Consider the following 275,954-nt stretch of genomic DNA (forward strand, 5'->3'; position numbering starts at 1 on the left):
GGCCCCGAAAACCAAGCACCGCCTTCAGGATTTCTAAGGGTGTAAATTTTTGATTTCACTCTTCACTGCCTATCACAGTTTCGGAGGCCATGGAATGCCCAGGTGGCACAAAACCCCCCCAAATGACCCCATTTTGGAAAGTAGACACCCCAAGCTATTTGCTGAGAGGCATGGTGAGTATTTTGCAGCTCTCATTTGTTTTTGAAAATGAAGAAAGTCAAGAAAAAACTTTTTTTTTTCTTTTTTCAATTTTCAAAACTTTGTGACAAAAAGTGAGGTCTGCAAAATACTCACTATACCTCTCAGCAAATAGCTTTGGGTGTCTACTTTCCAAAATGGGGTCATTTGGGGGGGTTTTGTGCCACCTGGGCTTTCCATGGCCTCCGAAACTGTGATAGGCAGTGAAGAGTGAAATCAAAAATTCACGCCCTTAGAAAGCCTGAAGGCGGTGCTTGGTTTTCGGGGTCCCGTACGCGGCTAGGCTCCCAAAAAGTCTCACACATGTGGTATCCCCGTACTCAGGAGAAGCAGCAGAATGTATTTTGGGGTGTAATTTCACATATTCCCATGGCATGTTTGAGCAATATATCATTTAGTGATAACTTTGTGCAAAAAAAAAAAAAATTTGTCTCTTTCCCGCAACTTGTGTCACAATATAAAATATTCCATGGACTCGACATGCCTCTCAGCAAATAGCTTGGGGTGTCTACTTTCCAAAATGGGGTCATTTGGGGGGGTTTTGAACTGTCCTGGCATTTTATGCACAACATTTAGAAGCTTATGTCACACATCACCAACTCTTCTAACCACTTGAAGACAAAGCCCTTTCTGACACTCATTGTTTACATGAAAAAGTTATTTTTTTTTTTGCAAAAAAATTACTTTGAACCCCCAAACATTATATATTTTTTTAAAGCAAATGCCCTACAGATTAAAATGGTGGGTGTTTCATTTTTTTTTTTCACACAGTATTTGCGCAGCGATTTTTCAAACGCATTTTTTGGGGAAAAAACACACTTTTTTAAATGTTAATGCACTAAAACACACTATATTGCCCAAATGTTTGATGAAATAAAAAAGATGATCTTAGGCCGAGTACATGGATACCAAACATGACATGCTTTAAAATTGCGCACAAACGTGCAGTGGCAACAAAATAAATACATTTTAAAAAGCCTTTAAAAGCCTTTACAGGTTACCACTTTAGATTTACAGAGGAGGTCTACTGCAAAAATTACTGCCCTCGATCTGACCTTCGCGGCGATACCTCACATGCATGGTGCAATTGCTGTTTACGTTTGACGACAGACCGCCGCTTGCGTTCGCCTTAGCGCAAGAGCAGGGGGCGACAGGGGTGCTTTTTTTTTTTTTTTTTTTTTTTTTTCTTTATTATTTTTTTGCTTTTTTATCTTATTTTTAAACTGTTCCTTTCATTTTTTTTTTTTTTTAATCATTTTTTATTGTTATCTCGGGGAATGTAAATATCCCCTATGATAGCAATAGGTAGTGACAGGTACTCTTTTTTGAAAAAATTGGGGTCTATTAGACCCTAGATCTCTCCTCTGCCCTCAAAGCATCTCATGACACCAAGATCGGTGTGATAAAATGCTTCCCCAATTTCCCAATGGCGCTATTTACATCCGGCGAAATCTAAGTCATAAAATGCTCGTAGCTTCCGGTTTCTTAGGCCATAGAGATTTTTGGAGCCACTCTGGTCTCTGATCAGCTCTATGGTCAGCTGGCTGAATCACCGGCTGCATTCTCAGGTTCCCTGTTGAGACAGGAGAGCCAGAGAAAAACACGGAAGACGGTGGGGGGCATTCCCTCCCACGGCTTGTAAAAGCAGTCTAGAGGCTAATTAGCCACTAGGATTGCTTTTACATGAAAGCCGACCTGCTGGCTGAAAAGAATGATACCAAGATGATACCTAAACCTGCAGGCATCATTCTGGTATAACCATTCAAAGTCGTGAATGGTGTACCTGAAGACAAAAAAATGGTTAACAATAAAGCACAGTAAACGGTAAAGTATAAAAAATTGCATACCTGAAAAGCAAACATGATAAAACATAATAACAATAAAACATTGCAGAATAGAATACAGTAAAAAAGAGCAGAACAAGTGAGAGAGAATAGAGAGAAAGAGAGAGAGAACAATAAAACGAGGTGTTTTGTGTGCCTGGCATGTTCTACTGTGTGTGTAGTGTTGGTGCACTCACATACCTGTCTTCTCTCCTCGGGCCGGAACGGAAATTACCGAGCCGAAGAGAGATGACATCATTTCCTTTGCTGCTGTTTAGCATACAGCAGCAAAGGAATGATGTGATTGGCTGGCGGCGATCGCGAGGGGGGGGCCACGAACGGATGGCCTCCCCCTCATCTCCGATCGCCGTGGGACAGAAGACGACCGCCTCGGGCACCGGTGGGGGGTCCGATCGGACCCCCCACCCGCGGAAGGCAAATCACGTATATGTACGTGATTTTGCCTGTCCGTGCCACCTTGCCGACGTAAATCGTCGTGAGGCGGTCGTCAAGTGGTTAATATCCATACCAGACCTGAAGGGCCTGGTATGGAATTTAGGGGGACCCCCATGTCATTTTTTTTTTATTTTGGTTCGGGATTCCCCTATTTTTATCAATGAACTTCTATGTGTATTGTCGGACCGGCAATGCAATAGCCGCGAATAGTTTTAAATGGCTTTTTTCCTTTGAAATGTCATTTTGCTGTCAGACTGTTCTAAACACGGGAAACATGCGCTCCTTTACAGGCATACTATAGACACCCCCCAGCTATGAAATTTAAAGGGATATTACACTTTTATTGTTTGACTTTAAGCATTATTAAAATCACTGCTCCTGAAAAAACGGCCGTTTTTAAAAGATTTTTTTGCATTGATCCATGTCCCCTGGGGCAGGACCCAGGTCCCCAAATGCTTTTTATGACAATAACTTGCATATAAGCCTTTAAAATTAGCACTTTTGATTATTCATGTTCGTGTCCCATAGACTTTAACGGTGTTCGCGTGTTCGAACGAACTTTTTTCCTGTTCGCATGTTCTAGTGCGAACCGAACAGGGGGGTGTTCATCCCTATTCAGATGCATCTCCTTACAGTCTGCTGTTCCAGTGCTCCAGCTGAATTACAGAACACCTCCCTGCTGCCTACTGTTCATGAGTTCCTACCAGCTACAGTGCTTCTCCTCACAGTCAGCTGTTCCAGTGTTCCTGCCAAAGTTCCGGTGCATCTCCTTACAGTCTGCTGTTCCAGTGCTCCAGTTGAACTACAGAACACCTCCCTGCTGCCTGCTGTTCCTGAGCTCCTGCCACATCAGAGGCCCGGATCCGCCCTTACATCTGCCACCTGCCATGCACTTGTGGCCCCCTGTGCTCTTGAGTCCCTGTTTTCTCTATCAGGGGTTCTTGAGCCAGAGGCACACGAGAGGCCACTCCCTGCACTCTGGGCTCCGCCATCAGGTACGTGACAGTGGTCTTCTTTAGTAAACTCTCAATTCACCGACATCCCGACTTGCAAACCAGGAATACCACTAGCAACTTATGAATATCTAATCCCCAACTTCTCAGCTCATACATTGAAAAAACAGGGTGTACACTTCTTAGCCGCTGAGCTGGATAAGCTGAGCAAACTTGACAGATATAGGTTGTTCCAAGTAAACCACTACTCAAGCTCCAACCCGACCCGACCAATAGTAATTCCACAGATTTTATGGGATTTCCTGATCAATAAACCACTGATAAACCACAAAGGTATATCCCTGTTTTACACATTCGCTACCCCTACTTATTTACAATCTAAGCTACCCAATATGACAAGGTGGGAACGGGACTTACAAAGAGAATACCCCTTGCACCAATGGCACGTAGCTATAAAATACAATAGTAAATCCCCATCTTGCATAGACCATTGGGATAATGCACAAAAGCTTTTACATAGATGGTATCTTACACCCTCTCGCCTGAATAATGCTTGTCCTGTAATGTACATTGTCAAAACCAATAAAAATCTATTGTTTAAAAAAAATTAAACCAATAAAAACAAGTTGCATCATTATTTAATTTATATTACAATACATAACATAAGATTTGAATACAAGTTACATTTTGATTAAGATTTAAAAAAAAATATATATATTATTTTTACTTTGAAAAATAATCAATTTCTATTCTGTATGTAAATTTATCACCAGCTCTATTTCCCCTTCTGCAGCAGTCACCTATAATAAAAAAATTGACATTAATCAATATACCAATATAACAATGAGTATATATGAAAAATATATAATACATTTAGAAGAAAATTTGTTGTTGTTTAAAATTAAATTTTATTTTTAAAAAGTACTATTATTAATGATAGTTGATTAATATCTCTCTCCCTCCATCACAGTTGGTCTCATTCTCTATGTAAATATATATATATATATATCTATATAGATATATATATTGAGAGAGAGAGAGAGAGAGAGAGAGAGAGAGAGAGAGAGAGAGAGAGAGAGAGAGAGAGAGAGAGAGAGAGAGAGAGAGAGACTATATATACATTTTATATATACCATATAGATAGATAGATAGATAGATAGATAGATAGATAGATAGATAGATAGATAGATAGATAGATAGATAGATAGATAGATAGATAGATATTTTTTTTTTTACTCAGTGAAAGAGAAGTTTGTGTGTGTACATTAATTAAATACATTTATATATATATATATATATATATATATACACATCAATCATTATGTACATATATATTTATTAGTAGTAACAGAGTGAGAGAGGGGTATGTGTGTGTTCATTAATATTTATGGATTAGTATTTTTTTTTTTATTGAAATTATTTATTTGTTAATGATGAATATAAGAAAAATGTGAAAAAGGAGAGATTTATTAAAAAAAAAAAAAAAAAAATGTCTCCCCTGTGTCTCCTCAACCCTGTGACGTAGCGAGTGGGATGCATTGTGGGATGTCAGGGCTGACGTCGACAACAGGAAATTATGCAGCACAGACAGTGCATTTTTCTGGCAGGGTCTCTGCTTGTCAGAAAGTTAGATGATACGGCGCATGCGCGGGTGACGTCATCAGAAACAAATATACAGATAACATGCAAATCATGCAGGTAAGGAGAAAATCATCAAGCGCATCTAATTGAAGAACCTCCAATTGAACATGTAATGAAAAGTCATCTGAATGGGTATACAACCGCTTTTTTTTAAACTTTAATTTTTTATTAGCTTTATATATATACAACCACTTTAAGCTCTCACTCATCCTAAGTCGCGGTACCTCTGCTCTTTATGCTGGTCACCTAGACCATAGGCTCTTCAGTGCAGACAGCTTCACTGTAGCTTCAACAGCTCCATTCTGGCCTTAGTCCTCAGGCCCTTATATGTCTCTTGCAGACATATATTTTCTGGCTGCCCCATGCAGCCTCTGACTCCTGGAGACCTTCTGTCACTCTTGGGTGGAGCCCTGAAATATTCCTAAACCTCCATTATAAGGGCTGTGTGCACCTAGGCACACACCCTGTTGGTCCTCCACAAAACACGGACATTGGGTTGAAGATTTCATCCTGCCCAAAACACAATGGAATCTCCAAACTACGGAGCCCCATCTAGGAATACCAAAACCTGGAGAAAGCTGCAAAAGCAGTTTTCTTCACTCAAAACAAATTCTCACTATGGATAATGCACGAATAAAGCACAGATGGGCATGTATGAGGCACGGATGGGCATGGATGGGCATGGATAGGCAGGGATGAGGCATGGATTTGCATGGATGAGGCACGGATGGGCAGGGATGAGGCACGGACGGGCATGTATGAGGCATGGATGGGCATGTATGAGGCACAGATTGGCACATATGAGGCACAGATGGGCACTTAGGAGGCACAGATGGGCATGTATGAGGCACGGAATGGCATGGATGGGCATGTATGAGGCACAGATGGGTATGTATGCGTCAAAGATGGGCATGTATGAGCATGGATGGGCATGTATGAAGCACAGATGGGCATTATGAGGCACTGATGGGCATGTATGAGGCACAGATGGGCATGGATGGGCATGTGTGAGCATTGATGGGCATATATGAGGCACGGATGAGGCATGAATGGGCACAGATCAGCGTTGTGGGCACTTCAGATCCAGCCCACAGGTGCTGCTGCACCAGCTCCCTCCTCTCCTCACACCCTGTACAGATCAGTGGGAGGAGAAGAGAGAGGGCTTAACCGGACATGGTTTGTTGACAAATGATCGCTCCGTTATTGGATGGAGGGATCACGTGGTAAAGGGCTGCTGTCAGTGGCCCTTTGCTCCGAAACGTGAGATCCCCCCCAACCACAGATGCTTCCAGGTACGCGCTCTGGGGGCGTGTGGAAAGCGCAAGTGAGGGAGGACGTCCCTGGGAGCCCTCCCGGAACTAGCTTACCACGCTGTAGCCGTCATTTGGCTATGGCGCGGTCGGCTAGTGGATAAATAAACTCTGCCTGACCCAAGATGGCCTCCAGAGTCACATGGGGTGGCAGCATCCACTTGAATTGCTTCCCCAGTGACCTAGGAAACCATAAAGAAACCATGTTCCTCTTGGCTTCACCTCCAACTGCAGTGTCGCTGCAGAAGAGCACCACCCGCAGTGGAGAAAGTAGATGCTGTTCTCAGCATCACAACAACATGGAAACAACAATAACACTGGTGACAAAGAAAGTGCAACAGAAGCAGAACAATAAACAAAACAACAATAAACATCATAGTCAGAAAATCTTGCAGGAAGCTGCCTGTCGTTATACCTCAAAAGGTGTCGGCTCTCTTGATTCTCTGTAGAGTCACTTGATGAAGGTTCAACTGCAGACAGTGACTCTAGGCCATCAGGTGACAGGGGATCAGGCAGGTTTTCTGTCCCATTATTGGGTCCTCAGATGAACCAGTACTGTCTGTGAACTGGATGGACGTATGGGCCTTTTGTGTTTCTGTCTTCCATTACGTCAGGCTCAAGACAGGGATAGGCCAGAGACTCCAGAAGCAGGGGCGGCAGGAACCATTCAGATGAAGCTTCATGCACCAGAAAGCAATCTTTGGCATTAATTGCCTCCTGGTCTTCGGCAGACTTTTTGGAGCAGTCTCTACCCAGCACACAAGATCTATGCATATTTTGATGTAGTCGCTGGATCACTGGGTCAGGCTCCAGCTTGCTTGCTCAGGGTTCAACTATAACAGTGGCTCTGTGTATTTTTTGGTGGGCCCCCAGGGAGTAACTATACCACTGCTTGTAAGGGTGCCAAGAGTAACTTCTGCTTGGGTGGGTGTACAGACCACTCCTACTTGCTCTTGTTTCTCCTTGGTTGCTCTGTTTTGAGTTTCATAGACCCGTAGTACTCTGATCCACACCGCTCACAGGCCATGCACCCACCAGCCATGCGCCTGCCTGCCACATGCCTGCCAGCCCTGAATGTTCATATTTTACCAAAAGGCAAGGTAATTTTAGGTCTTTCAAGACATTTATGCCCATCATGACAGGCACTGCTGGGTTAACTGGGCCATGGGTCACCACTACCCCTACCTGCTCCACCACCTGGTCTTCAATTTGGATCCTCACCCAGGTGATGCCCTCGATCAGGATGGGTAGGTTATTGGCTGTTCTGAGGGATAGCCAGCAGGGGTCTAACTGTTATCATGCTCCAAATCTTTGCAAATAGAAATCATACTCCATGACCATGACCTCAGACCCGGTGTCAATCAGATATGGGACTTTTTGTCTGTTAACTAAGGCAGCTACTATTGGGCTCGGTGTTACCGTGTCCTCTGGCCTGCTAGGACTTTGGGTTGTTGGTCTTGGGTGTCATCCCTCTGCCACAGGAGTCAGTAGTTTAAAGACGGCCTGGAGGGGTTTCTGAGCCTGGACCCACAATTCTTGGATATATGTCCGTAGAGGCCGCACCAATGGCAGGGTCCCTGTGCAGTGGGTTCTTGCCCCTATAGGGTTGTGGTGAGTCTTTCTTAAAGGAGGCTACCTCTAGTTTCAAAGCAGCCACATCCTGAGTAGGGATGAGCCGAACACCCCCCCGGTTCGGTTCGCACCAGAACCTGCGAACGGACCGAAAGTTCGCACGAACGTTAGAACCCCATTGACGTCTATGGGACTCGAACGTTCGAAATCAAAAGTGCTCATTTTAAAGGCTAATTTGCATGGTATTGTCCTAAAAAGGGTTTGGGGACCCGGGTCCTACCCCAGGGGACATGTATCAATGCAAAAAAAACTTTTAAAAACGGCCGTTTTTTCGGGAGCAGTGATTTTAATGATGCTTAAAGTAAAAAAAAAAAAAGTGAAATATTCCTTTAAATATCGTACCTGAGGGGTGTCTATAGTATGCCTGTAAAGTGACGCGTGTTTCCCGTGTTTAGAACAGTCCCTGCACCAAATGTCATTTTTAAAGGAAAAAATCTCATTTAAAACTGCTTGCGGGTTTAATGTAATGTCGGGTCCTGGCAATATGGATGAAAATCAGTGAGACAAACGGCATGGGTACCCCCCAGTCCATTACCAGGCCCTTTGGGTCTTGTATGGATATTAAGGGGAACCCCGCACCCAAATTAAAATAAGGAAAGGTGTGGGGCCACCAGGCCCTATATACTCTGAACAGCAGTATACAGGCTGTAGGTTTGTTGTGAAGTAGAATCTCTTTGTAATTTTGAACGGGTACATTTTTAACGTGTTTAGCTCCAGCCAAAAAATCTTTTTTAAGCTTTTTGGAAAACATAGGGAAGGGTTATCACCCCTGTGACATTTGTTTTGCTGTCTTTCCTCCTCTTCAGAAGATTTCACCTCACTTTTTGTCCCAATGGATTGGAAAGCATCAGTGGAAAGGAGAAATGTTTTTCCCATATTAACTCATACAGGAGAGAATTTCCCTTCCTAGGGGTAGATTTATTCTCACTTCCTGTTGTCTCCTTCCGTTTGCAAGTAGGAGTCGTTTGTAAGTTAGTTGTTTGAAAGTAGGGTCCTGCCCTATATACTCAGCAGAAATTTGGGCCTTAGGTGTTGCTGTGGCCACAACACTGTAAGCCCTCACAGGGCTCTGCTGTGAAATATTAGATCAAGAATTGTAATTACATGCCCCTGTTGAACAGGAGCTGAAAAATTAGGCCTTAGGCACTGGTGCTGGTGCCACAACACTGCAACCCCTCACAGACACTCTAGTTGGAATGCAGGAACGAGCCCTGCTGCAAAGTATTGCATCAAAAATTGTAATTACACGCCCCTGTTAAACAAGGGCTGAAAAATTGGGCCTTAGGCACTGGTGCTGGTGCCACAACACTGCAACCCCTCACAGACACTCTAGTTGGAATTCAGGAACGAGCCCTGCTGCAAAGTATTACATCAAAAATCGTAATTACACGCCCCTGTTAAAAAGGGGCTGAAAAATTGTGCCTTAGGCACTGGTGGTGGCACCCAGAACCAAAAATGTTCTTACAAGCTATCAGCGTGATGATTGAGGAGGAAGAGGATAATTACTCAGGGATAGTCACTCAGCATCAGCATAGGCAGTCTTTGAAGGGATCTGAGATTTCAAAAAAAATTATTCGGTTACATCAGCATCAGGTGCTTGGTAGCTGGTGGTGATCCAAGACTCATTCATTTTTATGAAGGTCAGTCGATCGACCGAGTCAGTGGACAGACGCACCCTGTGATCGGTTACCACGCCTCCAGCAGCACTGAATGTGCGTTCCGAAAGAACACTGGATGCAGGACAGGCCAGTAGCTCAATTGCATACTGTGCAAGCTCTGGCCAGTGATCCATCCTCAAGACCCAGTAACCCAGAGGATTTTCGGTGGGAAAGGTGTCCAAGTCTGATCTTGCCCCTAGGTATTCCTGCACCATGTAAAACAGACGCTGGCGATGGTTGCTGGAACCGATCATACCTTGGGGCTGCGGACCAAAAAATTGTCTGAACGCATCGGTCAGACGGCCACCTTCTCCACCGCTCCTTCTTTGACTGACCGAAGCCTCAGCAACACGTTGTCCAGAAACAGGAGTTTGTAACCTCCCAGTCTCTGGGAACGCGTTGCACAGACCTTTCTGCAAGGCCTCCCGAAGATGTTTCATCCTCTGCTCCCTCTGCGATGGCAAGATAAGGTCCGCAACCTTACCCTTGTAACGTGGATCAAGGAGGGTTGCCAGCCAGTATTGGTCCTTCTCCTTGATACCACGAATATGAGGATCCTTACGCAGGCTTTGCAGGATCAGGGAGGCCATGCAGCGTAGGTTTGCTGAGGCATTCGGTCCGGAGTCCTCTGGGTCACTAAGGACGACATGGTCCGCAGCCACCTCCTCCCAGCCACGTACAAGTCCATGTGTTTCTTGGGACTGATCCCTTAAAGACTGCTGCTGATGCTGAGTGCCAGGCTCCACCTCCATACTGACACAATCTTCCTCCTCCTCCTCCTCCTCCTCTTCCTCCTCGTCCTCTTCCTGTGTGATCGTCGGGCACGCAGGAACACTGTCTGGATAAAGGGGGCCTTGAGAGCTAAGGAAGTCCTCCTCTTCCTGCCTCTGTTCTGCCTCAAGTGCCCTGTCCATTATTCCACGCAGCGTGTGCTCCAACAGGTGGACAAGGGGGACAGTGTCACTGATGCATGCACTGTCACTGCTCACCATCCTCGTGGCCTCCTCAAACGGTGACAGGACAGTGCATGCATCCCTGATCATGGCCCACTGGCGTGGGGAAAAAAAAACAAGCTCCCCTGACCCTGTCCTGGTGCCATAGTCACACAGGTACTCATTGATGGCCCTCTGCTGTGTGTGCAGCCGCTGCAGCATGGCCAACGTTGAGTTCCACCTGGTGGGCATGTCACAGATTAGGCGGTTCTTGGGCAGGTTAAACTCCTTTTGGAGGTCCGTCAGCCGAGCACTGGCATTATATGACCGGCGGAAATGCACACAGACTTTCCTGGCCTGCCTCAGGACATCCTGTAAGCCCAGGTACCTGCCCAAGAACCGCTGCACCACCAAGTTAAGGACGTGAGCCAAACAGGGCACATGGGTCATTTGTCCCTGTCGGAGGGCAGAGAGGAGGTTGGTGCCATTGTCGCAAACCACCATTCCTGCCTTAAGTTGGCGTGGCGTCAACCACCTCTGAACCTGCCCCTGCAGAGCTGACAGAACCTCTGCCCCAGTGTGGCTCCTGTCCCCCAAGCACACCAGCTCAAGCACCGCATGGCATCTTTTGGCCTGCGTACTTGCGTAGCCCCTTGAACGACTACGGAGCACCGCTGGTTCCGAGGAAGAGGCCATGGAGGAAGAAGAAGAGGAGGGGGTGGAGGAGAGAGGTGTGTCACAATCATTAGCATTTTGGAGGCGTGGTGGCAGGACAACCTCCAACACTACTGCACCTTGTCCTGCATCCTTCCCAGCTGCCAGCAGAGTCACCCAATGCGCCGTGAAACTTAGGTAACGTCCCTGTCCATGCCTGCTGGACCATGAGTCAGCGGTAATATGCACCTTACCGCTGACCGCCCTGTCCAGCGAGGCATGGACATTGCCTTCCACATGCTGGTAGAGAGCCGGAATCGCCTTCCGTGAGAAAAAGTGGCGTTTGGGTACCTGCCACTGAGGAACCGCACATTTCACAAACTCACGGAAGGGGGCAGAGTCTACCAACTGAAAAGGCAGCAGTTGAAGTGCTAGCAATTTTGCCAAGCTAGCATTCAACCATTGGGCATGTGGATGGCTGGGAGCAAACTTCTTTCTGCGGTGCAGCAGCTGGGGCAGGGAAATTTGCCTGGTACAATCTGACGTCGGTGTACCAAAATCAGATTGCCCACAAGTACGTGGCTGTGACACACCTAATTCTACACCTTCATTCCTCTCAGTGCAGGTCTCAGAGAGGACTGAAGGTCTAGTGGGGTTGGAAATCTCAGCTGATGAGGAGCAAGCAGAGGTCCTCTTTGTTCTTTGGTGTGGGTCTTTTAGATACGCTTGCCAACGAACTGCATGGCAGGTCAACATATGTCTGGTCAAGCATGTGGTACCCAAGCGGGAGATGTTTTGGCCACGCGAGATGCGCTTGAGACATATGTTGCAAATAGCAGCGGTGCGATCTGATGCACTCGTCTCAAAAAAGGCCCACACCAAAGAACTTTTTGAATAACGCGCAGAGACTGCAGCGCCCTGCACATGTGGAGCTTTGGGGTGTGATGCAGTCAATGTGCTGCCCTTAGGCTGGCCCCTGGAGGGCATCCTGCCTCGTTGGTGATGTGCCGCCTCCTCCTCCTCCTCCTCTCTCCTATCAGGCACCCACGTTGAGTCAGTGACCTCATCATCCCCTCCCTCCTCATCACTGGAGCAAACCTGGCAGTATGCTGCAGCAGGGGGAGCATGACTGCCAGATTGCTGTCCTTCTTGGGCACCCCCTCTGTCCGTGCTCGTGTTACTGCCTTCATCGAGCTCAGTATCATCATCAGAGCCTTCCAAACGCTGGGCATCCTCCTGGAGCATGTACCCAACACTGTGGTCAAACAGTTCGAGGGACTCCTCAGGAGGACATGGTGGGGCTAGGGAAGGAGTCACTGATGACATTGAGCCGAGGGAAGAGGCCGCTGCTTTGCCAGACAAAGTACCCTGGGCATGGGTGAGAGAGGATGAGGAGGATGAGGACGGCTTGGTCATCCACTCGACCAAGTCTTCCGCATGTTGCGGCTCAACATGGCCAGCTGCCGAAAAAAAGGCCAAGCATGTCCCATGGCCACGTGCTGATGAGGATGCACCGTCTCCACGACCAGCACTAGACACAGAGCCTGCTTGCCCTCTCTTATTGGCTTGTGACTGTCTGCCTCTCCTTCTTGGCCTTCCAGACATACTAATGGCCTGTAGCTGCACTAAGCTGGGATATATATATATATATATATATATATATATATATATGTACTGATACTGCAGCTAGCAAAATCAACTGCCTGCCTGTAGTATGAGAACACCACCAACCTTCTACAGGTAGCTTAAGCTGAACACTGTGAGGTGGACGCACCCCACTAACTTGTAGGTTTAGCAGAACACTGTGAGCAGGACGCACTGCACTAACTGTAAATAGTCTAGCTGCCTGACTGTGGTACTAATAGGATCAAAAGAACACCAGCAATTTTCTTCAGGTAGCTGTATTTACTGTAACAAGACAAGCCTGCCTGTCAGTAAGAAGATAACAGAAAGGGATCTAGCTGAACACTGTGAGCAGGACGCACCCCACTAGCTTGTAGGTTTAGCTGAACACTGTGAGGTGGACGCACCCCACTAACTTGTAGGTTTAGCTGAACACTGTGAGCAGGACGCACCCCACTAACTTGTAGGTTTAGCAGAACACTGTGAGCAGGACGCACTGCACTAACTGTAAATAGTCTAGCTGTCTGACTGTGGTACTAATAGGATCAAAAGAACATCAGTAATTTTCTTTAAAATACTGTAACAAGACAAGCCTGCCTGTCAGTAAGAAGATAACAGGAACGGATCTAGCTGAACACTGTGAGCAGGACGCACCCCACTAGCTTGTAGGTTTAGCTGAACACTGTGAGGTGGACGCACCCCACTAACTTGTAGGTTTAGCTGAACACTGTGAGCAGGACACACCCCACTAACTTGTAGGTTTAGCAGAACACTGTGAGTAGGACGCACTGCACTAACTGTAAATAGTCTAGCTGCCTGACTGTGGTACTAATAGGATCAAAAGAACACCAGCAATTTTCTTTAAAATACTGTAACAAGACAAGCCTGCCTGTCAGTAAGAAGATAACAGGAACGGATCTAGCTGAACACTGTGAGCAGGACGCACCCCACTAGCTTGTAGGTTTAGCTGAACACTGTAAGGTGGACGCACCCCACTAACTTGTAGGTTTAGCTGAACACTGTGAGCAGGACGCACCCCACTAACTTGTAGGTTTAGCAGAACACTGTGAGCAGGACGCACTGCACTAACTGTAAATAGTCTAGCTGCCTGACTGTGGTACTAATAGGATCAAAAGAACACCAGCAATTTTCTTCAGGTAGCTGTATTTACTGTAACAAGACAAGCCTGCCTGTCAGTAAGAAGATAACAGGAACGGATCTAGCTGAACACTGTGAGCAGGACGCACCCCACTAGCTTGTAGGTTTAGCTGAACACTGTGAGGTGGACGCACCCCACTAACTTGTAGGTTTAGCTGAACACTGTGAGCAGGACGCACCCCACTAACTTGTAGGTTTAGCAGAACACTGTGAGCAGGATGCACTGCACTAACTGTAAATAGTCTAGCTGCCTGACTGTGGTACTAATAGGATCAAAAGAACACCAGCAATTTTCTTCAGGTAGCTGTATTTACTGTAACAAGACAAGCCTGCCTGTCAGTAAGAAGATAACAGAAACGGATCTAGCTGAACACTGTGAGCAGGACGCACCCCACTAGCTTGTAGGTTTAGCTGAACACTGTGAGGTGGACGCACCCCACTAACTTGTAGGTTTAGCTGAACACTGTGAGCAGGACGCACCCCACTAACTTGTAGGTTTAGCAGAACACTGTGAGCAGGACGCACTGCACTAACTGTAAATAGTCTAGCTGCCTGACTGTGGTACTAATAGGATCAAAAGAACACCAGCAATTTTCTTCAGGTAGCTGTATTTACTGTAACAAGACAAGCCTGTCAGTAAGAAGATAACAGAAACGGATCTAGCTGAACACTGTGAGCAGGACGCACCCCACTAGCTTGTAGGTTTAGCTGAACACTGTGAGGTGGACGCACCCCACTAACTTGTAGGTTTAGCTGAACACTGTGCGCAGGACGCACCCCACTTACTTGTAGGTTTAGCAGAACACTGTGGGCAGGACGCACTGCACTAACTGTAAATAGTCTAGCTGCCTGACTGTGGTACTAATAGGATCAAAAGAACACCAGTAATTTTCTTTAAAATACTGTAACAAGACAAGCCTGCCTGTCAGTAAGAAGATAACAGGAACGGATCTAGCTGAACACTGTGAGCAGGACGCACTGCACTAAATGTAAATAGTCTAGCTGCCTGACTGTGGTACTAATAGGATCAAAAGAACACCAGTAATTTTCTTCAAAATACTGTAACAAGACAAGCCTGCCTGTCAGTAGGAATATAACAGGAACGGATCTAGCTGAACACTGTGAGCAGGACGCACTGCACTAAATGTAAATAGTCTAGAAGATAACAGGAACGGATCTAGCTAAACTGAATACAGTGTATATATATATATATATATATATATATATATATATATATATATATATATGCAACACCTGGGATGCATATATATACACAATACACTTTAAGTGCAGCTAACTGACTGACTGTCCTGCCTAATCTAGCTAACTCAAATGAAATGACACTGTCTCTCTCTCTCTAAGCACACCGGAACACACTGCACAGGGCCGCCGTGCAGGCGGCCTTATATAGTGTGGGGCGTGTACTAAATCCCCTGAGCCATAATTGGCCAAAGCCTCCTTGGCTTTGGCCAATTATGGCTCTCTGTTAAGGCGGCGCTGTGATTGGCCAAGCATGCGGGTCATAGTGCATGCTTGGCCAATCATCAGCAAGCAATGCACTGCGATGCCGCAGTGAATTATGGGCCGTGACGCGCCACACGAATTTGGCGCGAACGGCCCATATCGTTCGCAATTCGGCGAACGATCGAACAGCCGATGTTCGAGTCGAACATGGGTTCGACTCGAACACGAAGCTCATCCCTAATCCTGAGCTATATTCATTAGTGCAGTTTGCATGGCTGACAAGAATGAAGGAGCCAGGGCTTCCTCTTTAAAGTATGCAGGTACAAATTTCTTGGTCACTATTGCATCCGTTCCTTCCTGGTCCCATGCAACTACATGCACCATTGCATTGTGGAAGGAGGTGGATAGTTGCACATTAAATTTCTTATACAAGGCCCTCCAGACTGGTCCAGCCTTCAGGCCTGCTATGAACAGATCCCTCAGTATGTGGTCTGAGTCAGTGATACATAAGCAGGAAGGTGTCTGCTGCCTCCTTCCTTTGCTATCTGCATGAGTCACTTCTGGCAAGTTTTCCTGACACCAAGAGAAAAAAAGGGGACGGGGCAGGAGCTCCACCACCTGGAGCCTCAGCTCTGTTCCTGTGTGCTCTGTAAAGAGGGGTGTGTCCCTTCCCTCCAATCAGCTCCATACTGAGCTCTGCAGAGCGTAATTTCAGCTCTCTGACCCCTTTTTTTCTGACAGCTTTATAAATTATGCACTTTAAGCGGATGTAGAGAAGAGAAGACAGCGGATAAACAGGTATTTCATCTCTGTGTATCACCTGAGGCCAGTCACTTCACTAGGTGTAACTAATGCCACGTACACGTTTGGAAATTCCGCCAGCAAAAGTACGATGTAAGCTTTTGGTGGGAAATTGCGATTGTGTGTATGCTCCATTGGACTTTTACTGACGGCATTTCCGCCAGCAAAAGATTGAGAACAGGTTCTCTATTTTTCCGACGTAAAAAGTTTCTATCGGAAATGCCCTTCGTTTATATGCAATTCCGACACGCAAAAAAACACGCATGCTCAGAATCAAGTACTAGACGGAAGCGCTCGGACTGGTAAAACTAGCGTTCGTAATGGAGATAGCACATTCGTCACGCTGCAAATTATTGGATCTTTTAATGCGGTGCATTCTTTTGTTCATTATAATGCTAGAATAATGAATTTGTTTTGCTGCTGATATTCACATAGACATATATTCACAAACAAACAGATTTCTATATTATTTCTCGTGATCTCCTGAATAATCTTTTTTGTTTTTAAAGCCAGATCTCCATAATAATGTTTAGAATTATTTTTTATAGTCATTTTTTTTTGTAAATCAAGATCTCCTGTTTTTTTGATTATTTTTAAATTATTTTCTAGTGATCTCCATATTTTTTTTTTTTTATTTGTGTGTCAATTTTCCACAACATCTTGTATTTTTGAAGCTCAAGGAGGTTGGTTGGTGTCCCTTGTTAATTTGACATTGTATTTTTGAAATGTACCTGCCTACTCACAAACAAACTGTCCTATTTAAAGAAAAACACAGTATTTTAATATAAAAAAAATCTCCATTTATTCAGGCTCATAACAAAATAAAGAGGAAGGCAACGCTGGAGAAACTACTTGAATTTGCAAAGCCTTTGTACCCCAGGGCACACATCAACTCTTATTAAATAAGTCCAGGGAGGACTCCACTGCCGCCTTCATTTTACATACAAGCGCTTTTTTATCTTCTTAAATGTAAGTGTATTCTCTTTTATTAAATTTACTGTGTTTACGGAATTACACTATGTGGCCCCTTTTTTATCCCTTATGGGCCATATGCTGGGATGCCTAACGATCTATGTGGAGAAGATACTTCTATGAAGTCTTCTGGGATCGCTTTACCTTCAAGTGGCCAAGGTCTTCCCCCCATTGCCGGTGGGCAATACAAGCCGGTTTGCTGATTTGGGTTTGCTGATTTGGGTAAGCCTGCATCTGTATTGGCTGTGGGAATTGCACAAGTTTTCTTTAAGACACTGTGGTGAAGTCTATTGAATTTGTTTCCTACTTATCATCTATCAAGATTCAGTGTTTATGATTGATGGACTGAATAGGAATCAGCTGCGTATTGTTTAATTTTCGGTCAAGAATAGCCTAACAGATTTTTATGTTGGTGTTGGTAGTTTGCACTTTCCTTCACAGTTGGTGACCACGAGGATCCCTATTACATATGGACTTTAATCACTAGTCTGTTGATGGACACTCAATTCTAAATTTGAGATAACTGAAACTATTTTATGGTTCATTTTCACTTTAGCGCTACACTTTGTTTTACCAAATGTAAGAAAGGCCAAGATCATGTCTAAAGTAGTGAGAAGTCTGCACAGGAATTTTGGGGTATGGCAATCCAAGGAGCAATTGAGGAAATGCTGGTCAGACCTGAAATTGAGGGAGCACAATCAGTACAGAAGGATCAAGAAACTGCTTCTAAAAAGTATTTGTCGTGTGTCCCTATTATTATTATTACTTGTATGCTGCTCCATGTGCTTTTCTTTACTGTTGTACGGGCTACTTTCATGTTCGTGGGAACAGTAATCAGTCGTAGTAAACATTGTTCGTTTGCCAACTAAATACAATGTTTTTGGCAGATACAGGGTTAACTACATTTGGTCATGCTAATTTGTATTAAAAGAAGTTTAGGACATTGTTGTCTAGATGTGTTTGAAACTAGAATAAATTGCAAACTTGTTTCAGTGGAATGTAAGGAGAGGACACTCAGCAGCTGTTTACACATTTGGACACAGGAGCACTAGTGTGGGATACCAGAACAAACTTTTTAGGGTGTCCCACACAGGTACTCCAGTGAATACTTGGGGTGTCTCCATGTGTGAAACTCATCCAAAAAAGGTAAGTATTCCAGCTTTGGTAAGGGAAAAAAATCATGTCTTCAGCTTGGAACTCTGCCAAAGCAGACAATTGTACCCCACTTCCAAGCAATGTTTCATATTCCTATTTCTGGCCTCAAATATCTGTGTGCCAAGTATACCTTTTGTTTCATTCTCATAGGGGAGAAAAGACTCAGGACATCTGAGGACACCAGGAACCCCCCCACCTCCTGAAGAAGGGGAACAGAGGACACCACAACCTCAGGATGTGGAAGAAGGAGAGGTGGAAGAAGTGGTTGAAATTGTCACCACAACAGGTCAGTGTCTGACCCCACAGATTCGGGTAATATAGGTATGCCTGCATATTTATAATACATGGTGTGTATTTTTTCTTTTAGGTGATGTGCATGTTGTGGAAGAACAAGCTCTTCATTTCACCAGTGCAAGTGCACAAATACTAATCCAGGAGATAATGGTGTGTAGTCAGGATTTAGACATCATAAAGCAAAAAAACAATGAGGTTGAACAAAAACTGAAGAACATGATTGATGTATTAGAGAGAATCTAAATAACAACAAAATGCCACCATTTTTTTTTTTTTTTTACAAATAACGTGATGTTTTTATTTGATAAAAAGGAGAACAGTTTACATATGATGTACACATTACAACATTGCATTTATAGGGTACACATTACAACATTGCATTTATAGAGTATGTGCAGACAACAAAAAGGTATGATCCAATTACAGCGTGTATACCAGTCATGTATATTACATCTTGCCATCTTGGAACATAAAGCAACTATGGATATGCGCTTAACTTACATACAAGGCTCATAGAGATCTCTACACAGGAATTAGCTTATAGTGGGTCTCTAGGTATTTCCGTGCATGTATCTGCATTCTCCAGCCATGTGTCCCAAATCTTGCCATATTTAGCAGGGCATTTTCTATGCACGTATATCTCTTTTTTATATGGCAGCACCTGGTTAACCGATGAGATCCATTCCTGGATTGTTGGCGGTGTGGCTTGCAGCCACTTTCTTGCTATAAGTAGCCGAGCCGTGAACAATACCTCCTGTAAGAATATTTTATGAAATTTATCTGAGTCAGGGAATATTCCCAATAGGCATTGCTTCGGGCAAAGCGTCAGGGGTGATCCCATCTTGTCGTGTATAAATTTGACTATTTGGGACCAATAGTCCTGTATCACCGGGCACGTCCATATAAGATGAAAAAAGCTGCTCAAGGGGCTATCGCATCTAGGGCATAGTGGATTTTGGTTGGGTTTAAATTTAGCCAATCTGTGGGGGGTTAAATATGACCTATGCATAATGTACAATTGCGTGACTCGGTCAGATAGCCTAGTGGATACTTTTTTATTAGTGCTCAATGCATCCTCCCATTCATCATCCTCCAACTCCCCCACATCCCGGGCCCAACGTTCTTTTAAATTATATGCTAGAATGACTGCGGGGGGGCGGAGTAAAGAGTTGTAGAACAATGATATAAGCTTACGGGAATCCTGGTCAGTTATAATGCTTAAAACATCAAGACACTCCACATTAGGGGATTCAGCATTAAACTGTGTTTGGAGGGCGTGGTGGAGCTGGAGGTACCTGAAGTGCATCGAGTTGGGGAGGTGGAATTCCTCTTTGAGTTGTTGGAATGACTTAAATACATTATTATAGTACACATCAGACAGATACCTTACTCCCTGGTTTAACCATAACCGAACATCAGGAATAGTTAATAATTCTTGTAGACCAGGATTATCCCATAGTGGTGTATGGTAATGTGTAGGTGGTATTTTCAGTCTGCGGCCTATGACCTCCCATATCTTCCAATGATGATATATTAGACTTTTACATCCACCCAGATTCCCAGTACTCTTATGGTCTCTGAGCAGAATTTGAAAGGGGTGAGTTATTCCCTGGGTATAGGAGGAACACATCAGGGATAAATACCGCTCTTTGTCCTGCTTATCTAAATAGAAAAAATGAGACAATTGTGCAGCCAGGTAATACATGTTAAAGTCTGGTAGCGCCACGCCCCCCAACTCAGTTGGGTTTTTGAGTGCTTGCCAGGACAGTTTATGCCGTGCCGATCCCCATACAAATGAGTTAAGGAGGGCTTCTATAGATTTGAAAAGTCTAAGGGGTATATAAGCTGGAGCATGCCAAAGGACGTACAAGAATTTGGGGAGAAGAACCATCTTAATAAGATTGATCCGACCCATAACCCCCAGTGGTAGTTTGGCCCATGTTTGAGTTTTAGCTTTTAATTGTGCTATTAGGGGTTCTATGTTAAGCCTTACATAGTCTTCTGGTGTGTGGGTTATGATGACTCCAAGATATGTCATGGAACTAACTCTAAGAAGGGGAGAAGAGGCCATCGTATCAGTGGGAACACTGACATCGATGGGGAGAATCGGGGATTTATCCCAATTGATCTTGAGGCCAGAGTATTTACCAAAATTTTGAATAAGCTCAAGGGCTATTTTTAGGGATGGGCCGGCGTCTGTCAGATACAACAACATGTCGTCCGCATATAGGCTGATCTTTTCTACTAAATCTCCCCGTCTCAGGCCCTGGATACCTACATGTGCCCTAATGGAGGAGGCAAGAGGCTCCACCGCCAAGGCATATAATAAAGAGGATAGGGGACACCCCTGGCGCGTGCCTCTGGACAGGGGAAAGGAGTCAGATACTTTGCCGTTAACCAAGATCCTGGCACAAGGGTTCTGATATAGGAGTTGAATCCACCTGACGTACCTGGGCCCAAAACCAAAACGACGTAAGCATGACCAAAGATAATCCCACTCGACAGAGTCAAACGCTTTAGCAGCGTCTAGGGACACTACTACTCTGGAGCCTAAGTGGTCATGTTCAGCTTGCATATTCATATGTAGTCTACGAAGGTTAAAGGCCGTGTTTTTAGCTGGCATGAACCCGGTTTGGTCAGGGTGGATTAAAGTCATTATCACTTTGCTCAATCTTAGTGCCAGGACCTTGGCCAATATTTTAATGTCCAGTTGAAGCAGGGAAATCGGACGGTATGATTTGGGGAGGGTCGGATTTTTCCCTGGTTTGGGTATCAGTACAATATAGGCTTCACTCATGGAAGGGGGTAGGACACCAGTTTTAAAGATGTGAGAGAATAATTCATAGAGCCTGGGGACTAGGGTTTCAGCATATGTCGTGTAGAACTCAAGTGGGAGGCCATCAGAGCCTGGTGCTTTAGATGTGTTAAGTGTGGTCATGGCTTCTATTATGTCATCTTTAGATATGGGAGCTTCTAGCTTCTCACATTGTTCACCCGTCAGGGTGGGCATTTCTATATTGGCAAGGATTGTCGCTAATTCTTCCGGGGGATTGGTATTAGTGGAATTGTAAAGCGCAGTGAAGAAAGTGAGAAACTCCCTGGCCACCATATCAGGGTCTGTAATCAGGGTCCCATCCGCAGCCCGAAGGGACATCACCACAGGAGGCCTATGATCCAAGTGGGCTAGGTAGGCCAAAAGACGTCCCGCCCTCTCTCCACTCTCATACACCCTCTGTTTATTGTAAAAGATCTTCCTCTCAGCTTTTTGGAAATGAAGACCATTCACAAGTCTGGTTTGTAGTTTTAATTGATCTGCTGTGGATGGAGACGGATCAGCTATGAATTCTCTTTCCGCCTCTGCAAGGGATTGTTCCGCCTGTTTTATTACCCGCGACGATTTCTGATGGTATCTAGAAATACGCTGCGTTAATATCATCCTAGCGTGTATTTTAAAAGCATCCCAAATCAGCTCTAGTGGCGCAGTATTTCGGTTGGTCTGAAAGAACAGGTCCCATTCGGTCCCAATTTCCTCTAGCCCAGGGATAGCTGTTAGCCAGAAAGGGTTTAATTTCCATGTATATGTCGTGGGGGAGGAGTCTATCTGCAATGAAATCCAATATGGAGCATGATCGGATAGAACCCGTGAGTTGAAACCCACCTCTCCCAAAATGGGGAGGAGGGTGTGGGATAGTAAAATTAAATCTATCCGCGACATTGAATTATACGACGAGGAAAAGCAGGAGTATACCCTACCATTTGGGTGTCGGTGCCGCCAGGTATCCACGAGATTGAGGTCTGAAAGGAGTTTGCTAAATCTAGTGTGAGATTGGTTTTGGTTATTAGAAGGAGTCAGTGTCAGTCTATCCAAGTCCTTATTGATGAAGTTATTAAAATCTCCCAACCAGAGCACAGGGACATTAGGGTAGTGGTATATAAAGGTCAGCCCCTCTGTCAGGATTCCAAGTTGAAACGGGGGAGGTATGTACATGGCCAGAATTAGGAGTTCCAATCCATGCACCTTGGCATGCAAAAACAAAAACCTACCCTGGGGGTCTGATTTGAGCGTCAGGAGTATGAATTGCACTGTTTTAGCCACCAAAATAGCCACGCCCCTAGAGTTTGCAGTATATGGAGCTTGGTATATCCATCCCACCCATGGTTTTTTGAGCGCCAGCATAAGTTGGCCTGTAAGGTGGGTTCCCACCAACACCATGATCCCCGCTTGCTGTTTTTTTAAGTAAGATAGGACTGCATTGCGCTTGGGTTTGGCTCTAAGGCCGCGCACATTCCACGTTAAACACTTCACATCAGGCATATTGACAAGGTACATATATCCGGAGCCCGAGCACCCCGAGCCCGTGCGCCCACCCCACAGGCGCCCCCGCGTACGGGAGGGAATGCGGGGCCGCCCGCCGAGCCCGGGGCCCCCAGACCAGGTCACTGCCGCACACACCACCACATCTGCCGTATATAAACAGTATCTTTTAAGGACCATTTTGTAAAAGTAGCTCTGCTTGCATGTGAGCATACCCAGTGATAATTTCAAGTGCATCATATATGCAATTTGCACTATACCAAAGAACAAACAAAAAACTCCACGTGTTTAAACTTAAAACAACAAAATTTAACACACTGGATTGCCCGGCAAGACAACACATCAGGGATCTATCAGACGTGGTCTTTAAGAGCCGGGCAGGCCAGGGAAACCATACTTGAAACAACCAACATTTGTTGCATTCATTAGTAACGATGGCGGATCCCCTAAGGGTCACCGCACCTAATGGGACGATTAACCGCTGAAAAACGTACAACAGTACAGGGAGTATGACTAGTGGCTTCAGGATGGGTTTGTCTGAGTAATCTGAAGGATATGGAATGTCGAGACCATGTCGCAGATGTCATACCATGAAAATTAGAAAAAAACAGGGCCATACGGATCCAATGCAGTACCGCGGTATTTGTGCGGGGACTTGAGTAACGGATAAACTATGTGATAGTGAAGGTAAAATTTGTACCCAAGTGAGGCAGGTTTGGGAGGGACTTTGCCCCTCCATGGAGGGGAGAGAGAAAAAGACACAAAAAAGGGGGGGGGGGATAGGGCACCAGTCCCGGGGTACAAGTAATAACACAGTACCTGTAGAGTTCCAAATGTTTTCAGCGCGGATAGAGAGGGGTATTCGTCTGTACCGGCTTCTTAGATCAAGGGTTCATCCAGGAAGAACATGAGGAGAGAGCACAGCCGGCTCATCAAGCGGGTTCTCGTGCTGGCGCCGCCGCGTTTTCAAGCCAGGAGAAGACAGCTTCAGGTGTTTAAAAGAAGTGTGCTCGGTCTTCTCCGACTACCCGAAGTCTAGCCGGGAACAGCATCGCGTATGAGTAGTGACGTATCCTCAGCTGCCGCTTTGCTTCGGTGAATTGCGCTCTCTTTTTCTGTATCTCAGCTGAAAAATCTGGAAACACCTTGATCTCGCCGTTCTTAAAAGGGATGTTACCCTTCAATCTGGTAAGGCGGAGAACTGCATCCCGATCCCGGAAATTGAGTAATTTAGCTATAAATGTCCTGGGTGGTGCCCCTTGGGGGGGAGGTTTGGCAGCCAATCTGTGCGCTCTTTCGACCACAAAAGATGTAGAAAATTCAGCCCTTCCAAAGGTATTGATGAGAAGGTTTTCAAGAAATGAAGGAGGGTCTGTACCTTCTGAGCCTTCGGGTAATCCTACAAACCGCAGGTTACACCTTCTGAGGCGGTTCTCCATATCGTCCTGCTTCGCTAGGACCGCATGGAGTTGATGTTGTAATTGCTCTGCAGTCACTTGTAGCGGGTGTATGTTGTCTTCCACATGACTGATGCGGTTTTCCGTCTCGGTAACCCGGTCTCTGAGTTTCTGTAAATCCTGGCGTATAAGTGAGACATCAATTTTCACCTCTTCAATCTTACCCGTCAGGGTGCTTTTGCAATCCGATATTGCCTCTAGTACTCTTGCAGTATCTTCTGCAGAGGAGCTCGTCGCTGCTGGAGATACGGCGCCATTATCCTCCTCGGCCTCCTTCTCTGCATGACGGTATTTAGCCAGTTTAGCAGCTGAGTCCGTCGTTTTTTTTGGCGGTGACATGTTCCTCGGTACCACGGTATGCCTGAAGTTCAGTAATGTGTAGAAATTTAGCAGGCTTAGCCCCAGGATATAAAGATACGGATGTTAGGCAAGTGGAGCTCCCGTTCCACACTCCCTACACCATGCCGGTCCAGGCCACGCCCCCAAAATGCCACCATTTTAGATTTTTTTGGACCTATTTTGAAAAATGTTCTCATTTTAAAAGCCAAATTTTGTAGATGCACACAGTGTGCCAACATGTGCTATCTGCCATCAGGGGATATCAATGTATGCGCTTTGTGGGTGCAACCCCTTCCTCGCAACTCAAGTAGGTGAGAGGAAGAGGCTGCACCCCCAAAACACGTCCATTGATCCCCCATGATGGGAGATAGCACATGTTGACATTAGGCATGGGATCAGGAGGGAAATCCCCAGTTTAACTCCCAATTTGTGTGCATCTTCAAAATTTGGCCTTTACAGGGGTGACATCACCCCATCTGATGAAGGCAAGATCAAAACATTTTTGACAATATAATGTCTGATATTGCATTCAGTTTTTCAATGTTGAACTTTGTAAGTTCCTGAGTTGTGTATGTTATGTTTTGAAACATGCCTGTTTATGTACTAAAAAAAAAATTTCAAGGTAAAACTTTATAAAACCAAGATGATGTTTTTTTACCCAAAAATGTTTTATAATGCACATGTGCATGGAGTAAAAGGTTTTATATTCAACAATGTGTGGCTTCTTCTTTCAATGCTCAATACCAGTTTTTGTATTAAGTTGGTGTTTACAGTGACAATGGGTGTTATTTAATAATGCAAAAAACACTTGGCACTACAAGTGCACTAGGAGAACCTAGGAGATAGCTAAAAGAAACACAAGCAGTAAATCAAAATCAAGATTTTATCAGATAATTTTTTTTTCAAATAGAAAATATTTACAAATTTGCTTGCATAGCAATGGCCCCCCTACCCGTAAAATAATCAACATATTTTTGCCGCACTTCATGGGCGCTTTGGGGGGGCAAGCCAGGACAGCCAGCTTCCAGGGCTGAGGCAACATAATTAGGAGCATTTCTCTTTAAAAAGTTGTGAAGTATGCAGCATGCTAGAACTATGTGGTTCAGTTTGTACTCTGCCATATTAATTGCCGTAAGAAATAGGCGGAACCGACTGGCCATTATCCCAAAGGCATTCTCCATGACTCTTCTGGCTCTGGCCAGCCAGTAATTAAAAACCCTCTTCTCTGGGTTGAGGGTCCTCTGGGGGAATGGCCTCATCAGGTGATCACCCAGACCAAATGCTTCATCAGCGATAAAAACAAATGGGAGTCCTTCAACGTTCTCTTCCAAAGCCACCACTCTGGAGACGTCGGTAGAACTCGGTCTGGGCAAAGACTCCACCATCTGACATCCGGCCATTCTTCCCCATGTCCACATATAAAAATTCATATGTCGCCGACACCACCGCCATCAACACAATACTATTGAAACCCTTATATTTAAAATAGTATGACCCTGAGTGGGGTGGTGGTACGATGTGGATATGTTTCCCATCGAATGCCCCTCCGCAGCTAGGAAAGTCCCACTGCTGGGCAAACTGGGAGGCCACAGTCTGCCATTCCTGTGGCGTTGAAGGAAACTGTGGAGTCAAAAAAGAAAAAAATATTAGTACTTTTGCACATAGCATTGCAAGCAGATTAGACACAAACTGTCAGGAAAGGTTCCCTTCGCTGGTAATATCTATCATTTGGCATGCAGTACTGAGGACCACCAGCAGGTGTCTCCTGGCTGTTTGGAACTGTTAGAGCTTTTTTCCTGCTGGTATAATGTCATCTTTGGGCCGCAGTACTGGCGTCCACCAGCGGATGTGTCCTAGCAGTGTGGAGCAGGCATTACCTTCTGCAATTAGGCATCACCTGACTTTGATAGCAGCTTTAGTATAAATACCCGGCAAGTGCACACACACCTTGCCCTGGTATTGTCCTTGTGCCCTGACCTGCAGCCTGTTTATCTGTGATCCTGATCCTGGACCTGAACCCTGATTCCTGTATCCTGTATCCTGAACCCTGAACCTGTTTGTTCCTGTTCCTGTATCCCTGGATCCTTGCCCTGCAGCCTGATTCCTTCCATCTTGTTCCCTGTCTGTTTACTCCTGGCCCCCCCATCTGCTGATCTCCTGTTTATGACCCTGGCCTGGCTTGACTTTGATTCTGGTACTCCCTTTTTGCTATATATATATATACTGGTTGGTTTATTATCACTGTTTGGTTGTTCAGTTTGTTCACTCTGTTTGTATTGGTGGTGTGTTCACATTTATATGCATTTACTTTAATAAACTTATTTACTTTCACCTGTTTATGTCTGGTTCACTCTGTTGCAGTCACACAGTTCTGGTCACATCTGGTTTATGACAGAATACCAGGGCCATCCCTGACCAGAAGTGGCTGCACAGGGGAGCCATTTTTGATTCAGCTTGGTTGCAAACATGAATGCCAATGAAGTTATTTATTTTTCTCTGCTGGCATCTGAAAGTAGTGATTATTGCCGCCAGGCTTTGAAAGGATGGTCTAGTGACCAGTTGTTTGCAGCTATCCGTTTGGCTCACTCCCTGGTCGATCAAGGTTATATTTTGTTTGGGGAGGTGCAGCCTTTGATCAAGATCTGTACTGAGCTGGCCCTGCCCTGTATTCCAAAAGGCCATGATGATTTCACTCCTCCTTTTAATGCGAATCAGGTTGTATCCCTAGTGTGGCTTTTTGAGGATGATCCCGCCGATTTTTGAGAGCACTACTCAGCCTGTTCCCCACAGGTTATTGCTGAGTGCATTGTGTCTTCTCAGTCTTTTGTTAGACAGGGAGATTTAAAACTACAGTTTGTACAACCTATAATTTTGGCATGGTCTGACATGGTGCAATCAGCCCCAGCCAAACAAAACACCTCTGCCATCAGACACCAGCCTATCCAAATGTATGTTTCCCCATCAGCCATGTCAACCTCATTTCCAGCCCAGTATACGCTGCTACCAACCAAATACTCATATCCGGTCCCTGCTCCCTGTATCTATCCTGCATTCAACCCACCTGCCTCTTCTCCGCTGCCTACAAACCCACAAGATCTTCCCCCAGCTACTGTTACCTCTTCTCTGCCATATCCCAATCCTCCTTTCCAGTCTGCTGCACACGTTACCTACAGTCCTGCAGTCACCTACAGAGCTTCAGTGGCTAAGCCAAAGAAAAAACAAAAGTTTTTCCCAACCAAAACGATCCTGCCATTAACTCATGGAATTTCCCCACAAAATGTTTTAAAAATGCCTAGGGGTCCCCCTAAATTCCATTCCAGGCCCTTCAGATCTGGTATGGTTATTAAGGGGAACCCCGCACCAAAATTTAAAAAAAATGGCGTGGGGTTCCCTCTAAAAATCCAGACCAGACCCTTCAGGTCTGGTCTGGAATTTAATGGGAGCCCCACGCCCAAATTTTTTTTTTTAAATGGCGTGGGGTCCCCCCAAAAATCCATTCCAGACCCTTATCCGAGCATGCAACCTGGCAGGCTGCAAGAAAAGAGGGGGGGACAAGAGAGCGCCCCCCCTCCTGAACCATACCAGGCCCCATGCCCTCAACATTGGGAGGGTGCTTTGGGGTAGACATGTTGATGGGGAGAAGGGCTTCATCCCCACAACCCTTGGCCGGTGGTTGTGGGGTCTGCGGGTGGGGAGCTTATCGGAATCTGGAAGCCCCCTTTAACAAGGAGACCCCCAAATCCCGGCCCCCCGTGTGAATTGGTAATGGGGTACAAATGCACCCCTACCATTTCACAAAAAAGTGTCAAAAAGGTTAAAAAACACAAGAAACATTTTTTGACAAGTCCTTTATTAATTTCTTCTTTCCACTTCTTCTTCCATCTTCTTTCTTCTGGTCTTCCTTCTGTGGTCTTCTTCTTCCTCCATCTTCTTCTTCTCCATCTTCTTCTTCCTCTGCTCTTCTCGTCCCGCATCTTCCTCCGGCTTCTTCTCCGCTCCATCCACATGATCCGCCTCAGTGGGAGTCTTCCACCGTGTGACACTTCGGTTCTTCTGACACTTCTTATATAATGGAGGGCGGGGCCACCCGGTGACCCCACCCTCCTCTGACGCACGGGGACTTCACGGGAACTTCCCTATGGCTTTCTCAGTGTTGTCAGAGGGGGGCGGGGTCAACGGGTGACCCGACCCATGAAGCCAGCGTTATTTGTGTTTTTGTAAACATTTGTTATATAATTATGTATAATCTATTTTAGATATTTTATACGGTTTGGACAATATTATCCTTTTCTTGTGTAATAGCATATAACTGGGACAAGTATCAGAATAATGCCGCGTACACACGAGCGGACTTTTTGACGGACTAGATCCGACAGTCTTTCTGACGGACTTTGTAGCGTAGGTGCGCCGGACTTACAAACAGACAGACTTGCACACACACGATCACTCCAAAAGTCCGATGGTTTTGAACGTGGTGGCATACAGCGCGTACAACGGAACTAGAAAAAGGAAGTTCAAGCCCCATTACGCCACCCTTTGGGCTCCTGTTTACCGCGTGTTAGTAGAAGTTTGGTTAGAGACGTTTCGCGCTTTTCAGACTTCAGCTCATTTCGATCGTTTTCTGCAGTTCAGTTTGTGCTTGTGAGGTTTGTATCTGGTTTTCAGTGCATGTTGGTCAGTTTGTTACCTGTATAGCAGGCCGTTCTGGTCCGCTCGTTCCTGATCTTCAGGTCGCTCTTCATAGACCTTGCTGTTCTTCAGTGCGTTTGTTTAAGTTTGTTTGACCAGCCGAGCGTTTTGAAGCCATGGTGCTTAGAGCGCCGTGCTGACCTGCGTCTTCACTTCCGGGAGTGGGGTGAGGCGGGCGGTGCTTCGCGTTCGGAGCATGCGTGCTCCTTCATCAGGCATGCTCCGAACGCGAAGCACCGCCCGCCTCACCCTGCTCCCAGAAGTGAAGACGCAGGTCAGCACGGCGCTCCACTAGGGATCCATGACCGACATCCTGGCCGCCCGGAAGCTCTGAGGACCCTTGGCACCACCGGAACAGCTACCAGGACCCAGGTCACAGGATTCACATCCCAGGAACCCCCCCACTGGCCCATGACACCCACATCCCCCGAGAGCATGCGGATGAAACTACTTTACATGCTGGTTTTTAGCAACTCAAATGTGAGTGTTTTTATCTATTGTAATAAATATTTTTAACATACATGCTGCACTTAGAGGGTGCCTTCCTTCTTTCTTTTTTATCCTCTGACTGTTCTCTGAGTCTTTTCTCCCCTATGAGAATGAAACAAAAGGTGTACTTAATACAGTAATATTTCAGGCCAGAAATAGGAATATGAAACCTTGCTTTGAAGTGGTGGACAATGGTCTGTTTGTAAAAAAAAACTATTTTAAGACAGGATTCAAATTCCCTTTTAACAAAACAGTACTTAACATTTTTGTCCAAGTTTCACAGATGGAGACACCTCAAGTGTCTCCTGGAGCCCCTGTGTGGATTACCCTCAAAAATGTTCTCTGGTGTCACATAGGAGCACTAGTGCTCCTGAGTCCAGATGTGGAAACAGCTGCTGTGTCCTGTCCTTACATTACACTGAATCATTTTTTATTAAGCATTCTAGTTTCAAACACATCTACACAACATCCAAAACTTCTTTTAATACGACAAATTATCAAGACCTAAATGTATGTAGAACCCTGTAGCATCTTATTTCTTGCCAAACGAACGACATTTTATTATAATCATATGTAGTTTCAAAAGAAGGATCTTTACGAACGATGCTGTATAAACGAAAAGCATATGGATCAGCATGCAAGTTAAGTACCTCAATAGGAACACACAACAAGTACTTACTTTTTTAAGCACCTTCTTGATTCGGCAATGTTGTTCTGGCTCCCTAGTTTTTAGGTCAGACCAGCTCTTCCTCAATTGTTCTTTAGCCCGTTTAATTCCAAATTTTTACTCAATAGTGGTGACAACTGAGGACATTATTTTGTCCTTCAGCATATTGGGTCTGGTGTATGGTCCTTTTTTGCCATAATAGTCCTCCCTCCTCAATATGGCCACCATCTCCACCATCTCTTCAAAGGCCATGTTGGTGGCCTTATATCTCCTCCTGGATCCGGATGTTTGTGGCTCCAGGCTTTCCTCCGCTCTCCACTATAGATAGATAGATAGATAGATAGATAGATAGATAGATAGATAGATAGATAGATAGATAGATAGATCCATATAATCTCTCCGCCATCTTTCTCTATATACTCCCACTGCGCAACAAAGAGTGAAGGGGCGGGGAAAAATCGTCCTAAAGAACGTCAGGGGCGGGCGACGCAGGCGGAGCATGACACATGCGCAGTGTATATAAAGCTAGTACGCTGGCCTACATATGTCCGAACGGAAGTAGCGAGCATCATAAACGAAGGTAAAGATTTAAACGTGGGTGTGTGTGTGTATGTGTGTGTGTGTTTGTGCACCCTATATTCTGTTAAAAATAATACTGGGAGTTTGGACTGACATTACAGTTTTTATCTTGTGTCTTGTCTTTCAGATAAAATGGATCCTTTTAAGGAGGAGGAATTTTTGAATCATATTATTGACCTCTATCAAGAGAACCGAAACCTGTGGGAGGTCAAGCACCCCTTGTATTTCAATAAGCAAGCAAGGCAGGCAACACTAGGGAGACTTCTGGAGTTTGTAAAGACTCGAGTCCCCCAGGCAGACATTAAGTTAGTGGAAAATAAAATTGGGATCTTGCGGAATATGTACAGGCGGGAACACAAGAAGATACAGGATTCCCTCAAATCAGGAGCAGCAGCAGATAAGGTTTATGTCCCCAAGCTGTGGTACTACCCCAAACTGAGATTTCTGGATGACCAGACAGAAGCAAGGCAATCGCTTTCGACCCTTCCCTCCACCCTTCTCTCCACCCCAGCTGAGGCGTCCCAGGAAGAACCGGGCCCTTTCATCCTTGATGAAGTGGATGCGCCCAGCTGCAGCCAGGTATACTTTTTTTGGTAATTTTGGATTGTGTAAATATTAATGATGTAAACTAAAATGTTTGAATTGCTTACAAATCAATGATTTAATCACAATTATTATTATGTATACATATCACTAGACAGTAGTGGCCAAAAATGTACTTTAAAGATTGGTGAACAGCTAGAATAATGGTGGGGTCAAAATGATAGCCTTTTCTATTTGTTTACAATTATATTTGCAAGTCATGAGCTGAAAATTGTGTGTGATTGAGGAAGCAAAAATTACAACTATGTTCCTTTTTTTATGAATACAATGCCTGACACAGCAGAAGGAATTGCAGGAATTGGGATTAAACAGGATTCCACTTTAAATTAAGTTTAAAAAACATATTTAAATGTATTTCTCAGCATATCATTTTAAATTTAAGCTTGCTTTATTTCTAGTAACTCACAACATGAAAACACACTGCATAAGGAAACAAAATGCTAAAACGTAGTCATAATTGGATTTTCAAATGTAAATTATATACTGCTATACACTGTTATCTTTCTCCGTCATATATTTTTGTTCCAGCTATGCTAGACTTTAATTATCTGCTTTTGTCTGCACACAAGCTTTCACCTTAAAATGCAAGTCAATTTTAATTTAGTTCAGTCTGCTTTAATTACACATAATTGATTGCTGTTTAATAATATTCTACCTCAAAGTCTTTTCATCTGTTTCTTTAGTTGGGTTTTATTGCCCTTATCCCATATACCCCACTTTATTTTAGCTACAGAAAGCATGCGAAAAATTTAAAATCCAGCATTAACCCACAACAAAGCAATTGCTTGAGAAACAACTTTCTTTAAAATTAGATTTGATTGCATGACAGTTGGGTACAGTTGGGAACACTTGTTCTGCTATTGGTTCTCTTGTTGTACTCCTGTCTTCCAATATGCTTTCTTTTAATATGCAGATGCACAGATATTTAATCGCACTGGCTTAAGGAAGGGGTTGCTTTATTAAACATTACAAAACAGTGGACAAGAATTCAAGTGTTTCACCTTAAAACAATGAGTACTGTCCGTGATACTTTTTTTATTTGCACTAACATACAATTTTTCAGGACAAGCTTTCGGGGTATGTCCCCTTCTTCAAGGTCCAAGCAGTACTGATTCACAAATTTTTAAGCAGAATGTTAAAGAAGAAGAAAAAAAAGAAGAAAAAAAAAAAAGAGAAAACCAAACACATACAAATCAATGGTAATAAAGATAGCAGCAGAGTTAGTGAGATAAGACAGAGGGAGAGCTAGGGGGGAATGCGGGGGGGGGGGGATACTAGTCACAGAGCGGTCGTAAAACTTTAGCATAATGTGTAAGGAAACCAATATCTAAATTCAGGCCATTATTTTTCGTGTCAAAAAGAAGTATCATTCTTAGTTCAAACGTTTTCCTTTCCTGGATAGTTCTGAAATTCCCTTTAAGAACTAAGACATTGAGGTCTTCTATAGTGTGGTCCGATTGTGAGAAATGATGTCCCACAGGTGTGCATAAACTGTCTTCTTTATGTTCTTTGATGGTATGTCTGTGCAAATTCATCCTCACTTGCAACTTCTGTCCTGTTTCACCAACATAAGATCCTTTGCTGCACCTTTTGCATTGGATGAGGTACACAACATTACTTGAGGTACAGCTGTAAGATCCCATGATATTGAAGGTCCCATTTGTGTGTGTAACACTTTTGAATAGATTTATCTGGTTGCATAGTTTGCAGCGTTTTTTATTGCAGGGTTTGCTACCATTATTTGTGACTTCATAATCAGAGTGAAGTTTCCTGCTGATTAGTTTGTGTCTGAGGTTGGGTGGTTGTCTGAAAGCCAATAATGGGGGTTGTTGGAATATTTCTTTCAGAGTTTCATCCTCTGTTATAATGGGTTGTAAATCTTTGATTATCTTTTTGATCCCTTCAGGTGCTGGGTTGTATGTGGTGACTAGAGGTACTCGGTTATTTGTTTTTTTCTCTGTGTATTGGAGGAGATTTTCTCTTCGGCCAGAGGCAGCTGGCAAATACTACTTACTACAAAAAACTGGATAATAATCTGACCCAGGATTTTACTCAGCAATTAAAAGGTCTCATTGCGGCAATACCAAGCCACCTACATTCAGAACTCATCAATGCGATTCCAGATAATCCAGAAATTGGAGACTTCTACATGCTGCTCAAGATCCACAAGCCAGGAAATCCAGGCAGACCCATTATAACAGGTATGAATACACTTACCGAACATATCTCAGGCCTTGTAGAAAACATGTTAAAACCTTTAGTCATGAACACTGCAAGTTTCCTGCAAGACACCACTGATTTTCTGAACAAGCTTAACAATATACAACAATTACCACTTAATACACTTCTAGTCACTATGGATGTAGAATCTCTGTACAGTAACATCCCTCACAAGGATGGGTTGGCGGCATGTCACAGATTCTTATCATCCTCACCATACCTCATCCAATGCAAAAGGTGCAGCAAAGGATCTTATGTTGGTGAAACAGGACAGAAGTTGCAAGCGAGGATGAATTTGCACAGATATACCATCAAAGAACATAAAGAAGACAGTTTATGCACACCTGTGGGACATCATTTCTCACAATCGGACCACACTATAGAAGACCTCAATGTCTTAGTTCTTATGTTGGTGAAACAGGACAGAAGTTGCAAGCGAGGATGAATTTGCACAGACATACCATCAAAGAACATAAAGAAGACAGTTTATGCACACCTGTGGGACATCATTTCTCACAATCGGACCACACTATAGAAGACCTCAATGTCTTAGTTCTTAAAGGGAATTCCAGAACTATCCAGGAAAGGAAAACGTTTGAACTAAGAATGATACTTCTTTTTGACACGAAGAATAATGGCCTGAATTTAGATATTGGTTTCCTTACACATTATGCTAAAGTTTTACGACCGCTCTGTGACTAGTATCCCCCCCCCCCTCATTCCCCCCTAGCTCTCCCTCTGTCTTATCTCACTAACTCTGCTGCTATCTTTATTACCATTGATTTGTATGTGTTTGGTTTTCTCTTTTTTTTTTTTTTTTTTTGTTTTTTTTTTTTTTTTCTTCTTCTTTAACATTCTGCTTAAAAATTTGTGAATCAGTACTGCTTGGACCTTGAAGAAGGGGACATACCCCGAAAGCTTGTCCTGAAAAATTGTATGTTAGTGCAAATAAAAAAAGTATCACGGACAGTACTCAATTTTCTCTGTCACAATTGCACTAATACGGCTACAATCAAATCAACCTTAAAACAATAATAGCTCAGCACATTTGCTGGCATTCCAATGACTGGAGGGCCGCAAATATGCAGGATACCCTCCATACTGACACATTTCCTTTTTTAGGCCCACGATGACTGTCATGTACCTTGTTATAGAGCCTGACGTGAAGAGGAAGGCCTCTCTTACAGCTCCAGGACCACTGGTAGTAAGACAGTAGCTGCAAGAGCGCGGTGATGTTAGGAGTGCCCATGGAATGTCCTGCAGTCTGCACAGGTGAGTTGCTGGTACTTCGCCAAGAATGGATCAGATAGACAGACAGACAGATAGACAGACAGTAGATGGCAGCAGGAGCAGAGGACCCTGAACTTGGCAGATGGCAGGTTGGTAGAAGGCTGTCAGTAGGTATCGAACAGGCTGCCAGGCACTGGCTGGCAGATGACCGGCTGGGAACAGGTAGGCAGCGCGTTGGTCAGGAGATGCTGAGCAGCCAGATAAGACAGGATGCATGGTCAGATGAGCCGAGTCAGTAACAAACAGTCAGATCAGGCATGGACAGCAGGCAAAAGAGTGGTCAAGGTAAAGGCCGAGGTTAGTAACATCAGAGCAGGCCAATTGAGCAAGAGAGCAAGCAGGATCCAGAGACAAACTGAGGTCGGGCAGGAGGCGTTCAACCAAAGTCAAGACAAGCTGAGTCAAACACAGACACAGGATTAGCTCAGACAGGAGGAGGCCGTGCCCAGTGGTAGAGAGGAGGAGGCCTTGCCCAGTGGTAGAGAGGAGGAGGCCACATGGGGGGTCCCCCTAAATTCCATACCAGGCCCTTCAGGTCTGGTATGGATTTTAAGGGGAACCCCACGCCAAAATTAAAAAAAAAAACGGCGTGGGGTCCCCAAACATCCATACCAGACCCTTATCCGAGCACGCAACCTGGCAGGCTGCAGGAAAAGAGGGGGGGACGAGAGTGTGTCCCCCTCCTGAACCGTACCAGGGAAGCGATCCACACTGGACCACCAGATATGCCCCTAGACCACCAGGGAAATGTCACTGTGTGCCCAGGCAGCTGCCAATCTGTGCCCAGGCAGCTGCCAGTTAGTGCCCACTGCAATGCCTACCACTGCCAGTGCCACCAGGGATGCCCATCAGTGCCTCATTTTAGTGCCGCGTATCAGTACCCATCAGTGCCACGTATCAGTGCCCATCAGTGCCCATCAGTGCCGCCTATCAGTGCCCATCAGTGCCCAGCAGTGCCGCCTATCAGTGCCGCCTATCAGTGCCACCCTATCAGTGCCCAGCAGTGCCGCCTTTCATTGCCCATCAGTGCCCATCAGTGCCAACCAGTGCCACCCATCAGTACCCATCAGTGCCGCCTATCAATGCCCATCAATGCTGCATATGAGTGCCACCCATCAGTGCCGCCTACCAGTGCCCATCAGTGCCGTATTTCAGTGCCCATCGTCAGTGCCCGTCAGTGCCCGCTCATTGGTGCCACCTCATCGGTGCCACCGTATCAGTGCCTGTCAGTCAGTGCCGCCTTATCAGTGCCCATCAGTGAAAGAAAAAACTTACTTATTTACAATTTTTTTTAACAGAAACAAAAGCAAAACTTTTATTTTTTTCAAAATGTTCGGTCTTTTTTTATTTGTTTAGCAACAAATAAAAACCGCAGAGGTGATCAAATACCACCAAAAGAAAGCTCTATTTGTGGGAACAAAATGATAAAAATGTAGTTTGGGCACAGTGTAGCATGACCGCGCAATTGTCATTCAAACTGCGACAGCGCTGAAAGCTGAAAATTGGTCTGGGCAGGAGGGTGTCTAAGTGCCCAGTATTGAAGTGGTTAAATTACTTTTTTTCCTTTGAAATGTCATTTTGCTGTCAGACTGTTCTAAACATGGGAAACATGCGCCCCTTTACAGGCATTCTATAGACACCCCCCAGGTACGAAATTTAAAGGGATATTACACTTTTATTGTTTCACTTTAAGCATTATTAAAATCACTGCTCCCGAAAAAACGTCCGTTTTTAAAACTTTTTTGCATTGATCCTTGTCCCCTGGGGCAGGACCCAGGTACCCAAACACTTTTTCTGACAATAACTTGCATATAAGCCTTTAAAATTAGCACTTTTGATTATTCATGTTCGTGTCCCATAGACGTTAACGGTGTTCGCATGTTCAAACGAATTTTTTGCCTGTTCGCAAGTTCTGGTGCGAACCGAACAGGGGGGTGTTCGGCTCATCCCTAATTAACAAGTCCTTTCAGTCTAATATGAATATTAAGTGGAACCCCGCACCAAAAAGTAAAAAAAAAAAAAATGTGCGATTTTCCCCTTAAAATCTATACCATGCCCTTATCCGAGTACGCAAAAAGAGGGGAAATGAGAGAGCGCCCCCCCCTCCTGAACCATACCATGCCACATGCCCTCAACATGGGGAGGGTGTTTTGGGGTCCCACCAGGTTCGATGGGGACAAGGGCCTCTTCCCTACAACCCTTGCCTGGTGGATATGGGGGTCTCGGGGCGGGGGGGCTTATCGGAATCTGGAAGCCCCCTTTAACAAGGGGACCCCCAGATCCCGCCCCCCCATGTGAATGGGTATCGGGTACATTGTACCCCTAGACATTCACCAAAAAAAATGTCAAAATGGTAAAAATGACAGTAGACAGTTTGGGACAAGTCCTTTATTAAAAATTTTTTTAAAAATTAAAAAGTGTCCCGCGATATAACTTCATCTTCGATGACAGCGCCGACAACCCAAGAAAAAAAAAAAACGGAAAAACTCCGCCTCCATGGGAGGCATCCCGCGACTGCAGGCTTTTTGAAATGACAGCTGTTATATAGCTGAGGGCGGGGCCATCTTGTGAATTAAACCAATGACCCCATCCCTTCTGACCTCATGTGACATCACATAACGTCAGAGGGGGTGGGGTTACCTGTTTATGTTCCCAGATGGCCCCGCCCTCAGCTATATAACAGCTGTCATTGCAAAAAGCTTGCAGTCGCGGGACTCCTCCCATCGAGAAGGAGTTTTTCCGTTTCTTTTCTTTTTCTTTTTTTCTCGGCTCATCTGCGCTGTCATTGAAGATGAAGTTACATCGCAGGACACTTTTTTTTTAAATAAAGGACTTGTCCCAAACTGTCTCCTGTCATTTTTACTATTTTGATGATTTTTTGGTGAATGTGTACCCAAGACCCATTCACATGGGGGGGCGGGATCTGGGGGATAAGACCCCCGCCCACAGACCCCTACAAACCCCGGGCGAGGGTTGTGGGGAAGAGGCCCTTGTCCCCTTCAACATGGGGAAAGGTGTTTTGGGGGACCCCAAAACACCCTCCCCATGTTGAGGGCATGTGACCTAGTACAGTTCAGGAGGGGGGGTGCTCACTCATCCCCCCCTTTTTCTGCAGCCTGCCAGGTTGCATGCTCGGATAAGGGTCTGGTATGGATTTTGGGGGGCCTCCATGCCATTTAAAAAAAAAATTTGGTGTGGGTTCCCCTTAAAATCCATACCAGACCTTAAGGGCCTGGTATGGATTTTGGGGGGACCCCCACATCTTTTTTTTATTTTGGTGCAGGATTCCCCTTAAAATCCATACCAGACCTGAAGGGCCTGGTATGGATTTTTGGGGGACCCCCCCAAAGTTTTCTTTTTTAATTGAGGCATGGGGTTCCCCTTAATATTCATACCAGACCCATGGGGCTGGTAATGGACTGGGGGGGAACCATGCCATTTTTTTCAATGATTTTTATGTATATTGCTGGGATATACATTACAGCCGTGAGCAGTTTTAAATGTCATTTTTTCCTTTACAAATGTAATTTTGATGTTCTCATTCATTACACTATGTACGGCTGCCGTGTAAGCAGCCTTACATAGCATGGGGTGTGGACTCAGCCCCTGAGCCATGATTGGCCAAAGGCACCCTGCCTTTGGCCAATCATGGCTCTTACAGCAGAGCACACTGTGATTGGCCAAAGCATGCAGGTCAGGTGCATGCTTTGGCCAATCAGCAGCCATGAATGCACTGCGATCTCACAGTGCATTGACGGTCTCGGCATTCATTATGGGGCATTACGCAGGTGCTCAAATTTCCCGCAAACGCCCTATAATGTTCAGTATTCAGCAAATGGATCGAACACCCGATGTTCGAGTCGAACTTACGTTTGACTCGAACATTGGGCTCATCCCTAGTAATTGGTCCCTGGGAAGTTAAATAACATTGAACAATAATAACAGTTCTTCTTTAATGGACATATTCATAACAAATTAGGTTGACATTTGCCAACGTTAAAGGCATATTAGTCATAATTTACCTTGCAGGTTTCTTGGAAATCCAAGATAACAAAGAACATTGTTTCTGTTGTTGTAGCTTGACTAGTCTTTGCAAACAAAGATAAAATAATGTCTGTGTTTTTAGGGGCTTAATTGATTAGTTGCTTGACACCTCTAGCAGACTGACCTCAAATTAAAACAATATATTTTCTATGGCAGTATAGGCAAGAATCAAGAGGGTGGAATTAATAACACAATAAAAGCAGGAATGAACACGTGTTGGACAGGACTTCATGGTGTACCTCACTAGTTTAATTTCTTTTTGTTAGAAATTCTAATTTGTTGCATTTGCTTAGCCTCATAACACAGTACATTCTGCTCTATTAGAAAAAACACATACTAGTGTTGTCACTGCATAACTAAATACAAAATGAAAGGTACAGGACCAGAAAATATGCATCTAATATGAATGCGCAAACTGTACATTTGTCGTTTACATCTATAGTAACACTTGTCTTCTTACTTCCACTGTAAACTAAACACCTAAACACAGATGTATAAAGACTTATTCTAAAGTTTCCAAGGACATTGGATATAGAAGTGAACCAATCAAAGAATAATTTGAAATGCAAGCATGAGTTCAATCTAGCTCCATTATACTGTCACCTAGCAACTCTGTAATTTAAACAAGATTATTTCAAAGGATACAGGCATATTTCAGGATTGTGTTCTCTTGCATTTTATCATTTATTTTTCTTTTTAATCAGTGAAAGAAGGCTTTTATGGAACAGTTGAATATATTACAGAATTTTGACTATTTCGTTCTTTTTGTATTTAACATTTTCTAGCATGTACAACAATGTCAATTTATGCAGGTTGTTCAGTTCTAAAAGTAACAACAAAACACTAGATCAAGTAGCTAATAATTCTGAATAACCTGCATCTGCCGCTAGTTTTAACCACTTGAGCCCCGGACCATTATGCTGCCTAAGGACCAGAGGTCTTTTTCCAATTTGGCACTGCGTCGCTTTAACTGCTAATTGCGCGGTCATGCAATGCTGTACCCAAACGAAATTTGTGTCCTTTTCTTCCCACAAATAGAGCTTTCTTTTGATGGTATTTGATCACCTCTGCAGTTTTTATTTTTTGCGCTATAAACGGAAAAAGACCGAAAATTTTGAAAAAAAATGATATTTTCTACTTTTTGTTATAAAAAAAATCCAATAAACTAAATTTTAGTCATACATTTAGGCCAAAATGTATTCGGCCACATGTCTTTGGTAAAAAAAATGTCAATAAGCGTATATTTATTGGTTTGCGCAAAAGTTATAGCGTCTACAAACTAGGGTACATTTTCTGTAATTTACACAGCTTTTAGTTTATGACTGCCTATGTCATTTCTTGAGGTGCTAAAATGGCAGGGCAGTACAAAACCCCCCCAAATGACCCCATTTTGGAAAGTAGACACCCCAAGGAAATTGCTGAGAGGCATGTTGAACCCATTGAATATTTATTTTTTTTGTCCCAAGTGATTGAATAATGACAAAAAAAAAAATAAAATAAATATTTACAAAAAGTTGTCACTAAATGATATATTGCTCACACAGGCCATGGGCCTATGTGGAATTGCACCCCAAAATACATTCAGCTGCTTCTCCTGAGTATAGGGATACTACATGTGTGGGACTTTTTGGGAGCTTAGCCGCGTACGGGGCCCCGAAAACCAAGCACCGCCTTCAGGATATCTAAGGGTGTAAATTTTTGATTTCACTCTTCACTGCCTATCACAGTTTCGGAGGTCATGGAATGCCCAGGTGGCACAAAACCCCCCCCCAAATGACCCCATTTTGGAAAGTAGACAGCCCAAGCTATTTGCTGAGAGGCATATTGAGTCCATGGAATATTTTATATTTTGACACAAGTTGCGGGAAAGTGACACTTTTTTTTTTTTTTTTTTTTGCACAAAGTTGTCACTAAATGATATATTGCTCACACAGGCCATGGGCATATGTGGAATTGCACCCCAAAAGACATTTAGCTGCTTCTCCTGAGTATGGGGATACCACATGTGTGGGACTTTTTGGGAGCCTAGCCGCATACGGGGCCCCGAAATCCAATCACCGCCTTCAGGATTTCTAAGGGTGAAAATTTTTGATTTCACTCTTCACTGCCTATCACAGTTTCGGAGGCCATGGAATGCCCAGGTGGCACAAACCCCCCCAAATGACCCCATTTTGGAAAGTAGACACCCCAAGCTATTTGCTGAGAGGCATGGTGAGTATTTTGCAGCTCTCATTTGTTTTTGAAAATGAAGAAAGACAAGAAAAAAAATTTTTTTTTTCTTTTTTCAATTTTCAAAACTTTGTGACAAAAAGTGAGGTCTGCAAAATACTCACTATACCTCTCAGCAAATAGCTTTGGGTGTCTACTTTCCAAAATGGGGTCATTTGGGGGGGGTTTGTGCCACCTGGGCTTTCCATGGCCTCCGAAACTGTGATAGGCAGTGAAGAGTGAAATCAAAAATTCACGCCCTTAGAAAGCCTGAAGGCGGTGCTTGGTTTTCGGGGTCCCGTACGCGGCTAGGCTCCCAAAAAGTCTCACACATGTGGTATCCCCGTACTCAGGAGAAGCAGCAGTATGTATTTTGGGGTGTAATTTCACATATTCCCATGGCATGTTTGAGCAATATATCATTTAGTGACAACTTTGTGCAAAAAAAAAATAAATAAAAAAATAAAAAAATTTGTCTTTCCCGCAACTTGTGTCGCAATATAAAATATTCCATGGACTCGACATGCCTCTCAGCAAATAGCTTGGGGTGTCTACTTTCCAAAATGGGGTCATTTGGGGGGGTTTTGAACTGTCCTGGCATTTTATGCACAACATTTAGAAGCTTATGTCACACATCACTCACTCTTCTAACCACTTGAAGACAAAGCCCTTTCTGACACTCATTGTTTACATGAAAAAGTTATTTTTTTTTTGCAAAAAAATTACTTTGAACCCCCAAACATTATATATTTTTTTAAAGCAAATGCCCTACAGATTAAAATGGTGGGTGTTTCATTTTTTTTTTCACACAGTATTTGCACAGCGATTTTTCAAACGCATTTTTTGGGGAAAAAACACACTTTTTTAAATTTTAATGCACTAAAACACACTTTATTGCCCAAATATTTGATGAAATAAAAAAGATGATCTTAGGCCGAGTACATGGATACCAAACATGACATGCTTTAAAATTGCGCACAAACGTGCAGTGGCAACAAAATAAATAAATTTTTAAAAGCCTTTAAAAGCCTTTACAGGTTACCACTTTAGATTTACAGAGGAGGTCTACTGCAAAAATTACTGCCCTCGATCTGACCTTCGCGGCGATTCCTCACATGCATGGTGCAATTGCTGTTTACGTTTGACGACAGACCGCCGCTTGCGTTCGCCTTAGCGCGAGAGCAGGGGGCGACAGGGGTGCTTTTTTTTTTTTTTTTTTCTTAATTTTTTTTTGCTTTTTTATCTTATTTTTAAACTGTTCCTTTCATTTTTTTTTTTTTTAATCATTTTTATTGTTATCTCGGGGAATGTAAATATCCCCTATGATAGCAATAGGTAGTGACAGGTACTCTTTTTTGAAAAAATTTGGGTCTATTAGACCCTAGATCTCTCCTCTGCCCTCAAAGCATCTGACGACACCAAGATCGGTGTGATAAAATGCTTCCCCAATTTCCCAATGGCGCTATTTACATCCGGCGAAATCTAAGTCATAAAATGCTCGTAGCTTCCGGTTTCTTAGGCCATAGAGATGTTTGGAGCCACTCTGGTCTCTGATCAGCTCTATGGTCAGCTGGCTGAATCACCGGCTGCATTCTCAGGTTCCCTGTTGAGACAGGAGAGCCAGAGAAAAACACGGAAGACGGTGGGGGGGGGCATTCCCTCCCACGGCTTGTAAAAGCAGTCTAGAGGCTAATTAGCCGCTATGATTGCTTTTACATGAAAGCCGACCGCTGGCTGAAAAGAATGATACCAAGATGATACCTAAACCTGCAGGCATCATTCCGGTATAACCATTCAAAGTCGTGAATGGCGTACCTGAAGACAAAAAAATGGTTAACAATAAAGCACAGTAAATGGTAAAGTATAAAAAATTGCATACCTGAAAAGCAAACATGATAAAACATAATAACAATAAAACATTGCAGAATAGAATACAGTAAAAAAGAGCAGAACAATAGAGAGAGAGAATAGAGAGAGAGAGAACAATGAAACGACAACTATTTTTTTTATTTTATATATATATTTTTTTTTTTACACTTTTTTTGTAACTAACTTTTATAACTGTAACCGGTTCCAGGTTCGGGTCTCTCAAAATGCGATGGCATCTTGGGAGACCCTGTGAAAGTGTGCCTAGTCTGTGGAATGCTGTACCCTATGCTAATACTCAACTAGTGAATGGTAGCGTTCAAAACATTCACCAATGCAAAGACCAGGATTGTCAGGACAGGAGGGACAATAATAGCGGGTGTCACGCCTATATCCGCGCTTGCTGCAGACACAACATCTTTTTTGGGGGGGTTCATTGGGTAGGGGTACTCGGGAGGACATAAAGAAAATGCCTCTCATGCAGCCGACTGCATTTGGTTGGGGATGTAAATGGGGGAAGTACGGGCGGTGCAGAAGCGGTGGGTTCCCAATTAGGATTGGCGAATGCAGCAGGAAGGGCATTATGGGCATGACGGGCCTGTGTTTGTCTTCTTGGTGGCAGCGGGACACTACTTGTGCTTGCCACCTCACCAGCTTGAACTGCACTTATGGGACTCGCCACGTCACCAAGTGTTACTGCAGTGCTGGTTTGACTACGACCGGGGTGTACTAGGCCGCTGGCGCTTGCCAGTTCAATAAAAAGCTACAAAAAAAACTGTTAGCGATCACAGGGATCAGGCCTGACTCTGCGAACGCTGCAGTTATGCGTTAAGTGACAGTGATCGATCGATACTGCACTTGGGTGGGCTGGGCAAAATGCAGGTGCTAGCAGGTATCTGGGCTGATCCCGCTAACACTGCGTTTTTGGGAACCCTAAACTGCTGGGGACGCTAGTATAGATCTGATCAGATATTGATCCGTTCAGATACTATACCACTAAGGAAGGCGTATGCTGCGTGCGTGGGTGTTAGCGGTACTGGCGCTAATCTGACGCTGCTTGGGGCTGGTGCTTGCCAGTTCACCAAAATACTACCAAAAAAACTGTTAGCGATCGCAGGGATCAGGCCTGACTCTGCGAACGCTGCAGTTATGCATTTAGTGTTTTGTGTCAGTGATCGATCGATACTGCACTTGGGTGGGCTGGGCCGGGCGGAGGGGCAAAACGCAGGTGCTAGCAGGTATCTGGGCTGATCCCGCTAACACTGCGTTTTTGGGAACCCTAAACTGCTGGGGACGCTAGTATAGATCTGATCGGACCAGATATTGATCCGTTCAGATACTATACCACTAAGGGAGCTGTACGGTGCGTGCGTGGGTGTTAGCGCTACTGGCGCTAACCTGACGCTGCCTGGGGCTGGTGCTTGCCAGTTCACCAAAATGCTACCAAAAAAACTGTTAGCGATCGCAGGGATCAGGCCTGACTCTGCGAACGCTGCAGTTATGTGTTTAATGTTTTGTAAGTGACAGTGATCGATCGATGCTGCACTTGGCTGGGCGGAGGGGCAAAACGCAGGTGCTAGCAGGTATCTGGGCTGATCCCGCTAACACTGCGTTTTTGGGAACCCTAAACTGCTGGGGACGCTAGTATAGATCTGATCGGATCAGATATTGATCCGTTCAGATACTATACCACTAAGGGAGGCGTATGCTGCATAGGTGTGGGTGTTAGCGGTACTGGCGCTAATCTGGCGCTGCCTGGGGCGACGCATATCACCGCCGGGCGATCAGGGGGCTAAACCTTTATTCGGTAATAAACGGCGGGTGCCCTGACACTATAAAAAATAAGCAAACTAACCAGCGTCACCCGTAACAGTTATACGGTGATCAGTGGTGAAAGGGTTAACTAGGGGGCCATCAAGGGGTTAAAACATTTATTCGGTAGTATATGGGGGTCCCTGACGCTATAAAATGCTGACGGCGAACCTAAATATTTAGGTCCCTAACTAGCGTCACCAGCGACACTAATACAGCGATCAGAAAAATGATCGCTTAGCGACACTGGTGACAGGGGGTGATCAAGGGGTTAAAACTTTATTAGGGGGGGTTAGGGGGGTATCCTAGACCTACAGGGGGCTAATACTCACTGTCCCAACACTGTAACTGTCACAAACTGACACCAATGCAGTAATCAGAAAAAAAAAAACTGCTGGTGTCAGTTTGTGACGGGGGGGTGATTGGGGGGGGATCGGGGGGCGATCGGGGGGGGGATCGGGGTGTTTTGTGTGCCTGGCATGTTCTACTGTGTTGTGTAGTGTTGGTGCACTCACATACCTGTCTTCTCTCCTCGGGCCGGAACGGAAATTACCGAGCCGAGGAGAGATGACATCATTTCCTTTGCTGCTGTTTAGCATACAGCAGCAAAGGAATGATTCGATTGGCCGGCGGCGATCGCGAGGGGGGGGCCACGAACGGATGGCCTCCCCCTCACCTCCGATTGCCGTGGGACAAAAGACGACTGCCTCGGGCACCGGGGGGGTCCAATCGGACCCCCCACCCGCGGAAGGCAAATCACGTATATGTACGTGATTTTGCCTGTCCGTGCCACCTTGCCGACGTACATCGGCGGGAGGCGGTCGTCAAGTGGTTAAACATAAGAACAAACGGGGCACTGGATTCAAATTTTCTAAGAGTCACTGAAATCGTCACAGGCACATTGGGGTTGATTTACTAAAACTGGAGGGTGCAAAATCTGGCAGCTGTGCACAGTAGCCAATAAGCTTCTAACTTCAGCTTGTTCAATTAAGCTTTGACATAAAAACATAGAAACTGATTTATATGCAGAGCTATAAAACAGATTTTGTGCTCTCCAGTTTTAGTAAATCAGTCCTATTTACTGCGACTCAGGAACACTCCTCAAAATGGGGACCACCCTCAGGAAAAGGACAAAGAGCTGAGAATGCACACAGATACAATCCAATTAGAAAGCCAAACAAACGTCCAAGAGTCCAAGGTAATTTAATAAAAAAACTATATTCAGAGCCAACATGTTTTAGGGACTAAACACATAGTTACAAAAGACACAAGTCAATCTAGTTCAACCAATAAAAGGAAAAAAAAAAATCATAAAAAAAAAAAAAATAAAAAATCATACAATCCTAAAAAGATCAATCAACGGATCTTTTTAATCAATATCTTCTAACAGGAGAAGTTCCCCTATAACGGACGGGCAGCTAATATTGTACCTATCCACAAGAAGGGCAGTAAGGTAGAAGATGGTAATTACAGGCTAGTGAGTTTACCATCAATTGTAGTCAGGTTAATGGAATCACTCTTGAAAAGAAGGATCATTGATCACTTAAAAATACAGAACTTGCTGGACCCAAAGAAGCATAGCTTTAATGAGGGCAGATTGCATCAGCTAATCTGATTGAATTTTTGACTATATTACCAATGTTTTGGACCAGGGTGGTGCTGTGGACATAGCATATCTTGATTTCAGCAAGGTATTTAAAACAGTTCCACATAATGATCTAATCTAAAAGTTGTACAAGTTAGGACTTAACCCTTGGGTGGTTCCGTGAATATGCAGTTGGCTAAAGGATAGATACAAACAGACAAAAAATAACTCAGCGCTCGTTTGAGGAGAGACCCTGGAGGTGTACACAGATCAAATAAATGTGATTAAAAGAGTCTCTCAATAGGAGGGACAAAGTCCATAACAACAGTCTCTAAGATGAAGAGGGAGAGGAATCCATGTACCAGCACTAAGGGCAGCCAGTGTGAAGAGCTAGAAGCAGTCTCTGCAGTGCAACAAAGGAAAAGAAACACAGTGCCTCTAAAGCAGTATTGGTAAACCATTTAAAGTGGTTGTAAACGCAATAAAATAAAATAAAAACCTGCAAGACAAAGGCATAATGAGCTAGTATGCATAGCATACTAGCTCATTATGTATCACTTACCTTAGATTGAAGCCCAAGCAGCGGTCCTTGTTCACCGCTCCGGCCGGCAACATTTCTCTCCGGAGTTACTTCCGGGTATAGTGGCTCCGGCCAATCACAGTCACGGTAATGGCACAGTCTAACTGAAGCAACGGCACGTACGTGCCGTTGCTTCAGTTTGCTTCAGTGCGCATGTGCCAATGACGTCGGCACATGCAAATACAGGGGATATCTCCTAAACCGTTCAGGTTTAGAAGATATCCAGGGTTGCTACAGGTAAGCCATATTATAAGGCTTACACGTAGCAAAAAGTGTGTTGTAAGGGTTTGCAACCACTTTAATGATAAGTCAACAGTGAAACTACTCACAAAGGGAGCATAAACACAAGCATGATAGTAATCCTGCAGCAAAATCCAGGGGTGGTTTTCTCCTAAACGTCCATGTCTGAAGTGCAGCTGACAGCTCGTGCAGGTGGATTCCAGCATTCACAGCCTATGAGAATAGCAGGGAACACACGAGCGATCGGAGATGATGTCACTTCCGGGTGCAGGGTGAGAGGAGGTGGCTTTGCATTCGGAGCATGCTTGCTCCTTCCTCAGGCCATACAAAACGCCATCTTTATTGTGGTATATGTGTGCTGGGGAGATAAACCCGCCCAGTCACATGATCCACTAAGGTGGCACTCTGACTCTATGAAATACATTCAACGCTTGAATAAAATAGGGATGGGTGGTAAGATGAGTATAAAAACCAATGAATACGAGGGCAGGAGGCGGAGCCTAGCAGAGCAGACATGCATTGTTAGAGCTCCACACCGCTGAGGAGAGAAGAGAAGGACAAAGCGGAACCTGCAGGCTCAAAAGGTATCCATTTGAACCTTTTTGCCCCAGGGAACAAACTGTGAAAGTTTGGGCAGGAAATATGGTACTGGGAGGAAACCGTGGCAGAAATAAAAATCACCTCACAAAGAGCTCACAGGCACTCACTGCAGCTGAAGCAGCTCCAGTCACCTCACAAGATACAGCATCAGGGCGCTCTCACAGACAGAAAATGTCACAGCAAGACTCTCCATTTGAGTCAGATACAGAACAAATCCTCTCACAAACTTCTCCACAAGCCTCCTCAGTATCCCCAGTAATATTATTACAATTTGAAAAGATGCTTCATAAGGCTTTAAAACAAACCTCAGACCAAATAACAAAAAGCCTAACCAAAGAAATAAGAGAGCTGGGAAACCGCACCGCAGCCTTAGAAATAAAAATGGATGAAATTGAAATTACAACCCAAGAAAATATAACAGAATTGGAACAATTAAAAAAAGAGAATTTAATACTTCAAACTAAGCTCGAAGATTACGAAAATAGAGCCAGACGTTCAAACTTGCGCATAAGGGGAATACCTGAAACTGTGACAGACCTGCAATCTACTATTACTGCTCTATTACAAGAACTAAAGCCAGATATCCCTATTGAACGTTTAGAACTGGACAGAGTACACAGAGCCCTCACAGCCAAAAAGAAAGATGGACCCCACGTGATATAATCACAAAATTTCATTATTACAGAACGAAAGAACAAATACTAATTGCTGCAAGAGAAAAAAAGGAACTTAATTTTCAAGGACACAATTATCAAATTTTTGCTGACCTATCCCAACTTACTATTACTAAAAGACGATCCATGAAACCCCAACTAATGGAACTGCAACGCCACAACATTATGTATCAATGGGGCTTCCCCTTTTCAGTCAGATTTAACCACCAAGGTACAATTTACAGAAGCAGATCAGCAGATGAACTACAACAAACCCTTTTAAAATTAAATCTGACAGAACCCACAAGCAGCAACACTCCCACACGCAGAAGAATGGCGTCATCTTCACCTTCAGGCAGCACCCAGAAAATTTCAGAACAAAATGGGAATCATCATTCTCACAAAAGAGGCCGTTATGCCACATCATCCATGGACCAAGAAGATTCAATGGACTGACATCCTAATTCCTAATATCTCTTCATTTATTATACTAAGAGATGGTTCTCTATAAAAAACCTATATTTATAACTGAATGTAACTGCATTCTGATAGTCACACACTGTGTGGGATCATGTTACATTCCAGTTATATTTCTTATTACTTCTGATTCATATAGCCTTAGAATATATAAGTGAAATAAGGAAATTCTTGTTCAGTTATATATTATCAGGTAATAACAATAGATTTATTACTTTTTAGGACAAATATGTTCAATAATCCAGAAGTAATGGAAGCTTTTTCTTTCTTTTCTTAAAACAAATATATTATTACCTAACTAGTTCCTAGAATTATGTTTTTGTTTATTCTAATCTGAAGCAATACAACCTCAATTTTATGAGTTAACATATCTAAACAGTTACATATGAATAAAATATGTAATTGTTTACTCTAAAAGGGTTAAAATCCCAAAATAATTCAAACTATCTTCATCAATACCAAAGTTATTAACAGTACCTTTCTAACTGAATTATTTAGCCTAGGGCAAGACTAACCATATACAACCACCCTGGAATAAATAATTTCAACAAAAACTATATTCTGCACTCCAATTAATGAAACATCATTTTGATGTCTTTTGACATAGCACTTCTCTCCTGTAAGCGGAAGATCCGTGTACCCCCATTAGCCCTCCTCATTCTCCCAACCATATTATGTGGGAGTGTGACGAAGGCACTTATTCCCCTGAGAGAGATATTTATTCTCTTTCACGGGTAAATTGTGATTACTTGCAAAAAATAATTTATACAATGTATCATCTAATCTCATATGTTTTTTGTTTACTCTTTACTCCAGAATTCACTGGTTTCTTTTCTATCTATTCATCTCTTCAGTCCACACAGGTTGATCTGCGCAGTCAGTTCTGCATAACAAAAAGTAAGTCAAAACTATTTGATCTATTGCCATGGCACCACTGAATATACTTTCCCTGAATGTTCAGGGAATAAATGTCCCTCAAAAAAGGACCAAAGCCTTCCGTACTTTCCATAACAAGAAGGCTCACATAGTATGCCTCCAAGAAACACACTTCACCAAAGATTCTACTCCAAAATATATTTCTCCTTTTTATCAACAAATTTACACGGCTTCTGCCTGTACCAAGCAAAGGGGAACTCTAATTGCATTTCACCGATCCACACCATTCACCTTATCATCAGAAATTAAAGACCCAGAAGGTAGATACCTGATACTCATGGGTTATATAATGGATACAGCAATCACGGTGATTTCCTACTACGCTCCTAACAAACAACCTACACCATTCCTCTCACATATATTACAAGTGATTAATACACACAAAATAGGAACAGTGATAATGTGTGGGGATTCGAACCAGGTCCTCCTCCCATTTCTAGATAAATCACCTTTTACACCATCCAAAATAACCTCTAGATTACCTTTTTCTCAACTTCTTTCCAAATACAATCTGGTAGATTCATGGAGAGAAAGTAACCCAATGAAAAAGAAATTCACTTATTTCTCGCACCCTCATCAAACCTTCACCAGAATAGATCATATTTTTCTAACAATAGGAATGATACCAGAAATTATTGCATCAGATATAATTCCGATTCCGTGGTCTGACCATAATGCAGTATACACTACTATAGCCTCAGCCATACCAAAAGCGCATGACCCAACGTGGTACTTACCGGACATAATGCTCAAACACCCACTACATCAGATGGCCATTGAACAAGCTTTAAAGGAATACATATCAATTAATAATACAACAGACATCTCCCCAATAACACTGTGGGAAGCTCATAAGCCTGTCTTGCGTGGTACAATACAAAGACAAATGGCACTATTTAAACGGGAACGCAAAAATCTAGCAAAAAAACTAGAACTCAATTTTAATGCAGCCTACATATCATTTCAAGATAATCCATCTCAGAGTACAAAATCTCATCTGGAAAAATCTAGATTGGAATACGATCTATTTCTCACTGAGTCAGTTGATAAATCCCTTAAACGCTCCAAACACAATTTCTACATGAATACAAACAAACCAGGTACATATTTGGCTCGGGCATTAAATTCAACTAACAAATCTTTCAAACCAATACGTTTGAAATTATCAAAAAATGTTTACACTTGTAATCCAGTTAAAATAGTCCATAAATTTCACTCACATCTCGCAACTTTATACAAGACAAACAATGAATTTAGTCCTACAGAAGCTGAATCCTTCTTCTCAAAAATAACCTTACCTGAGTTATCTCAGAATCAAAAAAGCAGTTTGGATGAGCCTATAACTATAGATGAAGTTGCTAACGTCATAAAAGACCTAAAACTTAACAAAAGACCAGGCCCAGACGGCTACTCGGCTTTATACTATAAAACATTCTCAGAAATACTCTCTCCCATTCTCACTGAAACTTTTAACAAACTTCTAGATGGACATTCTTTTCGGCAAGAAACACTAATGGCAATTGTTTGTATGATCCCAAAACCCCTTTCTGATGATACTTCCTGTGTAAATTATCGGCCTATCTCTCTGTTAAACCTCGATATTAAATTATTAGCAAAAATAATAGCAAAACGCCTCAATAGCATTATAGGAAAATTAATACATAGAGATCAAGTAGGCTTCATGCCAAATAGACAGGCAGGCGATAATATACGCAGGGCAGTGTTATTGGCACATATTGCTAAAAAACGGAAAATCCCTTTATGTTTTCTATCTCTCGATATTAAGAGGGCATTTGACACAGTATCCTGGCAATATATGCAATATTCATTACAAAAATGGGGTTTTGGACCCCACTTTTTAACATGGATCAAAGCATTATATAATAAACCCAAAGCCTATATAAAATATGCTGGATACAAATCTGAAGCCTTTAATATCGAAAGAGGTACCAGACAGGGTTGCCCATTATCTCCCTTATTATTTGCCCTTATACTCGAACCCATGGCCCAATACATCAGAACAAACCAAACTATAACTGGCATTGAAGTAGGAGGTATTACACACAAATTATGTATATTTGCAGACGATATATTACTTTTTCTATCATCACCACAGGTCTCTGGTCCTAACTTAATACCAGCTCTTGATGGATTTGCAGCCCTATCCGGCCTTATGATTAATCCTAAGAAATGCCTAGTGCTTAATATTTCACTCACAAACATGGAATTGATCCCGGCTAGGGCTGCACTCCCATTCACATGGGCAGAAAAATCAATCCCATATCTTGGAATTCATTTAACAGCATCTCATTCTGACTTATTCTCAACCAATTATCCTCCTGTATTAAGACAGATCACAAATCTAATAAAACAATGGTCGCAACTTCCTTTATCCTGGATAGGGAAGATTAATGCAATCAAAATGACTATTCTACCCAAATTGCTTTATCTATTCAGAGTCCTCCCTATTCCAATTCCTTCCTATTTTTTGAGAATAGTACAAAAAAGAGCAACTTCGTTTATATGGGGCTCTTCTAAACCACGTATACCTATACACACACTACATCTTCCCAAAAATAAAGGAGGCCTGGGATACCCTAATTTTACTAACTACTACAGAGCAGCACATTTGGCCAGTCTGTCCAAATACCATGCAAAACAGGAAATCCCATTATGGGTATTTATAGAGGCTTCAGAAAATGACCCTCTATTAATATCAAATTTATTATGGCTTGATCCTAAAGACCGCTTTAAAATTCATAATCCCATAACTAAACACTTCTTATCTCTCTGGGATAAACTAAAAACCAAATATCAGTTACAATCTCCACACAATCCTCTCCTTTCTTTTATCAGAAATCCGGCCTTTTATCCAGCATGGATCTACCCAAATTCTTTTAAAGCTTGGACAACATCAGGCATTCAGACACTAAATGACTTCATAGCATCTAAATCATTCCTTTCATTCCCATCGCTTAGAGAAAAATATGATCTACCAAACTCTGAGATATTTAGATATCTCCAAATCAAAAATTTCTATACACCATTCCTAAAAGGGGATACACCATTATCCCAATTATCCATTTTTGAATCAATCTGTACAAAAGATCCATTTGCTAAAGGTACAATTTCATCACTTTATAATCAATTATATGGAGTAGCAAATCTTAATAGACCCTCTTACGTTCAGAGGTGGGAGGAGGACCTGGGACGAACTTTAGAAGACACGGACTGGTCTAATATATGGCTCACATCTAAGTCATCTTCACCCAACATCTTGGCACTGGAGACAAATTATAAAGTCCTAACTCGCTGGTACCTTGTACCTGCTAGAGTGGCAAAATATTCACCTAATACCTCAACTCTTTGTTTTCGAGGATGCCCAGAAATAGGCACATATTTACACATATGGTGGACGTGCCCAGTAATCCAAACCTTCTGGAAGGAAGTCTTCGTGATTGCATCTAAAATATTTAAAAAAATAATACAACCAGATCCATATTTAACTTTACTTAATCTAAAACCGGAATGGTTAACACTCTCTCAATTCAAACTTATGATCCAACTAATAATGGCTGCAAAACAAACAGTGGCCAAGGCATGGAAATCTCCTACATTGGTACTAGCAGAAACAATTCACAGAATGAATAATACAATGTCCCATGCTAAGATGGTAGCCATCGATCAAAATCAAATTCCAAAATTTGAAAAACTTTGGCATCCTTGGATAAAACAACAGTTCCTGTCAAATTTCAATGACTCTGTCCTGTTGCCATGGTAACAGATTAAATGACTTACAGAGACACCCATGCTAAGGCTTCAAAGAGAACTAAAAAGAATAATAAGCTGACGAACGGGACAACCTTGTGGACCATACCTCTACCTTTCAACCCTTTTTCTTCTTTCTCTTTCCTTTTCTCCACCTTACGATTAAAGCTCATTATCAGAATTTATTTGACCTATATACACTCTACTTGTAAACAATATGTACAGTAGGTATAAATCATTTAAATACCTACAAAAGTAACTAAGGAAATGATATATATCTTTAATTTAGGTTTACGTGAACCCAATGTTTAATATTTGAAATTTCATGATATTTACCTATATAAACCCTACTGTAAAACAATGAGCTTACTTTATAGATCCTTGTAAACTTACTTTATGTATCTTTATGTATCTTTATAACATTGTATACTCAATAAACTTCTTTTGACAAGGAAAAAACCAATGAATACAAATTAATAACTAATAAAAACAGTAAGGTTGATAAGAATTAATGAAATTGATAAGAATAGGTAGCAAATGGTCTAGTAGCAGATTAGACATACATACATACATACATACATACATACATTAAAATAAATATTATGTTATAAAGAAAAAGACAAGAATTAAATAAATAAAATATATACATATACACATACATAAAAAAAGGGGGGATAAAATATTGGAAAGTTCATTAGAAATTATTAAGGGATTATTAAAAAAGTTAATTAAGAAGTAGATTATGACTGTATAGAAATGCGTATAGATCTGTTCACATGCATATACATACATGTATGCATATACACATACACATATACAAGGGGAATAAAAGTATGTGTGTTTGAAAAACATACATACATGAAGAAAATTATTGAATATGGTAATGAAGTATAAACGAGTAATATAGTGACGACCTGAAAACATAAAGGTAAAGTGACCAGTGTACTCATGAAGTAAATGTTATAAGCTCATTATAGCAGTAATGGCAGATTATGGGAGGGTATGAACCTCAGCTGCCTTTTTCATACCCCCTGATGTTAACCACTTACGGACCGCCTGCCGTTGTTATACGGCAGCTGTCTGAACGAGGATATCGTTGTTATGGCAGCAGCTACAGTAGCTGCCATAACCCTGGTATCCTCGTTTTCAGCGGGAGGACCGCTACAAGATAAAAGTGGTCTCTGCGGCGGATTTGGTTAATTAAAGTGGTTAATTAAAGTATCCAGGGAATAAATCCAAAAGTCTCTCTCTCTCACATAAGCGCTTAAAGTATAGTCTATAATATATATATATATATATATATATATATATATATATATATATATATATACTATAGACTATACTTTAAGCGCTTATGTGAGAGAGAGACGTTTGGATTTATTCCCTGGATATATATATATTATATAGTATATAAACGTTCGTGTCTCTGAAGTGCAGCTGACTGCTCGTGCAGGTAGTTTCCAGCATTCGCAGCCTATGAGAAAAGCAGGGAACACAGGGACGATCAGAGATGACGTCACTTCTGGGTGCAAGGTGAGAGGAGGTGGCTTCGCGTTTGGAGCATGCTTGCTCCTTCCTCAGGCCATACAAAACGCCATCTTTGTTGTGGTATATGTGTGCTGGGGTGATAAAACTGCCCAGTCACATGATCCACTAAGGTGGCACTCTGACCTATAATGACCTAATACTGCACTTAGAGGCGCTTTTTTTTTTTTTCCTTTGTGGTTAAAGGATGGATACCAGAGTGTGGTTGTAAACAGGGTTCATTCAGAACGGAGACCAGTGACTAGTAGAGTACCACAAGGCTCTGTACTAGGTCCTGTTCTATTTAATTTATATGTAAGTGATATAGCTAAAGGTTTGTTGGGCAAGGTATGTCTTTTTGCTGATACAAAAGGTGTGTAATAGGGTTGATATCCCTGGAGGTGCCCATAATATGGAACGTGATTTGGTATTGCTGGAAGATTGGTTAAAGCAGTGGAGACTGCAGTTCAATGTTTCTAAATGGAAACAAATGGACCTAGGGAAAAAGAATCCCATGAGAGAGTACAACATTGGGGCTACAGTGTTGGCCAGCACCTACAGAGGAAAACAATTTGGGCGTACTTATTTCAGATGATTGCAAAATGAGCAAACAGTGTGACTAGGCAGTGGGAAAAGCAAATAGAATTATAGGATGCATCACTAGAGGGGTCACCAGCAGGAGGAAGAAGATCCTGATTCCCTTATATAGATCTTTAGTGAGACCTCATTTCAAATACTGTTTCCAGTTCTGGAGACCTCACTTACTCAAAGATATTGATAAAATAGAATGAGTCCAGAGACGGGTAACAAAAATGGTGAAACGTTTGGGGGATAAAACATATCGAGAGCGACTTCAGGAACTTAATATTAACAGTCTGGAGGAAAGAAGGGAAAGGGGAAAACTTTGGATACATCAAGGGGGTGAATAAGGTTCAGGAGGGCAGTGAGACAGTGAACAGTAAATGGCTTCAAACATGCTTGGAACAAACTTAGAGCTATACTCAGACAATAAAGTTAATCACTTATGGACCGAGCCTCTTTCTGAGATTTGTTGTTCACAAGTTAAAAATAGGGGGTTTTTTTTTTTGCTAGAAAATTACTTAGAACCTCCAAGCATTATATATGTTTTTTTTCTAACACTCTAGAAAATAAAATGGCGGCCGTTACAATACTTTCTGTCACACCATATTTGTGCAGCGGTCTTACAAGCGCACTTTTTTTGGAAAAAATAAATTTTTTTGAATTAAAAAATAAGACAACAGTAAAGTTAGCCCAATTTTTTTATATTGTGAAAGATAATGTATGCCGAGTAAATTGATACCAACATGTCACGCTTCAAAATTGTGCCCACTCGTGGGATGACGACAAACTTTTACCTTTAAAATTCTCCATAGGCGAGAATCTACAGGTTGCATGTTTTGAGTTACAGGAGAGGTCTAGGGCTAGAATTATTGCTCTTACTCTACCGATCATGGCGACACCTCACATGTGTGGTTTGAACACTGTTTTCATATGTGGGTGCTACTCACGTATGTGTTTGCTTCTGCACGCGAGCTCGGCGGGACCGGGCGCGTTTACATTTTTTTTTTCTTATTTATTTTACCTTTTATTTCTTTATTTTTACACTGTTCTTTAAAATTAAATAATTGTGTCACTTTTATTCCTATTGCAAGGAATGTAAACATCCCCTGTAATAGAAAAAAAAGCATGACAGGACCTCTTAAATATGAGATCTGGGGTCAAAAAGTGAGAGAGTTCCCCTCACTTGTCTCCATGTCTAGCCAGGAGAAGGACCAGATCGCCCCTGCCCCTTCCGATGGCACCGGTAAGCAGCGGAGGGCACCGGAGCGCGGGGGGCCCTCTCCCACCGGCGATAAAAGTAATTTTGCAGAGAATCCGCTGCAGAGACCACTTTTATCTGAAAGCGGACCGCCCACTGAAGAAGAAGATACCGGGTTTATGGCAGCTAGCTGCTGCCATAATAATGATATTCCTCTTCAAAATACTGACGTAAAACTGCGGCGGGTGGTCCGTAAGTGGTTAATGAAAAAAACCCACAAAAAAACAAACAAAAAAAATACAGAAAACAAACAAAAATGGGCAGGCTCAATGGACTACTACAAAAATGGGCAGGCTCAATGGACTACTCATCTTTTTCTGGTATCACTTTTCTATGTTTCTATATATACGATCCTATACTCACAGTTGATCCAGAGGAAGGCAAAAAAACCCAGCAAGGCATTAAACCAATTTGCTCCAGCAGGGACAAAAATTCCTTTCTGATCCCCTGAGAGGCAATCAGGTATTCCCTGGATCAACTTTATTTATAAATGTTAGTATCCAGTTGGCCAAAACCAGCTTTTGAGGGAATCTATTCTACATTTTCACAGCTCTTAATGTGAAGAAGCCTTTCTATATTTGGAGATTACATCTCTTTTCCTCAAGATGTAAAGAGTGCCCCCTTGTCCTCTGTGATGACCTTAAAGTGAATAACTCAACACCAAGTTCACTATATGGAACACTTATGTATTTATACACTTATGTATTTATGTTGATCATATCCCCCCTTAATCTCCTCTTCTCAAGAGAGAATAAATTCAGTTCCTCTAATCTTTCCTCATAGCTGAGCTCCTCCATGCCTCTTATCAGTTTGGTTGCCCTTCTCTGCAATTTCTCCAGTTCCCCAATATCCTTTTTGTGAACCGGTGCACTTTTTGTGAACTTCTCCTTCATCAGGGGTTAGAAATTCTGACTGTGCTTGGACTCAGGTGAGCAGATATCAAATGAAACTGCAATGTGATGTACTGCTTGAAAAGTTTCATGAGGTCATGTTACACCAGTGTTAGTGAATGCAGCAAAGGACTACAAATTTCAAATGTGCAATGCTCTCTGAAGAACGATCCATGTTCGGATCATTCAACAGGTTGTGAGGAGGCATTGTATCACCTCCTCACCAGCTGCTTTAACCCCTTGTATCCTACACAAGCACCCCCATTCACTCGAATGGGATATGATTGTCTGGACTACAGGGGAAAGAATTCCTGCTACAGCTGCAAAGCAAAGTATTTCAGTTGCAGCATTTGCATAGCAGTTGTGGGTAGCAGTTGAGGGGTGGTAAGACTCGACCAAAAGGTTTTACCCCCCCAACCTTGCGTGTGAATGAGCACTAGAATTGCAGCCAATTACAGTGTATCTGATCACTCACAAATAGGGATGGGCTGAACAACCCCCTGTTCAGTTTGCATCCAGAACATGTGAACAGGCAAAAAATTTGTTCGAACACACAAACACCATTAAAGTCTATGGGACACGAACATGAAAAATCAAAAGTGCTAATTTTAAAGGTTAATATGCATTTATTGTCATAAAAAGTGTTTGGGGACCCAGGTCCTGCCCCACCAGGGGACATCAATGCAAAAAAAAAAAAAAGTTTTAAAAACGTCCGTTTCTTCGGGAGCAGTGATTTTAATAGTGCTTTAAGTGAAACAATAAAAGTTAAATATTCCTTTAAATTTTGTACCTGGGGAGTGTCTATAACAGTGATGGCGAACCTTGGCACCCCAGATGTTTTGGAACTACATTTCCCATGATGCTCAACTACACCGCAGAGTGCATGAGCATCATGGGAAATGTAGTTCCAAAACATCTGGGGTGCCAAGGTTCGCCATCACTGGTCTATAGTATGCCTGTAAAGTAGCGCATGTTTCCCGTGTTTATAACAGTCCAAGAGCAAAATGACATTTCTAAAGGTAAAAAAAGTCATTTAAAAGTGCTAGCGCTAGTGCCGGCTATTAATGAATTGTCAGTCCCAACAATACACATAAAAGTCATTGAAAGTCATTGAAAAATTAAAAAAAAAATGTTTGGGGGCCCCCCAAAATTCCATTACCAGGCCCTTCAGGTCTGGTATGGATATTAAGGGGAACTCCGTGCCAAAATTAAAAAAAAAATGGTGTGGGTCCCCCCAAAAATCCATACCAGACCCTTCAGGTCTGGAATAGATTTTAAGGGGAACTCCGCGCCAAAATTTTAAAAAATGGCATGGGGTTCCCCCAAAAATCCACACCAAACCCTTATCCAAGCACGCAACCTGGCAGGCCGCAGGAAAAGAGGGGGGGACGAGAGAGCGCCCCCCCTCCTGAACCGTACCAGGCCACATGCCCTCAACATGGGGAGGATGTCCCCATGTTGATGGAGAGAAGGGCCTCATCTCCACAACCCTTGCCCGGTGGTTGCGGGGGTCTGCAGGCAGGGGGCTTATCAGAATCTGGAAGCCCCCTTTAACAAAGGGGACACCCAGATCCCGCCCCCCCCTATGTGTATTGGTAAGAGGTACATTGTACCCCTACCATTTCACAAAAAGAAGGTGTCAAAATGTTAAAAAAAACCACAGGAGACAGCTTGGAACAAGTCCTTTATTAAAAATTTAAAAAAAATAAAAAAGAGATTCCAGCGATGTAATCCAATAAATCCATGCTCCTACTCCAGCGATGTAATCCAATTCTTGATCTCCAGCGATGGATGATCTCCAGCGACTCCAGCGAGGAACACGCACAGGATCCTGCCTCCACCGGAGGCACCCAGCCAATGATGCGGCGCTAGCTTGACAGCTCTTATGTAGCTGGGTTTCCCAGTGACGTGTACGGGTGACTCCGCCTCCCTCTGATGCAAAGCAGGATTCCCACGCATTTTTTAAAAATTTTTCAATGACTTTCAATGACTTTCATGTGTATTGTCGGGATCGACAATTCATTAATAGCCGGCACTAGTGCTAGCACTTTTAAATGACTTTCTTTTCCTTTAGAAATGTCATTTTGCTCTCGGACTGTTATAAACATGGGAAACATGCACTACTTTACTACTACTTTACAGGCATACTATAGACACCCCCCAGGTATGAAATTTAAAGGAATATTTCACTTTTATTGTTTCACTTTAAGCATTATTAAAATCACTGCTTTTTTTGCATTGATACATGTCCCCTGGGGCAAGACCCAGGTCCCCAAACACTTTTTATGACAATAACTTGCATATTAACCTTTAAAATTAGCACTTTAGATATCTCCCATAGGATTTTAAAGGGTGTTCCGCGGCTTTTTGAATTTGTCGTAAACACCCCAAATTGTTCGCTGTTTGGCGAACAGGCGAACAGCCAATGTTCGAACCGAACTCATGTTCGACTCGAACAGATAGCCCATCCCTACTCACAAACCAATCACAATGTTGCAAAACCAGTGTAATTACATAGTTAGGTTCAAAAAAGACATAAGTCCATCTAGTTCAGCCATAAAAATAAATAAATAAATAATATAAAAAATATCATACAATCCCATATACACAATCCTTTATACCCGCAGATGATCCAGAGGAAGGTGAAAAAACCCCTAGAAAAGCAGGATCCAATTTTCTACAGCAGGGGAAAAAATTCCTTCCTGTGATCCCAGAGAGACAATTGGATTTTCCCTGGATCAACTTTACCTGTAAATGTTAGTACCCAGCTATATTATGTACATTTAGGAAAGAATCCAGGCCTTTCTTAAAGCAACCTACTGAGCTGGCCAGAACCACCTCTGGAGGGAGTCTATTCCACATTTTCACAGATCTTACTGTAAAGAAACCTTTCCGTATTTGGAGATGAAATATCTTTTCCTCCTAGATGTAAAGAGTGCCCCCTTGTCAGTGTTGATCATAAAGTGAATAACTCAACACCAAGTTCACTATATGGACCCCTTATATATTTATACATGGTGATCATATCCCCCCTTAATCTCCTCTTCTCGAGTGAATACGTTCAGTTCCCCTAATCTTTCCTCACAGCTGAGCTACTCCATGCCTCTTATCAGTTTTTTTGCCCTTCTCTGCACTTTCTCCCGTTCCCCGATATCCTTTTTGAGAACTGGTGCCCAAAACTGAACTGCATATTCCAGATGAGGTCTTACCAATGGTTTGTAGAGGGGCAAAATGATATCTCTCTCTCTGGAGTCCATACCTCTCTTAATACAAGAAAGGACTTTGCTTGCTTTGGAAATCGCAGCTTGGCATTGCATGCTATTATTGAGCTTATGATCTACCAAAACCCCCAGATCCTTCTCCACCATTGACTCCGTCAGTTGTACTCCCCCTAGTATGTATGATGCATGCATATTCTTAGCCACCAAGTGCATAACTTTACATTTATCAACATTAAACCTCATCTGCCACATAGTCGCCCAATTAGAGGTCGGCTTGTAAATTGGAGACATCTTGTAAGGATGTTATTCCACTGTATAGCTTAGTGTCATCTGCAAAAACAGAAATGTTTCTTTTAATCCCAGACTCAATTAGAATCAGGGTTCCTGATTGTCACCACACCAGACCAGTGTACTCCAGCCACAGTGTTCCTGATCACTGCTACACCAGCAGTGTTGCATCTGCCTGCTACTGTACTGACCCTTGGCCTGTAGTCCTGATCCTTTGCCTGTTTGCCAACCATGTCTCCATATGCAACTGAACTGGCCCATCTGCACATCTGACTGATTTAATTCTTGCAAGACACCAGTCCTAGCCATCCCCTGCAGACTCAAAATATCCTCAATAAACTGCACATGTCACTCTCTACCATCCATGGCACATAAATCAACTAAAATGTAAAAATATACAGTCAGGTCCATAAATTTTGGGACATCGACACAATTCTAATCTTTTTGGCTCTATACACCAACACAATGGATTCGAAATTATATAACCAAGATGTGCTTTAACTGCAGACTTTTAGCTTTAATTTGAGGGTATCTACATCCAAATCAGGTGAACGGTGTAGGAATTACAACAGTTTGTATATGTGTCTCCCACTTTTTAAGGGACCAAAAGTAATTGGCTGCTCAGCTGTTCCATGGCCAGGTGTGTGTTATTCCCTCATTATCCCATTTAGGGATGAGCCAAACACCCCCCCGGTTTGGTTTGCATCAGAACATGCGAACAGGCACAAAATTCGAACACGCAAACACCGTTAAAGTCTATGGGACACAAACATGAATAATCAAAAGTGCTCATTTTAAAGGCTTATATGCAAGTTATTGTCATAAAAAGTGTTTGGGGACCTGGGTCCTGCCCCAGGGGACATGTATCAATGCAAAAAGAAGTTTTTTAAAAACGGCTGTTTTTTCGGGAGCAGTGATTTTAATAATGCTTAAAGTGAAACAATAAAAGTGTAATATTACTTTAAATTTCTTACCTGGGGGGTGTCTATAGTATGCCTGTAAAGGGGCGCATGTTTCCCGTGTTTAACAGTCTGACTGCAAAATGACATTTCAAAGGAAAAAAAGTAATTTAAAACAACTCGCGGCTAGGGATGAGCTTGGAGTTCGAGTCGAACTCATGTTCGACTCGAACATGGGCTGTTCGCAAGTTCGCCGAACAGCGAACAATTTGGGATGTTCGCAGCAAATTCGAATGCCGCGGAACACCCTTTAAAAGTCTATGGGAGAAATCAAAAGTGCTAATTTTAAAGGCTTATATGCATGGTATTGTCATAAAAAGTGTTTGGGGACCTGGGTCCTGCCCCAGTGGACATATATCAATGCAAACAAAAAGTTTTAAAAACGGCCGTTTTTTCAGGAGCAGTGATTTTAATAATGCTTAAAGTGAAACAATAAAAGTGTAATATCCCTTTAAATTTCGTACCTGGGGGGTGTCTATAGTATGTCTGTAAAGGGGCACATGTTTCCCATGTTTAGAACAGTCTGACTGCAAAATGACATTTCAAAGGAAAAAAAGTCATTTAAAACTACTCGCGGCTATTAATGTATTGCCAGTCGGACAATACACATAGAAGTTCATTGATAAAAACGGCATGGGAATTCCCCACAGGGGAACCCCAAACCAAATTAAAAAAAAAAATGACGTGGAGGTCCCCCTAAATTCCATACCAGGCCCTTTAGGTCTGGTATGGATATTAAGAGGAACCCCGGACACATTTTTTTTAAAAAATGACGTGGGGGTCCCCCTAAATTCCATACCAGGCCCTTCAGGTCTGGTATGGATATTAAGGGGAACCCTGCGTCAAAATAAAAAACAAAAACGGCGTGGGGTCCCCCCAAAAATCCATACCAGACCCTTATCCGAGCACGCAACCTGGCAGGCCACAGGAAAAGAGGGGGGACGAGAGAGCACCCCCCTCCTGAACCGTACTAGGCCACATGCCCTCAACATTGGGAGGGTGCTTTGGGGTAGCTCCCCAAAACACCTTGTCCCCATGTTGATGAGGACAAGGGCCTCAGCCCCACAACCCTGGCCGGTGGTTGTGGGGGTCTGCAGGCAGGTCCCCTAGATCCCGGCCCTCCCCCCTGTGTGAAATGGTAAGGGGGTACAAAAGTACCCCTACCATTTCACTAAAAAACTGTCAAAAATGTTAAATATGACAAGTGACAGTTTTTGACAATTCCTTTATTTAAATGCTTCTTCTTTCTTCTATCCTCTATCTTCCTTCATCTTCTTCTTCTTCTGGTTCTTCTGGATCTTCTGGTTCTTCCTCCGGTGTTCTCGTCCAGCATCTCCTCCGCGGTGTCTTCTTCCCTACTTCTCCTCGGGCCGCTCCGCATCCATGGCATGGAGGGAGGCTCCCGCTCTTCTCTTCATCTTCTTCTCTTCATTTCCTTCTCTTCATCTTCTTGTCTTCATCTTCTTTTCGGGCCGCTCCGCATCCATGCTGGCATGGAGGGAGGCTCCCCCTGTGTGATGCTTCTCCTCTTCTGACGGTTCTTAAATAACGGGGGCGGGGCCACCCGGTGACCCCGCCCCCTCTGATGCACGGTGACTTGAAGGGACTTCCCTGTGGCATCACGGGGAATGCCACAGGGAAGTCCCATCAAGTCACCGTGCGTCAGAGGGGGGCGGGGTCACCGAGTGCCCCCCCGTTATTTAAGAACCGTCAGAAGAGGAGAAGCGTCACACAGCGGGAGCCTCCCTCCATGCCAGAATGGATGTGGAGCGGCCCGAAAAGAAGACCCAGGCAGGACCCAGGTCCCCAAACACTTTTTATGACAGTAACTTGCATATAAGCCTTTAGCACTTTTGATTATTCATGTTCGTGTCCCACAGACTTTTCATGGTGTTCGTGTGTTTGAACAAATTTTTTGCCTGTTCGCATGTTCTGGTGGGAACCGAACGGGGGGGTGTTCGGCTCATCCCTACTTGCGGCTATAATCATTCCGACAATACACATAAAAGTTCATTGATAAAAACAGCATGGGGATTCCCCACAAGGGAACCCCAAACCAAAATTTAAAAAAAAAGGTGTGGGGGTCCCCCTAAATTCCATACAAGGCCCTTCAGGTCTAGTATGGATATTAAGGGGAACCCCGTGCCAAGATTTTTTAAAAAATGGCGTGGGGGTCCCCCTCAAAGTCCATATCAGACCCTTCAGGTCTGGTATGGATTTTAAGGGGAACCCTGCACCAAAATTTAAAAAAATGGCGTGGGGTCCCCCAAAAATCCATACCAGACCCTTATCCGAGCACGCAACCTGGCAGGCCGCAGGAAAAGAGGGGGGAATGAGAGAGCACCCCCCCGAACCATACCAGGCCACTTCCCCTTAACATTGGGAGGGTGCTTTGAGGTAGCCCCCCAAAGCACTTTGTCCCCATGTTGATGGGGAGAAGGGCCTCATCCCCACAACCCTTGCCCGGTGGTTGTGGGGGTCTGTGGGCAGGGAGCTTATCGGAATCTGGAAGCCCCCTTTAACATGGCAGAGCATCACCAGGGATGAAACCCAGCATCTGGTGATGTCTTTGCGTTCCAGACTTCAGGCTGTAATTGACTGCAAAGGATTTGCAACCAAGTATTAAAAAGTGAAAGTTTGATGGATGATTGTTAAACTGTTCCATTACTTTTGGTCCCTTAAAAAGTGGGAGGCACATATACAAACTGTTGTAATTCCTACACCGTTCACCTGATTTGGATGTAAATACCCTCATATTAAAGCTGAAAGTCTGCAGTTAAAGCATTTGTTTCATTTCAAATCCATTGTGGTGGAGTATAGAGCCAAAAAGATTAGAATTGTGTCGATGTCCCAATATTTATGGACCCGACTGTATATCCTATGCAATTGATGCACTTAACATGGGATACAAAATCAATAATTAATCAATACATTTAAACCTAAGTGCCATATACAAAATACCACATTAATCGTCCCAAGTGATAAAATGCTGGTGCTCTTGAAAATTATAATTTGGTGCTCTATTCCACTGTGCTTGTAGTGCCCCACATGGACTTGAACTCACCAAATAGACATGACCACCTATCGTATATAGCAGGCATCACTACTGTAAATGGCAGACCACGGGCCAGGTCCAGACCGAGCCACTGTCCCATCCGGACACACGGTCGTGTCATTTAGGAGCAGCTTCTCTTCCCCAGCCTAGCCCGGTGTTGTTCTCTGCATGTCGGGAGGCCCCATGGTAATATCCCAGGTAAGCACAGCTCTGCATTGGGGGCGGGTAATCAGTGGAGTGCTGTTATTAAATGGACTTCAGGAGACACGGCTCTGTATTGGATGGGAACGAGAGCTGACGGCTGCTTTTCATATTAACTAGCAAGTAATTGGTGGCTAGGGCCATCCTGCATCCTAGCCACCAATCACTGGCTGGTTAAGATGAAAAGCAGCCAGAAGCTCTCGTTCCCATCCAATGCACAGTGTGTCTCCTGAAGTGCGTCTAATACCAGGCCCCCAATGCAGAGTTGTGCCTCCAGCACCAGGGATATTACCATGGTGTCTCCCAATCTCTGCTCCATCTAAGGTAGTAGAGTGAAGGATGGAGGACACTACATAGTTGCATAGTTAGTCAGGTTGAAAAAAGTCACAAGTCCATCTAGTTTAACCATGAAAATAAATAAATAAAAAATATAATCATAAAATCCTATATACCTAATCCTATACCCACAGTTGATCCAGAGGAAGGCGAAAAACCCCAGCAAAGCATGATCAAATTTGCTATATCAGGGGAAAAAATTCCTTCCTGACCCCCCGAGAGGCAATCAGATTTTCCCTGGATCAACTTTACCTATAAATATCACTACCCAGTTATATTATGTACATTTAGGAAAGAATCCAAGCCTTTTTTAAAGCAATCTACTAAGGTGGCCAGAACTCATGTTCGACTCGAACATCGGCTGTTCGCCAGTTCGCCGAACAGCGAACAATTTGGGGTGTTCGCGGCAAATTCGAAAGCCATGGTACACCCTTTAAAAGTCTATGGGAGAAATCAAAAATGCTAATTTTAAAGGCTTATATGCATGGTATTGTCATAGAAAGTGTTTGGGGACCTGGGTCCTGCCCCAGGGGACATGGATCAATGCAAAAAGAAGTTTTAAAAACGGCCGTTTTTTCGGGAGCAGTGATTTTAATAATGCTTAAAGTGAAACAATAAAAGTGTAATATTCCTTTAAATTTCGTACCTGGGGGGTGTCTATAGTATGCCTGTAAAGGGGCGCATGTTTCCCGTGTTTAGAACAGTCTGACAGCAAAATGACATTTCAAAGGAAAAAAAGTCATTTAAAACTACTCGCGGCTATAATGAATTGTCGGTCCGACAATACACATAAAAGTTCATTGATAAAAACGGCATGGGATTTCCCCATAGGGGAACCCCGAACCAAAATTTTTTTTTTAAATGGCGTGGGGGTCCCCCTAAATTCCATACCAGCCTGTCAGGGAGCTTACCTCGGCAGGCGGAGCGTCCGCGGTGGTGTGCGTCTGGGCGCGTCGGCGCGCGTTGGCGCGCGCGTTCCCGCGGACCTCGCCGTGCGTGTTCCTCGCGGCACCGGCGCGTGTGTTCAGGATCGTTCCGTTGTGCGCGCCGGTGTGCGGGGGCGCGCGCGCGGGCGTTGGCGGGCGCGCGTGCCTGTGTGTGCCGGGGCGCGCGCGTGCACGTCGTTTGGCGCCAAGAGCCCCATTTAAGCCGGTGTGTTCTTGTGTCCAGTGCTGCCTAATCAACAGCTAGTCGTCCTAGAGCCTGATTTGTATCTCTCCTGTTCCTGAAATACCTATTGACCCGGCCTTGTCCCCCGATCTCTCTCTGAACTCTGCCTGCATCGACCCCTGCTTGTTTGACCATCCGATTGCCTGTTCCTTTGTACCTTTGCTGACCGTCTGTTACCAAACCCGGCCTGTCTCCTGACCATCCATCTGCCTGCTCCCTTGGATCCTATCTGCTGGTCTGCTTACTTCCAGCCTGTTGTCCTTGCAAAGCCTGCTCAGCCCTGTGCCTGTGTTCCAGCCTCCTTCAGCCTACTCACCTGTTAACCCTGCACTGTCTGGACTGCTATACCAGGACTACAATACAGGCCTTCATACCACTCCGTACTTTCGTACCCTCTGTTTACTCTACCAGGGGGCCGATAGTCGAAGGGTAAGGGAGCCTCCTCTCTGCCCGACAGGACTCGCCGGTCTGGTAAGTAGGAGCCTGATAGTATTAGGCAGCCATGACCGAGTCCGGGCAGGGGGCTTCCCCCATGGACGAACTTTGCCGACATTTGGCGGGGTTAACCCAGGCAGTGAAGAGCCTACAAGAGGGATACTCCAGCCTGGAAGAACGTGTACAGGCCTTGTCCACACCTACCGGTCCACCAGGGTCCGCAGCAGCCACCTCAGCACCCTCCGTGGTCATGTTACCTCCTGAGCCAAAAGTACCAGTACCTGAAAGATTTCTCGGAGACCGAAGTAGGTATCGTGCCTTCTGGAATGCCTGTAATCTCTACTTCGCCCTACTGCCACGCACGTTCTCCCTTGAAGCCACTAAGGTGGGCTTCGTTATTTCTTTACTTTCTGGTGAACCACAAACATGGGCTCACCGACTTTTGGAGCAAAAGTCAGTCGTCTTGGATAGCCTGGAGGCCTTCTTTGGTGCAATGTCCCAACTATACGAAGACCCTCAGCTTACCGCCACCGCAGAAGCCTCCCTGCAGGCCCTTCGTCAGGGCCGTCGAGCAGCAGAAGACTATGCCGTCGAGTTCAGACGATGGAGTTCTGACACTGCGTGGAATGACGCCGCGTTGCGCCATCAGTTCAGGATGGGGTTATCAGATCCCCTCAAGGATGAATTGGCACGGGTAGGGGTACCACAGACCCTGGAGGAGCTTATCAACCTGTCCATCCAAATAGACCGAAGATTACGAGAGCGACGTGCTGAAAGAACCACCAGTACCTTTCGCCCCACCTGGATGATTCCACAAGTACCCTGTCCTCCCAGCAGATCTCTCGCTCCTCCACCTGCCACAACCAATGAAGCGCCAGAACCTATGCAACTCGGTCTATTCCGCCCTTCTTTAACCCCTGAAGAGAAGACACGCAGACGGGCACACAATCTCTGCCTCTACTGTGGGGAATCCGGGCACTATGCCAACGGCTGCCCCAACAAGACACGTAAGTGTCGCTCTGCTGATCGTATCTGTGCTACTGTTGTACCCACTGTTGGCTCGCATCTAACCATTTCTGTCACTTTACAGCTTCCCGGAGAGGCCATCCAAGTCCCAGCTATCATTGATTCCGGAGCCTGCAGCTGTTTTATCGACCGGACCTTTGCCTCCCAACATGCCATTCCACTCCAACCCAAGACTCAAAGCCTAGCTGTTCATCTTGCAGACGGATCTGCTCTCTGCTCCGGTCCGGTCACTCATGAAACTATCCCTTTAGAAGCCATCATTGGCCAACGTCACCGAGAATATCTTTGTTTGGACGCCATCTCGTCCCCCCTTTTTCCTGTCATTCTCGGAATGCCTTGGCTGCAGGTGCACAACCCTCAAATCAACTGGGCTTCTGGTAATGTCAAGTTCCTCTCTGGATATTGTCTTCAACACTGTTTACAGGGGATTGGCCGTGAGGGTACCCAACTCCTCGGTCTACTTCCGGATGTTGATCTGCTTCAAGCTATCCCTGAGCCTTATCAAGACTTTGCGGACGTGTTTAGTAAGAAGGGGGCAGAAGTACTACCTCCACACAGGCCCTACGACTGCCCAATTGAATTACTTCCAGGTACCGAGGTACCCTTTGGCCGGATCTTCCCCCTGACTGAGCAGGAGCTGGGCACCCTGAAGCAGTATCTAGATGAAAATCTGAAGAAAACGTTTATCCGCCCGTCCACCTCCCCGGCCGGTGCGGGCTTATTCTTCGTGGAAAAGAAAGACCATTCTCTGCGGCCATGCATTGATTACCGTGAATTGAACAAGATAACTATTAAAAATCGTTATCCACTCCCTCTGGTACCTGAACTATTCCAAAGGCTGGGCACTGCCAGAATCTTTACTAAATTAGATCTTCGGGGTGCTTACAATCTAATCCGCATCCAAGAGGGTGATAAGTGGAAGACAGCGTTTCGCACTCGCTTTGGACATTTCGAGTACCAGGTTATGCCCTTCGGTCTCTGTAATGCCCCAGCAACGTTCCAGCACTTTGTAAACGACATCTTTAGAGAAATCTTGGACCTCTACGTCATTGTCTATCTGGACGACATACTCATCTTCTCCTCTTCTTTGATTGATCACCGCAGGCACGTCAGGAATGTTCTTGCCCGGCTCAGGCAGCACGGCCTATACGCTAAACTGGACAAGTGTGAGTTTGAACGTCGGAGTATTCAATTCTTGGGACTCATTATTTCGGTAGATGGAATTAAGATGGATCCACAAAAAGTGTCGGCCATCCTGGACTGGCCTGCTCCTACAGACAAGAAAGGGGTCCAACGCTTCGTAGGATTTTCTAATTTCTACAGGAAGTTTATTAAAGACTTCTCTAAGATCATTTCACCAATTACTGAACTTACTAGACAGGGGGTACGATTCTGCTGGTCGCCCCGGGCACAGGCAGCTTTCGAGAAATTAAAGGGACTGTTTACTTCTGCTTCTATCCTCAAACACCCGGACCCTGCGCTACCGTTTGTGCTGGAAGTGGATGCATCGGAGATCGCAGTAGGGGCGGTACTTTCTCAACGCCAGGGTCCCAAAGCCCTCCTGTTTCCCATAGCATTCTTTTCCCGTAAACTCTCATCGTCTGAGAAGAATTATGACGTGGGAGATCGGGAACTGTTGGCCATCAAGGCGGCTCTGGAGGAATGGCGCTATCTGTTGGAGGGTGCTGTACATCCGGTTCTCATCTTTACCGATCATAAGAACTTGGAATACCTAAGGGCAGCCAAGCGACTTAAACCACGACAGGCTAGATGGGCACTTTTTTTTTCCCGCTTCTCCTTTCATATTACGTACAGACCCGGATCCAAGAATGGAAAACCTGATGCCCTATCACGAATGTTTCACGATTCCAAGGAAATTGCTCCTCCCGATACTATTTTGCCAGCAGGAAACTTCTTACTCCTCCAGGAAGATTTAATTTCCAGGATTAAACAGGCCTCCTCTGAAATTCCCCTACCTACCGGAACCAGTTTAAATGACGGGTTGCTCTGGCATGAAGGCAAGATTTTTGTACCTGAAAAACTTAGAGTGCTGATACTGGAACTATGCCATGACCACAAGCTGGCGGGTCACTTCGGAGCTCGGAAAACCTCGGAATTGGTGTTACGCACCTTTTGGTGGCCTTGTCTCCTGGAGGACTGTAAAAGGTATGTGGGTTCTTGCCACACCTGTGCCCGGAATAAATGCAACCGCTCAAGGGCTTGGGGTTTATTGAGGCCCTTACCGATTCCTGATAGACCTTGGAGAATGTTGTCTATGGACTTCATTGTGGAGTTGCCCCCTTCCGAAGGTTTCTCAACCATCTTTGTGGTAATCGATAGGCTATCCAAGATGGCACACTTCCTCCCTATGAAAGGCACTCCCACAGCCGTAGAAACGGCGAAGATATTCATCAAAGAAATAGTGAGATTACATGGGGTACCTGCGAATATTGTATCCGATCGGGGTGTCCAATTCACCTCCCGGTTCTGGAGAGCACTGTGTGCCGCCCTGGAAATTGAATTAGCGTTTTCCTCGGCCTACCACCCTCAGACGAACGGCCAGACTGAAAGAACTAACCAGACGCTGGAGCAATACCTCCGTTGTTTTTCTGTATTTTCGCAGGACGACTGGGTGTCCTTGTTACCGGTCGCTGAATTCTCATATAATAACTCCCTGCATTCTGCCATTAACCAGACTCCTTTCTTTGCAAACTACGGATTCAATCCTTCTTTCCTTCCCAGTTCTATTCCGGAATATACCCTACCCGCAGTAACGGAAACAATGGAGTTCTTCTCTTCCCGCGGACCTCGCCGTGCGTGTTCCTCGCGGCACCGGCGCGTGTGTTCAGGATCGTTCCGTTGTGCGCGCCGGTGTGCGGGGGCGCGCGCGCTGGCGTTGGCGGGCGCGCGTGCCTGTGTGTGCCGGGGCGCGCGCGTGCACGTCGTTTGGCGCCAAGAGCCCCATTTAAGCCGGTGTGTTCTTGTGTCCAGTGCTGCCTAATCAACAGCTAGTCGTCCTAGAGCCTGATTTGTATCTCTCCTGTTCCTGAAATACCTATTGACCCGGCCTTGTCCCCCGATCTCTCTCTGAACTCTGCCTGCATCGACCCCTGCTTGTTTGACCATCCGATTGCCTGTTCCTTTGTACCTTTGCTGACCGTCTGTTACCAAACCCGGCCTGTCTCCTGACCATCCGTCTGCCTGCTCCCTTGGATCCTATCTGCTGGTCTGCTTACTTCTAGCCTGTTGTCCTTGCAAAGCCTGCTCAGCCCTGTGCCTGTGTTCCAGCCTCCTTCAGCCTACTCACCTGTTAACCCTGCACTGTCTGGACTGCTATACCGGGACTACAATATAGGCCTTCATACCACTCCGTACTTTCGTACCCTCTGTTTACTCTACCAGGGGGCCGATAGTCGGAGGGTAAGGGAGCCTCCTCTCTGCCCGACAGGACTCGCCGGTCTGGTAAGTAGGAGCCTGATACAGCCCCTTCAGGTCTGGTATGGATATTAAGGGGAACCCCGTGGCAAAATGTAAAAAAAAATGGCATGGGGTCCCCCCAAAAATCTATACCAGACCCTTATCCGAGCACGCAACCTGGCAGACCGCAGGAAAAGAGGGGGGATGAGAGAGCGCCCCCCCCTCCTGAACCATACCAGGCCACATGCCCTCAAAGCACTTTGTCCCCAAGGTAATGGGGAGAAGGGCCTCATCCCCACAACCCTTGGTGGGTGGTTGTGGGGGTCTGCGGGCAGCGGGGCTTATCGGAATCTGGAAGTCTCCTTTAATAAGGGGACCCCCAGATCCCGCCACCCCTGTGTGAATTGGTAAGTACCCCTACCATTTCACAAAAAAAGTGTCAAAAAGGTTAAAAAACACAAGAGACAGTTTTTGACAAGTCCTTTATTAATTTCTTCTTCTTTCGGCTTCTTCTTCCATCTTCTTTCTTCTGGTGTTCTTTCGGTGTTCTTCTTCTTCCTCCATCTTCTTCTTCATCTTCTTCTTCTCCATCTTCTTCTTCTTCGTCCGCTCTTCTCGTCCCGCATCTTCCTCCAGGCTTCTTCGCACGATCCGCCTCAATGGGAGTCTTCAGCCGTGTGATGCTTCGCTTCTTCTAAAACTTCTTATATAATGGAGGGCAGGGCCACCCAGTGACCCCGCCCTCCTCTGACACACAGGGAATTCACAGGACTTCCCTGAGGCTTTCCCTGTGTTGTCAGAGGAGGGCGGGGTCACCCGGTTACTGGACCCAGGTCCCCAAACACTTTTTATGACAATAACTTGCATATAAGCCTTTAAAATGAGCACTTTTGATTATTCATGTTCGTGTCCCATAAACTTTAACAGTGTTCATGTGTTAAAACTTTTGCCTGTTTGCAAGTTCTGCTGTGAACCGAACCGGGGGGTGTTCGGCTCATCCCTACTCTCCAACACCCCCTTTCCTCACTCTGATCACAACCTCATTACTTTCACTGTATCCTTGCCTCCAACCACACATCCCTCCAAGCAGCAAACAATTACTTGTAGAAACCTTTGCCACTTTAACCCTTCTCTTCTCTATTCTGCTACTGACCACCCATATGACATAATCTCTACCCTGTCCTGTCCTGACCTGGTCACCTCTGTCTACAACAGTTCACTCTCATCATCACTAGATGCACTTGCTGCTCTAACCACACGCAGAATCAGGCCCCGACCATTACAACCCTGGCAAACTGACAACACTAGAAATCTCAAGAGACATTGCCGTGCTCTTGAACGACTGTGTGTAAAACCAAATGCCTGCAAGACTTCACCCTATATAAATCTGCCCTTCTAAAATACAATTCCTGCCTCCATGCTGCCAAACAAGCCTACTTTGTCTCTCTTATTAATTCCTTGTCATCCAGTCCCTGTCGGCTCTTCTCAACCTTTAACTCTCTGCTTTGTCCCCCACCCCCTCTACCCACTAACTCACTCACTGCCCAAGAGATTGCCAATCACTTCAAAGACAAGATTGATGCAATTCGTGAGGACACCTCCACTGTGCATACGTCTTCCCCACCCAAAATACCTTGCCTAGCAGCACATTCAACTCCTCTTTTGAATTGGCTACTACTGAAGAGGTTACAAAACTTTTCTCAGATGCCCACCTAACCAATTATCCCTTGGATCCTGTTCCCTCACAACTACTACGGTCACCCTCTTCTTCTATCCTATGCTCCCTCACTCACATCTTCAATCTCTCCCTCTCTAGTGGCACCTTCCCCTCCCCTCTAAAACATGCGCAGATCACTCCCATACTTAAAAAGCCCTCACTGGACACTACCAACCTGAACAACTTAAGACCCATCTCATTGCTCCCATTCACCTCTAAACTTCTAGAACACTTAGTCTACAACCGTCTTAGCTCCTATCTCAGTGAAAATAACCTTCTTGACCCCTTACAGTCTGGCTTTCGCTCGCAGCACTCCACGGAAACTGCCTTACTAAAATTCACTAATCATTTACTAACTGCTAAATCCAACAGCCAGTACTCCATACTCCTACTACTTGACCTCTCTGCGGCCTTTGATACTGTTGACCACCCGCTCCTTCTCAATAAGCTACATTCCCTTGGCCTCTGAGATTCTGCTCTATCCTGGTTCTCTGCCTATTTATCACAGCGCTCCTACAGTGTCACCTACAACTCTGTCTGCTCCTCTCCATTGCCCCTTTCTGTGGGGGTCCCCCAAGGCTCTGTTCTTGGACCCCTTCTCTTCTCTATCTACACCTCCTCCCTTGGTCACTTGATAACCACCCATAGCTTCCAATACCATTTATATACTGATGACACCCAACTCTATCTGTCTACTCCTCACCTCACTCCTTCAGTCTCCTCTCGCATTATTAACTTACTAACTGGCATATCAGCATGGATGTCGCACCACTTCCTTAAACGAAATCTTTCTAAAACTGAGCTAATAATATTCCCCTCCCGCCCATGCCCCCCCATGACTTTTCCATCAAAATCAACAATGCAACCATCAGTCCCTCCCCTCACGCCAGTGTACTAATTGTATTCCTAGACTCTGACTTGTCATTTCAGCCTCAAATCCAATCGTTGTCAAAAGTTTGTAGAATTCACCTCCGTAACATCTCTAAAATTTGCCCCTTTTTAACAAATGAAACCACCATGCTCCTCATTCACTCCCTCGTTTACTCTTGCCTTGACTATTGCAACTCCCTTCTCACTGGCCTACCTCTCCATAGGCTATCCACTCTTCAGTCTATCATGAATACTGCTACCAGACTTATACACCTTACCAACCGCTCAGTGTCTGCCAACCCTCTCCTCCAATCCCTATACTGGCTCCCAATCACCCAGCGAATTAAATTCAAAATACTAACCACAACATACAAAGTCATTCACAACTCTGCCCCAAGCTACATCACCAATCTTGTCTCCAAATATCACCCAAATAGTCCTCTCCGCTCTTCTCAAGACCTCCTGCTCTCAAGCTCTCTCATCTTCTCCTCCCATGCTCATCTCCAGGATTTCTCCAGAGCCTCTCCCATCCTCTGGAACTCGCTACCTCAACCTGTCCGGCTATCCCCTACCCTTGCTACCTTCAGGCGATCCCTGAAAAGTCATCTCTTCAGGAAAGCCTATCACATCTCCAACTAATCTCCTACCACTTCCAACAGCTCATTCCCCACAATTACAACCTTTTGTACCACCTGCCCTACCCTATTAGATTGTAAGCTCTTCTGAGCAGGACCCTGTATTTTATTGTATTATAACTGTATTGTCTCCCTTTTATATTGTAAAGCGTTGCGTAAACTGTTGGCGCTATATAAATCCTGTATAATAATAATAAGAGAGAATAAATTCAGTTCCTCTAATCTTTCCTCATAGCTGACTTTCTCCATGCCTCTTATCAGTTTGGTTGCCCTTCTCTGCACTTTCTCCAGTTCCCCGATACCCTTTTTGATAACTGGTGCCCAAAACTGAACTGCATATTCCAAATGAGGTCTTACTAATGATTTGTACAGGGGTAAAATGATATCACTCTCTCTGGAGTCCATACCTCTCTTAATACAAGAAAGGACTTTGCTCGCTTTGGAAAACGCAGGTTGGCATTGCATGTTATTATTGAGCTTATGATCTACCAAAATCCCCCCCCCCAAAAAAAGGTCCTTCTCCACTATGGATCCCTCCAGTTGTACTCCTCCTAGTATGTATGATGTATGCATATTCTTAGCCCCCAAGTGCATAACTTTACATTTATCAACATTAAACCTCATCTGCCACTTAGTCCCCCAATTAGACAGTGCATTGAGGTAGGCTTGTAAATTGTAGACATCCTGTAAGGATGTTATTCCACTGCATAGCTCGGTGTTATCTGCAAAGACTGAAATGGTACTTTTAATCCCAGACCCTATATCATTTATAAAGATATTAAAAAGTAAAGGTCCCAACACTGAACCTCGGGGTACACCACTGATAACCTTAGACCATTCAGAGCAAGAATCATTAACCACTACTCTCTGAATTCGGTCTTCTAGCCAGTTTTGTATCCATTTACAAACTTTTATTTCCAAGCCTGTACCTTACACATTAGTCATGTGTGGGGAACTGTATCAAATGCTTTTGCAAAATCCAAGTATACCATGTCCACAGCCACCCCTTTGTCCAAGGTTTTACTTACCTCTTCATAAAAAGAAATCAGATTTGTTTGACAACTTCTGTCTTTCATGAATCCATGCTGTCTGTTGCTTAAAATATTTTATTCCAGCAAGAACTCATCCATGTTATCTTTTATGAAACTCTCCAGTATCTTACCGACTATAGAAGGTAAACTAACAGGTCTATAGGAACTTAGTAAAGACTTTGTTCCCTTTTTAAATATAGGCACCACATTGGCCCTACGCCAATCCAGTGGTACTATTCCCGCCATTAAAGCAGAGTTCCACCCAAAAGTGGAACTTTCACCCATTGTACTTCTCCTCTCCTCCGGTGACACATTTGGCACCTTTCGGGGGGGAGGGGGGACAGCATACCTGTCTTTCACAAGTATGCTTTCCCCACTTCCAGGAGCCTCAGCCGCGGGTATTGACATCACCGCGGGGCTCCCTCCTCCTTCCCCTGTTGCCAGGCCAGTAGGAAAGAGGAGAGGAGCCTCACGCATGCCCAGTAGGGTTCCCAGGGTGAAGCCAAAAGGCTATACTGCTGGGTTCCCTTACTTGCAATGGAGGCGGCATGCACCCAACAGCTGATGGAAACATCAGCTGCAGTGCCGAGATCACTGGACTCCAGGACAGGTAAGTGTCCGATTATTAAAAGTTAGCAGCTGCAGTAAGTGCAGCTGCTGGCTTTTAATTTTTGCAGTGGTGGGCGGACCTCCGCTTTAACGAGTCCTTAAAAATTAGAAACAATGCCTTTGAAATGACAGAGCTCAATTCCTTTAGGATCTAGGGTCCAGGTGTTTTATTGACCATAATTCTGTCTAAATATTTCTGGGCCATATCACTTTTGAGCCATTGTGGATCATTTGGGGCTGTGTCAATACCATCCCCATTATGGACTTGAGCTCCCCCATGCTCCTTTGTATACACAGAACTGCAGAATGTATTTAATACATTTGCCTTCTCTTTGTCCCTAGTCACCCACTCTAGATTTTTTTGTAAAGGGCCTACAGGAGGAGGAGGGGTGATGTGAGAGGAGGCAGTGCTAGAGGGGAAGGCTGGCTGGATATTCAGAGGGCTAAGTACACTGCTGTGGGGTTTAAAGGGGGAGGGGGGGTTAGTGCTGTGGGGGGCTGAGAAGGTAGGCAGTGCTGTGGGAGGCTGTGACAGTGCTGTGGGGGGCTGTGAAGGTAGGCAGTGCTGTGGGGGGCTGTGACAGTGCTGCGGGAGGCTGTGAAGGTAGGCAGTGCTTTGGGGGGCTGTGACAGTGCTGTAGGGGGGCTGTGAAGAGGCAGGGTTATGATTTGAGAGGGAACACTCTCCACTGTGGGTACACTCATATTTTAGTGTAAGGACCACAGATACCAGGGTGCCGTGACGAGGCTCTGTGGCTTACGCATGCGTTTGTAAATGCGTGTGGACTAAACCCCTGTTTTTAACGCATACTGTTAGACAGGTTAATTCGGTTGTCTGCTAGCTGGTTGAGAAGTAGGCTTGGGTTTTTTTCCTGGGCATGCCCCAGGCTTTGTTGTTACCTGTTTTAGCCTTCCAATGCCGCTTACTGTGATAGCCAGCTATAGACGAGGGCGGTGGCAAGTTTTTTTGTTATCACGTTGGTGTTTGTATTGGTCCAGCAACGCAACAACACCTTTGTCGCCATTGTGCTACTTGCTGGGTGTTTGGTGTGCTCCTGTACCTTTAAGAAGGGATGGGCTCTCCTGCAGTCCACCTGCCTTCATTTATCCATCAGAATGCATGTGCCTCCACTGTGGGGACACTCATATTTTAGTGTTAGGACCACAGATACCAGGGTGCCGTGACGTGGCTCTGTGGCTTATGCATGTGTTTGCAAATGTGTGCGGACTAAACCCCTGTTTTTAATGCATACTGTTAGACAGGTTAATTTGGTTGTCTCGACCTGGTTGGTAAGTAGGCTTGGGGTTTTTTCCTGGGCATTCCCCAGGCTTTGTTGTTACATGATTTGAGAGGGGGCAGTGCTGTAGGGGAGTGAAGAGGGCAGAGCATATTACTGAGGGACTGGGAATTTGTGATGTAAGGGTGATGTATTGAGGGGAAGGTGATGTGAAGGGGATGCAGGTGCTGCAAATAGGGCAGATCGCACTACTGTGGGGGATTTGTGATGTGATGGGGCCATGCTGTGGGGAGGAGTAATGTGAAGGGGGAGCGCTGTGTGTGTATGTGTGAGGGGGGTTGATGTGAAGAGGGGCAGTGCTGTGGTCTCTGCTGGCAGACAATTTGGCTGATCGGACCGCCATAAAATTTAATTCAATACCCCTCGTATATATAATATGGCAATTTCCCCTTTTTGCTCAACTCCTCTTGGATCTGCCCAGCTTTGCTCGATATACTTGGTATTGCCACTCAGGGGGAAGGATCACAGGAAGAGAATCTCATAGTGTAAAACCACTCGGTAAGTTTATTGTAAAAAATACAGAAAAACATTCACTTTTTTATGTGCTGTTTGAACCTGACACCTGGTGTATACATTTGTTTGTGTGTGGGGTACCAGCCTTCATTCGTCCCCCTGCAGGCATCTTCACCCCTGGAACCACAGGAACTCTTTTGTCCTTCCTTTCTTTATCTTCCTATACTTCCTGACCAATGAACATGGCATTCCTGGGGGCAGCCATGCACCAGTAGGCTAGACTTGCTCGGCTTATAGGAATGGGGACTACTATAGGTGACGCTACACTGAACTATATTCTCCAACAACTCATACAGAGGCAACATTACACTATATTGGTTTTGATACAATTGGTTGATTTGTGTGATACACAAGATACAATGTTCGGCACATAATCAGTCCAAATAATGGAAAGGCACACATGTGGTATCCCCATACTCAGTTGGAGCAACAGAATGGGGGATTTACTAAAACTGGAGCACACAGAATCTGATGCAGCTGTGCATAGTATCTAATAGGGATGGGCCCGATGTTCAAGTCGAACGTAAGTTCGACTTGAACATCAAGTGTTTGTTTGTTTATTGAACAAACAAACTAATGGGGTGCTTGCGGGAAGTTTGTCTGCAGGCGAAATCGAAGTGCATTGATGGCTGCTGATTGGCCAAAGCATGCACCTGACCTGCAGCCCTGCACCCTGCGATGCAGGGTGCCTTTGGCCAATCACGGCTCAGGGGCTAAGTCCACGCCCCACGCTATATAAGGCTGCTTACACGGCGGCTGTATATAGTGTATATGAATGGAGATTAGACAGGGTAGTTAGTGTAGTTGTTACGTACCGCGTGGTAGAGTCTGACTTGTAGAAGGAGACCTCTATTACAGCCCTGGCTCAGGAGCCACTGGAGTGGGAACAGTAGACTCCAGAGCGCAGTGAGGTAGGAGTGCCTGTTTATGGTGTAGGCAGGGATGGATGATAAGCCACCAGGCAGTTCTGGTTGCTGATGCCAGAGGTGGCAGGTGCAGGTCAGCGACCTGAAGGCTGGTACAGACTGGAGCAGAGTGAGACAAGCTGGGTCAAACATAGGTAATCAAATAATATGGATCAATAGGCAGGAGCAAGGTGAAACAAGCCGGTTCAAACACAGGTAGTCAGGCAGGAAGGGCTGTAGCTGAAGCGGAGTCAGATGAACAGGCAGAGGTCGGCAACAGGGTGTCAGCAAGGAAGTCCTTATAGCAGAGTCAAGGCAAGCCAAGGTCAGCATTGGAGAGATCGGGTAAGTCAAAGAGTGCCAGGTCAATACAGGTGATCAGAAGGCAGGTACAGGTATACAGGAGTCACTAGCTGCAGATCACTTGTGCAGCTGCTGTCCTTTTAAAGGCCTATTGGCGCCAAACAGCATCTAATTCACGTGCACACGCATCAGGCGCGTGCTCTCATGCACGTGCGCACCCAGGCGTGCCTGGAGCACGCTATCGCACACATGACACTGTCTGACTGTTACCCATGTGCACATGTGCACACGCACCTCCGTCTTGGCACAGCAGATCCCTGACATTGCCCCCTCCCAAGGGCAGCCTCCGGGTGCCTAACTGGTTCTTCTTCTCAGGATGGGCAAGAAAAATGGCACGGATCAATCTCCTTGCATGAACGTTACATTCAGGCTCCCAGGAATTGTCTTCTGGACCATACCCTTTCCATTTAATTAAAAATTGTACCTGGTTTTGCTGTCTCCTACAGTCTAAAATGGCCTCTACCTCGTACTCCTCATTTCCATCAACCAGAACAGGTTCTGGCGGTCTGGATTCTCTGTCAGGAAAGGGGTCAAGTACTTCCTATTTTAACAGGGATACATGAAAGACAGGATGGATTTTTAATGAATCAGGTAAGGATAATTCATACAATACCTCGTTAATCTTCTTTTTCACTGGAAATGGTCCCATGAACTTGGGTGCCAATTTTCTTGAGCCACATGCCAGCCTAAGATTAACCGTGAAGTGCCACACTTTGTCACCCAGCTGTAGGTTTAATTCACCTCTTCTTTTCCTGTCAAAATCCTTCTTGCTGTCCACTTGAGCCTTGGTTACTGCTTCCTGCAACATCCGGTTGTTGCGGCTGAAGAAATTCACCATATCCTGGGCTGCTGGGACTGAAGTTTCTGGCAGAAAATCAGGTAAAAATGCCAACTGAAATCTATAGTTAGAGAAAAAAGGGGACTGCCCCGTAGCAGAGTGGCTGGCGTTGTTGTACGCAAACTCTGCTAGGGGCAGTACAGACACCCAATTATCTTGAATAAAAGTCGTGAAACATCTGATGTATTGTTCAAGGGTCTGATTAGTCCTTTCGGTCTGGCCATTGGTTTGGGGGTGGTAGGCTGGGGATAGAGCCAATTCAATTTCCAGGGTTTCGCACAAGGCCCTCCAGAAGTGTGAGGTGAATTGTACCCTTCTATCTGACACGATATTTGCAGGAACTCCATGTAATCTGACGATCTCCTTGACAAATATTTGGGCAGTCTCTATGGCAGACGGGGTACCCTTTAGTGGCAGAAAGTAGGCCATTTTGGAGAAACAAATCACAACTACAAAAATTGCCGTACAACCTTCAGAGCGTGAAAGTTCTACTATAAAATCCATGGAGAACATCCTCCATGGTCTGTCAGGAACGGGCAACGGTTTTAACAGTCCCCAGGCCCGACTTCTTGCTCTGAATACAGACAGGGCATGCATTTACATATTTTTTTCAAAACTCCTCCAGACCAGTTCATGAGTCTTGTGAACACCAAAGTGACCTGCCAGTGGGTGGTTGTGAAAAAGTCTCAGTACCCCAACTCGTACATCCTCAGGAACGAAGATCTGGCTTCCTTTCCAGAGTAGGCCATCTTTAAATTCAGGGTAACCCCAGAGGGTCTAGAAGTGTTCATGGAGGCTTCTTTGAGTTGGGAGAGCAGATCTGTTTGGAGAAGCAGAAAGTTTCCTGCAGGCAGGATAGTATCTGGAACAGACAGATCCTTGGGGTTATCGTACATCTGAGATAAAGCGTCCGGTTTAACATTCTTTGATCCAGGGTGATAAGTAATATGGAATGAAAAGTGTGAGAAGAACAGGGCCCATCAAGCTTGGTGTGGCTTTAGACATCTGTCAGATCTCAAATATTCAAGATTCTTGTGGTCAGTGTATATTAGTACTGGGTGAGTGTCACCTTCCAACAAGTATCTCCACTCCACTTCTACCTTGATAGCAAGCAATTCCCGGTCTCCAACATCATAATTTCTCTCTGCAGGAGAAAGTTTTCGTGAGAGAAAAAGGCCACAGGGTGCATTAATTCTTTGATGCCTTGCCGTTGGGAAATAACTGCCCCGACTGCTATTTTGGATGCATCTACTTCGAGGATATAGGGCAGAGATGGATCTGGGTGACTGAGAATCGGGGTTGAGGTAAAGAGTTTCTTGAGTGTCTCGAAGGCCTCTTGGGCTTCTGGATTCTAGCAGAATTGCAAGTTTTGCTAGGTCAGTTGAGTGATGGGAGAGATTATAGCAGAGAATCCTTTAATGAACTTTCTGTAGAAATTTGCAAAACCTACAAAACGTTGCACTCCCTTTTTGTCCATGGGTACAGACCAGTCCAATATGGCGGACACCTTGTGGGGGTCCATTTTGATTCCTGTTGTGGAAATTACAAGTCCTAGGAACTGGATGCTTGACTGCTCAAACTCGCACTTCTCTGCCTTTGCATATAGTCCGTGTTGGCTGAGCCAACATAACACCATGCAGACATGCTCCCGATGTTGGTCAAGTGTTCTGGAGAAAATTAACATATCGTCTAAATAAACGATCACAAAAATGTCCAGAAAGTCTTTAAATACATAGTTAATAAAATTCTGGAAATTGGCAGAGGCATTGCAGAGCCCAAATGGCATGACCAAGTATTCATAGTGGCCAAACCGTCCACGGAAGGCTGTCTTCCACACATCTCCAGCTCGGATGCGGACCAGATTGTAAGCTCCCCTCAAATCTAATTTAGTGAAGATGGTGGCAGATCGTAATTTTTAAAACAGCTCAGGCATTAATGGTTAAGGATAGCGATTTTTGACCGTAATCTTATTAGGCTCACAGTAGTTCACACATGGACGCAGGGTTTGGTCCTTCTTTGCTACGAAGAATATTCTGCTGGAGAAGTAGAATGGCGGATGAAGCCCTTCTTTAGATTTTCATCAATGTACTCCTTAAGTGCCTCCTGCTCTCGTTCCGATAGTGAAAAGATGCGCCCGAAGGGAATCTCTGCTCCAGGGAGTAGCTCGATGGGACAATCATAAGGGCAATGAACTGGAAGGGTATCTGCTCCTCGTTTGCTGAAAACATCAGAAAATTTGTGGTAAGGTGTGGGTACTGCCTGGAGAAAGTCCTGATCAGCGTCCATACATAGCAGTGTGGTTGGTGACTCGGGTGACCTGGGAGGTTTTGGTAGAAGTGTTCCTGACAGTAGGAAGATAGGAACTTGATCTCTCCTGATATCCAATTGAATTGAGGGTTATGCGTCTGGAGCCAGGGTAGGCCCAAAATCACAGAAAATAGTGGGGATGAAATGGCATCCAAGGTTAGTAGCTATTTATGTTGGGTGGAAGTAGTGACAGGCAGTGGGAGAGTCTCCTGGGTTACTTGTCTTGACTTGATGCAAGAGCCGCCTGCCAAATAAACCGAAAGTCCGTGTGTTTTTTTGTTGCAGAGGGATTGTTGAATGGCAAAGGTGGTATCAATAAAACAGCTACATGCTCCAGAGTCAATGATGGCGTTGACTGAAATTGGCCTTTCCGGGAGCTGGAAAGAGAGAGAGAGGGCAAGATAAGTTGCATTGGCTGATAAGGTGGATAAGTAGGCAGGTATAGGAGGTAGGTACTTACACTTCTTAGCAGGGCAGCTGTGCACGTAGTGACTGGCTCCATCACAGTAGAGGCAAAGTAGAAGCAAAGGTTATGCTGTCAGCTAGGTGCTCGCTCTTCAGGAGACAAGGCAGGTCGCATTAATCCTAGCTGCATAGGTTCCGAGGTGTCTGGTACTGAGCTGGCAGGATTTGAGTGGGTCGGAGACAAGTAATGGGAGGCAGGGACTGGAGATCTTGGGATCATCCATACTGGCCGGCTCTGCTGAGAAGACTGTTCTGATTGATGCTCACGGAGTCGTTGATCGATCTGGATGGCCAGAGTGATCAGTGCTTCAAGGGTATCGGGTATACCAACTTGGGCAAGCTCATCCTTGAGACTTTCGGAAAGTCCCATGTGGAAGTGGTGTCGCAGAGCTGCATCATTCCATTGGGTGACTGCGCTCCAGAAGTCTGAAGTCTGTAACATAGTCCTCAGCCGCTCGGCGGCCTTGCTGGAGCACAAACAGAGCAGCCTCTGCCGTGGCAGTTCGCTGAGGGTCGTCATAAAGCTGAGCCATGGCATTGAAGAAGGATGATAAAGCATGCGTCTGTACATTATTTTCTTCAAGCTGCCGGTGGGCCCAGGTCTGTGGTTCTCCCTGGAGTAGAGATATTACAAATCCCACCTTGGTATATTCCAATGAAAAAGTCCGGGGTTGCAGAGCAAAATATAGCTGATGTGCATTTTGAAATGCCAGAAACTTGGTTTGGTCCCCTGCAAACCTCTCAGGAATAGGAACTCTGGGCTTGGGGGGAAGCATCATCACCGAGGGAGTAGGAGCAGTCTGTATGGGTGCAGCAGAGGGTGCAGGAACTGAACGACCAGGACCTGATAAGTTCTGAACTTGCTCCTCCAACTTAACATAGCCCTCCTGCAGGGATTTGACGGCTTGTGTGAGAGCTGCGAGATGCTGACAAATCTCCTCTACTGGCGTGGTTCCTCCTGCAGACTCAGTCATGGCTGTTTGATACTGTTACGTACCGTGTGGTAGAGTCTGACTTGTAGAAGGAGACCTCTCTTACAGCCCTGGCTCGAGAGCGCAGTGAGGTAGGAGTGACTGTTTATGGTGTAGGCATGGATGAATGATAAGCCACCAGACAGTTCCGGTTGCTGATGCCAGAGGTGGCAGGTGCAGGTCAGCGACCTGAAGGCTGGCAGGTACAGACTGGAGCAGAGTGAGACAAGCCAGGTCAAACACAGGTAATCAAATAATATGGATCAATAGGCAGGAGCAAGGTGAAACAAGCCGGTTCAAACACAGGTAGTCAGGCAGGAAGGGCTGTAGCTGAAGCGGAGTCAGATGAACAGGCAGAGGTCGGCAACAGGGTGTCAGCAAGGAAGTCCTTATAGCAGAGTCAAGGCAAGCCAAAGTCAGCGTTGGAGAGATCGGGTAAGTCAAAGAGTGCCGGGTCAATACAGGTGATCAGAAGGCAGGTACAGGTATACAGAAGTCACTAGCTGCAGATCACTTGTGCAGCTGCTGTCCTTTTAAAGGCCTATTGGCACCAAACAGCATCTAATTCGCGTGCACACGCATCAGGCGCGTGCTCTCGTGCACGTGCGCACCCAGGCGTGCCCGGAGCACGCTATCGCACACATGACACTATCTGACTGGTACCCGTGTGCGCATGTGCGCACGCACGCACCTTCGTCTTGGCACAGCAGATCCCTGACAGTCGTGTGCGGTCAGTCAGTGTAGAGTATATAATACAGTGTAGTGTAGAATATATAATACAATGTAGTGTACAATATATAATACAGTGTAGTGTACAGTATATATAATACAGTGCAGTGTAGAGAATATATAATACAGTGTAGTGTAGAGAATATAGAATACAGTGTAGTGTAGAGAATATATAACATTCCTCCCAACAGTCCCGGATTCTACGGGACAGCCCCTGATTCTGACTTACGCCTCACAGTCCCGCTCAGCTGAGCAATTTTCTGCATTGCCTCCACTGCTGCTCACTCTTCTCCTGCACAGCACATAGGAGGCAGGGGAAATGACAGCTGGGGCTCCTGATTTAACCCCGCCTCCACCCCGTCTGTCTGCCAGGATCTCACACCCACTGTTATTTCCAATTCTAACCGCCAAAATCCACTGCCTGACATGCGGGTTCTCTGACATCTGAAAGGTGGGTGATCTCTTTGTAGCTACACACTTTCTCCTCTGTGGTCCTACCAGTCTATTCTCATTTGGTCTGCACTTCCTTTCCTCCTTGCCATCCTGGTTCAGCCACATCTGTTCTTTTCTTCTCTGCAACTAACATCTCCAGCTCTGCTATTCTTTCTCTACAATCAGTACCTTTAGTCCCACAGCTCTGTTTTGCAGCTCTCTTCCCCCATTGGCAGCATCTCCAATCCTAATACAGATCTCCCAGTCCTTATCTATTTTATTCACATCCCTGAAACACCCCTCCCAACACTCCCCATTCTTCCTCCCAACTCCCCCTCCCACCCGCCCCCATGTAAAGATGGGATTCCAGTGTGAAAAGAGGACTCCATATGCTAAGCAGGGAGCTCCTGATATAAAGGATAGACTCTTGATGAAATGGGATCTCCAGATATGAAGGGGGACTCTAATGGGAAAGGGGGAATCCTGATGTTAAGTATAAGGGGCTCAAGGGGGCATGGCCGAATGTGAACGAGGCTAGACGTGTTTCTCTGAAGCTCCACATCTATCCTGAAGATCAATCCGTTTTTCGGAGCCTTCTGATTATTTTGTTGGACAGATACACCTGTGGGCTGAGATCGGGAACTCCCGGTCATGAAAAAGACCGGGAGCAAGCAGGATACGACACCCCAGCGCTCCCAGAGGCAGACACGCTCCGCACGAGGCCCGGAACAGGGATCCTCCGCCGCCATCTTACCTCCTCGGCAGTTCACTGAAGGAACCAAGTGCAGACACAGGCAGATGGAGAAAGCAGAGGCTGCTGCAGGTATGGAGAATCCCCAGCCGGCATCCCCAGGTCAGGAGACTGCCTCAGATGCAATCATTAGACCCATCCTTGAGGCCATTGACGCCAGTAAAGCTGCAGTGATGGTAAGGATCGACCATCTTGCTACTGAATGCACACTCATCAGGCATGACCTGGATAAAATTCGGGGTAGACTTACCACAGCAGAGGACAGAATATCTGAAGTAGAGAATATGTCACACTCACAGGGCGCACAGTTGTCTGAGCTGCAACAGATGGTACAGTCACTCCAACATAGAGCTGAGGACGCTGAAGACCAACAAAGACGAAACAATGTCCGCGTAGTCGGGTTACCAGAAGGGGCAGAGGGAGTTAAATCCGCCATGTTTGCTGAGCAATTTTTTAAGCAGATCCTGCAGCTGGGCGACCTTCCCCCTACTTATGTTGTAGAGCGTGCACACAGGGTCCCTACAGGAGTGCGTCCACCTGGAGCATTCCCAAGACCATTCTTGGTAAGATTTCTCAACTACAGGGACCAGGATATGATCCTCACCGAATCCAGGAAGCACCAGGACCTGCGATTTGAGAACACCAAAATAATGCTGTTTCCTGATTTCTCTGCGGAAACTCAACAGAAAAGAAGATCTTTCAATGATGTCTATAAGAGAATGAGGGAAAGGGAGATCCAGTACAGTATGCTGTACCCTAGCAGGTTGCGGGTACAGTATAAAGGAGCAATTCAATTCTTTGACAACCCGTTGGAAGCCAGCGAATGGCTTGACCGAAATGTATAAAGCTGCTGGATGTGATGTTAAATTTGTCTCAATATTACATTCTCAATGATCCCTGATGATTTGCTCACTATGGATGGCTGCACACATTGGGGCTGTCGTGGTGATTTGGATCTTGTTGTGCATTTATTTCACATTTATTAACTTCCGGACCTCTCCTTGATGGCTAGAGTACCTTTTTCCTCTCATATACTACATGGGGGGCAGTGTGTCTCTGGGAGCACTTTGTTTATCCGGTTGCTCAAGACTTTTGCCTTTTTCTTTTAATTTATCCCCATTTTTCTTCAGTTTTTTCTTTATATTGTCATACCTGCAAAAGGCCACTAGAGGGCTCTATGAGACCACCTGATTCCCTAGACATATGACCAGGTGTCTGTTATCTCATGCTCCTTGATCCTTTTTCCATGGGGCTCCATGAAGAGAAGACAAGAAGAGGACACGTGATAAACTTGCCGAACATTTCATCACTAGGTTACTGACTTCCTAGTATATATTTTTTTTGTTCACCCCATTTTTGGGAGTTTTGGGATTAAGCCACATACCAGTGGTTATCTGTTCTAATTGTAGGTTTTTGTTTATGGCTGGTATAATGGCGGGGGGGGGGGGTTTGTTGTAGCTCGGTTCACTACTCACAAGGGGTAAATGTTTTGGGATACTTCTGGCATTGGTCTATTGTTTCATCCAGTACATGTAGACTGTATTGGGTATTGCACCCGGGTTCCAGGAAATCAAAATTTACTGTACAGGTTCATGGCTAATTGTGCTAAAATTGTGTCCTGGAATGTGAGAGGATTGAATAACAAACACAAACGTTTGTCGGTATTTCAATTCCTCAAGCATTACAGGCCCCATATCACCTTCTTGCAGGAGACTCACCTTGATGGTAGCAGGATCCTGGCTTTACGCAGGCCCTGGGTTCAAAAAGCCTTTCATGCTACTTTTTCTACTTTTGCTAGAGGAGTCTCCATCCTCATTAGCAAAGCTTTACCATGTACTATACATCAGGTGTTCTCCGACCAGGAGGGGAGATGTTGCTGTCCTCTTGGACATTTTTCAACATAAGATGATAATAGCAAACGTATATTTACCGCCCCCTATTAATGTGCAAGTGCTATATGACCTGTTTATTAGATTAGCCCCTTTTGCTCACCTCCCTCTGGTATTAATGGGTGATTTTAATGCTATTTTGGATGGTCTGGACTCCTCTAACCCGGGAAGGATGGGGTCGGCAGATATTCTTTCCTGGGCTTCCGTAGCTGGGTTGACTGAGCTGTGGAGAGCCAAAAACCCTCATCGCAAAGCTTACTCTCACGTCTCTGTGACTCACCATTCATCAGCCAGAATTGATCTAGCTTTTGGGAACCAATCGGTGCTTTCATTTGTGAAGGATATTGATTAGCTGGCTTGGGGTATATCTGATCATTGCTCCCTGTCTCTTAATCTTAACTTCTCTGCGGAGAAGTGGACGGGGGGGGGGGGCGGCTCTCTCAGGGGTGGCTACAAAATGAGCAAGTCTCTTCCTGGGTGGGGGAGTCAATTGCCTCTTACTGGTTAAACAATGAGGACTTGGCTGATCCTCCAGTGGTGTGGGATGCTTTTAAAGCAGTGGTGAGGGGGGAATGCATCTCCGCCATAAAGTCTGAGAGAGTGGCCCACAATGCAGAGATACTTAGGATACAGGAACAAGAGGAGGAATGTGTGGAGAGACATGCCAGTGAACCCTCTGACACTACATATTTGTCGTTGATGGAGGCTAGGCGTCTTCTATCCCTGCATTTCTCTGATCTTGCACATACCGAGGCAACACATAGGGCGCATTCCATGTTCTCGGAAGGAGATAAAAACGGGAAACTACTGGCACGATTAGTGGCGGTAGATAATCAACTTGCTAATATCCCGGTAATTAGAGGGAAGAGTGGGGAGCTGGTTACTGATCCTGTGGACATACTGGCGGAATTTCGTGATTTCTTTGAGGGCCTATATGCCCCCATCCAGAAATATGGCCCTGATGCCTTAGATGCCCTTCTGGAGGATCTTACTCTCCCGAGGTTATCTGACGATGAAAGGGTGGTATTAGATGCAGGGATAACAAACAAAGAAATAGTGGCTGCAATTTTTGACTTTCCCCCTAATAAGGCCCCCGGACCGGATAGTATTCCCGCAGACTTTTATAAGCTCTATACTGAGGAATTGGCACCTAGACTGAATACTCTTCTAGCTCAATGTCTAGAACTCAATAAGCTTCCAACGTCCATGTTAGATGCGTACATGGTCCTATTGCCAAAGCCGGGAAAGGACCCATTAGAGTGTGCATCTTATAGACCTATTGCTCTACTAAACATGGACCTGAAGATCTTAACAAAGATCCTGGCAAATAGGTTGGTCGCGGTGATCCCCTCTCTTGTCAATATTGAAAAGTCTACAGATACTAATCTGGGAAGATTATTTATTCATCTTCAGCTTTCCGGGTGTGGGGCGGGCTCCAGAATAATTGTATCGATCGACATAGAAAAAGCGTTCGATTCAATTGATTGGACGTACATGCATAGAGTGCTTGGTAAAATGGGATTTGGCAAGGTGTATCTGCAATGGATTACCTTGTTGTATAGTAATCCCAGAGTGGCAATCAGGATTGGCAAGTCTACATCTCCCTTTTTCTCAGTAGACAGTGGTGTCCTTTGTCCCCATTTATATTTGCACTTATGATGGAACCGTTGGCAGTGGCTCTTAGGTCATCCAGTGAAGTTCAAGCCATAAGAGTTGGTATGATCAAAGAATGTCTAGCACTATACGCCGATGACATGTTACTGTTTCTGGAGGACCCCGGGTCCTCGTTACAGGCAGCATTGAAAATACTAAACAATTTCACCACCTTTTCAGGGTTAAAAGTCAATTGGAGTAAATCCTCAATTTTGTCGTTAGATGAAGGGGCCAAAGAAAAGGCTGATCATAGTCTGCCTCTAAAATGGGTATCTTCCACACATATTTAGGGGTGAAAATTTCAGCTGATAGCTCTGACTACTTGACTCTTAATTTGATGCCACTTTTGAATTTTTTCAAGCAAAAGGTGCAGGCGTGGCAGAGGCTCCCGCTATCGCTCATAGGGAGGATAAATGTATTAAAAATGAAAATTCTTCCAGTCATTTTATATTTCCTTAGACACGCCCTGGTGTGGGTCCCCAAGTCTTTTTTTAAACAACTGGACAGTATCACTAGCTCATTTTTGTGGGCTCCCAAACAACCACGCATAGGACTCAAAGTACTTCAGGAACCCTGGGGGAGTGACAGGTTGGCTCTTCCTGACTGGAGGAAGTATTATTTGGCCGGTCAAATGGTGTTTGCCCATAAATGGCTAATATCTGATGATGGCGATTCTGCAACAGTTGTGGCGGCGGCTCTTTTGGGATCATACGAGACTCTTCGACTGGCTCTATATAGAGGTATTAAATCGGAATTACCAATCACATTAGCTATGAAGGCTACTATTAAGGCTTGGGAGGAGGTAAAACAACTAGCTTGTCCGAGCTACTTGGGCTTCTCCCCACTGACTCCATTGTGGGGGAATCCTAAGTTGACTCATTTCTATACATACTCAGATCACATGGTGTGGGTGGTCAGGGGTATCAAAACCCTTAAAGATATTACAAGGGATGGGAGTCTTATGACTTTTGATCAACTTAAGGCCAGGCATGATCTCCCCAACTCATATTTTTTCAGATTTTTGCAACTTTGTCACACCTTTCAGGCTCAGTTTAGGGATCTAGTGGTGGAATCTCTCCCGTCAGCCATGGAAGATATGCTTATGCAGGAAGAACTTCCTAAAACATTATCAGTTGTTTATAAAGAAATGTTTAAGAAAGGGGCATTGACAAAATGTAGACAACGTTGGGAGGTGGAGGTCCCTGACAAAGATGGGGAGGATTGGGATGATATGTGGAACTGTCCCTTCAAACATTTGGTCTCAGCAAGGGATAAATTAATACAGTTCAAATTCTTACACAGAATTTATTTTACTCCTGCCAGACTAGCTACCATATACCCTGCAATATCCTTGGAGTGCTGGAGATGTGTTTTTTCACCAGCTGGTGCGGAACACATCTTCTGGGAATGCTCTCACATTAAACCCTTTTGGGAGGGGATAGGGATGAGCCGAACACCCCCCTGTTCGGTTCGCACCAGAACATGCGAACAGGAAAAAAGTTCGTTCGAACACGCGAACACCGTTAAAGTCTATGGGACACGAACATGAATAAACAAAAGTGCTAATTTTAAAGGCTAATATGCAAGTTATTGTCATAAAAAGTGTTTGGGGACCTGGGTCCTGCCCCAGGGGACATGGATCAATGCAAAAAAAAGTTTTAAAAACGGCCGTTTTTTCAGGAGCAGTGATTTTAATAATGCTTAAAGTCAAACAATAAAAGTGTAATATCCCTTTAAATTTCGTACCTGGGGGGTGTCTATAGTATGCCTGTAAAGGGGCGCATGTTTCCTGTGTTTAGAACAGTCTGACAGCAAAATGACATTTTGAAGGAAAAAACTCATTTAAAACTACCCGCGGCTATTGCATTGCCGACAATACACATAGAAGTTCATTGATAAAAACGGCATGGGAATTCCCCAAAGGGGAACCCCGAACCAAAATTAAAAAAAAAAATGACGTGGGAGTCCTCCTAAATTCCATACCAGGCCCTTCAGGTCTGGTATGGATATTAAGGGGAACCCCGCCCAAAATTTAAGAAAAAAAATGACGTGGGGTTCCCCCTAAATTCCATACCAGACCCTTCAGGTCTGGTATGGATTTTAAGGGGAACCCCGCGCCAAAAAAAAAAAAAAAAAAACGGCGTGGGGTCCCCCCAAAAATCCATACCAGACCCTTATCCGAGCACGCAACCTGGCAGGCCGCAGGAAAAGAGGGGGGATGAGAGTGCGGCCCCCCCTCCCTCCTGAACCGTACCAGGCCACATGCCCTCAACATTGGGAGGGTGCTTTGGGGTAGCCCCCCAAAACACCTTGTCCCCATGTTGATGAGGACAAGGGCCTCATCCCCACAACCCTGGCCGGTGGTTGTGGGGGTCTGCGGGCGGGGGGCTTATCGGAATCTGGAAGCCCCCTTTAACAAGGTGACCCCCAGATCCCGGCCCCCCCCCTGTGTGAAATGGTAAGGGGGTACATAAGTACCCCTACCATTTCACGAAAAAAGTGTCAAAAATGTTAAAAATGACAAGAGACAGTTTTTGACAATTCCTTTATTTAAATGCTTCTTCTTTCTTCTATCTTCCTTCATCTTCTGGTTCTTCTGGTTCTTCTGGCTCTTCTGGTTCTTCCTCCGGCGTTCTCGTCCAGCATCTCCTCCGCGGCGTCTTCTATCTTCTTCTCCTCGGGCCGCTCCGCACCCATGGCATGGGGGGGAGGCTCCCGCTCTTCTCTTCTTCTTTTCTTCTCTTCTTCTCTTCTTCATTTTCTTCTCCGGGCCGCTCCGCAATCCATGCTGGCATGGAGGGAGGCTCCCGCTGTGTGACGGCGCTCCTCGTCTGACAGTTCTTAAATAACGGGGGGCGGGGCCACCCGGTGACCCCGCCCCACTCTGACGCACGGTGACTTGACGGGACTTCCCTGTGACGTCACGGGGAATGCCACAGGGAAGTCCCGTCATGTCCCGTGCGTCAGAGGGGGGCAGGGTCACCGGGTGGCCCCGCCCCCCGTTATTTAAGAACTGTCAGACGAGGAGCGCCGTCACACAGCGGGAGCCTCCCTCCATGCCAGCATGGATTGCGGAGCGGCCCGGAGAATAAAATGAAGAAGAGAAGAAAAGAAGAAGAGAAGAGCGGGAGCCTCCCCCCCATGCCATGGGTGCGGAGCGGCCCGAGGAGAAGAAGATAGAAGACGCCGCGGAGGAGATGCTGGACGAGAACGCCGGAGGAAGAACCAGAAGAGCCAGAAGAACCAGAAGAACCAGAAGATGAAGGAAGATAGAAGAAAGAAGAAGCATTTAAATAAAGGAATTGTCAAAAACTGTCTCTTGTCATTTTTAACATTTTTGACACTTTTTTCGTGAAATGGTAGGGGTACTTATGTACCCCCTTACCATTTCACACAGGGGGGGGGCCGGGATCTGGGGGTCACCTTGTTAAAGGGGGCTTCCAGATTCCGATAAGCCCCCCGCCCGCAGACCCCCACAACCACCGGCCAGGGTTGTGGGGATGAGGCCCTTGTCCTCATCAACATGGGGACAAGGTGTTTTGGGGGGCTACCCCAAAGCACCCTCCCAATGTTGAGGGCATGTGGCCTGGTACGGTTCAGGAGGGAGGGGGGCCGCACTCTCGTCCCCCCCTCTTTTCCTGCGGCCTGCCAGGTTGCGTGCTCGGATAAGGGTCTGGTATGGATTTTTGGGGGGACCCCACGCCGTTTTTTTTTTTTTTTTTTTGGCGCGGGGTTCCCCTTAAAATCCATACCAGACCTGAAGGGTCTGGTATGGAATTTAGGGGGAACCCCACGTCATTTTTTTTTTAATTTTGGTTGGGGTTCCCCTTAATATCCATATCAGACCTGAAGGGCCTGGTATGGAATTTAGGGGGACTCCCACGTCATTTTTTTTTTTAAATTTTGGTTCGGGGTTCCCCTTTGGGGAATTCCCATGCCGTTTTTATCAATGAACTTCTATGTGTATTGTCGGCAATGCAATAGCCGCGGGTAGTTTTAAATGAGTTTTTTCCTTCAAAATGTCATTTTGCTGTCAGACTGTTCTAAACACAGGAAACATGCGCCCCTTTACAGGCATACTATAGACACCCCCCAGGTACGAAATTTAAAGGGATATTACACTTTTATTGATTGACTTTAAGCATTATTAAAATCACTGCTCCTGAAAAAACGGCCGTTTTTAAAACTTTTTTTTGCATTGATCCATGTCCCCTGGGGCAGGACCCAGGTCCCCAAACACTTTTTATGACAATAACTTGCATATTAGCCTTTAAAATTAGCACTTTTGATTTCTCCCATAGACTTTTAAAGGGTGTTCCGCGGCATTCGAATTTGCCGCGAACACCCCAAATTGTTCGCTGTTCGGCGAACTTGCGAACAGCCAATGTTCGAGTCGAACATGAGTTCGACTCGAACTCGAAGCTCATCCCTAGGAGGGGATAGCCTCGTGTATCTCAGATCTCCTGAAGATTCCTATCCCAAACTCTATTAAAGTTTGTCTATTGGGTCTGGTTGAAGAGGTGGTTCCCTCAATGGCTCTTAGAACGTTATTGAACATACTATTTTTCTAAGGGAGGAAAGCTATTCTATTGAAATAGAGGTCCTCTGCGCCTCCAGGTATATCTTTTTGGAAGGGACTAGTCAATTCCATGTTACCTTATTATAAAGCAACATACCTTTCCAGAGGGTGTGAGAAAAAGTTTAATAAAGTGCGGCAAGCGTGGTTTAATTCAGATACTACTGCTGGATAAATTTGTTCAACGTGTTGTTCCATGTAATCCAACGCTAAAATAATTATTATTGCCTGACAATATATATAACCCTCCATTTCTGTCAAGGGGGTTGACATTGTTTTGGTAAATATGTTCTTTAGGATTATTAATATTTGAGGGTTACATACCTGTGAAATACTTTAAAACAATTGTCTATATTCACTGGGTGTATCATGAGTAGTACCTTTGTGATATAAGGGAAATGTCCTGTCCGAAGGTGGGGGTGAGCCGAGTTACAGGTTGTTGGGGGGAGGGAGTGGGAGGTAAAGGGGAGGGACACACACTTAGTTAGGTGCTTATGTTAGATAGGTTTATAAGTATGACCGGCTGGTCTTTGAGTGACCTGGCAATGTGCTAGGGTCACTCTTTTGTTTACTGTATGTTTGTCTTCTTCTAAAAAGAAAAAATTTCAATAAAAAGAATGTATTAAAAAAAGTATAAGGGGCTCATGATTTAAAGGGCCACTGCTGATGTGAAGGGGGGGCTCCTGCTGTTAAAGTGGACTCTGTTGTGAAAGGGGAACACCTGATTTAAAGGGTGGCTCTTAATGTATGGGGGAACTCTTAATGTAAGAGGTGATTTCTGATGTGAAAGGAGAACTCTGACATTTGGGGGATTCTGTTGTGAAGGAAGCCACTCCTGATGTGAAAAGGGTGACTCCTGATGTGAAAAGGGGGACTCCTCACATGAACAGAGGACTCTTCACGTGAACAGAGGACTCGAATGTGAAGGGAGGAACTCCTGGTGTGAAGGGGGGACTCCTAATTTGAAGAAGGGACTCCTGATGTGAGGGGTCTTCTGATGTAAGGGGGAACTACTCATGTGAAGGAGGGGACTCATGGTGTGAAAGGGGTTTGCTTTAATGTGAAGAGGATACCTGATGTGAAAGGTTGGACTTCTGATGTGAAGGGCAGATTCTGATATAAAGGGTGACTAAATAAATATACATCAGTCCTTGTCTGTATCTGAGTGTATACATGGCAGGTTTATGTCAGTGAGCCTCTCACTCACAGCACTGAAATTAGGGAGTATTTTGTGGGTACAAGGACTGCAGACTGTGTACAGCATATACCATATGTAGATTTAAAGCGGTATTACCCCCCCAAAAAAATGTTGTATATTGCAGGTTACCAATCCTTAGATGTGGCAGCTGCATTCATTTTCTTTTTTTGGCTTTTTTCCCCCTCTGTTTTCACCTGGTGATTTGGCCAGTAACACACCTCCTGTATTAGAGCACTCTGGATGAAGGAGCACAGAGGGCACCTTTTGACAGCAGCATTGTCAGTCTGGGGGGAGGGGAGTGTTAACTGGACTAGCAGATTTAGATATCCAAACACTTGTAGCGAACAGATTAAATAACAGCTGATCACTGTAAGCACCCCTGTCAGTTGTATATAGTTTGTCTCAACACACTAACTACTACATCTGCAGGACAGCTTGTTCTCTTGAATACAACAGATGTACTGGCTGGATCATCAGGTGACAATAGAAGAAATCCTAAAAAAAAAAAAAAAGAAAAAGAAAACAAATGCAGCCATCACATTTATAGGGCGTACACACGGTCGGACTTTGTTCGGACATTCCGACAACAAAATCCATGGATTTTTTCCGACGGATGTTGGCTCAAACTTGTCTTGCATACACACGGTCACACAAAGTTGTCGGAAAATCCGATCGTTCTGAACGCGGTGACGTAAAACACGTACGTCGGGACTATAAACGGGGCAGTGGCCAATAGCTTTCATCTCTTTATTTATTCTGAGCATGCGTGGCACTTTGTCCGTCGGATTTGTGTACACACGATCGGAATTTCCAACAATGGATTTTGTTGTCGGAAAATGTCCGATGGAGTACACACACGGTCGGAATTTCCGACAACACGCCACGATCGGACATTTTCCATCTGAAAATCCGACCGTGTGTACGGGGCATTAGACTCTGTTTAACCATGCTTCTTTAAGCCATACTAATATCAAGCGCATTTTAGCCATGCCCCTTTTTGTTGTGGTGCATGCCGCATGTCTTTTCCATCCCTAGGTGTCCTTCATTCCCAAGTTCCAAAGTTGGGAGGTATGTATATAATATTCTGCAGTGTAGAGTATACAGTATATAATACAGTGTAGTGTAAAGAATATATAATACAGTGTAGTATAGTGAATATATAATACAGTGTAGTGTAGTGTAGTGAATATATAATACAGTGTAGTGTGGAGAATATATAATACAGTGTAGTGTAGAGAATATATAATACAGTGCAGTGTAGAGAATATATAATACGGTGCAGTGAAGAGTATATATATGTAGCACTAACTCTCGGTGGAGCTGCTGGTTTAAAGCAGGCTGTTACCTTCACTCTCGACACCTCTGTTTCACTGGCACCGGGTCTAGGGTTCTGTTGAGTTTACCTCTGGACGATGTAGACACTTAAATAGATTAAATAAACTTAAATAAACTTAAATAAACTTAAATAGATTTTCCAATGCTTTAATGAACAATAAATAATAAAGGAAGTAGCAGGAAAGAGGCAGGAGGAAAGTTGCAGGGAAGCTCAAATACCTTTCCTTAGTATTCTTTAGAACATTCTCTGGAATTGAACACTTGTGGTTGAACGGTTGAATACATTCCCCTTGTGGGACTCAATCTTTGCCCGCCTGGACTCTCTCACTTGCCTAGCAGCCAGTACGCAGCACGAACAAAAGTCTCTGCCACAGACTTGTTTGGAATAAAACCCGTACGATCCTCTGCCACAGGATGTATTGGTTTGCAATGAATGTCAGACACAGTACTTGAACCTTTAAGCCAACCCGGCAGTACTAGGCAGTAAGATTACTTCAGGATACGTCCTCCAACCGAGTTACCAGGCCCCTCTCCAGACCAGCACTCTGCATGATCCTTCCATGACGGGTCCTCCCCTGGGATCTTCTCGGTTGTCCAGCTTCTTCACTCAGGATAGACAGCTCAGGACCATTCCTCTGCTGCTGTGGTTGGCCCCAGACAGGCTTCTGGGCACACCCACACGCCGCAGCAACGTGGGCCTCCGGAACGGAGGACCACGAGGTGGTACTCTTAACGCATACCTGTCGGCCAGGAGGGCCAGCAGGTGGCTGAAAACGAACCCCTAAACATGGCGTCTGTCCCATAAATACCCTCTCCCAGAATGCAACTCGGAGGATCACCTCCACCGAGTTATCTCCGGGACAGAGGAGCACTCATACGCTTCAACACGTTGCTTTTCCAGCACCTGCCCATGGTGACAACGACACCCACCGGCACAGTGTGGAATTACATACAACTCAGCCAAGCTGGAACAGAGGCAAATCTAACTTCCTCTAACAAGTAACCCACAAGATTCACCTATCAGTGGTAGATTAAAAAATCTACCAGCGCTACATATAATACAGTGTAGTGTAAAGAATATACAATACAGTGCAGTGTAGAGTATATATAATACAGTGTAGTGTAAAGAATATATAATACAGTGCAGTGTAGAGTATATATAATACAGTACTAAAAAGATGCTAAACAATGCTGGCCCACCTACAAAAGCACCACCCCCCCGCACCCAGGATGATAACCCTTAGGATTACTATGTAAATATATAAATATCAGTCATTAAAAATACTAAAAGCAGCCACTAAAATATACATATAAAATTGGGAAGACAATACTAAAAAACTCTAATGCCGCGTACACACGACCGGACTTTACGGCATACTTGGTCCAGCGAACCGTTTTTGTGTGTGGGCTCCAGCAGACTTTTTTTCCCCAAAAGTTTGACGGACCTAGAAATGAAACATGTTTCAAATCTTTTTGATGGACTCAAGTCCGGTCGAAAAGTCCGCTCGTCTGTATGCTAGTCCGACGGACAAAAACCGACGCTAGGGCAGCTATTGGCTACTGGCTATGAACTTCCTTGTTTTAGTCCGGTCGTACGTCATCACGTACGAATCCGTCGGACTTTGGTTGATCGTGTGTAGGCAAGTCCATTCATTCGGAAAGTCCGTCGAAAAGTCCGCAGGACAAAGTATGCCGTAAAGTACGGTCGTGTTACATAGTTACATAGTTACATAGTAGGCGAGGTTGAAAAAAGACACAAGTCCATCAAGTCCAACCTATGTGTGTGATTATGTGTCAGTATTACATTGTATATTCCTGTATGTTGCGGTCATTCAGGTGCTTATCTAATAGTTTCTTGAAGCTATCGATGCTCCCCGCTCAGACCACCGCCTGTGGAAAGGAATTCCACATCCTTGCCGCTCTTACAGTAAAGAACCCTCTACGTAGTTTAAGGTTAAACCTCTTTTCTTCTAATTTTAATGAGTGGCCACGAGTCTTGTAAAACTCTCTTCTGCAAAAAAGTTATTTCTATTGTAGGGTCACCAGTACGGTATTTGTATATTGAAATCATATCCCCTCTCAAGCGTCTCTTCTCCAGAGAGAATAAGTTCAGTGCTCGCAACCTTTCCTCATAACTAAGATCCTCCAGACCCTTAATTAGCTTTGTTGCCCTTCTTTGTACTCGCTCCATTTCCAATACATCCTTCCTGAGGACTGGTGCCCAGAACTGGACAGCATACTCTAGGTGCGGCCGGACCAGAGTCTTGTAGAGTGGGAGAATTATCGTTTTATCTCTGGAGTTGATCCCCTTTTTAATGCATGCCAATATTCTGTTTGCTTTGTTAGCAGCAGCTTGGCATTGCATGCCATTGCTGAGCCTATCATCTACTAGGACCCCCAGGTCCTTATCCATCCTAGATTCTCCAAGAGGTCCCCCCCCCAGTGTATAGATTGCATTCATATTTTGCCACTCAAATGCATTATTTTACATTTTTCTACATTGAACCTCATCTGCCATGTAGTTGCCCACCCCATTAATTTGTTCAGATCTTTTTGCAAGGTTTCCACATCCTGCGGAGAAGTTATTGCCCTGCTTAGCTTAGTGTTGTCTGCAAATACAGAGATTGAACTGTTTATCCCATCCTCCAGGTCGTTTATAAACAAATTAAATAGGATTGGTCCCAGCACAGAACCCTGGGGGACCCCACTACCCACCCCTGACCATTCAGAGTACTCCCCATTTATCACCACCCTCTGAACTCGCCCTTGTAGCCAGTTTTCAATCCATGTACTCACCCTATGGTCCATGCCAACGGACCTTATTTTGTACAGTAAACGTCTACACGGAATAAGAGGAAGTCCTTTAAATATTGCAGTAGCGCTTATGTCAAATGAATCAAATGACAAACTCTCACGATAGTTCATATAAGAGTCACTGGAAGGAGATCAGATATAACTTGTGATGTGACTTGCTGAGACCACCATCCACCAGACACTCCCCCACGTGAGATAAATCTCCCCTTTGTGGGTGCACTCACCAGAATCACCGTAATGGTATGCCTTTAACTATAAATGTTTCTCCATCGCTATTAACCAACACTGATCACGCTGATTAGGGCTCCAGAAAAGACCATGTGGAAAGATAATAAAACATCCACATAGCATAATACTGCATAAAGATTTTTAATGTAACCACAAAAAACCCTCCTTATAAATTAAGCGTACATCAATCAAGCATATATGAAGCAATTTTAAAGTGCTGTGTGCTTGTATAGTCACCCGGTTCTCGGCACTCAGAGGAAAACTCACACTGTGTACATCAGCAATCCTACTTCCTGGTTACCAGCCCATGGAACACATGCGCCACTTCCGGCCAATGTCGTAGATCACTTCTCTGACGCATTTCGTCACTTCCTGACTTCATCTGAGGGTGTGATCTACAGACATCCAGGCCGTTTATATGTGGAAATATGAATCTCAGCAGGCAATCGGCCTCTGACCCCTTCGTACGTCTAAACTATAGCCTGTGACATATGTCACAGCCTGACATATGGGACAATGTATATCGGGGGCATCTAGGCCACAAGATTGACATAGTAATGATCATAGTAATAACCACTTTAGAACAATATAATGATAATCATCATTACCAAAAAGAAATAAAATATAAACGGAATACAATGATGATAAGCAACTAATACACCCATTATATTAGAAAACCTATTGGACCCATCGTATTAAAAATGCATACATACACCACAGGATGAGTATAAATTTGAGTACTGTGCGGATAAAGAAAACCTCCAAATGGGAGAATATAAGAGATGAGTCCAAAAATATGACCAACCTCTTATAACCTATTCAAATCCCAAATAAAATGCTTCCATACAAATGAGGCAAACAATCATATTCTGATACATTTATATCCCAAATATCAAGTGGATGCATAATACATATCGTATGTGTATATAGCAGTGCCCTTTGAGACTGCAAGGGGCACTTGGGGGAATGATTATAAAAAGAATTATTATAATGAAAAAAAATATAAAAAAAATCCATATACTTATAAAAAATCATATGGACAAAGTCCCATACTGGACTGTGTGATTAATCAAATTAGGCATTATTTAAAACACTAAAATATTTTAATTTTTTTGAAATAGCTATTACACATTTAAAAAATATATTCAATCACAAATCTAAAAATCACTAAATATATCCCATATAACAGGGCGATCAGTAATAGAAAGGAATAAACCCCAATTGAGGAAATAATCACATGATATTAATATTATATGATGTTAATATTAAAAATATTGAAAAGTAGGATGTAAAACCAAAACTATGTATCGCTAATAAAACAGTTGATGTCGAGTTCTATGTTAAGGCCTTTAGGGGAGAGCACATCAACTAAATAAATCCACTGAGTCTCGCGTTTTGACAACTCACGGACCAGGTTCACACCCCTCCAATATGGTTCCAGGTGTTCAACACCCCAGAACTCTAAACCTGATGGATCTTGGTTATGTTTAAGTTTAAAATGTAAGGACACATTATGGTCCTTGAACCCTATTTTAATGTTGTTGATATGTTCAGCGATTCTTATTCTCAACATCCTCTTAGTGCGGCCTATGTAAATAAGGCCGCATGGACATTTCAAGGCATAGACCGCATAGGAACTGTTGCAGGTGATGAATTGTTTTTTTTCAAAATTTCTATCGTTTACAGGAGATTTGAAATTATCCAGACTCCTTACTGGTCTGGACACCTCCCTACATGGCTTACACCTTCTACAGGCGAAAAAAACATTGCGGTTCCAGAATGACTTAGGACCTTTAGGAGGATCTATAACTTTTTTTACTAATCTATCACCAAAACTGGTGGCTTTTTTGTATATAAACTGTGGTGTTGAGGGTAATGCCGTATTAAGTTTCTTATCCATCAAAAGAATGTGCCAGTGCTGTTTAAAAATATCCTCCACTTCTTTATATTGCACATGAAAGCCAGATATGAAGCCCCATTCTTTATTATTCTTCATGTGGAAACCATTGTATTTGTCTCCTGTAGACATGCCTCTCTGGGGATGGCACCAACCTCTTCAACTATTCTTTCCAGTGTTTTGTGGATTGTAACCTCTGGCTTCGAATCTTTCGGTGAGAATCTTAGATTGTGAAAAATAATTATCAACCTCAGAACAATTTCTCCTCACCCTCGTAATTTGTCCTTTCTGAATATTTTTAAGCCAAAGAGGGTGATGGCCACTGGAGGTCGGTAAATAGCTATTTATATCAGTTTTTTTAAATACACCTTCGTCTCCAGTCTATCATTCCGACTGTATACATTAACATCCAGAAAATGTATTACTTTATTATGCCAAGTAGAGGTCAACTGTATCTTGTTAGTATTATTATTCAATTGTTGTAAAAACAAATTTTGATTCTGGGGGACCGCCCAGATAAAAAAGAGATCATCAATAAAATGTTTGTAAAAAATCAGTTCTGACTGCTTATCTTTAAAAATTACTTTGTCCTCCCATTCAGCCATAAATAAATTTGCAATACTGAGCGTGAATTTCGCACCCATTGCCACCCCTTGTTGTTGCAAATAAAATTTATAGTTGTACCAAAAATAGTTATGGCTTAGACAAAAATCAAGGGTATTTCTAAGGAAATTCTTTTGATTATGGGGGAGGTCATCCCTTTGACTGAGTGCCCAATTCAAAGCGAGCAGGGCATCGTCATGTTGAATTATAGAGTACAAAGATGCTACATCAGCTGTGACCAAAAGAGCTTGCTGTTTGCCTACCAAATCAAAATTTAATAGATGATTCAAGAAGTCCTTTGTGTCTTTCAAGCATTGATCACACTTTTTTGTAAGAATTGGTCTAAATATTGGCCCAGACTCTATACTATTAACAATTGGTCTTGCTGGTGGGTTCGTAGGATCCTTGTGGACCCTAGGTAAGGTATATAGTGTCAGAATCCGACTACTAGAGGGCCAAAAAATATCTCCTTTCTTTTGTAGATAACACTCCAGATCGAGATCCCATATCAACCAATGTGTGTGCAGCCCATGTGAGTGGTTGTGCAGACTCTAATCTCTGGACAAGCTGCTGTTGTGTCCATTCACAGGATTGATCTACCTTGTATACAGCCTGTGAAGAGGAAAAGGCTTTGTCCCCAGGACATTGCAATCTAGTGACACTGGGAAAAGTCAACCTGTATTAACCCTTCTGGAGCTTGAACTGCCATCAGCATCATCACAAGGTATTGGAATTGCCTTTCAAATGTGGCTCTTAGTGAGCGTAATGAATACCAATTTATACAATCTTACAAACTATCTGAAATAACAAGTGCTGCATCTAAACAAATGGAACGGAACAAATTAATCATTTGCACAAGGGACGCATGACGTAGTGCTGTGGACGGGGGAGTAGCCGCTATCTTGTTGGTAGGAAGCGCTGGACGCTTTCCAATTGCCTGTACCTCATTCCATACATGTGAGTTTTATATACTGGTTTATTACAATAAATTAAGCCTTCTGTCGGATGTCTGTGCAATGAGAGTGTTTCTTCCATTTTTTACTTATGTGGCCGCCGGGCTATATCTTTGGGAGCATTCCGCTTAGTCAGGTGTTTACTGGGCTGTTTACACCTGGTCGGTCAGTGTGAAAGGGACCTCTGTAATGCAGTGAATCGTATGAAGCATGGATCTGACCAACTATATATCTCTATACTGTGTATATCCAATGCACTAGCGGTAAGAGTCAGTAATATTGGGTGTTGGTGACGGTTCTTTTCCTTCAGTTCTTGAACATTTCTGATGGATTTCTGAACTTTGTTTTGATGGATCATATAATATATCAACTTATATGTTTCTGATGAACGCATTATTATCACCATTTTTTAGCGCTGCACCTTTTACCCTCCACTATGTATGAATATTGACATTTGAATTGTGTCCTATATCAGACCAACCCTCCTATGTGCACAGTCTGGAATCAAGATGAGTGATTGCATTTATATCAAATGTCACATATAACTAGAAAATTCTCTGGGAGAGGTGCCCCGATATCATATGTGGCACTGTGGCATGGCATCTTCTGCCCTCCCTTAGTTGGCAATTAAATAAACACCAGATAACTCCTCTAACTGTGTGATATATAATTGCCCAGTTGGAGCTATCAGTTTAAATCAAGAGAAAGTGTCCAAGCAATATAACACTCAGAATGCAAAAGGAGTACATTGTGTGATCCTTGGAGGATCCAGGCTGTGCTTGTAACCAGGGGTGATTCAAAAGTACATATCCAGGGAGGTCTTGATCCTTTCAAAGAGTTTACAAAGACCAGGGAGCAGGTTCCCATAAGCTGACAACATGGAACAGAACTGGAAGCCTGACCGGTTTCTCCGGTCATGCCGGCTGCTTCAAAGGCAGTGGTCCCCCATCTATGTGAAAACTGTTTGTAAATACACTTAAAATGGCTGCTATTGGCACCAAAATGGCAAAAAGTGTCATAAGGTGTATATACGTCACGACTAGGGATGAGCTTCGAGTTCGAGTCGAACTCATGTTCGACTCGAACATTGGCTGTTCGCAAGTTCACCGAACAGCGAACAATTTGGGGTGTTCGCGGCAAATTCGAATGCCGCGGAACACCCTTTAAAAGTCTATGGGAGAAATCAAAAGTGCTAATTTTAAAGGCTAATATGCAAGTTATTGTCATAAAAAGTGTTTGGGGACCTGGGTCCTGCCCCAGGGGACATGGATCAATGCAAAAAAAAGTTTTAAAAACGGCCGTTTTTTCAGGAGCAGTGATTTTAATAATACTTAAAGTCAATCAATAAAAGTGTAATATCCCTTTAAATTTCGTACCTGGGGGGTGTCTATAGTGTGCCTGTAAAGGGGCGCATGTTTCCTGTGTTTAGAACAGTCTGACAGCAAAATGACATTTTGAAGGAAAAAACTCATTTAAAACTACCCGCGGCTATTGCATTGTACACATAGAAGTTCATTGATAAAAACGGCATGGGAATTCCCCAAAGGGGAACCCCGAACCAAAATAAAAAAAAAAAAATGACGTGGGGGTCCCCCTAAATTCCATACCAGGCCCTTCAGGTCTGGTATGGATATTAAGGGGAACCCCGGCCAAAATTTTAAAAAAAAAATGACGTGGGGTTCCCCCTAAATTCCATACCAGACCCTTCAGGTCTGGTATGGATTTTAAGGGGAACCCCGCGCCAAAAAAAAAAAAAAAACGGCGTGGGGTCCCCCCAAAAATCCATACCAGACCCTTATCCGAGCACGCAACCTGGCAGGCCGCAGGAAAAGAGGGGGGGACAAGAGTGCGGCCCCCCCTCCCTCCTGAACCGTACCAGGCCACATGCCCTCAACATTGGGAGGGTGCTTTGGGGTAGCCCCCCAAAACACCTTGTCCCCATGTTGATGAGGACAAGGGCCTCATCCCCACAACCCTGGCCGGTGGTTGTGGGGGTCTGCTGGCGGGGGGCTTATCGGAATCTGGAAGCCCCCTTTAACAAGGTGACCCCCAGATCCCGGCCCCCCCCTGTGTGAAATGGTAAGGGGGTACATAAGTACCCCTACCATTTCACGAAAAAAGTGTCAAAAATGTTAAAAATGACAAGAGACAGTTTTTGACAATTCCTTTATTTAAATGCTTCTTCTTTCTTCTATCTTCCTTCATCTTCTGGTTCTTCTGGCTCTTCTGGTTCTTCCTCCGGCGTTCTCATCCAGCATCTCCTCCGCGGCGTCTTCTGTCTTCTTCTCCTCGGGCCGCTCCGCACCCATGGCATGGGGGGGAGGCTCCCGCTCTTCTCTTCTTCTCTTCTTCTTTTCTTCTTTTCTTCTTTTCTTCTTTTCTTCTCTTCTTCTCTTCTTCTTCATTTTCTTCTCCGGGCCGCTCCGCAATCCATGCTGGCATGGAGGGAGGCTCCCGCTGTGTGACGGCGCTCCTCGTCTGACAGTTCTTAAATAACGGGGGGCGGGGCCACCCGGTGACCCCGCCCCCCTCTGACGCACGGTGACTTGACGGGACTTCCCTGTGGCATTCCCCGTGACGTCACAGGGAAGTCCCGTCAAGTCACCGTGCGTCAGAGGGGGGCGGGGTCACCGGGTGGCCCCGCCCCCCCCGTTATTTAAGAACTGTCAGACGAGGAGCGCCGTCACACAGCGGGAGCCTCCCTCCATGCCAGCATGGATTGCGGAGCGGCCCGGAGAAGAAAATGAAGAAGAAGAGAAGAAGAGAAGAAAAGAAGAAAAGAAGAAAAGAAGAAGAGAAGAGCGGGAGCCTCCCCCCCATGCCATGGGTGCGGAGCGGCCCGAGGAGAAGAAGACAGAAGACGCCGCGGAGGAGATGCTGGACGAGAACGCCGGAGGAAGAACCAGAAGAACCAGAAGAGCCAGAAGAACCAGAAGATGAAGGAAGATAGAAGAAAGAAGAAGCATTTAAATAAAGGAATTGTCAAAAACTGTCTCTTGTCATTTTTAACATTTTTGACACTTTTTTCGTGAAATGGTAGGGGTACTTATGTACCCCCTTACCATTTCACACGGGGGGGGGCGGGATCTGGGGGTCACCTTGTTAAAGGGGGCTTCCAGATTCCGATAAGCCCCCCGCCCGCAGACCCCCACAACCACTGGCCAGGGTTGTGGGGATGAGGCCCTTGTCCTCATCAACATGGGGACAAGGTGTTTTGGGGGGCTACCCCAAAGCACCCTCCCAATGTTGAGGGCATGTGGCCTGGTACGGTTCAGGAGGGAGGGGGGGCCGCACTCTCGTCCCCCCCTCTTTTCCTGCGGCCTGCCAGGTTGCGTGCTCGGATAAGGGTCTGGTATGGATTTTTGGGGGGACCCCACGCCGTTTTTTTTTTTTTTTTTGGCGCGGGGTTCCCCTTAAAATCCATACCAGACCTGAAGGGTCTGGTATGGAATTTAGGGGGAACCCCACGTCATTTTTTTTTAAAAATTTTGGCCGGGGTTCCCCTTAATATCCATACCAGACCTGAAGGGCCTGGTATGGAATTTAGGGGGACCCCCACGTCATTTTTTTTTTTTAATTTTGTTTCGGGGTTCCCCTTTGGGGAATTCCCATGCCGTTTTTATCAATGAACTTCTATGTGTATTGTCGGCAATGCAATAGCCGCGGGTAGTTTTAAATGAGTTTTTTCCTTCAAAATGTCATTTTGCTGTCAGACTGTTCTAAACACAGGAAACATGCGCCCCTTTACAGGCACACTATAGACACCCCCCAGGTACGAAATTTAAAGGGATATTACACTTTTATTGTTTGACTTTAAGCATTATTAAAATCACTGCTCCTGAAAAAACGGCTGTTTTTAAAACTTTTTTTTGCATTGATCCATGTCCCCTGGGGCAGACCCAGGTCCCCAAACACTTTTTATGACAATAACTTGCATATAAGCCTTGAAAATTAGCACTTTTGATTATTCATGTTCGTGTCCCATAGACTTTAACGGTGTTCGCATGTTCGAACGAACTTTTTTCCTGTTCGCATGTTCTGGTGCGAACCGAACAGGGGGGTGTTCGGCTCATCCCTAGTCACGACGCACCCGCAATAACATCACTGCACATGCGCCAGTGAGTGTGGCGGCATAAACAATGTCCAGGGAACACCAGAAGACAAGATATCACATAAATGTCTGCTAATTCCAGTACACAATCAATCAAACTAAAACAAATATACATATGTTGGAAAGTAAGATGAATGTAGAGATGTATACAATCAATTTAGAAATTTTAAGTACTTTATCTTTATACAATGTATCAGACCACTCAAAAGGCAACAAAAATTGCATAGTATAAATATACACACAGAAGAGAGATATTGCAAGACCAAGCATGCCAAAAATGATAACCTAGCAAAAATTTACACTAATGCCCTGTACACATGGTCGGACTTTCCGACGGAATATGTGCAATCGGAGCTTGTTGTTGGAAATTCCGACCGTGTGTGGGCTCCATCTGACTTTTTCCATCGGAATTTCCGACACACAAAGTTTGAGAGTAGGCTATAAAATTTTCCAACAACAAAATCCGTTCGCGTAAATTCCGACCGTGTGTGGACAATTCCGACGCACAAAGTGCCACGCATGCTCAGAATAAATTCAGAGAGGAAAGCTATTGGCTACTGCCCCATTTATAGTCCTGACGTACATGTTTTACATCACCGCGTTCAGAACGATCGGATTTTCCGACAACTTTGTACGACCGTGTGTATGCAAGACAAGTTTGAGCCAACATCCGTCTGAAAAAATCCATGGATTTTGTTGTCGGAATGTCCGATCAATGTCCGATCATGTGTACAGGGCATTAGAAGGGCACAAAAGATAAGCAATCATTCAAGCCTGGAGAATTAACCGCTCCCAATTCCTAAATCCATTGGGTTTCTCTCTGTAAAATAACTTGATCAAAATTACCTCCTCTGGGGTTAGGTTTAACCACCTCTAACACCCAGCATTTTATTGCTTCACTATTGTGATTTAAACAGACATGTCTAGCTACAGGTGCTTTTAGAAGATAAGTAGCAATGTCATATATATGATCCTGGAGCCTCCTCCTGACTGTTCTTATTGTCTTTTCGATTTAATATGCCCCATATATACATGTCAAAACATAGATAAAACCTGATGTATTGCAGTCAGCATGTCCCTTGCGTGTTAGAACTTTACTATTTGACAAAGAAAGATAATTACCTTCCACCATATAGTTACAATAGTCATACGTGCCACATCTCCTCATGCCTCTATGGGTGCCACGAGGAGAGGGACACCAAGAAATGTCACTATGAATAAGCGAATGACTCAGCGAATGGGCCTTCTGTAAATGAATTGTGGGCAGTCCAATACCAATTTTCCGACAGCCTCATCATCTGTCAATAGGTGCCAATGTGTGGCACATATATCTCTAACCCTAGACATCAATTCACTGAATTGTAAGCTTATCCTAGTACTGGGTGTTTTTTCTTTATCTATTTTGGTATGTGGAAAAATTAAAGCTTCTCTATCACTTTGCTTGGCTCTCTGATAGGCGTTTGTCAACCACCTTCTCCAATAGCCACGTTGGATGAATCTTTTTCTCAGATTTTTTCGTCTCCATCTCAAAGTCTATAGTTTCTGTACAGTTGCGTCGTGCCCGCAAATATTGGCCCACTGGTATATTGCGGACCAATTAATTGGGGTGAAAGCTATCTGCATATAAAAATTGTTAGTAGCAGTAGGTTTCCTATATAATTTGGTTTTGATGTTACCATCTTCCCCCAGTTCCATGGTCAAATCTAAGAAATCGACCTGTCGTGGATCACATTCACTGGTAAAGGACAAATTATAATTGTTGTTATTTAAGCTATTGGCAAAATTCAAGGCCTCCTGCCTGGTCCTCGTCCACAGGATGAGTACATCGTCGATGTACCTGTACCAGGACAATATCCTGTCCAGGTACACCGATGACCCCCCTCCCCACCAAAAAAACAGGTCTCCCAATCGTCAAGGTAGATGTTAGCATATGCCAGGGCCCATCTATTGCCCATGGCAGTGCCTTGTGCCTGCCAAAAATTCCTCTGATTGAATGTGAACTTGTTGTGTGTCAGTAAATATTCCAGAAGTTCAAACACAAATAAATTGTGTGTACTTTTGTTAACGCTTGCATATTTAATACCTTCTGTATCACTTGCAATCCCCTGTTGTGGGGTATGGAGGAATACAGGGCTTCTATGTCCAAAGTGAATAGTAAAGTCTGCCGTGGAACCACCAGGTTGTGCAATAGTGTAAGTAGCTGTAAAGTATCTCTCACATAAGAAAGATGATTTGTAACAAATGGTTGTAGAATACGGTCAAAGTATTCACTGACACATTCTATAAGGGAACCCTGTTTAGAAATAATAGGACAGCCTGGGGGATCCACGGCAGACTAATGAATCTTAGGTAATGTATAAAAGACTGGTGTCCTTGGAAATTCCACTTTTAAATAGTCCACCGTATTCATGTCAATGGCCCTGTCATGGTATGCCCCATCAATTATGTTGTTTAATACTTTTTTTATCTTGTTCCATATTTAATTGGGAAATGCGAATATACTAATCCTGTTGGATAAAATATGTTTACACATCCTCAAATATTTGTCTCGTTCCATCAGCACAACATTTTCTCCCTTGGCTGATTTAATCACCAGATCAAAGTTATTGTGCAATTCCCATAAAGCCTCACGTTCCTGGGGGCTCAGGTTATCCCATACTGGTGGATGGGAATTCAAAGTTTTAATTTCGCGTACTATTGCTCTAACAAAACATACAATGTCTGGTACTGCCGACAAGAGGCGAGAGACCTAAATCTCCTATACAACTTGATATCCCTGAGTGATGTGGTTTCCACCGGGGGAGCATTCCCCAGTGACTCACCATAGATCTCAAGGGCCAAGTCAAGCATTAGTTTGGTGAACTCATTAGTGGAGGATTCGTCAACATGATCCTCCTCCCATAAATTCTTTATATAATGATTGGAATTCACCTACTGTGAATGCACAGGGCCAGGCAAATATATGTTTGCACTGTTTTTCGTTATCATACAGTTGGTTATATGAAAACTAGCATCAAAGATATAGCTTTTAAAGTGGGAGTTAACTTCCTTGTATGATTTTTACCTATAGATAAGCCTATAATAAGGCTTAAATTAAAATAGTGGATAATACCGCGCTGTCCCAAAAGAAATTATGTGACCCTACAGCAGCAACTTTTCTGTGAGACACGCACAGCACAAATCATATAGTCCAAAATAAATTTGCGCTATATATTGAAAAAAAAAGGCAAAACCAACACACTGCAAAAAAAGAGTCCACAAAGTGATAAAGGAATCCAATATATCCCAAAATGCACTGACAAACACCGGAATGGTGTGTGATCTCCAATAAAAAGCCTCCACATAGAATGGCTGCTTACCAGCTCCTTATGACCTCCTATTACGGAAGGTCTTTCCCACTTGTGGCTACTAAACCCAGCCAAGGCCTTTGTTCATCCAGAGTGATCAAGCTGAAGAGAACCCGCCACTCATGGGAGAACCCGATCACATACAGACCCCAAAAAAGGAAAAGCTTCCATCATATTAAATCCTTAAAGTCTTTAATGGTATATAAAAGATTGCACTTACAAGATGTAGCATAAAAACACGCATGAAATAAGCTGGCTGGCTCGATACAGCAGTAGTCCTTCCAAGACTTGTGCAAATGCGGTTACGTCAGCACGTCGCTCCCCTCTACGCATTTCGTCACAAGATGACATTGTCCAGATAAGTCGATGCATACTAGCACATTATGACTTAAACTGCCTGTTGCCTATTTTTATTTATATTTTATGCTATTTACTATCACTTTAAGAACTCAGCAAGAGTCTGAGAGAGATACAGAAAGAAAGAGATAGAGAGAGAGAAAGACAGGGAGAGAAAAAGAGAGAGAGAGAGAGAAAGAGAGAGTGAGAGAGAGAGAGAGAGAGAGAGAGAGAGACAATTTCACACTCTTTAACCATTGTACCCCTTTTCTTTCTCCTTTTCCACTCTAACACCTCCTTCTGCCTTCCTTCTTTTACTTTACTTTATCTCCTCATATAAAGGGTTCTGACGGTGTCTACACATTTCGGACCAATGACTTTTTATTATTACAAACACAAGACTATGGAGTCAATGAGGTCAATTCACTAAACTTTACCACATGCGATAACGCTGTCACGAGACCTATTTACATAAATTATTGCATGCTGTAAATGAAGTCCAATTCATCAAAAAAAATAAAAAATAAAAATTTGTCTTAAACAACATAGAAAAAAAATTGTTGTTAAACATCGCAAAAAAATGTGCGATAACCTGTCCAATTTACAAAAATGGAACAGGAAGTAAAAAAACTCCAGTATTTAACTCCAGCCTTTTGGTGGCGGTAACCAGTGCGGTATTTCTTGTTATAGAGAGAGAGAGTGTGGTTAGCAGCATTACCAGTGATGGAGTTGTTTGGATCAATTTACTGCAATTCAACCTGCTCCGAAGGCGTGTGAGGAGAAGGATTGTAGCGATGGCCCCACAATATTTTGCAGAGAGGACCCTGCTAGACAACTTCACAGAGCACGAAGCTCTATGGAAGTTCAGGCTGACCAGGGAGCTGATCCTAATGCTCTATGTGAGGCTGCGACTTGTTCTGGAGACCACCACCCAGAGTAGTCATGCTATCCATGGCATAACGAAGTTGCTGGCTGTGCTCCATTTTCTTGGGAAGGCTTTGTTCCAAATGGTGGCTGGGCATGTTTTTGGCATGCCACAGGCGTCCTATTCAGATCAAAGGTGGATTCTACAGCATGGCATCCATCCCCAACGTAATGGGCACTATCGATTGCACGAATGACCCTCTCTTTCCACCCAGCCACAAGGAGCATATCTACAGGAACTGCAAGGGCAACCATTCCATGAACATCCAGGTGGTGTGCGACAGCCAGATGTTAATTTGAGATGTGGTAACCCGGATTCCCTGGGTCAGTCTATGATGCCCATATCCTCTACCAGTCTCAGTTCTTTGAGATTTTGAAAAGGGAACATTTGATCATGGCTGGCTACTCGGTAGGTAGTGTAAAAACGTAATGTATGTTTTCAATGCATGTGTGTTTATTGTTTACCTACCTGTAAGATCATTTCATGTCTCATGGCTGCAACGCTCTTACATGTGAGTCTTCAGTAATGTGCACATCTTTCCAAATCTGCCAAGCTCTCTTTTTTTCCCCTATGCTATATATGTGTTTTGGCAAACGTGTTTTTACAAATGTAATGCAACATCAACCTTTTTGCACAATTAGGTGATTCTGGATACCTGTGTTCGCCCTGGCTGTTTACACCCGTCTCGTATTGCACCTCACCCATCTCATATTGCCCAGTTAACGTACAATGCAGCCCACTCCAGGATTCGGATTGTCGTCGAGTGGACCTTCGATGTGCTGAAGAGTCAGTTCCAGTGAATTTCGCTTTCTGGAGGGTTCCTGATATATGCCCTGGAGAAAGTGGAGGATATGTTCCTGGCCTGCTGCATTCTCCACAACATTGCCCGGCATGCTGGGGCTCCTGGAGGATGAAGAGGACATCTTCATACCTGAAATGTCTCAAAATCTCAGAGGCAATACATATCGGCAGCAGTTGATAGCTTAGTACTTCACCTGGTGAGTTACAAGGACCTTTTCATAGGATGCACATGGGCACATGGTTTAGGTATTGATTTTGGTTTGATGGGGTGTGGTGGAGTGGGGTTTGGTTATGACAATTGTTATTAGCAGCACACTGCCACTACTTTTCTTTCTGATGCCTACAACAATTGTTAAACAGAACACAAATAAAAAAATTGCAAAGTAAACTTGATTAAAAATGAATAGAAGACAAAAAATGGTCAATATATATATATATATATATATATATATATATATATATATATATATATATATATATATATATATATATATATATATATATATTATTAGTTATCAGCCATTTAAACAATTGCAGCAGTATGACATGGTGAAAATATGCAACCAAAGAAAAAATGACAGGGGTCTTTACATAGCAGTTATGTGTATCATCTTTAAAAGGATCTTTTGCAGCAACATTTTACACGCATTTGCAGCAACATTTTACACACAACATGTTCAAAAAGGGGCACACTATTCTGCCCTCAAAAGAGGAAACAATACTACCCACAGAAAGGGGCACTATTCCACCACCAGAAGACCCACAAGAAGGGGCATTATTCCACCACCAGAAGACCCACAGGAAGGGGCACTATTCCACCCACAAAAGACCCACAGAAAGGGGCCTAATTCCACCCACAGGAAGGGGCACTATTCCATCCACAAAAAGGGGCATAATACTACCCACAGAACACCCACAGGAAGGGGTACTATTCCACCCAAAGAAGACCCACAGCAAGGGGCCAAATTCTATCCATGTAAGACCCATAGGAAGAGGCCTAATTCAACCACCAGAAGACCGACAGAAAGGGCCTAAATCAACCCACAGAGGACCAACAGAAAGGGACCTAATTGCACTCACAGAAGATCCTCAGGAAGGGGCATATTCCAACCCAGAGAAGACCACATAAAGGGGTCTAATTCAAACCACAGAAGACCCAAAGGAATGACAGGAATGGGCCCTATTCCATCCACAAAAAAGATACAATACTACCCACAGAAGACCCACAGGAAGGGGGACTATTCCACCCACAAAAAGGGGTACAATACTACCCAGTAAAAGACCTACAGGAAGGGGCACTATTCCACCCAAAGAAGACCCACTGAAAGGGGCACCATTCTAATCTCAGGGGACACACAGAAATGTGGCATTTGACATACCGAGTACACAATTGTTCCTTAAAATAAAACCAAAAGGCATGACATGCAATGCAAATATATTTCAAATATGGGATGAACTTTAAGGGCAACAACTTTTTTATTTAATACATTTTTTTCAAGTAAACATTGTTTACAAAGGTGCAACAATGGAGTATGTCAACTGTGACAGACCTAGCCGGGAGAGAGACTTTTGGAGGGGACTGAATGCTAGCCTCTTGCCGATCAATCATGGGCCCTGGCATTTGGGGGAACAGTGCTCTTTGTGAGCTGTATGCCTGGGGACCCTTGAGGTGGTACTACTGTGGATTCGCGTCCTGGTCCCCCAGGACACACAGACTCTGGGGACACTGGATTTGCCATATTAGAAATAGTGGCTGATTCATAATGCTGGGACAGATACTGTTAGGAGATGCTGAAGTAAATTCCAGCACCTGTCCGTCTGTTGCCTGCTAGAATGTGTATTGTAAATAAGTCTCTAGTATGGGATCTAAGAGTCACTAGATCCCCATTGTTGTTTGTGTTAATTAACTCTGCTATTCTGTGAAGAAGAGTCTATGTTGATTGGGTTGTCTGAGGTACAAGACGGCCAGTCTGGCCTAAAGGTCATGTCTGAGTCATCAAGGCTGTCTAAAGGGATTAGTTAATTAGCCCATGTTAATTAGGTTAATTAGGTTACAGGTGTATTGTTAGAGTTATTTGAGCCGGAGGTGTGCACCTCCACTTTTAGTGTATAAAAGAGCCTGTATTTTCCAATAAGAGAGATTCCTGGTTGAACTCACATACAGCCTGCCTGGTGTTTGTTCTGAGCTACACAACTGGGTTAGAACGGCACATAGCTGTAGTTCTAATCCCGGAGCATTGGATGACCGAACAATCAGATGTTGCGATCTGCAATCTGATTCTATAGCTGCAGAGGAGTGTCTGGAGAGTGGAATAGAGCGAGCAAGGGCTACTCCAACTAGATGTAACATTTTGAAGTGGCCACCGTAATACTTTAGGTTATATACAGTATTTTAACAAGTTACACTTGCCTATAAAATCTAAAGATAAAAAATTGGGTAAAAAAATAGGAAAACAAAAAAAGTTTTTAGGCAGCAGCACTTAATTTGGTCAAAACCAGAGAACAATCCAGGACAGAGCAGCTAAAATTGCTCTAGTAGGCCATACATTTATAAAAAAAAATTTATGAATGTATGGGAGGATAATTTTTGGAAAGGTGCGCACAATAGCTTAACAGCAAGTTTACTCTAAAGCCGTGTACACACGACCGAACTTTTCGACCGACCGTGTGTGGGCTTCATCGGACCTTCAGCGGACTTTTTCTGTCGAAAATCAGACTAACTTTAGATTTGGAACATGTTTCAAATCTTTCCGATGGACTCGAGTCCGGACGAAAAATCCGTTCGTCTGTATGCTAGTCCGATGGACAAAAAAGGACGCAAGGGCAGCTATTGGCTACTGGCTTTGAACTTCCTTATTCTAGTTCCTTCGTACATCATCACGTTCAAACCAACAGACTTTCAAACGGACTTTAGTCCGTTCGCGTGTGGGCAAGTCCAGTCGTCTGAAAGTCCATCGTAACTCCGTCGAAAGTCCGTCGGAAAGACTGTCGGGCCTTTGATGCTGAAAAGTCTGCTCATGTGTACGCGGCATTAGTCAAAAGAGTTCCACATGTGAAATACCAAGCTTGAATTAAGAAAGCAGCATTTTTGGAGACATAAATTTGAAAACGTAGTTCAAATTTCAATGCCTCCCAGCACAGATTATTGTAAAAAAGGTTCAACAAAAATATTTTTGTGACAGCAGAGGAGAAAGCAGTACAGAGCATATCAAAGAGCTCTAGTAGGCCATACGTTCCGAAAAAAAACACATTTTTTTTAATGTATGGGAGGGTGATTTTTGGAAAAAAGGGCACAGCAGCTTAACAGCAAGTTTAAGTCAGAAGAGTTCCAAATGAGCAAGACAGCTTGGATTACCAAGCAGCATTTTCAGGAGACATGAATTTGAAAAGGTAGTTCAAATTTAAATGCCTCCCAGTACCGATTAATGCAAAAAAGGTTCAATAAAAATATTTACAGCAAACAAGAAACAAGAACAAATCACATCAAAGTGCTGTGGTAGGCCATACATTTAGAAAAAGAAAGGAGCGCATAGCAGCTTAACAGCTAATTTCAGGCCAAAAAAGTTCCACATGAGAAAGACCCAGCTTGAATTACCAAGCAGCATTTTAAGGAGACATAAATTTGAAAAGGTAGCTCAAATTTTAGTGCCTCCAAGTACAGATTGCTGTAAAATAGGTTCCAAAAAAATATTGTTTTTGACAATATAATATAAAAAAGAGAAAAATAATCTTTCAAAGATGAAAAAAAATTAACAAAAAATAAATAAATAAAAGGATCTACCGCAAGGTGAGATCAAAACCTGATTCTTATGACTACTGTCAATTAAATAATGCTTTTGACAGTAGGCACAAGCCTTTCTAGACTGTCTTAACAAACCAATTTTTTCCTTACGATACACAGAAGTGGTGTTTTAAAAATTTTTAAGAAAAGCATTTATATCCTTGAGTTGATCTGTTATACAGATCAAATTATTTTCAAGCATTTCCCTATGTTTTCCCTGAGCTTGGTGACAATATTGGCTTTGTTCCTGATCAAATACTAACTGTTCCCTGTCTAGATTTTTAGTTCTGCAGATGGTATGATTTCTCCTCCTTTCTGCTGTAGGCTCCCTTTCTGGTCTTCTTGGTAATGTTGGAACTGTGATGGCTTTGTGTCATCAAAACATGACCTTGCACTGCGTTGTCATCCTTGATCAGTGTTGTAGGAGGACATGTTGCAACTACTTCATTGTCAGACAATTCTTATAAAAAGTCTTCTCTGTCTGAAAAAGCAGCAATGTGTCTGGATAAGCTTTGGAACCTGTAAACAAAAAAGGCATGTTAGACAGTTGATAATGGTAGTCATTTTTGCTCAAGACACTTATAGGATATTTCCACTCCCCCCCTACCCAAAAAAATAAAAAAAATAAAAAATTGGTTATTGTTAGATTTTTGCACCAAAAAACACACAAAAAAAATGTAAAAAAAAAATCTTTTTCAATGTCCCACAAAGCTTTTTCTGGTATGTAGACAAACGTTTGACTTACCTACTCCAGTGTGAAATCCAGTCAGAACCTGCAGCTGTCCCATGTTGTGTACTTACCTAATAATAATTTGTATGCAATTGGTGCAAGTCACAACGATAAGATTAATACAAAAGAAAACAGCATTACTCACCTTTGCTTTGATTTGAGGGATCAAATCCTTTCCTAAGTCGGTGAATTCCACCAATTTTGCTAATCCGGAACCAGTTTTATTTTTGCAAAGAATGTTAAAGGAAGAACTGTCATTAAAATCGCATAAAAAAAAAAAAATCAAGGAAAAAAATGGGAAAGGAGATTTTTCTATTCCTTTTAAGCAAAGGTAAACAACATATATTTACATACCTTTCTTTAGTATTAATGTTGAGTTTCTTCTTTATTGTCCTTTTTATATCTTGATAACATTTTCTAACGTGTTCCTCAGACCCTGGGGCAATTCCAATTGAGTTGACAGTGTTGGTAATCCTTTGCCACTGCTTTCTTTTCCATGTTGACTGTGTATTCTACATTTTGGGACCTATTAATTTGTCAAACACAGGCACAATATGCTCAACAATTGCTAGTGTAGCACGCATGTTGTAATGCAATTTCTCCTTTTGGCCACAAGATGGAGACAGGGAGATGCTGACTTGTCCTCCCAGAAAACTCAGAGACACAGAGCACACTGGGAAAAAGGGGAGTTTCAGGAAGAGCTGAGGAGGCTGATGAGATTTGAGAGGGAGAGAGAGCGAGAGAGAGTCTAGAAGCCCAGGAAAAGAAAAGGCTCTGATGGGAAAGTGAAGAGATGGAGAGGAGAGACTGAGGTGGCTGAGGAGAGACCAAGCCACAAAAGTCCCTGGGTGGTGTGACAGTTTGAACTCCACCTGAGAGAGAGAGAGACCCACGCTGACACGAGGGAGTGCCTGGTGGAACTCCACCTGAGAGAGAGAGAGAGAGAGAGAGAGAGACATGGTTTGCTGAAGACTGCTGCCAAGAGACTGAGGAGAAAGGAGCCAGGAACAGTGACACCCACAAGGTACACCACCGTTCGGCCCAGAGACCTTGCTCAGCAACTTAGCACTGCCTAGCCCAGCGGAGATGACCTACACCACTTCAGGGATCGCAATACCCATCCAAGTGTCCAGTCATCCAGTGTCCAGTCACCTTGCCAGTTTAGCTACCAGCCATCCTGATCGACTGACAGGAGATGATCCGGTGCCTGACAACATTGCCATCAGCCTGAACGAGCATTTGGAATCTCCATTGTGTCACTGCACAGAGAATTGGTGAGTGGGTGAAAACCCAAATATCCTTCTTAACACGATACAGACACTGCATGCAGACACCTATTCCCCTTTCTAGTGTCAGAGAATGCTTGTTTGGAGCTGCCACCTTTAGCCAGTCTGTTCTTACAAACCACTACCTAATGGAATATCCTAGATGAATACTGTCTCGATTTTGCTTGATTGAACCTACTTTCTTTACAAAGGGCCCCAACCTTTGTTAGCAGAAGACACTAGTGCTCTTCAACCCAGGACCTGCAACGCTACAGAACTCGGTTCACTGTACCTGTTTAATCCATTTTTGTTGTTTACATTTCAACAGTGTTCACGGCCCAGAAGGAACTGAAAAGTTGACAAACCTTCTCTCCTCACTCTCAGCACCCATGTTATGGGTATATAAATTACTGTGTTTTTTTATATACTTACAGTTGCTAAATATTGAAGGTTATCACTTCTATTGTATTAATACTCTGTAAAGTTTAACAGTGTTGTAAGTATCCACATATTTTTAACCATGATAATAAATTCAACTTGTTTATCACTACTGGTGTGTCTGTCTGTTTCTGGTAACAATCCAACAATCAACCAGGCTAACAGTATTTTCTACTTTTGTCCTTAAAAAGAGATTTAACTAACCAGGTGTGCCAGAGGGGCTGAGGCCATTCTTGGAGTTGAGGCAGAGATCAGAGAACCCAAAATCACTAAGTGTCACCTTTGGGGGTGGAGCTACAGGTGGGGGCTCGTCCAGGGCCCTATTATACTAACAAACCTCCAAGATAACGCCCCAGAGAGTGTCAATATGGACCAGGTCGCTGCAAACCAGTGGTGTGAGAAGGAGAATGGCCAACGGAGTTAAGGGGTTTTAATCAACATCCCTGGGGTGGCCTGGACCGAGAAAAAGATCAGGCAAGCTGTGAAGACACTAGACCTGGATCAGAAGGTGTGGTTGATAGACGTCAAGTCCAATCAAGAGGACTGCCACACTTATGCTCTAATAGAGTGGAGGAAAGGGATCCCCACTTTTTTCCAAAGGGAGATGTAACGGTTGACCGGCAATGTTGAAGCTCATCTAATCCAGCTAAATGTGCCCAACATGATTCCAGAAAGTTTAAGCTAAGCAGCCCTGGCAGAGGAAGCCACCTTACTGGCACCAGTAGCGATGATTGGACCGGAGTTCATTTCAGCTTCAGGAGATTTTGTGAAAAAATATTAGAAGGACATCCCAACATACATTGGGACCGGATATCGGAATCTGAGAACATTATCGGGTAAACAGCCAGCGCCTGCTGGGGAAGAGGAGTATGAAACCTGAATGGAGTAAGCCATGCAGACCCTGGAAGAATAGGATGTTCCAGAAGCCCAAAAAAAAACAAGGCATCAGTAAGAGCTTGATAGGAGATGCTGCAGAAATCTCAAGATCAGTCAAATGCACTGCACAGCCTATGACTACCTTGCCATGTTGCAGGAGGAGTTCAGACTAACAGAGAAGGCTGCAGACTTGATTTACCAATTTGAGCATGCTCTCCAATGCAAGGTGAGCGCCTGTCCGAGTATATCCGGCGATCAAACAAAATGTTAAACCAAATTGTATTAGAGAAGGGAATGGAACATTCAGCCATAGATCAAGCTAGAATGCAGCAGATCCTGAGAGGTGCTCTATGCTCCGAGTCTGGATCCAGCTAAAGACTTTGTCATGTCATTAAAGTATCATGAACTCATTAGGGTAGTGAGGGAGGAAGAGGCTATGTTTGAGGACAAGAAAACTGCAACCAGGCCAGCATCAGTATCTCTAGCTGATGTTGGGTCAGTGGGGGCAGCAGAGCCCAATTCGGAGATAGCCACTCTGAAATCCCAGATGTCACAGATGATGGAAATGTTGAATCTGTTTGCAGCCAAAATCACCGCATTGTCCAATGAAAGTACTCTGGGGTCCAGCCAATCTCCAACTCCTACCATTGCCTCTACATTGCCATAAAACAGTGAATCAAGGTGTTTGTTTCAACTGCGGAGGAATGGGACATTACCAATGTAATTGTTCAAGTCCACCCAGGTCTGAAAGCCAATGCCAGAAACCAGCAGGAAACTTCAGAGGGCCCCTGTAAAGGAGCCAAGCGGGTGCCCATCCTCAGCAGTTAGCTCCAAAGTGAAGACTAGGGATGAGCTTCGTGTTCGAGTCGAACCCATGTTCGACTCGAACATCGGCTGTTCGATCGTTCGCCGAATTGCGAACGTTATGGGCCGTTCGCGCTAAATTCGTGTGGCGCGTCACGGCCCATAATTCACTGCGGCATCGCAGTGCATTGCTGGCTGATGATTGGCCAAGCATGCACTATGACCCGCATGCTTGGCCAATCACAGCGCCGTCAGTAGAGAGAGCTGTAATTGGCCAAAGCCAGGGTGGCTTTGGCCAATTATGGCTCAGGGGATTTAGTACACACCCCACACTATATAAGGCCGCCTGCACGGCGGCCCTGTGTAGTGTGTGTTCCGGTGTGCTGAGAGATAGAGAGAGAGAGAGAGACAGTGTCATTTGATTTGAGTTAGATAGATTAGGCAGAACAGTCAGTCAGTTAGCTGCACTTACAGTGTATTGTGTATATATATGCATCCCAGGTGTTGCATATATATATATACACTGTATTCAGTTTAGCTAGATCCGTTCCTGTTATCTTCTATCTAGACTATTTACATTTAATGCAGTGCGTCCTGCTCACAGTGTTCAGCTAGATCCGTTCCTGCTATTTACATTTAGTGCAGTGCGTCCTGCTCACAGTGTTCAGCTAGATCCGTTCCTGTTATCTTCTAGACTATTTACATTTAGTGCAGTGCGTCCTGCTCACAGTGTTCAGCTAGATCCGTTCCTGTTATCTTCTAGACTATTTACATTTAGTGCAGTGCGTCCTGCTCACAGTGTTCAGCTAGATCCGTTCCTGCAATTTACATTTAGTGCAGTGCGTCCTGCTCACAGTGTTCAGCTAGATCCGTTCCTGCTATTTACATTTAGTGCAGTGCGTCCTGCTCACAGTGTTCAGCTAGATCCGTTCCTGCTATTTACATTTAGTGCAGTGCGTCCTGCTCACAGTGTTCAGCTAGATCCGTTCCTGCTATTTACATTTAGTGCAGTGCGTCCTGCTCACAGTGTTCAGCTAGATCCGTTCCTGCTATTTACATTTAGTGCAGTGCGTCCTGCTCACAGTGTTCAGCTAGATCCGTTCCTGTTAAATTCCTACTGACCGGCAGGCTTGTCTGGTTACAGTATATAAAGCTACCTGAAGAAAATTACAGGTGTTCTATTTGATCCTATTAGTACCACGGTCAGGCAGCTAGACTATTTACATTTAGTACAGTGCGTCCTGCTCACAGTGTTCAGCTAGATCCGTTCCTGTTATCTTCCTACTGACAGGCAGGCTTGTCTGGTTACAGTATATAAAGCTACCTGAAGAAAATTACAGGTGTTCTATTTGATCCTATTAGTACCACGGTCAGGCAGCTAGACTATTTACATTTAGTACAGTGCGTCCTGCTCACAGTGTACAGCTAGATCCGTTCCTGTTATCTTCCTACTGACAGGCAGGCTTGTCTGGTTACAGTATATAAAGCTACCTGAAGAAAATTACAGGTGTTCTATTTGATCCTATTAGTACCACGGTCAGGCAGCTAGACTATTTACATTTAGTACAGTGCGTCCTGCTCACAGTGTTCAGCTAGATCCGTTCCTGTTATCTTCCTACTGACAGGCAGGCTTGTCTGGTTACAGTATATAAAGCTACTTGAAGAAAATTACAGGTGTTCTATCCCAGCTTAGTGCAGCTACAGGCCATTAGTATGTCTGGAAGGCCAAGAAGGAGAGGCAGACAGTCACAAGCCAATAAGAGAGGGCAAGCAGGCTCTGTGTCTAGTGCTGGTCGTGGAGACGGTGCATCCTCATCAGCACGTGGCCATGGGACACGCTTGGCCTTTTTTTCGGCAGCTGGCCATGTTGAGCCGCAACATGCGGAAGACTTGGTCGAGTGGATGACCAAGCCGTCCTCATCCTCCTCATCCTCTCTCACCCATGCCCAGGGTGCTTTGTCTGGTAAAGCAGCGGCCTCTTCCCTCAGCTCAATGTCATCAGTGACTCCTTCCCTAGCTCCACCATGTCCTCATGAGGATTCCCTCGAACTGTTTGACCACAGTGTTGGGTACATGCTCCAGGAGGATGCCCAGCGTTTGGAAGGCTCTGATGACGATACTGAGCTCGATGAAGGCAGTAACATGAGCGCGGACAGAGGGGGTGCCCAAGAAGGACAGCAATCTGGCAGTCATGCTCCCCCTGCTGCAGCATACTGCCAGGTTTGCTCCAGTGATGAGGAGGGAGGGGATGATGAGGTCACTGACTCAACGTGGGTGCCTGATAGGAGAGAGGAGGAGGAGGAGGAGGAGGAGGAGGAGGAGGAGGCGGCAGCACATCACCAACGAGGCAGGATGCCCTCCAGGGGCCAGCCTAAGGGCAGCACATTGACTGCATCACACCCCAAAGCTCCACATGTGCAGGGCGCTGCAGTCTCTGCGCGTTATTCAAAAAGTTCTTTGGTGTGGGCCTTTTTTGAGACGAGTGCATCAGATCGCACCGCTGCTATTTGCAACATATGTCTCAAGCGTATCTCGCGTGGCCAAAATATCTCCCGCTTGGGTACCACATGCTTGACCAGACATATGTTGACCTGCCATGCAGTTCGTTGGCAAGCGTATCTAAAAGACCCACACCAAAGAACAAAGAGGATCTCTCCTTGCTCCTCATCAGCTGAGATTTCCAACCCCACTAGACCTTCAGTCCTCTCTGAGACCTGCAGTGAGAGGAATGAAGGTGTAGAATTAGGTGTGTCACAGCCAAGTACTTGTGGGCAATCTGCTTTTGGTACACCGACGTCAGATTGTACCAGGCAAATTTCCCTGCCCCAGCTGCTGCACCGCCGAAAGAAGTTTGCTCCCAGCCATCCACATGCCCAGCGGTTGAATGCTAGCTTGGCAAAATTGCTAGCACTTCAACTGCTGCCTTTTCAGTTGGTAGACTCTGCCCCCTTCCGTGAGTTTGTGGAATGTGCGGTTCCTCAGTGGCAGGTACCCAAACGCCACTTTTTCTCACGGAAGGCGATTCCGGCTCTCTACCGGCATGTGGAAGGCAATGTCCATGCCTCGCTGGACAGGGCGGTCAGCGGTAAGGTGCATATTACCGCTGACTCATGGTCCAGCAGGCATGGACAGGGACGTTACCTAAGTTTCACGGCGCATTGGGTGACTCTGCTGGCAGCTGGGAAGGATGCAGGACAAGGTGCAGTAGTGTTGGAGGTTGTTCCGCCACCACGCCTCCAAAATGCTGATTGTGACACACCTCTCTCCTCCACCCCCTCCTCTTCTTCTTCCTCCATGGCCTCTTCCTCGGAACCAGCGGTGCTCCGTAGGCGTTCAAGGGGCTACGCAAGTACGCAGGCCAAAAGATGCCATGCGGTGCTTGAGCTGGTGTGCTTGGGGGACAGGAGCCACACTGGGGCAGAGGTTCTGTCAGCTCTGCAGGGGCAGGTTCAGAGGTGGTTGACGCCACGCCAACTTAAGGCAGGAATGGTGGTTTGCGACAATGGCACCAACCTCCTCTCTGCCCTCCGACAGGGACAAATGACCCATGTGCCCTGTTTGGCTCACGTCCTTAACTTGGTGGTGCAGCGGTTCTTGGGCAGGTACCCGGGCTTACAGGATGTCCTGAGGCAGGCCAGGAAAGTCTGTGTGCATTTCCGCCGGTCATATAATGCCAGTGCTCGGCTGACGGACCTCCAAAAGGAGTTTAACATGCCCAAGAACCGCCTAATCTGTGACATGCCCACCAGGTGGAACTCAACGTTGGCCATGCTGCAGCAGCTGCACACGCAGCAGAGGGCCATCAATGAGTACCTGTGCGACTATGGCACCAGGACAGGGTCAGGGGAGCTTGATTTTTTTTCCCCACGCCAGTGGGCCATGATCAGGGATGCATGCACTGTCCTGTCACCATTCGAGGAGGCCACGAGGATGGTGAGCAGTGACAGTGCATGCATCAGTGACACTGTCCCCCTTGTCCACCTGTTGGAGCACACGCTGCGTGGAATAATGGACAGGGCACTTGAGGCAGAACAGAGGCAGGAAGAGGAGGACTTCCTTAGCTCTCAAGGCCCCCTTTATCCAGACAGTGTTCCTGCGTGCCCGCCGATCACACAGGAAGAGGACGAGGAGGAAGAGGAGGAGGAGGAAGATTGTGTCAGTATGGAGGTGGAGCCTGGCACTCAGCATCAGCAGCAGTCTTTAAGGGATATTTCACTTTTTTTTTTTTACTTTAAGCATCATTAAAATCACTGCTCCCGAAAAAACGGCCGTTTTTAAAAGTTTTTTTTGCATTGATACATGTCCCCTGGGGTAGGACCCAGGTCCCCAAACCCTTTTTAGGACAATACCATGCAAATTAGCCTTTAAAATGAGCACTTTTGATTTCGAACGTTCGAGTCCCATAGACGTCAATGGGGTTCTAACGTTCGTGCGAACTTTCGGTCCGTTCGCGGGTTCTGGTGCGAACCGAACCGGGGGGTGTTCGGCTCATCCCTAGTGAAGACGCAAAGAAACCAAAGTGGAAGCCCAAATCTTTACAGAGGGCCCCCACTGTTGTTTCAACCCCCTTTCCTCAACCTCAGGTGCCCAGTCGCCGAGAGTAGATACACTCCAGCCCTCTGGGGCCCAACAGAGGTGAAAGCAAAACCCGAAGCCCATCAAGAAGGGGGTACGAATACAGACAACAGGACCAATTAACTACACTACTCCCGGTAGATTTACTGAAAACTAGTTGGATTTTCTCCCATCTTGTCAGTCCAAGCAGACGGCATCTATACAAGGGCCCTTCTGGGCACTGGGGCACAAGTTACCCTGCTATATAGGAGACTTTTATGACAGGCACCTCAAACACTTACCCCTGCAGAAATTGGAGGAACTGGAGATATGGGGTATTGGAACCCAAAATTTCCCATATGATGGCTACTTACCGGTCAAGTTGATGTTTGACCCCTCCATGACTGGACAAACAGAAACGTTTCATACCCTAGCCGCTGTATGCCCTTGCCCATCGGGAACCAACAAGAGTTCTCTGATAATAGGAACAAACATTGTCCTTGTCAGAAGGCTGCTCACTCGTCATGTATTGAAGTCTAACACCCCAACCAAAGCCATACTCCCTTTGTTGAGACAAGTATATCAGCACCTAGTTAAAGAACAAAGAGCCCCAGCTGAAGGAGTGGGAAAGATCTGGCAATTAGACAGAAGTGAGAAGATACTACAGCCTGGAGAGGTGGTGTGTTCACAAGCTTCAGTCAAACTCAATTAGAAGCAACCAGGCCGCTTTGTGGTCATAGAAGCAGACTGCCAGGGAAAGGACACTGGAGTGGAGGTAATCCCAGAAGTGATATCAACTAGGGCTCTGCAACAGAGTCGTAGGAAGATCCCTATCAGCGTCCGCAATGTTATGGCCTCGCCATGGAAACTCCGGGCCCAAATGCTGTTAGGACAAATGAATCCAACCACCCCAGTCTCACCATCTGATATGGAGAAGGGAGAGAAGGACAGAATCTCCATAGAATAGTTTTACCCACAAAACACCCCACTATTACCTGAGTGGAAAGAAAAGATCAAAGCCCAGCTCCTGAGATGGCAGGATATGTTTTCAAACCATGAGTTTGATGTGGGGTGTGCGAAAAGTGTCCAGCACTGGATTCGCCGTCAGGAAGACAAGCCATTCAGGGAAAGAGTCAGATGGATCCCACCGGGTGACCTAGAAGATCTCCGTGAACAACTAGCAGAGCTGAAGAGATCAGGCATCATCAGGGAGTCTAAAACCCCTTTTGGCTCCCACATAGTAGTGGTGCGGAAGAAGAATGGGTCCTTAATGCCGGGTACACACGACCGGACTTTATGGCAGACTTTGTCCTGCGGACTTTTTAACTGACTTTACGACAGACTTTCTGCATGAACGGACTTGCCTACACGCGATCAACCAAAGTCCGACGGATTCGTACGTGATGATGTACGACCGGACTAAAACAAGGAAGTTCATAGCCAGTATCCAATAGCTGCCCTAGCGTCGGTTTTTGTCCGTTGGACTAGCATACAGACGAGCTGACTTTTCGACCGGACTCGAGTCTGTCGAAAAGATTTGAAACATGTTTCATTTCTAGTCCATCGAACTTTTGGGGAAAAAAGTCAGCTGGAGCCCACACACGATCGAATTGTCCGACGGACTGCAGTCCGTAGGACCAAGTATGACGTAAAGTCCAATCGTGTGTACGCGGCATAAGGCTGTGTATTGATTATTGGACACTCAACAGGAGGACCATCCCTGATCAGTACAACACTCCAAGGATAGAGAAGATACTAGTACTCTTCAATCCAGGACCTGTAACGCTACAGAACTCGGTTCACCGTACCTGTTTCTTGTCAAAAAATGTTTTATTGGTCACCAAGAAAGACAGAATCACTCGATTGTCAGAGTAAACGACACATTTACATACATTAATTGACGTGAAAAAGCAGTTGTGCAAGTGCATTAAACGTTAAAGACAAATGTTTAAACAGGAGAGCGGTGCTCAAGAATAATTTCAGCTGTTGAAAGCAAATGTCAGCTGGAGGCCAGTCCAGCTATGCAGAGATAGTTCATAACAATAAGTGCCAAAGACAGGCTTAGACATGTAAAAGGACGGTTACCCCGTTTGTGGTTGTAATTAAGAAAATGACTATAAATTTAAGGCGGTCAAGGTATAAGAGGTAAGAGAAGAGAAAGGGGATGGAAAACCAAAGATAGGAGAGGAGAGCAAGCGAGTCCGGTTATGGGGAAGATATACATTCCTCTATAGTGGTTTCCAGTTGACTTACATGAGGGGTGGGCCTTGGGGGGTTGAGAAAGGAGGTGGATAGAAGGTGGGGAGGTTTTCCCGTGGATGGTAGTGCGGTTTAGGTTTGGTAGCTGATGTTGTTGGTCTAAATAAAATAAATAAGAAAAAAACTAATTAAATGGAGAAAGAGAAATACACTTACCAAGGTAATAGGAGGGTATTGTCAAAATCTGAAGTTAAATAATGCTTCACCCACGGTCGCCATACTTTCTCAAATGATGTAACTGTTTAATCCATTTTTGTTGTTTAAAATTCAACAGTGTTCAGGGCCCAGAAGGAGCTGAGAAGTTGACAAACCTTCTCTTCTGCCTCTCAGCACCCATGTTATGGGTATATAGATTACTGTGTTTTTTTATATACTTACAGTTGCTAAATATTGAAGATTATCACTTCTATTGTATTGATACTCTGCAGTAAGGTTTAACAGTGTTGTAAGTATCCACATATTTTTAACCGTAATAATATATTCAACTTGTTTATCACTACTGGTGTGTCTGTCTGTTTCTAATAACAATCCACAACCAAGCTAACAGTATTCTCTACTTGTGTCCTTAAAAAGTGTTTGAAGAGATTTTACCTAACCAGGTGTGCCAGAGGGGCTGAGGCCATTCTTGAAGTTGAGGCAGAGATCAGAGAACCCAAAATCACCAAGCGGGTCCTTTGGGGGTGGCGCTACACTAGGTTTTCTGCATGGGTAAACTTTACATTTCGGACACGTCCCTTCTTTTTCTTCAGTGCCGTTTTCTGCGAACGCAAACTCCTTTCCTTTGTACTGTCTCTGCTGTTACACTCCCGTCTCCTTTTCGTAAATTTCTTCATGTATCTCCCTGCACCCTTATCTTGACTGCTGTCCCTGCACTCTTCCTGCAATGGTTTGTATGTTTTGTCTTAAACATCCTTATCAATTTCTGTGTTGCTGCCTTCACTACTGTTGATAGTTATTCTTCCATAACCCTAAGAAAGAAAAAATGGTTAATGTTTTGCATTACACTACTTTTTATTGTCATGCATACAGTGATGTTGACTTACCAATCTATTCGTTTTTATAGATGATCCTGTTGGGACAGCACTCTCTTTGTCCGTCCTGGAGGATTAAGCTTGACTGACATACGGACACTTCTAAAATAATGAATAATACATTTTAGTAGTCAAAATTTAAAGTTAGGATGACACAATTGTTGGTATACTTACATTTGTGGTTTTAAGTTTAAACAACTGAGCTGGTTTCGCAACACCTGTTTCAGATGCCCTCGGAACCTGTGTTAAAATTTTATTGTTAAGTATACAGTTTACTTTTCATTTACATTAAAATACATTTAAATACCTTTCATGAAGTTTTTTCTGCACTTTCTTTCACTTTTTCCTCAAAAGTCCAGAGGTGGTCTACAAAAGAACATTAGCACATGAGAGAGAGAGAGGGGGGTTGGGAGAGGGAGAGAGAGAAGAGCGAGAGAAAGAGAAAGAGAGAGAGAGCAAGAGTGTGTGAGAGCGAGAAAGAGAAAAAAAACTGAGGGAGAGAGGGAGAGGGGAGAGATGAGGACTGTGCAAAGCTTACCTTCACCATTGGAATCTCCATATCCAAATGTGCAGGCTGCTGCATCTGTAATATATATATAAAAAAAACATACACACATATGGGTTACAGGTATAGAGCATGATTAATAGCAGAGTATACAGTGCATGAAGGGTGCAGCATTGTAGTGCATTGCAGCAGTGCACATTCTAGTGCATGAATATACATTCTCTCACAAAAGTGAGTACACCCCTCACATACTTGTAAATATTTTATTATATCTTTTCATGTGACAACACTGACAAAATTATACTTTGCTACAATGTAAAGTAGTGAGTGTACAGCTTGTATAACACTGTAAATTTGCTGTCCCCTCAAAATAACTCAACACACAGATATTAATGTCTAAACTGCTGGCAACAAAAGTGAGTACACCCCTAAGTGAAAATATCGAAATTGGGCCCAATTAACCATTTTCCCTCCATGGTGTCATGTGACTTGTTAGTGTTACAAGGTCTCAGGTGTGAGTGGGAAGCAGGTGCGTTAAATTTGGAGGTATAGCTCTCAACATGGCACCTCATGGCAAAGAACTCTCTGAGGATCTGAAAAAAAGAATTGTTGCTCTACATAAAGATGGCCTATACTATAAGAAGATTGCCAAGACCCTGAAACTGAGCTGCAGCACGGTTGCCAGGACCATACAGTGGTTTACCAGGACAGGTTCCACTCAGAACAGGCCTCGCCATGGTCGACCAAGGAAGTTGAGTGCACATGCTCAGCGTCATATCCAGAGGTTGTCTTTGGAAAATAGTGCTGCCGGCATTGCTGCATAGGTTGAAGGGGTGGGGGTCAGCCTGTCAGTGCTCAGACCATATGCTGCACACTGCATCAAATTGGTCTGCATGGCTGTCGTCCCAGAAGGAAGCCTCTTCTAAAGATTATGCACATGAAAGCCTGCAAACAGTTTGCTGAAGACAAACAGACTAAGGACATGAATTACCGGAACCATGTCCTGTGGTCTGATGAGACCAAAATAAATTTATTTAGTACAGATGGTCTCAAGCGTGTGTGGTGGCAAGTGAGGAGTACAAAGACAAGTGTGTCTTGCCTACAGTCAAGCATGGTGGTGGGAGTGTCATAGTCACTGGCTGCATGAGTGCTGCCGGCACTGGGGAGCTACAGTTCATTGAGGGAACCATGAATGCCAACATGTACTGTGACATACTGTAGCAGAGCATGATCCCCTCCCTTTGGAGACTGGGCCGCAGGGCAGTAATCCAACATGATAATGACCCCAAACACACCTCCAAGATGACCAATGCCTTGCTAAAAAAGATGAGGGTAAAGGTGATTGCCAAGCATGTCTCCAGACTGTGGGGCATCCTCAAACGCCAAGGGTGCCCTTTATCAACACTCCTTTTTGCTATCACCTTAGAGCCATTTCTTTGTAAGGTCAGGCAAAACCCGGATATTAGGGGGTTAATAACTGGAGATTTACATCATAAAGTATCCGCATATGCAGATGATCTTTTATTCTGCCTTACTAATCCTGTTATATCTATGCCGAACCTACTAAGAGAATTGGACCAATATGGTGCACTGTCCAATTTAAAAATTAATATGTCCAAGTCAGAGGCAATGGGTGTATCTATGACTACGACTCAAATTAACGCTTTAAAAATGAATTTTAAGTTTAAATGGACCTATACGGGCATCAAATACCTGGGGCATCAAATACCTGGGCACGTTGATTCCACCTAAATTGGACCAAACCTTTGAGTTGAATTTCCCACCTCTACTGAGTAGAGTGAAAGTCTTACTCTCTAAATGGCATCAGGGCCTTTTCTCTTGGTTTAGGCAATACTGACATAATAAAAATGTCAGTATTGCCTAAATTTTCCTATCTTTTTCAAACTCTACCCATTCATATACCCCCAGAATTCTTTAAACAAACTAATAAGATGATAACTGAATTCATTTGGGCCCATAAAAGGCCCAGAATTCAACGCCGTTTAATGACAATGCCTAAACAATATGGGGGGGTAGCGGTACCCGATATGCAGAAATATTATCAGGCGGCTCATATGGCGCACCTAGTAGACTGGTGTAGGCATGCAAGCTTTAAAATATGGCCAAAAATCGAGCAATCACAGTGTGAGGTCCCATTGCGTCGTGCGGTTTGGTGTTTTGGAGACCTGAGTTCAGCTCTCAAAAAGCACCCAACCTTGGGCCCTACCCTGCGTATTTGCTCCCGAATATGTTCCACCACTTTACTATCATCTGTCAACTCCCCCCTGTAACCTATTGTAGGGAGCCCTCGTTTCCCTCCTGGGACTACAGGAGGGACCCTTCAGGAAACTTTCAGACTCACAGTGTTTTCAGGCCTCGCATTTTATACAAATAGCGACTGGGACATGGCCCTCATTACCTGAACTAACCTCATCCAACGACCGTTTCTGTCTTGATTTCTGGAGTGCAGCCCAGTTGCGACATTTCCTTAACACTCTCCCACCTGCAGACAGATTTCAGCGAACATTGACACCCTTAGAACAACTATGTGAGGGGACAGGGCCTTGCTCTCATTTAATCTCGCAAATGTATGCATTACTGGTTGCCCCCCAAGAGGATTATGTCCCTCCATATATAAGGAAGTGGGAAATGACATTAGACAGGACGTTCACCTAGGCACAACATAGGCAGATAGTAAATCTTGCGTTGAAATCTTCAATATCCACAAGAATCCAAGAAATTAATTTTAAAATAATGATAAGATGGTACCGTACACCCTCATTACTTAATACATTCTTTCCGGAGGTCCCAGACAAATGCTGGAGGTGTCAGGAGGAAAGAGGGACTTTACTCCACTTCTTTGGTCCTGCCCAAAACTGGAGTACTTCTGGAGGGAGATACGGCGGATAGCACAGAAATTTACTGAGTATAACCTCCCAGAAGATCCAGCCCTATTTTTGTTACATGTCTCAAACATACCGGGGGAAACATATAGTAAATTAATTTTGCGTACGGCAGTGGAGAGATACGTACCCTCCCACAATTCTTACATGGGTCACACGAATTGAAGAGGTTAATAGAATGGAGGATTTGTTATTATCGGCTCAAAATCGAAAGGAGACATATTTAGAAACTTGGGGCCAATGGAATACATTTAAATTCTCGGAGGAAGGGAGTTCCCTCTTTGCTCCTGAGAGTATGTGAAAAAGAGATTGGGGACTTGGGGGTGACCTCACTTCCGTGCATGATGGTATAGTAAAATCACCTTTTCCTCGGTACATCTCCCCTATCAGTGTTTTTTTTTGTTTTTTGGGGTTTTTTTTAGGAAATCTTTCCCTCATGGGGCTTCTTACTTTCTTCTTTTGCCTCTTCAGATATGTAGAGGTTTTTCTTCTTAGTAAAGTATGTTGTCAGGGCATACAAGAGAAGCAGGTCTAACGGAAGAGAGAATGGGGACTATCTCAAATAACTAGTTATTGTTTTTTCTGTAGATATATTTAAGATAGGAGTAATGCTGTTAATTGGATTTTGAATGGATTCGTTGGAACTCATACGATTGATGGATTAATGAAATTGTTTATTTCTCTATATGTATGACAACTAAAATAAAAAAGAATTGAATTCAATCAGGAAGGTGGAGGAGCGCAAGGTCTCTAACATCCACCAGCTCTATGATGTCGAAGAGGACTCCAGTGGCAACCTATTAAGCTCTGGTGAACACCGAAGACAGTGTTGGAAAATAAAGGTGGCCACAACAAATATTGACACTTTGGGCCCAATTTGAACATTTTCACTTAGGGGTGTACTCAATTTTGTTGCCAGCAGTTTAGACATTAATGGCCGTGTGTTGAGTTATTTTGAGGGGACAGCAAATTTACACTGTTATACAAGCTGTACACTCACTACTTTACATTGTAGCAACGTGTCATTTCTTCAGTGTGGTCAAAAGGTTGTGAAAAGATATAATAAAACTTTTACAAAAATGTGAGGGGTGTACTCACTTTTGTGAGATTCTGTATATGCCAAAATTATGGAACTGCATGTTCTAATGGTGACGTGCATGGTGGATGCAGTATTGCTGCAATTGTGCATGCAGAGTTTGCTAGCAGTGACGTGCATGTACAGTAGTAAGTAGTGATGGTGTACATGGTGGATGTTTTCTTTTCAAATAATTTATTGAGAATACAACAATACAGTTTTACAGTACTGGTTTTAAATTTATGTAAGGTTACAAAATATGAGGAAAGGAACTTCTCAATAATAACTTAGAATAATAATACTTAAGTCATCTTGTAGAAATCAGTAAGAAAATCTATTTTCCAGTGTACATATCTGAATTATATGGTTATAACAATTAATAGAGCTTTTGTAATTGGAAAAATAAATAAATAAGTAAGTAGATAAATATATATATATATATATATATATATATATATATATATATGTATATATATATATATATATATAAAAAATACAATATGTCACAATAGTGAGACATAAAATGCAACTAAATTAGATAAATCGGGTATTAATGACATGACCTAGAGAGACAACCAAACAACCAGGGCCAAGGTCCGGCTATTTGGTCCAGCTATTTGGCCCGGCATATCCCGGGTGCATGGGTGCCCCTCCAAAGCATCCCCATCAAAGGTATAGTTAGTTTGCATCCGAAAAAGACATAGTTTGCCTAACCAAATAATAATTTAATAGAAATAGATAATGACATATTTTATTATTATACATCACTAAAAATAAAATTTAATAAGTGGGAATATGTGGTGGGATCTGAAAGGGTTTTGGAGGGAATTTGGGGTCTCCAGAGAGAAGCGAGTGTTAAATATTTATGGGAACATGTAATAATATAGACCGTGAAGGTGGTAGATCTCATTAGGGTAAAAGAAGTGAATAGTTCAAATCCGGTGGTAGTATGTGTGTTATCCATGGAAGCCAAAGAGATTCAAATTTGTCCAGTTTATCAAGTATGATTGCCTCCATTTTAGCATGGATCATAGCTTGAGTTACACGTTGTATTACAGATATGTCACAAAGCTTATTGATTTTCCAGGCTTTTGCTATCGATTGTTTTGCAGCTGTTGTGACATATAGTAAAAGTTTAAATTGACGTTGAGTTATGTTTCGTGGCTTATTATTTAGGAGGGCTACCAATGGATCCAGTTGTAATGTGGTTTCAAACATTGTAGAGAGAATTTGAAATACTTTTGACCAATATGTTTGGACTATTGGACAAGTCCGCCAAATATGCAGATGTGTACCAATGTCGCTGCATCCCCGAAAACAGTGAGGGGGGTATTGGGGTAGGTATTTTGATATACATGCTGGCACTAAATACCACCTGGTAAGAACTTTATAATTTGTTTCTAGGGCAACTAAGTTGGGTGTGGCTGATTTTGTAGATTGCCAGATTTGTGACCAATCCAGTGAGTCTGGAGGAAGGTTTAAATCAGCTTCCCATTTGGTAGTATAAGACGGGGGAGAGGAATTTGTTTGTGAAAGTAGTTGAGCATATATGTCAGAGGTAAGTCCTCATCTGTGTGGATCTGACATACATGATCGTTCAAATGAAGTATATTCTGGAGTTGTCAAGTTTGTGGGGATGTTTTGATAAAAAGTTTTTAATTTGTAAGAATCTAAATGTTTCATTACTGGGTATGTTGTGTGTCTTGCTTATTGTAGGAAATGAAATAAGTTTATCAGAGTCGTAGAAGTGATGAACTCGTGTAAGACCCACATTTATCCAATATGGTGAATGTTTTATGCAGAGCTTGCAAGTGTAGAGCATACTGGAGTAGGTGGATGCTATTTTGCTGCACATGGTGAACATGTACATGGAGCTTAACAGATGTATGTTTTATGCAGGAGAAGGCAGTGATGGTGTACACGGTGGATGTTTTATGCAGAGCTTGCAAGCAGGGGCGTAACTAGAAATCACAGGGCCCCATAGCAAAATGTTGTATGCCCCCCCCCCCTGCAAACAGCCCCCCTACAAAAAATGGTGGGGCTAAATTAAATAGTGGGTGTGGCTTAAAGGGCGTGACTCAAGTCTGAGATGAAGGAAGGAAAGAAAGAAAGAAAGAAAGAAAGAAAGAAAGAAAGAAAGAAAGAAAGAAAGAAAGAAAGAAAGAAAGAAAGAAAGAAAGAAAGAAAGAAAGAAAGAAAGAAAGAAAGAAAGAAAGAAAGAGAAAAGAAAGAAAGGGAGGGACAACAGGCCCAGATCCTACACCACAATAGCAATATATGTATTCCATAAAGTTTAACAATCAACAGATAAAGATACTCCAAACACCTGGTGTTAGCGCTTCAATCATCCTCACCTGTGCCCAATGCAGAGTGACCAGTGCCCAATGTGGCCTACCTGTTCCCAATACAGCGTGGCCTGCCCGTGCCCAATACAGCCTCACCTGTGCCCAATACTGCCTCACCTGTGCCCACCTGTGCCCAATGCAGCGTCGTCCAGTGCCCAATGCAGCCTCACCTGTGCCCAATGCAGTGTGGCCTGCGCCCAATGCAGCGTGGCCTGTGCCCAATGCAGTGTGTCCAGTGCCCAATGCAGCGTGACCTGTGCCCAATGCAGCGTGTCCAGTGCCCAATGCAGTGTGACCTGTGCCCAATGCAGCGTGACCTGCCTGTGCCCAATGCAGCCCAGATCCTACACCACAATAGCAATATATGTATTCCAGAAAGTTTAACAATCAACAGATAAAGATACTCCAAACACCTGGTGTTAGCGCTTCAATCATCCTCACCTGTGCTCAATGCAGAGTGACCAGTGCCCAATGTGGCCTACCTGTTCCCAATGCAGCGTGGCCTGCCCGTGCCCAATACGACCTCACCTGTGCCCAATACTGCCTCACCTGTGCCCACTTGTGCCCAATGCAGCGTTGTCCAGTGCCCAATGCAGCCTCACCTGTGCCCAATGCAGCCTCACCTGTGCCCAATGCAGTGTGGCCTGTGCCCAATACAGCATGGCCTGTGCCCAACGCAGCGTGTCCAGTGCCCAATGCAGCATGACCTGTGCCCAATGCAGCGTGTCCAGTGCCCAATGCAGCGTGACCTGTGCCCAATGCAGCGTGACCTGCCTGTGCCCAATGCAGCCCAGATCCTACACCACAATAGCAATATATGTATTCCAGAAAGTTTAACAATCAACAGATAAAGATACTCCAAACACCTGGTGTTAGCGCTTCAATCATCCTCACCTGTGCCCAATGCAGAGTGACCAGTGCCCAATGTGGCCTACCTGTTCCCAATGCAGCATGGCCTGCCCATGCCCAATACAGCCTCACCTGTGCCCAATACTCTGCCTCACCTGTGCCCACTTGTGCCCAATGCAGCCTTGTCCAGTGCCCAATGCAGCCTCACCTGTGCCCAATGCAGCCTCACCTGCGCCCAATGCAGTGTGGCCTGTGCCCAATACAGCATGGCCTGTGCCCAATGCAGCGTGTCCAGTGCCCAATGCAGCATGACCTGTGCCCAATGCAGTGTGCCCAGTGCCCAATGCAGCGTGACCTGTGCCCAATGCAGCGTGACCTGCCTGTGCCCAATGCAGTGTGACCTGCCAGTGCCTAATGCAGCGTGACCTGCCTGTGCCCAATACAGCCTCACCTGTGCCCAATGCAGCCTCACCTGTGCCCAATACTGCCTCACCTGTGCCCACCTGTGCAAAATGCAGCCTCACCTGTGCCCAATGCAGCATGACCCATGCCCAATACAGCCTCACCTGTGCCCACTGCAGCCTCACCTGTACCCACCTGTGCCCAATGCAGCCTCACCTGTGCCCACCTGTGCCCAATGCAGCATGACCCGAGCACAATGCAGCCTCACCTGTGCAGAGGAAGAGGCGAGCCAGTGCTGGAACTACCGGGGAGGATGAGGAATGCATACTGCAGCCCTCAAATGGCTGTTGGCAAGCGTGGGGCTGCCTCAGAGTGGGGGGGTGAGCACTGCCCGCATGGTCCCCCGGCCAGGGGAAGTAAGGAGAGGAAGAGGCAAGCTGTCCGTACGAGCAGAGAGCTGTAATAGCTTTCTTTTGAATTTCCTGTGTTCCCCAGGCTCACCGTCACATAGCCCCACCTCTTGACCCGGCGCCTTTGATGATGTTACATGTCCCGCATTGGACCGGTGTTCTGTCTGTCAAAGGCGCCAGGCCAAGGGGTGGGGCTATGTGACGGTGATCCCCGGGAACACAGGAAATTCTAATGAAAGCTATTACAGCGGACCATCTCGCTCTCTGCTCGTAGACAGCTTGCCTCTTCCTCTCCTCACTTCCCCTGGCTGGGGGACCGTGCGGGCGGTGCTCGCCCCCCCGCAGTATGCATTGCTCATCCTCCCTACGGGCCCCTCTCAGCTGCGGGCCCCATAGCGCCCGCATGGGTCACTATGGCGGTAGTTCCACCACTGCTTGCAAGTGTAGAGCATGCTGGAGTAGGTGGATGCTATATCGCTGCACAGTGGTGGCCCATCCATAAGTGGTGCTGCCCCCCTAATCCATGTGCCCTGCCCCTAATCTACATGCAGGGCGGCGGACGCATGGAGATCAATAGGGTTTTTTTTTTAAGCACTGAGGCTCTAATTGGCTTCAAAGAAGGGTGGCCTTGGGGTGCAGAGTACTGCACCCGGAGCCCACCCAGTTGTGTGACATTAGCAAACTAATATTCGCTAATGTCTTCCTGTTTCACCTCCCAGCCAATCAGGAAGTGGGTCCTGAGACCCGATTGGCTAGGAGTCCTAAGACCCCATGGGACTGGAGTCTGAAGACCCGATTGGCCCAGGAGGAGAAGCAGCGAATGCTGGTACACGGAAGAGATGGAGGGGGAAAGCCGCAGCTTCTACCAGGATGGGGTAAGTGCCAATCGATCGGGGGGGTTGGTGCGGGGTGGCAGGCTGGAGCGACCAGGAGGGTAGATGTCTCTGGTTTGTTTGCCGCCCCCCCCCGACCGATAGAGCACCAGCTGCCACTGTTGCTGCACATGGTGCACATGGAGTTTAAAAGATGTATGTTTAATTCAGGAGTAGGCAGTGATGGTGTACACCAGGGATATGCAATTAGTGGACCTCCAGCTGTTGCAGAACTAGTCCCATAAGGCATAGCAAGACTCTGACAGCCACAAGCATGACACCCAGAGACAGAGGCATGATGGAATTGTAGTTTTTCAACAGCTGGAGGTCCGCTAATTGCATATCCCTGGTGTAAAAACCAAAAAGTGTAGCGCTAAATGAAAATGAAAATGCACCCTCAATATACAAATTGTGAAATTAAAATGAGTGAATATCCGGTGCTTTAAATAAATAGTAAATGTCCATCAAAAACAAATTAACTGTCCATCAGTGGACTAATAACTAAAGTCCATAGAAAATGAGGACCTTAATGGTCACCACCTATGAAGAGTATGCAAAATACCGTCACCACCGTGTAACTCTTTATAGACTATATAAAAAATAATGCACAGCTGGTTGCTAATTAGTCCACCATATGTATATATTAGATCTTGTTGGTTGGTAAGAAAAAAGGCCAATTCGATACACCACACCACAGTGTCTTCATGAAAACGTGCAATTCCCACAGCCAGTGAAGGTGGAAGCTTACCGGAGGGTTTGAACCCAAAACAGCATATACTGTAAGGGTCAAACCAGCTTGTATTGCACACCGGCAATGGGGGGAAGACCTTGGCAACCGGGAGAAGAAGGGATCCTAGGGGACTTCATGGAAGTGTCTTCTCCAAATATAACGCTAAAAATCCCAGCATATGGCTCATAGGAGATAGAAAAAGGGCCACATAGTGTGATTCCGTAAACAAAGTACTTTTATTATAAAAAGAAATACACTTACATTTAAGAAGATAAAAAAGCGCTTGTATATAAAATGAAGGCGGCAGTGGAGTCCCCCGACGCGTTTCGTCTAACAAGACTTCGTCTAGGGGTATCCATCCACTGCAGCCTGACTCCCTAATATAGGTACTGTAATCCTTATGATGTGACTCCAGTCGGGTTGCCCAAAATGGCGGACCTGCGTGCGTTCCAAGCCTCACTCTCGTGGGTGTACTTTGCGTTCCACCTCACTGTAATATAACCCAATAATCCCAATGTAACATAATCGTACTTAAACCCATATCTGTGTAGCGGAAAGAAGATAGTATTGTGTCCAGTGCCAATGTTGCAATGTAATTAAAATGAGAACTGAATCCTTGTATGTGCGGAGACGATTCCCAGCACATCTCGCGGTATGACGTTGTGACATCATGACGCGGAAACGGAAATGCGCTTAAGCAAGCCTCGTTCTGAAGCGGCTTGCGCTTCAACTATACTTGATTAATAGGAAGCTTGCGTTCCACGTAGGTTGCATCTACGGACCGTACGGCGTAGCAAGCATCAAATATACCAGCTTGATTTCTCATAGGAAAACTTTTATTAATCAATCTTAATAATACAAATACGGATTTGAGCAGTCACGACGTTATACCGCGAGATGTGCTGGGAATCGTCTCCGCACATACAAGGATTCAGTTCTCATTGTTAGACGAAACGCGTCGGGAGGACTCCACTGCCGCCTTCATTTTATATACAAGCGCTTTTTTATCATCTTAAATGTAAGTGTAATTCTTTTTATAATAAAAGTACTTTGTTTACGGAATCACACTATGTGGCCCTTTTTCTATCTCCTATGAGCCATATGCTGGGATTTTTAGCGTTATATTTGGAGAAGACACTTCCATGAAGTCCCCTAGGATCCCTTCTTCTCCCGGTTGCCAAGGTCTTCCCCCCATTGCCAGTGTGCAATACAAGCTGGTTTGACCCTTACAGTATATGCTGTTTTGGGTTCAAACCCTCCGGTAAGCTTCCACCTTCACTGGCTGTCGGAATTGCACGTTTTCATGAAGACACTGTGGTGTGGTGTATCGAATTGGCCTTTTTTCTTACCAACCAACAAGATCTAATATATACATATGGTGGACTAATTAGCAACCAGCTGTGCATTATTTTTTATATAGTCTATATAGAGTTACACGGTGGTGACAGTATTTTGCATACTCTTCATAGGTGGTGACCATTAAGGTCCTCATTTTCTATGGACTTTAGTTATTAGTCCACTGATGGACACTTAATTTGTTTTTGATGGACATTTACTATTTATTTAAAGCACCGGATATTCACTCATTTTAATTTCGCAATTTGTATATTGATGGTGCATTTTCATTTTCATTTAGCGCTGCACTTTTTGGTTTTTATTGGTTTATTTAGCAATTATTCTTTTTGCTGTGTTAGCGGCTCATACTTTAGAGCAAGCGCAATTTTATCACTGGTGTTTTTATATCCCTGGTGTACACTGTGGATGTTTTATGCAGAGCTTGCAAGTGTAGAGCATGCTGGAGTAAGTGGATGCTATATTGCTGCACATGATGCACATGCACATAAAAGGTGGATGTTTTATGTAGGAGTAGGCAGTGATGAAGCATGTTTAATGAAGAGCTTGCAAGCGGAGAGCGTGCTGGAGTAGGCAATGCGCGTTATAGTGGCGGAAGTTATACACAGCCTGGCTCCACCCACAGGAGATGACCTTAAACCATCCTTAACCACCTACACCTGCACAAAATTAACGCATGAAAAAAAGCAGTTATTACCACACAATAGAAAAAACATTAGTTATTTAACGACCAATTCTTAGTGAATTGGACCTTCACATCTGATTTACTGCAAGCATTATTTTACCACATTTTATTTGCTGTTATTTAACTCTTATGCCCTGTACATACGATAGGATTTTCCGATAGAAAATGTGTGATTGGACCTAGTTGTCGGAAATTCCGACCGTGTGTAGGCTCCATCACACATTTTCCATAGAAATTTCCGACACACAAAGTTTGAGAGCTGGCTATAAAATTTTCCGACAACAGAATCCGGAAATTCCGATCGTGTGTACACAATTCGACGCACAAAGTGCCACGCATGCTCGGAATCAAGCAGAAGAGCAGCACTGGCTATTGAATTTCATTTTTCCTGGCTCATCGTACATGTTGTACGTCACCGCGTTCTTGACATTCGGAATTTCTGACCAACTTTGTGTGACCGTGTGTATGCAAGACAAGTTTGAGCCAACATCCGTCGGAAAAAATCCCATGGATTTTGTTGTCGGAAAATCCTATTGTGTGTACAGGGCATTAGTGAATTGACCCCAATGTCAGCTCAACAATAAAACATGATCTACATCTGCAATAGCCTTACATTTGGCCGCATTTGCATCATATTTGATGTCTCGGACCCATACACTGAATGTACTATTTAAAGTAATTTTATTGACTCGCTGCACTTCCGGGACCTGCCTGTCAAGATCCGTTTATCTCTTTATTGCTGTATTTTTCTTCTACTTTAACTTGAAAAGCTTAAATACAAATATATTCTCTAGAAAAATACTCATTGGGCAACTGATGTAGCTTCTGTTATTTATCAAGCTAAATCAAAGAAACAAAACAATATTCTTACACAGTGTGCCACATTTAACCACTTCAAGACTGGGCTGTTTCACCCCTTCCTGCTCAGTCCATTTTTCAGTGCTGTCACACTTTGTGGTATTAGCCTTATAGACAGAGATGGTACTAAATTTGTCTAAAAGGCCACATAGATTTAAGAGGGAAATGTGATATGAGGTTGTATAAAAGTAAGTAGGATATCATCGGCAAAGAGAGATAGTTTGTACTCCTTATGTCTCGCTTTAATTCCATTAATACCCTTGTGAGTATGTATGGCTGCAGCCAAAGAACAAAGAAGGTAACCGCCTCAAATGGGACTTTGACAGACCACCCACTCAATAATGAATAAAATGTAATCTTTTAATGATATAGAATAAAAAACATATAAAATCTACATATGACAAGAATGCACAATGTGTATCACATGGAAAACAAAACAGAAACTGTACACATAAACATCAAACAGTGTAAATGCCCTAATGCCCTATGCGTTTCCGGTATGAAGTGTTCAGATACCTTCCTCGGGGGCTGAGGGTTCGAAAGGTTTTTTTCCATAAATATTGATTCCAGTGTAATGATTCCATGTATAGGCAGGCATTGGCGATAATAAAGTCCGTTCTAGTATTGCATGGCCGTCAGACTGTGAGTATTGGGCAGATTTTTAAGTGCATGGTATCTGTAATATCCTGTAATCTATGCCACTGTAATTCCCATAGAGGTATAGGGGACAACCAGTCCCTGGAGCCTAGAATATCAGCTGAATGACCAATGGATGAATATCCAAATGTCCCTGGAACGCTGCATCTTGCAGATGTCTCAGTCTGGCGTGTGGCGTGCTGTCACTTAATCCGTGCCTGCAGCCAAAGGCTCCAAACATAATATAAATAAAATAGGTGAAAGGGGGCATACCTGTTTAGTTCCATTATACCTAAGAAAATTACTCACATTGTGTGAGGTAGTTTGACCTGGGATGTTGGAGAAAAATATCATTCTTTAACTGCTTCAGCCCCGGAAGATTTTATCCCCTTCCTGACCAGAGCACTTTTTACAATTTGGCATTGCGTCACTTTAACTGACAATTGCACAGTCATGCAATGCTGTCTTTTTTTGCGTCCTTTTTTTCCCATAAATAGAGCTTTCTTTTGGTGGCATTTGATCACCTCCGCGGTTTTTTTTTTTTGCGCTATAAACAAAAAAAGAGCTACAATTTTGAAAAAAAAAAAAAAAAAAAAACAATATTGTTTACTTTTTGCTATAATAAAAATCCCCCAAATTAAAAAAAGTTTAGGCCAATATATATTCTTCTACATATTTTTAGTAAAAAAAAAAAAAAAATCGCAATAAGCATATATTGATTGGTCTGCACAAAAGTTATACTGTCTACAAACTATGGGAAAGTTTTTAGGCATTTTTATTAATATATATATATATATATATATATATATATTTTTTTTTTACTAGTAATGGTGATCTGCGATTTTTAGCGGTACTGTGACATTACGGTGGACAGATCGGACCCCTTTGGGACCATTGACATTTATATAGCGATCAGAGCTATAAAAATGCACTGATTACTGTGTAAATGTCACTGGTATGGAAGGGGTTAACACTAGGGGGCAATTAAGGGGTTAACTGTATTCCCTAGTTAGCGTTTCTAACTGTATGGGGATGTGACTGACTGGGGAAGGAGACATATCACTGCTACTACTTAGTAGGAACAAACAATATGTCTCCTCCCCCCTGCTGGCTCTTGTGCCCACAGTCGCAGGTAATTGGCGGCGATCATGCCCACCGGCCACGCGCATCAGGTCCCCTGCCGTGCAGCAGACGGACATTTGCCCATTGGCAAATTCGCCAATGCTAATAAGCATGCACACACGGGAATGAACGGCTGGGAAGATTTGTGTGCCAGAGCACATGCAATGTGTGACAGATTCTGGTACCCAGTGGCCTATTTAAAGCCAGCAGCATGAGCCACCAGTTGTTGGATGATCTTCAGCTCCCCCCGTGTGTTCCTGTGTTCCTGTTCTTGATACTACTGGACTTCCTGTTACCAACCTGACTTGCCTTTGACCTGTCTTGTCTCCATTCCGAGCTTTGACCCTAGGCCTGTTCCATTGACTCCACTACTGACTGCTGTACCCATGTATGACCTCTGGTTTGCTCTTCTGGACTCCTGTGCTGCTTGATTATCAGTGTATGACCCCGGTTTACTCCTGAACTTGCTTGCTGCCTTACCCCTGGCTGATACTCCATGTATGACTACTGGCCTGGCTCCTGTCCCTGCTCCTGGCTCTCCCTTTGGCCAAGTCTCATCTGGTACATCTGAGGAACCCCTGCCCAGCAGTACATCCTGCTCATCCAGCCGCTATCTAGCAGACATCTTATCACTCAGCCTATCGCAACTGGCAACACCCGTTTCTTTGGGCATAGCACTCCCTGTCACCATCTTCAGGGGTGCCCTGCATTCCGCCGCAAGGGAAGCTCTCTCAGCACCTCATCCTCCAACCAGGTAAATGACAGCATCCTAAGCTATCAAATACTTTTTGAGCATACAAGCTCAACAAAAAGGCAAGGGGATTGGTCTTATTCAACAGATCAACTAGGTTAATTGTGCTCCTTGTGTTATCTCCTGCCTCCCTGTCACGCTTTGAATGACAATTACTCAGTAATGCAACACTGTACCCAAATTATTTTTATATAGTTTTTTGAGACAGATAGAGCTTTCTTTTGGTGGTATTTAATCACTATTGTGCACAGTATTGCAATTAAGTGCTGAAAGCTTCTTGAATACAGCAAATGGCTTAACTTTTATGGAGGATCTTAGATTATGTCTTACAGCATGGAGAAACATGAACAGGGAGCAAGGATATACAAGTACATGCACTGAGATAGACAATACATCCTGTTGTAGCATAGAAAACATGAACTATACACTAAACTACTACAGCGCCACCTGCTGCATAGATAGGTATAATGCATACAGTATTTTTAGTTTATTAACAACTTTATATTACATGCTATTGTTCTTTTCCAATACACCTTCTCAACAGCATGAGCTTTGTCAAATTATATTCAGCTTCTTCTGGAAATAACTATGATGTTCCGTCAATAAAGGCTTGGTTAGTGCATCAGCAGTCATCTCCTCTGAGGGGCAGTATTTAATGTCAATAACACTGTGCACTTGATTGTCCCCCAGTAGGTGTTACTTGACGTTGATCCGTTTGGTCCTAGGATTGACCCTTTCTAAATGTGCAAACTTTATACAACCCTAGTTGTCTTGAAAAATGGGAATTGCTTTTTTGTTTTTTTTAATTATTTATTTTATCAAAATTTATCATACACAAAGAAGTAAGAACATTTTCCCTACTCAATAGGGATATACATTAACAAATTTTATTTCCAAACCCTTATCTACCCTTACCCCCCCCCCCCCTCCACCCCATTCTTAGGCCCTTCTTTCTCCTCTTCTCTAAGTCATCTTAATCTCACTATATTTCTTTGTTAATTTAAACTTTTTCCACTTTTCCCATCTCTTAATGAATCCCTCTCTAGTATCCTCGTGGCTATATATACAGTGGGGACGGAAAGTATTCAGACCCCCTTAAATTTTTCACTCTTTGTTATATTGCAGCCATTTGCTAAAATCATTTAAGGTCATTTTTTTTCCTCATTATTGTACACACAGCACCCCATATTGACAGAAAAACACAGAATTGTTGACATTTTTGCAGATTTATTAAAAGAGAAAAACTGAATATCACATGGTCCTAAATATTCAGACAGCTGTAACACTCATATATTTAACTCAGGTGCTGTCCATTTCTTCTGATCATCCTTGAGATGGTTCTACAACTTCATTTGACTCCAGCTGTGTTTGATTATACTGACTGGACTTGATTAGGAAAGCCACACATCTGTCTATATAAGACCTTACAGCTCACAGTGCATGTCAGAGCAAATGAGAATCATGAGGTCAAAGGAACTGCCTGAAGAGCTCAGAGACAGAATTGTGGCAAGGCACAGATCTGGCAAAGGTTACAAAAAAATTCTGCTGCACTTAAGGTTCCTAAGAGCACAGTGGCCTCCATAATCCTTAAATGGAAGACGTTTGGGACAACCAGAACCCTTCCTAGAGCTGGCCGTCTGGCCAAACTGAGCTATCGGGTGAGAAGAGCTTTGGTGAGAGAGGTAAAGAAGAACCCAAAGATCACTGTGGCTGAGCTCCAGAGATGCAGTCAGGAGATGGGCGAAAGTGGTAGAAAGTCAACCATCACTGCAGCCCTCCACCAGTCGGGGCTTTATGGCAGAGTGGCCCGACGGAAGCCTCTCCTCAGTGCAAGACACATGAAAGCCCACATGGAGTTTGCTAAAAAAAACCTGAAGGACGCCAAGATGGTGAGAAATAAGATTCTCTGGTCTGATGAGACCAAGATAGAACTTTTTGGCCTTAATTCTAAGCGGTATGTGTGGAGAAAACCAGGCACTGCTCATCACCTGTCCAATACAGTCCCAACAGTGAAGCATGGTGGTGGCAGCATCATGCTGTGGGGGTGTTTTTCAGCTGCAGGGACAGAACGACTGGTTGCAATCGAGGGAAAGATGAATGTGGCCAAGTACAGGGATATCCTGGATGAAAACCTTCTCCAGAGTGCTCAGGACCTCAGACTGGACCAAAGGTTTACCTTCCAACAAGACAATGATCCTAAGCACACAGCTAAAATAATGAAGGAGTGGCTTCACAATAACTCAGTAACTGTTCTTGAATAGCCCAGCCAGAGCCCTGACTTAAATCCAATTGAGCATCTCTGGAAAGACCTAAAAATGGCCGTCCACCAACGTTTACAATCCAACCTGACAGAACTGGAGAGGATCTGAAAGGAGGAATGGCAGAGGATCCCCGAATACAGGTGTGAAAAACTTATTGCATCTTTCCCAAAAAGACCCATGGCTGTATTAGATTAAAAGGGTGCATCTACTAAATACTGAGCAAAGGGTCTGAATACTTAGGACCATGTGATATTTCAGTTTTTCTTTTTTAATAAATCTGCAAAAATGTCAACAATTCTGTGTTTTTCTGTCAATATGGGGTGCTGTGTGTACATTAATGAGGACAAAAATGAACTTAAATGATTTTAGCAAATGGCTGCAATATAACAAAGAGTGAAAAATTTAAGGGGGTCTGAATACTTTCTGTCCCCACTGTATATATAATATTCCATATTATATATCTCTTCTATTTTATCAAACCACTCTCTAATTTTTGGGCTCTCTGCTTCCTTCCATTTCCTCGGTATCAAGATTTTTGCAGCGTTCATCATATGTACAATCATGGAGTTTCTATATTCTTTTGTCGGAATATCTACCCCATGAAATAGACATGTCCATGGTTCCTCAGATATATCTATATTAGTAATTTCCTTGATATAACTCAGTATTTCCTTCCAGTACATTCTAATTTTTGGGGCACCCCCACCATATATCCATATATATGGAAAATACCTCCATTCATTGATCTCCAGCACATCTTTTTTTATTTTTAATTCTTGTAAGGTGCAAATTTTCCCCCCTTGTATTATATCACGTAATTGTGCGTTTTCTTTTTTAATCCAATTCCGCCCTATCGAACTTTTCCCTGGTGCAAATAAATTAGTGCCATCAATGGTGAATTATATTTTCATTTATTTTTCTTGTGTAGTGCATCTCAAATTTTCAATACTATCCGTGTCAATGTGTGTGTATTTTCTTCCACTGTCCTATAATGTGGTGGTATCCATATATTCCTTCCTAATTGTGTATTAGCCATTATGTGTTCTATATTAACCCACCTTTTCTCATTATTTAATTTAGCCCATTCCACCACGCGTCTTAACAAAACTGCCTCATAATATTTTTGAAAGTTGGGTACATTTAATCCCCCTTGGCTTTTTACTTTTAGGTTTCTTATTATGACAAGTTAATTTAGTGATTAGAATTCTTAAAGTTCTAAAATATGCTGGGGGTATATATATCGGGAGCATCTGAAACTTGTACATGATCTTCAGAAGTATTATCATCTTTAGGGCGTTAATCCGGCCCATCCATGATAGGGGGTATGCTGCTATTCTTTTTATTACAATTTTTATGTCCTCTAGTAGTGGCATATAGTTTGCTTGATATATTTCCTCTGGCGATGCCGTTAATTTAATCCCAAAATATTTTATTTCCGTCCTCCTCCAAGGGAATGGAAACTCTTGTTGTAGACTCTGTTCCTCTTTCAATTTCATATTTATATTTATTATTTTGGATTTACTCGGGTTGATCTTGAAATTAGATAAATCTCCGTATTCCTTTAGTGCTTTCATAAGATTGGGCATTGTAATTTGGGGGTTTGATATATAGAATAATATATCAGCTGTGAATGCAGTTAATTTATGCTCCTCTTCTCTGACTTTGAAGCCCCCTATATCTGCATTCTCCCACACTGTCGCCAGAAGAGGTTCCAGCGCCAGCACAAACAGGAGCGGAGACATCCCTGTCTCGTCCCGTTATTCATTCTAAAGGGGGGTGACAATGTTTCATTTACTTTCACCATGGCTGTAGGACCTTTATACAATGTTTGTATCCACTGCATCATCCTTGGGCCTATCCCCATGCTCTCTAGAGTGCTCATCATGAATCCCCAGTCTACCCCGTCGAACGCCTTTTCGGCATCTATCGACAGAAGTAGACCGGGGACTCTCCCTTCTTTTATTCTTTGAAGTAACAAAAGTGTCCTTACCCCATTGTCCCTCCCCTCTCTCCTTGGTACAAAACCCACTTGATCAGGATGGTCCAGCGCCGTCATTAAATCTTTCATCCTTGTTGCTAATATTTTCGCGAACAATTTTGTGTCCGCAATTAACAATGATATAGGTCTATAGTTTGAACACTTAGTACTATCTTTGCCTTCTTTTGCTATAATGGTAATTGATGCCAATAAGGCCTCTTTACTCATCTCATACCTCCTTTCCAATCCATTCATATATGTGCACAATTTTGGGGACAGGATTTCTTTAAACCTTTTTAAGTATAACATTCTGTATCCATCTGGCCCTGGACTTTTTCCTGGCGCTGATTCTTTTAATGCCCAGTTGATCTCCTCAACCGTTATTGGTGTTTCTAGGGATATTGCTCTTTCCTCTGTTATCCGGGGGATCCTAGCTTTTTTTTAGATATTCTTTTAATCTTCCTTTTTCCCCTCATCCCATTGTCCTTTCTGATTTACTGAGTATAATTGCTCATAGAAGTCTCGGAAGACCGTCGATATGTCTTTTGTATTATAGATCATTTCCCCTTTTTTATTTTGTATTTTTTCTATGAAGTTCGTTGATTTTTTTTTTTCTTAACATCCTTGCTAGACACTTGCTGTTTTTATTCCCCCATTGATATCTTTCCTTTGAGATTTTATTGAAGGTTTTCCTTATTTCCTGTTCTAATAGTTCTTTTAGTTCATCTCTTTTTATTACTAGTTCTTGTGACAGTTCCTGATCTTACCCTCTCCCTTTTTTGTGTCTTTGCTCTAATAGGTATATTTCTTCTATCAATTTTGCCCTCTTTTTTATTCTTTCCTTCTTTCTCCTAGTTCCCATTGAGATCAGGATTCCCCTTATGTAGGCTTTATGTGCCTCCCACAGGGTATTGTCTGCAATCTCGCTGGTTCCGTTTAGACTAAAATATTGCTCTAGTTCTTTTTTTATTATCTCCTCCTCTTGTTTTTCTAGAAGATCTTCATTTAGCCTCCATGAATACGCTTGTCTCTAAGTTTCTGGTATCTTTATTTTCATGGTCATTGGCGCATGGTCAGATAGTGTAGTTATTTCTATATTGGTGGAGACTACCAAGTCTAGCATTCTATGTTCTATCAGCCAGTAGTTGATCCTAGTATATGTCCCATGTACAGGAGAGTAGATCGTATAATCTTGTATCCTGGGATGTTGTATTCTCCATATATCTACTAACTGGTAGTAGTGTAATTTCTGTTTTATCGCCTTCAATTGGGTGTTCCTCATCCCCTGTACACGGGACGTACTGTCTTGTTTTGGATCCATACAAAAATTCAGGTCCCCCGCCATGAACACTTTCCCCTTTTTAAATTCCGATAATAATATTTACGGTTTCCCCTAAATATACGGTTGGGCCTTTAATAGGACAATAAATATTAGCCAATGTGCATTCCATTCCCAACAGCTTCCCCCTTAAGAAGAGAAATCTTCCCTCCGGGTCAGTTAATCTGTCCTCCAGGGAGAACCAAACTCCCCTACCTATTCCATTTGCGACCCCGTTTGCCTTATTTGTCATTGAGTTGCCAAAGTACCAAGTTGGGAGCTGATGGAAATACAACCTCACATTAGTTTCATGGGACAGGTGTGTCTCCTGTAAGAAGGCCACTCTGGCCTCATGATGCTCGATCTCTTTCAAGATTGTATGCCTTTTTGTTGGTGTGTTCAGCCCTCGAACATTATAGGTCAAAAAATTAACTGTAGTCATGGTATGGTTATTTGCAACCTGTTTTCATAGAGATGGGTTGTTTACATCCTATTTTCATATAGATGTAATCTATTTCTGAGTTTACGATTATTCTTTATGGGGTCTAAGTTTTGCCCCCCCCTCCTAGATACGGAGGTTTCCTAATCCTATTAATCCTATGTACTCAGTCAATTTTAAGTTCTTGCTCTTCTCCTCTGTCCAGTAGAGGGTTAAATATTGCCTTCATCGTTTTTTTCAGCTCTTCACCTCTCTCTTCTGGAAGTGCTCTTATACTTAGATTCTGGCTTCTGCTTTGGTTTTCTTGATTTTTTATTCTGTATAATATTTCCCTCTGACTGGTTTGCAGAGTTTTAACTGTTTTTAGTTCTTGTATTTCTGAGGCTTGCTTTTCGTTCTTGTCCTCCGGTTTTAACAGAGTTTAACTGTTTTTAGTTCTTGTATTTCTGAGGCTTGCTTTTCGTTCTTGTCCTCCGTTTCCTCTACCCTTTTTAGCAGATGTCCCAAGTCAGCTCGCATTGTTGCGATTTCTGTCTTAAAAGAATTTTCTAATCTTTTTTCTAGTTTTTCAAACATCTCTATTATTTCTGATTTGGTTGGCAATTGGGCATAAGTACTTTGCTCTCCTGCACCTGCTTCGTTGTCCATCCTGGCGTCTGCTTTAGTTTTTTCCTGTATTTCTCCTTTCTTTTTCGCAGATTCTTTTTTCTTTTCTTTTGTCGCTTGTTGTTTTTCAGGGACAGGGCTTTTTGTATTTCCCTCTTTTGTTAAATATTTTTGGCTGGTACTAGTGTTCAAGCTTTTCCTTGGGGTTTTAGGCTCAGTTCCTTTTGTAGTTCTGCTTCTCATTCTAGTGTTTATATAGACAAGAAAGAAGACTGATACAAGGTTTTCACAGTCAACAGGGTTTGCCTATGCACTTACAAGGTTTTCCCATTCAACCAGGTTTCACAGTCAATTGGACATGCATCAACAGATTTCTTGTTAAATATATTTATTGAGTTTTCACAGAAGAAGAAATAAAATGATACAATACATGGATACATATCAATCATCAGAAGATCTTTGCAGTATGATAAAAAAGATAAATAAATAAGTTAATAAAATAAAGTAATTTTAGAGATATCTTACAACCATATTTACTATACACTAGTTGGGATTCTAGATGTAAGATTAGAGAAATAAATCAAGTTATTAGACTAAGTATCCATAGGAATATTTTAGGAAATAATAAAAGAAAAGGAGATGGAGGAGAGATAAAGATGGAAAGAAGGAAAGAAGAGAAAAAAAAAAAGAGAGTTTCCCGGGATGATGATCCAGCTCTCATTAGGTATACAAATATAATATATATTTCAGTAATAATATGATATATATCTTAGTGTGGTAACAACAGAGATTGGTCAAAATCTGTAGGGCGGTAGTTTTTAACCCATGGTTGCCAAATTTAGCGAAATTTATTTATTTCATTTTCTTCAATAGCTGTCATCTTGGCGTATAAAAGTGCTCTGTTCATTCTGTGTTTAGCTTCAGCAAGAATTAGATTTTGGGACTTCCACGCCTTGGCAATCGTTTGTTTAGCTGCAGTGCTAAGTTGGATAAACAATTGGAATTGAGTATGGGTGAGTATTGTGGGTTTAAGGTTTAGGAGTGCCGTTGCAGGATCTGGAGGAATCGTGATTTCCAGGGTTTTAGAAGCCATAAGAAATATATTCTTCCAGAATTCTTCAACTACGGGGCATTGCCACCATATGTGAAAATGTGTTCCTGCTGTGTCACATCCTCTAAAGCAATTAGGTGAATATGTGGGGACAAATTTAGCTATTCTAGCTGGTACAAGGTACCAGCGTGCTAGAACCTTGTAATTAGTTTCTACAGCAAAACAATTTGGAGAGGAAGTTTTGGTGGCTGACCATATATTCGACCAATCTTTTTTATTAAACACTCGATTCATATCTTGTGCCCATTTAGTTGTGTATGAGGGTAGAAACTCACTAGATATCATATTAAGCTGGAAATATAATATTGAGATAAGTCCTCTAATGTGTGGATCACTTATACAAATCCGCTCAAATTGAGTCATTTGATTAAGAGTTGAGCCTGTACTAAGAAGTGGTTCATAAAAATTTTTAATTTGTAAATATCAAAATATTTAAGTTTTAGGTAACCCAAAGGTTTCACATAGTACAGGAAATGTATAAATAGCTTTAGTCGAGGAAAGATTGTATAAACGAGTCAGGTTCGTAGAGGTCCATGCAGAGAATTTGGGAATTTCCAGGCAGGATAAAAGGCTGGATTATTAAGAAATGAAAGCAAGGGATTATGTGTTGATTGAAGATTATGTGCAAATTTATATTTATCCCATACTGCTAGGGTCTGTTTCGTGATAGGATTAGAAAGATGTATTCTGGGGCAGGAGGCGGAGCCTAGCAGAGCAGACATGCATTGTTAGAGCTCCACACCGCTGAGGAGAGAAGAGAAGGACAAAGCGGAGCCTGCAGGCTCAAAAGGTATCCATTTGAACCTTTTTGCCCCAGGGAACAAACTGTGAAAGTTTGGGCAGGAAATATGGTACTGGGAGGAAACCGTGGCAGAAATAAAAATCACCTCACAAAGAGCTCACAGGCACTCACTGCAGCTGAAGCAGCTCCAGTCACCTCACAAGATACAGCATCAGGGCGCTCTCACAGACAGAAAATGTCACAGCAAGACTCTCCATTTGAGTCAGATACAGAACAAATCCTCTCACAAACTTCTCCACAAGCCTCCTCAGTATCCCCAGTAATATTATTACAATTTGAAAAGATGCTTCATAAGGCTTTAAAACAAACCTCAGACCAAATAACAAAAAGCCTAACCAAAGAAATAAGAGAGCTGGGAAACCGCACCGCAGCCTTAGAAATAAAAATGGATGAAATTGAAATTACAACCCAAGAAAATATAACAGAATTGGAACAATTAAAAAAAGAGAATTTAATACTTCAAACTAAGCTCGAAAATTACGAAAATAGAGCCAGACGTTCAAACTTGCGCATAAGGGGAATACCTGAAACTGTGACAGACCTGCAATCTACTATTACTGCTCTATTACAAGAACTAAAGCCAGATATCCCTATTGAACGTTTAGAACTGGACAGAGTACACAGAGCCCTCACAGCCAAAAAGAAAGATGGACCCCCACGTGATATAATCACAAAATTTCATTATTACAGAACGAAAGAACAAATACTAATTGCTGCAAGAGAAAAAAAGGAACTTAATTTTCAAGGACACAATTATCAAATTTTTGCTGACCTATCCCAACTTACTATTACTAAAAGACGATCCATGAAACCCCAACTAATGGAACTGCAACGCCACAACATTATGTATCAATGGGGCTTCCCCTTTTCAGTCAGATTTAACTACCAAGGTACAATTTACAGAAGCAGATCAGCAGATGAACTACAACAAACCCTTTTAAAATTAAATCTGACAGAACCCACAAGCAGCAACACTCCCACACGCAGAAGAATGGCGTCATCTTCACCTTCAGGCAGCACCCAGAAAATTTCAGAACAAAATGGGAATCATCATTCTCACAAAAGAGGCTGTTATGCCACATCATCCATGGACCAAGAAGATTCAATGGACTGACATCCTAATTCCTGATATCTCTTCATTTATTATACTAAGAGATGATTCTCTATAAAAAAAAAACTATATTTATAACTGAATGTAACTGCATTCTGATAGTCACACACTGTGTGGGATCATGTTACATTCCAGTTATATTTCTTATTAATTCTGATTCATATAGCCTTAGAATATATAAGTGAAATAAGGAAATTCTTGTTCAGTTATATATTATCAGGTAATAACAATAGATTTATTACTTTTTAGGACAAATATGTTCAATAATCCAGAAGTAATGGAAGCTTTTTCTTTCTTTTCTTAAAACAAATATATTATTACCTAACTAGTCCCTAGAATTATGTTTTTGTTTATTCTAACCTGAAGCAATACAACCTCAATTTTATGAGTTAACATATCTAAACAGTTACATATGAATAAAATATGTAATTGTTTACTCTAAAAGGGTTAAAATCCCAAAATAATTCAAACTATCTTCATCAATACCAAAGTTATTAACAGTACCTTTCTAACTGAATTATTTAGCCTAGGGCAAGACTAACCATATACAACCACCCTGGAATAAATAATTTCAACAAAAACTATATTCTGCACTCCAATTAATGAAACATCATTTTGATGTCTTTTAACATAGCACTTCTCTCCTGTAAGCGGAAGATCCGTGTACCCCCATTAGCCCTCCTCATTCTCCCAACCATATTATGTGGGAGTGTGACGAAGGCACTTATTCCCCTGAGAGAGATATTTATTCTCTTTCATGGGTAAATTGTGATTACTTGCAAAAAATAATTTATACAATGTATCATCTAATCTCATATGTTTTTTGTTTACTCTTTACTCCAGAATTCACTGGTTTCTTTTCTATCTATTCATCTCTTCAGCCCACACAGGTTGATCTGCGCAGTCAGCTCTGCATAACAAAAAGTAAGTCAAAACTATTTGATCTGTTGCCATGGCACCACTGAATATACTTTCCCTGAATGTTCAGGGAATAAATGTCCCTCAAAAAAGGACCAAAGCCTTCCGTACTTTCCATAACAAGAAGGCTCACATAGTATGCCTCCAAGAAACACACTTCACCAAAGATTCTACTCCAAAATATATTTCTCCTTTTTATCAACAAATTTACACGGCTTCTGCCTGTACCAAGCAAAGGGGAACTCTAATTGCATTTCACCGATCCACACCATTCACCTTATCATCAGAAATTAAAGACCCAGAAGGTAGATACCTGATACTCATGGGTTATATAATGGATACAGCAATCACGGTGATTTCCTACTACGCTCCTAACAAACAACCTACACCATTCCTCTCACATATATTACAAGTGATTAATACACACAAAATAGGAACAGTGATAATGTGTGGGGATTCGAACCAGGTCCTCCTCCCATTTCTAGATAAATCACCTTTTACACCATCCAAAATAACCTCTAGATTACCTTTTTCTCAACTTCTTTCCAAATACAATCTGGTAGATTCATGGAGAGAAAGTAACCCAATGAAAAAGAAATTCACTTATTTCTCGCACCCTCATCAAACCTTCACCAGAATAGATCATATTTTTCTAACAATAGGAATGATACCAGAAATTATTGCATCAGATATAATTCCGATTCCGTGGTCTGACCATAATGCAGTATACACTACTATGGCCTCAGCCATACCAAAAGCGCATGACCCAACGTGGTACTTACCGGACATAATGCTCAAACACCCACTACATCAGATGGCCATTGAACAAGCTTTAAAGGAATACATATCAATTAATAATACAACAGACATCTCCCCAATAACACTGTGGGAAGCTCATAAGCCTGTCTTGCGTGGTACAATACAAAGACAAATGGCACTATTTAAACGGGAACGCAAAAATCTAGCAAAAAAACTAGAACTCAATTTTAATGCAGCCTACATATCATTTCAAGATAATCCATCTCAGAGTACAAAATCTCATCTGGAAAAATCTAGATTGGAATACGATCTATTTCTCACTGAGTCAGTTGATAAATCCCTCAAACGCTCCAAACACAATTTCTACATGAATACAAACAAACCAGGTACATATTTGGCTCGGGCATTAAATTCAACTAACAAATCTTTCAAACCAATACATTTGAAATTATCAAAAAATGTTTACACTTGTAATCCAGTTAAAATAGTCCATAAATTTCACTCATATCTCGCAACTTTATACAAGACAAACAATGAATTTAATCCTACAGAGGCTGAATCCTTCTTCTCAAAAATAACCTTACCTGAGTTATCTCAGAATCAAAAAAGCAGTTTGGATGAGCCTATAACTATAGATGAAGTTGCTAACGCCATAAAAGACCTAAAACTTAACAAAAGACCAGGCCCAGACGGCTACTCGGCTTTATACTATAAAACATTCTCAGAAATACTCTCTCCCATTCTCACTGAAACTTTTAACAAACTTCTAGATGGACATTCTTTTCGGCAAGAAACACTAATGGCAATTGTTTGTATGATCCCAAAACCCCTTTCTGATGATACTTCCTGTGTGAATTATCGGCCTATCTCTCTGTTAAACCTCGATATTAAATTATTAGCAAAAATAATAGCAAAACGCCTCAATAGCATTATAGGAAAATTAATACATAGAGATCAAGTAGGCTTCATGCCAAATAGACAGGCAGGCGATAATATACGCAGGGCAGTGTTATTGGCACATATTGCTAAAAAACGGAAAATCCCTTTATGTTTTCTATCTCTCGATATTAAGAGGGCATTTGACACAGTATCCTGGCAATATATGCAATATTCATTACAAAAATGGGGTTTTGGACCCCACTTTTTAACATGGATCAAAGCATTATATAATAAACCCAAAGCCTATATAAAATATGCTGGATACAAATCTGAAGCCTTTAATATCGAAAGAGGTACCCGACAGGGTTGCCCATTATCTTCCTTATTATTTGCCCTTATACTCGAACCCATGGCCCAATACATCAGAACAAACCAAACTATAACTGGCATTGAAGTAGGAGGTATTACACACAAATTATGTATATTTGCAGACAATATATTACTTTTTCTATCATCACCACAGGTCTCTGGTCCTAACTTAATACCAGCTCTTGATGGATTTGCAGCCCTATCCGGCCTTATGATTAATCCTAAGAAATGCCTAGTGCTTAATATTTCACTCACAAACATGGAATTGATCCCGGCTAGGGCAGCACTCCCATTCACATGGGCAGATAAATCAATCCCATATCTTGGAATTCATTTAACAGCATCTCATTCTGACTTATTCTCAACCAATTATCCTCCTGTATTAAGACAGATCACAAATCTAATAAAACAATGGTCGCAACTTCCTTTATCCTGGATAGGGAAGATTAATGCAATCAAAATGACTATTCTACCCAAATTGCTTTATCTATTCAGAGTCCTCCCTATTCCAATTCCTTCCTATTTTTTGAGAATAGTACAAAAAAGAGCAACTTCGTTTATATGGGGCTCTTCTAAACCACGTATACCTATACACACACTACATCTTCCCAAAAATAAAGGAGGCCTGGGATACCCTAATTTTACTAACTACTACAGAGCAGCACATTTGGCCAGTCTGACCAAATACCATGCAAAACAGGAAATCCCATTATGGGTATTTATAGAGGCTTCAGAAAATGACCCTCTATTAATATCAAATTTATTATGGTTTGATCCTAAAGACCGCTTTAAAATTCATAATCCCATAACTAAACACTTCTTATCTCTCTGGGATAAACTAAAAACCAAATATCAGTTACAATCTCCACACAATCCTCTCCTTTCTTTTATCAGAAATCCGGCCTTTTATCCGGCATGGATCTACCCAAATTCTTTTAAAGCTTGGACAACATCAGGCATTCAGACACTAAATGACTTCATAGTATCTAAATCATTCCTTTCATTCCCATCGCTTAGAGAAAAATATGATCTACCAAACTCTGAGATATTTAGATATCTCCAAATCAAAAATTTCTATACACCATTCCTAAAGGGGGATACACCATTATCCCAATTATCCATTTTTGAATCAATCTGTACAAAAGATCCATTTGCTAAAGGTACAATTTCATCACTTTATAATCAATTATATGGAGTAGCAAATCTTAATAGACCCTCTTACGTTCAGAGGTGGGAGGAGGACCTGGGACGAACTTTAGAAGACACGGACTGGTCTAATATATGGCTCACATCTAAGTCATCTTCACCCAACATCTTAGCACTGGAGACAAATTATAAAGTCCTAACTCGCTGGTACCTTGTACCCGCTAGAGTAGCAAAATATTCACCTAATACCTCAACTCTTTGTTTTCGAGGATGCCCAGAAATAGGCACATATTTACACATATGGTGGACGTGCCCAGTAATCCAAACCTTCTGGAAGGAAGTCTTCGTGATTGCATCTAAAATATTTAAAAAAATAATACAACCAGATCCATATTTAACTTTACTTAATCTAAAACCGGAATGGTTAACACTCTCTCAATTCAAACTTATGATCCAACTAATAACGGCTGCAAAACAAACAGTGGCCAAGGCATGGAAATCTCCTACATTGGTACTAGCAGAAACAATTCACAGAATGAATAATACAATGTCCCATGCTAAGATGGTAGCCATCGATCAAAATCAAATTCCAAAATTTGAAAAACTTTGGCATCCTTGGATAAAACAACAGTTCCTGTCAAATTTCAATGACTCTGTCCTGTTGCCATGGTAACAGATTAAATGACTTACAGAGACACCCATTCTAAGGCTGCAAAGAGAACTAAAAAGAATAATAAACTGACGAGCGGGACAACCTTGTGGACCATACCTCTTCCTTTCAACCCTTTTTCTTCTTTCTCTTTCCTTTTCTCCACCTTACGATTAAAGCTCATTATCAGAATTTATTTGACCTATATACACTCTACCTGTAAACAATATGTATAGTAGGTATAAATCATTTAAATACCTACAAAAGTAACTAAGGAAATGATATATATCTTTAATTTAGGTTTACGTGAACCCAATGTTTAATATTTGAAATTTCATGATATTTACCTATATAAACCCTACTGTAAAACAATGAGCTTACTTTATAGATCCTTGTAAACTTACTTTATGTATCTTTATAACATTGTATACTTAATAAACTTCTTTTGACAAGGAAAAAAAAAAAAAAAAAAAAAAAAGAAAGATGTATTCTATCAGCAGGACAGAGCCAAAACATATTTGCCACTGAGATAGGGTCACTTTCCACTGATTCAATAGCTACCCATAGGGGAGCTTCTACAGAAGTATGATACTTGGGTATAAGTGTTAGCTGTGCAGCGTAGAAATAGGAGGAAAAGTTGGGCAATCCCAAACCACCACTCAATTTATTAAGGTAAAGCGTAGATTTAGGTATACGAGGTTTTGTGGTACCCCAAATGAAGGACATGACTCTACGTTGAGTAAGTCTAAGAAAGTAAGATGGTAAAGAAATAGGGAGTACCCTAAATAAATATAAGAATTTCGGCAGGATTGACATCTTTACCGCATTAATCCTTCCCAACCATGACAATGATAGAAGAGCCCATTGTTTCAGGAAGCCGGAAGTTTGTTTAAGGAGGGGTAAGTAATTTGCCGCAAAAAGGTCTTTAAGAGAGATTGTGAGTTTTATTCCTAGGTAAGGAAGCTGCTTTGGAACCCAAGTAAAGGGTAAGGAAGTTTGTGCCTGCTGAAGTTCTAATTGAGATAAGGAAATATTTAATGCATTTGATTTTGTTGGCTTAACATGTAGTCCTGATATTTGGGCAAAATTATCTAGTGTTTTTAGTAGATTAGGGGTGGATATATGGGGATGAGACAAAAATATGAGAATGTCATCCGCAAAGAGACATAGTTTATGGTGATAACCACCTAGTTCAATACCTTTAATGTCAGGATTGGTTCTAATAAGGTGTGCCAGGGGTTCTATTATTAGGGCAAAAAGTAGAGGGGAAAGAGGGCATCCTTGTCTAGTGCCTCTTTTGACTTATAGCCTGCATATTTGATATATGCTCTAGGATTATTGTATAAGGATGAGACCCAAGTTAAAAAATTGTTTCCAAATCCCCATTTACCAAGGACATATTCCATATAAGGCCACGTAACTGAATGGAATGCTTTCCTTATGTCTAAGGATACAAGGCAAGCTGGGATTCGTCTAGTTTTAGCCGCATTAATAAGTAAGAGTGCTCTCCTGATATTATCTCCAGCTTGGCGTTTAGGCATAAAGCCTGTTTGGTCTTTATGGATTAGTAGGCCAATAATATTATTCAGTCTAGTGGCCAAAATTTTAGCAATTAATTTTATATTGAGATTTAGGAGGGATATAGGACGATAATTAGTCCAGGAGGTGGAGTCAGAATGTGGTTTGGGGATCATTGCTATTATAGAGGTGAGAGTCTCTGTTCTAAATGAGTTACCTTTAAGGATCGAATTGAAGGCTTTAGTTAAGACAGGTGTTAAGATTGATGCAAATTGTCTATAATATGTTGCCGAAAATCCATCTGGGCCTGGTCTTTTACGTAATTTTAAAGATTTTATTGCGTTAAGGACTTCAGTATCTGTAATTGGACATTCAAGAAGATCTTTCTGTTGTTGATCAAGGTTAGGAAGCGTGATATTGGAGAACAGTGTGTCTGCTTTAGTTTTATCAAAATTTGAGGCAGAAGAATATAGTTTAGATAACTTAGAGCGAAAAATTTCAAGTATTTTCACTGGGTTACTAGTGTAAGATTCCTGGGATACTTTCAATCTGATAGGCGTATGTATATGTTGTGAATTTTTTAAAATTCTGGCCATAAGTGTATCAGGTTTATTTGCCCTGTGATATTGAACATGCTGGCGTTTACTTATAAGTTTATCTGCGGCATCAGTAAGAAAAAGATTTAGATCCAGGCGGGCTTTTTCTAGTTTGGTACTGTTGGTAGCATTCGGGGAGGTTTGAAAAGTTTGATGACAGTCATTAAAGGTAGATTCAAGTTTTGCAAACAACAGTTTGCGTTCTCTTTTAAGGTTAGTTGCTTGTTGTATCAGTCTACCCCTAATGACTACCTTGTGCGCCTCCCATAATGTAATAGCAGAGACATCGTCTGAATCATTGGATTTTAGGTAATCAGAAAGTGCTTTTTCAATCTCAACACGATGAGAAGGGTGGGTCAGAATTGAATCGTTTATACACCAAGTGGTATCGTGTGATCTAGGAATTGTGGAAGCAATAGTAATGAATACTGTGCAGTGGTCTGTCCATGGAAAAGGAATGATTTTGGATGATATGATTTCTGGTAGCATACTTGACGGGATTAGAATATGATCTATTCGTGAAAAAGAGTTATGCGGATAAGAATAATGAGTGAAGTGCCTACTAATAGGGTTCATCTCTCACCAAGTATCTACCAGGCTATGAGTGGTGAGTAGATGTTGAAAAGTTAGGTTTATTGAGTTTGTGGTAGTTCCAGGGGGAGATTTATCTAAGAACGGGAAAATAGTAGCATTAGAATCCCCACAAATAACAACAGTACCAAACTTATGTACTTCTATAAGTTGAAAAAGGTGGGATAAGAAAGCAGTTGGGCGTTTGTTAGGGGCATAATAAGACACAATAGTAATAGGATTATCAGAAATAAATCCTGTTAGGAGAACATATCGTCCTTCAGGGTCTGTTATTTTGGATACAAGGTTAAACGGAGTGGAACGGTGAAAACCAATGAGAGTTCCGCGCTGTTTAACCGTAGCTGAAGCAGTATAGAATTGTGGATATGATGATGAAAGAAATTTGGGATAAACTTTGTCAGTAAAATGCGTTTCCTGCAAACATATAATATTAGCTTTTTTCATAGCAAAAGAGCGTAAAGCCTTGGTTCGCTTATGTGGAGTATTAAACCCCTGTACATTTAATGACAAGATATTTATAGGAGCCATAAAACAACGAATGCGAATATTATAGCATAACAAGCAGAGTACTCACCTAGAGCCAGGATCACCAACCCGAGAGTCAGGAGGGAATAGCAAAGATTAAAGAAAGAAGCAATAGAATAGAAAAAGAAAAAAGGAGAGGAGAATCGAACAAACCCAATATGAAGACAATTTAGCAGTATATAAAGGCTAAATAATAGGGTGTAGGAGCATCTCAGGAGAGTTTTTAGAACTCTCTGAGAGGGTCCGGGACCACCAATAAAGACCCCCATAACAATGGTAGGAGTCCTTAGGTGGAATAAAGGGCAACAAGAAATTCCTAAGGGATGTATAATATCGGAGGACCACAGGAACTATTCCATTACTATCATGGAAAAATTTTGCTTAAATTGTTACAAAAAAAGAAAAAATAAAGTTCAAAAACTTGAGAGGAAAAAAAAACAGAAAAAAGTTAATATATAAAAAAAAAAAAAAATATTAAAAAAAAATATATATTTTTGTAACATAACAGTAGTATGTAGCCATAACTCATTTTAGTCATGAATATGGCCAGTTAATTAACTCTGTCAGCATACTGTGCTGGAAAAAAGTAGCAAGGACAAATAACTAGTCTGGCTTAGATTGTCAGTCCATTGAATCCTCATTGTTTGGTGGTGAATGTTCATATCGACCTCGCTTGTTAAGATTTTGATGGGAAGATGTGGAATAGCTGGGTTTTGGGTCTTTGTTTTGCTGTGTAGAACGAAAAGCTGAGCGCCTATGAGACTGGTCATTTGGTAAGATTGCTTCGGCTAGGCCCATATCAAATAGGACTGACTTCAAGTCCTCTGAAGAGCGACAAACATATTTTGTTTCCAAATGAGTAAATCTGAGACAAAAAGGAAATCCCCATTGATAGAAAATTTGATTTCTCTGGAGTACCTGGAGTTGAGGTTTAAGTGCACGTCTTTTTGCAACCGTTAGTGGGGACAAATCCGTGAAGAGTTGATAGGTATTGCCCTGGAAGCTAAGAGATTCTTTCCCTCTGGCAGCTGTTAGTATCTGTTCTTTGGTTCTGTAAAAGTGCAATTTAGCTATAATATCCCTCGGGGGACCATTTATTTTGCATGGGGCTAACGCTCTATGCACTCTATCCATTTCGAACCTGTCAATAGGGGTTTCAGGTAATAATTCTTGAAAGAGCGCCGTGATATTAGCCTGCAGGTCTAGAACAGATTCAGGGATTCCCCTGATTCGCAGATTCGATCGACGATCTCTGTTCTCTTGGTCCTCTAAACGATTTTGTAATGTAAGGTTTTCCTCTTTTAGTACCTTCATCTCAGACATGTAGTTCTGTGTAAAATTATCAATTTCATCAACCCTCAGTTCTAAGTCAGCTGTTCTCTGACCTAGTTCTCTAATTTCTTTAGTCAGTTTGTCAGTTATATGATCAGAAGTCTGTTTGAGGGCTTTCTGAAGCATACATTCAAATTTTTTGAAGATGTCAGACTGTGTAGCAGCTTGTAATTCACAGTATTTATATTCAGACTCAGACTCACCGTTAGCAGCCTGTGTCTTCAGACTGTGAGGTAAAGATTTTTCAGTGTATTCACCGCTGTGCTGACTGTGAGGTAAAGATTTTCCAGTGTATTCACCGCTGTGCTGACTGTGAGGTAAAGATTTTTCAGTGTATTCACCGCTGTGCTGACTGTGAGGTAAAGATTTTCCAGTGTATTCACCGCTGTGCTGACTGTGAGGTAAAGATTTTTTAGTGTATTCACCGCTGTGCTGTGGGGGAGAGGATGCCGTCGCCATTCCAGCCGCCAGCCTGTGTGCCGTTTCCTTCGTTTTTCCTGCTTTAATTTTCGTTTTAGGAGCTCTCAAGACCATTGTCAGTGAAGCTGACAGTATTAGGTAGGATTTTCTGCAGTTTTGGGATACTTGCTGGTTCACTGGGACCTGTAGTCCTCCGATGAAAATTCCCGCGGAGCGGAGCTCTAAGGTAACATTACCTTCACCTCAGGCTGCCGCGCATGTGCCCCATCGCATCAACAGATTTCAGGGGGTACACTGGAGCAGATACACAGATGCGCATGTAAAAGTTTTTTACAGTCCATAAAATTTGCGCAGGTAAATGCAAGATTTTTACATTTAACAGGGTTTCACCATCAATTACTGGCCCATAGGCCAGTGCAGGGTTTTCCCATTTAACAAGATTTCACATTCAATAACCCGTGCATAAGCAGATAACGTTCATAAAATGTTTAAGGGTGTTTACTTGCTGCTTAAAGTTCGTTTGCTCACCTCTCCCTTATTGGTATTTCTTATCTGGGGGGAGGGATACATATACCGGATTTTCTCATTTAACCAGGTTTACAAGGTGCAAGTACATAGATTTTCCCTTCAACAGAGTTTCACAGTCTGCTTGCCATGACATAAACAGATTTCTTGACAGGCCCGTGCAAAAATAATACCACCTGCTCTAATGCCCCGTACACACGGTCGGACATTGATCAGACATTCCAACAACAAAATCCTAGGATTTTTTCTGACGGATGTTGGCTCAAACTTGTTTTGCGTACACACGGTCGCACAAAGTTGTCGGAATTTCCGATCGCCAAGAACGCGGTGACGTAAACCACGTACGACGAGACTAGAAAAGGCCAGTGCAGAACTAAGCGCGGCACCCTTTGGGCTCCTTTTGCTAATCTCGTGTTAGTAAAAGTTTGGTGAGAGACGATTCGCGCTTTTTCAGACTCGTGGCTTTCAGATCGTTTTCTGCCATTCAGTTTGTGCTTGTGGGTTTGTATCTGCTCTTCAGTGCATGCAAGCAAGTTCCGCGTGACTTAGTCATTGTCTTCTTGTTTGTTCGTTACTGTTTTTCAGGTCGCTCTTCACAGGCCTTGCTGTTCTTCAGTGCGTTCTGTTACTTCGTTCTGAGCAGACGACCGTTTTCTAGCCATGTTGTGTATGCGTACTCCTCGTAGAGTTCGTGCTGTGCTAGGGCTTGGTGTTGGGGTCCTGACCTTGACACAAGTCCAGTCCATGAACAGGGTGGGGAGGAGTTCATGGACCAAGAATTGGTTGCTTCAGCGTGACCAGTTCTCTCATATGCCTTTGCTCCGTGAGATCCGTGAGAATAATCCTGATGATTTCAGGAACTTTCTCAGGATGACGGACCCTGTGTTTCACCGTTTGTTGGCTTCGCTGACCCCTTATATTAGCAGGCAGGATACCTGCATGAGGCAAGCCATCACTCCGGAGCAGAGGCTCGTCGCTACCCTGCGGTATTTGGCGACAGGGAGAAGTCTTGAAGTTCTCGACAGGCATCTCCCCCCAGGCTCTGGGTATCATCATCCCAGAGACCTGTTCTGCCATCATCCAGGTCCTGCAGAAGGAGTATATGAAGGTAAGATTTTTAGCCTTTAATATCACATTTTATTGTATTTAATGTTTGATAATATCTTGTATTTCTTTCCTCATTCCCTAATTACCATGATTGTAATATGCTGTGAATGTCCCCTTTGTCCTCATGCATGCTGGTTTTTTAGGTAATTAATTTTGTAGGTCCTTCATACAGATTGTCCTTCACTAACCTCCCCAACATGCTCTACGGGCCCTATATTCACCTCATGTAGTCACTTAACAATGTATTTTATCAGCTCCATAGTTGTGCTTTACCCCAAACACCCCCTAAAATGTTTTGAAATGTAATTTGTGCTTTACATTCAGGCAGAGTGCCTGAGGCTTTTTTTTTGTGGTGTCCCCAAATCATTTTTATTAACCCTCCCTCCCCCCAACTGCTAAGTCAGCTGATACCAATGCTCTATCTATCCTCAATCATCTATCTGCTGACTTCGCCAAACCCATACACACTATACCCATCTCTTTTGTGGTGAGATTTATGGATGAATTCCCCAAAGCATGTAGTGCAAGGGCCTGCCTGTATACTTTCCAATGGTAGTGTTTAAACTTTTTAGATCCTATTATTATCTTGATAGGTAATAGCAGAATGTCCAAATGTGCTCAAATGTGTACAGTGTGTATTTATATCTTTGTATTATGACACTTCTTACCTGTCCAGTGGGCTGCCAATAGTGTAACTAAGGAGGGGCTGTTCCAAGTAATACCCTGTATTTAGGCATTAATCTCTCAATGAAGTGAAGAGGGTTACCTGTCCAAGATTTCCCCACCCCCCATAATGTTAGAAATGGCCCATGAGAGGGGGGGGGGAATATGATAGGTGTACCTTATACTTTGGTGTTGTTAAATTCCCCTTAATAAATGCTATCTGGAGGTTGCCCCAGAATGTTTGTGCCTAATCTGCTTGCCATGTTTCTGAGCAAAAATATTAATATTTTTTTTTTTCCTCAACAGTTTCCTTCCACGCCACAGGAATGGCAGACTGCGGCCTCCCACTTTGCCCAGCAGTGGGACTTTCCTAACTGCGGAGGGGCAATTGATAGGAAACACGTCCACATCATCCCACCACCCATCTCAGGGTCGTACTATTTCAACTATAAGGGGTTCAATAGTATTGTGATGTTGGAGGTGGTGTCGGCTAATTACGACTTCTTGTATGAGGACGTGGGGAAGAATGGCCGGATGTCCGATGGTGGAGTCATCGCCCAGACGGAGTTCTACAGGCGTCTCCAGAATGGCAGCTTGGACTTGCCAGCTTCAGAGGACAATGTGGAAGGACTCCCATTCATGTTCGTTGCTGATGAAGCGTTTGCGCTGGGGGACCATCTTATGCGGCCATTCCCGATGAGGACCCTCACCCCGGAACAGAGGGTTTTTAATTACCGGCTGGCCAGAGCCCGAAGAGTGGTGGAGAACACATTTGGAATCCTGGCCAGCCGGTTCCGCCTATTTCTGACACCTATCCATATGGCGGAGTATAAACTTAATCATATAATCATGGCGTACTGTATTCTCCATAACTTTTTACGGAAACATTCGGCCAACTATGCTGGCTCAGTTGGGCCTGAAGCCGGAGTGATCCCTGAAACAACACTGACGGCGCTTGAAAGCGGCCGTCCTGGCTTGCCCTCCCTGAGTGCACGTGAGGTCCGGTTACGATACCTGGAGTTCTTTGCGGGTAGGGGGGCCATCAATATGCCTGCAAATTTGTGAAGCCTTTTTCAAATAAAAAAGCAAAAAAAAGAAATTCTTTGTGGACATTTACTGCTTGTGTTTGTTTTAGCTGAGCCTGACAGCAATGTGGGGAGTCCTTAAAATTGCGTGATTGTGTAACCTTTATACAAAGCACTGTTGGCTGTTATATACTAAAGGCGTATACACTTTTTATACTACAAGTGCTCTTGAAACTGCAATGAAAATGCTCTTGTAGTGCAAAGAGGATTTTCCCTTAGGAAATAACCACCATTTTCTCCGAAAACAGCAATTATATCACCACAAAAGTGTTGTAGCGTTGAGACAATAATCCACACATTCTTGATTGACTCGGTTGAATTGATGATAGGCAACTCCTATCCTCATATTGATTAGTGGTTCCAAATTAATAATAACTACTGCAGTAGGGAACAAACTTTTTAATACCTGCACAATCACATGTGCATTTAGAAACGGTTTTTAAAACAAACCAACATGTTTGTTGTATAACAATTTTTGGGGTGGCATTATCAAAAATAGAAATGTCCATTTACGATAAAACAGGCCTGTGTAAAACCAACAAGAAAGACAAAAAACTTGAACTTACAAAGTTCACATATGGTAAAACCTGAAGGCAATATCAGACATGAGTATTTAGGAACTGTGTTTGATATTGCGTTCAGATGGGGTCAAATCACCCCTTGAAAAGCCAAATTTGGAAGATGCACACCAATTTACGAATGTCAACATGTGCTAGCTGCCATCACGGGGGATCAAGGGACATGTTTTGGGGGAGCAAGCCCTTCCTCACTGCTACTTTATTATTGAGGAAGGGGTTGCACCCCCAAAACACGTCCATTGATCTCCCGTGATGGCATATAGCACATGTTGGCACACTGTGTGCATCCTCCAAATTTGGCTTTTCGAAACATTGCAAAAATATTTTAAACATTGTACCACACAAAAACAAAAGTGATTTTGTGAGGTATTAAATTCGCCCCAAAACATCAATGATGTTATTATTTTTTTGAATCACATCATTGATTTTTGTCTTGATGTTCTCCAATTCTAAATTACACCCCATGATCTCCCCGATCAGGATCTGGGCACTTTCTGATGTGAAAGGATCTCGATCCCTAACAACACGATCACCTAAAAAGAGAGAAACCAAACAAAAACAGGTATCAAAAATCTGCCAGCATCCATCTCTTACCTGAGTCTGTGGTCGCAGACACTCACCTGTTGTGGTGCCAATTTCAACCACATCTTCTTCCTCCTCCTGCTCCACTTGGATTGGGGGTATTTCACCTTCTTCCACAGGTGGGGGGTCTCTGGTCTCCTCGGATGAGGGGTGTCCTCCGAGTCTTTTCTCCCCTATGTAAAACAAAAATGGTATAATTAGCACACAGTGATTTGATGGTAGAACTATAAATAGGAAACATTGCTTGGAAGTGGGGTACAATTGTCAATTTTAGCAGAGTTCCAAGATGTCGCTTTTTTATTGTCCTTTATCAACCTGCAATACTTACCTGTTTAGTACAAGCTTCACAGATGGAGACCCCCTTATAGTATACACTGGAGCACCTGTGTGCCCCCCCTAATAAAAATGGTGTTCTTGTGTCCCACACTAGTGCTCCAGCGTCCAGATGTGAAAACAGCTGCTCAGTGTCCTCTCCTTGCACAGAATCTAATTTGCATTTCATTCTAGTAACAAACCCATCTACACAACCAAATATTTTGCATCCAAGTAGGTCCTAAAAAATGTAGGAAAATGCATATGGCCTAAACAATGGTGTTTTAGATTGCGAAAAAAAAAAATGTTTGATACGAACGAATAATGGGCCCATGAACATTAAAATTGACATTTTAAACTGTACAATTAAGAAAAGCATATGGAGCAGCACGAACACAATAAAGACAAAAAGAATAGGAACACAGCACAACTACTTACTTTTTTGCAGCACTCTCCGGATCTTTCACTACTGCTCGGGCTCTCTTAATTTTAGGTCCGACCACCGCTTCCTGAGCTGATCTTTCGATCATCGTACCCCGAAATTCCTGTGCAGACTTTTGACCACTTTTGCCATGATCTTGGCCTTTCTGATATTGGGGTTGGGGTAAGGCCCATACTTTCCGTCATAGTCAGCCTTCTTCAGGATGTCCACCATCTCCAACATCTCCCCAAAGGAGATATTTGTGGCCTTAAATCGTCTCCTTCTGGATCGGGACGTGTCCGGATCCGGGCTTTCCTCCTCCTCCTCGTTGCTATAATTAGCACGCACCTGCTCTGACTCCGCCATGTGCTCTTCACCCACTGCGCCAAACGAAAAGGGGCGGGGAATAGACTAGAAAGAACGTCAGGGGCGGGCGGAGTTACACGTATGCGCGGTGTGTATAAAGCGTAACACGCGTGCGTAGTACGTACGATCTGTGAGCGGACGAAGGAGCATTGGACGCGCCGATCGTAAGAACGAAGGTAAGAGACAAACTTGTGCCTATACTGCTTCTAGATTGAGGCCTATATTGTAACAAGATTAGGAGAGTTTTGTCTGACATTAGGCTTTGTCTTGTGTTGTGTCTTGCAGTGAACATGGATATCTTATTAAAAGATAATGACTTCATGTCAATATTCATTGATATGTTAAGGGAGTTGCCATGTCTGTGGGAGATCAACCACCCACATTACAGGAACCAAACAAAGAGGAAGGCAGCACTGGATCATTTGTTGGAAATTGTGAAGCAGGTGATCCCCACGGCAGACATCACATATTTGAAGATCCTAATTGGTGGCCTGAGGAGCACATATGTAAGGGAGCGCCAGAAAGTCCGGGATTCGCAGAGATCCGGAGCAGCAGATGACATCTATGTCCCCAGGATGTGGTACTATGACAGGCTGCATTTTCTGGCAGGCCAGACTGAACCCAGGTCATCACTCTCCAGTCTTCCTTCCACGCTTCCTTCCCCCCCAGCTGAGGCTTCTGACGCCCAACCTGGGCCTTCCAGGCAACAACATGTGGAGGAGCCCAGATTGAGCCAGGTATAGCATTCCTCTAAATATTGCTGGTTGTCCAATCAATGATGTTAACTAGATGTTAGTTTGGAGTACTAATTTAGGATTGTGATTGATGATGCAAAAACTAAAACCACGTCCCTTTTTCATACAAAGGGAAGTCTCAGCCAGGAGGTGGCTGGGCCGAGCCGCCTGCCTGATATGCCGGTCCCTCCCCAACACCTGGAAAGAGAAAGTGGCAGGAGGAGGAGTGCCCTAGAGGAGGCTGCCATAGGCCTCTTTTGGAGAGCTACAGAGGCCCTGGGAGTACCACACACCGTGGAGGAGGACATTGCTGCCATCATTTCCTCTAAAATGCAGAGGATGGAGGAGGGACAACAACTCATGTGTGAGTCGCTCATATTGGAGGCTCTTAATAAAGGTATGAGGGGCCAAATTACATCTCAGACACACCTTTGCGAACTCACAGATGGTCCTCCTCCTCCTCCTGCAGGTCCTCCTCCTCCTCCTCCTCCAGGTCCTCCCAGTCCTCCTCCTCCTCCAGATCCTACTCCTCCTCCTGCCACATCTCCAACAGCAGAGCCACAGCCCAGAATGAAGCGTGGAAGGAAGACCAGAAAGTGAGGACCCTGGATCCAGTCTGGTCGGCCAAAAGATGCAGCCTCTTGTGGTATCACAGCCTGGGGACACAGATGTCATCTGCTGCTTTCCGGATCTCTGGGACTGCCCTCCCTTACATATGGACTCCTCAGGCCACCAATTTTGATGTTCAAGAATTGATGTCTGCCCTGGGGGTCCCAGGCTTCGCTAATTTCTCATGTTTATCCAGTGTTGCCTCCCTCTTTGTTTGGTTCTGAGCCCTTAATAAAGGAATTTTGTTTTGAATTATACTTGCCTATGTGTGTTTTACTTCAAAAAGGACAGTTTGTTTGTGAGGATTCAGGTACATTTCAAAAATACAATGTGAAATTAACAAGGGACACCAACAACAAACAATCTCCTTGAGATTAAATAATAAAAGATATCAATGGTGTTGTGGTAACTTGACACACAAAACACACACAAAAATAGTCTGTAGTAAAAATAAAAATAACATTAAACAAAGATCAGCCTTGGAAAAAATACAAACATAAAATCTAAACCAAAAATGGCTTTAAATCACAAAAAAAATAAAAAAATAAAAGAAATTCTGTCAGATGTGACAAATAACAATATATTCCGGGAATCCCAAGAAAAAAACACAAAAATAAGTTTGCGAGAAGTCTGTGTGAATATGAGCAGCAAAACTACTTAATTCTTGTCACTTTATAAAGAAGAAGAGAGTGCGCTGTATTAAACCATTTTTAACATTGCAGCGAGACGAAAGTGCTGTATCCATTGTGAACGCTAAGTTTACCAGACCGAGCTGTTCCATGTCGGAATTTCTTCTGAGCATGCGTGGCACTTTGTGCGTCGGAACAGGCCACACACGGTCGGAATTGACGCGATCGGATTTTTTTGTCTGAAAATTTTATCTCCTGCTCTCAAACTTTGTGTGTCGGAAAATCCGATGGAAAATGTCCGATGGAGCACACACACGGTCGGAATTTCCGACTACACGCTCCGATCGGACATTTTCCATTGGAAAATCCGACCGTGTGTACGGGGCAATAGTCCGTTCATCAGTTTGGTCACCTCTCTTATTTAAGGAGGTCGCACTAGAACGGGTGAGAAAATGCACAAATGAAGTTTTCAAAGTCAGCAGGGTATTGCAGTTGAAGATGCAGATTTTTCACATTTAACAGGATTTCAATAGGGTTTCCTAGTCCATTACCATAGCATGATTGGATTACATATACAGCATATATAAGGGTAATGCTTACTATGCACAGTCCATTAATCTATTTGCGCCCTTATATGTATTCCCTATTAAAGGATCACACAGGTGCAGACAAAAGGATATACATGCCAGGCTTCTCAATCAATTAGGTTTTCACATGCAAATGCAGAATTTCACTCTTTCAGCAAAGTTTTCACATTCAGTTAGCAGTGCATAGGCTGATCACATACAAAGCTCATAACTGTCTACTCACCTCTCCCCCTGCAGGTTCCTTCCAAGTCTGGGGGGGGGTGTAGGAGGGGGTCCTCCAGGTGTGTTGCTCTATGTTCTCTCTTGTGCTCAGGGCTGCTGTCCCTCTTCCTCCTCCAATATCAGGCCGGCTGCCTATTCGAGCACCCGCTGTCCTGGAGATGTTCTGGGGGTGCAGTGGGCTTTCACCTCTGACACATGTCCTGGCCTCTTACGCTGCTGGCTGCAGCTTGTCCACCTGGAGCCTCCCTTGTCCGCTCAGTCTGGCCCCACGATCGTGCTCCTCCCCCACCTCAACAACAACAGCACACACCCATCCTCATCGGGGAATTGCTTTTGACATGTCTATCCCAATGTCCAGAAAAGGTTGACAAATCCATATTGCATCTTGACATGTGTGTGCTGCTGCAATGTACTCTGCTTCAGTTGAAGATAGAGCGACAGTTACTCGCTTTTGACTAGACCAAGTTATAGTTCCTTATCCATACTGCAAGATGAATCCACTTGTGGATTTGTAGTCTGTGCAGTCCCCGGCCCAATCAGCGTCCACGTATCTGACCAGTTTTGGATTTGATGTTGCTGGTAACCACAGCTTCATCTGAATTGTTCCTTTGAGGTACTGCATTACTCTTTTTACTGCGTTTCAGTCATGCTGACAGGGAGCTGAATATAGCGCCACTGTCCATGTTTGTTTTTACATTATTTATACACCGAATTTGTGTGTGTGTGTGTGTACAACTTGTATACAGGTGTCAAATTTACATTGATCTAGCGCCACTGTCCATGTTTGTTTTAACATATTTTATACACAGAATTTGTGTGTGTGTATATATACAATTTGTCTCTAGGTGTCAAATTTACATTGGTCTAGCGCCACTGTCCATGTTGTTTTTACATAATTTATACACCGAATTTGTGTGTGTGTGTGTGTGTATATATATATAAACAACTTGTATCCTAGGGTCAAATTTACATTGGTCTAGCGCCACTCTCCATGTTTGTTTTTACATAATTTATACACCGAATTTGTATGTGTGTGTGTGTATATATATACAACTTGTATCCAGGTGTCAAATTTACATTGGTCTAGCGCCACTGTCCATGTTTGTTTTTATGGATTCCCAGATAGTAACTAATGTTCTCTAATGCTTTGATTTAAAAAATTCCTTTCAGCTTGTGAACTATCTGACTATAATCCCCTTCCTGTTCAAAACAGTTTATGTTATTGATATAGATAAGGATGTATATCCATCTGTCTCCTTGAATCTTGAAGTAGAGACAGGGGTCTGCTTTACTTCCCCTCTCTGGTAAGCACTTCATTCACTTTCTCATTCCACATCCTTGCAGATTGCTTAAGACCATAGATGCTCTTCTGAAGTTTACACACAATGTTGTCTCCTTGCTCAAACCCTGGTGGTTCCTCCATGTAGAGATCTTCCTTAATATCTTCATATAGGAAAGCAGTTTTAACAACTAGGTGTTTGACTTGCATGCCCTTCCTGGCTGCAACGCTAAGAAGTGCTCTGATGGTGGAGTGTTTTACAATGGGAGTGAATGTTTCATCATAATCTTCACCGACCTTCTGGGAGCAATCATTGGCAACTAGTCTGGCTTTATATTTGTGGATATCCCCTTCTGCGTCTGGCTTTACTTTGAAAGTCCACTTACTTCCTATAGTTTTGCGGTTAGGAGGGAGCTCTGTGAGTGTCCAGGTTTTATTTTTCTGAAGTGACTTTAATTTCTCTTCTGCTGCCTCTTTCCATTTATTGGCTTTACGTTTTATCATTTTTTCTATGTCTTCCCAGGATCTAGGTTCAAGTATGCTGTGTGTTTAAACAGTGTATGAAAGCTTGCGAGGTGGTATCCCCTTTGAAGTCCGAGTGGATCTTCTGGCTTCAGGCAGTTCAGCAGGATCTGGTGGGGAACTTTATTAAGGCATTGTGAGTTCCAACTCTTGTTCTGACTCCTATACAGGTCGACCCTTTCTTCTGGTTTGCTTGGCATATTCACTTCACAGCTTTCAGGGATTGGTGTTTCTGATGATGGGCTCTCATCAAAATAAACACTAGGGCTTGTTGTCACTCTGTCAGTCTTTGAATGTAGGATTCTGTATCTCTTATGCTTCATACACACGGTCGGATTGTCCGACAGAAAATGTTCGATGGGAGCATTTTGTCTGAAATTCCGACCATGTGTAGGCTCCATCGGACAGTTTCCTTAGGAATTTCCGTTGCACAAAATTTGAGATCTGGTTCTCAAATTTTCCGACAACAGTATCCTTTCGCGTAAATTCTGATCGTGTGTACACAATTCTGATGCACAAAGTGCCACGCATGCTCAGAATCAAGCAGAAGAGCAGCACTGGCTATTGAACTTCATTTTTCTCGGCTCGTCGTATGTGTTGTACGTCACCGCGTTCTTGACGTTCGGAATTTCCAACCAACTTTGTGTGACCGTGTGTATGCAAGACAAGTTTGAGCCAACATCCGTCGGAAAAAAAACATGGATTTTGTTGTCGGAATGTGCGATCGCGTGTACGAGGCATAAGTTTGCTCACTGTAGCCTGCTAGAATGCTCTCTATGACTCTGTTCTCCAGCTTGGATTGCATTTCACTTGGAATATAGGCATATGCTTTAAATTCAAACACTCTGATGTGCCCTGTGCTAGGCTTTGATGCCACATTTCGATTGGAGTACTTTTAATGACTTTTGAGGGTAGTCTGTTCTGTAGGTAGGTTGCAGTCATGACTGCTTCATCCTGTACTTGTGAGGTAGGTTGGCGTCCGACAACATGCACCTGGCCATTTCTATAAGAGTGTGATTTTTTTTTTCTACTACACCGTTTTGTTTAGGTGTGTGTGGTGTGGTTGTCTGGTGTACTATTCCTTGTCTCTTAAGATATGAGGCCACTTAGTTATTCTCCTCCATTGTCAGTGTGTATTATTCCTGGTTTGCATTGGAATTTGTTGCTAGATATGACAACGAACTCTTGAAGTTTCTCTGATGTTTCATTCTTGTGTTTCATCAGATAAGTAGTTGTGTACCTGGAAAATTCATCAATGAAGGTCAGTAGATATCTGTTCCCACCTGATGTGGGAGTTTTCATTGGACCGCATACGTCACTGTGTATGAGCTGCAGGGGTGGGTGGTTTCTCTTTGAGAAGTCTGTGAAGGGGAGCACGTGTGGCTTTTGCTTCAATGCAGCACTTGCATTTCATGAGCACTTTGCAAGGCGCTATTGTTAAATCTTCTGATAAACCTCTTTTTATAATGTCCTTTATAGCTTCTGGACTTCTGTGTCCCAACCGCCTGTGCCATAAGTGAATATGTTTGCTGTGTGGGTCATTAAAGACTATATTGGCTTGCTGGTCTGTGGTGATGAGCCTGTTGCCAGGTGCCAGCTCTCATCTCTCTCCACAGTTAACCAGCTGTTGTGGATCTGCTTATCAGTCCCGCCTACTTAAAGAGCTCACTTGGTCACATCACAAGAAACCATCTCCTGCGCTCCTGTTTAAATACTGGCTTTGCTGACATCCCTTCTGGCTCCTTATCCTGCTTGCTTTTCCTCTACATGGATCCCTGACTTCTGGCCTGGCTGATTACCCGATCTGGTTACTGAACTCTGGCTTGGCTAATTACCTGATCTGGTTACTGAACTCTGACTTGGCTGATTACCCGATCTGGTTACTAAACTCTGGCTTGGCTGACTACCCGATCCGGTTACTGGACTCTGGCTATGCTTTGACTACGCTTACTCTATTTACCCTTTTATTAATAAACAAGTGTGATTTTACTGTACTTCTGTCTTGGTCTGGTTCATGGTTTCTGACAGTAGGCGAAGGCCATGAATTCAGAAGATACAGTCAATCCACTTGTTGGTAATATTTTTTTCCAGATTGGATGAGCAAGATCACTGCATGGATCAGTTTGCCATGGCGTTACAAATGCTCATGAGTCGCACAGCTCACCTGGAATCCCCTACTGTGACTGCTCCGGTACAACCTGAGTTGCAGAGACTGCAGCAATCTCTGTGCAAGGCGTTTCCCACGGACAGAAGCAAAGTAGGGTTCATGATATCTTTGCTTTCTGAGAGAGCCTCGGCCTGGGCTAACCCTCTATGGGAGACACAAAAGCCTCCTTTAAAAGGGCATTTGATATTCCCGCACACTCTGCTTCTGCTGGCACGTGCCTCATGTCCATCAAACAGAGTACGAGAACTGTTGCCGACTACGCCATTGAGTTCCGTACTCTGGCTGCAGAGGTTGCTTGGAACAATGAAGCCCTCATGGCTGTTTTTTTTCTTGGTCTCTCGGATTCCATCAAGGATGAGATAGCAGCCCGAAATATACCCACTGAGCTGGAGAGCTTGATCTCGTTTGCCATCCTCATTGACTCCAGACTCAGAGAAAGACTTTCTTTTAAGGAGCGCTTGCGGAAGGCTCCTGTACATTTGTCTCCGAGCTTTGCAGTCCCACCCATGCCTCCCTCACCTCCCATGCCTCCTGGTACTGAGTCGGTCAGTGAAGATGAACCCATGCACTTGTGCTTTATGCGTCTCTCTGCGGATGAGAAAGCCTTTAGTAGGAGGGAGAGATTGTGCCTTTATTGTGGCCAGGCAGGTCACTTTTTGAAGTCTTGTCTTACCCGTCCTAGGAACACCCAAACCTTGAGGTCCTGTCATGGACAGACCTTAGGTGGCGTTGTGTCATCCCCAGTTATCCAGAAGAATAAGCCCCTGGTTTCGGTCACCCTTTCTTGGGCTAAGTTGTCTATCGAGATACAGGCTCTAATCAACTCCGGGGCTGCAGGCCTGTTCATTGATGCTGCCTTTGTATCAAAGCACTCGATTCCACTCCAGTTGCGTGACACTCCACTTGCCATTGAGGCTCTTGACGGGAGACCTCTACAGCTTGCCCATGTGACTCATGAGACAGTTCCGTTGTCCATGGCCGTAGGGGCTCTTCACCATGAGATAATCCAATTCCAAGTGATTTCCTCTCCTAAGTTTCCGCTGGTTATTGGTTATCCTTGGTTACAGAGGCACAACCCCTCTTTTGATTGGCTCTGTGCTGAGGTTCTCTCCTAGTCACCACAATTCAGCGAAACATGCTTCCAGAAGGTAGCCAAGGTCCTGTGTACCTCTTCACTCTCTTCCCTGCCAGAGGAGTACCGTGATTTTAGCGATGTCAAGCCGGTAGTTTGCCTCCACGCCGGCCATATGATTGCGCAAATTGACCTTCAACCTGGTGCCACTCCCCCTCGTGGTCGGGTTTACCCTTTGTCAGTCTTGGAGGATAAAGCCATGGAGGAGTATGTTGCAGATGCACTTTCTTGGGGTTTAATCTGCAAATCCTCATCTCCTGCTGGTGCTGATTTCTTTTTTGTGAAGAAGAGGAGCGGTGAACTGAGATCCTGTATTGATTATAGGGGTCTCAATCGTTTCACGATTAAGAATGCCTACCCGATCCCATTGATTACAGAGTTATTTGACCACCTCAAGGGAGCAACGGTTTTCACTAAGCTTGATCTGAGAGGGGCTTACAATCTCATGAGGATTAAGGAGGACGACGAGTGGAAAACTGCATTTAATACCAGAACAGGCCATTATGAGTATCTCGTAATGCTTTTTGGCCTTTGTAACGCCCCGGAAGTTTTCCAGGAATTTATTAATGATGTCCTCCGAGATTTGTTGCAGTTATGTGTGGTGGTTTATCTCAATGATATCCTCATATTTTCCAAGTCCCTGGAGAGCCACCACACAGATGTCTGTTGTTTGCTTCAGAAATTAAGAGAGAACAATCTCCATTGTCAACTGGAGAAGTGAGAGTTCCATCGGGAACAGGTTAAATTCCTGCGCTATGTCATTTCCACTGCTGGTTTTTCGATGGACCCAGAGAAACTTTCGGCAGTTCTACTATGGCCTCGACCTGTAAGGTTACGTCCTCTGCAGCGTTTACTGGGTTTTGCCAACTATTATCGCAAGTTTATTCATAACTTCTCATCGCTGGTCAAGCCCCTGACCGATATGACCAGAAAGAACGGTAACCCACAGAGTTGGTGTCCAGAGTCCATTAAGGTCTTTGAAAGTTTCAAGGCTGCCTTTGTTTCTGCTCCCGTGTTGGCACATCCTGATCCTACGTTACCTTTTATCCTTGAGGTTGATGCTTCTGAGACTGGTGTTGGCGCCCTTCTGTCTCAACGTCCTACCACTGAGAGTGCTATGCATCCTATTGGCTACTTTTCCAAGAAATTGTCACCTGCCGAGTGCAATTATGAGATTGGTGACAGAGAGCTGTTGGCAATCGTTTTAGCCCTGAAAGAATGGCGATATCTTCTTGAAGATACCACTGTGCCGGTTCTCATTCTTATTGACAATAAGAATCTCACATTCTTGTCTGAGGCTAAATGCCTCTCTTCCAGAAGGGCACGATGGGCTCTTTTCTTGTCAAGTTTCAATTACATTGTCTCATTCTTACCCGGTACTAAGAATGTAAGGGCTGATGCCTTGTCATGACAATTTTCCTCCACTTCCAAGTTGGAGTCGGTTCAGGTTCCTATGATTCCTCCTGATTGTATTTTGGCTATGGTTCGCACCAGTCTCACTTCTCCTTTGGGTGACAAAATTCTTGCTGCTCGGGTCGATGCTCCTCCTGAGAAACCTTGTGACCGCTGCTTTGTCCCAGAGTGTCTCCGTACTGCCATGCTCCAGACTTACCATTCTCCCAAGGCAGCTGGCCACCCTGGTAAGAATCAAATCGTTTCGGTCATTTCCCAGCAATTCTGGTGGCCTAGTCTATGTGCTGATGTAACTGCCTTCGTAGCTGCCTGTCCTGTGTGTGCTCAGAGTAAGACTCCACGACACCTTCCAGTGGGCCTCCTACAACCCATACCAACCTGTCTATCCAATGGAGAGAGGGCCTGGACCCACCTGTCTATGGATTTCATTGTGGAGTTGCCCAACTCCCAAGGCAAAACAGATATCCTTATGGTGGTTGACCGATTCTAAAAGATGTGTCATTGTATTCCACTTAAGAAGTTGCCCACTTCTAAGGAACTGGCTTCCATTTTTGCTCGGGAGATTTTTCGCTTACATGGGCTACCCAAGGTTATTGTCTCGGACAGGGCTAGTCAGTTTGTGTCCCGGTTCTTTTGTGCACAGCTGGGAATTCAGCTTGCTTTCTCCTATGCATATCACCCACAGTCTAATGGGGCCACAGAATGAGCCAATCAGTCCTTGGAGTAATTCCTAGGTTGCTATATTTCTAACCATCACAACAACTGGTCAGACCTATTACCATGGGCAGAGTTTGGTCACAACAGTGCCTTGAATTCTGCTTCCCGATTGTCTCCGTTTATGGCGAATTATGGTTTCCAACCTTCCATGTTGCCTGACTTGTTTGTTCCGCAGAGTATTCCTGCGCTAGAGGAGCATCTCCGTGGTCTTCATTCTACTTGGACACAAGTCCAGGAGGCTTTGCGTCATGCTAATGATAGGTACAGACTCCATGCTGACCGCAGACGCCTGCCTGCACCTTCCTACCAGGTTGGGGACAGGGTCTGGCTGTCACCTCTCAACCTCCGACTTTGTGTTTCCTCACTGAAGTTCGCACCTCGGTTTATTGGGCCTTTCCGTATCCTTCGCAGGATTAACCCAGTGGCTTACGCGTTGGACCTTCCTCCTAGTATGTGCATCTCAAATGTGTTTCATGTCTCCTTATTGAAACCGTTGCTCTGCAAACGCTTTACCACCTTGGTGCCACATCCTCACCCTATACAGGTTAAGAAACATGAGGAGTATGAGGTACAATCCATTGTTGACTCCCGTAGGTTCCGTGGGTGCATACAGTACCTGGTGCATTGGAAAGGGTACGGTCCGGAAGAACGCTCCTGGGTCTCATCCTTGGATGTACATGCTCCTGCCCTCCTCCGTGATTTCCATAGACGTTTTCTCCTCAAGCCCGGTGGTCCTCCGAGGGGGAGGGGTCGTTGAGGAGGGGGGTACTGTCAGGGCTGGTTCAGCCCTTCCTTCTCTGAGCTGGCCGCTCAGCTGTCGGCTAATTGCCAGCTCTCATCGCTCTCCACAGTTACCCAGCTGTTGTGGATCTGCTCGTCAGTCCTGCCTACTTAAAGATCTCCAGCTTACTTCATTCCTGCCTTCGCCTTGGTCACATCACAAGAAACCATCTGCTGCATTCCTGTTTAAAGACTGGCTTTGCTGACATCCCTTCTGGCTCCTTATCCTGCTTGCTGTTCCTCTACTTGGATTCCTGACTTCTGGCCTGGCTGATTACCCAATCTGGTTACTGAACTCTGGCTTGGCTGACTACCCGATCCGGTTACTGGACTCTGGCTATGCTTTGACTACGCTTGCTCTATTTACCTTTTTATTTTTATTAATAAACAAGTGTGATTTTACTGTACTTCTGTCTTGGTCTGGTTCATGGTTTCTGACAACGTCACACTTTTCATATATTTATTTGTAAAAAAATTTTGAAAACCATTTATAATTTACCTTTCACTTCACAATTATGTGCCACTTTGTGTTGGTCTATCACATAAAATCCCCATAAAATACATTTACATTTTTCGTTGTAACATGACAAAATGTGGACATTTTCAAGGGGTATGAATACTTTTTCAAGGCACTGTATATATGGGTTGATCTCATGCTATAACCCAAGGGAACTATAATGCTACTGGCCACATGGGGTATATATGGTATTATCCATATATGGTTGGACTTTCACAAACCTGGAGAAGAGTTTGATGTCTTGGAACAATATTCAACTTTAAACCAATCCCGGAGCATATCTTACCAAAGATTCCCTCTTGGAGGAACTTTTATATTTAAGTTTAAAGCTACAGTTTAACACTAAAACAGGGAGGAGACAACTTCACATATTTTGATCTAGTCTACACTGATTGTTCCCCTACTGAGGCTCATATACAGGTGCATATGTGCTAACTTTAAAAAAATATCCCCCCCACACTTTTTCTTTGTGGGAGGAGGGATTTTCATACTACTTTCCCATAGCTGCCATGGCTTGTGCTTTTAATAATTGGCCAATTATGATTTTATTTTTGGTTGGTGCATTTAAAATTGTTTAGATAATTGATGTATAATAAATAAATAAAGTTTTTCTACATTTCTAAATTCAAATGATCATTTATTCCTGTTTTTAATGTTTTAATGTCTCATTTGATCCTCATTTTTTTATATATTTGTAGCACTGACCCCCGAAGGAGCTGCTGATATTTTGATTGGGCCTGTACTCTGCTATTACATGTGCGGTAAAAACTTAAAGACAATCTCACAATATATAATATAATATACCTTCTGTCTTTACCTTCAACCTCCAGCTCCCACCTGGTCAGCAATTCAAAGAAAACAACACTCCACAAGGAATACTTAAACAAGAATAATGTTTTACTATATCTACTTCAAAAATAATGATTACAGCAGTTGCACTGTCAGACCAACGTAGTGTGACAGCCAACAGATTTAATTCACAAAAGTACTACACAAATGGAAATTGTTTAAATTAACCTCTTAGAAATGCGTCTATGAAGTGGGACCAATGGCAGAGTGAACTGACTTCACTATTGGCACTGTTCCATTCTTAGCACACTCTGTTTCTGTAGAAAAGACAAATGCTATTTTAGCAAAGTATAGCACAATCCTTAGGGAGCTCCCACTGCTTTATATTACAATAACTCTGGAGAGCAATAAAATACAAGGCCTTGCGTTTAAAGAGAGAGTCTTCTGCTAGCTATGTGTAGATTAAATTTGTAATCCAGTGGTTAACAACTCCCGGGTCAGAGAAAACTGAATGTTGAACTAGTGTTATGGTGCAGCAGCACTGTAACTGCCTCCGGTGCAAGTGATTTGGTATAACACAGTGTCAAACTGTAGTGAAGTGCAAGCTTGAGGCCTATATTAAACTCAGTCTTTATCCCTTTGAATCTCCTCTGTGGGACTACAGGTCCCAGCAGCACTGTGTTATAAGTGCAAATATGTAAAAGTATGTCAATGAAACTTTGGGCAGCAGCCCTCTCACCCAACCAGGTCCGCAAAGTAGAACAGTTCTGCTCCGGTACAGAGGGTCCTGTTTCCGGGCAGCCGACACTGCTACGCTGCTACGCTCTGCTCAGCGAGATGTTCTGGAACTCTCAGATGGCTCTGACAGGCGTCACTGGATCCTCCTCAGTTCTACCTCGCTGTCAGTCCAGCTCACTGATGTGCTGCAGGGTCTCTGATCGGATTGCTCCGCAATGGGTGTACGCCGCGCTTCGCTGGAGACCTCCACACAGATCCTCACAGGCTGGCCATGTGTTCCCAAGAGACCTAAGATGGCCGCACCGAGTTCTTTTATAACCTTCCCAGAATGCAGTTCGGTCTCTTGAATACTCATGGGAGGTCACTAGGCATTGTGGGTAGGTCAAGTTAATGTGAAATGTAAACAATCAGTCACTTCCTATTATCTTCTCACATTCTTTAGAAAGAAAAATAAAATAAAGTCCATTCACAATTTTAGCCGCTAGATGGCACCAAATACTAGGCTATAACATAACATTAGATTATTGAACAAAAATGTGGCCACTACACACTCTCCCTGCTTGAACTCTTTGGTCCCCAAAGATATGTAAGATCTTGTTTCTATTACACATTTTTGCTTCTATGCGGTTACATAATACCGACAGAGGAGCTTCCCACCAATTCTCACATGATGGGGAGCTGTCCTGTACACTCACAGCCGACACCTTGATGTCTTGTACAGGTGTGTCAATGGGTGAGATGGGGTTTAGTTTTTCTGAGTCAATAATGGGAGTATCAGGCCCTTCGGGATTTTTTCTGGCAACGAATTGAGTCCCTTCAGAGTACTCTCCCAATGTCTCGTAAATTAGTCTCTTTGGGGGACGAATTACTCTTTTGGTCCTCTGTACTTTTGGCATCTTAGGCAGATTGGCATGTTCTTTAATTCCTTCTTTCTCTTGTGATCCAGAATCAGAATCAGCACTGAAATCTCCTAAATCTGTTTCTGGCAGAAAAACTTTAGACTCCTCTAGGTCTTTTCTTGATCTACTTTGGGGTATAAATTCAGGAGCCTCCGGTCTAAGGATTCCATCATTCTCTCCCCCTGCTTGGAATGAAAGGTCCGCTTCAGATTCTGACACTTCAGATGGCCACAGCCAGCTTATCTCCATCTCCTCTGCTTCTTCTTCTCCAGTAGCTAAAAGCCCAGGCTGAAGTTTGGTTACTGGTCTGTGTACAACAGTAGATGTGGATGGTAGCTCCTCTTGTGGGGTAATCCTAACTGCTTCCGTGAGAGGCAGAAGGTGATTACGGTGCCAGGTCTTTAATGGCCCGGTGCTTCCTTCTGGCCGAATTTCATGTACTGGAAGTTCTGGAAGTTTCCTGCATATAATATATGGCTGTGATTTTCAGTGATCGGCCAGTTTCTGCTTGCCTGGGATGCCCAAATTCCTTAGCAGGACTTGGTCACCGGGTTGTAAGTCTTGAACCCGTACCTTGAGATCAAAGTTCTTTTTGTTTCTGTACCCTCTGCGGTCTGATGTGACTTGAGCTTTGTCATAGGTCGTCTTTAAACTCTTCCTCAACCTATCCACATACCCTCGGTGAGAGGTCGCTGAAGTATGATCTAGGCTGGTTCCAAAGGCCAAGTCTACTGGTAGTCAGGCTTCTCTCCCATACATTAATCGGTAGGGGGAGCATCCTGTTGCATCACTCTTTGTACTATTATAGGCATGTACTAATGCAGTGATGTGTCTGCTCCAATGCGGTTTTTGTTCAGAGGTCAGGGTCCCCAACATGTTTAGATGAGTCCGGTTAAACCTCTCCGGCTGAGGGTCTCCCTGTGGATGGTATGGAGTGGTCTTGGATTTCCGGATACCTAGGAGATCCAACAGTCTTTGAATCAGAGTACTCTCGAAGTCCCTCCCCTGATCGGAATGAATCCTTTGTGGTAGACCATAACGGACAAAAAACTTTTCCACCAGAACCTTCGCCACTGTAGATGCCTGTTGGACTTTGGTAGGGAATGCCTGGGCATAACGGGTGAAGTGATCGGTGACTATTAAGATATTCCCTCTTCCACTTAGGTCGGATTCCACACACAGGTAATCTATACAGACTAGCTCCATTGGTCCTTGGCTCTCCAAATGGCCCATTGGGGCAGCTCTCTGAGGCAAGGTCTTCCTCTTTATGCACCGGAGGCATGAGTGACAGTAGCCCTTTACTTCTGTCCTCATGTAGGGCCAGTAGAACCTGTCCCTCACCAGCTGGAAAGTCCTTTCTGCTCCTAAATGGCCATGATGATCATGCAGAGCAATCAGTACCTTCTCTCGGTGTTTCTCTGGTAGAAGCAATTGCCACTTCTCTTCACCGTCTTCAGAGGGGCCCCTTTGGTAGACCACCCCTTGTTTCAGTTCCAACCGCTCCCACTCCTTGTGTTAAAGGCGAGATTCTTTTTTAGTGCTTTCGAGAAGTAGGTGAGAGTGTTTGCTCTCCAAAGCCTTCAGTGCCAGGCTACAAAGTGAATGTGATTGTGTAGAGTAAAGGAATGTGTCTACATCCAAAAATTAAATAAATACATAAACAAATAAATGGATATTGTGCAAAGTGTCAGCGTGAGTAGTGGTGATGATGTCTCTAAGGACTGCAGCAAAATCAAAAGTGTTCACACTACACTCAACAAAGTAGAAACTATAAGAGGACTTCGCGCTTCAAATCTATCACATATAAAAATACTGACATAAATGTGACCTTATACGTGCAGCTATAATGGCTGTATAAAGACGTGAATATAAACTGTAAATATACACAAACAGTTTAAACAAAATAGTCCAAGTGTGCAAGTGAAAAAGTGAGGCTACAAAGTGAGTCTTCCTGTTGGTCTAACCGAAGATCCCTTCTGGACAGCTTTGGTAAACCCTCTTCTGCAATCTGAGTAACATCACAGTAACACTTAGGCACCCCGGCAGCAGAAACTCCAACTTCTTCAGCTCTGGCCCCACCTTTACTTTGCTGTTGTGCTCCATCACAAAGGGCTCTCACTCTCTCTGGGGTGAGCTGGGTCCATTCTTCTGATTGACCCTGAGAGCAGTGAGATCGTCTTGACAATGCATCCGCATTTCTTTTTCCAATTCCTGGTCTGTACTTCAAGCTGAATGTGAAAGCTGAGAGTGCAGCCAACCACCTATGGCTGGTGGCATCCAACTTTGCGGTAGTGAGCAAGTAAGTGAGGGGATTATTGTCCGTCTTGACCACAAACTCTGCACCATACAGGTAATCCTTGAGTTTATCTACCACAGCCCATTTTAAAGCCAGGAATTCCAGTTTGTGAGTGGGATAGTTCCTCTCAGCGGGGAATAGACTTCTGCTCACATAGGCGATGGGCCTCAGCTGTCCGTCATGTTCCTGATAAAGCACTCCACCCAGCCCGTCTCGGCTGGCATCTAAATGCTATTCGTAGGCTTTAGTAGGGTCTGCATAGGCTAGAACCGGAGCAGTGGTTAGGCTCCATTTCAGCTGTCTGAAGGCCTCTTCGCACTGTGGAGGCCATTCTTCTTGGATGGACTCTTTCTTCTTCCTGGGGCCTTCCTTTGGCTTCCCCGAGCCTTCTGAGTCTGATTCAGTTCCTTCTTGATTAGTTAACAGCTCGGTGAGTGGGTGGGCTATCTTAGTAAACCCTTCCACAAACTGTCTGTAATAAGAACAGAACCCCAGAAAGGACCTAAGTTCAGTCACATTAGTCGGCCTAGGCCAAGAGGTGACAGCCTTCAATTTCTGTGGGTCTGTTGCCACCCCTTCAGCGTACACAATGTGGCCCAAGTAGTTCACTGAAGGTTGGTAAAAATGGCACTTTTCCAGAGAGAGCTTCAGGCCTTCATCATGGAGTCTCTTCAGGACTTTCTCCAGGCGCTCTTCGTGCTCCTCCAGTGTTCTGCCAAACACTATGACATCGTCTAAATAGACCAACACTTCGATCAGGTTCATGTCACCCACTGTCTTCTCCATTAAGCGCTGGAAGGTCACTGGGGCCCCAGACAGACCTTGAGGCATTCGATTAAACTCAAAGAATCCTACAGGAGTAATAAAAGCGGTCTTCTCTCTATCTTCAGGGCACATGGGGATCTGATAGTACCCACTTTTAAGATCTAGCACGCTGAACCACTTTGCTCCTGTTAGGCTCTGTAGGGCATCCTCTATCCGAGGTGTGGTGTACTGATCCGGAATGGTCCTCCGATTTAGTGTTCGGTAGTCAATACATAATCGCAAGGAACCATTCTTCTTCCTTACAACCACTATGGGGGAGGCATATGGACTCCGGGACTCTCGGATAATCCCCTTTTTAATTCAGCCAGCTGCTCCCGTAGGTCTTCCAGATCTCCCAATGGAATCCGCCTTACCTTCTCTCGGAAGAGTTTATTTTCTTCCAATTTAATTTTGTGTTCGGCACTCTTTGCAAGCCCCACGTCGAACTCACTTTTTGAGAAGGCAGTCTTCCATCTCAAGAGTTGGTTCTTTGCTCTCTCCATCCAGGCAGGTGAAAGAGGCGTGTTCTTTGGGTAGAACTCTTCCAGGGGAATCTCTCCATCCTTTTCTCCTACAATGCCACACGGTGAGACTGGGGTTGCTTGGCTGACCTGTCCCAGCAGAACTCTGGCAGGCACCTTTACAGGCAAGGCTGTTGTGTTGTGAACACTGACTGAGATACATCCTTTACTTCTCTTCAGTGCCTTGGTTGATAACACTTCAGGGATAACTTCCAAGCCCTTGTCTTCTTTCTGCCTGTCCATCTCAAGGACGATGAAAGGACCGGGCTATCTCCAACTCAGCTTGATAGAGGCCTTTAGGCATGCTACCTCACCCGGTTGCACCAGCTTTTCACTCTTGTCTAGACGCCAAACTTTTCCCACTCCTTCGGGTGGGGCCTTCTGTTCCTGCACAAGATCTTGGTACACCTGTGTTAGCATGGGGTGCACACTCTTGGCTGGAGTGCTCTTCTCCTGCACAAGTGGTGTGAGCAGTCTTCTTACCAGATCAGTGTTGGTCCCAATAATGAGGGAACTTCTACCAGCCCCCGGAGGGCGAGGACACACCACTGCCAAGGTATCAAAAGTTTTGGCTTTTCCAGCCACCCTCGGGTCAAAGGTAAGTTTGATGAGTAGGAACGTAGCCATCGTAAGGAAAGTTCTGTGTGCCTAGACCCCATATCTCCAGCTCTTCCAGCTTCTACAAGGGGAGATGTTTGAGATATTTCTCATAAAAGTCTCTGTATAGCAGAGTCACTTGAGCTCCAGTGTCCAACAGGGCTTTAGTGTATATCCCTTCTATCTGAATCGGGATAATCGGAGAAGGTCCCACTAGCTTGGGAGGAAATCCATTTGCTTTAGCACGTTTTCCCCGTCTGGTGGCTTGTACCTTCATGCTTTGCTTACGTGAAGTTTCTTTTCTCTGTTTCAGCTTAGCTGTGGCCGATTGAGCCTGGTGAGTACAGGTGGGTTTGGAGTTGACTGCTGTGACAGGGCGCCTAGTTGACTCCTTCACTGGGGCCCTCAGAAGTTTTCCGCCGGCTTTTGTGGTTCTGCCTCAGGTTCTGTTGGACTTGGACATACTCGACGATAGTGTCCCACTCCTCCACATTTAAAGCAGATCTTTTTCTTTGCTGGTTTTACGGTCTGATTAGTAGTAGTACTCGTCAGAGTCTTGAGGGTTGGGACTTCTTTCTCACGTGGCATAACCAGTTTAGCAGTCACTAGGGTCATCATTTCTAACATTTCCTTGTGCATCTGGAGCAGTTTCTCCAGACTAGACTCACATGTTATCAAAAAACAAAAGGGGAAAGCTCGCGCTGCTATAATTCTCCTATCTCAGCGCTGTGTAGTAATAGGTATATGTCACAAAACAGAGATTGAAGTCTATTAAATATCAGTTGTCAAAAATTGAGATGTCTCTCAGCAGCCACTTAACATAGATCAAACAAATACAGACAGATGTGTAAATAATAACTCTAAATAGAAGCTGGTAACACATCAAAGTGGCGCTTTCCTCAGTCAAATGCTACGACTGACAAAAATAAAGTGTCTCTGCTGTAAGTGCAAAATGAAGAACTTGAGCAAAGTCAGGTGTGACGGAAATTGCAGGTTGGATGAGTGCACCATTCACCATACGCTATGTCACCTCATGCTGCACACACCCCCACAAGGGGTTCCAACTCACCAGAACCCCGGGGGTTAATAGGCCTTGGACAGCTTCCTCAATCTGGTCGCTCCTGGGATCCTCATAAGTGCTTAATGTGCTTAAAACCACCAGCGGTATCCACATATAGGAAAGAGACTCCACATAGTCCAATATCGTTTTGATAATTTATTTATGAAACAAATAAAATAAAATAAAATAAACAGATCTCTTGGTGCAGTGCCATTCCGATGTTAACTCTGTAGCTCTCAGTCAGTTGGAAATACGAGCTGCCAATTGTAACTATCCCTGAGGCCACTGGAGCGAAGTACGGGCTGAAAAATTAGTTCTTACTGATCACAGCAACAGATACTTCCTCGTTCCGGTTTAGGTGGCTTCGGGCTTGGAGCGTGCAGCGTCATGATGTAATTCCGGTTGCTGTGGGGTCACGCCCTGACTAGTCATCACGACTTTTTCGAAGGGCGTGGTCTCACGGCGCAACATTCAGTATTTATCTCAAGGACAAGAGGTGGGAGTTAACCATTACTCCGCCCATGTCAGTGTTTATTCAAGGTGTATATGTCTGATTGACAGGTACATCCCTATCAATGATGGAATAATGACCATAGTCCAACCAACCTTGAGCTGCAGACAAAACATACATCCACAAATGTCACAAAAATACTTATGGCAACTAACCATAATGTATAGGACTATATCTCTATATCATTTGTGGATGTATGTTTTGTCTGCAGCTCAAAGTTGGTTGGACTACGGTCATTATTCCATCATTGATAGAGATGTACCTGTCAATCAGACTCATACACCTTGAATACACACTGACATGGGCGGAGTAATAGTTAACTCCCAACTCTTGTCCCAGAGATAAATACTGAATGTCGCGCCGTGAGACCACGCCTTTCGAAAAAGTCGTGATGACGAAACTAGTCAGGGTCTGACCCCACGGCAACCGGAATTATGTCACGACGCTGTGCGCTCCAAGCCCAAAGCCACCTAAACCGGAAGGAGGAAGTATCTGTTGCTGTGATCAGTAAGAACTAATTTTCCAGCCTGTACTTCGCTCCCGTGGCCTCAGGGATAATTACAATTGGCAGCTCATATTTCCAACTGACTGAGAGCTACAGAGTTAACATCAGAATTGCACTGCGCCAAGAGATCTGTTTATTCTATTTTATTTTATTTGTTTCATAAATAAATTATCAAAACGATATTGGACTATGTGGAGTCTCTTTCCTATATGTGGATACCGCTGGTGGTTTTAAGCACATACTTATGAGGATCCTAGGAGCGGCCGGATTGAGGAAGCTGTCCAAGGCCTATTAACCCCCAGGTTCTGGTGAGTTGGAACCCCTTGTGGGGTGTGTGCAGCACAAGGTGACATAGCGTATGGTGACTGGTGCACTCATCCAACCTGCTACACACACTCTATCTATCCAGTTGGAGATCCTATGTCAATTTCCATCACACCTGACTTTGCTCAAGTTCTTCATTTTGCACTTACAGCAGAGACACTTTTTTTGTCAGTCGTAGCATTTGACTGAGGAAAGCGCTGCTTTGATGTGTTTCCAGCTTCTATTTAGAGTTATTATTTACACATCTGTCTGTATTTGTTAGACTTACATGTTGACAGATGTGGAGTAGGTGAAGGCCAAGATGTTTGGTCTGTGCTCACCATCAAGACACTGGGTTCTTTAATGCCTTGTAACACATCTAACTGTTGTCCTTTGGTCCTTGTTATGCTGGGGGTTGAGTCTTTCTTTGTTACTTGTCCCTTTCTACCTCCATTTTGGCTGCCTCATTTGTCTCTTCGATGAGTACCTCATCTGGTGTAGATGGATCCTCCAGGTACTGCCTCAACTGAAGCTTGACATAGTCACTCCTCAGTCCTGTAGTCACGGACCTCAGAAACTTATTCTGGATCAGTTCAGCTCCAAAGTGTTCCTCAGAGCCCTCTCCCTTCGAGACAGACAACAGACGGTCCTTCAGTTCAATGGCTCTGAATAAAAAGTTCTAGGGAGTCTCCTGACTACTCTGTGCCATATTTATCAGTTGATGAAACAGTTCAGCAGCATCTTCCTCTTCAGTATTCTCCTGAGTTGTATTAAAGTCAATCCATTTTTCATCTCCAGCATGCTTCTAATACTTAGGCCTTGACTAATGGCATTGATCACAGCCTCTACAATCTCAGACTCCAGGTATCCTCTCTGTAATCCCAGTTCAATTTGATGCAAGAGGTTTGTGTAAGAGAGCTTGTCCTTCTGTCCCCTCTCTCCTATCTGACCATCAATCTTGAAGTATTTCCTAATGGTCACCTCTGACAGGCAGCTATGAGGGCATCTCTTGATTACCGACACGGGTCTGGGTGTCACTTGACTGTCACTCAGGTCTCTGCATGTGACAGTTAGCCCCTTGATGTGTTCTGCAATCATGTTGGAAGTCTCCTGAAACCTCTCCTGTATGTCATTGTATTGCTGTTTCAGATCAGCCAACTGTTGCTCTGACTATGAATTCCTCCCATGAACTCTGACTGTACCAATAACTGCCCTTTTCTTCTTGGGAGGGGACCCTCTGACACTTTCTCTTGGTGTAGACTGCAAACTGAATTCTTGCTGGGTGAGCTCTGTCTGTCTTGAGCTGGGACAAATCCCACCTGACCTGGCAGGATGTGTCAAGCAAAATTCAGTCCTGTCAGACAGTCTCACACTGGTGCCTTGGAAATTATTTGGGACTCCCTTCCTCCATTCTAGTAGGGCATAAGTGTGGAAGGTCCCATAGTCTGGCCTCACAGCTATCACCCAGGCCTTCCTCTCTGGGGATAGTGCCTGCACCACTTCTTTGACCTGTCTTTCTTCCCATTCTTCCCCTGGGAGTTCAAGTGCCACGCTCGCTTCTGAGCATGCGCCTTCCGCTTCGCACCACTGGACCACAGTGATGGGGTCCATACTGGCGTCAAGAGGGTGGGTTTGCTTGCAGAGTAACAGGATCCCGGACGAGCCCCCATGTGTAGCACTGACCCCCGAAGGAGCTGCTGATATTTTGATTGGGCCTGTACTCTGCTATTACACCCCTTAATTTGACTCAGTCCCCTTGACACAGCTGTAGTGTAATGTCAGTGTGTGGTAAAAACTTAAAGACAATCTCACAATATATAATATAATATACCTTCTGTCTTTACCTTCAACCTCCGCTCCCACCTGGTCAACAATTCAAAGAAAACAACACTCCACAAGGAATACTTAAACAAGAATAATGTTTTACTATATCTACTTCAAAAATAATGATTGCAGCAGTTGCACTGTCAGATCAACGTAGTGCGACAGCCAACAGATTTAATTCACAAAAGTATTACACAAATGGAAATTGTTTAAATTAACCTCTTAGAAATGTGTCTATGAAGTGGGACCAATGGCAGAGTGAACTGACTTCACTATTGGCACTGTCCCATTCTTAGCACACTCTGTTTCTGTAGAAAAGACAAATGCTATTTTAGCAAAGTATAGCACAATCCTTAGGGAGCTCCCACTGCTTTATATTACAATAACTCTGAAGAGCAATAAAATACAAGGCCTTACGTTTAAAGAGGCAGTCCTTCTTTTCTTCTGTACTCTGCTAGCTATGTGTAGATTAAATTTGTAATCCAGTGGTTAACAACTCCCGGGTCAGAGCAAACCGAAAGTTGAACTAGTGTTATGGTGCAGCAGCACTGCAACTGCCTCCGGTGCAAGTGATTTGGTATAACACAGTGTCAAACTGTAGTGAAGTGCAGGCTTGAGGCCTATTTAAAACTCAGTCTTTATCCCTTTGAATCTCTTCTGTGGGACTACAGGTCCCAGCAGCACTGTGTTATAAGTGCAAATATGTAAAAGTGCGTCAATGAAACTTTGGGCAGCAGCCCTCTCACCCAACCAGGTCCGCAATGTAGAACAGTTCTGCTCCGGTACACAGGGTCCTGTTTCCGGCCGGCCGACACTGCTCTGCTCAGCGAGATGTTCTGGAACTCTCAGATGGCGCCAACAGGCGTCACTGGATCCTCCACAGTTCTACCTCGCCGTCAGTCCAGCTCACTGATAGGCTGCAGGGTCGTTGATCGGATCGCTACGCAATGGGTGTAGGCCGTACTTCGCTGGAGACCTCCACACAGATCCTCACAGGCTGGCCATGCATTCCCAAGAGACCTAAGATGGTTGCGCTGAGTTCTTTTATAGCCTTCCTAGAATGCAGTTCGGTCTCTTGAATGCTCATGGGAGGTCACTAGGCATTAGTTAATGTGAAATGTAAACAATCATTCACTTCCTATTATCTTCTCACATTCTTCAGAAAGAAAAATAAAATAAAGTCCATTCACAATTTTAGCCGTTAGATGGCACCATATACTAGGCTATAACATAACATTAGATTATTGAACAAAAATATGCCTGTTACATATTTTTACTGCTACACTGTGTTATCTATGCTCTTTAGTTAGCTGATACTTTCTTTATTTTGTTGTTCCTCTCTGCCCAGCTGCTGCATCTGTTGGAGCTTGTAAAGGAAAATGACATTCTCACTGGTTATATTAATAGCTATGTTTAAGTCTTCATTTCCATGGTATACTGATACAACAGATGTCCATTTTGCTCAAACCATGAAACTCATACTTTGAGAGGACACACATCTGACTTATTTGCCAATAATATGACTTGTTGTTAGCAAACTAGAAAGCATTAGATTGTTGAGCCTCCCATTGGAAATATTAGCCTAACCTAGGCACAAACAAAACATCTGTCAAGATTACTTTAACATCAAAACCTGGCAGAAAACTGACACATGAAGGAAACATTTCACACTGGTGAGAATGGCCTCTAGAGACTGAATATTCTTATGAATGACTTGTTAGGATGCATCCATTTGCTGTTAAAAGTGGTCGGGAGCTTTTTCACAGCTGTTGTTAATGAGATATTAATGTAGGTTGCCTAGTACTTAAATATGTAAATAAGGGTTGTAGTCTTTTATATTTGCATTTGAGCATGAATGCTAAAGCAGCAGTAAAGCATAAGCAGTGTTGTAAGTAACTGATGATATATGCTTCTTTAAAGCTTGAAAGCTTGGCTAAAAATAGTTTCTGACTGTGCTGCTCACAAGCATTAAACAATAAAATGTAATTTTTGTAATGTGCTATTGTAGATTCCTATGTGCTCGGCATCTAGAAACAGGGCACAGAAGACATGTACTTTAAGCTCGACAATGACCAATGGACACTTTTTTGGGGATTGGGGTGCAGACTGGAATGTGGTTAGAACTGTTTAGGTTTCCATTGTCTGTGTCTCGTTTCCTACTCTTTAAAAAATGTAAAAAAAAGGTTTTGGATTTAAATATACTTTAACCATTTTAATGCCACTGCCATATATTAAGTATATAAGTTTAATGGAGCACCAGTATTCGGATGTAAACAATACATTGTTTACTCTTTATTCAGCTGGCTTCACACAATCATATAAGTTCCCCAATTACTTCTATATGTTATATATAGTGCTGCCCCCTTCTGACTTTCCCCTTCATGCATGTCTGAAGCTCATCTGTGCCGTCTAGGAACCCAGGGTGTCAATTAGTGTTGTCAGACGGTGGGCACAGTGGATATGGGAAACATCCATTTATTATACTTCCTTATAAGCAATGCACCCAGAAGCATTCATCTCTGAGCTCCTCCAGGTTTAGCTTTCAGATCCTGACCAATATGGCAGAGAAAACAGCTGATAGTGTACAATCTGTACCTAAATTTAACTTGGGGGGATAGAGGGGGGGCATAACGCGTCCAAGAGTCCCCTGATACCTCTGCACTTATATTGTGTGACATAAAAAAATGCAAATACTATGTTTTTATTCTATGGGTCCTCTGCTTTCAGAAAAAAAAAATGTTTGTTGATTTTAAGTGTATTTTCATGTAAAAAAAAAGGTTAATTTTTGCATACTTTGGAAAAAAAATAGCTCCAGCTTTGAAAGGGTTAAATTATCTCTGGGGCCATCAGTAAGGTTAAAGGAGTTGTAAATGCATTCTATGCATTAAAATGAAAAAACTTTTTTGTGTGGCAGCCACCCCACCACCCCCTAATTACTTACCCGAGCCCCATCTCTCTCCAGCAATGTCCACAAATGTCTAAGCCGTACGGGAAACTCCTCCTGATTGGAGTGGACAGCAGTGGCGCCATTGGCTCCCACCACTGTCAATCAAGCTCAGTCAGCCAATCAGGGGAGAGAGGGGGCGGGGCCATGTCAGGGGTCCATGTTTGAATGGACACACAGAGCTGTTACTTGGCTCCAGTGCCCCCATAGGAAGCTGCTGACTGTGGGGGCACTCAATAGGAGGGAGTGGCCAGGAGCAGCAAAGAAGGACCCGAGAAGAGGAGGACCTGGGCTGCTCGGTGCAAAACCAACTGCATTGAGGAGGTAAGTATAACATGTTTGTTTTTTTTTTTTTGTGTTTTTTAAACGAGACTTTAAAATCACTTTGGGTTACCTAGCAAGAGAGCAATGAAAAGCATTTTTTCACCGAAGAAACATAAAGTGATAATCCATAATTATATTTCTAGCTTTCACTAATAGCCTCAGAAAATTGAAAGGTGAAGAAAGATTAATTTCAATAGAAACCTCACAGGGAATTCATAAAAGAAAACACTGGAGGACTAGACTACTAATACATTTTTTTAGTTCTTGTGGTTCACTTATTATATACCAAGAGGGCTGCCCACATGGAATTGTCATAGGAGTGATGACATACAGTGCCTTGAAAAAGTATTCATACCCCTTGACATTTTCCACATTTTGTCATGCTACAACCAAAAATGTAAATTAATTTTATTGGGATTTTATGTGATAGACCAACTCAAAGTGGCACATAATTGTGAAATGGAAGGAAAATGATAAATGTTTTTCAACATTTTTTTTACAAATAAATATCTGAAAAGCGTGGCGTGCATTTGTATCCAGCCCCCTTTACTCTGATACCCCTAACTAAAATCTAGTGGAACCAATGCCTTCAAAAATCACCTAATTAGTAAATATTGTCCACCTGTGTGTAATTTAATCTTAGTACAAATACAGCTGTTCTATGAAGCCCTCAGAGGGTTGTTAGAGAACCTTATGCCGCGTACACACGATCAGACTTTCTGGCAAACTTGGTCCGGCACACTTTCCGACGGACTTTGTCCGCCAGGTGCACCGGACTTTAAAACAGATGGACTTGCCCACATACGGCCGGACTTTCCGGCGGGCTAAATCCGCCCGTCTTTCCGATGGACTTTTGCCTGAGTTACAGCGGACTTTCAGAATGAACGGACTTGCCCACACATGGACAAATCCGTTCATTTTGAACGTGACTCAGGTGCGACGGGACTAGAAAAGGAAGTCAATCTTGCCGCTTTTATCAGCGAGATTGGCACTTTGCGAGCCCCGTCGCGGGTCATACCAGGCCCTTAGGTCTGGTCTGGGTTATAAAGGGCACCCCCTACGCCGAAAAAACCGCGTGGGGCCTCCCCTAAAATCCATACCAGACCCCGATCTCAGCACGCAGCCCGGCCGGTCAGGAAAGGGGTGGGGACGAGCGAGCGCCCCCCCTCCTGAACCGTACCAGGCTGCATGCCCTCAACATGGGGGGTGGGTGCTTTGGGGGAGGGGGAGCAGTCCAGCCAGAGAGAGCGTCGTGTCAACATCTGGAGAAGAGAAAAGGGAAGAAGACAAGAAGCCCAGAAGTCCGGACCTCCGCTGGCAAAAGAGCAGCCTGAAGACAGCGGAGGAGCCGGCCGAAGAACTGGAACACCGGGAGAAGAGGCCGGAGAGAGTGGAGAAGAACCAACAGGACGCCGGGAGAAGAGGAACCGGAGGGACCCCCGAAGCTGGAAGAAGACCCCCGAAGCCGGAAGAAGACCCCCAAAGCCGGAGGAAGACCCCCCGGGAGCTGTTTAATAAATTCATTTAAAAACCTGTGTAATGTGTTTTATTATTGACACTTTTTCCCTAGGTGAATGGGTAGGGGTACCATGTACCCCATACTCATTCACATAGGGTGGGGGCCGGGATCTGGAGGCCCTCTTATTATAGGGGGCTCCTGGATTCCGTTAGGCCCCCGCCCGCAGACCCCGACAACCAATGGCCAGGGTTGTCGGGAATAGGCCCTTGTCCTCATCAACATGGGGACAAGGTGCTTTGGGGGAGGGGGGGCCTGCAGGGCCCCCCCCAAAGCACCCACCCCCCATGTTGAGGGCATGCGGCCTGGTATGGTTCAGGAGGGGGGGGCGCTCGCTCGTCCCCACCCCCTTTCCTGACCGGCCGGGCTGCGTGCTCGGATCGGGGTCTGGTATGGATTTTAGGGGGGACCCCATGCTGTTTTTTCGGCGTAGGGGGTTTCCCTTTAAAATCCATACCAGACCTAAGGGCCTGGTATGCCCCGAGCTTGCCACAATAGGAAAATTTGTTTTTCCTATTGCAGCGAGCGCGAAATGCAATACCCTGCCCTTGCGTCGTATCTGGTCCGTTGGACCAGCATACAGATGAGCGGGCTTTCCGTCGGACCAGCACACAGACGAGTGGACTTTCCGCCAGAAACTGAGTCCGATGGAAAGATTTAAAACATGTTTCAAATCTAGGTCCAACAGACTTTTGGGTAAAAATCCGCCGGAAAAGTCTGCCGGAGCCTACACAGGGTCGGATTGTCCGGCAGACTCTGGTCCGCCGGACCAAGTATGCCGGAAAGTCCGCTCGTGTGTATGCAGCGTTAGCGAACAAACAGCATCGTGATGGCCAAGGAATACACCAGACAGGTCAGGGATAAAGTTGTGGAGAAGTTAGAAGCAGGGATAAGTTATAAAAATTTATCCCAAGCTTTGAACATCTCACGGAGCACTGTTAAATTCAGTATCCAAAAATGGAAAGAGTATGGCACAACTGCAAACTTACCAAGACATGGCAGTCCACCTAAACTGACAGGCCAGGCAAGGAGAGCATTATTTAGAGAAGCAGCCAAAAGGCCCATGGTAACTTTGGAGGCGCTGCAGAGATTCACAGCTCAGGTGGGAGAATCTGTCCACAGAACAACAATTATTCATGCACTCCACAAATCTGGCCTTTATGGAAGAGTGGCAAGAAGAAAGCCATTGTTGAAAGAAAGCCATAAAAAGTCCTGTTTGCAGTTTGTGAGAAGCCATGTGGAGGACACAGCAATCATATGAAAGAAGGTGCTCTAGTCAGATGAGACCAGAATTGAACTTTTTGGCCTAAAAGCAAAACACTAATGTGTGGGGGAAAACTGACACTGCACATTACCCTAAACACACCATCCCCACCATGAAGCATAGTGGTGGCAGCATCATGTTGTGGGGCAGCAAGGTCCTTCAGCAAGGACAGAGAAACTGGTCAGAGTTGATGGGAAGATGGATGGAGCCAAATACAGGGGAATCGTCTATCGGATACATACATACATACATAAATACATATATTAAAAAAAAAATACATGTGTAGCACCCTCTACCTTAGGGTAGGAGCTATAATGTAGTTTGGTAGTGCGGGAGCTAGTTACAGGTAAATTTAATTAGGCCTGGGGTCCTTTTTCTAGGCCTGGTTGTTTTGATTCAGAAGTTTGAGTGTCAGAGTAGCGAGGGGTGTGGCCACCTATACTTAGGCTCAGAGATACCTCCTCTGCCTGACGGTGAATTGTTCTGGAAAAAGGAGAGGATGGGCTGAGGTCTGAGTGGCAGGAAACTCATTTGAGAGTTCTGACCAATCATTAATTTGTTTGGTTGAGAGGAGGTCTCTCATATAAGGGGGTCACATGCTCCATGGAGGGGGAGGGCCTGGGGCCCGAGGAAGAGAAGGAGGTCGAGAGAGAGAGTTCCAGTAGGCCAAGGGCATGGGGGCCCTGAAGGAGGAGAGTCTTGAGCAATGCTCTCAAAGGAGGTCCAGGGTGGACGCCTGGAATGCAGAGGAGCCAGCATGTAACGCTGGGGAACGTGCCGGGCATTCCCATGCAGGGGATGTGCCGGGCGAGCGAGGAGGAAGTAGGAGTCAAGCGGAAGGAGTAGACTGGCGTATAGACTTTTTGTGATCAGGAAAACAGACTGTCGGTTGTGGAGAACAGGTCAGTGAAACTCAAAGAAGAAAGTGCAGGAGTGAGAGAAGTGACGTAGTGAGGCTACGGAACATAGTATGAGCCATAAGAACACTAACTTCAAAAGACTGAGGGGCGTTAGTATGCAAATCATGTCATGGAAATAGGCAGTGAGAGCCTGTGAATTTACCATTAATACCTCAAAGGAATTCTATCAGTCAAGCAGAGGGAATTATTCAGAGTAATGCCTTTTGTTCAATTTGGGAGTGCTATGCAAGGGAAAGTTCAGTAAGAAAAACTACGGCTATGGATGATACCCTCACAAAGTGGGACCTGTTGGAGCATCTCATATCTACCTATGACTAACCGCCAGACTATCCTCATGATCAAAGAGCAATAAAGCTTAAATAATGACTGTTTGGTGTCATGTACTTGGTATGGGAAGTCGGAAGCGGAGTGATTGGCAAATTGCTATAACCAACTCAGCAGCCCCTACGGGGGTACCGCTACACATGAATACAGGGAAATGTATCTGATTAAAAACAAAAAGAACTGTTGTATGTCTTCTTAAAGATTTGTATTAAATCACAAGTTTTTAAATGTACAAAAAACATCCATGTGAACACACACTAAAAAGTGCACTTAAGGGTGTGCTTTTGTCCACCCCCCCGAAGGGGTAGGACCTCTCCCTGATCAACTGGGGGACAAGGCTCCTGACAGGGACAAAGGGTACGACTTGGTCCTTCTAGCCGGAAGGTCTGGCAGACCCCTATCCTTGTCAGAAAGAAAAATCTTTCTCAGAAAATATGTTTAATCGTGAGGCTCGTGTATTTGTATTTTTTCTGAGAAAGATTTCTTTTTCACCCATGATTAAACATATTGCACTATTGAGCATCGCATATACCACAGGCACACATATTCCAAATTTCCTTTTGAACAGCGCCACACCCACATTTAAATCTTCCCTCATTCCAGCATCTGCCATTCCGGTGGCGCTTGCATCTGTGGGGGCAGCAGTTCAAGCTAAAAAACTTTTCACCAGGTTTTTTGTGCGGGTTCACCACCGTTTTTCTTACTTAGACCCCTATCCTTGTGGTCAGCCAAAGCCGACCACGGAATACTACGTCCCGAAGAGAGGCGCCTCAGGTTCACGGGAGGAAGGAACTTAAGGGCCACACATCCTCCCCCTAGCCTGAGGACTCACACCCTTCATCCAGTGAGAAAAAAATCACACACAAAAGTTAAAGGTGACAAACGAGAAAAAGAAAATAAATAAGTGGCCATGCAATGTGCACTGGCTAGCCTCTGAGGCCTGGTAACAAGAATTGTCCCAGACAAAAAGGCCTAGTCCTAAAAGACACAGTGCAGAAAAAGTTTTTAGTGCTGTGACCATGTGCCTTTTCACACCGTGGGGTCCCGAGCCCAAGTGTTACTAAGAGCAACCCTAGGGTGACCACTCCCAGGGGGCACGGACACCGCAGACTCTGTTTTCCCAGCCCATGACCAGACAGAGTAGATCTATTCAAACCAGTTTTTCCGTGGGAATTACTCTGGTGCCCCAACTGCCTGTTGGGGCCCTGGTTACATAATCCAGAATAAGTTACGTTCAAGGCTACAAGTAACCTTAGAGAGATTCAGAATTGTATGAAATGTGCGAATTTAAATAATCACTCCTAGATTATCCCAAATTTTCAAGCTTTGTTATAAAATAATTACCTATTTCAGTTCCCTTATTTTGCTAAAAGTGAATCTGTTATATATCCATGTAGAGTAAACCAACAGCTTCACTAAACCACTTGCCGACCGGCCATAGCCAAAAAACAGCTACAGGCCGTCAGAAAATTCTGGGAGGGCGTACTATAACATCCTCCCAGAATCGTGCACACAGGTCTCTCCATGCTCGGCAGGTTCATGGGACACGGTGGGTCATGGATCGTGGTAATGGGCCAATGGCAGTGGCCCTTTACCACTTGATCACTCCGTCCAATGACAGAGTGATCACAATGTAAACAATGCAGGGTCATCTAGGGGTTGATATCTCTCATCTCGTCACATTGATACAGTGTGTGTGGAGAGGAGAGAGATCGAGTGTCCAGCCGTGCTAACAGTGAGTTTTTGCTCAATTTTACTGTGCCCAGCAGCGCCCAGCAGCGCCCAGCATTGTCCAGCAGTGCTACATCTGTGCTCTGCTGTGCCACCACAGTGCCACATCAGTGCCCTACAGTGCCATCTGTGCCACTAAAGTGTCACATCAGTGCCATCAGTGCCACTACAGTGCTCACATGTGCCATCAGTGCCGCTAATGTGCCCATCAGTGCCACACCTGTGCCACACCAGTGCCACATCAGTGCTCATCTGTGCCAGGAAGGGATTCCCGCAAAGGCTCGGTAATGAAAGGCTACGAAGAGGGGAGGTGGTGTCTTCGCAGAACCAGGAGCTATTGGCTGTCAAGTGGAGGGACAGACGAAATGTCCACATGCTCTCAACAATTCATGACGACACCTACGTGGAAATCCCCAGAAGAAACAACTCAATTCGGAAACCAACTTGTGTCCATGAATATAATTTGTTCATGGGGGTTGTCGACTTCAGTGATCGGATTATTGAACCCTACCTTCCCACAAGAAAATCCCTCCATTGGTTTTAAAAAAAAATTCTATTTATTTTTCAGTTTGGCCATGTATAACACTTATATTATTTACCAAAAACTACCGAGACCCCCTTATCCTATCTTCATTACCAAGAAGAAATTATCACCGCCCTATTGTACCCTGAAAGTCCACCAGAAAATATTCGTTCTGATTCAGTGAGCAGACTCCGAGAATGTCACTTTCCTGAGAAACTCCCCCTCCGTGAAACAGGCCAAAGATGTCAGAAGAAATGCCGGTTGTGCTCCAGAGGAGGAGTTAGAAGAGACACCGTGTATTTTTGTCCCCAATGTCCTTCCCAACCCGGCCTGTATAAATGACTATTTCCATCGTTACCATATTTCAGTACATTATTAGTGAAGTATGGTAAACGTAATTGTCATTTACCTCCACACCCCTTATGCCACTGTACTAAACTGTACATACCACTGCCTTCTTTGGAAATGACCCTGGCCTGCTATAAAACCACGCTTCTGCCTAACGCTAAACATACCTCTGCCTGCTGCAGAACTGACCCTGGCCTGTTATATGAACACGCTTCTTTCTAACGCTAAACTGTACCTACCTCTGCCTGCTCTGGAACTGACCCTGGACTGTTTGACCACATTTTTTGCCTGCCTCTTGGACTGATCTTTTACCCTGCTGCTGGAGTAGTGGGATTCATAACACAGGGGTCTTACATATGTGTGGGGCTCCAGAATTGTTTTTCTGGATGAAGAAAACAAAATGTTTTGTTTATTCATTCTTGGATTAGGGTCTGGAGACTCAGAGGCTTAAAAGAGATTTGGGTGGGAAAAGCCTCTCCCCTGTCCCCATTCTTTCCTGGCCTGCTACCTGTACTATGGACCATCTTCCTGCCTACTACCAGGACCAATATTTTGGCACTACTGGCAATATATCTACCTGCACTGACCCTGGACTGTATACGGACAGTATCCCTGCCTGTACTGACTATGGACAATATTCCTGCCTGCTGTCTGGACAATTCCATTCACTGTTGCTGACCATGTCCCTGCCTGCTGCCTGGATCAGGGCTCTCCTCCTGTGGACAACTGCACTACTAAAACCACAGGTAATCTTTTGTTTACCATTTGCTCAGCAGAATGTATTTTGGGGTGTAATTCTTGGTTTGTACATCCTATGTGTTAGAAATATGAAGGGCCTTCAAAAATGTCATAGGTTGTCAGGAAATTAGATGCGTAATTTATGTCCCTAGAACACCCGATGGTGCTCCTTGGATGTTAGGCCTCTGTATGTGGCCAGGCTGTGTAATGCCCCGTACACACGGTCAGACATTGATCGGACATTCCGGCAACAAAATCCATGGATTTTTTCAGACGGATGTTGGCTCAAACTTGTTTTGCGTACACACAGTCGCACAAAGTTGTCGGAATTTCTGCTCGCTAAGAAAGCGGTGACGTACACCACGTACGACGAGACTAGAAAAGGCCATTTCAGAACCAAGCGCGGCACCCTTTTTGGCTCCTTTTGCTAATCTCGTGTTAGTAAAAGTTTGGTGAGAGACGATTCGCGCTTTTTCAGACTCGTGGTTTTCAGATCGTTTTCTGCTGTTCAGTTTGTGCTTGTGGGTAGGGATGAGCTTCGAGTTCGAGTTGAACTCATGTTCGACTCTAACATTCGCTGTTCGCAAGTTCGCCGAACAGCGAACAATTTGGGGTGTTCACGGCAAATTCGAATGCCGCGGAACACCCTTTAAAAGTCTATGGGAGAAATCAAAAGTGCTAATTTTAAAGGCTTATATGCAAGTTATTGTCATAAAAAGTGTTTGGGGACCTGGGTCCTGCCCCAGGGGACATGGATCAATGCAAAAAAAAGTTTCAAAAATGGCCGTTTTTTCAGGAGCAGTGATTTTAATAATGCTTAAAGTCAAACAATAAAAGTGTAATATCCCTTTAAATTAGCTGGTGGGGGGGCTATAGTATGCCTGTAAATGGGCGCATGTTTCCCGTGTTTAGAACAGTCTGACAGCAAAATGACATTTCAAAGGAAAAAAGTAATTTAAAACTACTCGCAGCTATTGCATTGCTGGTCCGACAATACACATAGAAGTTCATTGATAAAAACGGCATGGGAATTCCCCACAGGGGAACCCCAAACCAAAATTAAAAAAAAAAAATGACGTGGGGGTCCCCCTAAATTCCATACCAGGCCCTTTAGGTCTGGTATGGATATTAAGGGGAACTCCGGCCAAAATTTAAAAAAAAAAAATGACGTGGGGGTCCACCCAAAATTCCATACCAGACCCTTCAGGTCTGGTATGGATTTTAAGGGGAACCCCGCGCCAAAATTTAAAAAAAAAACGGCATGGGGTCCCCCCAAAAATCCATACCAGATCCTTATCCGAGCACGCAACCTGGCAGGCCGCAGGAAAAGAGGGGGGGACGAGAGAGCGGCCCCCCTCCTGAACCGTACCAGGCCACATGCCCTCAACATTGGGAGAGTGCTTTGGGGTAGCCCCCCAAAACACCTTGTCCCCATGTTGATGAGGACAAGGGCCTCATCCCCACAACCCTGGCCGGTGGTTGTAGGGGTCTGCGGGTGAGGGGCTTATCGGAATCTGGAAGCCCCCTTTAACAAGGGGACTCCCAGATCCCGGCCCCCCCCGTGTGAAATGGTAAGGGGGTACAAAAGTACCCCTACCATTTCACTAAAAAACTGTCAAAAATGTTAAAAATGACAAGAGACAGTTTTTGACAATTCCTTTATTTAAATGCTTCTTCTTTCTTCTTTCTTCTATCCTCCTTCATCTTCTTCTTCTGGTTCTTCTGGCTCTTCTGGTTCTTCCTCTGGCGTTCTCGTCTAGCATCTTCTCCGCGGCGTCTTCTATCTTCTTCTCCTCGGGCCGTTCCGCACCCATGGCATGGGGGGAGGCTCCCGCTCTTCTCTTCATCTTCTTCTCTTCTTCATCTTCTTCTTCATCTTCTTCTCTTCTTCTCTTCTTCATCTTCTTCTCCAGGCCGCTCCGCACCCATGCTGGCATGGTGGGAGGCTCCCGCTGTATGACGCGTCTCCTCTTCTGACCCCACCCCCCTCTGACGCACGGGACATGACGGGACTTCCCTGTGGCATTCCCCGTGATGTCACAGGGAAGTCCCGTCAAGTCACCGTGCGTCAGAGGGGGACAGGGTCACCGGGTGGCCCCGCCCCCCATTATTTAAGAACCGTCAGAAGAGGAGACGCGTCACACAGCGGGAGCCTCCCTCCATGCCAGCATGGGTGTGGAGCAGCCCAGAGAAGAAAATGAAGAAGAGAAGAAGATGAAGAAGAAGATGAAGAAGAGAAGAAGATGAAGAGAAGAGTGGGAGCCTCCCCCCATGCCATGGGTGCGGAGCAGCCCGAGGAGAAGAAGATAGAAGACGCCGCGGAGGAGATGCTGGACGAGAACACCGGAGGAAGAACCAGAAGAGCCAGAAGAACCAGAAGAAGAAATAGAAGAAGATGAAGGAAGATAGAAGAAAGAAGAAGCATTTAAATAAAGGAATTGTCAAAAACTGTCTCTTGTCATTTTTAACATTTTTGACAGTTTTTTAGTGAAATGGTAGGGGTACTTTTGTACCCCCTTACCATTTCACACGGGGGGGCCGGGATCTAGGAGTCCCCTTGTTAAAAGGGGCTTCCAGATTCCGATAAGCCCCCCCGCCCGCAGACCCCCACAACCACCGGCCAGGGTTGTGGGGATGAGGCCCTTGTCCTCATCAACATGGGGACAAGGTGTTTTGGGGGGCTGCCCCAAAGCACCCTCCCAATGTCGAGGGCATGTGGCCTGGTACGGTTCAGGAGGGGGGGTACTCTCTTGTCCCCCCCTCTTTTCCTGCGGCCTGCCAGGTTGCATGTTCGGATAAGGGTCTGGTATGGATTTTTGGGGGGACCCCACACCGTTTTTTTGTTAAATTTTGGCACGGGGTTCCCCTTAAAATCAATACCAGACCTGAAGGGTCTGGTATGGAATTTAGGGGTACCCCCATGTCATTTTTTTTTTTTTAATTTTGGCCTGGGGTTCCCCTTAATATCCATACCAGACCTGAAGGGCCTGGTATGGAATTTAGGGGGACCCCCACGTCATTTTTTTTTTAAATTTTGGTTCGGGGTTCCCCTGTGGGGAATTCCCATGCCGTTTTTATCAATTAACTTTTATGTGTATTGTCGGACCGGCAATGCAATAGCCGCGAATAGTTTTAAATGACTTTTTTCCTTTGAAATGTCATTTTGCTGTCAGACTGTTCTAAACACGGGAAACATGCGCCCCTTTACAGGCATACTATAGACACCCCCCAGCTACGAAATTTAAAGAGATATTACTCTTTTATTGTTTGACTTTAAGCATTATTAAAATCACAGCTCCTGAAAAAACGGCCATTTTTAAAACTTTTTTTTTAATTGATCCATGTCCCCTGGGGCAGGACCCAGGTCCCCAAACACTTTTTATGACAATAACTTGCATATAAGCCTTTAAAATTAGCACTTTTGATTATTCATGTTCGTGTCCCATAGACTTTAACGGTGTTCACGTGTTCGAACGAACTTTTTTCCTGTTCACATGTTCTGGTGAGAACCGAACAGGGGGGTGTTCGGCTCATCCCTACTTGTGGGTTTGTATCTACTCTTCAGTGCTTGCAGTCAGTTCGTATTGTACTATTCAGTGCGATCTTGTCCGCTCGTTACTGTTTTCCAGGTCACTCTTCACAGGCCTTGCTGTTCTTCAGTGTGTTCTGTTACTGCATTTTGAGCAGCTGACCGTTTTCTAGCCATGTTGCGTATACGTACTCCTCGTAGAGTTCGTGCTGTGCGGGGGCTTGGTGTTGGGGTCCTTACTTTGACACAAGCCCAGTCCATGAACAGGGTGGGGAAGAGTTCATGGACCAAGAATTGGTTGCTTCAGCGTGACCAGTTCTGTCATATGCCTTTGTTCCGTGAGATCCGTGAGAATAATCCTGATGATTTCAGGAACTTTCTCCGGATGACGGACCCCGTATTTCACCGTTTGTTGGCTTTGCTGACTCCTTATATTAGCAGGCAGGATACCTGCATGAGGCAAGCCATCACTCCAGAGCAGAGGTTAGTCACCACCCTGCGGTACTTGGCGACGGGGAGAAGCCTGCAGGACTTGAAGTTCTCAACAGGCATCTCCCCCCAGGCTCTGGGGATCATTATCCCAGAGACCTGTTCTGCCATCATCTAGGTCTTGCAGAAGGACTATATTAAGGTAAGATTTTTATCCTTTAACATCACATTTTATTGTATTTAATGTTTGCTAATATATTGTATTTCTTTCCTCATTCCCTAATTACCATGATTGTAATATGCTGTGAATGTCCCCTTTGTCCTCATGCATGCTGGATTTTTATGTAATTATTTTTTGTCCTTCATACATATTTGCCTTCACTTACCTCCCCAGCATGGTCTCCTGCCCTATATTCACCTCATGTAGTCACTTAACAATGTATTTTGTCAGCTCCATAGTAGTGCTTTACCCCAAACACCCCTAAAATGTTTTGAAATGTGATTGGTGCTTAAAATTCAGGCATAGTGCCAGAGGCTTTTTTTTTAGGGGGGTCCCCAAATCATTTGGAACCCTCCCTCCCCCAAATGCTAAGTCATCTGATACCAATTCTCTATCTATCCTCAATCCTCTATCTGCTGACTTTGCCAAACCCATGCACACTATACCCATCTCTTTTGTGGTCAGATTTATGGATGAATTCCCCAAAGCATGTAGTGCAAGGGCCTGCCTGTATACTTTCCAGTGGTACTGTTTCAAGTTTTTGTATACTATTATTATCTTGATAGGTAATAGCAGAATGTAAAAATGTTCTAAAGTGGGTACAATGTGTATTTCTATCTTTGTATTATGACACTTCTTACCTGTCCAGTGGGCTGTCAATAGTGTAACTAAGGAGGGGCTGGCCAAAGTAATACCCATTATTTAGGCATTCATCTCTCAATGAAGTGGAGAGGGTTACCTGTCCAAGAGTTCCCCCCCTATAATGTTACAAATGGCCCATGGGGGGGGGTGAATCTGATAGGTGTACCTTATACTTTGGTCTTTAAAACTTCCCATAAATAAATGGTATCTTGATGTTGGCCAAGAATGTTTGTGTGTAAACTGCTTTCCATGTCTATGTGCAAAAATACTAATTTTTTTTTTGTTTTACTCCCACTTTTTTGTTTTACTCCCACTTTGGCCAGCGGTGTGACTTTCCTAACTGCGGAGGGGCAATTGATGGGAAACACTTCCACATCATCCCACCACCCAACTCGGGGTCGTACTATTATAATTATAAGGGGTTCAATAGTATTGTGATGTTGGCGGTGGTGTCGGCTACTTATGAATTTCTGTATGTGGACGTGGGGAAGAATGGCTGGATGTCTGATGGTGGAGTCATCGCCCAGACGGAGTTCTACAGGCATCTCCAGAATGGCAGCTTGGACTTGCCACCTCCAGAAGACAACATGGAAGGACTCCCATTCGTCTTCATTGCGGATGAAGCTTTTGCACTGGGGGACCATCTTATGCGGCCATTCCCGATGAGGACCCTCACCCCGGACCAGAGGGTTTCTAATTACTGGCTGGCCAGAGCCAGAAGAGTGGTGGAGAACATGTTTGGAATCCTGGCCAGCCGGTTCCGCCTATTTCTTACACCCATACATATGGTGGAGTACAAACTGAATCACCTTATCCTGGCGTGCTGTGTTCTACACAACTTTTTACGGCAACATTCTGCCAACTATGCTGGCTCAGTTGGGCCTGAGGCCAGAATTCAAAATGAACCAACCCTGACGGTGCTTGAAAGTGGCCGTCCTGGCTTGCCCCCCCTGAGTGCCCGTGATGTCCGGCTAAGATACCTTGAATTCTTTGCGGGTAAGGGGGCTATCAATATGCCAGACAATGTGTAAAACCTTTTTCAAATAAAAAAAAATAAGCAAATCTTTGGTGACATTTACTGCTTGTGTTTGTTTTAGCTGACCCTGACAGAAATGTGGTGAGTCCTGAAAATGGCGTGATTGTGTAACCTTACAAAGCACTGTTGGGTGTTATTTACTAAAGGCAAAGACACTTTGCACTACAAGTGCACTTGAAACTGCACTTGTAGTGCAAAGTAGATTTGCCCTTAGGAAATAACACCCATTGTCACAGAAAACAGCAATTAGAGCACCACAAAAGTGTTGTAGCGTTAAAACAATAATCCACACATTCTTGATTAACAATCTTTTTAATACCTGCACAATCACATGTGCATTTAGAAAAGGTTTTTAAAACAAACCAACATGTTTGTTGTATAACAATTTTTGGGGTCACATTAGAAAAAGTAGAAATGTCCATTTAAGATAAAACAGGCATGTTTAAAACCAACAAGAAAGTTTTGGGGGTGCAACCCCTTCCTCTCAGCTACTTTATTATTGAGGAAGGGGTTGCACCCCCAAAACGCGTCCATTGATCTCCCGTGATGGCAGATAGCACATGTTGACACACTGTGTGCCTCTTCAAAATTTGGCTTTTCGCCAATTTGACAAAAAATGTTACAAAAATTGTAGCACACCAAAAAAAAAGGGATTTGGAGGGGTTTTAAACTCTCCCCAAAACATCAATGATGTTCTTATTTTTTTGAAGAACATCATTGATGTTTTTCTTGATGTTTTCCAAGTCCCTATTACACCCCATGATCTCCCCGATCAGGATCTGTGCACTTTCCGAGGTGAAAGGATCTGGATCCACAACATCACGATCATCTAAAAATATAGAAACAAAAAAAAAAACATGTATTATAAATATGCCGGCATCCATCTCTTACCTGAGCCTGTGGTCGCAGACACTCACCTGTTGTGGTGCCAATTTCCACCAAGTCTTCTTCCTCATGCTCTGTTTGTCTTGGGTGGATTTCCCCTTCTTCCAGAGGTGGGGGGTTTCTGGTCTCCCGGGATGAGGGGTGTCCTCCGAGTCTTTTCTCCCCTATGTAAAAAAAAAATGGTATACTTAGCACACAAATATTTGATGGCAGAACTATAAATATGAAACATTGTTTGGAAATGGGGTACAATTTTTTTGTGGCCAGAGTTCCAAGATGTAGCATTTTTCTTGTCCTTTGTCAAGCTTGAATACTTTACCTGTCTTGTACAAGCTTCACAGATGGAGATACCCCTATAGTATACACTGGAGCACCTGTGTGGGCCCCCTAATAAAAAGGGTGTTCTTGTGTCCCACACTAGTGCTCCAGCGTCCAGATGTGAAAACTGCTGCTGAGTGTCCTCTCCTTACACAGAATCTAGTTTGCATTTCATTCTAGTTACAAACCCATCTACCCAACCAAATTAGTTTCAGACAAGTAGGCCCTAAAAAATGTGGCCAAATGCATATGGAAAAAATCATGGTATTTTCTAGGCCGAACGAACAATGTTTGATACGAATGAATAATGTGCCCATGAACACGAAAGTTGCCATTTTAAACAGCACAACAGTTAAGAAAAGCACATGGAGCAGCATGAACATAATACACATAAAAAGAATAGGAACACAGCACAACTACTTACTTTTTTGCAGCACTCTCTGGATCTTTCTGTACTGCTCGTGCTCCCTTAGTTTGAGGTCCGACCACTGCTTCCTGAGCTGATCTTTCGATCGTTGTACCCCGAAATTGCGGTGCAGACTCTTGACCACTTTTGCCATGATCTTGGCCTTTCTGACATTGGGGTTGGGGTAAGGTCCATACTTCCCGTCATAGTCGGCCCTCTTCATTATGTCGACCATCTCCAACATCTCCCCAAAGGACATATTTTATGCCTTATATCGTCTCCTTCTGGATCTGGACGTTTCAGGCTTTCCTCCTCCTCCTCCTCGTTGGTGTAATTATCAGACACCTGCTCTGACTCCGCCATGTGCTCTTCCCCCACTGTGACGAACGAGAGGGGGCGGGGAATAGACTAGAAAGAACGTCAGGGGCGGGCGGAGTTTCACGCATGCGCAGTGTCTATAAAGCGTAACATGAGTACGTAGTACGTACGATCTGTGAGCGGAGGCAGGAGTAACGGAGGCGCCGATCGTGATAGCGAAGGTAAGATTTAACATTGGGCCTATACTGCTTCTAGATTGAGGCCTGTATTTGCACAAGTTTAGTAGACTTTAGGCTGACATTAGAGTTTGTCTTGTGTTGTGTCTTGCAGTGAAAATGGATATCTTTAAAGATAAGGACTTTATGCCAATCTTCATTGATATGTTCAGGGAGCTGCCCTGTCTGTGGCAGATAAACCACTCTGAATATAAGAACCAAACAAAGAGGAAGGCAGCGCTGGATAATTTGTTGGAATTTGTGAAGACGGTGATCCCCACGGCAGACATCCCCTATTTGAAGGTTCTAATTGGTGGCCTGAGGAGCACTTTTCTAAGGGAGCACAAGAAGGTCCAGGATTCCCAGAGATCAGGAGCAGCAGATGACATTTATGTCCCCCGGCTGTGGTACTATGACAGGCTGCATTTTCTGGCAGGTCAGACTGAACCCAGGCCAGCACTCTCCAGTCTTCCTTCCATGCTTCCTTCCCCCCCAGCTGAGTCTTCTGTCCAACCTGGGCCTTCCAGGCAGCAACATGTGGAGAAGCCCAGCTTGAGCCAGGTATAGCATTTTTCTAAATATTGCTGGTTGTCCAATCAATGATGTTAACTAGATGTTAGGAGTACTAATTTATGATTGTGATTGATGAAGCAAAAACTAAAATCATGTCCCTTTTTCATACACAGGGAAGTCTCAGCCAGGAGGTGGCCAAGCCAAGCAGGCTGCCTGATATCCAGGTCCCTCCCCTACACCTTCAAAGACAAAGTGCCAGGAACAGGAGTAACTTGGAGGAGGCTGCCATAGGCCTCTTTTGGAAGGCTACAGAGGCCCTGAGAACCCCCCACACTGTGGAGGAGGACTTTGCTGGCATAACTGCCTGCAAAATGATGCAGATGGAAGAGGGCCAACGACTCCTGTGTGAGTTCCTAATTTTGGAAGCTCTCAATAAGGGTTTGAGGGGCCAAATAACATGTGCTACCCACATTTGTGACCTCACACATGGTCCTCCTCCTTCTCCTCCTCCTCCTCCTCCTCCTCCTCCTCCTCCTCCAGGTCCTACTCCTCCTCCTGCCACATCTCCAACACCAGAGCCACAGCGTGGAAGGAAGCGTCTAAGGAAGACCAGAGAGTGATGGCCCTGGGTTCAGTCTGGTCTGGCCAAATATGCAGCCTCTTGTAGTACCACAGCCTGGGAACATACATGTCATCTGCTGCTTTCATGATCTCTGGGACTTCTGGACCAGACTGCACTCCCTTAGATATGGACTCCTCAGGCCACCAATTTTGCTGGAAAAGAATTGATGTGTGCCCTGGGGGCCAAAGGCTTCGCCAATTTCAGCTGTTTCTCCAGCGTTGCCTCCCTCTTTGTTTGGTTCTGAGCCCTTAATAAAGGAATTTTTGTTTCAATTATACTCGCCTATGTGTGTTTTCCTTCAAAAAGGACAGTTTGTTTGTGAGGAGGCAGGTACATTTCAAAAATACAATGAGAAATTAACAAGAGACACCAACACCAAACAATCTCCTTGAGATTAAATAATACAAGATATCAATGGTGTTGTGGTAACTTGACACACAAAACACACACAAAAATATTCTGCAGTAAAAACCAAAAAAAAGAAAAAAAAACAGCCTTAAAAAAATACAAACCCAAAAAAAAAATTAATCAGCCTTGAAAAAAAATTAAAAAAAATTAAAAACAACCAAAAAAAATGTGTTCAGATGTGACAAATCAAAATATATTGAGGGAATCCCAATAAAGAATAAAGAAAGAAGTTTGTGAGAAGTCTGTGTGATTATGAGCAGCAAAACTACTTCATTCTTCTCACATTATAAAGATGAACAGAGTGTGCTGTATTAAACTATTTAAAACATTGCAGCGTGACGAAAGTGCTGTATCCATTCCTAATTTTACCAGACTGAGCTGTTCCATCTCGGAATTTCTTATGAGCATGCGTGGCACTTTGTGCGTCGGAACTGGCCACACACGGTTGGAATTGACACGATTGGATTTTGTTGTCGGAAAATTTTATAGCCTGCTCTCAAACTTTGGAACTATGGAAAATGTCCGATGGAGCCCACACACGGTCGGAATGTCCGACAACACGCTCCGATCGCACATTTTCCGTCGGAAAATCCGACCGTGTGTACTGGGCATAAGAGTTTCACACATGTGGTATCACCATACTAAGAAGGAGTAGCAGAATGTATTTTGGGGTGTCATTTGCTATGTGTTGGAAATATCTTATAAATGGACAACTTTTTTTGCATTTTCATTTTTTTCCACATTTTCCAAAAACTTCTGGAAAAAATTAAGCTGTTCAAAAGACTCATTATGCCTCATAGATTATACATTGGGGTGTTTGCTTTCCAAAATTGGGTCATTTTGTGGGCGTTTCCATTGTCCTGGTGCTCCAGGGCCTTCCAAAGTGTAATAGGTGGTTGAGAACTGAGATATGTAATTTATGCTCCTAGAACGCCTGAAGGTGCTACTTCAATATTGGGCCTCTGTATGTGGCCAGGCTGTGTAAAAGTGTCACACGTGTAGTATTGCCATACTCAGGAGGAGTAACAGAATGTATTTTGGGGTGTAATTTGTGGTTAGCACATGCCATGTAAGAGAAATAACCTGCTAATATGACAATTTTGTAAAACTAACAAAAACTACTTTCCAAAAAGGGGTCATTTGTACTTTCCTGGCTTGTTAGTATTTCAAGAAATGAGATAGGCCTTCAGTACATCAGGTGTAATCAGGTGTGATCAATTTTCATGTATTGGCACCATAGTTTGTAGACTCTATAACCTTCACAAAGACCAAATAATTTACACTGATTTGGGTTATTTTTACCAAAGATATGTAGCAGTATAAATTCTGGCCAAAATTTATGAAGAAAAATTACTAATTTGCTAAATTTTAAAACAGAAACTATGAAAAATGAATTTTATTACAAAACTTCCGGGTCTTTTTTCATTTATAGTGCAAAAAATAAAAAAACCCAGAGGTGATCAAATACCACTAAAAGAAAGCTCTATTTGTGATTTAAGTGCCCAGTGGGCAAGTGGTTAAAGAGGAGCTCCACCCAAAAGGGAAAACTCTGCTTGTTTGCACCCTCCACTGCACGGCACTTTTTTAAATCTAAAATTTTGGTGACAATGGTCACCAGTTTTTTTTTGTTTTGTTTTGTTTTTTTTTTCGTTTATTTTTTAATCAGAAAAATGTTTATTGAATACAAACAGTTTGGCAATCCAGGAAAAAGTGGTACAAAACAAGTTGCACAAAAAAGTATATTCTTACAGATAGGAGAATATAGATATGATAAGTGCCATCTAACCCATCTCCAGTATACCATCTGCACAATGAAGCAGTAACGGCACCCACTCAGAAAAATATAGTATCTCATAGGTCAATCGTAGCTGAATAAGAGTCATATCCCTATGGCCTACTCAGGCACAGAAAGATTCTCTGGTATACAACCTCACTTGGGCTGAGTCCAGGGGTATTAAGCCATAGTCTCCACAGCTTTTCAAACATACTGCGGCAGCACTTGAATCAGAAAAGGGCTGGCAACTCGGATGCTCTTGAATAAAAGTCCTTTATTGGGTTACATGGGTACACTGGTACAGGCTATGCTGACGCGTTTCGGCTAAGAAGCCTTCATCAAAGCAATACTGGGGCAGCCTCTGCATTGGTAAATATGACTTTCCAAAAGTAGTGAATTGCCTACCGAGGTTACCCAAGACTTATGCATAGGGGGATCAGGAGATTTCTAAAGTAGTAAAATTATCTTTTGGGCATGGAAAAGGATACGTCCTATGGCTATCCTGGGGCACTCCTTCTGTACAACCTCCTCAAGGACACTTAAAAGATGACATTTAGGATCCAATGGGATATTTACCCTGAATACCAATTTCAGTGTATCCAGTATTTTCCTCCAATAGTGATGTAGCTTGGGGCAGCACCCAAAGTAAATTATTGAAATCCCTGTGATCTTTTTTACATCTATGACAGTTTGGCTCCACACTGTTACCCATCGTATAAGGTCAGAGGGGAGTATAATGGTATCATAATAGAATGTAGAGCTGAGAGAGCTTCTGGGTCACATTAAATGAGCACATCACACAGCACACATCAGCAGACCTAAATCCCTCTCCCATTTCATCACCGCCTTTCTAGGGTGCCCTTTAAGGAATTCAGATAATAACATATTGTAACATTGGGAGATTAATCCCTTAGATTTGTCAGCTGATTAAATTAAATTAAAAATAGGTGTAGGAGACAAATGTCACCTGCCCACATTACCTTGCGCCTTAACAGAATGTTCCAGTTGTATGTAGTAAAAATACATATGAGAGGACAATGAATATGTAGCCTAAAGGGAAGCAAAAGGTAGCATAACATCATCTTTAAAAATCTGTGTCATGTACTGTATCCCATATGCCTTCCAGTGGGCACCATCAGTGCCGGGACAAGGTCATTCGGTGCCCAGGGCAAAGAGGGCAAACTGCGCCCCCCCCCACCCCCGGTGTAAAGAAAGCCAGCGTCAGTGGGAATCAACTGTGTCCTGTGTGTGCTGCTTTTTACTGCAGATCAATTTTGTTCTTTTTCCTGAGAAAAAAAGAAAAGACAAAAAGTGATAATTTCCTCTGTAAAGAGCTCTGTATTGATTATCAGAACAGGGCTCAGGGCAACATGTCACCGTCACCTGCTGCCAGATGCCACGTGTCATTCGCCATCATCACCTGCTGCCAGACACCACATGTTGCTGCCACCATCACCTGCTGCCAGACGCCACGTGTCACTTGCCACCGTCACCTGCTGGCAGATGCCACGTGTCACTTGCCATGGTCACCTGCTGCCAGATGCCACTTGCCACCGCCACATGTCACTTGCCACCGTCACCTGCTGCCAGATGCCACATGTCACTTGCCACCGTCACCTGCTGCCAGATGCCACGTGTCACTTGCCTCGTCACCTGCTGCCAGATGCCACATGTCACTTGCCTCGTCACCTGCTGCCAGATGCCACCGTCACCTGCTGCCAAATGCCACATGTCACTTGCTACCATCACCTGCTGCCAGATGACACGTGTCACAGTCACCTGCTGCCAGATGCCACTTGCCTCGTCACCTGCTGCCAGATGCCATGTGTCACTTGCCATGGTCACCTGCTGCCAGATGCCACATGCCTCGTCACCTGCTGCCAGATGCCATGTGTCACTTGCCATGGTCACCTGCTGCCAGATGCCACTTGCCTCGTCACCTGCTGCCAGATGCCATGTGTCACTCACCACCATCACCTGCTGCCAGATGCCACGTGTCACTTGCCACTGTCACCTGCTGCCAGATGCCACTTGCCACCATCACCTGCTGCCAGATGCTACGTGTCACTTGCCACCGTCACCTGATGCCACATGCCACTTGCCACCATCACCTGCTGCCACATGTCACTTGCCACCGTCACCTGCTGCCAGATGCCACGTGTCACTTGCCACCGTCACCTGCTGCCAGATGCCACATGTCACTTGCCACCGTCACCTGCTGCCAGATGCCACATGTCACCTGCTGCCAGATGCCACATGTCACTTGCCACCGTCACCTGCTGCCAGATGCCACGTCACTTGCCACCGTCACCTGCAGCCAGATGCCACTTGCCATCCATAGCCTGGCTCTCTCTCCCTCCCCTTTAGTTGGGCATACTGGGGGCTGCAGTTTCCCTCTTAGGATTGCAATGGGCCAGTCCTTGGAACTACATTTCCCATGATCCTCCTTTTTGTGTTCCTTTTTTTGTTTTTTATTCTGCCCAATAGGAAGGAGAGGGCACCGCTGCCCGCTCCCGAGTACAGCAGCATGATAGGGGGAGAGAGAAGATCCGGCAGCTGCTCTCTCCACACAGAGACACAGCCGCTCTCCCCGCTGCTGACCGAGGGAAGGAGTTGGAATGGGAAGAAAACAGGGCCCTCTCATGTACAGCGGTGGCTCGAGGGGGGGGGGGGGGGGGGGCAGCGCAGTTTCTCCTCCTCGGGACTCGCAAGGGTCCGCGGCAACGGGCTTCGAATCTGCACCCCTCTGCCTCTGCTCGTGGCATCCGCCTAGGATGATGGATCGGCCCTGGTTACAACTATTAGCGGTGCCAGCGGCTAGTGTGTACAGTCGCAGTTGTGAAGCATACTGCCGCACTTCACCTGCGCCCCCCTCCCTCCAGAAAATGGTACCGCCCAGGGCATCCGCCCCTTCCGCCCCTGCCTTGTACCGGCCCTGGGCACCATGATGTCATTATTGGGCTATATTTTGTATACCCTGTAACTCATTGTAGGTACTTAGCCTTGTTCCATATTTTTTGAATGAGACTGTACGTCAGAAACTGCTTGTTTGGTTTAGCAAAGCTTAGGGCTTTTAAGACCCTCCGAAATGGAGGTTCTCTGAGTATGAAAAAGTACAATGCAGGTCATAGACGGGATTCGATCCACTGAGGGGTGCATAGTGGCAATCATAGGGCCAATTAAATGCTGTAATTGTTTTTATACATGGTAGAGCCAAAGATTGAGCCCTCATCCTTAGGATTTTTCAATTGCTCTAACTTGATTTTTGGTGGATGATTACCTCACAAAAGGGATCTAAACATTTTATTCACTACTCTAAAAGTTTTTGGAGGGACTATAGTAGGTAAATTATGTAGTGGGCGGAGGAGTTGTGGCATTAGTATCCTCTTGATTAGGTCCGTCTTACCTGCAACTGACAGCGCCAATTTGTTCCAAATTTTTATCTTATCTCAGAATCTATTCAACAGAGGGGAAATTTTCAATGGGCTGTAAACCAGGGGAGAGGAAGTTACATATATCTCCAGGTACTAACATTTGGTAGTAATGAGTATGGGGCAAGAGGGAGTAATCAGCTGTGTTGCATCACTGTCCAGTAGGAGCAGTGCTGATTTTGTCTAGTAAATGTTATCCCAGAGTGTTGGCCAAATTCAGAAATAGTGGATATGACTGTAATGACAAGGCAATAGCCCCTAGCATCGTCTGCATACAACATGCTTTTTTCGTGTTTATCTCCATATTGGAATCCCATGATAGGGGGGTTGGCCCTAATAAGTGGTGCTAATGGCTCAATGGCAACGGCAAAAAGTAATGGTTATAGGGGGCAACCCTGCCTTGTACCTCTACCGAGGGCAAACGGTTCTGGCGCCTTATCCAGTAGTGGTATAGAGGCACTTGGTTCACTGTAAAGGAGACATACCCATGAAATAAACTGTGTCCCAAATTCAAATCTGGCCATTACCTGCCACAAATACTCCCAGTTAATACTATCGAAATACCTTATTGGCATCAAGGGACAGCAAGGCTCTACTGCCCATGTTATCCGCTGGAGTTTGCATGTTAAGAAAAAGTCTTCTTAAATTAACCACTGTTGATTTTTTGGGGCATAAAACCTGCTTGGTCCTGATGTGCCACCAACAATACAACTTCATTCAACTTAAGGGCCAAGACCTTTGCCAGGATTTTAACATTGCTTTGTAGCAAAGAAATTGGCCTATACAACCCCAGATCTGATGGGTCCTTGCCAGGTTTTAGTGGGAGAACCACCAGACCCCATGACATGAACGGGGGAAGGTGCCATGCTGCAAAGGAGGCTTTGAAAACTTTTAGCAATTGTTGCAAAAGTACCTCTTAAAGCGGGGGTCCACTTATCTATCGTTTTTTTTTTTTTTTAATTCATTCACAAACTTTTCTTCTCTGCATTACATACTCACATATTGTGTGTAATATGTCCGCCTGTGTCAGATTTCGTCGGAAAGAATAACTTATATTATTCACTGCAGGCGGTTTCCATCTTCATTGTGGGCATTTGAAGCCCACAAGCATTTATTTCCTGGATGTGGTGAATGCTGTGCTCCCAGCATTCACCGCTCGTTCCCGCACATGCTCAGTGGCATCCTGGGAAGCCTGAGACTAGCTCACAGGAGTCTGGGAGAGGCTGGAAACACGCCTACTCCCACGGGAGGAGAACCAGGAAGTGCAAAGAAGAATAGAAAAATAAAAGGTAATTACGGCGATTTAAATTTTTTTAAACGGCATGTCAGCATCTAGGTAAGGAAGAGAATACATACAGATATTGTTCAAAATTTGGGTGGAACCCCGCTTTAATATCGGCTATAAACCTCTATCAGAATGTCGTCATCCCCAGGGGCCTTACAGGTAGGGAAAGAGCCAGTTGCCCTCTGTAGCTCCTCCAAAGTAATAGGAGCATCCAATTGCTTGCGTTGAGCTACTTTTAAAGTGGGAAGAGGGAACTCCTGACTATACTGTAGGAAGGCCTTTAGGGAATGAGACCTCTGTGGCTGGTAGAGAGTAGCATAAAAATCTGTTAACTCCTTTGTAATTAACTCTGGGGTATTAATTACCCTGCCAGATTTACTACGAATAGCCTCTAGGGCTGGGGAGGCCTGCTGGGATTGAACAATTTTGGTCAGAAGGGGACCTTTCTTCTCTCCCCCCACAAAGAAGGCAACCTTATTAAAATATCATTTGTATTCCACAGCAGAGGTCCGCAGACAGTGAAGAGAATCCTAGTCCGACATCCAGGCCTCCCGAGCGGAATCAGTGGGTTGAACAAACTGCTGGACCTGATTCTCCATGTGAGGAAGTAGCTCAGATGATTGTTTCTTTACTGTCTGAATCTCAGCTATAAATATCCCCCTAAAGAACGCTTTAAGCACTTCCCATGTTCAAAGAGGATATTCATAAGAGGCATGATTTTGGAAAAAGGCAGTAGTTTGATGTATAATGCGTTCATATATCATGTGACCTAAAAATATTACATAGTAAGCGAGGTTTAAAAAAGACACAAGTCCTAACCTATGTGTGTGTTTTTTATGTTAGTATGACATTGTATATCCCTGCATGTTGTGGTTGTTCAGGTGCTTATCTAATAGTTTTTTTTAATTATTGATGCTCCCCGCTGAAACCATTGCTTGTGGAAGAGAATTCCACATCTTTACCGTCCTTACAGTAAAGAACCCTCTACGCAGTTTAAGGTTAAACCACTTCTCTTCTAATTTTAGTGAATGGCCATGTGTCTTATTTAATGATGATGATTTTGTATGCTATTAAATTCCCTTTCACGGAAAAGTTTTATCCCTATTGTGGGGTATTTGTACATTGAAATCATATCCCCATTCAAGCTTCACTTCTCCAGAGAGAACAAGTTCAGTGCTCGAAACTTTTTCTCATAACTAATGTCCTCCAGTCCCTTCCAGCACATCCTTCTTGAGGACTGGTGCCCAGAACTGGACAGCATACTCCAGGTGCGCCCGGACCAGAGTCTTGTAGAGTGGGAGAATTATCGTTCTATCTCTGGAGTTAATCCCCTTTTTAATGCATGCCAATATTATCTTTGCTTTGCTTGCAGCAGCTTGACATTGCATGCCATTGCTGAGCCTGTCATCTACTAGGATCCCCAGATCCTTTTCCATCCTAGATTCCCCCAGAGGTTCTCCCCCCAATGAGTAGATTGCGTTCATATTTTTGCCACCCAAATGCATTAGTTTACATTTTTCTACATTAAACCTCATTTGCCATGTAGTTGCCCACCCCATTAATTTGTTTAGGTCTTCTTGCAAGGTTTCCACATCATGCTGAGAAGTTATTACTGCTTAGCTTAGTATTATCCACAAATACAGAGATTGAGCTGTTTATCCAATCCTCCAGGTCATTTATGAATAAATTAAATAGGATTGGTCCAAGGACAGAACCCTGGGGGACCCCACTTTCCACCCTGGACCATTCTGAGTACTCCCCATTTATCACTACCCTCTGAACTCGCCCCCGTAGCCAGTTTTCAGTCAATGAACTCACCCTATGGTCCATGCCAACAGACGTTACTTTGTACAGTAAACGTTTATGGGGAACTGTATCAAATGCTTTTGCAAAATCCAGATATACCACGTCTACAGGCCTTCCTTTATCTAGATGGCAACTCACTTCCTCATAGAAGGTTAATAGATTGGTTTGGCAAGAACGATTCTTCATGAATTCATGCTGATTACTGCTAATGATACTGTTTTCATTGCTAAAATCTTGTATATAGTCCCTTATTATCCCCTCCAAGAGCTTGCATACAATTGATGTTAGGCTAACTGATCTGTAATTCCCAGGGATGTATCTTGGCCCTTTTTTAAATATTGGTGCTACATTGGCTTTTCTCCGATCAGCTGGTACCATTCCAGTCAGTAGACTGTTCGTAAAAATTAGGAACAATGGTCTGGCAATTACTTGACTGCGTTCCTTAAGGACAGTCGGGTGCAAGCCATCTGGTCCCAGTGACTTATTAGTGTTAAGTTTTTCAAGTCTATTTCTAATTCTGTCCTCTGTTAACCATGAAGGTGCTTCCTGTGATGTGTCATGAGGATAAACATTGCAGTTTTGGTTACTGAAGCCCCCCGATTCCCTTGTGAAGACTGAGGAGAAGAATAAATTCAATACCTTTGCCATCTCTCCATCTTTAGTAACCAGATTCCCTTCATCATTCTTTATGGGACCAATCTGATCTGACCTCCCTTTCTTACTATTTATGTACTTAAGGAATTTCTTGGGTTTCATGAGACGGAAACAACTGCATCCAGTAGGCATTAATTTTCCAAGGTCGTCTAGGGAGGTCTGTTGGAGGACAGACAGAGATCTCTCTGTTAGCAATGGGCAGTGGTCCGAAACCCTACGTGGGTAATTAGTGCATCTTGGAAAAACACAAAAAGAGTTTAGAGGAGGGGAATTTTAATCGCCATAGGTCTACCAGTCCATCCTTCGACAGAAATCTCCCAAGGACCATGCCCCTAGTTCCTCCGGGCTGAGATACTGTAGGGTGGCAGTCCAAGAAACGATCAAGATAGCAATTAAAACCCCCCAGTATCAGTAGTGGGAGGTCTGTTTTGTCAGCTAGGTAAGAGAATGGGGGCGGGATATACACAAAGGCTACTACTAATGTCAAACTAAAGTTTACAGTGAATAAACACATAACGATCATCAGAGTCCACCTGTGAGTCCAGTTCCTGAAACACCAGGGACCTGCATATCCGTACACTAACATCTCGCTGTTTGGCGAACACCCTAATTTGTGAGGCACTGCACAACGCATTCTAAGCCCTAATTGGGCAAAAAAACATTTCCAGCAATAGAAAAATGTAAAAATGTAAAATGTAAAAAAAAACAGCATTGCCCCCCCCCCAAATCCACATCAGGCCCTTTAGGTCTGATATGGGTTTTAAGGGAAACCACGTCAAAATCTTTTAAAAAATGGCGTGAGGTCCCCCCAAAATCCATACGAGACCCTTATCCGAGCATGCCGCCTGGTAGGCCAGGAAAGGTGGAAATGAGCGAGCGCCCACACTCCTGAACCATACCAGGCCACATGCCCTCAACATGGGGGGATGCTTTGGGGCAGGGGGAGCTCTTCCCCCCCACCCGAAAGCACCTTGTCCCCGTGTTGATGGGGATAAGGGCCTCTTCCCCACATCCCTGGGTGGTGGTTGTGGGGGTCTGTGGGCAGGGGGCTTATCGGAATCTGGTAGCCTCCTTTAATAAGGGGGCCCCTAGATCCCCTCTCCTATGTGAATGAGTAGGGGGTACCCCTACCCATTCACAAAAAAAAGTGTCAAAAAGATAAAAAAAATAAAAAACAATGTCCCCCAATGGAGAGCCATCATCAATCACAATGCCCGCCTCCACTACCGAACCCAGAAAAAGAATTTTAAAAAAGCCTTAGACGCGGGCGGAGTATTTTTTTTTTCTTCTTTATTCCGGGTTCGGCAATGGCGGAGGGCATTGTGATTGACAATGATTCTACATGAGGGACATTGTTTTTTTTATTTTTAATAAAAGGAATTCTCAAAAACTGAGTGTGTTTTTATTCATTTTGACACTTTTTTGGTGACTGGGTAGGGGTACTATGTACCCCATACTTATTCACAAAGGGGTGCCCGGGATCTGGGGACCCCTTATTAAAAGGGCTTCCAGATTCTGATAAGCCCCCTGCCTGCAGACCCCTACATCCACAGTCCAGGGTTGTCAGGAAGAGGTCCTTGTTCCCATCAACATGGGGACAAGGTGTTTTGGGGTGGGGGCAGATGTTGAGGGCATGTGGCCTGGTATTTTTCAGAAGGGGGGCACTCGTTCATCTCCCCCCACCTTTTCCAGGCCTCCTAGGCTGCATGCTCCGATAAGGGTTTGGTATGGATTTGGGGGGGCGAGCTGCTTTTTTTTACAATTTTCTATTGCCGGCAATGGTACTGTATTGCCAGAAATGTAATTGTCTTTTTTTTTTCTTTATAAATGTCAGTTTTGCTGCAGCAGGTTCTATATACAGTACACATGCTCATCCATCCCCATCCATGGCTCATCCATCCCCATCCATTGCTCATTCATGCTCATCCATGGCTCATCTATCCCCATCCTTGGATCATCCATCCCCATTCATGACTCATCCATCCCCATCCATGGCTCATTCATGGCTCATTCCTGCTCATCCATCCCCATCCATGGCTCATCCATTCGCATCCATGGCTTATTTATGCCTCATTCATGCTCATTCGTGCCACATCAGTGATCATCCATGCCACATCAGTGATCATCTGTGCCACATCCATGCCACATCAGTGATCATCTGTGCCACATCAGTGCTCATCTGTGCCACATCAGTGATCATCCATGCCACATCAATGATTATCCATGCCACATCCATACCAAATCAGTGATTATCCATGCCACATCCATGCTCTATCAGTGCTCATCCATGCCACATCAGTGATTATCCATGCCACATCCATGCTCCATCAGTGCTTATCCATGCCACATCAGTGCTCATCCATGCCACAGTGCTCATTCATGCCTCATCCGTGCCACATCAGTAATCATCCGTGCCGCATCAGTGATCATCCGTGCCACATCAGTGATCATCTGTGCCTCATCCATGGCACATCAATGTTCATCCATGCCACATCAGTGATCATCCATGCCACATCAGTTCTCATCCATGCCACATCCATGCCACATCAGTACTCATCCATGCCACATCCATGCAACATCAGTTCTCATCTGTGCCACATCCATGCCACATCAGTGCTCATTCATGCCACATCAGTGATCATCCATGCTACATCAGTGCTCATCTGTGCCACATCCACGCCACATCAGTACTCATCCGTGCCACATCCATGCCACATCAGTGCTCATCCGTGCCACATACATGCCACATCAGTGCTTATCCGTGCCACATCCATGCCACATCAGTACTCATCCATGCCACATCCATGCCACATCAGTACTCATCCGTGCAACATCAGTTCTAATCTGTGCCACATCCATGCCACATCAGTGCTCATCCATGCCATATCTGTGATCATCCATGCCACATCAGTGTTCATCCATGCCACATTAGTACTCATCCGTGCCACATCCATGCCATATCAGTGCTCATCCGTGCCACATCCATGCCACATCAGTACTCATCCGTGCCACATCCATGCCACATGTTGGGCCTCTGTATGTGGCCAGGCTGTGTAAAAGTTTCACACATGTGGTATCGCTATACTCTGTAGGAGTAGCAGAATGTATTTTGGGGTGTCATTTTTGCTATGTACATGCTATGTGTTAGAAATATTGGAAAAATTGACAACTTTGTGTAAAAAAAAAGCTTGTCGTACAAATTTTTCCATCCAATTTTCGATAAGCTTGTCGTACAAATTTTTCCATCCAATTTTCGTATCATGTGTACGGTTTAGTGTCTCAAGAAATGAGATAGGCCATCAGTACATCAGGTGTGCTCAATTTTCAGTGATTGGCACCATAGCTTGTAGACTATAATTTCACAAAGACCAAAAAAATATATACACTGATTTGGGTTATTTTTACAAAAGATATGTAGCAGTATAAATTTTGGCCAAAATTCATGAAAAAAATTACTAATTTGCAAAATTTTATAACAGAAATGAAGAAAATGCATTTTTTTTACAAAATGTTCGGTCTTTTTTCATTTATAGCGCAAAAAACCCCAGTGGTGTATAAATATCACCAAAAGAAAGCTTTATGTGTGTGAAAAAAGGACAAACATTTCATATGGGTACAGAGTTGCATGACTGAGTAATTGTCATTCAAAATGTGAGAGCACTGAAAGCCATTACATGGCCATGACTTACATGGCCAGGAATCCCTGGCCATGTAAGGAAAGGATTTGGGGATAGTTAAAAGAAATAAAACATTGTGGGGGCTCCTCTATATTATCCAAAAATGGACAATGACACCACCCGGGAGGCCTCGCCACTGGACTAGTCAGAAGTGGATGAGCAGTTTTGTTTCGGCAGGTCAACATGATTGACAATGCATGTACAGTACATTGTTGGACATTTTTGAGGGTTTTTAATTACAGAATTTGTCCAAAACTGTGTGTGTTTTTTTACTGTTTACATTTTTTTGTGTGTGAATGAATAGGGGTAATATGCACCCCTTATTGAGATGGGGGGACAGAATCTGGGGGCCTCTTTATTGGTAAAGGGTGCTTCCAGATTATAATAAACCCCCTGATTCCCACAAAAACCAGGCCAGAGTTGTGGGGAATATGATCTTTTCCTCATCAACACGGGGATAAGGTGCTTTGCCAAATGGGTTTCTTCCTGTATCCTTGTATCCTTCTCCATGCTGAAGGAATGTGGTCTGGTATGGTTCTGGGGGGGGGGGGGTCACACACTCATCTTTCCTCTTACATAGCCAGCCAAGCTGTATGTTCAGATAAGGTCTGCTATGGATGTTTTGGGTGAATCCACACTTTTTTCCTGATTTCAGCACGAGGTCCCTTTCGAAACATATACCGGACCTAAAGGGGAACCCCATACGATTTTTTTTGTGGGTGTGTGTGTGTGTCCCCTATTAATATCCATAGCAGACCCTCAACTAAGATAAGGGTTTGAAATAGATGAATGGAACCCTCGGCTGCTTTGTTTACAAACAGAATGAAGTGGCCAGGAGCTGTCATTTTGCAAACTATTTAAACACATTTTTTTTTATAAATATAACAGTTGCTGTAGTATGTTTTTTATATCAAACAGATGCGCCACTTCACAGGCAATGTCAGGGCATTCCCCAGATGTGTTATTTAACCACTTCACCCAGTTGGACATTATATGATGCCCTGGGCTTTCAGTGAATATACCGGATATCAAAATTTACAGCAGTCGATGCTCTGTAAAGCAGAAGTGAGTCAAGTGGCTGTACAGCCTCTCAATCACTTCTGCAGGTGGCGAAAGGGGCTTCCCTCCCTCTTACCACCCCTGCCTTTCCTGGGCTTTCCTATTGGAGAGCCAAGGACCCCTCTGACTGGTGCCATCAGCTGCTTTACTGACATTAATCCTACCTCTCTTTAACCCCAGACACTGGAAGTGACGAGGATTTAGTCACTTCCAGTTTCATTTTTTGTTTATCTGGCCATTAACTGCCAGGGAAGCAGCCGAACAGACCAATCTGTGTCTGATCGGCTGCATTTGAGGCCAGAAGAGAGATCTGAGGTCTATTAGACACCAGATCTCTCTTCTGGCCTCAAATGCAGCCATAAAGAAGACCTGTCAAGGTCCATGCTATCACAATGGATGAACACATAGCAATAAAGTTGATTTAAAAAAAAAAAAAAAAAGGAAAAGTGTAAATATTTTTTTACATAAAATTAATAATAATAAAAAAAAAGCTGGTCAGGTGCAAGGCTTTGCCAATTAGGGCACAGAGCACTGTCAGAGCCCTGATTGGACAAAGTGATAATGACTTTCTCCAATTACGGCTCAGTGCTCATAGTCCCACCCCACACTATAAAAGGTAACTTCCCATAGGAAGCTTTTGCATTGTGTTGGAGTGGGAATAGATAGAGCAGGGCTTAGTTTGCCACTAGCGAGTTAGTGTGTTCACTTATTGTGACTTTGTGTGGTTTTTTTTGGTTGCTGCATGTTTTGTTTTTTGTGGGTTTTTTTGTCCCCTGCCTGCCCCCTTTTTTTTAAATTGTCAAACGTAGTTTTTCTGACTGCGACACTGGTGTTCACCCCTTTTTCTTTTTTCTTTTTGATAGTTTTTACATTTCTGTCGGCATCAGTCCTCAATTTAAACTGTACCAAACACCACTTTTCATTCAATAAATTGCATCCAATCACATATTTCCCAGTTTCTATTAAATTTGAGTAACAAGCCCTCACCCCCATCATGTCTGGAAGGCCAACAAGGAGAGGCAGATGTTCCCATGCCACTATAAGGGGGCCAGCAGCATCTGTGTCCACAGGCAAAGGTGGATGTGGTCTGTTCTCAGGCAGGGGACATTTGTCTCTGTTTAGTGATGTTGCCCATGCTATCCAGCCACAGCATTCAGAGGAGGTGGTGGATTGGCTTACTAAACCATCCTCATTCTCCTCATCCTCTATGACCCAAGCTGACTAGTGCGCAGTCCATCGTAGCTGCCAGAGTGGCTTATTCTGCTTCCTTGTCCACAGCTACTCCTTCCACAGCCCCAGTATCATGCATGGAGGAGTCAACTGAATTATTTGAACACAATATCAGCCACTTGCTTCTTGACAATGCACAGACATTACCTAACCTCCGACCACTCAGCCCAATGGCAAGAGCACCTGAGAGCCACACGCACAAGGGACACAATTCTTCTTCTCCTTACTCCTCACCTTTCATGTCTACCCCCGCTATATCTCATGACCTCTTAGCAGCCTCCACAGACAGGCATAATGGTATAGCAAAGGGTGTCACAGGTCCTTGCATCATGTCTGCCAGCAGCACACCACCAGCTGTAGAGTATAGCAGGTAAATTTATCTGCCCCAGCTGCTGCAGCAAAAAACAAAATACACTTCCTGCCACCCACATGTCCAGCGTCTAAATTTCAGCTTGTCCAAATTGCTGGCTTTAAAATTCTTGCCTACGATTCCTGCCTAGAGTACCTCTAGAAGGTTACAGGGTAAAGGCACCACCAACACCCAAAGACCAATTTTTCCACAACTGTCTGACAGGGGCATCAAATTTAAATTCTTTACAGCAAGGCCAATTCTTCCTTTCATCAAGAGTAGCTCTAGAAGGTTATGGGGTGTAGAAAAAGTCATTTAAAACTGCTTGCGGCTGTAACGTATTGTTGGGTCCCGGCAATATAGATGAAAATCATTGAGAAAAACAGTATGGGTCCCCCCCCAGCCCATTACCAGGCTCTTTAGGTCTGGTATGGATATTAAGGGGAATCCCGCACTCAAATGTTTTAAAAAAATGGCATTGGGGGGCCCCCAGGCACTATATACCCTCAACAGAAGTATATATACTATACGGCCTGCCCTATATACTCTGCAGGAAATTGGGCCTTAGGTGTTGGTGGTGCCAGAACACTGTAACCCCTCACAGTTACTCTTGATGTGTGCAGGAACAGGCCCTGCTGTTAAATATTATTTAAAACATTGTAATTACATGTCCCTGTTAAACAGGAGCAGAAAAATTGGGCCTTAGGCAGTGGTGGTGGTGGTGCCACAACACTGTAGCCCCTCACAGATACTGTTATTGGGCGCAGGAACGGGCCCTGCTGTTAAATATTACATCAAAAATTGTAATTACATGCCCCTGTTAAACAGAGGCAGAAAAATTGGACTTTGGTAGTGGTGGTGGTAGTGCCACAACACTATAAGCCCTCACAGTCACTCTTGGTGGGCGCAGGAATGGGCCCTGCTGTGAAATATTAGATCAAAAATTGTAATTGCATGCCCCTGTTAAACAGGGGCAGAAAAATTGGGCCTTTGGTGGTGGTGGTGCCACAACACTGTAAGCCCTCAATTACGTTTGTTGGGCACAGGAACGGGCCCTGCTGTGAAATATTATATCAAGAATTGTAATTACATGCCCCTGTTAAACAGGGGCAGAAAAATTGGGCCTTTGGTGTCGGTGGTGCCACAACACTGTAACCCCTCACAGATACTCTTGTTGGGCGCAGGAACGGGCCCTGCTGTGAAATATTTGATCAAAAATTGTAATTACATGCCCCTGTTAAACAGGGCAGAAAAATTGGGCCTTAGGCAGTGGTGGTGGTGGTGCCACAACACTGCAACCCCTCACAGATACTCTTGTTGGGCACAGGAATGGGCCCTGCTGTGAAATAATAGATCAAGAATTGTAATTACATGCCCCTGTTAAACAGAGGCAGAAAAATTGGGCCTTTGGTGGTGTGGTGGTGCCACAACACTGTAAGCCCTCACAGTTACTCTTGGTGGCTGCAGGAATGGGCCCTGCTGTGAAATATTAGATCAAAAATTGTAATTACATGCCCCTGTTAAACATGTTTGGCACATTAGTCACTATTGAAGTGGATGCTGAGTACCTTACCCAATGCCTTTTTAATATTGGCTTCTGGTGAGTTTGACCCCCTTGGGGAGTGTGCATCACGTGGTGGAACATGTTTTCTTTCTGGTGAAAGGTGCACGCCTAGACATCAGTGATTCTACACCTAGAAAAACGTTGTACTGTCATCATCATTACCTTCTACATATAGACTTATATTTGTGTTTCTAGCCACTCACTGTGACACTTCTTTTTGTGGCTTTTTTAGCGCTGTTTTTAGTATTCTATGATCCAGTTTGGATCGCTGGACTTTTTTACTATCTATTTATGCCATATATATATATATATATATATATATATATATATATATATATATATATATATATATATATATATATATATATCAAATACACTGCCTGAAGTAGATTAGAAATAGTACACCACGACGGAATGCACTGTAGAATGTAGGTCTAGGCTACACTGACTGGATGCAGAGTATATATATATATATATATATATATATATATATATATACAGGGCTTTTTTTCTCTGAAAAAAGCTACAGGAACTCAGTCACGACCCCCTACCCACCCCTTACACACATCCTCCAAACGGCATCAAATAGTGGGTGTGGTCAAATTTCACTAACAGTGGGAGGGTCTTAACAGGGTCATTAAATACCAGGAGTGCGTTATGTACAGAGTGCAGAGTTCAGGGGGGGTTACACACAGACTGCAGAGCTCAGCTGCTTATCTCTACACCCCCCATCCACATCTCACGTTTACCCCTCTTCAGCTCTCCCCTCCGCATGCAACCCCCCCTACTGCCCCCATCTTCTCCCCATCTCCTTAAAAGCTCCACCATCTTCCACATGTCTTATTTTTGTTGCTGTGTTAAGCTGAAGCACCCAGCCGGATCTAGTAGCTCCCTGCTTACTGTATTTGGCTCCACCTCTCTCACTTGCAGGGGGATCATCCAGTGGTGATTAGGGATGAGACGAACACCCCCCTGTTCGGTTCACACCAGAACTTGCGAACAGGCAAAAAATGTGTTCGAACACGTGAACACCGTTAAAGTCTATGGGACACGAACAAGAAAAATCAAAAGTGCTAATGTTAAAGGCTTATATGCAAGTTATTGTCATAAAAAGTGTTTGGGGACCTGGGTCCTGCCCCAGGGGACATGGATCAATGCAAAAAAAAGTTTTAAAAACGGCCGTTTTTTCGGGAGCAGTGATTTTAATAATGCTTAAAGTGGAACAATAAAAGTGTAATATTCCTTTAAATTTCGTACCTGGGGGTGTCTATAGTATGCCTGTAAAGGGGCGCATGTTCCCGTGTTTAGAACAGTCTGACAGCAAAATTACATTTCAAAGGAAAAAAAGTAATTTAAAACTACTCACGGCTATAATGAATTGCCGGTCCGACAATACACATAAAAGTTAATTGATAAAAACGGCATGGGAATTCCCCACAGGGGAACCCCGAACCAAAATTTAAAAAAAAAATGACGTGGGGGGTCCCCCTAAATTCCATACCAGGCCCTTCAGGTCTGGTATGGATATTAAGGGGAACCCCGGCCAAAAGTAAAAAGAAAAATGGCGTGGGGTCCCCCTCAAAATCTATACCAGACCCTTCAGGTCTGGTATGGATTTTAAGGGGAACCCCGCGCCAAAATTAAAAAGAAAATGGTGTAGAGTCCCCCCAAAAATCCATACCAGACCCTTATCCGAGCACGCAACCTGGCAGGCCACAGGAAAAGAGGGGGGATGAGAGAGCGCCCCCCCTCCTGAACCGTACCAGGCCACATGCCCTCAACATTGGGAGGGTGCTTTGTAGTAGCCCCCCAAAACACCTTGTCCCCATGTTGATGGGGACAAGGGCCTCATCCCCACAACCCTTGCCCGGTGGTTGTGGGGGTCTGCGGGTGGGGGGCTTATCGGAATCTGGAAGCCCCCTTTAACAAGGGAACCCACAGATCCCGGCCCTCCCCCCCCCGTGTGAAATGGTAAGGGCTACCATTTCACAAAAAAACTGTCAAAAAGGTTAAAAATAACAAGAGACAGTTTTTGACCATTCCTTTATTTAGATGCTTCTTCTTTCTTCTATCTTCTATCTTCCTTCGGTTTCTTCCTCCATCTTCTTCTTCTTCTGGTTCTTCTGGTTCTTCCTCCGGTGTTCTCGTCCGGCATCTTCCTCCGCGGCGAACTGGTGAACAGCTGATGTTCGAGTCGAACGTGAGTTCGACTCGAACTTGAAGCTCATCCCTAATGGTGATGTTGGCATTTGCACTGCACCCCAGGTACCTGCATCTCCCCTGTCTCTATCCTTCACTCAGTGGAAGCCACTCAGGAAATCTGTTGGGGAACAAGCTGTCACTTGTAAGCATAGAAGCCAGACATTTGTGTTTTCAAGTAATAGTGGTGAACAGGGAGCTGAGGACCTGAGCCAGAGGTGGTGGAACTGAGTTCCACCAAGTTCCTGCTGAAAAAAATCCCTGTGTGTGTGTATATATATATATATATATATATATATATATATATACAGTGGGGACAGAAAGTATTCAGACCCCCTTAAATTTTTCACTCTTTGTTATATGCAGCCATTTTTTAAAATCATTTAAGTTCATTTTTTTCCCCATTAATGTACACACAACACCCCATATTGACAGAAAAACACAGAATTGTTGACATTTTTGCAGATTTATTAAAAAAGAAAAACTGAAATATCACATGGTCCTAAGTATTCAGACCCTTTGCTGTGACACTCATATATTTAACTCAGGTGCTGTCCGTTTCTTCTGATCATCCTTGAAATGGTTCTACACCTTCATTTGAGTCCGGCTGTGTTTGATTATACTGATTGGACTTGATTAGGAAAGCCACACACCTGTCTACATAAGACCTTACAGCTCACAGTGCATGTCAGAGCAAATGACAATCATGAGGCCAAAGGAACTGCCTGAAGAGACAGAATTGTGGCAAGCTACAGATCTGGCCAAGGTTACAAAATAAATTCTGCTGCACTTAAGGTTCCTAAGAGCACAGTAGCCTTCATAATCCTTAAATGGAAGACATTTGGGAAGACCAGAACCCTTCCTAGAGCTGGCTGTCCGGCCAAACAGAGCTATCGGGGGAGAAGAGCCTTGGTGAGAGAGGTAAAGAAAAACCCAAAGATCACTGTGGCTGAGCTCCAGAGATGCAGTCGGGAGATGGGAGAAAGTTGTAGAAATTCAACCATCACTGCAGCCCTCCACCAGTCGGGGCTTTATGGCAGAGTGGCCCAATGGAAGCCTCTCCTCAGTGCAAGACACATGAAAGCCCGCATGGAGTTTGCTAAAAAAACACCTGAAGGACTCCAAGATGGTGAGAAATAAGATTCTCTAGTCTGATGAGACCTTAATTCTAAGCGGTATGTGTGGAGAAATCCAGGCACTGCTCATCATCTGTCCAATACAGTCCCAACCGTGAAGCATGGTGGTGGCAGCATCATGCTGTGGGGGTGTTTTTCAGCTGCAGGGACAGGACGACTGGTTGCAATTGAGGGAAAGATGAATGCGGACAAGTACAGGGATATCCTGGACAAAAACCTTCTCCAGAGTGCTCAGGACCTCAGACTGGGCCTAAGGTTTACCTTCCAACAAGGCAATGACCCTAAGCACACAGCTAAAATAATGAAGGAGTGGCTTCACAACAACTCCGTGACTGTTCTTGAATGGCCCAGCCAGAGCCCTGACTTAAACCCAATTGAGTATCTCTGGAGAGACCTAAAATTGGCTGTCCACCAACATTTACCATCCAACCTGACAGAACTGGAGAGGATCTGCAAGGAGGAATGGCAGAAGATCCCCAAATCCAGGTGTGAAAAACATGTTGCATCTTTCCCAAAAAGACTCATGGCTGTATTAGATCAAAAGGGTGCATCTACTAAATACTGAGCAAAGGGTCTGAATACTTAGGACCATGTGATATTTCAGTTTTTCTTTTTTAATAAATCTGCAAAAATGTCAACAATTTTGTGTTTTTCTGTCAAAATGGGGTGCTGTGTGTACATTAATGAGGGAAAAAATGAACTTAAATGATTTTAGCAAATGGCTGCAATATAACAAAGAGTGAAAAATTTAAGGGGTCTGAATACTTTCCGTCCCCACTGTATATCAAATACACTGCCTGAAGTAGATTAGAAATAGTACACCACGGAATGCACTGTAGAATGGTAGAATGTAGCTCTAGGCTACACTGACTGGATGCAGAGTAAATATATATGTAGCAATAACTCCTTTAGGAGCTGCTGGTTTTGATCGGGCCTGTCCTCTGATATCTTCACCCCTCTTTACCTTGTTCAATCCCCTTGACACAACTGTAGTGCAGTGTTGTAGTGACACTAATACCAATTATAGCTTCACAATATATATATTTATATATGACACTTATATACATATACCTCTACCTGGGTGCTTTTGGCTCCACCTGCAGGAAAAAAACAACACTGCACATAAACTTCTGTGATAACCAAAGTGACTTCTTTTACTGAAATGATATGTATATATATATATAAAAGTTATTACAGTGACTACACTATCACACCAACGTAGTGTGACAGTACAGTAAATATTCACAACAGTCTTTGTACACATACACAAATATACATAAATATATCCACACACGCAGAGCTTTCCTGAAAAGTCCCCTTATTGGTGCGTCTCCAGGTGGGACCAGTGTTCAAAATGAAATCGTCTTAACTCTGGACACTTTCCCACTTCCAGCACAGTATAGCAAGCGCAAAGACACAGAAATGTGAATATCCCACAATATAAATACTAGGGAGCTCCCCCTGCTTTAAACAGTAAAGTCACTATTCTTTATGACTAAATGCAGGGCCCTGCAATAGAAGAGATAGTCCTGTCGTCTTCAGTCTTCGGCTAGCTATAATCAGTATTTGTAATCCACAAGAGAGTTCTTCTGAAGTATTGCGCAGTGCAAGATGATGCACAAAAGTAATTATAATCAGGCAAATTGATTGAGTGTTCTTACTTGAAGGAGACAGACAACTATTATCAATCCCTGGATATTGAAGTCTGTGTAAATGTAATGCTTTCCAACTAAATTGTTCCATGGGACTATCAGTCCCAGCAACACTCTGTAACAGCTCTAAATGTGTGTAGTGTTGAACAAACTTCTGGGCGTTAACCCTCTCACCGCACCGGATCCGGACAGATGGATGTCTCCGTTTCAGCAGTTCTCAGTCCGTATGGAGCCACAACCACGCTGTCACGCTGTTCCATTTACTAACGACTAGGAGTCCTCGGTTACCTCCTCCACAGGTCTCTGGAACGATCACTCCTGCTGCTCCAGCACACTGTGATCAATGGCAGGATCCTTGCTGCTGTTCTGCTCCTTTACAAGGTAGGCCGCAACCCTGTGGGACACACACACCCACAGAGTTCTGCTGGCAGGCCACGCGTCCCAGGAACAAGAGACCTAAGATGGCCGCTCCCAGCCCTTTTATATCCTCCCCACAATGCAGTTCAGTTCTCCTCTGGTTCATGAGCATTGTGGGTAGGTCATAGTTAATGTCCAGGAGTAAACTATCACTTCCATGTCACTTCTGAAAATGATGAAAAATAAAAGTATTGTACCCTTATAGTTTGCTACTAGATGGCACTATATCAACTTATCACCTTTACAACAACACATATGACTAGAAACAAAAGTTGTCAGCGCTTCATACTCCCCCTGCTTTAAATCTTTGGTCCCCAAAGATATGCAAGATCATGTTTCTGCTACACATTTTGGCCTCTATACTAGTGCACAGGACCGACAGAGGAGCCTCCCACCAATTCTCAGGTGTTGGGAAACTATTCTGTGTACCCACAACTGTCACCTTGGTATCAGATACAGATGTGTCAAGGGGTGAAACAGGGCTTTCCTTTTCCAGATTGACAGAGGAGGAACTAGGCTCATCGACATTCCTTTTACTAGTGACCTTAGCCACTTCAGAACACTCGCCCAGTGTATCACATGTTAGTCTTTTGGGTGGGCGAATGCTCCTCTTTCCTCTTTGTTCTCTTGGTGTGTCCTCTATTTCTGGGTAAACACTGTTTTCTTCTATTACAGACCTTGGTTCCTCCAAGTCAGTGAGAGACGAACACTCTTCAGACCGTTCAGACAGTGGTACAAACTCTGGAGCTTCTGGCCTAAGTGTCTCACTATCTTCTCTGGTTGTCGGGAATGAAACACTCCTTTCAGCTTCGGGTGTATCAGACGACCACACCCAGCTGATGTCCATGTCTCTCTCCTCATTATCTTCAGTTGTTAAAGACCCAACTCAGACCTGGTTACAGGCTGACGTGCAACATCTGATGTAGATGATAACTCCTCCCCGGGGATTATCCTGACTGCATCAGTGAGGGGTAAAAGGTGATTCCGATGCCAAGTCTTAATTGGTCCAGCACTTCCTTCTGGTCTAATTTCAAATACTGGAAGCCCTGGAAGCTGTCTACATACAATGTATGGCTGTGACCTCCAGCGATTAGCCAGCTTTTGTTTCCCAGGAATACCCAAATTTCTTAATAGAACTCGGTCACCAGGTTGTAGATCTTGAATCCTTACTTTGAGGTCAAAGTTCCTCTTATTTCTACTCGCTCTGTTGTTTGACATAGCCCGAGCCTTCTCATAAGCAATCTTCAGACTCTTTCGCATCCTATTTGTATAACCTCGATGAGAGGACTCTGAGGTGTGGTGAGGAGTTCCGAAAGCCAGGTCAACTGGTAATCTAGTCTCTTGCCCAAACATCAAACTATAAGGTGAATATCCTGTGATGTCACTCTTGGTGCTATTATACGCATGTACCAAAGCAGTGATATGCTTACTCCAATTGGGCTTTTGCTCAGAGGTCAGTGTCCCCAACATATTAAGAAGGGTTCTATTAAACCTCTCCGGCTGAGGATCTCCTTGTGGGTGATAAGGTATAGTTCTAGACTTCTGAATTCCCAATAGATCCAACAATCTCCTGATGAGCGTACTCTCAAAGTCCCTCCCCTGATCTGAGTGAATCCTCTGTGGTAATCGATAATGGACGAAAAACTTTTCCACTAGCATCTTCGCCACTGTGACTGCTTTCTGATCTTTAGTGGAGAAGGCCTGAGCATACCTGGTAAAATGGTCAGTGACTACCAAGATATTTCCTTGTCCACTCAAGTCGGATTCTAAACACAGGAAATCTATGCAAACTAAATCCATGGGACCTTGGCTTGATAAATGACCCATTGGGGCGGCTTGTTGCGGCAAAGTCTTTCTCTGGATACACCTATGGCAGGAGTGACAGTAACTCTCCACTTCTTTCCTCATGTAAGGCCAATAGAATCTATCCCTTATCAGTTGAAGAGTTCTTTCTGACCCCAGATGGCCATGATAATCATGCAGGGCGATTAACACTTTCTCCCTGTGTTTCTCTGGCAGGAACAGTTGCCACTTCTCCTATAGATCTTCAGAGGGGCCCCTTCGGTAGACCACCCCTTGTTGCAACTGCAACCGACTCCACTCTTTATGTAACAACTGAGCTTCCATCCAAGCACTTTTCAGAAGTAAATCAGGGTGCTACTCTCCAAAGCCTCCAGTATAAAGCTACAGAGTGGATCTTCCTGTTGATCACTCCTAAGGTCTTTTCTCGATAACTTAGGTAAACCTTCTGCTGCAATCTGAGAGACATTACAGCAATACTTGGGCACCCCTGCTGTAGTCACTCCGACCTCTTCAGCTCTGGCTCCACCTTTCTCCTGTCGCTCTGCTCCTTCACAAAGGGCTCTTACCCCTTCGGGGGCAAGCTGAGTCCAATCGTCTTGGGAGTTCAGGGGACTGTGAGGTCTTCTCGACAGCGCATCTGCATCTCTGTTACCAACTCTTGATCTGTATTTCAGGCTGAAGGAAAATGCTGAAAGAGCAGCCAACCACCTATGGCCTGTGGCATCCAACATCACGGTGGTGAGCAAGTATGTGAGGGGGTTGTTGTCTGTTTTGACCACAAATTCCGCACCATACAGGTAATCTCTCAACTTGTCCACCACGACCTACTTCAAGGCCAGAAACTCAAGTTTATGAGTGGGGTAGTTCTTCTCAGCAGGGGATAGACTTCGGCTCACATAGGCAATGGGCCTTAATTGTCCATTATGATCTTGGTAGAGCACTCCACCAAGCCCATCTCGGCTGGCATCCACGTGCAGTTCATAGGGCTTGGTAGGATCCGCGTAAGCTAACACTGGAGCAGTAGTAAGGCTCCACTTCAACTGTCTGAATGTCTCCTCACATTGCGGAGTCCACTGATCCTGAATAGACTCCTTTTTCTTTCTAGGCCCTTCTTTCCGCCTCCCAGGTTTATCTGAATCCACATCAGCCTCTTCTTGATTCTTCAATAGTTCCGTGAGTGGGTGAGCTATCTTTGCAAACCCCTCCACAAACCTCCGATAGTAGGAGCAGAATCCCAGAAATGACCTGAGCTCAGTCACATTCGTGGGCTTGGGCAAAGAGGTAACAGCTTCCAACTTTTCGGGGTCTGTTGCTATCCCTTCTTCAGACACAATGTGCCCCAAATAGTTCACCGAAGGTTGATAGAACTGACACTTCTCCATTGAAAGTTTCAAGCCCTCATCATGTAATCTCTTCAGGACCTTTTCCAGTCGCTCTTCATGCTCTTCAAGAGTTCGGCCAAATACTATGATATCGTCTAAGTATACTAGGACCACAATCAAGTTCATGTCGCCTTGTTTCCATGAGCCGCTGAAAAGTTGCCAGAGCCCCAGACAGACCTTGTGGCATCCGGTTAAATTCATAGAACCCCACGAGGGTGAAGAAAGCAGTTTTTTCCTTATCTTCAGGACTCATGGGTAATAACTGGTAATAACCACTCTTTAAGTCTAATACACTGAACCATATCGCTCCTGACAGGCTCTGTAAGGCATCTTCTATACGAGGGGTAGTGTATTGATCGGGAATGGTCCGTCGGTTCAGGGTCCTATAGTCCATACACAGCCGTAGCGACCCATTCTTTTTCCTCACTACCACTATCGGGGAGGCGTATGGACTCCTGGACTCCCTGATAATCCCAGTCCTTTTCAGCTCAGCCAGCTGTTCTCGGAGGTCCTCAAGATCTCCCAATGGGATCCTCCTGACCCTTTCTCAAAAAGGTTTGTCTTCCTCCAGCCGGATCTTGTGCTCAGCACTCTTGGCATACCCCACATCAATCTCACTCCTTGAAAAAGCCTCTCTCCATCTAATAAGCTGGGTTTTGGCCCTTTCCATTCAAACAGGCGTAAGGGAGGTGTTCTTCGGGTAGAAGTCTTCTATGGGAATCTCCCCCTCTGGTCCTCTTTTGACATCACATGTCGAGACCGGGGTCGCTTGATTTGCTTGTCCAAGCAGCATCCTTGCTGGTTGTGACAGACCTAGCCGGGAGAGAGACTTTTGGAGGGGACTGTATGCTAGCCTCTTGCCGATCGATCGTGGGCCCTTGCATTTGGGGGAACGGTGCTCTTTGTGAGCTGTATGCCTGGGGACCCTTGAGGTGGTATTACTGTGGATTCGGGTCCTGGTACCCCAGGACACACAGACTCTGGGGACACTGGATTTGCCATATTGGAATAGTGGCTGATTCATAATGCTGGGACAGATACTGTTAGGAGATACTGATGTAAATTCCAGCACCTGTCTGTCTGTTGTCTGCTAAAATGTGTATTGTAAATAAGTCTATAGTATGGGATCTAAGAGTCATTAGATCCCCATTGTTGTTTGTGTTAATTAACTCTGCTATTGTGTGAAGAAGAGTCTATGTTGATTGTGATAATGTTGATTGGATTTTCTGAACTACAAGACGGCCAGTCTGGCCTACAAGTCATGTCTGAGTCATCTAGGCTGTCTAAAGGGATTAGTTAATTAGCTCATGTTAATTAGGTTAATTAGGTTACAGCTGTATTGTTAGAGTAATATGAGCAGGAGGTCTGCACCTCCACTTTTAGTGTATAAAAGCCTGTATTTTGCAATAAAGTGAGATTCCTGGTTGAACTTACATACAGCCTGCCTTGTGTTTGTTCTGAGCTATCACAACTGGTTTAGAACGGCACCGAGCTGTAGTTCTAATCCCGGAGCATTGGATGACCGAACCATCAGACATTGCAATCTGATTTAATAGCTGCAGAGGAGTGTCGGGAGAGTGGAATCGAGTGAGCAAGAGACTCCTTACATTGGTTGGCAGCGGTGGGATTTGCTCTCCAGTTACTGGGACACTCCAAACCAGCCTGCAGGAGAGCCATGCTGAAAGACTTACTTGAGAGCCGTGGAGGGAATGGTGGGATCGTGCTTCCTTGCCGTAAACACATCCAAACCATCACCTGGATCCAAGGTAGCAGGATAGCAGGAGAGGAGAAATACGAGCCACCATGGATAAGGAATTCAGAAGGAGGTTGCGAGAGAAGGAGATACAGCACAGAGGACCAGTATCAGAGCAGGTCCTGTTAGGATGGTTTGATTCTATCCGCTGTGAACTCTGGAAGGAAGCGCTAGCCCGTGAGCAGCGACACCAGGGAAAAGTTCTCCCCTCCATCCATGTGAGGTACTGGAAGGCTTTGACTACGATGGCCTGGGATTGTTATACTGGAGGCTGTCCAGGGACCCTGATTTTAGAAGTGATCGGGAGTGGCGTTTGGAGGAAATAATGGAGCACAGAGAGCGGAGACTGAATGTCTCAGAAGTGCACTGGGCACTGGAAGATTTGGAGTTTCTGGCCGTTCAGGAATGGGAGTTGGAGATCGCCTACAAACAGCTGTTGGACTCTGCTCAGCAGCAGGGTGGTGCTCCCTTTGCCTGGGACTATCATGAAATACCAGTTGACAACTCTGAAATCCTGGCGGAAGAGTTGACAATGTGGCAGAGTAACGGTGTGCTTTGCCAACCTGCACCCGCAGCTATGGAGGGAGAGGTCTTATGGCGGATGCAGCAAGTGCTGACTGACCTTGATGAACCTGTTTCTGCATTGGATGATCTTGGATGGAGGAATGTGCCTGTCCAGCAGAATGTCAGAGAATCGGCAGTGGAAAATCTGAAGATTGCCGTTCCCAAACCTGAAGTGCTGACAACAGGGCAGAGCTCTGCTATCCTGTACCCAGCACTGATAGCATCTTCTGGGTTCCACGGAGAGGAGATGGTGAACCTTTATCCCCAGACACCAGTTGCAGAGACAGGGGATTTGATAGACTTTTCTGCTGAGGAAGAACAACCTGGTGAGCCTCCAGCAGAAGAAGAGCTGTTATTAGGGCCAAACTTCACTGTGCTCTCCCCAGCACTGATAGCATCTTCTGGGTTCCAGGGACAGGAGATGGTGAACCTTTATCCCCAGACACCAGTTGCAGAGACAGGGGATTTGATAGACTTTTCTGCTGAGGAAGAACAACCTGGTGAGCCTCCAGCAGAAGAGGAGCTGTTATTAGGGCCAAGCTTCACTATGCTCTGCCCAGCACCAACAGAAGTATCTGTGAAGTTACAAGGAACTTCCCCAGCTGAAGCGCTGGCAACCGGACAGAGGGTCCAAGATCTCTGCCCTACACCTGCGGCGGTTCCGGAGGCTCAGGTTGAGAAGGAGGTGGTCACTTCCCAGCAGCAGATCAGGATACAGGGGGAGAAGGGAGAGGAGGTGTTCGTCGTCCCTCCTCAACAGTTAGCCGGAGCAGATGGTGTGGGGTTTCCAGCAGAAGGGCTGGCAACAGGGCCGAGTACTGCTGGACTCTGCCCTCAACTAACAGAGGGTGGATGTCCTGTGAAGGTGGATGGGACTTCAGTCTCCACCTGTATACCCCAGGGATGCTGGGCAGTTGGCCCAGATCCCCAACAGCATGACGGAGTGAGCCCAGACACCCTGTCTTCTCTCCAGCGGCAGAAAGAACTCCAGGGAGAAGGGCCAGTCCAGGCCTCTCCCCAGCGGCAGATATGTTCTCTGAGAGAGGCAGAGGTTGGCTGGGTGAGTAATACTTTGTTTGGAACAATTTGTTTGGGGTACTGTGTGGATACAGGCATTAGAGGACTGGAACTACTGACTAACTTCGGAGTCAACCCGACTGGGGTCTCCTCCTGTGTTAGTCTCCTGCCGAAAGGGGAGAAATGTGACAGACCTAGCCAGGAGAGAGACTTTTGGAGGGGACTGTATGCTAGCCTCTTGCCAATCAATTGTGGGCCCTTGCATTTGGGGGAACGGTGCTCTTTGTGAGCTGTATGCCTGGGGACCCTTGAGGTGGTATTACTGTGGATTCGGGTCCTGGTCCTCCAGGACACACAGACTCTGGGGACACTGGATTTGCCATATTGGAATAGTGGCTGATTCATAATGCTGGGACAGATACTGTTAGGAGATACTGATGTAAATTCCAGCACCTGTCTGTCTGTTGTCTGCTAAAATGTGTATTGTAAATAAGTCTATAGTATGGGATCTAAGAGTCATTAGATCCCCATTGTTGTTTGTGTTAATTAACTCTGCTATTGTGTGAAGAAGAGTCTATGTTGATTGTAATAATGTTGATTGGATTTTCTGAACTACAAGACGGCCAGTCTGGCCTACAAGTCATGTCTGAGTCATCTAGGCTGTCTAAAGGGATTAGTTAATTAGCTCATGTTAATTAGGTTAATTAGGTTACAGCTGTATTGTTAGAGTAATATGAGCAGGAGGTCTGCACCTCCACTTTTAGTGTATAAAAGCCTGTATTTTGCAATAAAGTGAGATTCCTGGTTGAACTTACATACAGCCTGCCTGGTGTTTGTTCTGAGCTATCACAACTGGGTTAGAACGGCACAGAGCTGTAGTTCTAATCCCGGAGCATTGGATGACTGAACCATCAGACGTTGCAATCTGATTCAATAGCTGCAGAGGAGTGTCGGGAGAGTGGAATCGAGTGAGCAAGGGACTCGTTACACTGGTATCTTCACAGGCAAAGCTGTCTTGTTTCGAACACTGACTAAGACTCTCCCTCTGCTTCTCTTAAGTGCCTTGGTTGATAACACTTTTGGGATTATCTCCAGACCGACATCTTCTTCTTGAGTGTCCGTCTCCAAGACAATAAAAGGACCAGGTTGTCTCCAACTCAACTTGACAGAGGCCCTCAAGCATATCACTTCACCCTGTTGTAGCAGTTCTTCACCCCGGTCTAAACGCCAAATTTTTCCCACCCCTTCTAGTGGGGCCTTTTGTTCGTGTACTATATCCTTGTACACTTGGGTTAGCATGGGGTGTACCTTCATGGCCGGGGCACTTTCCTTTTGTACAAGCGGTGTCAGGAGTCTTCTGACCAGATCAGTATTCGTCCCGGCGATAAGGGAACTTCTGTGAGCCCCAGGGGCCGAGGACACACTACTGCCAAGGTGTCAAAAGTCTCCACCTTTCCAGCCACACTCGGGTCAAAGGTGAGTTTGATAGGGATATACCCCTCGTAAGGGAAGTTCTGGGTACCCAAGCCCCATATCTCTAATTCTTCCAACTTTTGCAGGGGCAGATGTTTGAGATGCTTCGCATAGAAATCTTTGTATAATAAAGTCACTTGGTGTCCAGCAGTGCTTTGGCGTAGATTCCTTCCACCTGGATTGGGATGATCGGAGAGGGTCCTACTAGCTTGGGAGGGAATACACCATGAGTGTTTGGCTTAATTTGCTTGCTAGTGCGCATCTTGACTCCTCGTTTCCATGGGCGCTTACTCAACTTCGTTCCCTCTCTTACCCTCAGAACTTTGTGGGCCTGGGTTTTGTTGGAGTTGGCGCTGTTACAGGGCACCCAGTTGACTCCTTCACTGGGGCCCTTTGAAGTTTTTTGCTGGCTTTTGGCATTGTACTGCTGCCCTTGGGCTTGGGCACACTTTTCTATAATGTCCAGTCCCTCCACAGTTGAAACAGAGCCCAGACTTCCTTCTAAGGGTGAAGTCTGACACCTTTTCAGTTTTTCTTTTAGTTCTTCCGTCGGGTGGAATAGGGGATTTTGCGGTCAGCAGAGCCATCATCTCCATTAACTGTGCCACCTGAGTCTTAAGGAGCTCAATCTGAGGATCATCATCCATCACACTAACTGTCCTGACTCCAACAGCGTGTTTCGATTCTTGAATTTTTTCCTTCTTCCTCTCCAGGATAGCTTCTTCTTCCCCTACAATCCGAATCAGGTCAGGATACTTCAATATGCCTCCATCTTGATGAGTACCTAACTGGAGCATGATGGGGTCCAAAGGCTGGGCACCTCTTAAAACTTAGAAAATACCAAGTGGTAAACGTAGCGCTAGAAAAAAGAAAAGTAATTTTTTTATCAGTAAAAAGAGAAAAAAAAGATTTTAATTTTATCCAAACAAAGCTGCCAGTATCAAAAAAGTTCTAATGCAAACTCCAAAGCATGAAAAACATATATGTAGATGCGGTGCTAAAGATACTGTGACAAAAAAGACCCAAATTGCGAATTTGTGTCAAATATTCAGAAGTGGTGAAAAGTTAAATATATGAAAAAAGAAAACTAAAGCAGTGTCCCATAAGTGAATATGTGATATTGTATAAATAGGTGATATAAGAATGAATATTTCATAGGTAGTAAATGATAAATTGTTAAATAATATACCAGATGATCCAGCAAATGATTATCAATCCACAAACGTGATCAAATTATATAAATTTAAAAATAAATTATAAATTAAATAAATTGACAAGTGTCCATGGAACAAAATCAGCAAGTGTCCAAAAATATCACATGTAGTGGTGATTGCAACACACCCAAAGAGTATTGCACATATGAATATATGGCTTCTGCAGAGTTCCAATATATTAAGGCATCCATGCAAGTGTGACTGAAAGATTTACAAAGAAGATCCCAATCTCCAAGGAATGATGTTCACCCAACGTGAGTAAGTGAGCTCCTTACCAGATGCAAAGACCGCTACAGCGGTCACACCAAACACAGGGATTAAAGTCTCCCAAAACTCAACGGTGTATATCTCCAGCCTCTTGGTCTTTAATGCTCAAAAACATAAGCAAGAAATGCGCCCACAGTGCAGTATATAAAAGATTTATTTGATAAGTCAGATAAAATAGCACTTACGACATAGTGTTGAATAACATGCGGTATATCAATACAAATTATGGCGGCGTCTCCTCCGGCTACCTCTGCCTGCTGCTCGCTATACCATCGATCTCCATAGAGGAAAAACGTGATGACGTCAGAAACACAGGCCCACCCTACGCGTTTCGTCACTACAGGACGTCTTCGGGGGATTGGCTGCTGTGAACCCGTCATCACGTACGTCGTTTAAGTACTGGCGCGGCACCATTTTGACTAAGGGACGCCGCATATAAGATGATAGAATGTATAGGTCAGCGCCGTATTAACTAATGGCAAACTGGCCAAAGCCTGAGCAAACCAAGGAAGCAGAAGTTATTGTGGCCATCTAGTGGTAAATAAAAATAGTTGCACTTAAATTGCAAAAAACTTTTTAAACAACTGTGGCCATCTAGTGTTGAAATGACATATTACTAAGCAACTATTAACAAAAAAAAGGACGTAGCAAGAAGCAGGGGTTGGAAGCCGAGGGTGATACAAAGTGACATATAATTATCTGTAAGTGCACATATACAATATATATCTATTAAGATTTAACAATCTAAGATGGCATATGAATTGGTTATTCATAACAAATAAAAAAGAGATATATAAAATTAGTAAAATTAGATGGCCACAGTTGTTTAAAAAGTTTTTTGCAATTTAAGTGCAACTATTTTTATTTACCACTAGATGGCCACAATAACTTCTGCTTCCTCGGTTTGCTCAGGCTTTGGCCAGTTTGCCATTAGTTAATATGGCTCTGACCTATACGTTCTATCATCTTATACGCGGCGTCCCTTAGTCAAAATGGCGCCGTGCCAGTACTTAAATGACGTACGTGATGAGCAGTTCACAGCAGCCAATCCCCCGAAGACGTCCTGTAGTGACGAAACGCATAGGGCGGGCCTGTGTTTCTGACATCATCACGTTTTTCCTCTTAAAACTTGTTTGGCTCGAATTTCATCCACCTCATGAGGATCTAGCCCCTTCTTCAACAAGATCTGGTGAATGACCTTGTCCAACCGTCTCATATATTCTGACAGTTTCTCCCCTGCTTCTTGATAGGTGTGTTCCAGTTGATAAATCAGGTCGGAAACCTTTTCAGTACGTCCGAACACATCTTGTATCTAAGTAGTCTTGGGCTACACAGTTCTGCTTGCTGAGCTTTAAATTTCGGATAGCCTCGGGAAGCAGGCCCTTTCAAACTCTCAGTAATCCGCTGTTTTTTGTGCATTTCAGGGATATCCCACTCATCCAAAGCTTGTGTGGCCTGTCCCAACCACTCTTCAAAGGTGTCTTCCTCTTTGGGTACAGGCCGTTGGCCCGAGAAAATGTCCAGTTTTCGATACCCAGTCCCTGAGTATGTTGGGTTTCCTTTTTGACACTGGGACACAACGTTCCCCAGGGCTGTGAAGAGTTCTGGTTCAATTGCAGCCGGGACTGACTGTGATGGAACCTTGACTTCCGCTGATCCCATCTGTAGGAGGGTGGTAAGATTCTCCCCTTGTTCCCCTGGGTGGGTCAGATAAAATTTGGTCTTATCAGCAAGTTCAACACTTGTACCCTTGAAATTTTCCGGAACTCCCTTCCTCCATTATTCTAATTAGGGTTGTCCCGATACTAGTATCGGTATCGGCACCGATACCGAGCATTTGCCCAAGTACTTGTACTCGGGCAAATGCTCCCGATGTTTCCCCCGATAACTGGAAGTCAGCTGTGATCGGCGCGTGGGGGAGTTACAAGATTCAGCTTTCAGCTGCTTTAGTGACATACAGCGGTGATTGGTCACCGCTGACTGTCACTGCATCCTCCTCCATGCCCCCTCCGTTCCTCTCTCCTTCTCTGTGCCTCTCCGCTGTCCCCTCCGTTCCTCTCTCCTTTTATGTCCCCCTCCACTGTCCCCTCTGTTCCCCTCTCCTTCTCTGTCCCCCTCCATTCTCCCCCTCCGTTCCGCCGTCCTCCTCCTCCTTCCTTTGTGAATGGACAGAGTCAGCTGACTCTGTCTATTCACATAACTGAAACATTGTAATCTCCTGTGATTACGATGTGTCAGTTTATGAATGGAGAGGAGCCGCTGTCTTCTCTCCATTCATTTTCAGTGCAGCTGAGGCTGCAGAGAAAGGGACTGGGGAATCTCTATCCTCTGTCTCTTTCTCTGTCTCAAGGGGGAGATATCAGAGGTCTGTTAAGACCCTTGATATCTCACCAAAGCCCCCAACAGGGCTGATTAAAAAAAAAACACATATTGCAATAAAGAATTAAAAAAAATTATTGTAAAAAATAAAAATTGTAAATTAAAAAAAAAAAACACACACACATACACCATTCACCCCCCCCCCCCCCAAAAAAAAAGCACTGTTAAAAAAAACAAAAAAAAAACACTGTCACGTGACATAAAAAACAAGTATCGGTATTCGGTATCGGCGAGTACTTGAAAAAAAGTATCGGTACTTGTACTCGGTCCTAAAAAAGTGGTATCGGGACAACCCTAATTCTAATAATGTGTAAGTGCGGAATGTCTCATGATTGGGTCTGACGGTGACTACCTTAGCTCTTTGTTCTGGGGACAGTGTTTTTACCACTTGATTAATGTGTTCTTTCTCCCACACATCTCCCCAGAGTTCCATTGCCATGCTCGCTTCTGAGCAGGTGCCTTCTGCCTCACACCACTGTGCCACAGTGGGGGGATCCATTCTATGGTTCTTAAGGGGGTGCTTGGCTTCAGAGAGACAGTTATCCCGGACGAGACCCCACATGTAGCAGTAACTCATTTAGGAGCTGCTGCTTTTGATCGGGCCTGTTCTCTGATATCTTCACCCCTCTTTACCTTGTTCAATCCCCTTGACACAACGCAGTATTGTAGTGACACTAATACCAATTATAGCTTCACAATATATATATATATATTTATATATGACACTTATATACATATACCTCTACCTGGGTGCTTTTGGCTCCACCTGCAGGAGAAAAACAACACTGCACACAAACTTCTGTGATAACCAAAGTGACTTCTTTTACTGAAATAATATGTATATATATAGATATAAAAGTTATTACAGTGACTACACTATCACACCAACATAGTGTGACAGTACAGTAAATATTCACAACAGTCTTTGTACACATACACAAATATACATAAATATATCCACACACGCAGAGCTTTCCTGAAAAGTCCCCTTATTGGTGCGTCTCCAGGTGGGACCAGTGTTCAAAGTGAAATCGTCTTAACTTTGGACACTTTCCCACCTCCAGCACACTGTAGCAAGCGCAAAGACACAGAAATGTGAATATCCCACAATATAAATACTAGGGAGCTCCCCCTGCTTTAAACAGTAAAGTCATTATCCTTTATGATTAAATGCAGAGCCCTGCAATAGAAGAGATAGTCCTATCGTCTTCAGTTTTCGGCTAGCTATAATCAGTATTTGTAATCCACGAGAGAGTTCTTCTGAAGTATTGCGGACGAGACCCCACATGTAGCAGTAACTCCTTTAGGAGCTGCTGCTTTTGATCGGGCCTGTTCTCTGATATCTTCACCCCTCTTTACCTTGTTCAATCCCCTTGACACAACGCAGTATTGTAGTGACACTAATACCAATTATAGCTTCACAATATATATATATATTTATATATGACACTTATATACATATACCTCTACCTGGGTGCTTTTGGCTCCACCTGCAGGAGAAAAACAACACTGCACACAAACTTCTGTGATAACCAAAGTGACTTCTTTTACTGAAATAATATGTATATATATAGATATAAAATTTATTACAGTGACTACACTATCACACCAACATAGTGTGACAGTACAGTAAATATTCACAACAGTCTTTGTACACATACACAAATATACATAAATATATCCACACACGCAGAGCTTTCCTGAAAAGTCCCCTTATTGGTGCGTCTCCAGGTGGGACCAGTGTTCAAAGTGAAATCGTCTTAACTCTGGACACTTTCCCACCTCCAGCACACTGTAGCAAGCGCAAAGACACAGAAATGTGAATATCCCACAATATAAATACTAGGGAGCTCCCCCTGCTTTAAACAGTAAAGTCATTATCCTTTATGATTAAATGCAGAGCCCTGCAATAGAAGAGATAGTCCTATCGTCTTCAGTTTTCGGCTAGCTATAATCAGTATTTGTAATCCACGAGAGAGTTCTTCTGAAGTATTGCGCAGTGCAAGATGATGCACAAAAGTAATTATAATCAGGCAAATTGATTGAGTGTTCTTACTTGAAGGAGACAGACAACTAGTATCAATCCCTGGATATTGAAGTCTGTGTAAATGTAATGCTTTCCAACTAAATTGTTCCGTGGGACTATCAGTCCCAGCAACACTCTGTAACAGCTCTAAATGTGTGTAGTGTTGAACAAACTTCTGGGTATTAACCCTCTCACCGCACCGGATCCGGACAGATGGATGTCTCCGTTTCAGCAGTTCTCAGTCCATATGGAGCCACAACCACGCTGTCACTCTGTTCCGTTTACTAATGACCAGGAGTCCTCAGTTACCTCCTCCACGGGTCTCCGGAACAATCACTCCTGCTACTCCAGCACACTGTGATCAATGGCAGGATCCTTGCTGCTGTTCCGCTCCTTTACAAGGTAGGCTGCAACCCTGTGGGACACACACACCCACAGAGTTCTGCTGGCAGGCCACGCGTCCCAGGAACAAGAGACCTAAGATGGCCGCTCCCAGCCCTTTTATATCCTCCCCACAATGCAGTTCAGTTCTCCTCTGGTCCATGAGCATTGTGGGTAGGTCATAGTTAATGTCCAGGAGTAAACAATCAATCACTTCCATGTCACTTCTCAAAATGATGAAAAATAAAAGTATTGTACCCTTATAGTTTGCCACTAGATGGCGCTATATCAACTTATTACCTTTACAACAACACATATGACTTGAACCAAAAGTTGTCAGCTCTATATATATATATATATATATATATATATATATATATATATATACCCTGTTTCCCCGAAAATAAGACCTAGCATGATTGTCAGTGATGGCTGCAATATAAGCCCTACCCCCCAAATAAGCCCTAGTTAAAGTCCTTGTAGGTCTTATTTTCAGGGTAGGGCTTATTTTCAGGGAAACAGGGTAGGGCTTATTTGGGGGGTAGGCCTTATATTGCAGCCTTCACTGACAATCACGCTAGGTCTTATTTTCGGGGAAACAGGGTATATATATATATACACATATATATATACACATACACACTAGACTGACTGTATATATATATATATATATATATATATATATATACATATATATATATCAAATACACTGCCTGAAGTAGATTGGAAATAGTACACCACGGAATGCACTGTAGAATGTAGATTTAGGCTACACTGACTGTATGCAAAGTGTATATATATATATATATATATATATATATATATATATATACTAGACTGACTATATATATATATATATATATATATATATATATATATATATATATAAATACACTGCCTGAAGTAGATTAGAAATAGTACACCACGGCATGCACTGTAGAATGTAGATCTAGGCTACACTGACTGGATGCAGAGTATACAGTATATATATATATATATATGTACTAGACTGACTATATATATATACTGTATATCAAATACACTGCCGGAAGTAGACTAGAAATAGTACACCACGACGGAATGCACTGTAGAATGTAGATCTAGGCTACACTGACTGGATGCAGAGTATATATATATATATATATATATATATATATATATATATATATATATATATATATATATATATATATATACAGGGCTTTTTCTTTCTGAAAAAGGGTATAGGAACTCAATCCCCCACCCACCCCTTACACACATCCTCCAAATGGCATCAAATAGTGGGTGTGGTCAATTTCACTAACAGTGGGAGGGTCTTAACAGGGTCATTAAATACCAGGAGTGCATTATGTACAGAGTGCAGAGTTTGGGGGGGGGGGGGGTTACACACAGACTGCAGAGTTCAGGGTGTGCTATGTAAATAGTGCAGAGTTCAGAGTTCAGGTGTGTGCTACACACAGAGTGCAGAATTCAGCCTTCTTCCACAGCTGCTTATCTCTGCACCCCTCATCCACATCTCACGTTTACCCCTCTTCAGCTCTGCCCTCTGCATGCAACCCCCCCACTGCCCCCATCTTCTCCCCATCTCCTTAAAAGCTCCACCATCTTCCACATGTCTTATTTTTGTTGCTGTGTTGAGCTGAAGCACCCAGCTGGATCTAGTACCTCCCTGCTTACTGTATTTGGCTCCACCTCTCTCACTTGCAGGGGGGTCATCCAGTAGTGATGTTGGCATTTGCACTGCACCCCAGGTAGCTGCATCTCCCCTGTTTCTATCCTTCACTCAGTGGAAGCCACTCAGGAAATCTGTTGGGGAACAAGCTGTCACTTGTAAGCATAGAAGCCAGACTTTTGTGTTTTCAAGATATAGTGGTGAACAGGGAGCCGAGGACCTGAGCCAGAGGTGGTGGAACTGAGTTCCACCAAGTTCCAGCTGAACAAAATCCCTGTATATATATATATATATATATATATATTGTGACAGAAGGCAGGTAAAATCACCTGGTTGTATCCAGGATGGAAAATATGTATGCCCTAGATTCAGGCTTTATGCTGACTTATACCACTAGAGGGGAGTGCTGGGAGTCCGGCAGGGGAAGCGTTAATGAGCCCAGCTGAACTAAGTGGGCTCATTAAGACCTATAGAAAACACCCCAGCATGCTTAGGGAGATGCTCCATCTTGGAACCAGTTCTGTGTTTGTGTAGACTGGAGAGTGTGGTATTTGTCCTGTCCTGTCCTGTCCTGTCCTGTCCTGTCCTGTCCTGTCCTGTCCTGTCCTGTCCTGTCCTGTCCTGTGCGGTGAGTCAACGCCTGTGTGGCAAACATCTGAAATAGGGACTGGGGCAGCATAAGGCTGCACCTGGTTCTTAGATAGGGAATCTACGTGTGTAGTAAGCGGTCAAGCTGACCAGGATTTCTTTTCATGTTTCTTTTGGTTTTGCTGTTATTTTTCAATGCATATAGTCTAAATAAACCGTACCTTTGTTTTTTTTTCACCTATAATGCTGTCTGCTGTGTGTGTGACCCCCATCCAGGGGGTCACACACACCCGCTGCTGAGCTAACCCCCTAACAGTTGGTGGAGAAGCAGGGGCAGTTTTTTGCCAGTATGGAGGAGATACTGAGACAGCTGGCTCTAGCAAATGCAAATAAGCCGCAGACAAATGCAGGTTTGCAAAAAAACCTTGCAGCTCAACATCAGACAAATGCAACTTTGAAACAGAGCCTCGCAGCTCAGCAGCAAGCTCACCAAAAGAATCTGGAAGCTCAGCAACAAGCCCAGCAGCAATCTGAGACCCGCTTCATAGACCTGTTGCAGAAGCAAGAGCAGAGACTCCAACAACAAATAGAGACTTTAATGCAGCAATGTCCGCAGACCAGTGAGGCAAGTGGTTCCACTAATACCGCATCCTTTGGTGTGAGCCGTTTACTGACAAAAATGACTGGAGAGGATGATCCAGAGGTGTTTTTGACCACATTTGAAAGGACTGCTGAAAGGGAAAAATGGCCTAAGGAGCAGTGGGCTGGACTGGTGGCCCCTCTGTTAACGGGAGAATCGCAGAAAGCCTATTGTGACCTAGAGCCTGACCAAGTAAAAGACTATGTGGTGCTAAAAACGGAAATATTGGCACGGCTGAGTGTCACCCTGGCCGTCCAGGCTCAGTGTATTGTGCATACATATGCACCCCAGGTGTTGTGTGTGTGTGTGTGTGTGTGTGTGTATATATATGCACACTGCATTCAGTTTAGTTAGATCCGTTCCTGTTATTATCTTCCTACTGACAGGCAGGCAGGTGTTGTTACAGTATTTGAAGAAAATTACTGGTGTTCTTCTGATCTTATTAGCTACAGTATTTACAGATAGTATAGTGCGTCCTCTGCACAGTGTGCACCTAAAGCTACCTGTAGAAGATTGGTGGTGGTTTTCTGATCCTATCACTACCGCAGGCAGCTACATTATTTTTTAGTGTAGTGCGACCTCTGCACAGTGTTTAGCTAAAGCTACAAGTTAGTGTAGTGCGACCTCTGCACAGTGTTCAGCTAAAGCTCCAAGTTAGTGTAGTGCGACCTCTGCACAGTGTTCAGCTAAAGCTACAAGTTAGTGTAGTGCGACCTCTGCACAGTGTTCAGCCAAAGCTCCAAGTTAGTGTAGTGCGACCATTGCACAGTGTTCGGCTAAAGCTACAAGTTAGAGTAGTGCGACCTCTGCACAGTGCTCAGCTAAAGCTACCTGTAGAAGGTTGGTGTTGTTCTCCTGATCCTATCACTACCGCAGGCAGCTACATTATTTAAACGTTAGTGTAGTGCGACCTCTGTACAGTGTTCAGCTAAAGCTACAAGTTAGTGTAGTGCGACCTCTGCACAGTGTTCAGCTAAAGCTACCTGTAGAAGATTGGTGGTGTTCTCATACTAATAATCCTACAGGCAGGCAGTTGATTTTGCTAGCTGCAGTATCAGTTTATGTATGTATTATATATGTGTGTGTATGTGTGTATATATATATATATATATATATATATATATATATATATATATATATATATAGATATATATCTATATATCCCAGCTTAGTGCAGCTACATCTCACTGCAGGCCATTAGTATGTCTGGAAGGCCAACAAGGAGAGGCATACAGTCACAAGCCAATAAAAGAGGGCAAGAAGGCTCTGTGTCTAGAGGCAACAGTGCTGGTCGTGGACACGGTGCATCCTCATCAGCACGTGGCCGTGGGACACGCTTGGCCTTTTTTTCGGCAGCTGGCTGTTTGAGCCACAACATGCTGAAGACTTGGTCGAGTGGATGACCAAGCCGTCATCATCCTCCTCATCCTCTCTCACCCATGCTCAGGGTATTTTGTATGGCAAAGCAGCTGCCAACGCGGCCTCTTCCCTCGGCTCAATGGCATCAGTGACTCCTTCCCTAGCCCCACCATGTCCTCCTGAGGAGTCCCTCAAACTGTTTGACCACATTGTTGGGTACATGCTCAAGGAGGATGCCCAGCGTTTGGAAGGCTCTGATGATGATACTGAGCTAGATGAAGGCAGTAACATGAGCACGGACAGAGGGGGTGCCCAAGAAGGACAGCAATCTGGCAGTCATGTTCCCCCTGCTGCAGCATACTGCCAGGTTTGCTCCAGTGATGAGGAGGGAGGGGATGATGAGGTCACTGACTCAAAGTGGGTGCCTGATAGGAGAGAAGAGGAGGAGGAGGAGGCACATCACCGACGAGGCAGGATGCCCTCCAGGGGCCAGTCTAAGGGCAGCACACTGACTGCATCACACCTCAGCGCTCCGCATGTGCAGGATGCTGCTGTTTCTGCACGTTATTCCAAAAGTTCTTTGGTGTGGGCCTTTTTTGAGACGAGTGCATCAGATGGCACCGCTGCTATTTGCAACATATGTCTCAAGCGTATCTCGCGTGGCCAAAACATCTCCCGCTTGGGCACCACATGCTTGACCAAACATATGTTGACCTGCCATGCAGTTCGTTGGCAAGCCTACCTAAAAGACATACACCAAAAAACAAAGAGGACCTCTCCTTACTTCTCATCAGCTGGGATCTCCAACCCCACTATACCTTCAGTCCTCTTCTGAGACCTGCACTGAGAGGAATGAAGGTGTAGAATTAGGTGTGTCACAGCCAAGGTACACCGACGTCAGATTGTACCAGGCAAATTTCCCTGCCCCAGCTGCTGCACCGCAAAAAGAAGTTCGCTCCCAGCCATCCACATGCCCAGCAGTTGAATGCTAGCTTGGCAAAATTGCTAGCACTTCAACTGCTACGTTTTCAGTTGGTAGACTCTGCCCCCTTCCGTGAGTTTGTGGAATGTGCGGTTCCTCAGAGGCAGGTTCCCAAACGCCACTTTTCTCACAGAAGGCATTTCTGGCTCTCTACCGGCATGTGGAAGGCAATGTCTTGGCCTCGCTGGACAGGGCGGTCAGCAGTAAGGTGCATATTACTGCTGACTCATGGTCCAGCAGGCATGGACAGGGACGTTACCTAAGTTTCATGGCGCATTGGGTGACTCTTCTGGCAGCTGGGAAGGATGCAGGACAAGGGGCAGTAGTGTTGGAGGTTGTTCAGCCACTGTGCCTCCAAAATGCCACTACTAGTGATTCTGACACGCCTCTCTCCTCCACCCCCTCTTCTTCTTCCTCCATGGCCTCTTCCTGTGCTTTGTCCTCGGAACCGGGCGTTCAAGGGGCTACGCAAGTATGCAGGCCAAAAGATGCCATGCAGTGCTTGAGCTGGTGTGCTTGGGGGACAGGAGCCACACTGGGGCAGAGGTTCTGTCAGCTCTGCAGAGGCAGGTTCAGAGGTGGTTGACGCCACACCAACTTAAGGCAGGAATGGTGGTTTGCGACAATGGCACCAACCTCCTCTCCGCCCTCCGACAGGGACAAATGACCCATGTGCCCTGTTTGGCTCACGTCCTTAACTTGGTGGTGCAGCGGTTCTTGGGCAGGTACCCGGGCTTACAGGTTGTCCTGAGGCAGGCCAGGAAAGTCTGTGTGCATTTCCGCCTGTCATATAATGCCAGTGCTCGGCTGGCAGACCTCCAAAAGGAATTTTAACCTGCCCAAGAACTGCCTAATCTGTGACATGCCCACCAGGTGGAACTTAATGTTGGCCATGCTGCAGTGGCTGCACACGCAGCAGAGGGCCATCAATGAGTACGTGTGTAACTATGGCAACAGGACAGGGTCAGGGGACCTTGTTTTTTTTCCCCACGCCAGTGGGCCATGATCAGAAATGCATGCACTGTCCTGTCACCATTTGAGGAGGCCATGAGGATGGTGAGCAGTGCAGTGACAGTGCATGCATCAGTGACACAGTCCCCCTTGTCCACCTGTTGGAGCACACGCTGCATGGAATAATGGACAGGGCACTTGAGGCAGAACAGAGGCAGGAAGAGGAGGACTTCCTTAGCTCTCAAGGCCCCCTTTATCCAGACAGTGTTCCTGCGTGCCCGCCGATCACACAGGAAGAGGAGGACGAGGAGGATTGTGTCAGTATGGAGGTGGAGCCCAGAACAGAGTTAGTGACCCAGAGGACTCCGAGGACTCCGGACCGAATGCCTCAGCAAACCTACGCTGCATGGCCTCCCTGATCCTGCAAAGCCTGCGGAAGGATCCTCGTATTCGTGGTATCAAGGAGAAGGAACAATACTGGCTGGAAACCCTCCTTGATCCATGTTACAAGGGAAAGGTTGAGGACCTTATCTTGCTGTCGCAGAGGGAGCAGAGGATGAAACATCTTTGGGAGGCCTTGCAGAAAGGTCTGTGCAACGCGTTCCCAGAGACTGGGAGGTTACAAACTCCTGTTTCTGGACAACGTGTTGCTGAGGCTTCGGTCAGTCAAAGAAGGAGCAGTGGAGAAGGTGGCCGTCTGACTGATGCGTTCAGACAATTTTTTAGTCCACAGCCCCAAGGTATGATCGGTTCCAGCAACCATCACCAGAGTCTGTTTTACATGGGGCAGGAATACCTAGGGGCAAGATCTGACTTGGACACCTTTCCCACCGAAAATCCGCTGGGTTACTGGGTCTTGAGGATGGATCAGTGGCCAGAGCTTGCACAGTATGCAATTGAGCTACTGGCCTGTCCTGCATCCAGCGTTCTTTCAGAACGCACATTCAGTGCTGCTGGAGGCTTTGTAACCGATCACAGGGTGCATCTGTCCACCGACTCGGTTGATCGACTGACCTTCATAAGAAATGAATCAGTCTTGGATCACCACCAGCTACCAAGCACCTGATGCTGATGTAACCGAATATTTTTTTTGAAATGTCAGATCCCTTCAAAGACTGCCTATGCTGATGCTGAGTGACTATCCTGTTATGCTGAGTAATTATCCTCTTACTCAATGATCATGCTGATAGCTTGTAAGAACATTTTGGCCACCAGTGCCTAAGGCCCAATTTTTCAGCCCCTGTTTAACAGGGGCGTGTAATTACAGTTTTTGATGCAATTCTTTGCAGCAGGGCTAGTTCCTGCGCTCCAACTAGAGTATCTGTGAGGGGTTGCAGTGTTGTGGCACCAGCACCAGTGCCTAAGGCCCAATTTTTCAGCCCCTGTTCAACAGGGACATGTATTTAGAATTCTTGATGTAATATTTCACAGCAGGGCCCGTTTCTGCGCCCACCAAGAGTAACTGTGAGGACTTACAGTGTTGTGGCACCAGCACCACCACCACCAAAGGCCCAATTTTTCTGCCCCTGTTCAGGGGCATGTAATTACAATTCTTGATCTAATATTTCACAGCAGGGCCCTGTGAGGGCTTACAGTGTTGTTGCCACAACAACGCCTAAGGCCCAAATTTCTGCTGAGTATATAGGGCAGGCCCCTACTTTCAAACATCCAACTTACAAACGACTCCTACTTGCAAACGGAAGGAGACAACAGGAAGTGAGATGAAATCTACCCCTAGGAAGGGAAATTCTCTCCTGTAAGAGTTAATATGGGAAAAACTTTTCTCTTTTACACTGATGCTTTATCACCAATCCTTGTTTCACTAAAAACCCCAAATTTTCAAAAAACCTTTGTCATTGGGACAAAAAGTGAGGTGAAAGAGGAGCACAGACAGCAAAACAAATGTCACAGGGATGATAACTCTTCCCTATGTTTTCCAGAAAGCTTAAAATAGATTTTTTGGCTGGAGCTAAACACTGTAAAAATGTACAAAATTGCAAACAGATTCTACTTAACAACAAACCTACAGTCCCTGTCATGTTTGCACCGCCTGTATAGTGCTGTTCAGAGTATATAGGGCCTGGGGGCCCCACACCTTTCTTTTTTTAATTTGGGTGCGGGGTTCCGCTTAATATCCATACAATACCCAAAGGGCCTGGTAATGGACTGGGGGTACCCATGCCATTTGTCTCACTGATTTTCATCCATTTTGCCAGGACCCGACATTACATTAAAGCCGCAAGCAGTTTTAAATTACTTTTATTCCTTTAAAAATGTCATTTTGTGCAGGGACTGTTCTAAGCACGAGAAACACACGCCACTTTACAGGCATACTATAGACACCCCCCCAGGTACGATATTTAAATGAATATTTCACTTTTTTTTTTTTTTTTTTACTTTAAGCATCTTCAAAATCACTGCTCCCGAAAAAACGGCCCTTTTTGAAAACTTTTTTTTGCATTGATACATGTCCCCTGGGGCAGGACCCGGGTACCCAAACCCTTTTTAGGACAATACCATGCAAATTAGCCTTTAAAATGAGCACTTTTGATTTTGAACATTTGAGTCCCATAGACGTCAATGGGGTTCTAAAGTTCGTGTGAATTTTCGGTCCGTTCGCAGGTTCTGGTGCGAACCGAACCGGGGGGTGTTCGGCTCATCCCTACTCGAGAGTATCCTGTGACTACAGTGGTTTTTGAGACCCCCAAAGGTGACCTCTCTCATCAGGTGGGATTGTTGTCTCACTTACCACATGATGCCATTGTGGGAAGGGATTTTCCAAAGTTCTGGGAACTCTGGGATTGTCCTGAGCCCCCCACTGGTGCCCCTATAGACCAGGAAGATGATGACCAGAATTCCTCTGAGAGTGGTGAGGACTCTCCAGAATTTCCCTTGTCAGTATTGGCGGGAGAAACTGGGGAGGAGCCAATATCCTCAGATGAAAACATGCCGTCTGTGGAGTTTTCGGATCTCGAGGTTCACAGGGAAAATTTTGCCACAGAACAGTTAAAAGACCTCACCCTAATAAAGGCTCAGGGAAATGTGGTGAAAATAGATGGCAAGTTAGTGAAACCAGATAAGACTTGCACTTACCCGTACTTCATGGTGGAAAGGGACCTGTTGTATCGAGTGGCTCAAAGGGCAGAAGAAACCATTGAGCAACTTGTGCCAAAACCTTACAGGAAGTTGGTGTTAGAATTGGCCCATGGGCATATTCTTGGAGGTCATCTGGGGACAGAGAAAACCAGAGAGAGTGTTGCAGAGATTCTATTGGCCTGGGGTCATGAAGGAAACAGAAAATTATTGTTCCTCCTGCCCTGTGTGTCAGAAGTCGGCACCTATGCCACATTTCCGTAACCCGCTGTTACCTCTTCCTATCATTGAGGTCCCCTTTGAGAGGATCGCAATGGATTTGGTAGGTCCAATAACGAAGTCCGCTAGGGGGCATCATTACATTTTAGTTATATTGGACTATGCCACCCGTTATCCGGAAGCGATTCCCCTTCGAAATACCTTGGCCAAAACCATAGCCAAAGAGCTATCTCTTGTTTTTAGCCGCGTGGGTATTTGTAAGGAACTGCTTACGGACCAAGGTACACCCTTTATGTCCCGGGTTATGAAAGAACTATGCAAGTTGTTCAAAGTGACACAATTACGTACATCTGTCTATCATCCCCAAACAAATGGGTTGGTTGAGAGATTCAACAAAACCCTAAAACAAATGTTAAAGAAGGTGGTGGATAAAGATGGAAAGAATTGGGACTGTTTAATACCATATTTGATGTTTGCCATTAGAGAGGTACCCCAATCCTCTACGGGTTTCTCACCCTTTGACTTACTCTATGGGAGACACCCAAGAGGGCTGTTGGATATCGCCAAGGAAACTTGGGAAAATGAGAGTTCTCCCCACAGGAGTGTGATTGAGCATGTCGCCCTGATGCAAGATAGAATTGCACAGGTTATGCCAATCGTAAAGGAACATTTGGCCCAAGTGTAGTTAGCACAGCAGAGAGTGTACAACCGTGGGGCCAAGACCCATACTTTTTCCCCGGGGGATAGGGTATTGGTGCTAGTCCCTATGGTTGAAAGCAAATTCCTGGCCAAATGGCAAGGTCCATACAAAATAATTGAAAAAGTGGGTGAGGTGAACTACAGGGTCAGACAGCCAGGAAGGCAAAAGCCAGAACAGATCAATCTGCTGAAAGCCTGGAGAGATAGGTGTAGCACTAACTCTCGGTGGAGCTGCTGGTTTAAGCAGGCTGTTACCTTCACTCTCGATACCTCTGTTTCACCGGCACTGGGTCTAGGGTTCCGCTAAGTTTACCTCTGGACGATATAAGCACCAACACTTGAGTATGTTTTGAATGCTTTATTGAACCAAGTAACGAAGGAAGTAGCAGGAAAGAGGCAGGAGGAAAACTGCAGGGAAGCTCAAATACCTTTCTTTAGGTTTCTATAGAACATCCTTTAAAGTTGAATACTGTAATTGAATGCAATCCCCTTTTGTGGGACACGATCTTTGCTCGCCTGGATAGGCCTCTCTCACTTGCTTAGCAGCCAGTACGTAGCACGAACAAAAGTCTCTGCCACAGACTTGCTTGAAATAAACCGGTACAATCCTCTGCCACAGGATGTATTGGTTCGTGATGAATGTCAGACACAGTACTTGGACCTCTTAGCCAACCCGGCAGTACCATGCAATAAGACTACTTCAGGATACGTCCTCCAACCGAGTCACCAGGCCCCTCTCCAGACCAGCACTCTGCATGATCCTTCCACGATGGGTCCTCCCCTGGGATCTTCTCGGTTGTTCAGCTTCTTCACTCTGGATAGACAGCTCAGGACCATTCCTCTGCTGCTGTGGTAGGCCCCAGACAGGCTTCTGGGCCCACCCACTCGCTGCACGCGACGCGGGCCTCCGGAACGGAGGACCACGAGGTGGTACTCTAACACATACCTGTCGGCCAGGAGGGCCAGCAGGTGGCTGAAAACGAACCCCTAAACATGGCGTCTGTCCCATAAATACCCTCTCCCAGAATGCAACTCGGAGGACCACCTCCACCGAATTGTCTCCGGAACAGAGGAGCACTCATCCGCTTTAACACGTTGCTTTTCCAACACACCCACCGGCACAATGTGGAACCACACACAACATCAGCCAAGCTGGAACAGAGGCAAATCTAACTTCCTATAATGAGCAATTCACTAAATTTACCTATCAGATGGTAGATCATAAATCTACCAGCGCTACACAGGGAATCCCTAGTTGCAGAGACTTTGTCACCAGCCCAGTCTGATTGCTTAATTCCTGAGGTTGGAATCGCAGTCACCTTATCGAAACCCCAACAACAGGAGGTTAAAGAGTTTGTACTTCGCAACAAAGAGATTTTCTCTGAGCTGCCGGGACATACATCTGGCGTAGAGCATGACATTATCACCCCGCCAGGAGAAAGGGTAAAACTAAAACCTTATAGAATAGAGGCCCGATGGGAGGCAATACGTGGGGAGGTTCAAAGGATCCTGGAATTGGGTGTGATAGAGGAGTCCCAGAGTGACAAGAGGAGGCCAAATATCTTGGGTACACTATTGGAAGGGGAGTGATAAAACCCCAAGTCAATAAAGTCGAGGCCATACAGAGCTGGCCACGTCCCAACACCAAGAAGCAGGTATGAGCCTTCTGGGAATCGCTGGCTATTATCGGCGATTCATTCCCCATTTTGCTTCTCAGGCTGTGCCCCTCACCAACCTGACAAAAGGGAAAGAGTCTGTCATGGTTAAATGGTCCCTAGAGGCTGAAGCAGCATTCCAGTCCTTAAAAACAGCCTTATGTAGCCAGCCAGTGCTGCACTCACCAGACTTTTCTAAGGACTTTGTTGTACAAACTGATGCATCAGACATTGGGTTAGGAGCAGTGTTGTCCCAGGTCTGGAACGGGGAAGAGCACCCAGTCATTTACCTCAGCAGGAGATTGACGTCCCATGAGGTAAAGTACGCCACGATTGAGAAGGAGTGTTTAGCGGTGAAGTGGGCTCTAGATTTCCTTCGGTACTATCTGCTAGGTAGGCACTTTGACCTGGTTACTGATCACGCTCCTTTAAAGTGGATGGCTCAAAACAAGGAGACCAATAGAAGGGTAAATAGGTGGTTCCTGGCCCTACAGGAATTAAACTTTACAGTAAAGCATCGCCCTGGCATTAAAATGGGGAATGTGGATGCTTTGTCTCGGGTACATGCGTGCCTGACTGCGTGTGTATCAACCCCAAGGTTGAAACAAGAGGGGGGGTATGTGACAGCAGGTAGGTAAAATAACCTGGTTGTATCCAGGATGGAAAATATGTATACCCTAGATTCAGGCTTTATGCTGACTTGTACCACTAGGGCGGAGTGCTGGGAGTCCTGCAGGGGAAGCGTTAATGAGCCCAGCTGAAGTAAGTGGGCTCATTAAGACCTATAGGAAACACCCCAGCATGCTTAGGGAGATGCTCCATCCTGGAACCAGTTCTGTGTTTGTGTAGACTGGGGGTGTGGTATCTGTCCTGTGCGGTGAGTCAATGCCTTTTTTTCACCTATAACGCTGTCTGCTGTGCCTGATTTTGTGTGGTGAACCCATCCAGGGGGTCGCACACACCTGCTGCCGAGCTAACCCCCTCACCATATACGTATATACTAGACTGACTGTGTGTATATGTATGTGTGTATATATATATATATATAAAATCTCAAATACACTGCCTGAAGTAGCTTAGAAATAGTACACCACGGAATGCACTGTAGAATGTAGATCTAGGCTACACTGACTGGATGCAGAGTATATATATGTAGCACCAGTGGCGGAATTACCAGGGTCGCAACAGTCGCAGTGGCCATGGCATTCCGCCACTGTGGGGGGGGCAGCAGGGTTGCTCTTCACACGCGGCTCTGAGCGGAGATCATGTGTCATAGAACAATAGCACAGAGACACCGGCGGCGTTAACGTTCTACTCGCCCGTCCATCCTCTCTGGCAGGGGATGAGAGAGGACACACAGCTGATCTCACGGCTCCCCCTTCTCCCCCCTCCCCTCTCCTGTGTGCTCCACGGGAAATGTGAGCTCCTTAGCTTCACACTTGGCTGCCCTGTGGAGCACACAGGAGAGGGGAGGGGGAGAAGGGGGAGCCGTGAGATCAGCTGTGTGTCCTCTCTCATCCCCTGCCAGAGAGGACGGACGGGCAAGTAGAACGTTAATGCCGCCGGTGTCTCTGTGCTATTGTTCTATGACACATGATCTCCGCTCAGAGCCATGCTGTCCTGAGAAGGCAGATGGCACTGATGAGCACTAATAGAAGGCACTGATGAGCACTAATAGAAGGCACTGATGAGCACTGATAGAAGGCACTGATAGAAGGCACTGATGAGCACTGATAGAAGGCACTGATGGACACTGATGAGCACTGATGAGCACTGATAGAAGGCACTGATGAGCATTGATAGAAGGCACTGATGAGCACTAATAGCAGGCACTGATGAGCACTGATAGAAGGCACTGATGACCACTGATAGAAGGCACTGATGAGCACTGATAGAAGGCACTGATGGGCACTGATAGAAGGCACTGATGAGCACTGATAGAAGGCACTGATGGACACTGATAAAAGGCACTGATGGACACTGATAAAAGGCACTGACGGGCACTGATAGGAGGCATTTATGGGCACTGATAGGAGGCACTGATACAAGGCACTGATGAGCACCGATAGGCAGCACTGATAGGAGGCACTAATGTGCACTGATAGGCTGCACTGATAGGTGGCATTGATGGGCACTGATAGGTGGTACTGATGGGCACTGAGGAACACTGATAGGCAGAACTCAGGCAGTATTGATGGGCTTTGATGGGCAGAACTGAAGAGTACTAATAGGTGGCACCGATGGACGCTGTTAGGTGGCATTAATGAGCACTGATAGGTGGTGCTGATAGGCAGAATTGATGGGCACTAATAGGTGGCATTAATGAGCACTGATAGGTAACACTTGTAGGTGGAACTGATGGGCACTGATAGGCGGCATTGATGAGCACTGATAGGCAGCACTGATGGGCATTGATAGATGGCACTGATGATTGGGACACTGATTATCAGTGTAAACAATTTACTGACATTCTTGACAGTTAATGGCAGTCCTTTCCTAACACAGACACAGCTTGTGAGGAAAGGGCTCTGGATAACCGGCAAGTCTGTTTACATGTGATCAGCTGAAACCCAATAACAAGGAATAACCATGTATTGTACCTCTATTATTACCTGGGTATCCGTTTTTCTACCTGCTTAGAGAATAAACAAACTTCACACCAATTTATACCTTAACCAGACTAAGTTTACTGAAGGCTGGTTTAAAACAGTAATTACAGTAACAATTCTGGTACACAATTTCAGAACAATAATGAACTAGGTGCATGTAAATAATTGTCACTCAAAGACTACCTGAATGATGCATGCAGGCGCGCCTCCAAGTGGGACTAGTGCTCAGGGTGGTAAGACCTTGACACTGGGCACCTTTCCACTTCCAGTGCGACCATGCAAACACTAACCGGACTTGCAGCACACTATCTAGTGCTAGAAAATACAATACAATACAGTATAACTGCTCAAGAGCTCCCCCTGCGGTGCAATGCAGCTCCTAGAGCATGTAACAGAAACACAAGGCCTTACAATGAATGGTATAGTCTCTTGTCTTCTTTCTTCAGCTAGCCATATTATACTGCAGTATTTGTATTCCAGTGAGTTAGCAGATGACAAAGTAATACTATATAAAGTGGTAGATAACGGTGAACTCAGTTATGCAACACACTTGTAACTTTCTTCTGTGAGAAATGCAACCGGACCGTCAGTCAATGTCTAATGGAGTACAGGCTTTGAGGCCTGGTTAAACACAGTCTATTTGACTAAGACTGTTTCATAGGACTACAGGTTTCAGCAACACTCCGCTATTAGTCTATACTGTGTTAGGTGCTTTACATAAATTTTGGGCAACAGGCCTCTCACCACACCAGGCCCGGACAGCTGTACTGCTACGTCTCTGCGATCTCAGTCTCGCTTCCAGTGGGCTCCGGTACACCGCACCGCTCCATCCGTTGAATGATGGCTGTCGTTAGGCTCCTTCAGGCTTCCTGGATCCTCCGACCTGATCACACGTGCCTCCAGCTCACTGTATCCAACACCTCTCTGGTGGCATCAACTCCATTCCGCGCCAAGCAGGCCACGCTCGTCTGAACACTCCCCCACAGGTTCCTGCAGGCCGGTCTCATGTCCCGGGAAGAAGAGACAAAGCATGGCCATGCTGGGCCTTTTATTTCACTACCCAGCATGCAGTTCTTTAACTTGGCCTCATGGGTAGGTAAGTGAGGCACTGTGGGTAAGTAAGTCTTTTCCAGATAAACCTTTAAGTCACTTCCTGCACATGCTCTACAGCATGTTCTGATGTGTAAACAAAAAAAGTCTTATTTCACAGAGATGAAACACCGGCCACTAGAGGGAGCCAAACACTAATCTAATAGTATTACAATACTGTCTATAATTAGATGGCAAATATCCCAGCGCTACATACTCCCCCTGCTTTGAATTTTTGAATCTAGTCAAAATCTTGGCTCTGTTACACATTTTTGGCCTCTAAGCGATGACATAATACTGACAGAGGAGCCTCCCACCAGTTATCATGTGATGGGGGACTGTTCTGTGCACTCACAGCTGACACCGTGGTGTCTTGTACAGATGTGTCAAGGGGTGAAGTGGGGTTGTCCCTCTCTGAATCAACATTCAAAGGACTAAGCTTTTTTGAATTTCTCTTTGCAGTGAAACGAGTTCCTTCAGGACATTCCCCCAGTACATCATAAGTTAGTCTTTTTGGTGGGTGAATCTCTCTCTTTGCTCTCTGTTCTTTGGGTGTAGGTACGCTCTTTGCACAGGTACTGTCCTCCCCTAATTCAGCCTCTGGTACTTCAACATCTTGTACCTCGGTAATTCACAGCTTCTATCTCTTGCACAGAGTGTGGATAGTCATTAGCATTTTCAGAATATCCATTTTGTGGTACAAATTCCGGGGCCTGGGGCCTAAGGACTCCACAGTTCTTCTCCCTTGTGTGAAGAGAACAGTTGGCATCAGCTTCTGGCATTTTAGATGACCACAACCAGCCTATTTCCATTTCCTCCTCACTGTCTTCATGTGTAGCAAGAGATCCAGACTGGGACCTAGTTACTGGTTGAAATCCTGGATAGGTGGTGGATGTGGATGGTAGTTCCTTGCGAGGAGTTACTCGGATGGCTTCTGAAAGGAGTAAGAGGTGGTTTCGATGCCAAGTTTTTAATGGCCCAGTATTGACTTCCGGACTGATCTGATACACCGGCAGCCCTGGGAGTCGTTTGCATATGACATACGGTTGCGACTTCCACCGATCCGCCAGCTTGTGCTTCCCAGGTATACCCAGATTCCTCAGCAAAACTCGGTCTCCAGGCTGTAGATTCTGTATTCGCACCTTAAGGTCAAAATTCCTCTTGTTCCATTGTCCCTGAGCATCTGTTTTGAAAACCGCCTATGAAAAGGCTCGTGTCACGTTTTTCCGCAATCTATCCACATATCCTCGATGCGAAGTCACTGAAGTATTATCCAAAGAGATGCCAAAAGCTAAATCCACCGGTAGTCGGGCTTCTCGTCCAAACATCAGACGGTAGGGAGAGTAGCCTGTGGCATCACTTACGGTACTATTATAAGCATGTGCCATGGCTGCTATGTACTTGCTCCACTGTGGTTTCTGTTCAGAGGCCAGAGTTTCCAACATGTTCAAGAAGGTCCTGTTAAACCTCTCCGGTTGCGGATCTCCCTGCGGATGGTAGGGAGTTGTTCTGGATTTCTGAATACCTAACAGATCCAATAATCTTTTGATAAGGCTACTCTCAAAATCCCTTCCCTGATCTGAGCGTATTCTCTGGGGTAAGCCGTAGTGTATGAAGAATTTTTCTACTAGTGTCTTCGCCACTGTAGATGCTTGTTTGATCCCTGGTAGGGAATGCCTGAGCATAACAGGTGAAATGATCCATCACCATTAGAATGTTTCCCTGTCTACTCAGATCAGACTCCACGCATAGAAAATCAATGCATACCAAATCCATTGGCCCTTGACTTTCCAGATGGCCCATTGGGGCAGCTCGCTGAGGCAAGGTCTTCCTCTTGATACACCTGAGACAGGAATGACAGTAACTCTCCACTTCAGGCCAATAGAATCTGTATTTCACCAACAGAAAAGTCCTTTCTGACCCTAAATGGCCATGGTGATCATGTAAGGCGATCAACACCTTTTCGCTATATTTCTCCGGTAGAAGCAACTGCCACTTTTCTTCAGGATCCTCAGTGGGGCCCCTTCGGTAGACCACCCCTTGTTGCAGCTGCAACTGATCCCACTCCTTATGCAACAGGCGAGCTTCCTTCTGAATGTTAGTTAGTTAGTAGTAAATCTGAATGTTGACACTCCAAGGCCTTTAGTGCCAAACTGCAGAGAGGATCTTCTTGCTGGTCCCTATGAAGGCAAACCCTCATCTCCAACTTGAGTGAGGTTATAATAGCATTCGGGCACTCCCATGGCTCGGCTGACACTCCAACTTCCTCAGCCCTGGCTCCACCCTTTGCTTGTCATTCCGCCTCTTCACAAAGGGCCCTTACTCCTTCAGGGGTAAGCTGGGTCCATTCTTCTATGGGGTCTTGGGGGCAGTGAGGTCTTCTTGACAGCGCATCTGCATCTCAGTTCCCAACCCCTGGTCTGTACTTCAGGCTGAAGGTAAACTCCGAGAGGGCTGCCAACCATCTATGGCCCGTGGCATCTAACTTTGCTGTAGTGAGTAAGTACGTGAGAGGGTTGTTATCCGTCTTGATCACAAATTCTGCGCCATATAGATAGTCCCTCAGTTTATACAGCGCAGACAACTTCAAGGCCAGCAATTCAAGCTTGTGAGTGGGGTAATTCCTCTTAGCAGAGGCCAGACTCCGGCTTACATAAGCGATAGGCCTTAAGTGACCGTCATGCTCCTGGTAAAGTATTACTCCCAGCCCATCTCAAACTGGCATCTATGTGTAGTTCGTAGGGTTTGGCAGGGTCTGCACAGGCCAAAACCGGGGCAGTGGTAAGACTCCACTATAGCTGTTTTCACATTGAGGGGTCCACTGATCTTGAATGGACTCTTTCTTCTTACTGGGTCCCTCTGCTGGATTTTCAGGCTTGTCTGAGTCTAAACCAGCTTGGTTCTTCAACAGCTCAGTGAGTGGATGAGCTATCTTGGCAAACCCTTTTACGAACCTCCGGTAGTATGAACAGAAGCCTAAAAAGCGACCTAAGTTCAGTTACATTCGTGGGTCTGGGCCAGGAGGTGACAGCTTCTAACTTCTGAGGATCTGTGGCCACTCCTTCGGCAGACACGATGTGACCCAGGTAATTTACTGAAGGTTGATAGAATTGGCACTTTTCCATGGAGAGCTTCAAGCCTTTATCATGGAGTCTCTTCAGGACTTTCTCCAGGCGCTCTTCATGCTCCTCCAATGTCTTGCCAAACACGATGATATCGTCCAAGTATACCAGCACTTCAATCAGGTTCATGTCACCCACAGTCTTCTCCATTAATCTCTGGAAAGTGGCTGGGGCTCCAGACAGACCTTTTGGCATGCGGTTAAACTCAAAGAATCCCAATCCCAATCTCAAAGGGTAATGAAGGCGGTCTTCTCCCTATATTCAGGGTGCGTGGGGATTTGATAATATCCACTTTTCAAATCCAGCACGCTAAACCACTTCACCCCTGACAGGCTCTGTAAGGCATCTTCTATTCTGGATGTGGTGTACTGGTCGGGAATGGTCCTCTGGTTTAGTGTCCTGTAGTAAATGCATAACCTCGACCCATAACGACCCATTCTTCTTCCTCACCACCACTATAGTGGAAGCATATGGACTCCGAGACTCGCAGATAATCCCTGTTCTCTTCAGCTCAGCCAGCTGTTCTCGCAGATCTTTCAAGTGATCCGTCTGACTTCTCTGAAAGGATTGTCTTCCTCTAATCGGATCTTGTGTTTTGCACTTTTTGCAAGCCCCACATCAAACTCATTTTTTGAAAATGCAGTTCGCCATCCTAGGAGCTGTGTCTTGGCCCTTTCCATCCAGGCAGGTGTGAGGGGAGTGTTATTTGGGTAGAATTTTTCCACTGGGATCTCATCTCTTTCTCTCCCCGCTAAGTCACTCAGTGGGACTGGAGTGGCAGGGTTTACTTGTCCCAGCAACATCCTAGTGGGCATCTTCACCGGGGAGGCTGTTTTGTTACAAACACTGACTAAGACCTTCCCGTGACTTCTCTGTAATGCCCTGGTCGAGATCACTTCCGGGATTTTTTCCAACCCTCTGTCTTCCTTCTGGCTGTCCGCTTCAAGGACAATGAAAAGGCCTGGCTGGTTCCAATTCAGCTTGACAGATGCTCTCAAACAAACCACTTCTCTCAGCTGCAACACCTTCTCATTCCTGCCCAAGCACCAGATCTTGCCCACTCCTTCTGCTGGGGCTTTCTGCTTTTGCACTAAGTTCTGGTACAGGTACACTTGCTTCAACATAGGGTGTACACTCGTGACTGGGGTACCCTGCTCTTGAACAAGAGGTGTCTCCTGACCAGGTTGGTGCTGGTTCCAATGATGAGAGAACTTTTATCAGCCCCTGGTGGGTGGGGGCAGACTGCTGCCAAGGTATCAAAGGTCTCGGCTTTTCCCGCCACACCTTGATCGAAAGTCAACTTAACGGGTAGGTAGCCGTCATAAGGGAAGTTTTGAGTCCCTAGACCCCAGATCTCTAACTCTTCCAACTTCTGCAGTGGCAAGTGCTTGAGGTGCTTGTCGTAGAAGTCTCTATAGAGAAGAATTACTTGAGCTCCAGTATCTAGAAGGGCTTTGGCGTAGATTCCTTCTACTTGGATGGAGACAATTGGAGAGGGAGTGCATGGGGAGTGGCAGGTTGAGCCTGTTTTGTAGTTTGTATTTTGGCACCTAGCTTCCGTGGATTCTTCTCCGGCTTTGTCCTAGGTGGGGCTCCAGGAGTCTGGTATGCACTGACCCTCCAATGTCTGGCATCCCCAACAGGGACTGAGTTGTTGGGTCGCCCTGAAGCGACACTGGAAGAAACCTGTGGGTACTTGAGTTTTCTCCTTGGCTTCTGAGTATTGTTGGATTGTTTGGAGTTAGCTGATGTAGCGGGGCACCCAGTTGACTCCTTCACTGGGGCCCTCTGAAGTTTCCAGTCGGCTTTTGGTGCAGTGTCCCTGGCTTTGGACTTGGGCATATTCGTCGATAGTGTCCAACTCCTCGGCAGTTGAAACAGGTCCCTTGGTTTTCTGCAACTGTAGAGTTTAACAACTTCTTGGGTGTTGGCACTCCCTCATCAGATGGAATAGTGGGCCTGGCGGTGAACAGAGCCATCATCTCTATTAGTTGTGACACTTGGGTCTTTAGAAACTCGATCTGGGGGTCACCATCAGGTGCACTAGCCATCCTAACTTCAACAACAGATCTTGGCCTCTGAGGTTTTCTCTTTTTGCTCTCAAGTATGGCCTCCTCTTCACATACAATTCGGATCAAGTCTGGATACTTCAGGATGCCACCATCTTGACGGGTTCTCAACAGGAGAGCGATGGGGTCCAAAGGCTGAGCACCCCTCAGGACTTGCTTGGCTCGGACTTCATCTACCTTCCAGGAATCTAGACCCTTCTTCAGCAAGATATGGTGTATAATCTTGTCCAAACGTCTCATGTACTTGGACAGCTTCTCTCCCTCATCTTGATAAGTGTGCTCCAGTTGATAGATCAGATAGGAAACTTTCTCTGTTCGCCTAAACACATCCTGCAGAATGTCCAAGTAGTTTAGCTTGCTGAGCTTCAAGCCATTAATCCAAGGCTTGTGTGGTCTGTTCCAACCACATTTCAAAATTGTCCTGGGGGCACGGGCCGTGTTCCAGAGAAGGCGCTGAGTTTCTGATACCCAGTTCCAGGGTATGTTGGGTTGTCCTTCTGGCATTTTGATACAAAGTTCCCTAGGGCTGTAAAGAGCGCTTTTGCTTTTGCTGGCTTCACTTGTGTGGAGCTGATAGGGCTTTCACCTGGTCCCCCCCCGGGTGTGTCAGGTAAAACTTGGTCTTATCAGCTAATTTCACACTTGTGCCTTTGAAGTTTTCAGGGACCCCCTTTCTCCATTCCAACAGTGCATAAGTGCGGGAGGTCCCATGATCTGGTCTGACAGCAACTACCCATGCCTTTCTGTCCAGGGATAGTCCCTTCACAAGTTGGCTGACCTCACCTGGGAGCTCAATTGCCACGCTCGCTTCTGAGCGGCGCCTTCTGATTCACATCACTGGACCACAGTGACGGGGTCCATACTGGTGCCAAGAGGGCTTCCTTTTAGGTGGGCTTGATTGCAGAGTAACAGATAATCCCGGGCGAGCCCCCACATGTAGCACTTACCCCCTAAGGAGCTGCTGGTAATTAATCAGGCCTGTACTTTGCTTTTCCACCCCCAATGAATTGGCTCAACCCACTTGACACAGCTGTGTAACAGTGTTGGTGTGAAACCCAATAACAAGGAATAACCATATATTGTACCTCTATTATTACCTGGTTATCCATTGTTCCACCTGCTTAGAGAAAAAACTTCACACCAATTTATACCTTAACCAGACTGTAAGTTTACTGAAGGCTGGTTTAACACAGTAATTACAGTAACAATTCTGGTACACAAATTCAGAACAATAATGAACTAGGTGCAAGTAAATAATTGTCACTCAAAGACTACCTGAATTATGCATGCAGGCACGCCTCCAAGTGGGATCAGTGCTCAGGGTGGTAAGACCTTGACACTGGGCACCTTCCCACTTCCAGTGCGATCACGCAAGCACACACCGGACTTGCAGCACACTATCTAGTGCTAGAAAACACAATACAATACAGTATAACTGCTCAAGAGCTCCCCCTGCGGTGCATTGCAGCTCCTAGAGCATGTAACGGAAACACAAGGCCTTACAATGAATGGTATAGTCTTTTGTCTTCCTTTTTCAGCTAGCCATATTATACTGCAGTATTTGAATTCCAGTGAGTTAGCAGAAGACAAAATAATATAAAGTGGTAGATAACGGTGAACTCAATTATGCAACACACTTGTAACATTCTTCTGTGAGAAATGCAACCGGACCGTACAGGCTTTGAGGCCTGGTTAAAAACAGTCTATTTGACTGAGACTGTTTCGTAGGACTACAGATCTCAGCAACACTCTGCTATTAGTCTATACCGTGTTAGGTGCTTTACATAAATCTTGGGCAACAGCCCTCTCACCACACCAAGCCTGGACAGCTGTACTGCTACGTCTCTGCGATCTCAGTCCCGCTTCCAGTGGGCTCCGGTACACCGCACCGCTCCGTCTGTTGAATGATGGCTGTCGTTAGGCTCCTTCAGGCTTCCTGGATCCTCCGACCCGATCACACGTGCCTCTAGCTCACTGTATCCAACACCTCTCTGGTGGCATCAACTCCGTTCCGCGCCAAGCAGGCTGCGCTCTTCTGAACGCTCCCCCACAGGTCCCTGCAGGCTGGTCTCATGTCCCGGGAAGAAGAGACAAAGCATGGCCGCACTGGGCCTTTTATTTCACTACCCAGCATGCAGTTCTTTAACTTGGCCTCATGGGTAAGTAAGTGAGGCACACTGTGGATAAGTCAGTCTTTTCCAGATAAACCTTTAAGTCACTTCCTGCACATGCTCTACTACAGCATGTTCTGATGTGTAAACAAAGTCTTATTTCACAGAAATGAAACACTGGCCACTAGAGGGAGCCAAACACTAATCTAATAGTATTACAATACTGTCTATAATTAGATGCCACAAATCCCAGCGCTACATATATATATATATATATATATATATATATTAGACTGACTGTATATATATATCAAATACACTACTTGAAGTAAATTAGAAATAGTACCACTACGGAATGCACTGTAGAATGTAGATATGAGCTACACTGACTGGATGCAGAGTATATATATATATATATATATATATATATATATATAAAATATTAGACTGACTGTGTGTGTGTGTGTGTGTGTATATATATATATATATATATATATATATATATATTTATGGTTGGAGCCCTATGTCCGATATGTACATAGATAACACTTATAGTAAAGATAAGACTTACAATTGGAAATAGACCTGAAAGTGTGGACTTACCATATGAAATGGACCTGAAAGTGTGCCTTGGTCTAATGGCCGGTATGCCAAAATAAGGGGGCATACCCTGGTTTAAGAAATTATTATTCTGTAAGAGAAATGAATGAAATGAATATTTTGAGAAATGCTGTGAAATGGGGATGGGAGGGTGGGTATCGCGCACAGGAAACCGACAAGCACCACAGGTGAGCGGGCTGCTTAAGTACCCCCCGGGCTCCTCCCATAAATTCAGGCCACCATACTGGCCTTCCTACTTATGGTTGGAGCCCTATGTCCGATATGTACATAGATAACACTTATAGTAAAGATAAGACTTACCATTGGAAATAGACCTGAAAGTGTGGACTTACCATATGAAATGGACCTGAAAGTGTGCCTTGGTCTAATGGCCGGTATGCCAAAATAAGGGGGCAAAAACATTCAGGTAGGGTTATAATTTTATTGGTTTTCAGTTATTTATTGAGCCAATTTGGAGAATGCCTGTGCCATCTCTGTTTGTGGATTGGGGATATACCGGGCGAAGCAGGCTGATTTCCACCTGCCTAGTCTTTTGATGATGTGGTCTGGCACCCCGTGGCGGGACGCCGCGGAGGCTGCTCCGATGCGGAAAGAGTGTCCGGAATACTGACTAGGGTTAAGGTGAAGATTGCGGAGAAGTATTCTTATGTGTTTCACAAACTGAGAGGCGTTTAAGGGTTTGACTGGGAATGGTAGAAGGGGACTGCTGTCTGGTTGCTTAGGCAGGAGTGACAGGAGTCGGTTGAGTACAGCGACTGGACACCAGCTGTTGTTGGTTTTGTAGAGGTGAATGTTCACTCCCGAGCCCGTTTGCTGGGTTTTAGAGACCTCGAGGTGCAGGATGAAGTGGTCTTGGTATCGAAGCAAGTGTCGTCTGCATAGTGCTTGGTCTGTGGGTTTGTTAGAGGTGAATTCGCCAGGCCGCAAGAACCCATAGTAAGCTAAATATATGGCTGCTTGTAAGACTGTGCTGGGGAGCAGACCGAATGGCGAAGTAGCCAGAATAGTTGACATGTCCCTAAAGATGGGCCCCGTAATGGGCAAGCGCTTAGTGCTGATGACTAGTTGTTGTTTCTGAATTCCTCTTAGAATGGCTCGTATAGCGTGAGATGAGAACAGTGAAGATTTCGTGGGGTCTTCAAGCGCCATGAAATGTTGAATGCCGGCTAGGTATAGCCGGATGGTGTTGTAGGATAAGGCCAGCTGCGTGTGGCAGTGTGCAGTGAAGGCCAGTACCTGTTTGGTATCTGTTGGTCCTTTGCGGCAGGACGTGAGGAATTTATTAAAGGCCTTCCAAGCTGTCTGGTAGGCTTTGAGTGTGTTGTGGGAGAGGGAATGATTTATGAGTTGCGTAGCTCCGTGTAGATGTTGAACTAGTCCAGGGTCAGTTGTGACCAGACAGGGATAGGGGCCGACATTGGATCGGCATCGGGAACCTGTTTTGAAAAAGGAGGGATAATTGAAACGTGACAGTGCGTCAGCTGCTGAGTTGTATCTGCCGGGAATAAATGCACAGTGTATATTGAACTGATGCTGTAAAGACAGTTGTACCAACCTGCGCAGGAAGGACATGATTGCTAGGGACTTGGACCTGCCTCTGTTGATGATGTCTGCCGTGGCCTGGTTGTCGGTGGTGAAGACTACGGTTTGTCCTGTCCAGTGGTGGCCCCAGAGTTGTGCGGCTGCCACTATGGGATAAAGCTCAAAGAGGGCAGATGTTTGGGAAAAGCCGGGTATCAACAGTATCTGTTGAGGCCAGGGTCCTGAAAACCAATGATGGCCAAAAATTGCCGCGAAACCTGTGGAGGCTGCAGCGTCCGTCACCACCTGGGGTGAATGGACCGAAACCATAGGAATAAATAGAGATATGCCATTCCAGGCGGACAAGAATTCCTCCCACATAGATAGGTCCGCAATAGCTGCGGAGTCTAATTTCAAAATCTGATCAGGGTCTTGAGTTTCTGACAGAAATCTAAGCAGGCGTGATACAAATGTGCGGCCTTGTGGGATAATTCGCATAGCGAAGTTGAGCATACCCAGGAGAGACTGCAACTGTTTTTTGGTACAGCCCTTGGTGTGTGTAAACTCGTGAAGGACTGCCCTAATGCGTGTTAGATTGTCGGGGGGGAGACTGGCTTGCATTGCGCAGGTATCCAAGCTGACCCCGAGAAAGGTGATGATGTTTGCTGGGCCATCGACTTTGTGCTCGGCGATAGGAACATTGAGGTTTCCAAAAATTACTCTAAGTTTGTCGAGATCTCCTGGGGGCTTGCTGGGCGGTTCTATCAGTAGGAAGTCATCCAGATAATGGATGACTTCATGGCATTGACCCTTGTGTAATAGTATCCAAACGAGGGACTGAGCGAACGTGTCGAAGAGCCACGGGCTACTCTTCGAACCGAAGGTGAGTTTCGTAGCAAAATAATATGCTTCCTTCCATTTGATGCCATGCCAGCACCAAAGGGATGGGTGGATGGGCAGGAGCTTGAAAGCATCCGAGATGTCGGCTTTGGAGAGCCAGGCACCTGTGCCTGCTTTGATGATCGCTTGTATTGCCATGTCAACGGAGGAATATTTTAGGGAAAACTCTTCGGAGGGGATCAGGGAATTGAGACTGGGTATGTGGGAAGAATGAGGCGCAGACAGGTCGTACACCAAACGCAATTTATTTGAGAACTTGCCCTTGACAAGCCCAATAGGGCTGACTCTCCATGTGCTGAAAGGGGGGCAAGTGAAAGGGCCTATCACGTAGTCCCGATCTACCTCTGCCTGTAAGAGCTGATCTATGGCTTGTTCGTCAATGGCTGCCGAACGAAGATTGGCACATTCGTGAGTACTGTGGGGTAGTGAAATGAGGCCGGTATGAAAGCCTGCTGTGAAGCCTTGGATAAGGTAGGTGGCCAGGGAAGGGGTGGGATGTGAAGTGAGATACAGTCCTAACCATAAGAGGTTGATCCGGCTTAGTCATGCCCTCTTGTGTTGCTTGACTTCACACAAATTCCTAGGGTGTGCTCTTTGGCATAAGGTGCAGATGTGAAGTAGACGGCACTGGCTGAAGTTGCAGGACCCATAGTTGAAGTTGTTACAGATGGCTGCCCCTCCCACGGTTCGGACTGGGCGTCCGAGTTTGTCCACCTGAGGCGTTGGTTCAGGGATCGACTGGCCCTGTACTGTACCTGAGGTAGAGGGGAACTCGAAGGGCCGTCTGATCGCCGTATTGGCGCACCAGGTGGCAGTGTGGGTGGAAGACTGGCAAATCGCACACAGAGGTGAGCGTAAGCCGGCAAAGTGGCGGCAGAAGAGCTCTGTGTCCATGAGACTCCAATCTGTCGTAGTCTGGAATTGTATGAATCTGGCGGCGGCCTTGGCTGAAAAGGAACGATGATAATCGTAAAAGGCAAAACCTCCATACTTGTGGCCCAAGTCTACCACAGTATGGAGATACAAGTCCAGCTCTTCCCGCCTGCTAGGGGTGGCTGAGCACAGGACATCTCTGAGCATGCCAAAGGCCAGGGTAAATTCTGGGACTGATAGCTTGCGGTTCAACCTGGGGTCTTTGGCTTTAAGGACCACCGATATGTCGCCCCAGGAGTAGGCCTTATTTTCTGCCAAATCATGCACGGAAATAAGGAGAGAGGCCAGGTTGACGTCCTTGCCGTCCAAAATGTCCTTCCTGATACCGGTTGGGACCAGATGGGAGGGGTAGACAATGGGGCTCGAGCCTGAGGTACCTGCAGGAAGAGGTGTCAAGGTTTGAGTTGCAGTTGGGTCGGGGACAGCCGTGGCCGGTCGGGCCTCCAGAAGTGCGACCCTGGTTTGGACGTCTGCAACTGAGGTGGATAGAGATGACA

General features: G+C 44.4%; 1 pseudogene; it reads right to left on the reverse strand.

Annotated features, from left to right (window-relative positions):
- Positions 1 to 117,823: 117,823 nt before the first annotated feature.
- On the reverse strand, positions 117,824 to 243,154 carry LOC141113367 (uncharacterized; annotated as a pseudogene).
- Positions 243,155 to 275,954: the final 32,800 nt, after the last annotated feature.

Source organism: Aquarana catesbeiana, linkage group LG12, assembly GCF_042186555.1.
Source record: "Aquarana catesbeiana isolate 2022-GZ linkage group LG12, ASM4218655v1, whole genome shotgun sequence".
NCBI classification, from domain to species: Eukaryota; Metazoa; Chordata; class Amphibia; order Anura; family Ranidae; genus Aquarana; species Aquarana catesbeiana.